The sequence below is a fragment of the Taudactylus pleione genome, unplaced genomic scaffold, assembly GCF_031769625.1.
Source record: "Taudactylus pleione unplaced genomic scaffold, aTauple2 ptg000005l, whole genome shotgun sequence".
NCBI classification, from domain to species: Eukaryota; Metazoa; Chordata; class Amphibia; order Anura; family Myobatrachidae; genus Taudactylus; species Taudactylus pleione.
This window is the reverse complement of record NW_028284408.1, coordinates 7473057-7761414: the sequence shown is the minus strand read 5'-3', so window position 1 is coordinate 7761414 and position 288358 is coordinate 7473057. Positions and strand designations below refer to the sequence as shown.

At 41.1% G+C, this 288358-nt stretch overlaps 1 protein-coding gene across 2 annotated transcripts; it reads left to right on the top strand.

Moving 5' to 3' along the window:
• Positions 1–53559: 53559 nt before the first annotated feature.
• Positions 53560–261986, top strand: PCDH17 (protocadherin 17). Of its 2 annotated transcripts, none has more exons than XM_088481744.1 (6): positions 53560–53853; positions 54977–57518; positions 118746–118804; positions 118924–119093; positions 145313–145375; positions 259061–261986. In XM_088481744.1, the coding sequence occupies exons 2-6, from the start codon at positions 55041–55043 to the stop codon at positions 259741–259743; spliced, it is 3453 nt and encodes a 1150-aa protein (XP_088337870.1). In that variant the 5' UTR covers positions 53560–53853; positions 54977–55040; the 3' UTR covers positions 259744–261986. The 2 variants fall into 2 exon arrangements, with proteins under 2 accessions (XP_088337870.1, XP_088337816.1); XM_088481690.1 differs by having other exon boundaries at positions 118921–119093.
• The last annotated feature ends 26372 nt before the right edge of the window (positions 261987–288358 follow it).

Sequence of the window (288358 nt, the reverse complement as noted above, 5' to 3'; positions counted from 1 at the left end):
TCACACAAAATTAATATGTCCCCACTGGAATCCACTATTACAGACGCTTCAGTATTTTTTAGACTTACGTGCCGGTAAAGGTCTTCCTCATGGAATTTGAAATTCATTTTGATGAACATCAACTTTTCCACATTTTAGGGAAGTAACCTCCTACGATGATCACTGAAAAAGTTCCCGGCTGTGCTGAAAACGCTTTCAGAGTACACAATGGAGGGTGGGCAACTTAAGTACACCAAAGCCAGTTTGTGTAAGGGAAACCAAATTGCCTCTTTTTCCTGCCAGTACTGTCTGACATGCCTATTTGGATGCTATCCCTAAAATAGTCATCCACCATTCTCTGAATGGTGACTGTATCAGACAAAGTCACAGTAGACATATCACACATTGTAGCCAGTTCTTTCAGACAAAACCAGATGTCATGAGGTTTTGCTGACTGATCTGCATAACCACTAGCAGTGGGTCTCTTAGGAAAATTTAGTTTTTTCCTGGCAGCTGTAGAAAATTAAGGAATAGGTTCTGCCATGTCACTTTTCGCTTGAGCTTACAATTTTTTCACCACCAACTCTTTGCATCTTTTCAGATTTATGTCCATCGGAAAGAATGACACAAGGTATGACTTAAACCTAGGATCAAGTAAGGTCGCCAAAATATAGTGATTTGATTTCAAGTGATTGACGGCCCTTGGATTCTGTTGAAGCAAATGAAGGGCTTGATCTACAAGTCTGACATACTTAGAGAAATCACTCTGTTTCAGCTCCTCCTTCACTTTCTCCAGCTGCTTTTGCAAAAGTCTGATTAGGGAATGACCTGAATCAAGCTGGCAGTGTCTGAACTAACTTCACATGTGACAAGTTCAAAGGGTTTGAGAACCTTGCACAACACAGAAATTATTCTCCTCTGTGCTTGACTAAGGTGCATTCCCACTCATCTCCCTATGTCATAGGCCGCAGTATAGCCTTGGATGGCCTTTTTCTGCTCCTCCATCTGCTGAAGCATATAGAGGGTAGAAGTCCACCTAGTTACTACCTCTTGCCTCAGCTGATGGCAGGGCAAATTCAACAGTTCTTGCTGTGCTGCAGTCTTTGACATGCAGTTGCTGAATATTGAAAATGTCCAGAAATCTTTCGGGCCACCGAGAACATCTCCTGCACACCCCTGTCATTTTTTTAAAAATGTTGCACCACCAAATTCATTGTGTGAGCAAAGCATGGGATGTGTTCAAATTCACCCAGATGTAATGCTCACACAATATTGCTGGCATTGTCAGAAATCACAAATCCCAAGGAGAGTCTAAGTGGGATAAGCCATTTTGCAATGATTTCCCTGAGTTTTTCTAAGAGGTACTCTGTGGAATGTTGTTAGTGAAACCAGTGATACACAGAGTAGCCTGCCTTTGAATGAGCTGGCATTTGTTACATGCTGCTGCTGCTGTTTGCACTGTTGGAGGCAATACATCTAACCAGTGGGCTGTCAAAGTCATGTAATCTTTAGTTTGCCCTGTCCCACTTGTCCACATATCTGTGGTTAAGTGGACAGTGGGCATAAAGGCATTTTGGAGGACATTAATAAGGTTTATTTTAATGTCCTTGTACAGATTGGGAATTGCTATTCTAGAGAAATGGAATCTAGAAGGGACATGCTAGTGGGAACACAGTACCTCAATTAACTGTCTAAAACCAACTGCATTAATGGCGGATACTGGACGCTGTGCAACTGGGTGTTTGCTGTCAAACTTGTTCACCAATGCAAAGGATTGTGTGACAGTCAATTGTTTGGTTGAACTTGAATTACTAAAAGTAGTTTTTTCCCTGGTCCCCTTCTGGGATGAAGATCCACTCATAGCAACAGCAGCAGCAATAGCAGGCATAACACTCAAGGATCCTTCTGAGGAACAACTGATAGGAGAGGAGTCAGTCCTTATGATATTGGATGCAGGACTATTTCCAATCACAAATGAGGATGTTGATGATGATGGTGTTGGTGGTGGCTATTGCAGGTGCTTGGATCCAGATATAAGGGAGCAGCTAGGTGACACTGGACTGATTGTTATTCATTTTTTTGGCCCCAAAGTTTCTATACCCTTTCCAATTTGATATATGTGCTGCAAGTGACGTAAAAGGGAGGAGGTTCCAAAATGGTTAAGGTCCTTACCTCTACTCACTGTTACATGACAACGGTTACAAATGGCTTGGAAAAGGTTGTCTGGATTTGAGTGGAAATGATTCCACACATGAGATGTGGATTTTTTTGATCCTTTGCACAGGCATGCCAGCAATGGGATTTTTCCAACCATGGGCAACAGCTGTTGCCTGAATTACAGTTTTTGCACAAACATCCACATTATCAACAACATCCTCATCATCCTTGTTGTTGTTATCGCCAACTACATAAATATCCTCCTCATCCTCCTCATGCAATTCCACAGAAGCATCCTCGATTTTTACGTAAGGATGTTGACATGTGCTGCTAGTCCCCACATTTGCACAGGGCACACAAATGGTGGAAGTAGGATCCTCTTCAAGCACAGTATTAGAAATGTCAGGCTCACACATGGCAACCGCAGGCACACTTGGACTCTCCTCAGGGATTTGTGACTTTTCGGAGACAATTAAAATTTTTTGTACCTCTTCTACAAGCAGAATGGGCTTGTAGAAGAGGTACACCACCAGTCATAAATAAAGTCCAAGGCCTCATTCTTTACTTGCCACTTCGTTTAGTGAATGGCATATTACCAATTTTTGGTTTCTCTAAAGCTGACTTAACTTTAGATTTGTTTTCTTTAACAGGGTAAAAGTTGATATTTTTTGGCCTGACTTTTTGGCCTGACTTAAGCCCTGGTACATCAGCCTTCATAGATGATGTTGACAGCCTTGCATCATCATCATGACTGCTGCCGACAGCTACAAGACTGGTATGGGGATCCTGCTCTCCTGTCCCGTGACTCCCATACTCACTGCGGTCTTACAGCAGTGTCACCAAGCAATTATAGTGCGGCTAACTCACACAACCAACCACACATGCAAAAAAATTGTTTTTATTTTCTCACTGGTGGTGTGGCTAATACGCAAGTACGCACACACAAAAAAAGCTTTTATTTTCTCACAGGTGGTATGGCAAATGCGCAATTACGCACACACAATTTTTTTTTTTCTCACTGGTAGTGTGGCAAACAGCCACATGCACACACAAAAAATTGTTTTTATTTTTCACTGTTGGTGTGAGCTAACACGCACACACAATTATTGTTTTCATTTTCATACTGGTAGTGTGTGGCAGCCTAACATGCACACAACAAAATTTGTTTTTATTTTAACACTGGTGGTGTGACAGGTTATCACACACACACAAAAACATTAATTTTATTTATTTCACACTGGGGGTGAAGAGCACCCCTGAACGAGGCAGCAGCCTCTTGATAAATGAGACACAGGCAACACAGCACTCCTGCGCACCTATGTTGTTGATAAGTTTGGCTAACAGGCGTGCACACACACAGAAATAAAAATAAAATACTTTATTTTTTTCACACTGGGGGTTAATAGCAAACCTCATGGACAGAGCACCCCCTGGACAACACAGCAGCACAGCCAGCCCCTATAAACAACAGCCAGCCCCTATGGAGTGGACAGGACAACAGCAAGCCAGCCCCAGTATATGGACAACAGCCAGTCCCACCCTCTATGGACATAAGCTAGCCCCTCACACAACAGTAGCCTAGCCAGCCCCTATGCACATATGGACATAAGCAGCCAGCCCGTGACACAACAGTAGCCAGCCCCTATGCACAGCAGAACAGCACAGAAGAGCACAGCTCCAAGCTCCCTCTCTCTTCAATCTCCACAGTCAGATTGAAAAATGACGGCGATCATGGGATCTTTATAAAATCCAAAACCCTCGAGAGTCTGACAGCAGGATGATGACATTTTGCCTCATATTGTCAAATCTGACTCAGGCGGGAAATCCCAAGCCAACTCAGATCTGACTCGGATCACATAAGTTTGGGCAGGTTCGAATCTCTGAGATCTGAACCCGCTCATCTCTAATATAAATATATCTCTATCTAATATATCTATCTACTGTATATATAGATCACTATCTAGCTAACTATCTATGTATTGATATATATATATATATATATATGTATTTTATATTTACCAACAACAAACATCACACATGTGCCTCCAAGCAAAACAGACAAACCATAACAAACAAAAAACACAAGAATAAAACCGCTTGCCCATTGCAAAAATAACAACCAAAATAAAGCAGTATGTAATATATATGGAATAACACAAGCTAAAAACTGCTACCCACACATAAGTAAATCAGATAATAAACATTAGCCCATTTTCTTTGTAAATAAAATCAGTAACAATCCACTCAACTGTACGTAGAAACCTCTGTTTCTTTCTCTTCTCTTTGTCAGGAGGATGGTATTCCTCATCTTCTTCTGATACAGGAGAGCTGGATTGCTGCTGAGTAGACATAGTGATTTCCAACTGGAGAAAAGGCTGACGCACCTCAAATTCGCTTATATACTGGTGAAAAGAGTGCCAAAAGTCTCCCGGGGAGAGAACCTGCCCTCGCCTAGGGCTGCTGATTTTACATTCGACATAGGCAAATTTTTAGGGAATTGAATTAGGTGAATTATAAAAATATAATTAGCATTTTTAGGAGGCGAATAAGGCGAAATTCTCGAAGCGTACTTTTACTTTGCACCTAATTGAATTCCCCTCAATGTTGCAATACACAATAAATTCACAATAACAAATACAAAATATCACAATCCCCATCAGCATTGAAACACATTATCTAAAAGATACATATCAAAACATATACATCATAAAAACATTTATGAGTAATATAATGAAAAGTAAAAAGTCAGTGTATTTTGTAATATTTGTATCCTGATGACAAGATAATAAAATCTTGAACATTGATCTAATTACTGTGTCACGCCTGTGATTAGATCTGACTGGGAGCAGGCAGGGGTAAGTGATGAGGAATGCACAAACCTGGGTATCTGGACCCAGGTCTTTCTCATAAAGGTACAGGAGGTAGATGTGATGACTGTGATGTCAGGAGGAACCAATGAAGGTAGATGACTTGATATTAATAGTAAAAGTCAATAAAAGAATATAATGGATCAGCATAGACAATCGGTAAGGACTGATGTTGGCACTGGATAGTGACCGATGGTAGAACTTGATATTGATGGTAGATGAGAAGTGAGGTGAATGCTTGATAAGAATTAATGATAATGATGATCGGTAAGAACCAGTGTTGGAACTTGAAAGGAATTGATGATAAGTTTATTAGAGATGGTCGGTTGGAACCAATGTTGCTAGAAATCAATGATGACTGTATTAAAGATGAATGGTAGAACCAATGAAGATAGGAATTGATGAAGACTTTATTAAAGATGCTTGATAGCAAATCATATGAATGATGTTGATTGAGAGATAATTCCCAATAATGGTAACCAAACTCCAATGGTCGAACTCTGAGAGACAATTCCCGATGGCAAATCCAGACAGCAGCTGAATAATTGGGAATAATTCCCAATGGCAAATCTAGACTGCAACAATCGATGGTGGAGTTGATTGAAGATAATCAATTAGGACAGACTGTGCCATTCAGAATAGCAATGGAGGGAGTGCAGCACAGGAGCTGTTACTTCAGTGGAAGCAACATTGTACTGGCAGAGGAGTTCAGTTCAGGGCTGGACTCTAGATGATAGATCGGTGCAGTCAGAAGACCCACAGACCATGCTCTGAGTGGATGACTGGACTCATGTAACAGAGTCCAAGATGGCCACGCCCATGACCCAACTCTGGAGGGAAGGCCGTTGTGCGGCCTGCATGATGACAGGAAACAGAAGCCTGTCTGGAGTACAGGGATGCAGAGTACCATGGCCATGCCCAGCAGCCATCTAGATGTAGTGAGCGAGCTGGGATCTCCTCTGTGTCATCCAGGATAGACACTCCAGATCATGACAGCACCCTTCCCTTGATGGGTAGCCCCAGGACACCTTTGAGGCTTGTGTTGAAACTTGGCATGGAACAATTTGATCAGCTGAGGAGCATGCACATCAGAAGACATAGTCCAAGACTTTTCTTCAGGACCATAATCTTTTCAATCAATCAAGTATTGAAGTTTTCCATACCAAATATAAGAGTCCAGATTTTTAGCAACTTCATACTCTACTCAACAATGAGTTTGAACCTTGGGAGTCTTTGGAAGTGTAGAATGAAATCTGTTGAGTATGAGTGGTTTCAATAAAGAAATATGGAATGAATTAGGTATTTTCAGGGAAGGTGGTAACTTGAGTTTGAAGGAAACTGGGTTGATCACATGTTCAATAGCAAATGGTCCAATATAACAGGATGCAAACTTCATGGATGGCACTTTCAGATGCAAATTTCTAGTGGAAAGCCAAACCTTTTCACTTTCTTTGAGATTGGAAACTGCTCTTCTCTTTTTGTCAGCAATTTTTTTGTAACGGTCAGAAGCTTTCACCTAAGATTTCTTTCCAAACTTTAGAAAAGTGCTGTAGGGTGCGATCAGCAGCTGGAACTTGAGATGTAGGGAGGGATTGTAAAACAGGAACTCTGGGGTGGAGACCATAATTGGCATAGAAAAGTATGGTTCCAGATGAGGAATGATACTGATTATTATGACAAAATTCAGCCCAAGGAAGTTCAGCCCAGTCATCTTGAGAGGATGAAATGTACAGTCTAAGAAAAGCTTCCAGATCTTGATTGACTCTTTCAAATTTATGCACTGGAAAAGTTGAGCTTGACTTGAAGTGAAGTACATAAGGAACACCAAAACTATGCCACGAACTGCACTCCTCAATCCGAAACAATTTCCTGAGGAAGGCCATGAAGTCTAAAAATTTCTTGAATGAACATCTGTGCTAACTTGGTAGCTGATGGAAGACCAGTGAGAGGTATGAAGTGAGCCATCTTGGTAAACCGATCCACCACTCCCCATATAGTATTTAATATATTGGAAACTGTAAGATCGGTTATGAAATCCATGGAAAGATGAGACCAGAGTTGATGTGGAATTGAGAGAGGAAACAACTGCCCAGCCAGAGACTGTCGAGAAATTTTATGCTACGCACATATGTTACAGGAAGCAATAAAGTCTTTAACGTATTTTCTGAATGATGGCCACCAATAGGATCTGGAAATAAATTCAAAAGTCTTTTGTACACCTGCATGACAAGCAAAATGGGAAGCATGAGCCCAATGTAAATTTTTTTATGCAGGACTGGTTTAACAAGTGTTTTCCCAACAGGATGAGTATCTTTTACTCCAACAGCAGCAAATGCAAATGGATCAAAGATTAGATGTCTTTCACTGGATGAATTATCATCTTGTTCCATATAGCGATAGAGAGCACTGGCTTTCTGATTTTGGTCTACTGGGCGAAAAGATCATTTAAAATTGAACATGGAAAATAATAAGGTCCATCTGGCATTTCTAGAATTGAGACAATGAGCTTTTGGAAGATACAAAATATTTTTATGGTCTGTAAAAATACTGATGGGATGTAAATCTCCTTCCAGCAGGTAGCGCCATTCTTCTAAGGCTAACTTGATAGAAAGAAGTTATTGGTCTCCAATGGAATAACTACATTCAGCTGGAGTGAATTTCCTGGAATAAAACCCACAAGGATGGAGAAGATTATCAGCTGCCCATCAACTTCTAAGGCAAAGTGATATCAGGCTATCGAAAAACAGGAGCAGAAATGACTCGTTGCTTAGTTTCTTGGAATGCCTCAATAGCTTCTTCTGACCATTGAGATGGAATCGCACCTTTCTGGGTAAGGGCAGTAATAGGTGCAATGACAGTAGAAAAGTTCTTATTAAGTTATTAACGATAGTAATTGGCGAGCCCAATAAGCATTAAGCAGCCCTGAGAGTATTGGGTAAAAAGCCATCTTGAATTGCTTGAAGTTTAGCGGGATCCATTTTGAGATCAGAGCCTGAAATTATATATCCCAGAAATAGAATAGACTTGACTTCAAAAACACATTTCTCCAACTTGCAATAAAGAAGATGAGTGCGAAGATGTGACAATACTTACTTGACTTGAAGACAATGTTTTTCCAGATTACTGGCAAATATGAGAATATCATCAAGGTACACAACAATATGTTTATATAGTAGATCGTGGAGGATCTCATTCACATAATGCTGGAATACTGCAGGAGCGTTACTGAAGTCAAAAAGCATTACGAGGTACTCAAAATGGCCATCATGAGTGTTACAGTAAATGCGGCTTTTCCACTCATCTTCTTCACGAATGCATATTAGATTGTAAGCACCATGTAAGTCCAATTTTGAAAAGATGGTGGCATCACTGAAGAAGGTAATGGTTCTTAATGGTGATTTCATTTACACCTCCGTCCTTCTTAACAAAAAAGAATCCTGTACCAGCAGGAGAGGTGGAGGGATGAATGAACCCCTTTTCCAGATTCTATGCAATATAGTCGGACATATCTTTAGTCTCTGGTATAGATAGTGGATAGGTATGTCCTCCTAGAAGGAGATTTCCCAGGAACAAGTTCAATAGGATAATCCCATTCACAGTGCGGAGGAAGGACATCAGCTCCTTTTTAGCTGAAAACATCATTAAATTCTTGATAAGGAAGAGGTGGGACATCCAGATAAGATTGTACAACAGAACACACTGGAAGAACTTTTTGAAGACAGGAACTAAAACAGGAGGATCCCCATGCTGTAATTTGCGGATTATGTATACAGAGCCAAGGTAAACCCATAACAATGGAATTCAAAGCCCTGGGTATCAAAAGTATTTGTAAAAGTTCAGAATGCAAAGGACCAATTTTGACATGCAGTTGGAGTGTTTGCTGAGTAACAGTACTTCCTGGAATATGGCTGCCATCCACAATAGTGAGATAAATAGGACTGGACAAGTTCTAAGTAGACAGTGCCCATCTCTGAACCCATTCGGGTGTTACCACAAGTTACCAGCTGCACCAGAATCTAATATAGCTGAGACTTGTTTGAAGGTCTTTTTTACTTGAATAAAAATGTAAATAATACAGTCTTATTTTTCGGAGAGGATCACATCACTCTCAATTTAGCCTCTCCTTGTTGAGTTAGGAGCCATAGTTTACTGAACGCTTGGGACAGGTATTAATGTGATGTGATGGAGCAGCACAATATAAGCAAAGGTTCTCTGTTTGCCATCTATGGTGTTCTTCTTGAGACAATCAAGAGTTATTAACTTACATGGGTTCTTCTATAAATTCTTCCTTGGGAGGTGAGGTTGGGGAAGACACCACTATAGCTCGAGTTTTGAAATGAAGAGATCTTTCTTTCTCAGCAGCTCATTCTCTGAAATGTAAGTCCATAAGGAAATTTAGTCCACTAATTTATCAGGCAGATCACGAGTGACAATGACTTCTTTTATTCTGTTGGATAAGTCATTCCAGAAGGCTGTGTAGAAAGCTTAATTATTCCAAGGCAATTCTGATGCTAGAATGTGGAACTGCACAAGATATTGACCCACAGTATTAGAGCTCTGATATAGTCGTAAGAGATTAGTGGATGCCAATGACACTCTTCCAGGCTCATCAAAGATTCAAGGAAAAGTGGTGATACGATATGAGCAGAGTATCTGCTCTTTCCCTTAGACCGTGACAGCTTTGCAAGTTTAAACATGATGCTTTACCATCATGTTTAAACATGAAAAGCCAACATGGTCAAAGTGCTGTACACAATTGAACACAGTCATCATTATTAAAGTTGCACTTACACCAAGGTCAGAGCACACCCAACTCAGACCACTCTAACGTGTAAATTTACTAAGAATCATGTTTGACTTCTAAATAAAATCACTGGACATTGGCGGAACGTTTTATACTCTAAATCACAAATTTACTAATCGGCGTATTTGACTGTCCATTTAGATTTGATGGTGATACTCAGTTCTCTTGTATGTGATATCAGTAGATTTGCCCTGTTTACAATAGTCTATGTTGGACACTCTCAGACAATCAGTGGATGGTCTCTATGAGCCAATCAGTGCTTCACCATTGTGTAGTGCAGTGACCCACTTGGGAACTGTCAGATCTCATAGTGTTCAGCATGTCCCTGGGCTCAGGTGAGTGTCTTTTTTTTGTTTTATCAAGACTCTGGAATTCTACATGAACAAAGGGATCAAGCACATCCATGGACAAGATAAGAATGTAGTGTGAGTATGTGTAATAAAGTGCTACATTTGGTGTGTGTGTTGTGTTTCTGTAATATTTTCTTTACAGTGAAACTATAATTGCCAGTGTGCCCTTCATGTCCGGGTATGCTGACACTTGTGGTTCTCCAATTACTAACATGCTGGGTTAGGCTTGCTGGGACTTATAGTTCAGTTTGTATCTAGTTTTACATTATGGAAAAGGGGACTCCAAGTGTGTCTCCCTGCTACAGTGAAAGCCCCCAGCTGGTTCAGCCTATTGATGGTTACTGGAAAAACTGGGGAGACCTCACACCAGTTTCTCCCTTTATTTTCCAGTATCAGGCAAACTCAGAGGTCCGGGGTTGGTTATGCTTGTGGGGGAAGAGTGCACACAAATATTTAAAAATTAAACCTTTATTTAGTCTATTAAACACTAAAACCTGCACATCTCATACTGGCTTTTGGACAAAAGGCAACTTACAGGCAGGTCTATTGATTTTGTGCATTGTGCTGCAATTTTGTGATATTGCACGTGTTTGACAACATGATTCTTAGTAAATCCATGATTTGTAATTGAATCCATTATACAATGTTTAGTCTGTTGGTGTATGGCGCTGAATTGGTGTGATAAGTCGCAATTTGCCATCAAATTGGCCTTAGTAAATCTTCGAATTGCAAAATCACAGATAGAGTAGTAAAGGTATCCCTAAGAATATGTTATTGAAACTATTCTGTGGCCATTTTTGGTGTGCTTGATTACAAGCACACACAACACCCATACTGTACTGCATGCCAACTACCTGCAACTGAACATCCATTCCAGCCCCATTCCAGATCCGTTCTCAGCCTTGCACTTATACATGATAGTAAGTCACGTTTGCCAATAAAAAAATATGTGGTTTGGAAACATTTGCACAAACATAATAAAGGAACTTGCAACTCGAGATAAAAAAACTCGAATTATATTTCTATCTGACTGTGAATAAGGCCCTAAATTACAGTGTTACATGAGTATCAGTATCTGAAGATGCATACATTTTTGATGTTATATACTGTATAGAATAAGTGAAAAAGCATCTGTCTTTTTGTCCCTTATGCACCGACAGAGTTTTGGACATGGCTCCTCCAAATCAGGCATGTTAGTGTAGCTTGACCAAGATTAGGGCCCTCATTCAGAAGTGCTCGCAAGAAGCGAGTGCTTGTTCCCAGGGCTGCCATCAGAAATTGCTGGGCCCAGTACTGACAAAATAGGCAGGCCCCCCCCGGGTATGGGGCAGAGGTGGGTGGAGCTGTGGATGTGGGTGGAGCTACACAGGGAGAGCTGGACCTATTGGGGGCACAGATTATTTGTTCGCAAGTGCTGTTATATTACTTGCTGTGCGGACATCTCTATTTGCGTGTTTTTAATTTAATATACCTAAGCGCAAGATGTTTTGTGTACAAATATATATATATATATATATAAACTTACAAAAAAAAGCATGTTGCTAAGCTATATTAAATTAAAACCATACACGTGTAAGTGTCAGCACAGCAAGTAATATAACACCACTTACCCATATGTATGTGTGTGATTATACTGTGTATGTATATATAATACATAAATTAGGCAGCCCCTCCCTACAACAGATCCCAAACTGTGCTGAGTGCAGCAGACATCAACTGTCCTGCACCTGCTGTTCGGAGCTCAGAGAACAGCCAGCGCAGTTATGTGCGGTACCGCTCGTCACTTGTGGAATGCAGTGTGCCCCAGCAGCCAGAGAGGAGGAGAAGAGACTCGGTAGCATTTAAAACACTAAGCTGGCCATGAGCCAATCACAGCTCATGGAACGGCAGCCAGCTAATCAGCAGCGGCCGCTGCTGATTGGCTAGCTGCCACTCCACGAGCTGTGATTGGCTCACGGTCGGCTCAGTGTTTTACCGAGACTTTTCTTCTCTTCTTCTTTGGCTGCCGGTGCACACTGCATTCCACCAGTGACGTGCGGTATGGCACGTCACTCTGTTCCACACCTCTGTTACCCGGGCCCCCTCTCTCTCCGGGCCCGGGACTGGAGTCCCCACAGTCCCCCCCTGATGGTGGCCCTGCTTGTTCCGAATGAGGGCGGCCGCTTCTATTTTCAAGTGCGGCCTCCTGGTCGCTAGCTAAGCTGTGGGTTACCACCCACAGCTTTAGCGACCAAGCAGGTTGATTGTCGCGATGGTGAAGACCATCATGACCATTGGGGCTTGCGACAAGACCCTAAGGTTGGGTCCTGGCAGCCGCAGGCCCCAGGGAGCTTCCTGCTATGATCGAGCAGGAAGCTCCCCACTGACATCACTGACGCCAACAACATGGCAGGTGTTCCGTTTGTGAAACCACCCCCCCACCCCGCCAACAAAAAGGGTCGAGCTGTCGATCAACATCGACAGCTGGCCCTTTTGTAATGAGCTCCGGAGCGAGAGAGTTTCTCTCTCGCTCCGGGGCTTGCGCACGTGCACTGCGGCTGCTGCGCGTGCAAAGGGCCTAAACATCGACACGGTTGCGAGCATTTGCGACTGGGTCTGAATGAGGACCAAGGTTTCTGCCTAGCTTTAAACAGAGCCACACTCTGTCACACACATGCTGTTTGCAAGCATGTTAGCAAACAGTGGGGTCCTTTTCAGGATTAAAGGAATGGGGTTATAGGTGAGGACAATATAATCAAATAAAGGCTGCAGGTATACTTCAAGGTCCAGCCTTCAACTCGGGCAGGTATCCCAGCTAGTTGTTGATAAACCATAATTACAGTATAGTCTTGAAGGTAGACACTAGCAGGTTTATTTTTGTTTTTTTCATCAAAAAATGTGATTCTTCTTGTTTATTTTTAAGAAGTCTTCTATTTATATATCCACTAGCATTAAGAAATGTTGTGCTTTTTGCATGTAAGCACTAACAGCACAAAAGCAATCAAATGCTATAGTTCAAATCAATCAGTTTAAGTGATGCGCTTGTGCTAGTGTTAATTTGTTTAAGTGACTTTTATATTGTTCATTAAATTGGTAACACTCAATCTGTGCTTTTTCTGGAATTGAAATCAATGGATGAAATGATTTTCAGAAAAAAAGTGTACGGATAGTGTACAGCATTCCACCTGCTTATTTTGTTTTCTAACTGCATCAAATATTTAATATACTGTATAGACTCTTTCATTTAATTTTTAAAAAATGGATGGTTTCATGTATTATTATCCTTTCTTTATATGGCACCACAAGGGGTAAAAGTAAGAAAAAAGGGACTTATAGTACAAAACATGCAGAACATTAAATTGCATTGCAGAACATGGACATGGGAACCAAATGTAATAGGGTGAGAGTTTAGAAAATGCTCACACTTTTTAAACTCGGCCAATGTAATAGAGTCCGAGAACATGGAAACTCGCATGTTTTTAGACTCAAAAGACTATCATGATTTAAACTCTCATCCAGATGTTTTCCCATTTTGAAGGTAAAACCCGACCAATGTTAGAGTTTACTGGTGATCTTTCACATTTTCTAAACTTTCACCTTATTACATTTGGCCCATGGTTTAAAAACATTGTTGCAGCAGCGGAATGAGATTGAAATGCCGGCGGTTCAAATCCTGACAACGGCTGCCCGACATAATGAAGATCCTGACAGAGGCAGGTAAGTTCCCTAACCTCCCCTGTCCCGCCCCTAACCCTAACCCTCCCCTGTCCCGCCCCTAACCCTCCCTTAGTCGTGCCTAAGGAGAGTGAGGGAGGAGTCAATGATAAGTCCTAGCAGTGAACTTGCGGGCTATTGGAGATGGTGTTGCTGTCAATAGTTACTTAAATTAATGTGATCCTGACGATAACTATTAGGGTTAGGCACTAGCGGGTGAGTTAGGTTTAAGCGCAGGAGGGGAGGGTTAGGATTAGGCAGCAGTAGGGGAGGGCTAGGGTTAGGCTGCAGGAAAGGTGGGTTAGGGTTAGAGTTAGGATACTTACCTGCATACATAATGATTTCCACCATTGTGATTCCGTCACCGGGATTATGACCATGTACCCAACCCAAAGGAGCTTATCAGCTAAAGAGGATGTAAAAAGGGGAAATAGAAGAGGTCCAAAAACATAACCTTAGGTAATTAGTGGAATAATTAGGGTGACTTAAAAATAATGGTTAAAGAGGTAAGACAACCAGGTGAGGACAGTATTACACAGACTAAGGGGTGAACTATTAGGAGAAGGAGAGGGAGGTCCATGTGTTCATAAACAGCAGAGAGGTAAATGAGAATGAGTAGAAAGTAGTGGCCCTTTGATTTAGCAGCAGGAGGGTCATTGCTGACTTTAGTGAGGTCAAGAAATAAAGGTGATGAGGCAGTTGTAGACAAACATCTCAAGAAGTTTGAAAGCAAAGTAGAGGAAAGAGATTTGGCAGTAATTAGAGAGAGTGTCAGGATCAAGGGTGGGTTTTCTAAGAATTGCTTAGCAATTCTTACTAACATGCTTCTTAGTGAAACTCTGTGCCGCCACTCAGGGGCAGAATTATGGGAGACAATGGAGGCGCCTGATCCCGGGCTCCAACTCTGAAGGGGCACCTCCTCCATTGTTCACAACATATTCACCCCACTTATGGCTGTAACTATGTACTGTCATGGCCACCCAATAAATGGCACCCCTTCATGGCAAATGAGAAGCCACCATACACTAGTGGAGAGCTCAAACCATCATCTGCTGCCTTCGTCTATCTATAGCCTGTTTGCATGCAAATTGCTACATTACAGTGTCAGCGGCTGTGAAGGGGGGGCACCCAATTAAAAGTTGCCTCCGGGCATTAAGAATGAACTTACGCCACTGCCACCATAGAATTAGTTAAGTCTTCAATTTATTTATCAGTTGCCACCTGTGTAGTGGCTTCTAAGTCCTCGTGCTCTAGGCTGCAGCTTAATCAGTTTAATAGTTGATCAGGCACTGCTGGAAGGTACTCAACTCCAAGCTACCTGCCCATCTCTGCTATGATGTCATTATGTCACATTTCCAGAGGCACAGGGAGCTTGGAATTTATTAATCAAATTTATTTACCAGTGCCTCAAACATTGATTATTGCAACAGGGCATGGGGCAATCAACCATTTTACTACCACTGACCGTACACATCAAAAATAATACCACAACTCTTAACAGTGTTCAAAGACATAACAGTATATTAATATTAAGGCTACCTATCCTTCTGCAAAAAATGCTTTAGGCATTAAAACTCACCATGGGCTTGCTATTTAACTATATGAAATGCCATTTGGCAGTTAAACTCTGGAAAAAGGTATTGAATCAGCAGTACATATATCGCGTTTGCAGAAGCTGATAACAGGCACACTGGGGGTGAAAATTCTCCTTTCATGCCAACAAGAGTCTTGTGCCCCGGGCTCCGTCAGACCGGCGGCATGGGGGGGGTACTGCTGGCCACAGTCCAGGTCCCTTAATGTTAGTGTAGTGCAGAAAGCAGTGAGTGCAGTCCGCACTACACAGTAACACACATACAGCCACCAGCGCCGGGTAGTACACTCGTACTACCCGGCGGTGGGGTGTATGTTTCAGCAGCCAATGAGAGTCAGACATACTCTCATTGGCTGCTGTACCCACTGCCGGGCTGGAGTTCACTCATGAGCTGTGCCTTCCGGCTCCAACAGTGGATGATGGAAAGAGACGTCATGACGTCTCTCCCATAGTGCTGAGCAGGAGGATGGAGGAGCAGACAGCGGCGAGCGCAGGAGCGGGGATGCAGGTAATTGTTTTGTGTATGTGTATATGTATTATTTAGTGGGCACTACTGGCCGGGGGCATGTATCACTACTGGAGGCATTGCATAGGGGGCACTACTATGGGCACTGCATATGGGGGATCACTACTGGGGGCACTGTATAAAGGGCACTATTGGGGGCACTGTATAAGTGTGCACTACTGGGGGCACTGTATAAAGGGCACTACTGGGGGCACTGTATAAGGGTGCACTACTGGGGGCACTGTATAGGGGTGCACTACTGGGGGCACTGTATAGGGGTGCACTACTGGTGGCACTGTATAAGGGTGCACTACTGGGGGCACTGTATAAGGGTGCACTACTGGGGGCACTGTATAAGGTGCACTACTGGGACACTACTACATGGGGCACTGCTACTGAGGACATTGCATAAGGGGCACTACTACATTGGGCATTGCAAGAGGGGCACTTCTACTGGGGGCATTAAGGTGCATATGGAATGGAAAGGAATGTTCCCTGAGTGACAAGATAGGTGGTGTGTCATGTTGACAAACCCCATTTTTCAGTGACCACACCCCTTGTGGCAAGTGGCCATGCCCACTTTTTCATTGCACGCACCTTCGGTATGCGCACATAGGGGAGAAGTCCATTTTTAGTTTTTGCCTTGGGCTTCAAATACACCACTGTTGATTACTGCTACATATTGTTTTTATAATTTACTGCCAACAGAACTACCACCAGTTTTAATCACAGCATTAAAAACATTATACTGTAGTTGCATTATTATGTATAGAAGACTATTCATACCTTTGCCACATTATAGCCTCAGTGATTCAGAAGCAGAGGTGGATTAAGAAAGGAGGGGGCTCATATGCTGCCCAATCCATACCCTATATTGCTGGTATATTGTTTTAAAAAGAATGGTGTATACATTAAATTGTGCATAAGGTACGAGGTGTGGCTATTAAAGAGCAAGACTGATGCTATAATTTATGTTTAATTACATTAAGCACATTTTAACTCTGTTCCATTTCTATTTACTCCCCTCCTGCATCCACACACCGCTACATTTTTATTTTCCATTGGTCAAAGCTGTGCTCTAGCTCATTATCTGTCAGCTGTCAGCACTAGCACTGCAATCTGTTTATCGGTCAAAAACTGCTTCATAGAGAGAACTGTGTACTGTACATTGTCCTGATAGAGGATGAAACCATTTTTCCACAACTTTGGCCTCTTTCTTCTCATTCTTTCCTGCAAAGTTGTTAGAACATTTTTGCAGTAATGTTGATTAACTGTTGCACCTTCTGGTAATCAGTCTTCCAAAATAACACCCTTCATATAAAAAAACACATTACATGACTTTGAATTTGGATTTGCTTTGACATGCATGGACTGGCATTTTATCTCAGGGTAGTACTGGGAGATCCATGTTTCATCACAGACAATAACTTTATCTAAAATATTCAAATCCACTTAAATCTGTCCCAAAATGTCTATACAAATTTGCTTTTGATTTTCTTCTTGTTTGACAGTGAGAAGCCTTGGAACCATCTTAGCACAAACTGTTGTGTGTTAAGATCCTCATGCAAAACTTGCTTAACAATTTCTTTGTCAATGTTTACTAATTCTGCTATCATTTTGAGTCAAAGTTTAATTCAGAAAATGTCCTCTATTTTTTCTAAAAAAATACCGGGGGAAACCCTGTGATAATAATGCCACCTGGAGGTGGTGTTATGCAGGCTTTCCCCCAGTTACCGAACTCCTGCTCTGCTCTAACAGGCAGAGCAGAGCCCGGAGCCAGCCAGAGTGATCAGCTGTGTGGTCTAAATAGACCACAAGGTGATCACTGCAAAAAAAAATAGTAAAAATAAAACTTACATGAGTTCAGGGCCGGTGATCGGTGGTACGGAGATGTCCTCCCTCTGGTCAGCTGGTCTCCCAGCTCCTGCACTGTGACCCTGGTCAGATGCTGCATTAAACAGCTGACTGGGTCACAGTGCAGGAGAGACCAGCTGACCGGATCCCCGGAGGGAGGACATCACCGGAGCATCGAAAACCTAACCAGAGGTAAGTGAAAGTAAGGGGGGGTCGTGGGAGGGGGGGTTGGTCGCGGCTGTGAGGGGGTGGCTGCAGGGGGAGTAAGGGGGTGGCTGTGGGGGGGTAGCGGCGGCCAGCCGGCGCATGCGCGAATCCTTGTCACTGTATTTTTTCCGAAAAATAAAGTGATAAAGCTGCAGAGGGGATTCTCAGGGACAGAGCTTTATCACAAGCTCTGTCCCTGCAAGGGATTTTTAATAAATCCCTGTGATACTGCCATATCACAATACAATCTGCATTTTAATGCGGATTGTAGTAAATAGAGCCCTAAATCTTTTGTGCCACTCAAACACACGTGCAAGTAACATACAATCTGTCCCATAAGCCTTGTTTAACAAGGATTTGGTTGGCATTTTGTCCAATGTAACTAAAAATTTTAGATTAGAACGGTGCTCTATATTTGAAGTAAGCATTTTTACGACACACGGGAAAAACACAACTTCTTCGAACACTGTGTGACACTAAACTATCTGTGCGAGAGGGGTGAAACTTGCCATAACATTTTGGGATAGCCCAAGTTTAATGTACTGCGGCGCACGTGGTCGCAGCTAATCGCATGACGCGATGCGTGCACAGGATTGCAGCAAGAGCGGCAAAAATGCATATATATATATATATATATATATATATAGTCAAAGTATGTCCACACTCACGTTTTTGTAGTCCAAGAGTGCTGGGATAGCTGCCCAAAAGGGACCTTCAGGTCCTTTGTATAACCTTTAAAGAAAGGGGTGCACTCACCAGTCTTGGAATAAAGGACTTTTTTAGAAGACTGGTGAGTGCACCCCTTTCTTTAAAGGTTATATATATATATATATATATATATGCAGTGGTCGTAGTGGGAATTTCAAAGTGGAGGTATGGAGACGTAGTGTGTGTCATACTTGCCTACCCTCCCGGTTTTCGGGTAACCCCCCGCACCCCCGGAAGGGTAGGCATTTCTCCCGCATTCTGCCCACTTCCTAGTGAAGTGGGCAGAATGAGGAGAAGACCCGCAGTGATCACGGGTCTCCGTGAAGGGGGCGGGGCTTAAGATGTGATTCTGTATGAATCACAGCATTTGGCCCCGCCCCCTATGCAAATTTTACCCAATCGCGGCCGTTTTGCCACGAGGGGGCGGGGCTTAATTAAGTGAATTGTTAGGCCCCGCCAACATAGGCCCCCTGCTGCTTCTCTTACCTGGGCTTCTCCCGGGAAGAGATGATAAAAGGTAGGTAAGTATGGTGTGTGTATGCCGAAGGTGCGCGGCAAAAAAATGGGCATGGCTTTACATTACATGGCGTGTGGCTATGTGTCATGAGGGGTGTGGCCACATATAGGCTTTGCATGAAAAAGAAAAAAAATGCACACATTGAAAAAACGCACACATTGGGGGCAATTCAATTAAACATGATGTGAATAGCACTGGGAAGGAGTTCCTAAAACTATTTAATTGTTTCCCCCACACCCGGAAGTTGGGAGATGCCGGTTAGCATGCCTTAAACCAGGTGTTTAGGCATGCTAACTGGCATTTTCCACCTAAAGTGCCGGTTGCAGAGCTGTCAGCACCATGCTAAACTGAAAAACAGCATCACATCCGGCACTTTAATTGGATTTCTGCTCACACCATATGGAGGATGTGAGCAAAAATTATTTAATTGTACTAGCAGCGGGGTCAATTGTATATCTCTGGGAACTCCAACCCAGCGCTATTCAACATCACGCTAAATTGAAAAGCCTCTAATAGCACCAATTGGAAAAACACTGGAAAAGCACACACACACACATATATAGACTTTGTATAAAAACAAAACACAAAACACATTGGCACCGATAGGAAAATTTTGTGGGGTACACAGGGGTGGAGAGGCACACAGGGGTGGAGAAGCGCACAGGGGCAGTGAGGCACAGAGGGGTAATAAGGCACACAAGGTAGGTGGGTTAAACAAGGGGTGGAGGGCTACACACTACAGAGAAAGAACTGAAAGCTAGTTTTACTTACCGGTTGCTGCTCTAACAGCTGAGGAGGAGGCTGTCTGACTCCAACTAGGTGGAGAGGGATCCATCCATAGGAGCGAGGAAGGAAGCAGTGAGAAGTGCAGGAGGCTCCAACAGTTGTACTAGGGAGGGCCCCAGCTATTAAGAGGCCCCAGCACTAGAAGCAAGCTCCAGGGCTCCCTCAGCCAGTCACACAGTTACCCTCACCACGGAGGACAGTATGAGGGGCTGCCTGGCTGTGACTCCTGGTCCTGAATCCTGCGGGGGTTGGGCCGTAGCAGAGGCACAATGTCTCTGCAGCATGCAATACAGAACCCGGGATGGGAGGAGAGAGGGGGTGGCAGCGGATGGGCAAACCGGCACACGCGGGCAAGGGTTTAGAGGCACGATACTGGTTTCTGTAGCTTTGATGCAGAGATCTTCCGGTGGGGGCGGGGAATGGCTCTCGATACATGCTTGGTATTGGGCAGGCAGCGGCGCCGGCACAATGACTAAGCCAGCCACTGTCACTGAATCTGGAGGGGGAGGGGAACGGGCGGTGGTGGAGGCATAATGTCTCTGCTGCCTGTAATGGATGCTGCAGAGACCTTCAAGACAGGCATTTGGACAGGGGGTGGATGGGCATAAGCGGACAGGCGGGCGGGGGTTCAGAGACACAATGCTGGACTCTGCAGCTTTGATGCTGCAGACACTTTTTGGCAGGGGCGGGGGAAGATTGGGCAGGCAGCGGCATACTGAGCAAGCCACACACACTGAAGCTGGCTTTAGGCTGTGCTCCAGTGACAGTGTCAGTCACTGATAGTAGAGGGCCGAGCAAGTACCTTTTCCTGCTCAGCCCTCTGTTCTTCCAAGATCCAGTTAGGGAAAAAAAAAAAAATTATTGAATGGAGTGCCATACCGTTGCATACCAGCACATTTTGAGCACAAAATATATATATATATATATATATATATATTTATAAATATATATATATAGCAGACACTTCAGTTTAACATATAGGCCCATATTCAATTTGGAGCAGAAAGCCGGGCATTTCGCCAGGCGTGAAAGTATCGCCGTATTCAATTTGAAAGACTTTCCGCATAGGCGGAAAGTCAATGCAATGTAATAGGCGTAAAAGTTTTGCCTATGAATAGCAGGTGGAAAAAAGTGCAGAAATGGGGTTTTGGGTGTAACATTGCAGGATCCCCCGTAGAACCTTCAGACAGTCCCCCAAAGGTAGACTGCATTAAAAAAAAAAACTACTTAAAAACACCCAAAAAAATCACTTTTATTTTGGGGGGGGAAAAATAAATGTTTAGGGACAAAATTGAAAACTAGCGAACTAGACTCTAGGGGGGTCCCCAAGAATGCTCCATGTGTTTTTTTTTTCTTTACAGGTGCTCGCGGCAGGTGGATTTTTCACGATTTTTTTAACTTAACTTTAGCAACTTTAAAATATGCTGGCCCCCATTTTCAAGTACTCCAAATTTGCTGGGATAAATTATTTTCTGCAAAAAACCTCCTGAATACTATTCTTCACGACTTGTACAAAAACAATATTTAGCAGCTACTGAGCCCGTTTAAATACACCAAATACCTTCAGCAAGCCAAATTGGGGGTAACTATAGCTAACCCCCATGTCAGAGCATCTTTTAGGGGGTGTCAGGCTGATTTACCCAAATCTGACAGTACTTTCCACTTGTTTCAGTTTCGCCGGGTCCTGTATTCGCATACTTTAAAATTAAAAAGGAGGATCCGCGGGCACACGCGCGATACTTTTCCGCATGCAGAACAGGCGAAGTAGGTGGAAAGTCCGGGAGACTAAAGAGTATCGCGGGTGTGAATCAAATTGAATATGGCTCATAGAGTACACACAGACACAGTGATTAGACATGCAGGTGGAAACAAATGCACCCAAAGTGCTAATGTTCAGTCTGCTGCAATAACATGCAGCCACAGTCTGCTATGCTTCCTAGCACAGCCAAATCCAAAAGTCCCTAGAACTACAGAAATTCTTGCTATTCGGCGTCAGTGCCCAGAGCAGCAGGTGAATGAAAGTTTAAACTCTTCCTGTCTTCCAGTAATGACTTGCAGCTGGACCTGTGCAATACTGAAAACCCGGTGTTCCAAACCTCCACTGCTACTGCATACTGCACAGGTTTTACTTTAGTATCCCTTGGAGGGAGCTGATCTCAACATAATGTGGGCAATTCAGTTGAGAGGTAACCCCTCTCACCACAATAGATAGATACAAAGATAGAAATTAGTACTAAATAAACAAAACAGACATCTCTCTCAATCATAGGTGAGCAGTGAGTCCTCCGCAGTCAAACACTAAAGATAATAGATTGCAAAAACACTTATTGATTCTTATTCATTGCCCATTTTATTGTTATACCGATGAACAGAAAAAGATGTCTTAGGTGAACTCTAGATGGTAAGTCACAAATCCCTGTAAATGTATAACTATACGACTAGGAAGCACCAAACCTCAAAATAATCGTAAAAGTGTTCTTCTTTCCTATCCTAGGCATAGTTTATTTCAACAGTTATGAAATTTTCCTCTCCATCCAGAAACATTCACTCCAGAGTTGCCTACCCTCCCGATTCCTGTGGGAGACTCCTGTTTCACTGCAGAGTCTCCCGCTACCCCGGAATGTTTAACAAAACCCCGGATTCCCCACTGTCCTGTAGGGAATCCGGACTGCGCATGCGCAAGTCGGGATGGGAGAGGTACTGGATGGGAGAACGTCCTGATGCGTGACGTCTGGAATATAAATACAGAGAGGAGAAGCCCGCCTAGTTCAGCCTCCGCATCTCCCACTGGCACCGAGGGGTATGAAGTGATGACTGGCGCTTGTCACCTCCACTGCCTCCAGTCCGCCCCCACACCCACCTACAGACTACCTGCTTCCACAGAGGTATTGAAAGAATGGCTGGCGCTGGCCTCCGATGATCCACCTCCGGCTCCTCCTACACCGGCTGCTGTCAGACTTCAGAGAAGTTCCTTACACTGCTCCGCTGCTGCCTCCGAAAACACAGCGCTGATGGCAGCCACCGTCAGTGCCTCAGTGCAGGTCTCCCTAAAGGTCTGCAGTGCAGTCCCCTTACAGTTTCCCCTCAGCCCACGGTGCAAGCTGGCTCTATTCATGCCAGACCCACTTGCTACTGTCGCTCACCCCTTATGGTCTGTCATCCTCCAGATACACTAATGGGCAGACAGGGCTCGCATCTTGAGTCCGGTGAGGGAGTCCCTGCTCCACAAGCCCCATTAACACTGAACAGTCTGACTGGCTGGGGAAAATCATTGACCCCTTCATGGGTGGGGGGGAATTGCACACAAGAAAGTGTCAGAGTACATGGAAAAAACACAGTAAATATAAAAATGATACAATAACAGCCACTATACTATATTTATATTAAAGTAATTATACAATTTTAACATATGTATATGCAAGGACACACTATTACAGGTGGTATGCTGCTGGGCAGCTGGCGAGGTGGCCACTGCTACACACAACTCCGTGGTGGCTACCTCACCACCTGCCCAGCAGCATAGGCTTGTTCATGGGGGGTGCCAACTGTGCTCACGCACACCCTAATCTTGGCATCTGGCGCTGCATGCTGTCTGACCCTGGTATGGAGATGGAGAGGGGAGGACCTGTAAGAGTGAGGCACTGCGATCTGAATTTCTACACTGCTTGCCCACTGACCATCAATTAAGTGATAGGAGGGCTTGTGGAGAGCTCTGCCCTCATGTGAACTGTGGTATGTAGTATAGTAGTGCACAGGCAGCACTGTTCCACTTTGGTCCTTTCACTACTGCAGGGGTGGGCTGGTCCAAAATTTATCTGCCCCCAGGGCTGGTGGCATAAATATTGGGCTACCTAATAGATTGCCGGCCTGCCGCTGCAGAGCCAATGCTGCTGTCTACGAATCCTTCTCCGCACAACCTGGCCGGCTCCCCTGCTCTCTGAAGCATTGCAGTGCGCATGTCAATGGAACCAGGAAGAGAAGCCAGACAAGATGGAGAAATATTCTATGATGCATGCTGAAGATACCGGAACCCATGAGAACAACAACAACCCTAAAGTAAGTTTTTGTCTTGAGGAATGCCGACCCATGTGTAACTGCTGCAAGTATTCACTGGTGTCTATTTGTATACATTCTAATACAATTACTAACAAGTTGTGGTGGAGGATGTGTTTAGGTTTTATATATTTAGGAATTTTGGTGGATCCCACAGGGATCTTGTGATAAGATCCCTGTGGGACCCACCAAGATTCCTGAATATATATAAAACCTAAACACATTCTTCCACCACCACTCTTCCATCCAATTTCCCTTCAGGCAGGTTTGCAGTTTTCATGGGATGAGAGATATGATGATATCTGGGTAAAACATTTGAAGAATATTTAGCTTATTGGATGTAACATTATGAGAAGGGGGATTAAAGACATTAAAATAGTGCTAGACATGCCCCTTGGGTGTTACTAGACCCTTTATAGATGGTGCAAGATACACCCCTCCAGCAGTGTACACCTTAATAAAGATAGACACTAGTTTGGGCGCAGCATGGCCCACAGCTCAACAGCACGTTGCGCTGCACACGCTATGACCGACTATAATCTCCCTGAAACTAGTTTTCAAAAGTAGGCAAGTATGATTCACTCATGCTCTTCCTCCATTCACTGTTCTGGCTGTGATTGTCACTTTAGAATTGAGTAAGGGCAGGAGGGAGAGATTATTTCTCCCTTTCCTTTCCCTATGACCACACTGCTAAAACAGAATTTTCTGAAAGTTGTATAAGTGACTTCAGACAATAGGTGAGCTGAGTACCAGGAGACAGAGGGCCTGATTCAGACCCGCTCGCAAGCGCACAGCACTCGCAGGTGGGTCGATGGTCCCCCACTGCGCATGCGCACGCCAGTGCCGGCTCCGGCGTGCACATCCACGAGACCCGGACAGCGATTTTGATTGACAGCTTTCCCCGTTTTGGAGGCAGGCAGGTGGGGTGGCTGGCCAAATGGAGGCGTTCCCGAAGGAACCCCTGCCGTTTGGGGGTGGCCACACTGACATCATGAGTGATGTCAGTGGTGAGCTTCCGGCTCTATTAGAGCCGAAAGCTCACTGGGGCTTGCGGGAATGAGACACTACCACAAGAGTCTCGTCGCAAGCCATAATGGTCACGATGGTCCTGACCATCGCGACCATCACCTGGCCGCTCGCTAAAGCTGTGGGTGGTCACCCACAGCTCAGCGAGCGGCCAGGAGGCTGTCTTTAAAAAAAAACAGGGACACCCTGATTCAGAGCGAGCGCTCTCAAAGAGCGTCCGGCTCTGAATCAGGCCCAGAGAACGGAATGTATCAAGCATAACATTTTGGATGTGATACATCCCCCCACTTAACACATGCATATCGTTGTTCATAACACCAGTATGCACACACAATTCCAATTACAATCACAATGTATAGCTCTTCCGAAAAGAGATGTTCTTTGTGATCAGAGGACTTCTGGGTTTAAGACCTTCTGCGTATGTGCAGCTGTTGGCTCCTATAGGCCTCTATTAGGCAACACTATCTATAGCTGGCAGGGCTGGCTCCAGGGGTCTGAGCACCCTGTGCCGGCCCGGTACACTGCGCCCTGCACTGAAATTGGGGGCATGGTCTATGGTAATGAGACATGGCACGCCTCCAAATAACATCAGGATGGGGGTAAAGCCCAGCCCTCCTTCACTGGCTGGGCTTCCCCCAGCCCTCTCCCATCAGTGAATGGATGCCGCGCGCATTCACTCACTACGGGGGTCAAGCACCACAGGTCCTCGACCTCCTGATTTGACCACCCATGGGCCACTTCAGGCCCACGGGTAGACCAGCAGGACAGTATTGACCCACTGAAAATGGGATGTTGGGGAGGGGTGCACCCTCTATGGGTGGCGCCCATATGTGACCGCACTGGTTGAACACCCCTAGAGCCGGCCCTGATAGCTGGTGTTGCCAATCAGTTACAAGCTCTGGAAAGTTTAGCCTTCCAAAGCTTTATACATTGGAAAATGCGGTCCAACCTTTGAAAGTGGCAGTTTTCGGAATTTTGACTGCATTTTAACTTTAGTACATTCCACCCAGAGGCCAGTAGTTGAGGTGAAAATTTTTTCTACGCCATCTACTAGGATGGTGCTGCCTTAGATTAGGTTATCAGCTTCCTTAATGAGTTAAGGGCACTGTCTCCAATTTTTATTATCTCTTTATTGGGGTTTACACACAACCTCCAGCTGAATCTTTTTAGTGCCGTCTGTATCCAGCTGCTTTTTTATTTGACTAATGGATATTATGCAGATGATTTGAACAATACCAATGTTTTAAGTTACAGTTGAAACATGAGAGGAACAGTACATTGAATGCAAATACTTTTATAATAAATTATTACTTATATAATTAAATGCATTACTTATTCATGATAACACATTTACAAATACATAAACATGTAAAAAAAAACTTTACAGATGTGTCCTCTTGCATTTTTGCAGATTGCGTTTCAATTGTGTGCACTCATGACGCCATCCAATTATCCGCGGCCGTGTGCGCAACGCTATGGAGTTGCGGATGCAAATGCTATGTGCATACCTCTTCACGAGTGCTCGACTTGCGCCTTGCATGGTGCCAGTCGCAGCTCAAGCGGCAAAGTTGGACATATCTGTAAATTGACATCTTCCATGTGACATACCAGTGAAATAATTGGCATGTAGCACATTAAATATCAATTTAAAGTTTGCTACCTCTCTCTCTCTCTCTCTCTATATATATATAAAATGTAACACACAACAATTAAAGTGCTACTACTTTATTTTGTACATCTCTCATGTAAATAACACAAACGATCTATTTTCTGTCACAGAGATAGATGTATGATGAACTTAATTTTTACATAACATCAGGTCATCTTATACACACACATTCTGCAGCACATAATCTAACCCACTGCTCCATGCTCCTTCCTCACTATCTACCCCTCTGTGTTGCCCCTGTCTGTCTGCCCTTCCCCTTTAGAATGTAAGCTCTAACAAGCAGGGCCCTCATCCCTCATGTGCTTCTCCTCCCCCTACTTGTAGTATCATTTACTCCTAACTCCCCACAACAGCACCTGACACCTGGTTGCTCATGTCCTGCTTCTTGTGTTTTGCAGCTGAGTTTATAACCTTGTCCTTGTCCTGCATTGTTTTGTATTACTATTAACTGTTTTTCTTGTGTGCTCATTTATGTACTGTGTAAGGCACTGCGAAATCTTTGTGGTGCCATATAAATTAAGGATAATAATTATATATATATATATATACTATATATGCACTAACTTTTTTTAGAACTGAAAACCAACTGGCCATGCACCAATGTCCCGGTGTCTAGATACAGGCGGGGTTGTTTGTTTACATTGCTAACTCCACCCACACATCTGACGCCCAGCAACCAATGAGCCACTAGGGAGATTGGCCGGGTTATGTCAGCATGGGAATTTATTGATATTATTTGGTGCCCTATTTTAGGAAATATACAAGCAAGTACACTGTACACCATTAGCCTCTGAGGAAATCCAACTAGGATTTACCCCACCGTGCTCTGTAGCTCCTCTCTTCTGCTCTATCTCACCTCCGTCCCTCCTTCATTATGATCTGTCCCACCTCTTTATCTACTCCCTTCTGATCCATCCAATCTCTGTCCCTCCTCTCTTCTGCTGCATCCCACCTCCCCATGCTAGGTCTATGACCTGACATTGCCCGCTAGGATCACTGCAACGTGGATTGCAGGCAGCGGCTGGACTAGTGAGTTGTGAGGAAGCTCTCTGTGGCTGAGAGAAGGCTGGGGGTGTGGGGTGTAGTGCAAGCACAGTGGGGGTGAAAATGTGTCAGTGCATCTAGTAAAGGTGCGGTACCTCCCCAGTAGGCATACTATAGTCAGGGCCACAACTAGGGGGGCGAGAGGTGCATGTGCACTGGGTGCCGGAATGCAGGGTGTGAAAAAAGCCTGACTCGCGGTGGCTTGGGGGCTGCAGATTCCTTACTGGACCTCTAGCATCTGTCTCCTCCTTGGCAGCGGCCATTTATGGATGGCTGTTTTCAGCAGATTCCATGTAGACTAGCTGAAAACAGGACATCCAGAAATGGCTGTCGCCAAGGAGGAGACAGATGCTAGAGGTCCTACCGGACCACTAGTGTCTGCTAGGCCAGGGCAATGCACACAGCATTCCCAGAAGTGCTGGGAACGCTGGCGCTGCCGGGAGAAGATGCTGAAAGCTGCATCTTCTCCCGTGAAAAATCCCCTGGCAATGAGCATAAACCCCCTGGCAATGAGCATAAACCCCCTGGCAATGAGCTTGAAACCCCCCTGGCAACAAGCAGGAAACCCCATGGCAACGAGCATGTAACCCCTGGCAATGAGCATAAACCCCCTGGCAATGAGCATGGAAATGGTAATGAGCATAAAACCCCTGAGCAGGTAATTTTAAAGTAATTAGAAGCCTTACTGTGGGGCATAAAATGGTGTCGGGCAAATATGTAAGTGGCACTTTGGTAATAGGCATTACAGTGTGTGGCATAATGTGTAATGGGCATTATGGTGTGTGGAATAATGTAAGTCACTATACCTGGGGCGTCTGAGTAGTGCACTGCCTTATGGAGGAACAAGGAAAAAATTCAGGTACAGGAAGGGAGAGGGTCGCAAAATTGCTGCCTTGCACTGGGTGACAGATATCCTAGTTTCGGCACTGCTATAGTGGAGGGCAGGGTTGGCTGCAGCACATACATGGGGGATGGGGGGTAAGCGTGCATGGCACACATGCACAGTGAAAGGTGTGTGTCCAGTAGTGAGGGGGTGGTAAGTGTGCCCAGTAGGAGTGGGAAATAAAAAGAAACAAGAACACCAGGAAGTATGTTTACAGCCTACATTTGTTTGGAAAACCAGTACAGTAGTGCACACTGAGCACTGTCAATAAATGAGTGATGACTAATACTGCTTTTCCACTTAAGTTCATGGTCTGACCTGAGATTTGGAACACAGGGCTTGATTCAGAGCTGAATGCTCTGACCAGAGCGCTCGCTCTTAATCAGGGCCCTCCTACCTGTTTAAGGAGCGTCCTCATGGACTCTCGCATAGCTGTGGGTTACCACCGACAGCTTATGTGAGCGTCCATGATGATGGTCGCGATGGTCAAGACCATCGCGACCATCGGGCTTGCGATGGAGACCCTGCGGTAGGGTCTCGCTGCCACAAGCCCTGGAGTGATTTTGGCTCTATCAGGGCCAAAATCACACCCACTGACATCACTAGTGATGTCAGTGGGGCCGGCTTGAGATGAGAACGCCTCCGTCTGGCAGGCATGCCCATGGGAACACCTCCGTCTGGCAGGCATGCCCCCGCCATTGGGACCTGGGGGTTGTGGGTGAGAGGAGAGGGAGGGCTCCACCCACGGCCACTCCAGGTTTTGGTTCTCGCAGCCTGGTAACAGGCTTGTTAGGGTTTCCACCTGAGAGTGGCCAATATAAGCCTAGTGTGTATAGGGCTGAGTGTCTCACCTGGGAGAGCAGGCAGGGAGTTTACTCAGAGACACTTGAAAACCTATCTGTAAGTGTTGTGCTGTGCCTTGGTTGCTGGTGAGGGCATTAGGCCCTGCCAGGTTCAGGTAGTGAGGGAACTACCTGTGAAGTTAGTGCCCCGACAGGGCTAGGATTTATGTTTATGTTTTCTTTATGTTATTTCTGACATTGTACAATAAAGACTGGCGCCGACCAGCTTGTACTTGCATCCAGACTGGTGTGCTGCTTCCCTGCTGCTGTGGGTGTGTGTAAGAAAGGAGTCCTTCTACCCAGGAGAGGGACCCCCTAACCTGACGGTGTCACAATATGGTGGAGAATGCGGGCAACCACACACACTGAAGTTGCAGCGAGAGGAAAACTTTCCGTTTAAAAATTAAAGAGACAGACACCCAATTTGTGAGTGTGGAAATAACACTGTGTCCTTGGTGTCCCATAGAGGAGGCGTCAGCCAATGCTCAGAGAGGCAAGGTTCAGCTTCCAACCTACACCCCAGGACAAAATGGAGGACATTATTAAAGCCTTGCTCCAAGCTACAACAGCTCAGCAGGAGACAAACAAACTTCAGCAGGAATCTACCAGAGCTCAGCAGGAATCCACCAGGGTGCAACTGTTGGCCTTGGAGAGAGCCCAGAGGCAACAACAGGTCACCATCGAGGAAACCTGCCAGGCCATAAAAGAGGTGGTACAACACCTGGTCGCCCGGCCCAGAGATGTTACTACTGGTCCTCCCACCACCACTCACTCCGTATGAGCCAGTCACTTCCTCCAAAAGATGACTTCGGGCGATGATGTGGAGGCCTATCTCGCCGCATTTGAAAGAACGGCCGAAAGGGAGAGTTGGCCCAAGGAGCAGTGGGCAAGTCTGGTGGCACCTTTTTTGTCTGGGGAGCCACAAAAAGCATATTTCGACTTATGCCTGGCTGATGCCAAGGACTATAAAAAACTAAAACAGGAGATCCTAACTCGCTTGGGAGTCACCACCTTTGTTCGTGCCCAACGGGTCCACCGCTGGGAGTTCAATATGGACAAGCCTCCACATTCACAGATGCATGACCTCGTCCATCTGTCCTCAAAATGGCTACAGCCCAAGACGCTGACGGAACCACAGATCGTGGAAAGGGTTGTGATGGACCGGTACTTGCGATCATTGCCTGTGACTCTGCGCAAGTGGGTGAACCATGCAAACCCTAAGTCCGTGGACCAGTTGGTCGAGCTGGTGGAGAGGTACGTGGCGGCTGAGGAGCTGATGAGTATGCCCCACCGAGCCCCGATGGCGCACAGGCGAACTCCCACAGACACTGGTAAGACTGTTCCAGGGGAGAAGGGTGCTAGGCGGTGGAATGTACCTAAGACTGAGTGTGTAGAACCTGGAGACAGGCCTGCCAGGCCAGGAAGGTTCTTGCCCCGTAAACGACTAGACATTAATATGATTCAGTGTTTCTGGTGTGGTGACTTCGGCCATATTTCCGCTAATTGTTCACTTACAACTGAACCTATGCAATGTGAAACTGCTCATGTCTACCGCAGGGCGTCTTTCTTTGCACAGACAGCCTGTACGGCTGACCGGCAGGCTGAGACTGATAAGCACATGTGTGTACTCACTGTAGGTGGCAACCGAGTAGAGGCACTGTTAGACTCTGGTAGCTTGGTGACACTTGTGAAAGCTGAGCTGGTGAACCCCTTGAGGCATACAGGGAAAACTGTTGGTGTGACCTGCATACATGGGGATACTCGATATTATGTTACTGCCGAGGTGAACATCGAGACACCATGTGGTTCGGCTATAGTTTCTGTGGGTTTGGTGCATGGTCTGATGTGCGATGCAATATTGGGGAGAGACTTTGCTCACTTCTGGAAGTTGTGGGAAAGCCGTTTTGTTCCAGAAGTGAACAACCCCGATCCATTTGAGAAGGTTGTCGATGTAGTGGAGGAGGGAGTTTCTTCTGAGTCAGAGTTATTCCCTTTTTCTACTATGATTGGTGAACTAGAGAATGCGGAGCGTGACGGTGGCCCGCCAACTGATGTGCCTCCCACTGAGGTGGGAAGTGTTGTTGGGCCAGTTGATCGTCTGCCTGATTTAGAGGTCAGAAGAGCGGTCTTTCCCGTGGAGCAGATGAATGACCCTACTTTGGTAAAAGCCAGGGAGAATGTAAAAGTAGTTGATGGTAAACCCGTAGACCCTGATAGTCCTTTGTCCTATCCCCACATGGCAATGTGTCAGGATTTGTTATATCAGGTGACTAAGAAGGGGGAAGATATTGTGGAACGACTAATAGTTCCCAAAGCTTACAGAAGAACAGTGTTGGATCTGGCACATGGTCATATAACGGCAGGCCATCTAGGGGTAGAGAAAACCACTGAGCGAATAATGCAGAGGTTTTTCTGGCCCGGGCTCCATAAACAGGTATCTGACTTTTGCGCATCCTGCCCTGAGTGTCAGTATCATGCTCCCAGGCCACATTCTAAGGGTCCACTAGTTCCATTGCCTATTATAGAGGTGCCGATAGTGAGAGAGCACTTGGAACAGGCTCAACAGGCACAGCAGAGGGTATACAACCACAATGCTCGGTTACGCAGCTTTGCTCCTGGGGACAGAGTGTTAGTGTTGGTTCCCACTATGGAAAATAAACTTTTGGCTAAATGGCAAGGGCCATTTGAAATCTTAGAAAGAGTGGGACAGGTCAATTACAAAGTTTACCAGCCGGGGAAAAGAAAGCCGGAACAGATATACCATATAAATCTGTTAAAGCCCTGGAAAGATAGAATGGTACTGTCGGCCGTCCGAGCCCCTCTAGTAAATCCAGGGCCCTTAGTTCCCGAAGTGACAGTGGCAAAAACCCTGTCGGCAATTCAACAACAAGAGGTCAAGGAGTTTCCGATCAGAAATAGGGTGCTGTTCTCTGACGTACCTGGGAAAACCTCGGTCGTTAAACATGACATCATCACTGACCCAGGGGTTAAAGTTAATCTAAAGCCCTATAGGTTACCAGTAGCACAAAGAGAATCGGTGTCGAAAGAAATTAAAAATATGCTAGAGTTAGGGGTTATTGAAGAATCACATAGTGAATGGTCAAGTCCCATTGGGTTGATTCCAAAGCCCGACGGGAGTGTGCGTTTCTGCAATGACTTCCGAAAGTTAAACAGTGTTTCAAAATTCGATGCCTACCCGATGCCACAGTGGAGAAGGAGGCGTTGGCCATAAAGTGAGCATTAGAGGCTCTCAGGTACTACTTGGTTGGAAGAAAGTTCAAATTGACCACTGACCATGCCCCTTTGAAGTGGATGTCTGAAAATAAGGACAGTAATGCGAGAATTACGAGATGGTTCTTGGCGTTACAAACTTTTAAATTTTCAGTGGAACACGGGCCAGGGGCCCTGCTGTCTAAAGCAGATGCGTTGTCACGCGTTCATTGTTTGGGGGCTTCAGTTGTTCCGCCCCATAGGTCGAAACAAAGGAGGGGGATATGTGATAGGATCACTGGTAAAGTGGTCTGTGGCAGGTACATTTGTCCCAGATTCCTGTCTTATGTGTTTTAAACCTCCTGGAGAAAGTCTGCAGTGTAGCAGGCTTGAGTCTCGGCTTTTTGAATAGCCGGTTTGGGACCTGGGGGTTGTGGGTGAGAGGAGAGGGAGGGCTCCACCCACGGCCACTCCAGGTTTTGGTTCTCGCAGCCTGGTAACAGACTTGTTAGGGTTTCCACCTGAGAGTGGCCAATATAAGCCTAGTGTGTATAGGGCTGAGTGTCTCACCTGGGAGAGCAGGCAGGGAGTTTGCTCAGAGACACTTGAAAACCTATCTGTAAGTGTTGTGCTGTGCCTTGGTTGCTGGTGAGGGCATTAGGCCCTGCCAGGTTCTGGTAGTGAGGGAACTACCTGTGAAGTTAGTGCGCCGAAGGGCTAGGATTTATGTTTATGTTTTCTTTATGTTATTTCTGACATTGTACAATAAAGACTGGCGCCGACCAGCTTGTACTTGCATCCAGACTGGTGTGCTGCTTCCCTGCTGCTGTGGGTGTGTGTAAGAAAGGAGTCCTTCTACCCAGGAGAGGGACCCCCTAACCTGACGGTGTCACAATATATATATATATAAATAAATCTGTACTAATATAATAAAAACGTTGTGTCTGGCTGTTTGTTGCAAGTTGGCACAAAAACTACTGAACCAATTTTCATGGAAGTGCATTATTTTTAGTGGGAACTCCTAGAAATAACCTGCACATTGTATCATCTCGATCCGTCAAGTTAAAGCTGAGCAATAATAAAAACAAACTTTAGGTGTCACCAGGGCCGGATTAAGGGCAGTGCGACAGGGGCGGTCGTCCAGGGGTCCCCACACATAGAGGGCCCCCACACACTGTCCCCGGACCCCAGGCACATCCAGATTAACCCGGTTTTTTTTTTTTAACAGGAGCCATCTGCCGAGGAACACGGTTAAGCCCCACCCCTCCCGGCATTTGGCTCCGCCCCCTTTTAAAACGACCCGCCAATCGCGATTCACGCTGGTCCATCTGCTGCCTGTAACCAGGAGAGGTAAGACTAAACAGGTCTGTGTGTATGTCTAGTCTGCATGTTTGTCTGTGTGTGCTGGCGTGTCGGTGTGTGTGTGTCTGTCTTTGTGTGCTGGCATGTCGGTGTGTGTGTGTCTGTCTTTGTGTGCTGGCATGTCGGTGTGTGTGTGTGTGTCTGTCTGTGTGTGCTGGAGTGGCGGTGTGTGTCTGTCTGTGTGTGCTTAAGTGTCGGTGTGTGTCTGTCTGTGTGTGCTGGAGTGTAGGTGTGTGTGTCTGTGTGTGCTGGCATGTAGAATGTTGATAACAATAGCAGCATTTTTACTTACCATGTAACATGGACCCACAAGTGTCACTGCCCCCAGGACTTTGGTCAGCCCCAGGTAGGGAGAGAGCTGCAGCCAGATTCTCAGTGCCAATAGTAGCATCAATGTTTTATTGATAAGGGGCCCCTACACTTTTGTTGTCCAGGGGCCCCCACAGACCTTAATCTGGCCCTGGGTGTGGTACCATGCACACGGCCAGTAAGGGGTGGGGGGAGAGGTGCTTTGGTCCCCGCATTCACTTGAATAGGATAGGCTACATAGCGGTCTGTACACACTGCACACAGTGACATTGGTGTAACTGGTGGGTGAAGGTGCTGCTCCCACCAGTCTGTACTGCTCCTGGTCATGTGGGCCATTCCCACATCAGGGCCCCTGGTCCCTATGCAAAGCAATACAACTAGAACACCTCAAATAAAAAATAGTGTGGTCAGAAGCGATTTCCTCATGGACGAAGCTGAGGGCAACAGCTAGTATATATATATATATATATATATATATATAGTTTATTATTATCATTCTAACTTAAAGTTGCATTGGATCATCTGCATATTATTCCAAGTCATTGTGCTATTATAGTTTACATCATTGAACTATGTTAATTTATTTTAGTCTATGCGTGAGGGAACACAGTGAAATATGATATATGTGTTCCTGTCTCCTGACCTCAATCAACAGCAAGCAGTCAGATTTGTATTTTTGAAATTCAGAAATTATAAGTGCTACCTGATTTGAACTGTCTGGAGTGGAAAGACTGGAGAGGGGGAGGGGGTTCAGGGTAAATGGAGGTGATATCTATGTGCAAATGATATTCTGTACATGATGAGCATACATGAAGACACTTTCAGAGATCAAAGTGTCACTTTTCAGCTTGGTTCTACTACTGCTGCTGCCAGCAACACACTGCTGCACATATTGTGCATGTCGACAATCATTTGGAAGTTACTTACAGAGGAGGATAAGAGCTTGTTGGGGCCTCGATAATTATTTGCCATGATGACCAGGCATTTCTAGTTTTACCCTCTGCCAGATATAAATACAAACTTTCTATAGTTTTCCAGAGTGAGTAGTTTCACCCTTTCTGTAATATGTGTACATGACAGTATAGATAGACAAAAAACAGTATGCTCATGTTTCATGAGAAACAAAGTAAACAGGAAAGGGTTAATAATTCATAAAGGAGCCCAAGTGAATAACAAAGGAAATCGTTTAATGTCACTAATAAAAAAAAAATCAGAAGAGGCTACCATTAAACTTTTAAACTGGTCTTTTGTTTTTTTTTTTCTTCCTACCTTTAGATTATTATCAGCAGGAGAGGAAAAGCCAGCAGGAAGTTCCAGTAAGGATAGTTATAAATTCAGCTTCTGGGTTAAGCAGACAATGTAGAAAACATCCTGTTCCATCTCCTCCTTTTGTTGATAGAGACCTGTGTTTACATTTGACATAAATATCTTCAGCGATCTTCACACTTACCACAAATTGCTGTGTTATGCAGTTATATTTACAAATACATCAGATAAAATTCTACTTTCGTTACAGCACACGCAATCATAAGTGTCTTCAAACATCAACACTGCTATCTTAGAACAGCAGGATTCAAAATAAATATGCCATATGCTGTATTGTCTGTATGGCTTCCATTACAAGCAAAGTGGCAGCTAAATAAGAAAAATTCTGTATAGCAGATCCTTACTTAGCAAAATGGATCCTCATCTTTTCTGTCCGCCGTACATGCTGCTGATGAAAGATTCCTCTTGCTGTTCACACTGCAGTGATATTGTCTGTGTTAATAAATGGAAAGTCTCTACTGGCTGTTTAATCAAATAAAAAAGGCTTTGATACCTTTAGTAATCGAGATAAGTCCAGAAGGCAGGGAAATGTAACTTTTGACCATGTCACCATTTAGATCCCACTTGTTCACAAACTCATTTACATATCTGCTAACATTTCCAGGAACACTTTGCCATTGAGCAGGTAATCTAAGCATTGTTCATGATGCCCTAGGTTAGTGGTATTCAATGTGTGAGCTACTTTAGAAAAATGAAACCTCCTGAAGAGCTACTAAAATTGTAGAAAAAAAAATCTGACTAATAACCAAACAATTGAAGCTAATTTAATAAAAATGAAAAAAAAAATGTTTCACAGAAAATAAAAATGCATTTAATTATTACAGTGATATTTTTGTAGATGGTAAATAAAATTTAAGCACAGGCACATTTTGCTGTTAATTACCGGCTCAAAGCAGGTACGTGCAGTAGAGGAGCAAAAGATAGGCAGGGCTGCTGTGTGATTTTCCAGCAGGGCTGGGTGGGAGTCACTCACTCCGCTGTAACGTAGACACCGTGAGTGGAACCACATGGAAGCACGTCAGGTGATTGCTGTAGAGGCTGCAGCAATCACCTGACGTGCTTCCCTGTGGCTCCACCCATGGTGTCAATGCCATGGGAGAGCACACGTCAGAGGTCATTTCCTCATAGTTGACTTGGCAGTATAGCAGCTAGGTGAGATACCAAAATTAAGACCATGAGCTACTGGTAGCTCGCGAGTTACAGGTTGGAGACCACTGCCCTAGGTAGATCTTGACGAACATAGTTATATTACTTACAGTATTTTTGCCATCAATAAAAAATTATGTTAAACCTAGAGAAAACAATAGGCAATGGGAATTGTATCCACATATACAAAATAAGGGGATTTGTATAATGCAGTTGGATAATAATGAAAAATAATGAAATTTTCATGGACATGTCTGTTTAAAACCAAAATGTTCCTGGAAAACAAGTACAGATGGAAAGAATCTGGACAGAATTAAAGTATAACTGTAACCCCTTCATGTTTAGTGCTCAGGGGTCTATTTATCATCGGGGTCGTATGATATTGCCCCTGGGGATCTCCGTATGGCCCCTGATGATGAATAGGCCTCCTAGTCACATATGTCCCCCAACCATTCACCCTTTGTCAACTGTGTCCCCTACCCACTACCAGATTTACAAGTTCATACCGCTACAGAGGTCATTCATAGTAGCTACCACTTCTGCTACTTTAAGTGTGAAAGAATACTGTGCAGCGTATCACTGACAACATCACAGCTGCTCTCAGAGACTGCCCACATAATTGAGGAGCACTATGACCCCTCCTCCACAGACACTCCATCAGAGTAAAGGTGCATACACACTGGGCAATCAGGAAAGACAGTACGATTACGACATCGTAATCGTACCTTCGTTTTTTTTCTCTTGTAGTGCCTACACTGAACGATCAGTCGTTCAGTGTAGACACCCTCTGTCATTCCTGAACATGGCCATTCTGTCGTTATTGACAGATTGGCCTGCATGTTCAGGCAATGGACATTGTAGGGAAAGACCAGCGGGAGCGCACATCGCTGGTCGTTTGCGACATTATAGTGCACGATTTGTGCACGTTTACTGAGCGATTGCATGATTACGATGTCGCTCAGTAAAATTGCTCAGTGTGTACACACCTAAAGAGCTCCTGAAAGAGGTAAATTAGGGAAAATGTGTAGCGGCAAATACTTTCCCAAAGTCAGAACCAGAACAGATGACAGATTTTTCTGCTATCTCCTATCTATTATTGCAGCATTGACTTTCAGCTTTTGGTGTGTTAAGCTCAGTTCTTGGCCAGATCATTGGAAAGTTGATATCCTGTTTGAAACTAGGGATAGATGCTACCGGGATGCAGTCTCGATACCGACGGGTGCTACCCCTCCCGCCGATATCCAGACACTGCCAGCCCGACAGGGGACTAAAGACAGGCATTGAAATCCTGACACCTATCATTAGCCCCACTACAAAATACCGACACCCGGCATACCGAACGAAGCTAAGCCGAGAGTCTTAGTGTCTAGTCACAGGGGGAGGGTTAGGTTTAGGGACCCCCGGGGGGACTTAAGGTTATGCACCCCCCGGGAGGGTTAGGGTAGGGAAAGGGGGGGTTAGGCACCACTAGGGGGAGTTAGGGGTAGGCACCCCCCCCGGGAGGGTTAAGTTTAGGGTGGCGGGAGAGGGTGTTGCACTCACGGGGGGGAGGTTAGGGTTAGCCACTAGGGGGGAGCTTAGGGTTAGGCACCACTAAGGTAGGGTTAGGGTTAGGTGGGGGAGAGGGGAGGGTTAGGTTACTTACCAGCCCCAGTCGGGAATTAGATCCATCGGTGGTTCTGCTGTTGGTATTTAATCCGGTGGCTGTTCGCCGCCAGCATTAAATATCGGTTCTGATGCTACCTACTGAAAATACAGGCAAACATTTTTTTGAATGTGCATGCGTGAAGACTTTTAAGATTTCTAGAAAGTTGCACTGCGCATGCATCCCAATGATGTAGTTACAAACAGGGCCACTGAGAGCAGCCATGGGCCTAGGTACTGAGAGGAATGTGGCCAAAGCCAGGCGTGGCCAAGTCCCTTCCAAAAATGTAAACATCGTTTTCCACGCATCGTGAAGCACTGCCGATGGATACATAGGAAAGGCATCGGCAACTGCACAGGGGAAAATGTCCCCTTTAGCAGCTGACCAGGGCCTCGCCCCTCCAGCAATATCTGGCCCAGTTCAGCCCCCCCTCTTGGTGCCCCTGTTTACAAAGCTGCAGTGATGATTCAGGCGCATGCAGGTAGAACTATATAGGCAATGTATGGGGCGATACTGGCAGTGCCTGAGAGGCAATGGGGTTGCAAAAAAGGCCCACACAGAGATAGTTTATTTTGGGTGAGTAATGGAAGTGTAACGGGCATGTCACTGAAAGCTGTTGCATGTAGAGACACTCTACTGCTCACATAGGAGGCCTCTCTCAGACAGAGATGCTGCACCTGCCATAGGGCTTGTGCAAGTTTTGATGGTGAGACCAATGTTTGTGTCTTCACGCATGAAACAGTAAAGCAGGGTCTATAGACACTGCAAGTGTGAGTCTCAGTCCTTGCACATTCATACAAACGGATGTACACCAGTGAAGGCCTTTGTAGTGGCAATAGTGTAAGGCAGCAGACTTGACTGCTGCAAAAGACAATAAAGCAGCTGCTTCTGTATGAGACTCAAAATCAGGACCTCTTTCTCTCCCTCACCCCCACACAGCTCCAACTTAACAAATTAACAGCACCCACATTTAATGCATTGGCCTCCTTACCCCCATAATCTTTAGACTCCACATGTAATACAGAGACCCATTCAATTACTAGTTCCTACAATATATTAATAGTCCAATAAACCTCACACTAAATTAATAGGCACCACAATTAATAAAAAAAGACTCCATATTAGATTAAAAGCCACACCTGTTAATATATATATATATATATATATATATATATATATCCCACAAGTGGCAACATTACACTAAAGCTCTCATTACATTAACAGCCTGAACTCAACTTCACATTACATTAATGGCCCAACTGTATTCAAATTCTTAATCGTACACATTATATTAGCACCACACACCAACTCCAAAATTAAAGTAAAAGTCCCCACACACATTACCATTAGGAACACCAGGGTTGGACTGGCCAACAGGGCAACAGGGGAAATCCCCGGTGGGCCCCACTACCTGAGAAACTCACCTCCTCTTCTAATGTCACGTTTCTTACAGTTCACTTGAATTATAGATTGTTACTCTATTACAGAGTCAGAGTAGGAACATGGATTAACAGACCATGCAGTCTCATGTCCATGTTGTCTGCAGGCTATGTCCTCTATAATGGTAGGCCAATCCTCTGCGGTGGCTGCACACACCCCTATGGAGATTGGCCACACCCTTTAGGCATGGGCCCCTACCACTGCCTTTCCCTGGTGGGCCCTTCATGCCCCAGTCCGACATTGAGGAACACCCACACACACTTTGCATTAACCGACCATACCTACACTTACATGTTCTGCAGAAGTGCTGTGAAGCAGACTCCTTTATCTTAAATAGGCTTAAACAGTGGAGGAAAAAAGAGTAGCAGAGGAGAGACAGAGAAACAGGGGGAGAAAAGAGGAGAGAAGGGGAGTGGTCAGGACTCAGGATAAAATACCAACCCCTCCCCTACCCTATCTAAACCGACACCCTGTCTGTCAACCTTAGCATCCAGCACAAGTCTGACAGAAAGGGGGCCTGAAACAGTCAGAGCAGGAGCTGTTAGAAGAAAAGCATATAAAATAGTGGCTGGTCCCTAGTGGCTAGTGAAGTCCCAGTCACCAGGAAAGTCATTAATGTCAAGGTATCCCACATAAATCTACATGTATGAACACAGATGTTTTTTTACACATACACAGTACATGAGCCTCTGAGAATTTAAGTGGTGCAAAATGAAGTGAAAATAGAACTTTCTGACATCTGTACTCCCTATGGTTCAAAACATTGTAGGGAATACGTGATATGAACATACACAAGACAACACAATAGTGCACACTATGGGTCAAATGTAAAATGTAATAGGGTGTCAGTTTTAGTAACAGTATAAACTCGCACCTTCTCGCATTTTTTGAAGATGCGAGTTGGTGCTGGGACTCGCAAATGTAATAGCCTGCAAACTTTTCAGCTCGAGGCTACTACACTATGCGAATGTGTGCGAGTATTTCCTATGTAAACTCACACCTTTTGATGCGACTAGCATTAAAAGGTGTGAGTTATACAGAAGCCATCACAGATCAGTGAGATCCGTGAAGGTTCTGTCTGTGTTTTTAAAAAAAAAAAGACATGCACCCCTCCCCAGAAATATAACCAGCCCCGGGCTCTGTGCAGCCTCTCCTGGTTCTAAAAACACCAGGGCCAAAATGCGTAGGGGGCCCCTGCATATTAAGTACCAGCACAGGGCTTTTCTGAGCCGGTCCTTTTTGGGGGAAAACAGGGGACAAAATGAGTAGGGGTCCCCTGTAATTTCCATAACCAGCATCGGACTATTTCTAGCGCGGGGGGGGGTACTGCCACAGCCAGGGAAAACCCTTCACCGGTTTCCCTGGCCAAAGCATTACCCCTAACTGCTAGTTAGCCCTGGGGAGGTGGGGACCCTCCAATAGGGCACCCCAGGCCTAGGCTGATAGCCAGTGGGTACCGGGTTAATAGTGTAAATGTGTTGTGTAAAGTAGACGTGTTTATATTGTCTTTGGCTGTGGTGCTACACATCCCAGCAAGCCTTCCCCGCATGCTGGTACTTGGAGAACCACAAGTACCAGCATGCGGGGGCATTACGGGCCCGCTGGTAAATGTAGTTCCACAGCCAAAGAAATATTTTAATAAAGACAAGACACAGTGAAAGTACAATTTTATTTAAACCACATGCACACTCATTTTTGCACTAACTGACACGCATACTAACCTAGTATCCCTGATGACATCATGTCCCCTTGTCCAGTAGGATTCATTCGATGTACCTGTAATAAAAAATCCATACTCACCTCTCCTATGCAATGTTCATGTCCTCTTCGGTCACGTGTGCCCAGTCATTGTAGGAGCCACCATCCAATCAGCGGGTGTGTCCGTGTGAAGTCAGCCTGTCTCCTGCATAGACTTCAATGGTGAGAAATCTCCATTGAAGTCTATGGTGGGAACCATGACATTGTATCCAATGATGTAACCACAAGGTTACTTGAGTCCCCCTATGTGTCATCCATTATAGGCCACCTTACCAATATGTACTGCCTCAGTGTGTCTTCCCCAGTCCCCCACTAATAGTGTCCCACCAGATAACAGACATTAGCCCTGGTTACCGGAGTGTTCCTTGGCCAGTGATTTCTTCCTTACACAGCATGATGAAAAAACTGGGCATATTTTAACACTGGGGGGTAAATTTACTAAAGCAAGACTTTTAGAAGTGGAGATGTAACCCATAGAAACCAATCAGATTCTAGCTATTATTTTCTAGAAGATGCTAGTTGAATGTTAAGTAGAATCTGATTGGTTGCTATGGGTAACATCTCCACTTCTAAAAACTCTCACTTTAGTAAATACTGTATACCCCAGGTGAGATTCTGTCCTACAAAAACTTCCACTCCTCTAAAATGTATTGAAAGGCTGCCTTTAGAGAAATGAGAGATCTTTTCAGTGAAGTTTTCAGCTTCTGTTAATGATGAAACTAACATAGCCAGTTATGGTGGTGAAGTTCTATTAGCACTTACTAAGTGACATGAAGCTGAGCTTTTTGGTGCTTTGCCCACTAACACATAAGGCGAAAACGGACGTTTTTTCCACTAATTGAATACGGCCCATAGTGCCATCTGAGGATGACGCTGTGTGTTGCCCACCGCCATCTCCGGACATCTTTGCACATGCACTGATTGATATTAATGAGTTCTCGCAGTTTTGAGAAAAATAGTGCATGTGCAGTGAAGCTGGAAGTCATTCCATATAACATTAACACTAGACATGTATTATTATGTACAGGTCATTTTACACACCCACTATACCAGTGGTCGCCAACCTTATATGAGGTGTGAGCTACTTTAGAAAAATGAAACTTCTTGAAGAGCTACTAAAATTGTAGAACAAAAAATGTTTCATGCATTTAATTATTACAGTGATACTTTTGTAGTTTGTAAATAAAATTTAAACACAGGCACATTTCACTGTTAATTACCAGCTCCCAGAAGGTACGTGCAGTAGAGGAGCAAAAGATATAGGCAGCGCTGGGCAGGAGTCACTTGCTCCACCATAGCGTAGATGCCGTGGGTGGAACCACAGGGAAGCACAGCTTCGGCAATCACCTGACTTGCTTCCCTGTGGCTCCACCCATGGTATCGACACCATGGGGGAGCACGCGTCCGGAGTCACTTCCTCCTAGTTTACTCAGCAGTACTGCAGCTATTTGAGCTACCAAAAATAAGACCGTGAGCTTGGTAGCTCGCAAGCTACAGGTTGAAGACCACTGCACTATACATTATAGGGTCTATTCTTGTAAACTTGCAATAATCATACGTTAGTTTACACTAGACATCACATTTTTGTAATGCGATGTAATGGTTTAATAAATTGAAAATTATGTACACTTACCTTCTCGATGCAATCCGGTATCCCGAGTCCCAGCTATGCTGTTTTCTCTTTATTTCTGTAGAATTAGATGTACTACAGCAGCAGCAAGAGCTGCAGTGGCTGCTGGGATGTAAAAGGGGTGGAGCTATAATGAAGGACTGGCTGAAAGATGGGGAAGTGATCAACTTCCCTATCCTTTTCATATGGTCAGTCAGATTACACAGTTCTCAGATGACAAATCTGAAACTGGCTAAGAAACAGAAAGCAGTGCTTTAAATTCCTTTACTAATTGCACTCACCATACAAAAGTATGGTGATACAATGCATACATGAAGCGCATAGCTCCTGAATGTAAAAGAGGGACATATCACAAGATCCGCACGGTCCCGAAAAGGGGATTTGGAATTGAGAGGCATGGCTTAGCGTGGATGGGAGTGCCCTCGCCATGCCCCCCTGTTTGTTTCGTCACTGGGGGCATGCCCAGCATGCCCGAAGATGCTGGGCTGCCCTGAGAGACTCTGCCTGCACAGTATAGATGCCATATGCATGCTCTCCCCAACTTCCCCCCCACACCACGGGACACTGCAGCCTGCAGGTTGGACAGTGGCACAGTCCTAGAAAGACTGTCCTGCCCAAATCGGGACAGTTGGGAGGTATGGAGGCAGGGCTGTAGCCAGAGAAGTAATAACCTTCTACACGGTAACCCACTCTTGATGAAAGCAGTGCAGTTTTCAGGTAAACAGGGATTTTTACTGCTCTATTAATAGACCCCATTATAATATACTGACACTATATTTTCTACAATACATTACACACTGCAAACCTCATACACTATACTGACACTACATTAGGGGGTCTATGTACTAAGCAGTGATAAGAGACAGAGGGCCTGATTCAGAGCCGCTCGCTATTTCTAGAACAAGGGGTGGCTATTCAATTGAACCGTTCGCTAGTTGCGGTCTGTTCACGCCTCTAAGTCTGAACGAGCGAGCAAAACTTGCGGTTGTAATTTTGTAAAATACACCCCCTGGCCGCTCGCATCCTACGTCATGTCCGCTCTTTATTAGATTAATCGAGCACATCGAACAGCGTATGAACTGCTCGCTATTCTTTTGGCTTGTTTTTTCAACCGCTATTTTGCGAGCAGTTCGGAGTAAATAAAAACCAAGTGACGTGGTCAATGAGGCTGCTGTATTAATTATGCACTCCCTTAAAATGCCCGTTTTGACCTTTAAGCACGCCTGCGATCTAATTCCACACCCCCGTTTTCAAGCACCTTCCCCTGTTACCACCCACATACGCCTCCTTCAAAATAGCAGGCATTCGCTATATAGCGAACAAAAGATTTTCAAGCCGCACTGACTGGTTCGCGCAGGCGTATTAAAATCCGTACGCATGCGCAGATGTGCGAACATCGGTCAGAACGAACGAGCGGCCGCTTATGAGCGGCCGCTTATGAGCGGCTCTGAATCAGGCCCAGAGTGAAAAGTGATAAGTCTGTGATAAGTGCCAGCCAATCAGCTCCCAACTGTCATTTTTCAAGCCTGTGAGATGACAGTTGGAAGCTGATTGGCTGGCACCTTATCACAGACTTATCACTTTTCACTCACTTATCACTGCTTAGTACATAGACCCCCATATCTTATATATAATCTACTAGCCTGTAGGGGAGATGTATCAGCTTCTAACTGACATTTATCTAGCACAGTCTATGAAATGACAGTTAAATGCTGTTTGGCTGCTACGGGCTGCTTCTCCATTTTATCTCTCTGAAAGGTTTGATACATCTCTCCATGAGAGCAGCAGCAAAATATCACCAGGTGAGTGTCCTTGACACAAGGAGGAACATGAGATGGGGAAGAGGGGTAGAGAGAAAGAAACAGGAGAAGAGGTGAAGAGAGTTGGAGGGGGAAAGTACCCATACAGATCAAGTCTTTCACACATACTGTAATGCATGCTCACGTAACACCAAATCATGGATACAAAATACTAACGTATATATCAGTGGCATAAATTAATCCCAGTCGCCCGGAGGTAAATTATAGTTTGGCGTCCCCACCCCCCAAGAAAAAACGGAAAATAAATGTGGTGCATATCTATCAATCTATACACATGCACGCACACAAATTTACAGTATCCCCCAAATGTACCTAGCAGTCCCCCATTTTTCCTCGCAAAAAAGAGAACACACCAATATGTGTCCAACTGTGCAGAGGAATAGGTGCTGTTCAGTTGGAGCCCATAGCATGCACAGGGAGGATACAGGGCCTGATTCAGAGCCGGACGCTCTGACCAGAGCGCTCGCTCTGAATCAGGGCCCTCCTAGCTAAGAATGGAGCGGCCTCCTGGCCGCTCGCATAGCTGTGGGTGACCACCCACAGCTTATGCGAGCGGCCAAAAAGATGGTCGCGATCGTAAAGACCATCGCGACCATCAGGCTTGCAACGAGACCCTGTGGTAGGGTCTCGCTGCCGCAAGCCCAGGAGTGCTTTTGGCTCTATCAGAGCAAAAAGCACTCCCACTGACATCACTAGTGATGTCAGTGGGGCCGGACCCAGACGGTAGGCGTTCCCATGGGTACGCCTCCATTTGGGCAGCCACGCCCCCGGCACGCCCACCAAAGGGGACGTGCTGTCACTCACCATCGACTATCAAACTTAGGGCTCAGACCCTGATTCAGAGCTAGACGCTCTGACAGAGCACTCGCTCTGAATCAGGGCCGTCCTTAATTTTAGAGCGGCCTCCTGGCATCTTGTATAGCTGTGGGTGACCAGGAAGATGGTCACGATGGTCAAGACCATTGCGACCATCGGGCTTGCAATGAGACCCTTGTGGTAGGGTCTCATTGCCGCAAGCCCTGGAGTGCTTTCACTCACCATCGACAGCACGCCCCCTTTGGTGCGAGACCCATAGCTCTCTCCGTCGTGCGCATGCGCATTAGGGCACCATCGACCAGCTTGCGAGTGCTCAGCGCTCACGAGTGGGTCTGAATTAGGCCCACAGTTCCAAAGCTCAGAGGTACTGAATCATTGGAGACAGTGCAGCATGAAGTACTGTCACTGCTGCACTGTCAGTATAGCCGGGCCTATGTCCTTTTACTACCATTATCCATATTGGTGCCGTCAGTTGGTATATTTAGCAGAAGTCCAACACCACCCCCTGAATCCAGACCCACTTGCCTCTATGCCATTTTTTATTTGAAAACAAAACAGTCAAGTGATCTGTCTACAACAAGTAATTTAGGGGTATATTTATATTTACTAAAGTGCAGGTTTTTAGAAGTGGAGATGTTGTCCATAACAACCAATCAGATTCTAGCTATTATCTTCTAGAAGGTGCTAGATAAATGTTAAGTAGAATGTAATTGGTTGCTATGGGCAACTCTCCAGTTCTAAAAACCAGCACTTTAGTAAATATACCCCTTATTGTGTTACCTAAACGAACCAATGACCCATTTCCTTCTACCTGAACTCCCTTTTGTCTGTTCTTGCTTCTATATGTGTAGGCATGCCAGATCATCCCTTTAGTTCAGTACATATATGAATTACAAAGGTTTTGTGGCTGGCTGACTTCATGTCTCCATTTCACCTGGTTTTAATCAGCCACAGAACCTTTGTAATCCACATGTATCCTGAAGGGATGATATGGCAGACCTATACACTGAGGACCTCATTCAGAGCTGCTCGCAAAATGCGAGCGCTCGCTCTGAATGAGTGCGGCCACTTTATATGTTCAGAGCCGGCCTCCTGGCTGCTCACTAGGCTGTGGGTGACCAGGTTGATGACAAGACCATCGCGACCATCGGGGCTTGCGACGAGACCCTTGTGGTGGGGTCTCGTCTACCGCAAGTCCCAGTGTGCTTTCGGCTCTATTAGAGCTGTTAGCTCACTACTGACATCACGAGTGATGTCAGTGGGGCCGCCCCCAAATGGCAGGCGTTCCTTTGGGAACGCTTCCATTTTGCCAGCCACCCCCACACCCCGCCTACAAAATGGTGCGAGCTGTCGATCACCTTCGACAGCCGCCCCTTTTTTAGCGAGCCCCGGAGCGACAGAATTTCTCTCGTTCTCCGGGGATTGCGGACACGCGCAGTGCGGCTGCTGCGCGTGCTCAGGGCCTCAATATTGACCCGCTTGTGAGCGGGTCTGAATGAGACCCTGAATGTGTCCCATTCTCCCTCTCAGTTCCCTCTTCTACTATTCTGTGCCTCTGCCTGTATCCCTTCTGTCTCTCTGTCTGGGCTCTCTCTGCCTCTTTGTATCTGTATCTATACCCCCTTCTGCATCTCTGTGCCCCCTTGTGCCTCTATCTGTGCCCCGTTCTACCAGTTTTCCCTTTCTAGATTCTTCTTTCTCTCTTTCACCCCCTCAGTGTTCTCTCCTGGCCACCATGATACCCCCCCTCCTCCCCTGTGCCTGTTGAATGCAGCTTCCCCTCACTTTGTCATTGTTACCTGTAATTATTATACTTCAGCATCAGCTGCAGCCTGTTCAGTGTCCCTTCCCTTCCCAAGGTCTGTGGTGCCTTGGCTGGGACTTCTATAGCCAGGGCCGGATTAAGGTTTGTGGGGGCCCTGGGGCAACATGGAAAAGCATGGACCGAAAACAGCATGATCATGTTCACATAATTGTGACTAAAGTAGACCTGGGCACTTAATCATATATATCTGTCTGGAAGCATGTATCCTGCAGGTGTTACACTTGCCAATATAATAATAATAGAAGAGAGAAATCTGGCTAAGCTGAATAGTTATACCACTATATACTGAAAGCAAAAGAGATGGGCACTGTACTTGTCGCATCCTGGGAAAAAGAGACTGAATATATCATTGACCAGCACTTCAGGCTTTAAAAAAAATCCATTTCCATTGCAGTGAAAGATCATGTGAAGAACCAAATAACATAGCCCTCTCTCTGATGCTGCAGATGACATCTAAAGCTGGTTCGGAATAAACAGCAGGAGCAGTGCTTACATATTTTCATGTGAAATGTAAGGTCCTAGCGTATTTAAAGGGAAATCTCGTTACATCACTGTGGTGAAATCACAAGGATATCAAAATGCTGTTTGTTAGTGCTTTTAGTTTGTAAGAAAATGTACCAGTCTGATGTAATAATAAAGGTGTTTAATAATTTTCTATGAAAATTGGAGCCAGACTTTGAAAGTTTCTTCTTTTTCTTCAGGTTCTGGTGGTGAGATGTGATCTTGACTGAGGCACAGCTATAAATATTATAAGGACACTAGTGACTGCACCTCATGGACTAAAATAAGCAGGGATGTATTATGAGAGGAGGGGGCTCGTATGCAGTTTCTGTCTGGGCCAGCAGCACAGCACTAGTACACACAATAAAGTCCCTGAAGAAGGCTAACCATCCGCTATGCATTGGACAGAGACAGTCTTACACACACCATCATCTTTATTGATTTATTGCCAGCGAATCCACCAACGAATCCACTGACTTTGTCCGGCACACAGCATATGTGCACACCCGGAGCTGCATAATAGAACTACATTTCCCAAATCTCCCCACCGGCTGGTGGGTCAAGCGGCCGGCTGCGTCATCAGTCAGCTGGGACCACATGACCGGCGAACAGGAAGGAACCCCAGCAAGTGTGTAGTGTGGGACACACACTGAAGCAGCAGGCAGCGGGTCGATTACCATCAAGGACAGTGGAGGATCGTGGTGTTTCACAGGACATAGGGTAAGCTGACGGACCGGAGGGCACGGGACGCCGCCCCTCCAGGGCACCATTACCTAGATTTTTTTTCTATAATTTTTTATCTATGTTTTATGCCAATTTTTTTTAACTTTTTTTCCACTATCTATTTGAATACTCCATGTGACAATTACCCACCCTCAATGATCATATCCATTGTGCTATTACACACACAACCCCCTCTAACAACTATTACTAGTCCCAACCATTTTGGCACTAGACACCTCCAGATTCAATCCGGCATCTATCACTATCCCCCTTCCCTATACCTTCCCCCCTACCCGCCCTGCATCATAAGTGTTTAGCAGACAAGGAACACTGTGATTCCATAACAACTCTGCAACTTATAAAAAAATAAAATACTTACCATTTACACTTAGTTATCGCTACTCATTTATCTCATAACCACCTCATCATCTTTCAAGCGCAGGCACAACTATTATTTTTACTTATGCTAATTAGGAGTGGGGATTACTCCTAGTGCCCGCTGCTCATACTACTACCCCAAGAGTAAGCGCAGGTGGTATTCAATTTCTATCCATTAGTATGCACTTGTAGACTCTGGCGCTGTGCTAGAGTCTACTCTGTATGCTCAGGTCTCCAGGAGAATGGTGTGGTGGCCATTTTCCTAGTGACATTTTTCTACTGTGCATTTTTCTACTGTGCAAAACGTAGGTAAAATGCCCACCGCAACATTTTCCTGGTGGTTTATGCAGCACTTCCACAGGACTCCGAAGAGGTGAGTACTGAAGAAATGGGTGCAGGTTATGTTGTTTGGGCCCCTCTGGACCCAGGAGCCCGTGTGCACTGCGCCCCTGCACCCATTATAGATACGTCACTGAAAGGAAGTACAAAGGTCCTGTTATATGCAAGTACACTGGGTATAACAGAAAAACCATATTAGATCTAGTTTAGTTATATTGAAACTATTAGTACTATAAAAAATGTTTAATCTCTTTGCTGCTTAGAGATGTCTCAGCTCTGACCTATTATCATCGCCTCAATTTAAATGCTTACATTGTGTTGAAATAAAATGGTAGCCTTACAAGGCCTACCCTTTTTAGCCTAGAAACCTAGCAATACAGTAAATGAGTGAACCCATTTTTATTATAGAAAAGATAGAGAGATCTGGGCTTTATAGAGTTTATACCCTGTCCTCCGCCTGTCTGTCGAAATTTTGAAACAGGTACACAAACAGAGGCTTTTACTTGTACACAATTATCCACGTTATCCAATGTGAATACAGGTTTTACTATAGAGAAATCTAATGATTCTTTTACATTTTATGCTCTGTGAGTAAGTTTTTAATGTATACTACAATGCACACATTTTAACCTGGAGCCTGGACCCTTGTCATTTACTCTCAATTGGCTACGGATACTGGAGAATACCAGTGCTATTGTCTCCCAGGCATTGTCATAAAAGATGATAAATGAAACCATGCAGTTGTGCAAGTTATATAGTTGAAGGTTATTTTATTATCTCCTTTATCAGAAATTAATAGGCATGAATAGGTGAAAAATATACAGTAAATACCACTATTTCTCTCCCTCTCTCTTTCAACCTTGACACCTAAACCTATACATTACTGAAAGCTTATTTTTTAGTAGTCATTCATACAAGGCATGTATTTTAGTTTTCTGTATGGGAATATTTTATATATATATATATATATATATATATATATATATATATATAGTATATTTATTTCCTGTTTTCTGTGTCCTCTTGAGTTCTACAGAACTGCCTTATTCTAAATGCCTGTCCTTACAGGAAATACATATCAACAATACAAAGTATCTCAACTTCGAAATAGCCTAAACCATGACATATGTGAGCTTTTCCTGAACAGCAACAATTGATAAGGGACCTTTTACTCCTGGAGACAATTACTGACCTCATCCTTGCACTCTGCCCTTACTTATGAATATGATAGAAGGTCGCACACTATGGGCCCCATTTACAAACGAAAAGTAACCCCTTTAGCGCTCGATAAAAAGGGATTATGCCGCTTTTCTGTATTTAGTAAACAGCGGTAATCTTAGATTACCGCTCTTTGTACAGTATCGCTCTCGCCATCTTTTAGATGGCGAGAGTGATGCGGGCTCCATTGCCGGCAATGGAGACCCGGCGGTGCCTTTCCGGCTTCAGCGAAACCTTCCAGGTACTGCCAGGTCTCCCAGTTATGCACATGCGCAGGCGGACCATCGCGCATGTGCATGTCACTGGAACCCCGTCGCTGGCAATGTTAGGCTGCCAGCAGCCTAGCTGAGGACCTTGCAGAGGAAGAGAATTCCGCTGGACTTCGCGGGACCTTGCTGGAGGAGTAAGTATTACTAAATACCACTGGAATTTTTGTTTGTATCACAGTGATACTAAACGAAAATTGACGCTGGTATTTCCCTTCGTTTGTAAATGGGGCCCTATGTTTTAGAATAGGGAAAGTGTGACTTTTAATAATAATAATAATAATAAAGCATTTTTCTTTATGTTTTATATATATATATATATATATATATATATATATACAGTGTTGCAGTGCGTGTGTTCTTCCCCCTTAACCCAGGGGCCTGTGGGCCTGATTCAGCAGCAATCGCAACTGTGATTATATATAGCAATCGGCCGGTTGTTGCTTTCTGCGCATGCATATGCATCTGTGTGTGCAAGCGAGGACCAGCCACTACGATCGTGATTGCGATCACAGTGACTACGCAGACTCATCGCAGAATAATTGACAGGAAGTGCATTTTGTGAAGGTGACGGAGGCGGTGGTCGGTGAAACACAGGGCCTAATTCAGAGCCGGACGCTCTGACCAGAGCGCTCGCTCTGAATCAGGGCCCTCCTACATGAAAATGGAGCGGCCTCTTGGATGCTCGCATAGCTGTGGGTGACCACCAACAGCTATAGCGAGCGTCCATGATGATGGTCGCGATGGTCAAGACCATCGCGACCATCGGGCTTGCGACGGAGATCCTGCGGTAGGGTCTCGCTGCCGCAAGCCCTGGAGTGATTTTGGCTCTATCAGAGCCAAAATCACTCCCACTGACATCACTACTGATGTCAGTGGGGCCGGCTTCAGACGGTAGGCGTTCCCATGGGAACGCCTCCGTCTGGCAGCGACGCCCCCAGCACGCCCACCAAAGGGGGCGTGCTGTCAATCAACATCGACAGCACGCCCCCTTTGGTGCGAGACCCGGAGCGACGGCTACCCCGTCACTAGCCGGGTATCGCGCATGCGCACGATGGAGCTCCCTCCGTCGTGCACATGCGCAGTAGGGCACCATTGACCCGCTTGCGAGCGTCCTACGCTCGCGAGCGGGTCTGAATCAGGCCCACAGTGTGTTTGGACGCTGTTGCAGAGGCGTGCATAATTTATCCACTGCGATACCATACACAGCTTGAGTACTCATAGCGTGCGACGAGGTTAGCAATTCCTGAGTAAGGTCAGAGCTTGTGCAAGTGTGCATGAGGCTGCGATGGTACCGATGGTTTTGCAGACTTGCTAAACATTACAGATGTGTGTAAGGTAAGGTTGGCGTCCTTTTGTAGTACTGCGGTGGCATATCGATTGCAATTGATATGATATTTTTGTAGTAAGACTGCGTGCGTAATCGCTATTGCAATCGCAGTTGCGGTTCTTCCTGAATCAAGCCATGTGTGCACCTGCACGTGTGTGTGTGTATATGTATATATATATATATATATATATATACATATATATATATACATATATATATATATATATAGTGTGTGTGTGTCTAATTATAGTATGGGTTGCACAGTCCTGCACACTTAATTTTGTTGTGTACTTATGTATTATTCGAAATTATCCCTCAATTTTGTTGTGCACCCTATATTTACATGATTGAGCTATACAATGTCTGCATTACATGGAATATTTAATGCCTTAAGACCTTTTGTAAGCCTGTTTCACATGTATATTCACTATGTATTTGTTTATATGCCTTAACCCATGCTAACCTGAATTTAATTCAGTTCTCAAAATGTAATTTTTTTTTATTATCCAGTAGAGAAGTTGATGCATTGATTTTCCTCAGACTCCAAGGCAGTGTCATGGGGTTGCTACTCCCCGTCAGTCAGTGTGCTACAAGACACACTGTGGAAATGAGAGACAGCATTTTACAAGCAGCATCCCTTCTCACATTGTTACTGTCTCAGACCTAACTGATCTAATCAATGACACAAAGCATTGACATTCTAAAGACGCCCATCCTGCCATCCCTTCTTCTGCTATTTGCAGAGACGGCATGTGGGTGGGTTGATGATGCGAGCACTGATTGGCTGGCAAGAGAACAGTGTCAATGTTTAAGCAGCAGCGTGAGGTGAATAGAGTCAGTCAGTAAGGAGGCAGTGGGAGCTGAGCCTGTGTGCCAGGCAATGCAGGATATAAAGGGTTAACGCTACTAATCAGCTGTTGCATAGCACAAACTCTACTTTATTTCGAATGGATATATTGTTACTGTATTGTTGCTGCCTGAGGACTGTCTGGGGAGAGAATCTGCTGTGTTCCCAGCTGCGATGAGCCAGCACAGGAAAAGGCAAAGGCTTTTACCCATCTTACTCAGATCTCTGCTGTTTTTTTTAGTATAATGATGAACTGGGCACTTTGGAGCTGATTGGGAGCTATCCATGGTGCATTTGTGCTTTGGGAAATCTATTGTATTTGGCTGCCACAATTGCTGTTGGGTGCACAGGCTGTGGATAGAAGCAGCAGCAGTGTACAGCCCATGTATAGCTGTGTGTTTTAGGTCCAGGGACACTGCTCTCTGAAAGGTAAGTCCAATTGATCATTATTTTCTTTTTCTTTTTTTAATAGATAAATAACAGTGTGAATGTCAGCATTGATTAACACCTAATAGAGAACATTGGAACATATGTGCTGTTTTTCTAATAATTAGTGTGATTTATTTCTGTATCTGACTCATGCAGTTATTAAACATCTGCATTCTGCATGTGTCATTCAGATATTAAGGGACAACAATTCCATGTAAGTATCCAATCTTCTAGGCAATTACTTTCAGTAAAGGGCTGATTTATAATCAGGCTTTATAAAATAAAATAAAATAAAATTAGACCACAAATGCATCAACAAACAGACTTGTTGTGTATGTGTTTTATGTCAGATCATGTCAGTGGGGTTGATGTAATTTGCATTGCTGTTACAATGTTCATATTTCAGTTTGCATTTAGTGAATAGTCTTTTTTACAATCCCTGTGAACGGAGCAACTGCCTCTTCCTATAAAGTGTGTTTTTCCCGTTTTCTATTTGTGCATCCAGCCATGCTTTGCCTGTTGATTTGATCTACTGTAGGGAATGAGAACTGAAAATTAACTGAATACTACTGCTTGTAAGCCAATGCGGTTACATGATTTCTTGGAAATAAAACCAGTACTGTGAAAATGCTGAATGCAAAAGGTGAACATAATACATATAAACTAGATCCCACTATTGTCTGTGTGTTTCTTTATAGATTTACTAATTGCCCTGTGCTAGGTGATAGATGCATTTTCATTTTAGATTCAACATGTTGCTGTCTCTGCACTCTATAGAGTTTAACCTCAGCTTACATTGGTTGAAACAATGTAGTCTAGGATACATTTTCGAACAAATGATGTTTATTGCACGTGAGTTGTGCATGATAGCATTTATTAAACTGTATGATAATGCTAAAACAAATAAATGCAAGTTACCCTGATGTTGTTATTTATTGGGCTATAGGGATATAGTATTTAAATTGTCATTTCCAATAAATATTTAAAAAGAACTGAATAGCTAAGGTGAGATTGTGAAGAATTGTCCTTCCAGCAAGACACGATCAATGATTTAACCCTGCCAGCCTCTATTGCCATGGTCCATTTGCTGCTTATCTAACTGTAGGTGTTTTTAAATCAACAGGTTGAAGGAACTGAGGAGAGAAGGAGAGTGAAGCAGAGAAGATCTTTCGCACACACGTTTGGGGATGTACCTTCAAGTTTTATTGTTATTTTTTTTGTGGGCTCCTGCCCTGACTTTAAAAAACTTAAATTTTTCTGTACCAGAGGAGGCAATTGCTGGAACCATTGTTGGCAATCTGAGTAATGATGTAAAGCTTGGCATCGCAGAGAGGGGTAAGAAATCAAACTTCAGAGTACTAGAGAATTCTGCACCAAACTTGATCGATGTAGAACAGGAAAGTGGGCTGGTATTTACTAAGCAACGGATTGACCGGGAAACCTTATGCCGGAGAAACTTAAAATGTCAAGTGTCCTTGGAGGTGTTTGCAAATGATAAAGAAATATATATGATAAAAGTGGATATCACAGACATTAATGACAATTCACCATTTTTTCCATCTGAGCAAATTGACATTGACATTTCAGAAAATGCCTTCCCTGGGACAAGATTTCCACTCACCAGTGCCCATGATCCAGATTCCGGGGAGTATGGCTTAAAGACCTATGTTATAAACCATAATGGCTTGTTTTCCTTAGATGTAAAGTCCAGAGGTGATGGAACAAAATTCCCAGAGCTAGTTATAGAAAAACCACTGGATAGAGAAGAACAAAGCCATCATAACTTAATATTGACTGCTTTGGATGGTGGCAACCCTCCCAGATCGGCCACCGTGCAAATAAATGTTAAAGTTATAGATTCCAATGACAACAGTCCAGTTTTTGAGGCACCGTCATATATGGTGGAAATCCCAGAAAACTCACAATTGAGTAGAGTTGTAATTGACCTCAATGCTACAGATGCAGATGAAGGCTCTAATGGTGAAGTCATCTATTCTTTCAGTGGCTATGCACCAGACAGAGTTCGGGAACTTTTCTCAATTGACCCCAACACAGGTGTGATCCAGGTTAAGGGTAACCTAGACTATGAAGAAAATAGCCTGATTGAAATTGATGTGCAAGCACGTGACCAAGGCCCAAACCCAATCCCTACGCATTGCAAAGTGACAGTTAAAGTTATTGACAAAAATGACAATGCCCCATCTATTGGCTTTGTTTCAGTTCGTCAGGGAGCAATTAGTGAGGCAGCACTTCCTGGCACTGTCATTGCATTAGTTAGGGTCACAGATAAGGACTCTGGGAAAAATGGACAGCTGCAGTGCCGGGTTCTGGGCAATGTGCCTTTCAAACTAGAAGAGAACTATGACAATTTCTACACTGTTGTAACAGACAGACCCCTTGACCGTGAGACACAGGATGAATACAATGTCACTATAATTGCCAGAGATAATGGTAACCCATCTTTAAACTCCTCAAAATCTTTCACTGTTAAAATTTTAGATGAAAATGACAATCCACCAACTTTTAACAAAGGAATGCATGTATTGCAAGTATCTGAAAATAACATTCCTGGAGAATATTTAGGTTCTGTCGTAGCGCATGACCCAGACCTTGGACACAATGGCACTGTGTCTTATTCAATACTACCATCCTATGTTGGGGATGTGTCAATTTACACCTTTGTGTCTGTAAATCCCACTAATGGTGCGGTTTATGCTCTTAGGTCTTTCAATTATGAGCAAACAAAATATTTTGAATTTAAGCTCCTTGCAAAGGATTCAGGCTCTCCTCATATGGAAAGCAATGTTACTGTGAGAGTGACTGTCCTGGATGTTAATGACAATGCACCTGTCATTTCTTTACCTATATTGCAAAATGACACTGCAGAAATTCATGTTCCCCGAAACGTAGGTGTGGGGTATGTAGTGAGCACAGTTAGAGCAATGGACAATGATTTTGGAGAAAGTGGACGACTGACCTATGAAATTAGAGATGGAAATGAAGAACACCTCTTTGAGATTGATCCTGTAACCGGGGAATTAAAAACCCTCAATCCATATTGGGAAGAAGTGTCACCAGTTGTAGAACTTGTGATAAGGGTGACTGATAATGGAAAACCAGCACTTTCAGCTTCTGCTAAACTCATTATTAAATCTTACACTGGATCTCTACCAGAAGGGGTACCTAGAGTCAATGGAAAACAGCACCAATGGGATATGTCTTTGCCTCTCATTGTTACATTAAGCACAATATCTATAATACTGTTGGCTGCCATGATCACAATTGCTGTCAAGTGCAAAAGGGAAAACAAGGAAATTAGAACTTATAACTGTAGAATTGCAGAGTACAGTCATCCCCAGCTCGGTAAAAGTAAGAAGAAAAAGATAAACAAGAATGACATTATGTTAGTCCAAAGTGAAGTAGAGGAAAGAAATGCTATGAATGTCATGAACGTGGTAAGCAGTCCTTCACTTGCCACATCACCAATGTATTTTGATTACCAGACCAGGCTCCCTCTCAGTTCCCCTCGTTCAGAAGTAATGTACCTCAAGCCTACATCTAACAATCTGACTGTTCCTCAAGGCCATGTTGGCTGCCACAACAGTTTTACCGGACCAGTGAGCAACACAACTGAGACTACGTCTAATCGGATGTCTATAATTCAGGTAGGGTCACCACTGATAGACATCACCAGGGTAAATTATATGTCATTATTTTCCTTTCTATACTCTTTGGTATTGTTTTGAGTTAATAGCACAGGATGGGCTTAGTTGCTTTTTTTTTTTTGTGACAAGTGTGGCTTGTGTGTATAGTCAGCTACTGAAAGCCTGGTATCTGGAAAGTGTTTTTAAATACAAAATAAACATATATTTATATATTTAACCAGGAATACTGGTTTACAGTACTTTTTACTATCCAGTTGAAATCCCTGAGTGCCACCTTGCTGATATCTATCTATCTATTAATACACACAGATATACATATATATGTGTGTATATATATATATATATATATATATATATATATGTATGTATGTATGTATATATATATATATATATGTATATGTATATATATATATATATATATATATATATATATATGCAATTTTTTGCAGACATCATACATTTTAAGTTTGGTTTGTGATAAGCATTTTTAGTTGCAAGATTTTAAGATGGTGAGTAATTAACATCCCTACCAGTGTATGTTTTAATATGTTCCACTTTATAACACTAGCCTGGTCCAATTTCTTCATGTATATAGTGTCTCTCTCATTGGAACATGCAGTATATGCAATGTGATTCTTTAGTACTAAAAATACATGTCTGACAGAAGATAGATATTTCCTGTATTTTAAGCATGATCAGGGCTTGGTTGAGCAGTGTCTTGCAGGTTCTTTGAGCATTCATCCATTCACAATGCCTTCTAACACTGACATACTGTACTTGAAAATCATAAGCATTATACAGAACTATCTTTCTGTTAAATGTTTTTTTTCTATATATGCCTTGAGCGTTACTGCCCCCTGATTAAGTTAAAAAGCAGCTAGTTATTTCTATATTGCTTGAATGTACTGTGCCATAGAAAGCTTTTATTCCCTACTGCAGTGTAAGATAACATGTCAATGTGAGCTTGTATTGCTACAGCATGCAACGCAATATTAACCTCTAAATATCCACTTTAAATGTTAGTGCAATTGGGATTTTGTGTAAGAGATAGAAAAAAAATGTTTTATGACGGAAATCGTTCCTTTGTCTAGTAAGATAGCATGATTTCAGTATGCAACATGTGTGAATATTTTTTGTAGTGACATGCATGTTCTGGTTTTGTTACAGTGCTAGTTTAATCACTGCATTTTACTGCGTACATCTATGTATGTAGTTACTGTACATAAAGCAGACTGCTTGAGAAAAGGTACATGCTGTAACAGGTAGCTTTTTGCTGCCAGTAACACAACTTTTAAAAATCATCCTGAATATCTTCATTATTGACTTATAGAAATATAGCATATTATACACCTCATACCATTGTTGCGAAAACCACTTAAAAATAATTTATATAAAATACAGTACATATATGTGTGTATGTATCTCTTAAATTGCGCTAGAATAGGGAATGTTTTTAGGGAATACAATCTTTTTCTAGGGTGTATTACAGTAAGAGGTCTGTTTTGCATTTTTAGGACAAGAAATACAGCAACACACGGTTTACATGTGTGTATCACAGATCTCAGAAACCAGTCCAGTGCCTTTCAGAATAGGGTTCTAGCACATATTGTGCTTCTGGTAGCAAATTGTTGGATATGCATTAATGTGATCCTTGATATTGGATTTGTGACATATTGTTGGTATTGATTCTAATCTGAAGAGTTACAACTTAGATGGTAATGCATTACTTTGATGTACTTCCCTCTACTCTATGTGTAAACATTGTAACTCAATGTATTTAGCTGCATTTCATCTCTCTCTGCTCTCCCAGTCCAAGTAGCATTTCAGACCTGGTAGACATTGCAAATGGTTAATGCCCATTATTATTGTGGGTTTTGTATTGTTATATTATGCAGTAAAAACACTGGGGGGGGGGTTAAGGTAAAGTGCATGATTTGTTTATTTATCATGAAAAATAATATACTGTAACAAATATCTCCAGATTTATTTTTTTTTGTCCTGCCACGTTTTCATATGCATTGTGGTTCCGATCAATTAAACTAATACAACAGATATATAACACTTTTTTAATGCAATGAATGTAATGTACCTGGATATTACATTTTATGAAAGCTAGTTAATTATACACATAAACAGATACTATGTTTAGGATAATCTGTTTTAAGGGGACAAAAATCACAGCAACAGTAGTATCTTATTCTAAAAAAAGCATATTTACTTGCTTTATGTTTTGGAAATAAAGTTTACTTAACTAAAGTCATTTTTTTTTCATGCACCAGAGAAGATTGATACACAGTTGTTGTTTTTTGGAGTCTGTGGCAAGTTTGCCATCTTGCTCCAGACATGTTTTCACCCATTTATAAATCAAATCCTAATGGATAAAAAAAAATACAACTATTTTAAAAAAAAAGTGTGTTTATGTCATTCTCGTTATAACATTATCTGATTTATTTATATTTTTTATTTTAAGCAAGTATACAGTTCACCAATAGCTATTGCCTCAGTATGATATTTCTGTTATTCTCTTTCCTAACCCTTTATTTGTGAAACAGAAATCCATAAGAACAAGGTCCAACATGGACTGGGTAGTTTTTGATTTGCAATTAGATTTTAAAAAAGGACTTGTTAAGAGGAAGCTTCTTTAAGCTATTCTCCAACATCTTTCACAAATTCAAACTCCATACACAGAATGCATAGAATTTAGTGTTGGGACCCAGAATGGTGTAATACTTTATATAGCTCTCATTAAGGCATCCTATCACTGGCTCTTAAAAATGAAATGCCTTTTCTGATACTTGTTTGAATACAAACATCCATATTATTTCAACAATTTCTAACAATTGAATACATTTTGGGGTATTCAAAAGATATATGCTATATTGTATATACTATTCTATATGTTATTTTTTTTCAATGTTTCTATTACAAGATGTGTTTATTATAAGTGATCTGTATATCTTGTGCTGTTGGTACAATATTTCAGTTTGAGCAACAGTTTTCAGCTTATAGTCGTATGTAAATAAATATAATGTCACAAAGTACATGTAGATCTAAATAAACTGATTTCTCAATAACTAGCCATTGTAGCATCTGTTTTGATGCATACTGCACACATAGTTTTATAAAACTGGCAAATTCCATTATAAAATGCCATGTGTAGTAGTTAAATAACAATAAATGAGAACTATTTCATGCAGCATTATTTTATGTTCTCTATGTATTTTGTGTATCCATAACTTCTCCTTAGATAAACATTCTATCAGGCATCTGGTGAAAAGTAGCATAAAAGAAAATTGTGGTCTTGTATGAAACGACCAATAGGATTGTAGCTGTCATTTTTCTACAGTTTAGAACATAAAAAAGGCAAACATCTGATTGGCTGGTGCATTAAATGCCACCTTTTTTCTTCCACCACTTTTCATAAATGTATACCACTATTTCAACTTTAACTCTGATTACCAAAATATAGCTGCAGACCACAACACATGGCAAATTTCTGTGAGCAACTTTGAATACCAGTTATTCTTATTTTGTGTCATAGACATGAATATTAATGTAATCCCTATATTTTAACTATGGAAAATCACACATTTTTGGTTTTGTATTCTTATGAATAGATTAGACTTGTGTTGTCCAATAATAACTCTACCCAACTGGTTTAATTGATAATAAGATTATGACTGAAAAATCATGTAATCTCACAAGACCTCCACCCTATGGATTTAATGTAGAATCTGTTGTGCAATGAAACTCTGCAGATTTAATAAGTTTACATTTTTAACACTATCATCCCCAGCTATCTCAATTTAGGGGGAACAGTTTTTGTCCCAAATTTTAGCCCAAGATTATGTAGACTTGTCACTATTTCTGCCATAAGTAATGTACATAAATTCCCATCATACACAGCTGAAATGCTTTATTTGTTATTGTACATAAACTATTATAATCTTATTAAAACAACCAAAATAATATTATTTCTTTTCAACACATTTCTATAACAGTTATTATTTAATATGTACTAATTATAGCAGGACTTTATTTTAATCATATAGAATAAACATGTAGTTCTGACACTAGATATTTACATAGGCGTATTATGGTATTAACAAATTAAGGGATACATGTTTTTCCCTTCATATTTTTCTTTGTAAAATAAGGTATTGTAAAGTGGACTGTTTATTTGCTTTTGGTAGTATAAAGATATTATTAAGCCCCGTCACGTTTATTATTGTATAAAAAAATAGCACTTGGGGCTGGTATATATGGGGTTCCTGGGTGTTGATTGACTTACTGACATCTCTAGTTATTGCTGATTTTATTATGTACTGTGTTTTGTGTATTCACTCTCAGTGTCTATTTGGGCTTATGACATTGTGATGGTCAGCCACAATATATTAAGTTGAACTGGAGCATTACACTTTTATAAAACTATGATTAAAAGTTTCTAGTTTACAGTGAGATGTAACATTCAACACCTTATGAGGGAAATTATGTCTAACATATGTTACAACAAACTGAAAACTACATCTATATGCAAATATTGTACACATTCAAGAATTGAAAGTATTTAGAATGCAGAATGTTGATGGGAGGACATTTCTGCTTGCACGATTTGCCTCTTCAACTTGTCAAAACACTTTTCAAATTTATCTAAATTTTTCTTGCCAATAAAATAAAATATATATTTTGCAGTAGCTTTCCTTTAAATAATGGGTAATTTTTAACCAATGCTGCATTATGCTGTATATTTAATTATACCCTACTGAATTTAAATATATTCTCCATCAACCTGTTATATCCTTCAGCAGCTTGTGTTATCAAACAAGAAGAATGCAGTTTAAAACAATCACTGCATCAATAACAGTGGTTAGAAAGAGAGTCAGATTTGGTCATGGCACATTAGTCTTTAAGAGGTAAATTAATTGCTTACTCTTATAACCCTAGATTCCTAAACCTTCCAGCATGAAGCTAGGTTAGATTACAAATATATGTGAATCTCATTGTCAGATGTGCTGTGTAAAGTATTCATCTGCAGTGCATCACAGACCCCTTAAGATTTCGAAAGGTTAAACAGTTAATGCATCTTGGAATTGAAATTGATCTAACCCTGCTGAGGGCACATGTGCAATTGCTTTTGATGAAAGGCAGATTAAGATTTTAAAGGTTGCTAAAGCCAAAGGGAGAATACATTGTAGTATTTATTTTTTAATTATTATATGAATAGTTTATCATAACAGAATAAATGGGTAGTTCTCATAAACAAATGTAATAAATGTAAACATGCAAGGAAAGAAAATGATTTGGGAGTAGAGAGAAACGGATAAACTCCAGGGCATATATTTACTAAAGTGTGGGTCTATAGTAGTAGAGGTGTTGCCCATAACAACCAATCAGATTCTACTTATCAGTTATCTAGCACCATCTAGAAGATAATAGCTAGAATCTGATTGGTTGCTATGGGCAACATCTCCACTTCTATAAACCTGCACTATAGTAATATGTAATTCACACTATTATCCACACTCCAATAAATCATATGTCTTGCATTATATTTTTGTATTGACATTTACTCAGTATGAGTTGTTTTGAAGCATTGCATTATATTTTATGGGCTTCATTTGCAACACTGTGTGCTTCCTATTGTATCGATTGTTTTTCTTTTTTATTGTGACACAGCATGCTACTTCTAGTAATGTTTGCAAGATGCTAGACATATAAGATGATTTCACCTAGATACCTAGTAGAATAAAATTTCTTATGGCAACATGAGGTCCCCTAGCACGTTTATAACTGTGTAACTGCTGAAATATTAAGTAAATGCATTGTTAGGGAAAAGTCAGTAGGTGGCAGTAATAAGCTGATTTTTACTCTTAGGATTTCTTACAAAAATGAAAAAAAAAACAGAGGGAGAAAGAGAGGGAGACAAGAAAGGAAGACGAGAAATTAAGTCAGTCAAAGAGAAGGACTGAGAGTGAAGGTTGGCGTATGGCAAATGGAGGATCAGAGGATTTAAGGCACCTCTAAACTGTTGAATTTTAGCAACATACATTATGTTGCTTAGCTTTTGGTATATTTCCTTCCAACAATCCTAATGTATCGTAGTGCAGATTTTTCTGAAGCCTGTGAATGAGCTATTGAAGTACCAGCAGAGGCATATACAAGGGCTCCTGCAGATTGCAGAAATAGCAGCGTTTTGTGTAGGGTATAGGGAAAAAAACAGCAGATGGGAAAAAAAATCAACACATATACTTGTCTTTGGGAGGAATTCTCTGTGCTTTTCCTGCTCAAAATCCGATGCATTATTTTACGTACAAGATCAGTGGCATTTACATGAGTAACAGCTGAAGAGAATAATTAATACGCAGGACTGCTTGGAGAACCGTGTTTTGTATATTCACTGCATCTCTCTTGCAAGGACGCTGGAGTAAGTAAAACCGATTCAAGCTTTTTACTATCAAAACAGCAAAATTATACATATGCTCTTTAAATCTTTGCAGTTAATGTTTTGTATAGCAAAAAAGGCAGAATCCCAGCTTAAATGTTTAAAACTATGAACTAATTGCATTGAATACAAAATATAGAATATTTTATTGGAAGCCAATCTGCTAGTGTGTATTGTATCTCCACATTATAACTTATTACAATAGTATGTATTATATTTTTGTTGCAAATGAAAGTCTTATTTATGAGACGTTTAGTGTTCTTCATCCAGAGTAAGCACTAGTCACTGCGGCTGCTGCTTTAATGTGGAGGCAATTGGGAATTTGCAGCTATTGGTTGCTTATGCCCTTCATTCAACATATCAACTGCAGAGTATTCCTAAATGTAAAAATGATGATTTTATTTTCTTTTGGATTTTTTAGCTTAATTAATTATGTGTTGAAGACTGCAGGGAGGAAGTGATGAGATAGCATCCATCAGCAAAGAAAACAAAAGAGGAAGAGTTAAGGAAAATCTAGCTATGAATTCAGTAACTGTTCTCTATTTTTTTTTCTATTTTATAATTTGTGCATCCAGCCATGCTTTGCCTGTTGATTTGTTCCAGACTGCAGAATGAAAACTGGAATTTATCTGAAAACAATTGTCAGTTGTAAGCTGATGTGGCTACTGGCTTTGCAGAATAAAAACAAAAAAAGCCCAAGTGTGAAATGACTGAAACCAAGCTGTGATTGTAATACTTTGCAACTGATGATCAACTTTGATGGGTCCTTGCATTTTGGATTTTTTCCAGATAGTTTGCAAATCCCAACGTTATTTAATATTCATGAATTTCTGCTTGCAAATAGAGATAATGTGAAGCATAATAAAAATTGACTCTGTTTTTTTTTTATAAAAGGACAGCTGGCAACCAACTGACATTACATTTTTAAGCCCATGAACCGTTCTCAAATAGCATGTCTTGTTTTATCATTTTTTGGATGCTTTGTAACTATCTCCCAAACATCCTTATATTTTAAATATTGTTTGCAAGTAACCAGTTTGTGTCCAATGCTACAAGAGGAGCAATTTTTTCCCTTCTTAGTACTCACAATGCATCAGCAATGAATGTGTAGATTGCATCTGTCTAATCTTCTTTGGTAGTGATAGTTATCTGATTTAAACTATCCAAGATAGGAAAACTTGATTTTCTTGGAAATTGAAATCAATCTCCTAATACTGTCATAACTGCCCTCATGTGTCAGCTTGCTGGGAGCTTATCTTCTGTATTGTTTTATCATTCAACTGGGACTTTAGTGACAAAGCAATTAGTAAACTGATAAACAGCCACTCTTTGGGATGTACCGCTTTGCCTTTTTTTACTTTTTCTATTGGGTTTCTGTTCAGGCTTTAAAAACTTTAAATTACTCAATTTCAGAAGAAGGGGGGACGAGAAATGCCATTGGCAATATTAATGATGCACAGCTGGAATTGCCAGAAAGAGGAAAAAAAGCTAATTTTAGAGTGTTGGAAAATTCTGCTCCCCACTTGCTGGATGTTGATCAGAATAGTGGGCTGTTGTACACTAAGCAACGGATTGATCGGGAGACCCTGTGCAAGAACAGTCCTAAATGTGTGCTTTCACTAGAAGTCTTTGCAAATGACAAAGAAATATGTATGATCAAGGTGGAAATCCTTGACATAAATGACAACTCCCCTAAGTTTTCGTCTGAGCAGATTGATATTGAAATTTCAGAAAATGCGTACCCGGGAACTAGATTTCCGTTAACAACAGCACAAGATCCTGATTTGGGAAGTAATGGCTTAAAGACTTATAAGATGAGGGGTGATTATGGCTTATTTTCCTTGGATATAAAATCCAGAGGTGATGGTACAAAAGTTCCTGAGTTAGTTATTCAGAAAGGTCTGGACAGAGAAGAGCAATCCCATCACACACTCATTTTAACTGCCTTTGATGGAGGTAACCCTCCAAGATCAGCAACTCTGCAAATAAACATTAAAGTTATTGATGCCAATGACAATAGTCCTGTCTTTGAAGCCAAAACGTACACCGTTGAAATAGCTGAGAATTCACCAATAGGCAAAATGATAATTGATCTCAATGCTACAGATGTAGATGAGGGTTCTAATGCAGATATTTTGTATTCATTCAGTGGCTATGCATCTGATCATGTATGGGAGCTCTTTTCAATTGATTCTAAAACCGGTGTGATACAAGTGAAGGGTAATATTGATTATGAAGAGATTGAAATGCTTGAAATTGATGTGCAGGCAGAAGATCAAGGCCCTAACCCAATACCTGTGCATTGCAAAGTGACGGTTCAAGTTGCTGACATAAATGACAACTTCCCATCAATTAGCTTTGTGTCAGTAAGGCAAGGAGCAATTAGTGAGGCCTCTCCACCTGGTACTGTTATTGCCTTAGTTCGAGTTACAGATAAGGACTCTGGAAAAAATGGGCAATTCCAGTGTTGGGTTTTGGGCAATGTTCCATTCAAGCTGGAGGATAATTATGACAATTTCTTCACTGTTGTAACAAGTAGACCTCTTGATCGTGAAATACAAGATGAATACAACATAACTATTATTGCTAGAGATAATGGCAACCCCTCTCTTGATTCCACAAATTCTTTTTCTGTGAAAATTTTGGATGAAAATGACAATCCTCCATGTTTCTCCAAGGCTATGTATGCATTGCAAGTGTCTGCAAATAATATTCCAGGGGAGTACCTGGGTTCAGTTCTAGCACAAGATCCAGACTTAGGGCAAAATGGCACTGTATCCTACTCAATCTTCCCAACATACATTGATGGTGTATCAGTCTACACCTATGTCTCCATCAACCCTCGAAATGGAGCAATTTATGCCCTGAGGACTTTCTATTATGAATTGACAAAATATTTTGAATTTAAAGTGATTGCAAAAGATTTAGGCTCTCCACATTTAGAAAGCAATACTACAGTAAGAGTTTCTGTATTGGATGTTAATAACAATGCACCCGTCATTATTCTACCAAGCATGCAGAATGACACTGCAGAGATCTATGTACCCAGAAATGTAGGAATGGGATACATTATCAGCACCGTAAGAGCTATGGACATTGATTTTGGAGAAAGCGGACGAATGACTTATGAAATCATTCAAGAAAGTAAGGAGCACCTTTTTGAAATAGATCCAGTTACTGGAGAAATCAAACTGCTCAATCCACATTGGGAAGATGTTGCTCCAGTGGTAGAACTGATAATCAAAGTCACTGACAATGGAAAACCATCACTTTCAACTGTGGCAAAACTTATCATAAAGGCAAATGCAGACTGTTTAGGTTGCTTTGAAGATGAAGATAATGTTGTTGGAGAACAACGAGACTGGGACATCTATTTACCTGTACTGGTTGCTCTAAGTGCCATTTCTATAATACTGTTTGCTGCAATGGTCACAATAGTTGTTAAGTGTAAAAAGGAGAACAAAGAAGTTGGACCTTATAATAATAGAACAGCATATACCACTCAGTCTAAGCTAGGGAAAATTAAAAAGAAGAAGATAAACAAAAATGATATTATGTTGGTTCAGAGTGAATTGGAGGAGAAAAATGCAATGAATGTTGTGAGCTGCCCATTACTAGTCACTTCTCCAATGTATTTTGATTGTCAATCCAGACTTCCTCTCAGTTCTTCTCATTCAGAAGTGATGTATCTTACTCCCACTTCCAATACTAAGACTGAGCCTCAAGAGAATGTAGGATGTCACAATAACGATACAGGACAAATAAGAACAACAGCTGAGAATACCTCTACTTGGATACCATTAACTAAGGTAGGAATAATGGTATAGTTAAATACTCATGACTAAAAATGGCAGCTAATTTCTCTTTAAACTCATCTGTCATTCCACTCAACTACTGTGGAGTTGCCATGATTCTTTTCATCTCCTAGGAGGCATGCTCTATCTGTCTCATTTACTTTGTTTACATATACCGTAGGCCATTAAGGGGAAAGAGCAAAGGAGTGGGTGTGAAGTAAGTATATCTGAAATTAATGACTAGCAAATTGTACAGTAGGTTTTTATTCATGTAGTTTTCAAACACAAAATGTTGAATTCATGAGGGTAAATACACTCATTTTGTGAAATTCAAACAAGTATCTTAGCCTGTGTGAATGTATGTATCTATGTACAGTATATTGTAATGTTGCATAGATAGCATTATAGAGAATATATTATATTGCTGATGTCCCTATCCTTTAATTAATAGCTCACATTTGTTACAAATCCAGCAATTACTGAAAATTTCGAATTCCACTTATCAAAAATACAGTGGCCATTTTCCTTTACGACTGCTATAGTGCATGTCATTGCAATGATTTCCCAAATGGTAGCTGAGGCCTGAATTGAGCCAAAATTAGTGGTAAGAGATATGCACGGCTAATACAATAAAAATACTAGTATACTTTGCTTGTTTTCTTTTTGGTCTGTTGAACAGTTTAGAAAAGTTTTAAAGTATTATTTTAGCATCTACAGATGTGTCTTCATGCATCTCTCACTTTTGTGCCTTATGGCATAAGACGCCTGATGTGATTCCCGTACTGCATACCTTTTCCTCAATTTACTACTTGTTCCCCAATTTTGTGTCTTAGGGCCTGATTAAGCAAGGATCGCTGATGCGATCACGGCAGCAAGTGCTTACGCAGTTCTGCTACAAAATTATGCAAATTACTGCTATTGTAAGGCCACCGCAGCACAATATAAAGACTCCCACTTCCCTTTACTCACATCCGTAATACCTTTCGCAAGTCTGCAAAAACATCGGTACCATCGGACCCTCAAGCACAATTAAGGCAGGTGACCTCACTCACAAACTGCTAAACTTCCTGTCGGTATCTAGAGGTCAGGCTGCGTATGCCATCGCAGGTGCTTAATTATGCACGCCCCTGTAACGGCGTTCAAACGCACTGACACGCCTGTGTTTTCTCGACCACCCCTCCGTCACCACACACAAACAGTAGTTCCTATCAATCACTCTGCAATAGGTCTGCGTACACACTGCAATCTCATTCTCAATCACAGTGGCTAGTTCGCGCACTGCGATGCATGCACATGTGCAGATAGCGATAAATGGCCGACTGCATGCGTCTTAGCACTTGCGATCCTTGCTGAATCAGGCCCTTAGTTTGCATATAGTGTACTATGTATTTAGGATTACTTTTTTGTAGCAAAGGATTTGTTTAAATTTGCAGATTAAGCATTAATGGCGTTGGTCGCTCTTATTGACCTATCTTTTGCCTGTTTAACCTGGATTGTGTACTTTTTCATCAACGCTTCTTTGTTTTTCTTCATTGTGCTACTTTTTACTTAGTTTTGGAGATAAGGCATGATTTTGAGCTGATGTGCACAGAGTTAAGTGAGTTTTTTTCTGTTTCTGGACATGCAAGAAAAACCCTAAAAACTCTTTCGGTGCACAGAGGCGCAGTTGCGATTGAGATACGGTTTCAGAAATGTATTGGAAATATGCTGGCTGTTCCTGGATGGATGTAGCAACAAAGAGGAATTCCGCACTGATATTACACATAGATATTCAAGAAATATATTCATAGAAAACCAACATAGAGCCATATTCAATTTGAGCTGAGCCGCGGCCCGGACGTTTCGCCTACTTCACCTGTTTTGTAGGCGGAAAAGTATCGTGCGCGTGCCTGAAAACGGGACCCGGCGAAACTTGAACAGGCGGAAAGTCCTGTCAGATTTGGGGAAATCAGCCTGACACCCCCCAAAAGATGCTCTGACATGGCGGTTCCCTATGGTTTGCTGAAGGTATTTGGTGTTTTTAAACGGGCTCAATAGCTGCTAAATAGCGTTTTTCTATATGTGGTGCAGAATAGTATTCAGGAGTATTTTTTTCATAAAATAACTTATCGCAGCAAATTTGGGGTACTTGAAAATGGGGGTCAGCATATTTAAAAGTTGCTAAAGTGAAGTTGAAAAAATAGTGAAAAATCCACCTTCCGCAAGCACCTGCAATCAAAAAAACACTTGGGGCATATTTGGGGACCCCTCTAGAGTCAAGTTCGCTAGTTTTTAACTTTGTACCCCCAATATTTTTTTTTGCCCCCTTTTTCAAAGTAATTTTTTGGGGTGTCCTTAAGTGGGTTTTTTTGTATTTTTTGGCACAGTTTACCTTTGGGGGACTGTCTGAAGGCTGCACGGGGGTTCCCGCAACTTTGCACCCCAAAACCCCAATTCTGCACTTTTTTTCCGCCTGCTTTGTCGCCTAGTACATTGCATTGAGGCGTAAAGTCTTTCAAATTGACTACAGGGTAAAAGCAAACAGGCAAAAATGACGTCATCGGCGAAAAAGTATCGCGGATCCGGACTTTTCGCCTCAAATTGAATACGGGCCTTAAGAGATCAGTAGGTTGAAAATTCCTAATATTTAAAGAGTTGGTGGTGCACCCCAGGAGTAATAAACACTGACATCCACTAACACTTTACCTATCCTGTATAGCATGTAGTTAAAACATAACTTTTATTTATTATATGCTCCTAAAAATAAATAAGATATATAATACTCAACACAAGCCTTATAATAAATAAATTATAAATCATACAGCTCCTTCCCTATGTAATTTAATAGGGATCAGGAGAAATGTAGGCGAAAATATAAACATACAAACAAATAATTTATGGATATGCTTTTCACCAAATATCAGCTATCCAATTGAAACATGGTTATTTGTAAATTTCCTGTTGGACAAGCTATACCTCCAGTTCCGGCGTCAGAAATTTATGGATAATATATATGTAATCCTAATGACAATTTGATAGATTTATATCGATATATATGCACATTAGAAATTCTATTAACACATCCATATTAATGGTATCCCTTGCAGGCAGTATACTAGATCTAATATATACTTAGATTCATAATGCAACTGGATCCTACTAGTAATCTGCTGATCAATTATCCTGTGCACCTCTCAAGTTATTATGGATGACAGCTGGTCCATACAATATATCAATATATAGATCAGTCCTTATTTAGATTTATCTAAGTTTTTGTAGTGACATCTTTAAATTATATAATATAGTATCACCTTGTATTGATCAATTGATCTGTCAATAATTCAATTCCCATATAGCAGAATCATTCATTCATAGGTACTTTGACTTCTCTCAAACTTGGATAATAGCAGACATTAAGTTAAGTGTAAATTCACATCACAATTAACCCCGTACTGCATCTGCTGTTATACAACTTGACCCCAGTCGTCGCGTAATGAGAGTACAGCACAGTGTTCTAGTGCTGTGGAAAAAAGTAAAGGATGCTTCTGCTGCAGAGCAGGAAGTGGCAGGGCACGCTGTTCTTTATAACATTGCAACGTGGCCCACGCAGGCTACGGTCTGTTAGAGAGCATAGAAAGGGGAGAAATGTACCTGACCACTGACGAGTGTCAGTGGTGGATGTGTGGTGCAGTAAGAGCTGACTGACATCGGTGCACAACCGATCCTCCCTCCTTCCTGTCCTGGACGCACATCTCGCCTGTCGGCTTTCTCAGCAGGGACCACTCGTCTGTGGTCAGGTACATTTATTACCCTCCCTGAAATAGTAGAAATCTTCCTGACTCCCTGAAGTGTCTAGCAATCTCGCTGATTGCACCTTATCCCCATTATGAAGCTGTTATATACTTGGGGGGAAAAAAAGAAAAAGTAATCAGAGATATATACATTCAGATGCTATAATCCATGCCATTTCTCTGCATTGGTTATAAGGCACAATGATCCCTATGGCTACATGTATTTTCATGTAAGGTTTCTCTTGGACCCTTATATGGAACCCCTTGTAATACACAATACATGAGGAAGCCCTGAAAAGTATTAGTGTGTTTTGATCAACAAATAAATCTTACTGACTGCTCTGGAGCTCATTTACATTTGGATGTAAGTACATTTTATAGAGCATTTCTCAGATGTAGCAGTACACGTCCACTTTACTGCCACGCTCAAGAGTGCTGCTTTCACAATCTCCCTGAAATGCTTTTTCAAAAGTAGGCAAGTATGGATCATTCACATCGCTTACATATAGGTCATACACCTATCATCTCAGTCCTTGCACATTCAGATACACGCTTGTTCTCCAGTGTTAGGGCTGATACTAGCTTTAACAAATAGCCACAGCAGACACATCTGTGGAAAAAGATGCTAAAGTGGTCGCAACAGTACGTAATTCAGAATCAGGCCCATAGTATAATATGTATTTTGGAGTAGATTTGTGGTGCAACTAAATAGCAAAGTCTGTGGTACGCTAAACAGTGCTATTTGCCACGATGTGAGGATAGGTGTATGTGAACAAATCTGTATACAAACTTAAGCTGGGTACACACTGACATATATATTGGCCGATCAGTTGATCGACCAATATATCTGCTGCCCGTTGGCCAGTGTGTACCCACGATATGTCCGTGAACGACGATGTTCACAGACATATTGCATTGGCTGTGCTGCACAGCTGATGGACAGATATGTCTGCAGACATATCTGTTCATCGGCAAGTGTGAACGGGTGGTCTGCAGACTGCCCATACACATACATAGGCAGCCGCAGGGAGGGGGTGGGACATGCCCCCGACAATCCCACTGGCCGCCTGGATTCGCAGACAGAAGCAGATGATGGCCGTTCAGTGTGTATGTACGACCATTATCTGCAGATATATCTGTATAGTGTTTACCCAGCATTACAGTATTGTCACAATCTTTGGTTTAGTTATAGCTCTGCTAATCACATAGTAATGAAACAATGGATGGGAGTGAAGCCAGAAAATGACAATAGTCACTACTAGTTGATATGATAGTGATAAGGTAAATATTCTTTGCACCGTTTGTTTGTGGTAAAGCAAACAATGGTATATTTGAAGAGACATTTCACCCTCTCTGCGTAAAGTGACCTGGAGTAAGTACAATAAGTCAGATAGATTTCTACCTTTTAGAGCAGATTTGCAAGACATTTTATACACTGAGAAATCCTTTACAAAAGGGTGTTCATAATTACATAACAATACAGATATGTCATTGGATGGTGTACAGTAAAGGGAGTTACAATATGTTCATGGGGGTGGTCTAGGGGACACATAAGCGAATCAGGTGATGTTCAGGTGATCTTTGTCACATTAGATGACTTGGTTGAAGTGACATTTAGCAGATAATATGATGTTAGTTCTTCAATAAAACAAATAAGAACCGGGACTGATGTTCGTCTTGTCCCAGACAGGCAGGCGCCACCATAGTCATAGTGTCATAGTTCATGAAACTCTCATCAAAACCACATTTTCTTATTTAGCGCTTTTGTGGTTAGCCCATCAAACTCTTTGGGTTACTGCAAGAATTAACTAAATACAATTATTTTGAACATAACATATTAATCAAGCAACACAGGCACTATTTTGATTTAACTTTAACAATAGTAATACTAGCTGTGACACCTGTGGTCATTTTCCTTTTAATCTATAAATAACACACTGTTAACTGTGTGGTTGTATTGTTTCTGAGTAATGGTCAATCAAGATGTATCACTCTCCCAATAAGGTACTTAAATATGTCTGCTTTAACAAAGGGCAGAGGCAGATACAATATCATGCTTGACAAATATTGTTTTAGTTGTATTAACTTATTTTATACTATTTTTAAATAGTGACTCATTTTTAAAACTAAGGTTTGAGACATTCCCAAAATCCGAATTAATTTTTTAATAAAAACATTCTACAGACTGCAGACAAAATATGAGCTATACCACGTACTACCATTTTTATTTTATTCGTGAATGGTCAATAAATCTAACATAATAGTTAATTAGTTAAAACAGTTAATAAGAAGACATTCTATAATCAGCAAAAGTGTGTACAGTATGTTCAAGTTGCTCTTACTTGGAGCTAAAAATGTTTCTGTGCTTGAATGAGACTCTTGTGTATAAGAAAAGGCCCTTTTTTCATAATCAAACCTTAATCTCACATAGTTTAAAGAGCATTTTTAAATTCAAACAAGTATAATTTTGTAACATTTGCTTACCGGATATATTTTTTTACTGCTAGTGTGCTAGGGTTACATTGGTATCAACTATGTATGCCGAAGGGGGATGTAGTTACAATCCAGACGGTCGGGATGCCGGCGCCGGAATACCGACAGCAGTCGGAATGCCTGCGCCAGAATATATACTGCCGACATCGCCAAAGGAAAGTATTAGGGTTAGGGGGAGGGTTAGGTTTAGGATTAGGCACTAGGGGGAGGGTTAAGATTAGGCTGCGGGAGGAGGGTTAGGCTGTGGGGGGGTGGGTTAGTGTTAGGCTGTGGGAAAGGTGGGTTGGGGGAGGTTTAGGGGTTAGGGTAAAGGCACTTACCTGCTTGAGTTGGGATTCTGATTGTTGGGATGCTGCTGTTGGTATTCTGACGTACCCAACCCCTGAAGGGTGATTCCTCTTCCTAGCAGTGCCTCCATCCAAGTGGTCTTCTTCTAAGACCTATTTTGTAGGTGTGATAAACCTAGTCCCTACTCTAACTCGATAAATTAACACACATAGACACTTTATATAAAAACAACCCACTAAGGGTAGGGATATTCATTAAAAAAAAATAAAAGTGAATTTTGTAGTGAATACAGTACTGTATATGAATATAAAATAAGTATTAATCTAAATTCAATACTTTTAATAACCTGTGGTTTAGCAGTAGCTTCCTTGGCAGCCACTGGATATTATGCTAAGAAGGCTGGGAGCTTCACACCATCACTTTCCGGGTCAATTATATACAGTTCCTACAATATTTTTCCAGAACTATCGTGTATTGTATGCTTGCAATATTCCTATTTATATGAGTGCTACTGGCACCTTTATTTTATTGACAATCTTTGATATGGTATATTAAGAGTGTTATAAATTCTGGCTTACTGAATATACTGTAGATGTACAAGAAACTGCCATTATTTAATAGACTACATAATTTTTTATACATTCGGTATAAATGGATGCAAATAATTGATACATAACCAATGATATTTATCCAAAGACTGCTGCTTTTCTAATCTTTATTTTTTTTTATATATCTACTTATACATTATCATTATTGCCATATTACTGTTCTATTTTTAGTCTTTATGTGGTACTACAGGTTACCTATTCTTAATGTATGAATAAATCATTATTTGATATATTGCCTACTATATCTTATCAGTTAATGTTACCAATACAGTTTCTTCTTCTGTATGGTGGTGTGTATGTATTGCATGTGACCATACTGTATTTACATTTACACACTCCTACTATACATATTTTCGTGACTACTGTGTGGGTTTTCAAATTTCCCCATCTTGCAACTCACTCTTTTGAGCTTATAGTTACACCGCATAGCTTTTTCTTCTTTATTCTACTAATGCCTAAAACCTAATTTAGGTCCCACATAAGTCTATCTCAAGTTATAAAATTGGGTTTGGTTCTTTATGTTGACATTTATCATGTCAACATTCATAATTCTGAATGGGTCAACATGTTGATATGTTTAGAATGTCGACATTCAGCACGTTGAAGTTGAAAAAATGTCAGCGTGACAAAATTGTCGACAAGCTAACCCTAACGCTAATCATAAGCCTAACACTGATATGTGCATTGTCAACATTTTCACTATGTCAACATTTTGCGGATGTCGACATGCCAATGTTGACATTTTAATCTTGTCAACATCATAAAATTCAACATTCTGGTGCTGTCATTATGAATGTCGACATTATGAATGCCAGTGTGGTGACTGCATACAATAAAATTATCCAGATATCTCTTTAATGCTACTCAAATTATAAAAATATAATAACTGAAGTCTGATTCGTAACAGTTGTAACATTTTCACTCTCATAGAAACTCTATACCTTATGTACAGTATACAATTGTAAACTTCTGAAGTTTTGCAAAAGGATTTCAGGTGTAATGTTTGCTCTGGGCATAATAATGTCTTAAAACTATTGTGCTCTTGTGGTGACTAGTGATGGTGATGGAAATGTGCCAAACACATGACCTCCTCCCAGGTGTCACAGTTGATTGTTCCCTGTTTCTGTTTGTGCAGGTAATTCTGTTTCATTTATGTATATTCAGACTCAGTACCATATTAGAAAGGTAAAGGGATTTAAAATAGCTAAATATTTAAATTAACTTCTCAAATAGGTGACATTATATTCACAGGAAACAGTGTTGAAGTTAAGTGTATCACATGAACACATTCACCCAGAATCCCAGATGAGCAGATCAGCCTCCTTCATCCCACCTGAATTTCAGCCATGAATTTCTCCACTTGGAGCTCCTGGATTGGAGCGATTAAAGACCTAGGCAACTGATCATAAGAAATTATACTGTTTTTTATGTTTGTTACTTTGTGTGTACAGTATGTCACATGCAGTATGTAGAGATCTGTACATTTAAACCATCTGTACTTAGGCTTTTGTGCTTTGAACTTTTTGATAGTAAACAGAATATACAGACTTTTGTTTATGTAGGTATGAACTCTTGAAACTGCAATAATTTAGCATGTCTCTTTGGTTAGCTTTATAGTACTTCACTCTAATGCTACTGACAAGAGGTCATACTCTTGCAGCATCACCATTGCAACCTCCTCATCATCTATTATGATGCCCACTGAAGACAGCTGCCGAGATGGATAACATTCTGTCTATGGACCTGATTCAGAGTTGTACACTAATGTTTTTTGCAGCTGTGGATAGGCCAAGATATGCTAATGCATGCAACAGCATCTGGGAATTGTACTGAAATGCCCATGTCAGCCAACGCAGCTATCTGCAACTGCATACACATTTGCAGCATTGGATGCAGATCATGCAAACTTCTACTTCCTGAGTGAGTCTCACTCAGAAAGACCACCGTAACTGAGATGCCAGAGCTGTGTTTCATGCTGACGGGAATGCAGGATGTGTCATAAATGCAGGATGTGATTCCCCAAAAATGGTTGAGACGTCTGCATTTTTAGCTGACACTCTCCCTTGACTATCAGTATTACTGCAAATAAAGACTTGCAGCCTGCTACTATGGTAATGTACCTTGGAGTATGCACAGTGCGATTTAGATGCATGTGCAGTGGCAAAAATCATTCCATTTGTAAAAAACAATGGCACAGTGTACAACTCTGAATTAGGCCCTATGTATTTGTGCATGCTCTTACATGCACTAAGCTTCGTTGCATACAATGTGAGCCTCTAGTTAATTCTTCTCAATAGTCCTTTATTTTCATAATGTTCTGAGTTACCCACATAACATGTGCTGTCACTTTACCATGGATTATAGAATAAACATATGATTCCACTGCTAGTCCAATTGTCCCAATAGCTCTATCCACATCTTTAGAATTTGGATTCTCACCAGGATTGCTAGTAACCTTCCATAACTTCTCCAACTTTAACCGCATCAGTCGGCTGCCAGCCACCAGGGAGAGAGGAGGGGGGCCCATGTGTATTCCCCATCCGGGGCCCCCTCCTCTCTCCCTGGCAGCCGGCAGTCGACTGATGCGGCTGGCTGGCCACCGCAACATCAGTAGACTCTTAAGACGCCCCTGGTCTGAGTGATGTTTGGGGTGAGGTCTTCGAATGTTAACACATTGGTGCTGAACCCATAACTTATTAACAGAATATCGGGAGGTCTATGGGGATCCAGAGCCTATTAACTTGAGACTGCTAACCTTAGCAAACTTGTGTAAATGTGCAGTGCGCAGCAGTAATGCTGGATATTGTAGTCCCCCAGGCAATTTACCCACCAGGAGGAAATACACTTGGTCAAAGTATGTATGATTTTGAGTGTGTTCTGAAGTTGTTTGGTGCTGGTGGCAGTTAGTACACATGTGGTACAGCTTAACCAGTTCTTAGGTTTATTAAACTAGGTAGAACAATAATAGCATAAGATACGAGTGATATGACAGGTATAACTGTATTATAAAGAAGCAGTCAGGAGCTTTAGGATATCGCTGGGCATTGTACATTAGTGCGCTGGGCATCTGATCGTTAAATGGACAGCCGATGTTAGTAATATGCACACACACTATAGCAGTGGTGATTTAATGTGTTTGTGGTGTATGTATAGGTCCTGAAGTCATGTCTATTTGCAGAAATGCATGTCAGAGGCTAGACCTCTCACTGAGCTCCAGCAGTTCCTAGAGACTGCCTTCTCAGCTTACCTGTCTGCACTGAGGTTGGAGGCTGTGCCAGAGCACTCCTCATCCAACAGCTGCAAGCATTGTTTTCTTGTATGTTCTAAAGATACATTGGGCTATATTTATTATCAGGTTTTAGCCTGGATGACTATAATTTCTTATCGGCACTTTTTGCAGCAATGAGAAATTATGATTCACCTGAATGTAACAAAATACAGACAGGGCAGGGGCACCTACAGTATATGTGATTGCTTCAAATCTCCTTTGGGATTGCACAGTCTGCTTACCACACATGTGCTATTGGAGTGTTGGGAACTATTGTGCAGCATTGCCCATAGGCTACAATGGGGTTAGCTATTGGGGACAAACTTCTGGAACATAGAAACCTAATGGGGGAAAATGGGGGCTCTCCAATATCTGCTGCAGTATTGCCTACATACATTTAGATGGTGCATAGTATTTGCGAGTCACCCCATCTAAAAATGGGTGTCATTGAGCTATATACCAAAAATATTTGTTTATAAATATGCCCCCAATATTGCAAAATTGACATTTGTGTCCATTTCAACAGTTTTACTGTGTTTTTAATCTCCTGACAGAACAAAAGATGCATGTAACTTCTGAATTTTCTGACTTAATTTTAGCTATTTGAAAATATTTCAACTGTAACCAATGATCCTAAAATGTAAATATTAAAATTAACAGACCACAATAATACCAGTTAAATGTGGTGTGAATTATTGGAGGATCATTATACTAAAACATTACGGGCCAAATGTAATAGCATGAGAGTTTATAAAATGTGAGAGTTTATCAGCAGTCTCTCACATTGGTCGAGTTTTATCTTCAAAATGGGAAAAGATTTGGATGAGAGTTTAAATCATGAGAGTTTTTTTTGGTCTAAAATCATGCGAGTTTGCACATTCTGGGACTCTATTACATTGACCACGTTTAAAAAGTGTGAGAATTTACTGCTAAACTCTCACATTTTCTAAACTCTCACCCTATTACATTTGGCACCACTTCTTTTAAAAACAATACATTTTCTGAATAGCGCAACCTCATCATGTTTATATACAACATGAGTATTCCCAAGCCTGAGAGATGCTTTATTCAACAGTTATTGATTAGTAAAGTCAAGTTACAGTTTTTCAGGATCAGTGTTGGAATCAATGGATCATATTTCTTTTATGTTGGCTGAGCAAGTTCTCTCTGTAGTATTAACATGCAAAGTAAATACAGTAGTGCATATTTCCAGTTATAATTTTTTATAACATTTGTTTACTAGCTTAAACATTTAACGTTTGTGCATTGAGCATTTAAATATTCTGTAAATTTATTATTATTATTATTATTATTATTATTATTATTATTATTATTATTATTATTATATTTATTTATAAAGTGCAAACATACACTGCAGCACTTACCAACTGGGGAATATTTTTTAATAATAATGCAATGCCTACCGAACAACTGGAAAGATTAAAGGGCTTTTCTCATAAATTTATAATGTATAGGAAAATAAGAGTTTCATTTTGAGATAAATCAAAGCAGGACTCCCAGGAAGGTTGAACATTTCATCATTATCAGAGCCTGAGGTGCTGATACATGGAGAGAGAACCTGCGGGAGCTGGGAAAGGTAAAAGCAGCATTGCTGGACACCACCCAGGTTTTGTTGGGTCCTTGCAATGAACTGTTCTGATTATGGGCCTGATTCACTACGGATTGCTATTGTGATCACAGCTGCGATTATGCACACAGGTATGCTGAGAAAATATGCTAATGACTGCAATCGCAAAGCTAGTATAGAGATGCCCTAAGCCATCACAGAGACGCCCACTATCGCTTTCGCACTACCATAATACCTTGCAGTTTTGCGTATACATCGGTAGCATCGAGTAACGCACAATTACAACAGGTCTGACCTTACTGAGAAATTGCTCACCTCGTCGCACGCAGTGAGTACACAAGCTGCGAATGCCATCGCAGTGGCTAAATTATGCACGTACAAGTAACGGCGTACAAGCAGACTGGCACGCCTGTGTTTCTCCGACCACTCCCCTGTCACTACCCACAAATGCTGAACTGACGTCACTCACTCTGCCATGGCTGTGTATCTGCGTGAGTGATCGCAGAGCAATCGTAATGCCTTCTCATGCACGCACACTGCGGTGCATACGCATGCTCAGTGCGCAACAATCGTCCGTCTGCATATGCTATCGCAATAGCAATCCATGCTAGATCAGGCCGAATATTCCTATGTGAAGTGTAATAGTAGTTGCTCAAGCCTGTATATCACGGCTGCTGTAGCAGCAATTATTTGCATTCTAGTTTAAAATGATGTGTTATTTTTATCTTTGTGTATAAGAAGTTCTCTGGCATTTTAGAGCTATTGTCCTGCTCCTCTGAAATCCAGGAAATATGTAGCAGTCTCAGACTGCTGACATTATTGATGATTTAATGTCCCAGATTGCTGTGTAATTGGCATTCTGGAGTGCATGCGCCATTAATAAAAGAACTTCAGTTTACCTGCAGTAAGGGAACTGATCATCAGTCCCCACTGAGAAATACTTTGGTACACTCTGCTTGAAGTGGGAGAGGTATTGTCTTTGAGGGAGGGATCTATTGTCACTTTGGTTGTTGCTAATGCCCCAAAAAGGTGTTTTGGACCTGGGGCATGGGAGGTACTATAAATGGGATACGTTTATTATCCCAACAGCGGGGATTCCAGTGATCACAATACCAATGCCAGAATCCTGACACTTATTGGAATACTGGTGCCAGAATCCCAAAGGCAATTCGCTGGGTTGGGGGAATGGTTAGGGTTTAGGTTAGACACTAGGGGGAGTGTTAGGGTTAGGCACTAATGGGGGAGGGTTATGTTTAGGCACTAGGAGGGAGGTTAGGTTTAGGCACTGGGGAGGGAGGGTTAGCAATACTTACATTGAGCTGTTGGGATGCTAACCTAGTTGGGATACTGGCATCAGGATTCTGACCACTGAGATCCTGAATGCAAGCATCCCGTACCCAACCCTTACACATACATGGTGACCATGGCATGACAGAGTTGTGCCACACTGGTTGATGGGTGGGGTTATGCATATCGGGATCTTTTACCGCTAGAAGTGGTAGAGAGTATCGATGCTGATGATCTCATTGGATCTATTGCCATGGGGTGGAAGGTAATGTTACAACTAGGGGTGTGCACCGGCCACTTTTCGTGTTTTGTGTTTTGGTTTTGGATCTGGATCTTTCTTCGTGTTTTGGATCTGGATTGGTTTTGCCAAAACCACCCTTCCGTGTTTTGGGTTCTGGGTTTTGTGTTTTGGATCTGTATTTTTTTTTTAAAAAGCATAAAAACAGCTAAAATCACAGAATTTGTTGGTTTCTCTGCTCCTATGCTATTATTAACCTCAATAACCTTAATTTCCACTCATTTCCAGTCTATTCTGAACACCTCACACCTCACAATAGTGTTTTCATGTCCAAAAGGTTGCACCGAGGTAGCTGGATGACTATGCTAAGCGACACGAGTGGGCGGCACAAACACGTGACCCATCTAGGAGTGACACTGCAGTGGCAGACAGGATGGCAGTTAGAAAAACTAGGCCCCAAACTGTACATAATGCAAAGAAAAAAAAGAAGTGCAAGATGGAATTGTCCTTGGGCCCTCCCACCCACCCTTATGTTGTATAAACAGGACATGCACACTTTAACAAATCAATCATTTCAGCGCCAGGGACTGCCACACAACTGTGGCTGAAATGATTGGTTCGTTTGGGCCCCCACAAAACAAGCTGGCAATTAATGTGTCCCTGCACAAACTGGCTCTACGGAGGCAAGATGTCATCCTCATCCTCCTCATCCACCGATTCCTCACCCTCTTCAGTGTGTACATCCTCATCCTCACAAAGTATTAACTCGTCCCCACTTGAATCCACCACCACAGGTCCCTCTGTACCTTCTGGAGGCTGGTCTCCCTGGAAGAGCTGATAATTCATTTTGATGAACATCATCTTCTCCACATTCTGTGGAAGCAACCTCCTACGCCTTTCGCTGACAAGGTTCCCGGCTGCACTAAACACTCTTTCGGAGTACACACTGGAGGGGGGGCAACTCAGGTAAAATAGAGCCAGCTTGTACAGGGGCCTCCAAATTGCCTCTTTTTCCTGCCAGTACAGGTATGGACTGTCTGACATGCCTACTTGGATGCTGTCACCGATGTAATCCTCCACCATTCTGTCAATGGTGACAGTATCATATGCAGTGACAGTAGACATGTCAGAAATTGTTGCCAGGTCCTTCAGTCCGGACCAGATGTCCAAACTTGGTCCTGCCTGCCCTGCATCACCGCCAGCGGGTTGCTTAGGATACCTAAGTTTTTTCCTGGCAGCCCCAGTTGCGGGAGAAAATGAAGAAGGAGCCGTTGACGTGTCACGTTCCGCTTCAGCTGACAGTGTGTTCACCAGCAGGTCTTTGCACCTCTGCAGGCTTGTGTCGGCCGGAAAGAGAGACACCACATAGGCTTTAAACCTAGGATCAAGCATGGTGGCCAAAATGTAGTGGTCTGATTTCAACAGATTGACCACCCTGGAATCCTGGCAAAGCGAATGAAGGGCTTCATCCACAAGTCCCACATGCCGAGCGGAATCGCTCCGTCTTAGCTCCTCCTTCACTTTCTCCAGCTGCTTCTGCAAAAGCCTGATGAGGGGAATGACCTGACTCAAGCTGGCTGTGTCTGAACTGACTTCACGTGTGGCAAGTTCGAAGGGCTGGAGAACCTTGCACAACACGGAAATCATTCTCCACTGCGCTTGAGTCAGGTGCATACCCCCTCCTTTGCCTATGTCATAGGTGGATGTATAGGCTTGTATGGCCTTTTGCTGCTCCTCCATCATCTGAAGCATATAGAGGGTTGAGTTCCACCGCGTCACAACCTCTTGCTTCAGGTGATGGCGGGGCAGGTTCAAGAGTGTTTGCTGGCGCTCCAGTCTTCGGCACGCAGTCGCTGAATGGCGAAAGTGGCCAGAAATTTTTCGGGCCACCCAAAGCGTCTCCTGCACGCCCCTGTCGCTTTTCAGAAAATTCTGCACCACCAAGTTTATTGTGTGAGCAAAACATGGGACGTGCTGGAATTTGCCCAGATGTAATGCCCACACAATATTGGTGGCATTGTCAGATATCACAAATCCCCAGGAGAGTCTAAGTGGGGTAAGCCACTGGGCGATGATTTCCCTCAGTTTCTCTAAGAGGTTGTCGGCGGTGTGCCTCTTACTGAAACCGGTGATACACAGCGTAGCCTGCCTTGGAACGAGCTGGCGTTTCTGAGATGCTGCTACTGGTGACGCTGCTGCTGTTGCTGCGTAAGGTGATACATCTACCCAGTGGGCTGTCACAGTCATATAGTCCTTAGTCTGCCCTGTTCCACTTGTCCACATGTCCGTGGTTAAGTGGACATTGTGTACAACGGCATTTTTCAGGACACTGAGGACACTTTTTCTGACGTTTCTGTACAGTCTCGGTATCGCCTGCCTAGTGAAGTGGAATCTAGACGGGATTTGGAACCGGGGACACACTACCTCCATCAATTGTCTAAATCCCACTGCACTAATGGCGGATACCGGACGCACGTCTAACACCAACATAGCAGTCAAGGCCTCAGTTATACGTTTTGCTTCAGGATGACTGCTGTCGTACTTCATCCTCCTCGCTAAGGACTGTTGGAGGGTCAATTGTTTAGTAAAAGTAGTGGTGTTCCTACTTCCTCTCTGGGATGATGAACGACTCCCAGCAGCAGCAACAGCAGCAGCGGCAGCAGTAGGCGTAGCAATGCAGGATCCTCCAGAGGAATCCCGGATAGGAGAGTCAGTCATGCCAGTGACATGGCCTGCAGGACTACTTCCGATCCTGACTAAGGAGGAAATTGACGAGGAGGGAGTTGACGGTGTGGTTTGCAGGCGCTTGGATACAACAGAACAACGGGATTTAGGTGTCCCTGGACTGCTTACGGTCTTAGCCAAAGTTTCTGAACTTGACAGTAACTTTTTATGAACGCGCTGCAGGTGCCGTATAAGGGAGGATGTTCCTAGGTGGTTGACGTCCCTACCCCTACTTATTTCACCTTTACATATGGTACATATGGCAAGACAGTTGTTGTCCGGATTTGGATAGAAATATTGCCAGACCAAAGAGGTGGAATGTTTGGTCTTCTGCCCAGGCATGACCGTGATGGGCTTTTTCATCCCACGGACAACAACTGTCTCCCCCGGAGCCTGATTTAAACAAACCACATCACCATCAGAATCCTCCTCGCCAACTTCCTCCTCAGCGCCAGCTACACCAGTATCCTCATCCTGTTGTACTTCAACAGTGACATCTTCAATTTGCATATCAGCAAGTGGACTGTGGGTGCTCCATTCAGCACTTGCAGGGGGCGTGCAAATGGTGGAAAGAGCCACCTCTTCCCGTCCAGTGCTGGGAAGGTCAGGCATCGCAACCACCACCACACTTGGACTCTCCTTGGGGATTTGTGATATCTTCTTAGAAAGCACAGTTCTTCGCTGTGCTTTTGCCAGCTTAACTCTTTTGATTTTTTTAGTGGGAGGAGGGCTTCCATCGTCATGTGAAGCTGAACCACTAGTCATGAACATACTAGGGATCGACCTTAGCCGTTCCTTGCCACTCCGTGTCGTAAATGGCATATTGGCAAGTTTACGTTTCTCTTCAGCTGATTTAAATGTCTTTTTCAAGGTCATTTTCCTGAACTTTGCCATTTGGGATTGTATGTGCCCTCTACTATGACATTGGGCATCGGCCTTGGCAGACGACGTTGATGGCATGTTATCGTCTATGTCATGACTAGTGGCAGCAGCTTCAGCACTAGGAGGAAGTGGTTCTTGATCTTTCTCTATTTTATTTTTATCGGAGAAAGTTTGGTCCTCCATTTATGTTATATCGATTTGATATATACGTGCGGCTAAACACAGAAAATAATTTTTTTTTTGGTTTGGACTGGAGTGTACTTTGTGGGTTACAGCACCCTTTAACGGTCAAGCCAGCCGGCCCTTTACTTATGACACAGGCGCACTCTTGGCACTACTTTGTTGATGCACGTGCGGCTACTGCGCACACAATTCACAAACACAGAAAATAATTTTTTTTTGGTTTGGACTGGAGTGTACTTTCGGGGGTTACAGCACCCTTTAACGGTCAAGCCAGCCGGCCCTTTACTTATGACACAGGCGCACGCTTGGCACTACTTTGTTGATGCACGTGCGGCTACTGCGCACACAATTCACAAACACAGAAAATAATTTTTTTTGGTTTGGACTGGAGTGTACTTTCGGGGGTTACAGCACCCTTTAACGGTCAAGCCAGCCGGCCCTTTACTTATGACACAGGCGCACTCTTGGCACTACTTTGTTGATGCACGTGCGGCTACTGCGCACACAATTCACAAACACAGAAAATAATTTTTTTTTGGTTTGGACTGGAGTGTACTTTCGGGGGTTACAGCACCCTTAACGGTCAAGCCAGCTGGCCCTTTACTTATGACACAGGCGCACGCTTGGCACTACTTTGTTGATGCACGTGCGGCTACTGCGCACACAATTCACAAACACAGAAAATAATTTTTTTTTGGTTTGGACTGGAGTGTACTTTCGGGGGTTACAGCACCCTTTAACGGTCAAGCCAGCCGGCCCTTTACTTATGACACAGGCGCACGCTTGGCACTACTTTGTTGATGCACGTGCGGCTACTGCGCACACAATTCACAAACACAGAAAATAATTTTTTTTTGGTTTGGACTGGAGTGTACTTTGGGGGTTACAGCACCCTTTAACGGTCAAGCCAGCCGGCCCTTTACTTATGACACAGGCGCACGCTTGGCACTACTTTGTTGATGCACGTGCGGCTACTGCGCACACAATTCACAAACACAGAAAATATTTTTTTTTTGGTTTGGACTGGAGTGTACTTTCGGGGGTTACAGCACCCTTTAATGGTCAAGCCAGCCGACCCTTTACTTATGACACAGGCGCACGCTTGGCACTACTTTGTTGATGCACGTGCGGCTACTGCGCACACAATTCACAAACACAGAAAATAATTTTTTTTTGGTTTGGACTGGAGTGTACTTTGGGGGTTACAGCACCCTTTAACGGTCAAGCCAGCCGGCCCTTTACTTATGACACAGGCGCATGCTTGGCACTACTTTGTTGATGCACGTGCGGCTACTGCGCACACAATTCACAAACACAGAAAATAATTTTTTTTTTGGTTTGGACTGGAGTGTACTTTCGGGGGTTACAGCACCCTTAACGGTCAAGCCAGCCGGCCCTTTACTTATGACACAGGCACACGCTTGGCACTACTTTGTTGATGCACGTGCGGCTACTGCGCACACAATTCACAAACACAGAAAATAATTTTTTTTTTGGTTTGGACTGGAGTGTACTTTGGGGGTTACAGCACCCTTTAACGGTCAAGCCAGCCGGCCCTTTACTTATGAAACAGGCGCACGCTTGGCACTACTTTGTTGATGCACGTGCGGCTACTGCGCACACAATTCACAAACACAGAAAATATTTTTTTTTTTGGTTTGGACTGGAGTGTACTTTCGGGGGTTACAGCACCCTTAACGGTCAAGCCAGCCGGCCCTTTACTTATGACACAGGCGCACGCTTGGCACTACTTTGTTGATGCACGTGCGGCTACTGCGCACACAATTCACAAACACAGAAAATAATTTTTTTTTGGTTTGGACTGGAGTGTACTTTCGGGGGTTACAGCACCCTTTAATGGTCAAGCCAGCCGGCCCTTTACTTATGACACAGGCGCACGCTTGGCACTACTTTGTTGATGCACGTGCGGCTACTGCGCACACAATTCACAAACACAGAAAATAATTTTTTTTTGGTTTGGACTGGAGTGTACTTTCGGGGGTTACAGCACCCTTTAACGGTCAAGCCAGCCGGCCCTTTACTTATGACACAGGCGCACGCTTGGCACTACTTTGTTGATGCACGTGCGGCTACTGCGCACACAATTCACAAACACAGAAAATAATTTTTTTTTGGTTTGGACTGGAGTGTACTTTGGGGGTTACAGCACCCTTTAACGGTCAAGCCAGCCGGCCCTTTACTTATGACACAGGCGCACGCTTGGCACTACTTTGTTGATGCACGTGCGGCTACTGCGCACACAATTCACAAACACAGAAAATAATTTTTTTTTGGTTTGGACTGGAGTGTACTTTCGGGGGTTACAGCACCCTTTAATGGTCAAGCCAGCCGGCCCTTTACTTATGACACAGGCGCACGCTTGGCACTACTTTGTTGATGCACGTGCGGCTACTGTGCACACAATTCACAAACACAGAAAATAATTTTTTTTTGGTTTGGACTGGAGTGTACTTTGGGGGTTACAGCACCCTTTAACGGTCAAGCCAGCCGGCCCTTTACTTATGACACAGGCGCATGCTTGGCACTACTTTGTTGATGCACGTGCGGCTACTGCGCACACAATTCACAAACACAGAAATTAATTTTTTTTTTGGTTTGGACTGGAGTGTACTTTCGGGGGTTACAGCACCCTTAACGGTCAAGCCAGCCGGCCCTTTACTTATGACACAGGCACACGCTTGGCACTACTTTGTTGATGCACGTGCGGCTACTGCGCACACAATTCACAAACACAGAAAATAATTTTTTTTTTGGTTTGGACTGGAGTGTACTTTGGGGGTTACAGCACCCTTTAACGGTCAAGCCAGCCGGCCCTTTACTTATGACACAGGCGCACGCTTGGCACTACTTTGTTGATGCACGTGCGGCTACTGCGCACACAATTCACAAACACAGAAAATATTTTTTTTTTTGGTTTGGACTGGAGTGTACTTTCGGGGGTTACAGCACCCTTAACGGTCAAGCCAGCCGGCCCTTTACTTATGACACAGGCGCACGCTTGGCACTACTTTGTTGATGCACGTGCGGCTACTGCGCACACAATTCACAAACACAGAAAATAATTTTTTTTTGGTTTGGACTGGAGTGTACTTTCGGGGGTTACAGCACCCTTTAATGGTCAAGCCAGCCGGCCCTTTACTTATGACACAGGCGCACGCTTGGCACTACTTTGTTGATGCACGTGCGGCTACTGCGCACACAATTCACAAACACAGAAAATAATTTTTTTTTGGTTTGGACTGGAGTGTACTTTCGGGGGTTACAGCACCCTTTAACGGTCAAGCCAGCCGGCCCTTTACTTATGACACAGGCGCACGCTTGGCACTACTTTGTTGATGCACGTGCGGCTACTGCGCACACAATTCACAAACACAGAAAAAAATTTTTTTTTGGTTTGGACTGGAGTGTACTTTGGGGGTTACAGCACCCTTTAACGGTCAAGCCAGCCGGCCCTTTACTTATGACACAGGCGCACGCTTGGCACTACTTTGTTGATGCACGTGCGGCTACTGCGCACACAATTCACAAACACAGAAAATAATTTTTTTTTGGTTTGGACTGGAGTGTACTTTCGGGGGTTACAGCACCCTTTAATGGTCAAGCCAGCCGGCCCTTTACTTATGACACAGGCGCACGCTTGGCACTACTTTGTTGATGCACGTGCGGCTACTGCGCACACAATTCACAAACACAGAAAATAATTTTTTTTTGGTTTGGACTGGAGTGTACTTTGGGGGTTACAGCACCCTTTAACGGTCAAGCCAGCCGGCCCTTTACTTATGACACAGGCGCATGCTTGGCACTACTTTGTTGATGCACGTGCGGCTACTGCGCACACAATTCACAAACACAGAAAATAATTTTTTTTTTGGTTTGGACTGGAGTGTACTTTCGGGGGTTACAGCACCCTTAACGGTCAAGCCAGCCGGCCCTTTACTTATGACACAGGCACACGCTTGGCACTACTTTGTTGATGCACGTGCGGCTACTGCGCACACAATTCACAAACACAGAAAATAATTTTTTTTTTGGTTTGGACTGGAGTGTACTTTGGGGGTTACAGCACCCTTTAACGGTCAAGCCAGCCGGCCCTTTACTTATGACACAGGCGCACGCTTGGCACTACTTTGTTGATGCACGTGCGGCTACTGCGCACACAATTCACAAACACAGAAAATATTTTTTTTTTTGGTTTGGACTGGAGTGTACTTTCGGGGGTTACAGCACCCTTAACGGTCAAGCCAGCCGGCCCTTTACTTATGACACAGGCGCACGCTTGGCACTACTTTGTTGATGCACGTGCGGCTACTGCGCACACAATTCACAAACAGAAAATAATTTTTTTTTGGTTTGGACTGGAGTGTACTTTCGGGGGTTACAGCACCCTTTAACGGTCAAGCCAGCCGGCCCTTTACTTATGACACAGGCGCACGCTTGGCACTACTTTGTTGATGCACGTGCGGCTACTGCGCACACAATTCACAAACACAGAAAATATATTATTTTTTTAGCACTTGGGGGGAGCACCCCTGATGGACAGAGCAGCCCCTGGACAACACTACAGCACCTCTTTAGGACTGGGCCACTGCACAGGACTTTGGAGTGGACACAGCCCCTATGGAGAACTGACTGCACAACACAGTCCAGCCAGCCCCTATGGACTTTGAAGTAGTGGACACAGCCCCTATTAACAACAGCAGCACAGCACAACACAGCCAGCCCCTATGGACTTTGAAGTAGTGGACAACAGCAGCACTACACTACACTACACTACACAGCCCTAACTCCCACCCTCCCTCTTCACTGTCCACAGCCGAGTGAGAAAATGGCGCCGACGTGGGTACCTTATATAGGATCCAAAACCCGTGAGACTCGGAAGGCGGGAAGATGACGTTTTGCCTCGATTTCAGAATCCGAGTCAGGCGGGAAAAGTCGAGCCTGACTCGGATCGGACTCGGATCGGGGGGGCTCGGGGGGGTTCGGATTTCAGAAATCCGAACCCGCTCACCCCTAGTTACAACAATGGGGACATAAAGACAAGGGGGAGGTTGCAAGACACTCCTAGGCATATTTTGTTATTTAAAGAATTTACATACATTAAATACATTTTTATAAAATATGTTTACAACTTACTTAAATAATAAAATCTTTTTGATGACCTTTTTGTTAAAAAATAATAGTTTAGTGGATAAAATTCCCAACAATGACAGCATGAAGGTTGGAAGAGAGAAAGTGAAGGAGCCAGGTAGCAACATTATAGAGGCAACAGTCAGGACCAGAAAAACTGTACATGATGGCTATGCAGATACAGGACAGGTGGAAGAGGTGGATAGAGTGAATTTCAAAGAAGAGGAGGCAGGGTTCAGGAGATTAACATAGAAGCTGTAACGGGGAGAAAGAAGGCTTTCCATAGGATTGCTTTTCTGGCACCCTGGTCTGTAAGTGTTGGAGAAGTGCAGAACTCCTAAACAGAGAGTAGCAAGAGAGGTGGTGTCGGTAGAGGATAGCTGGGAGGTTTAGATATGAAGAAATCACATAGACATAGGCCAGTTTGTTGAACTCTGATCTAGCATTCCAGAGAGCACAGTAAAAAGGGAACATGGGTAAAGTAGAGACTTAGGGCCATATTCATTTAGCCACAAAAAGTGCTATCCGATTTGCACTTTTCGCCTTTTTTCAGAGTATCTCCATATTCAATACCCCGGAGTTTTGGCCTACGCCAAAACTCCATCGGAAAAAACAGGCAAAAAAGTTTCTCCAGCAAAAGGCAGGAGAAAAGAAGTGCAAAATCCATATTGTGGGGTACAAATGTGGGGAGTTGGTTCAGAACCCTTTGGAAAAAATTAAAAAATGTACTTAATTAACCCTAAAAAAGACATGTAATTTTTGGGGCAAAAATTAAAATAGGATTTTAAAATTATAAAAAGTGGGGGGCCTGGTATTTTGGGGGGGCTATATGGTTGGGACAGGTGTTTTTGGGATTGCACGAGACTGCAGCAGATGTATGTTTAGAGACATCAAAATATACTAGTGCCCATTTTCAGGTACACCAGATTTAACCTCTGTACTTATTTTTCAGAAAAAGCATTGCTTTATATCATTTTTCCACACATATGCAAATATGCATATAACAGCCCATTGCAACAAAACAAGTTCACTAACTACATTTACTAGGGCTACTACTACTATTCTATATTGATTCCCAGGGTGACTGATGATTTTTATGGGGTACAGACTGATTTCCCCCAAAAAAGAGGTCCTTTTCGCTAGTTTCTCTTTCCAGAACAATAGCCTATCCGCTTTTTCACCTGTTTTACAATTGAATAGGGTGAAAAGCGGGGATGTGCATGGAAAAAACATTGCTTCAAAACAGGCAAATTAGGTGAATTAATCCGCTTTTTCACCAGACAGCACTTTTCATGGCCAATTGAATTTGGCCCTTAGATAAAGTTCTTGGGGTTGCTGCTTTGCATGGATGGGCAGAGTTTTGAGTGACATGGGGCAAAGGCAGACAGGGACAGAATGGGCTGAGAAAGAGAAGAGATGTAATCAAGAGACTGGAGTGGAGTGGGAAAGGAGAGGATTGCTCTATAGGCAGAAAAGAAGCAGAGATGAGCTTGGCAAGGAGAGGAGATAGATACAAGGGGACAGAGGGAAGGGACAGGTAGTGACCTTGATTTTTAATTAGGATCCTGATTTTTGAGCACTGTGCCACTGTCCCACCCATGGGATGTTGAGGGGACACTAAGCACCACTGTCCTGCATAGCAGAGCAGCAGTGAGAGGATGCTGCACATGCAAGGATGCTGGGTACATACAGCCCAGCAGCTCCTGGGCTTACCACCAGCATGACGAATAACGGGGGGGGGAACACAACATGCCCCCAAAACATCACACAAAGGGGAGCAGCCTAGTGGGTTGCAAAGCCTTTGCTCTACCCGAGTGCCATAGTGTCAGGAATTCAGGATTACAAATGGGTGGCAGAATATCATGATCTTTGCATAGAACATGGGTAGCAGAGTGTCAGCAACTCAGGATTGTGAATGGGTAGCAGATTGTCAGGAGCATACAGACAGCAGAGTATCTGGAATTCAGGATACCAGGAACAGGGCTGGATCACCAGAACTCCAATTTTGAGACCCCATAAGCTCAACAGTGATCTGGCCATGACTGCAAGGAAAGTCAGAGTTTTAAAGACTGACACAGTTCCTTAACCTTTAGAAATGCAGCAGGACTGCTTAAGTCCTGCATTGCTGGAATAGTTGAAATCCATGATACAGCATCTCCTATGGTTGATGTTTGATATTACAACTACAAAGTCCATAGTCACCAAGACCAGGTCTTCAGGCTCTCACAAACAGTAAGGGCTAAATGTATTTATTATGTGGAACTTTTCAAACCCACCATGTCTCCAGCTATTTCAGCCTATGGATTTAAAAAGTATATTCAATACAAAACACACTTCATTTTGTATGGAATATACAGTAATTTCAACTTTAAATTCATATTATGAAGAAACCCTTTTTTGTGGAAATCATAAGTTCTAGGCAAGCATTTTGGTTTTGCATTGTCAATATTTACTAATTTGAAAGTTTCCTGTGAACTTACAGATGTACCAAAACATGTTACTTTGGCATAAATAGAAATTTCAACTGACCTTACCAATCTTTACAAAATGTCAGCAAAATAATTTGAAAAGCTTAGTTCCTGAGATTGTGGCATTCTATTACTTGAATGTACTAAAGCCCATGCCATATGGCTGCAAAACTAAGTAGATATGCTAACGTAATATGTGATCCTCTTACATGCTGTGAGTTTGCACAGATAATGTTGAGTTAAGTGATTATGGGTCATGTTTCAATGTTTAAAGCACATTGAATACAACATATTTACTTCCTAATCTGAAAAAACAGGAAGACATTGGTGAAAAGCATGTAATATATGTACCAACATTTCTGTATTTGTTCTTTAATGCTGCCAAAATCATCTGACATTTCTGTTCTATCATATAATTTCCTTTGTTCTTTACCTACAATTCCATATATGCAACTCATTGTTTTCCCATCATATTTTACAAATGCAGCATCTAAAATCAGCTACTGATATGCTATATTATTGCTGAACTTTATTAAGAATAACGATAAAGGAAGTAATTTTTTTTACAGTTTTATTGCCTAACCTTTTTTTTTCTCATCAATACAAGAAGGGTAGAGACCTGGCTAGTAAAAAATTGTACTTGGTGCAATGTTATTAATAGATCAGAAACAGAAAGATAAGAAAGCCATTTTCTCTAGAATAGATGGCAACTATACCTGTAATCACTGTATTTGCACATTGTAGTTGACTCACACTTTGTGGATACATTAGTCTAATTAAAGTAATGTTCCAGAGAATGTTTTTAATTACTGAATCTTATTTTATAAAGATTGATGTCACACACGTTCAAAGCTTCAATTACACAAACAATTGTTTTCTTTGTGGTTTTTAATAATGTGCATTTTACCAATAGTGCCTTCGTTTGAATTCCTTGTCAACATAGTATTTGACACTTAACTATGAATGATATATCCAATGGAAAAAAAGCCAAAATCTTGGTAAAAAAATGTTGATGCTGCTTTTTGTTTTTGCTTTGCCCTAAATATGTAGGGGATACTATGTAGAGGTTACTCCAAGGACATTATGTATTGCCATCTCATTTCAGTGAAGGTCTTCTTATGTGGAACCTTTTTGTTTTTGCTTTGCCCTAAATATGTAGGGGATACTATGTAGAGGTTACTCCAAGGACATTATGTATTGCCATCTCATTTCAGTGAAGGTCTTCTTATGTGGAACCTTCATATAAATTATCCTGACTGTACTTGTACAATATCTCAGGATGGCATTAGCAAAAAGAGATGACTGATGAAAATAATAAATTATTGATTTTTGTATTAGCAGGGATCTTTTGATATTAGTTTAGCTATTGCCTCACTACCCAGAAAGTAATTCATATTTTTGGGGGTGTAGGACGATAATGTATATAACACATGTCATATCTGTGCTATATTTTTTAGATTTACACATAAGGCTATTAATAAAATTATACTAACAAACATCTCTTTGCTTATCTCAAAATATCTCCCAGGTCGACCAATCCACTCTGCGCACGATCTACATCTCTCATCCACAGTCATTTTCTGTGCCCATTCATTGTTGCAAGACTTTTGTTTTGGCATGCACCAACTCAGTGGAATGCCCTCTCACACACAAGACTTTTCTCTAGTCTCCAAACCTTCAAGAATTCCCTGAACACTTACCTCTTCAGGCAAACTTATGAAATTTCAGAACCACCCACATAACCTCCATAAGCTGTCCTACCCAAGTACATCCCCTCTATTCAGTCTACACACAACTTTAAATATTTTCTCTTATACACTTACAGATCCCACTGACCTAGACCAACATTGCTGTGTGACTTAATCATACAGCCCCCACCAATAACCTTTGCATTCTGGCTGGACTGATGCAATATGTAGCACATATCCTGTCTATCAATACATATTTCCCTATAGATTGTAAGCTTGAGGTCAAGGCCATCTTACTTCTTTACAGGCTGTTATTAACCAGTCATATTTTGTTCCCATCAAAGGAATAAAAGGTGTCTGCGCTAGAGTCAATACACAAATCCCAATGCTGTGTATAATATGTCATATACATTTATTAAACATATAAATAAATGAACTGCAGTTCTACACTAAAACAATGTACAGATAAATCACACTGGATAATTTCTAGGCTGTATTCGGTATATATTGATGACTCATAAACCAATAGTTTAAGCTCAGAAACAATGTAGCGCTAGCAAGCACTCAATCAAAAAGTAACTAGAGAATAATAGTCACATACGAAGGATGACAGTCTGTTGTGTATAATCACCATACAGAGCCTAATGTCCAGAAGCGGTTCCCCTGTGTGCTGGGTTTGTGTGCACAGTGCTGGTACAAGATGTAATGAGGCGAAGGGTCTCTCGACCAACCTGACACCTGTATCTCCTCTGTCCCGGTGAGACCAAACAGTGCTCCGCACTTCACGTGGCTCCCGACTCGTTTGAGGGAATGATGGTGTACGTGGTGTGGTTGTGCCACTCCAGCGGCTCCCGACCAGGGCGCAGAAGGAGTGAATGTAAGTCCAGCTGCTGGTGTGACACACCAGAATATGAAGGTACATGTAGGTGGATGATGCAGGTCCATGCAAGTTGCTGGTAACACCTCCAAATACCACAAGCTTGTACAATGGTGTGTGATGGTCGGAGAATACCGCTGACAGCCACATTTGAAATACAGCACAGAGTGACAATGGGTGAGTGAGACTCACCCATTGACAATGGGAGAGTGACATTCTGGGCCTGATTCAGACCCGCTCGCAAGCACTGAGCGCTCACAAGCGGGTCGATGATGGCCCAGTGCGCATGCGTGAGACCCGGATGGCGATGGGCAAACCGTCGCTCCGGGTCTCGCACCAAAGGGGGTGTGTTGTTGATGTTGAGTGACAGCATGCCCCCTTTGGTGGGCATGCCAGGGGCGTGACTGCCCAGACGGAGGCGTTTCCATGGGAACACCTACAGTCTGGGGCCGGCCTCACTGACATCACAAGTGATGTCAGTGGGAGTGCTTTTGGCTCTGTTTGAGCCGAAAGCGCTCTAGGGCTTGCGGCAATGAGACCCTACCACAAGGGTCTCGTCGCAAGCCCGATGGTCGCGATGGTCTTGACCATCGCGACCATCTTCCTGGCCACTCGCTATAGCTGTGGGTGGTCACCCACAGTTATACGAGCGGCCAGGAGGCCGCTTTAAAAATGAAGAAGGACTGCCCTTATTCAGAGCGAGCGCTCTGTCAGAGCGTCCGGCTCTAAATTAGGGCCTCTGTTCCTTGATGCGTTTCTCCCCTTAAAATTGGGCAGTAAAATATTAAAAACAACCAGCGATGCGTGGCCCCGCTGGTCGTATTTAACATCTATCATCGCCCGAACATGACGGTCAACCTCATGACCGCCATCAGGTTGACATGTTCAGGGATGATTGATCTGCATACACTGAATGCCTGAGCGTTCAGTGTATGAATTTCACCCCTAGGGGGACGACGGCATGATTATGATGTCGTAATCGTGCCGTCGTCCCCGCATCTTGTAGTGGATGGGCAGCATAACTGTAGTTACTGAGCTAGCAAGAGATAGTTGTATAAACTTTATCCTATAATTCCATACTGTCACGGCTGCCGACACTTGAGACTCCTGTGAGGAGGCAGGCCTACTAGGCACAATAAACTGGGGTGGCTTTAGGAATGACCTTTTCATGAAATCTCGGTAGCACAGAATAAAAGTAAATAGAATTTATTCAGAGGAGAAATATAATAGCAACGTTTCACAAAAAGTATCTACAACACAGAGGTTCACATAAGCAATAATGAGTATAGGAGAAAAACCCCCATATATAGTCTTTAACACAGAAGAGCCAATATGGTAGGGAACCCCGAGTCTAGTATGAGGCTAACACCTCAGGATGGTATAGATGAGCTTCACCAGGGTGGAACCCTGTAGTGATGGAGATCCGGAGCAGAGTGAGCCCTGTGATGCGGTGAAAGACGGAGCATGGTTGAGCCCTGTGATGCTGTGAGGTTGAAGCAGGGTAGAACCCTGTGATGCGGTGAGGTCAGAGCAGGATTGAGCCCTGTGATGATGCGGTGAGGTCGGAGCAGGGTTGAGCCCTGTGATGCGGTGAGGTTCCGGAACAGGGTTGAGCCCTGCAGTGTAACTAGAATCTGGAGCGGGGTTGAGCCCTGCAAAGCAATGATGGTTGAAGCAGAGTTGAACCCTGTGAAGCGGTGTGGTTCCAGAACAGGGTTGAGCCCTGCGGTGTGACTAGAATCTGGAACGGGGTTCAGCCCCGCAATGCAGTGATGATAACTGTAATGGTGCAGTTGACAACTGTAACGAAGATGGGTTCGATGTCCACAGGAGTAAGAGACAACAGGCAAAGTAAATAGTGTAACAAAAGGTGAAACCACAGCAGTGGAGCAGAAAGCAATACTTAGGCAATGGCTATGCTGAGCTCTGTAGTGCGGCTGGTAACTGGCATCAGAAGTTTAGCTGGAACATGAGTGGAGATATAGCAAAGTCCACAGCAACCCGCAGGCACAGCAGGGATCTGGCAGGAGTCCAAGAAAGACCTGAAAGTAACATTGCACAGACACTGAGACACAGTTAGTAACAGGCTTTATACTAGAGGTCTGTGATCCATAGGAAGTTCAGAACATGTGACCCAAATGGAATCAGGGTTGAAATAATGAGCAATCTAGGAATCCCACAACCTGACAACACCTTGGAAACAAATGATCACTTTAACTCTCTATCCCCTGTATGTGAAGAACGCCAGCAAGCAGGATAGCTCCTCCAGTGACCACAAAGGAAATTTGGAAAAAGTAATCTATATTTATATACTGAAATAGTCGCAGTCCTGACACATGCTTTTCTATTTATTGCCATTTTATTGAGAAATAATAATTTATTCACCAGACATTACCAAATGCATAATTATATTTGAAATACAGTATGTAATAGGGTATTAAAAATGTAAAAAATCATTGCCAGCATTAAAAAACACTTCAATTCTTTATCCAGAATCTTTCTAGCTAGATGCTTTCTCTCCATATCTACAGTACAGTGATGTCACCACTTCACTCCTTATAGTGCTTTTAAAGGTGCTAAATCTGCTAAAGTTTACAATAGCACTAAAAAAGATTTTTGCAATGTTCAGTGCTATTATTTGGGTCAGATCAGGATATTACAGTCCATAAAACAGTAAATGCCTCTCAGCATTTTAATTTAGCTTTCATTCATATGTGAATTTGTCCCTTGATGATAACTTTTAATAAATACTATCTTCTTCCTCATCTCTTATTATTTCCCTCATAGGTGTAAAGGTTTAGTAGACTTGTGGTACCTATAAATACCATTGTTTCTTCTCCAATATACTAGAGCATTTAGTAGAATTGATATGATTTACAATATGACTGTCTAGTGCACTGCCTGCTTATGCTGTCACATTTATGGAAATGCTTTATCTGTTAAAATAAATGAAGAACGTTTAAAATACAATTTGTCTTAGTAAAAGCTCTCCTATAAAATGTGTTTCCAATGAATTGATGCGTTATGATGTTAGAACTATTGTAGTAGTTATATTACATGCATATATTATCATGGTACTGTATGTGATTAATGGTCCCAATTACTGACTAGATATGGAAGCTATTTAACAAATAACGTGTATATCAAACTTAGGGCTCAGGCCCTGATTCAGAGCCGGACGCTCTGACAGAGTGCTCGCTCTGAATCAGGGCCATCCTTCTTAATTTTAGAGCGGCCTCCTGGCCGCTCGTATAGCTGTGGGTGACCACCCACAGCTATAGCGAGCGGCCAGGAAGATGGTCGCGATGGTCAAGACCATTGCGACCATCGGGCTTGCAATGAGACCCTTGTGGTAGGGTCTCGTTGCCGCAAGCCCAGGAGTGCTTTCGGCTCTATCAGAACGCCTCCGTCTGGGCAGCCACGCCCACAGCATGCCCACCAAAGGGGGAGTGCTGTCACTCACCATCGACAGCACGCCCCCTTTGTAGGGAGACCCGGAGCGACGGCTTGGACGTCGCTATCCGGGTCTCGCGCATGCGCACGATGGAGCCGGCTCCCTCGTGCGCATGCGCACTTGGCCAACATCGACCTGCTTTCGAGCGCTCAGCGCTCGCAAGTGGGTCTGAATTAGTCCCTCAATTCAATTGAACGCGAATTAAATAGCACAGGAAGGGAGGTCCCGGAGCTAATCAATTCAGCGTGCTGTTAGGTCAGAGAATGCCCGTTATCTTGCCCCTCACACCTTAAACAGGGTGTTTATTCGTGAGAACAGGCATTCTCTGACTAAACTGCCCGGCGAGATGCTGTTTCCGCGGCGTTAAGGGTAGAAAAAAGCATTGTGCCTGTACTTTTGTCAGATTTCTGCTCACACCCCTAGAGGGGTGCGGGAAGAAATCCTTAACGGCGCACTGAATTGAATAGCTCTGGGGGCTCCCTCCTGGCGTTATTTAATTTGTGTTCAATTGAATCGAGCCCTTAGAGGTCTTGCCATTTTGTTGTCAAGCTACATAACTGAATTGCACAGTAATAGAATCATTTAGTGCACCACTATCAGGTCTGTAGCTGTATCTTATCAAATAAAAACAAGCTAAGAAATGTTTGATAAAGGTTTGTGCAACTTTTTCAGGTATGTGTGACTAGGAACTGTACATTTCTATATAATATTATAATGATGGTCACCCATGCATATCCTGTACATTTTTCACCCTGGAGGGAGATTCCATGGAGCAAGTAAAGGTGGCATGACAGAGTGAATTGTGTCATCAAGCCCTGCTCTTGCCCACTTCACTAGGGAAGATTGCGGGATGCAGGAGGGTGACCTGCTTCTCCGGGAGGATGCCTCTCAGACATTCTAGGAGAGTAGGCAAGTATGGTGTACTGTGTTTTAGCGTAAGCAGCTATCGAACAACCCAAATCCAGTAAGTTCATCTGAATGTGTTACAACAGCACAGGCTATCCCAGAAGATGAGTGTGACTTATCTGATTATGTTTGTGAGGACAATGCTTCATATGACACATCCATATCACGATGTGAAGAATGAGAGAGCAGAAGTGGTATCTTTCTCCAGCAGAACAGTGAAGCATTAAATTACTTTAAAAAGATGGTTGTGTAAAATGCATTCATGGTTTTTTTTTTGTTTTTAGGGATCATTTGTGATCCAATTCTGCTGGCTGTGGCGGGATAAATAGCTCCTGCATGCCAATAGAAATGTTCTGTCCCTGCTTGTTCCAATAACTCTGCCCTGCTCTCCATACATGTTCAGGGAGAGAGTCACAGCCAAAAGGATTGGGTGGCTCTCAGACAGACAAGGGTCAGAATGGCTCATATAACCAAAACATGTAGTCAGCCAAGAAGGAGTCAAATGACATGAAGAGAACACGGTAATAATAAATCTATGAGACAACCTGGGGTAGGACTAACACAAATATGGTGAAAGCAAAGGATGTGGCACTCATGCCACTACTAGAGAACAGAGTACTGCCCTCAGGTGTTACCATGATTTGGGTACAAAAGGGAACTCTGGAACTGCAGCAAGCTGATGGTGATAGGACCAAAACTTAGGAATAGATGTATCAAGCAGTGAAATGAGTTGAGAAGTGGAGTTGCCCATCTGTCCACTTTCTCCACTCTTTTAACTGCTTGATTCATCTCCACCATAAAGACAAGGGAAGGTAGCATTAACAACAGCATGAGACAGACACATGGTAAGTAATGGGGTGCAGAAAACTAGTTCATTGGTTGGAATGAAATCTGGTAAGGTATGAAAGCAAATGACAATCAGCAATTTGCTCCCAAATGCCGGAAAATGGACAAAAACTGTTGTTTGAACAAATTGTTTAGATCAAACATTTAACAAACTTGTCTGACCGACCATTTTCATTTGTTTTCTGGCATTTAGTAGCAAATTGCTGATCATCAGTTACTCCCATACGTTACCAGATTTTCATTCCAACCAATCAACTAGTTGGATGGTTGGACAGAAAATCTTTACTTGTGTACCAAGCCTAAGACAAAGACTACTGTAGGATAATGACTATGATACAACAAACTTATATACAACATACAAACCGGCTGAACACATGAAAATGCTCCCACAATTTACAGTGTTTAGTGATACCTTATGCACTGTACTCCTGTAGGTTGCTGGGAATTTACACACACATATATGTTTCCTACATACAAAATTAGAATTATGCGTAATAACCAACAAAACAATCATAGCAAGCAGGATAATGAAAAACAATTTGAAACCACAATATTTGTAATTAAATGTACCATTGTGTCTTAATTACATGTTTTAATTAAAATGGAAACAATCATTAAAGGCAAAATGTAAAGTTTCCTGTTCTCTGTGTTTATCAGCTGAGAGCAGCTTTTATAGTACTTGACAGCATGTGCAATGAAATCAATTACGTGCGTGCAAAGACTTATTTTTTATATATACACATTGCTTTATTGTACGTTGCTGAAATATTTGTAATAATATGTTTGTTTTTTTAGCATTTTAAGGTTAGGGACATTTAAAATATGTTTGTAACTGACATTTTACTTCTTGTGCCTAATACTGTGTGTTTATTGTAAGTAGACATTGTTATTGAAACACAGTTGTGATCAATGTCTTTCCATAAAATATTTTCACCCAGATCGTTGCTGATTGCTTAGCAACCACTTATGAATAGAATCTCTGTAAGAAGTATTCAATAACATTGAATTAAATTATGCCAAAGTGTATTACAATGTGTCATAAGTGGATTTAAAAAAAAATAATAATGGCATAGTAGTTTATGTTAGTAACAACTTTCTACATAAGTGTGTTGATTTTCATGAAATTTAAATGTGTTACATGGGCTTTTTATAAATTGCACAGCAAGCTGTTTCAACTCTGCATCTCTATACACAAGTACTGTGTTAAAGCACTCAATTATCCCAATTTATTTTACGTCAGTGAATTCATTGTATGAATAATGGGGTTTAGGAGGACAGAGCTGAATATGGGTAGTGGATACCAGTCTATTTAAATAATCATAATGGTTGAAAACATGATACTATCTTTATAGTTGTGAATAAATCTAGTCTCACCTGGAAATTACATTGAATAAAAAATACTGAATCTCCAAAAATTATAGATTGCATGCTTTTCTCTGCAATATCTTGATGATTTAGAGGGGTAGCAGTCAGGAAGCCGACCGCCGGCTTCCCGACTGTCTAATCCCGGCAGGGGTCTAATGACAGACATCGAAATCCCGACACCTGTCATTAGACCTACACCGGGAGCCCGACACCAGGCTTACTGATTGAAGGTAAGCCGGACGCCGGGCGCGGACAGCCGCAGGGGGGAAGGATAGGTTTAGGGCTCCTGGGGGGGCTTAGGTTTAGGCGGCGGGGAAGGGGGAGTTAAGTTTAGGCACTTAGAGGGGGGATTAGGGTTAGGCACTTGGGGGGGAGGTTAGGGTTAGGCACCCCTAAGGGAGGGTTAAGGTTAGAGGGTAGAATAGGGTTAGCAGATACTTACCTTGGACGATCTGGATTTTCACCCCTGCCGGGCAGCCGCTGTCGGAATTTGAATTTGAACCGCTGGCCATGGCCGGCGGTAAATCATACTAATTCCAGTCAGAGCTGCTGTCTGGGAATACACTGCCTGCTCCTTCCTCGCCATTTACGCCATTTACAAAATGGAATTGTGCTACAGTATGTAGTTGACGTTTCTATCTACCTGCTGCTACAGCAACCGCAGAGCATCCTGTGGATGCTCCAGATGGGCATCCTGCACAGTATATGCGGCCAATCAGGCATCCGGTAAGCGCTGCCCTTACCGGAGCAGCTGGTCAAGCCCCCTTCTGCACGACATAATGACATCATGTGCGCAACGTCATAACGTTGCACACTCAGTGGGTGGGGCTGGCACAGGATGCAACTGTGCCCTGTTACAGCTGATTATTTTTTTATGTATTTCCAGTGTCCTTGTTGAAAATCATCACTGATTCACACATTTCAACATATGTATTGGGGGAGAAACTTGTAACAACAAATAAAATATTAAAATAAATCCATATATGATTCTGCTTGCAAGATTGGAGAGCATCACAGTGCCTGGAAAAACATATTGCAAAGTTACAGCTTTTGGTTATTATTCCTGTTTACTTTTATAATTCAAGAGCAAAGCTTACTTCGGCTTCCATCTTTCAGCTCCCATCCCCACTAACTCAGTGATTGTGACCCAGTTGTAATGCACTTGAGACTCCATAGAGTATGGAGTCTCAAGTGTAGTTCTGATCAATGAGACTTCAAATCAATTGTCAACAGTTTGTGTCCAACCCAGGATTTGACGAGCAGCAGGTCACCATGTGCATAAATCAGTATGTTTTCCTTCTGCTCCAATAGCTCCTCTGTCATGCTGCAGTAATAGGAGAGGGCTGGATGTACATCATGGCATCAGAGAGGACAATAATGAACTACAGTATCTGACTTCATCGCGAACACAGGCACTTAACTGACTTTCCACAATCTCAAATGCATTATTCAGTAGTTCTCAAGTACCAAATTTAAACCTGCTTAGAGGGGTTCCTCTCTGCATATACGGGCTACATGATGGCGTGTTAGTACTCAGAGGGAGGATGTATGATCAGTTGTCTACTGAATAAATGGGAAAGAGTTAATGATGGAAGCAGTAAATGATAGGATGGCAGAATAATCAGGAAAGGTTATTAATGATGCAGAAATTAGATTATCAATGATGATTGTTGCAGGAGTTATTAGCAGAGGAAAGTGCGTAATGATGATGCAGGATGGAAGAGTTATCACCAACAATAGCTTTTACTGGGTCTGTCGGGTGAAAGCTTCTCCATGTCAATTTAACAAGGACAATGAAAGTAAATGTACTCTCCATTAGCTGATGCTATCTCCGGATGATGATAGCAGAAATAAATGATAATAGTAATATGTTGTTATTTTATGTTTTATATATATATATATATATATATATAGAGAGAGAGAGAGAGAGAGAGAAAAAATGGATGGGTACAGCGCCAATCTTAGCAAATTTATGGATTAATCGAACAAGAAGTTGAGCTATCAGCTGTTTCAAACTGGCACCTCAGCCCGAAAATATTATGGGCGTCAGCTATGGGTAATTAGGACAACACTAGTGCAAGTATTTAAAAAACAAATAAACAGAATTAGAATTGACCCTTCAGCGACAAGTATGTTCAGTGAAATAAATATTAATCTATGAATAATAAAAACAACAACCAAACCTGGATATAAAGTGTCTAGTGCAATCAACGTAAGTTCATGACGTACATTAAATAATTAGTCAGAAAAACAAAGATAGTAAAAAAGTGCCTGTGCATTAACAATAAATAAATTGATAATTAATTATGTAAACAGTTGAGGTTCTGTGACAAATACAGCCCTATAAACTGAGATCACTTAGGATGAAAGTGCCAATGCAATGAGATAAAAATCAAGAAAATTTATTTAAAGACAAAGAATAAAATTTAAATGAACCAACATAGAAGTAAAAAAAGGCAGCAAAAATAGTTTAAAAGAGAAAATAGGTTGTAAACAATAGCAGCTTATCTGAGTGCGTAGAAAAGTTAATTCTCTCAGAAGTTCATGAGACAGGTAGCAGTCACTCCCAACGCGTTTCGTACTATGACTTCATCAAGGGGATAGTGTATAGGTGTAGTGGTCAGATATTTATACCCCTTTAGGGGTTCAACCAAGGTCAGGTATCCGCATCACTTCCTGTATACAGGAGCGCACCTGTGAAAGACCATTTATCAGTACAGCTATAGTTTTTTAGTGCTTCTTCTGTTCTATCTAGTTTGTACCAGTGATTAGTGTTTAAAAACTGTGTTTGCGCATATTTTCAAGCTTTTCCTAAAGTCGTCAATAGGGCTACTTCCGCCCTTCTCGGCGTTACTTCCGCCCTCACTGAGGTACATCATATCCGGCACGTCCTCTCCATGTGAGTCCAAGGCGTGCGGCGACTCTGTCACGTGTCCCCCGTGTTTCCTAACGTTGTGCGTCAACTTCATTTTCTGGGCACGTGTTTTCAGCTGATCGCGTTGTAGGGCGTCACTTCCGCCCTTCCTCCGCGTACTCCTATATTATTGTTCTTCCGCCCTTCTGCTGTATGAGGCGATACTTCCGCCCTTCTCCAATACATCGTGTGGATTACTTGCCCACACTTTAAAACGGGCATACATTCGTTATTTCTTCAAATTAATCTAAACTCCAAAAATAAAAGGACAGTATTAGAATATGGTCCTAACGTGGGTGTTGTGTTAAAATCATCCCCTTATTAATGTTATGTAAGTTTCCATATATAGTAGTTTTTAGACCAAGCATATATTATTAAAAAATATATATAATGTAAAATATAAAAAATATAAAAAAATATAAAATTGCATAGATGCATATATTAGGAATGTTTATGAATTGTGTATAGCTGGACTAATGTTTATGAATTGTGTATAACTGGACTAATATTGTAACTAATATACAGATTAATAATATAAAAATTCAGTCTCTATAGGAGTTTTCAAATGACGGTTTTCCGTTCTTTCCTTCTTGTTTCTGGAATGTAGAGGATTCTTTTAGTTCTACATTTTTCTAAGAGAGATTGCTGGGTTTCGGAAGTTCTTAAGTTTTTTAGGGATAGTCATCATTTGGGAGCATCATCGGAGTTTCTTTGTTGTTTCTTCTTTATATTTTGTCTGCTGTTTATATATTTAATATTGTTATGCCAGCCTTGAGAAAAGGGCCGTGTCTGGCTCTGAAACGTCGGCAGTTTGGCATGTATTAAACTTTCTTTTGCTTATGATACCAGTCCAGGAGTGCCGCTGATTCTTTGCATGAATATATATATATATATATATATAATTTTTTATATTTTTATTTTTTTTTTTCAAGCTGTTGAACTGAAAGCCTAACTCAGGACCAAGAGTTACCTTTAGTTACCGTCCAGTTTTGCCAGTCAACTGAGTATCAGTATTTATTACTAAATCATAGTGCTAAGAGGTTTTCTATTGCTAAGTGATAATAGAAAATTAGCCCCACTGCAACTAGGTAAATAGACCCTTTTGGGAGATAATTTTTTTATTTGGTTCTTGGTGATATAAGAAAGAACTGTCATCCTGGCATAACTCTTTCTATTAAGAACATATAATATATGTAATATGACTATACCAATCAAGGTTAGTTAAGAAAAAAATAAATAGTATGCTTGCTTTCACGAATATACTGTATGCACTTTTTTATATTAAGCATATGTTTGAACTATAATGGGAATAATTACTCCTGTGGACTAATACCTTGTACTAGGCATCAGGGATACTTTTGCAACAGGAGCGTCCTGTGAATGTTAAGTTAGTCAACAAATGTTGTATTTATACATGTACTAGGTACTCAGACAATTTTTTTTGTCACTAAGGAATTAGTATAAAGTCATATTAGCAGTTTACTCATATCAGAACTGTCTTTTGCCTTTTTATCCTAGATTTTGTTTTGTGCTTTTTCCTTAATTTTGCTACTTTTTCTACCCTTGTGCTACTTTTTTTTTCTCAGTTTTGCATCTGAGTTCTCTTATAGTGTACTAGCTATTTAGGATTAATGTTGTGACTTGGGGATAATTGTATGTGCACTAGAGATGTGCGGTTCGGTTCTCCAGAAATCTAAATCCATCCGAATTTTGTGAATCCGGGTAAATACGAATCGTGGTTCTGATCTGAGGAGGTCGAGGTAAATCCGAGTTGCGGTTCTGATCACTTTGCGGTTCATAATTTGGATTTTAAATCTGAATTTTGGGTTTTGGAATGCATAAATTACATGATTTTAGCTGTTTTTGAAAACTTTATATCTAATTTTTTTTTTAAAACAAAATCCAGATCCAAAGCCAAAACACTTGAGGGTGGTTTTGCAAAACCAACACATAAAGATGAGTCCAGATCCAAAACCAAAACACAGCGGTCAGCACACATGAACCCCTGTCCACACCCAAGCTCACTCTCATTAGTGTGTAGTAATATATTTGCACATCTGTACTAACATTAAGAAACTAAGATGACAGGTCTTCCACTCCTTTTGCCTTCGACACCATCTGATGATCCATCTTTAATGAAGACTCTTTTTAACAATACAGTAGCTCTATATCCAGTTTCTAGTCTATGCTCCCTCCGCTGTTTCTCCACCTTCTCTAGGGCTCAAACCAGGGCTTGATTAAGGCTTGTGGGGGCCCCAGGGCAACTAAGTTGCCGGGTCCCCATCAATAAAATTGCCACGGCTTCACGCAGTGACTTCTATGCCCCTTACCTTTTATCTCGTCTCTCCACTGACCTGCAAGGTCACAGCATTCTACATCATGTCCACGACACTGCTGGGAAGCGACTGCCGGCAATATAGCTGACATGATCTAGTACACTGCCAGGGGCAAATGCAGGATTTTGAGTGGGGCATTAGAGAGAGAGAGAAGGTGGGAGGGGGGAGATGGAGGGAGAGAGAAGGGGCAGGGTGCATCAAAGGTAGAAATGAAGTCAACCACCCAAAATGTTGGTTTGACTGCATTTCTCATAAGAACCAAACCCTGGAATGTGAAGCAAAGATTGCGTCACCCTATCAAAACCTATGGGCTCCTATCCACTCGGATCCCTCCCAGCACCTCCAGCGGCGCATGCGTCTTTCTGCGTATGCACAGAAGGAGTCCACAGGGGCTTATGGGTCATACACCTCTAAGTCCCTCCAGTGGAAAAGGCTGCTCTCACCAAGATAGCAGTTCTTTGCAGTGTTCGTCATGCATACCGGTGTAGCTAATGCCGGCATGCATGCGAAAAGCGGTGGGATGCATCGCATCCCGAATGCATTTTGTCATGCATCCCGGCCAAGGAGGGAGACAGAAAGAGAGAGGGGGTGGAAGGGAGAGAGAGGAGGGAGTGAGACATGGAGAGGGAGCGGGACAGCAAAATAGAGGAAGAGAGAGAAAATAAGAGAGAGGTAAGGGAGATGGAGGGAGGAAGATACAAAGGGAGAGAGAGAGAAAAAAGGTCTGAGAGAAAGAGAGATAGAGAGGTCATGAGGGAGAGAGAGTAAGACAAACGAAGGGATGAGGAAAGGAGAGAAGAGAGAGAGACAGAGAGAAAGGGAGAGAGAGAGAGAGAGGGAGGAAGGGACAGAGAACATGCAGCCGCACACACACTAACCTATTTTTGCAGACTTGCAGCAGCAGCATCAGGCAGGCTTCTGATGGGGGCAGTTAATTCATGGCATTAGGCTCCGCCCCCTACCCATACACCCGCAAATGGAGGCAGTATGTTAGCGAGGGGGCGGGGCTTCTATTATCAGCCACAGTACATCAGTGACTGTGCTGTTACTGATGTCGGGACTTGGAGTCGGGCATAGAGGGTACGTTTGCCACAATGTGTGGGGGCCCCTGGACCATCGCCCCATCCACCGCCCCCTATAATCCGGTCCTGGCCCTAACACCAGCTGCAGGCTGACTTTTATAACACCTTTTTTTATCTTTATCACAGTCCATAACCTGAATTTGTTATGTGCTCTTAGAAAAACAAAAAATATATCAAACAATGTTAAAAATTCTGATGCAAAGAAAGGACAGTATAATAACACAATGTTAATAAAAAACTAAAGCAAATTACAAGGTGTAAATATGTATGTATGTATGTATGTATGTATGTATGTATGAGCAGCAGTATAAAATAGAAATGCATAATTCTGTGCATACATGTATCATGACAAAATTGTCATATTTCAATATAAAAAATATAAGGGACAATAGGTTTATCATTTCTTCACCAAACTGCTTTCTTTTCCGCTTGTGATTTAATAAGCCACACATAATAGGATATTACATATCATTCCAGTTGGCTAAATCTTGTAAACATGATCACTGATTAGTAGTTTTAAGGTATTGCCAGCAGGGTGGGGGATGTAGATAAAAGGTGCACTAAAGCGTTTCAAATTCAATCATTAAGTTTCAATGCACCCATCTGCTCACAGGAAATATAATTGAGAATTCATTTCATTGACCTTTAGGTGTCATTTTCTTCTGTTTTGTTTAAAATGCTTTCTTTTCTACTGAGTAAATTTAAAGTTAGAAGAGATAATTTACCAGCATGTTTATAGAACTAACTTTAAAAAAAAATATGTATATCATTCCAAATTAAAAAATAAAAAAGTCTTTGTTAAGGCGCCCTTGTACTTACCTTACATGTTTTTCTTTTTTCATTATTGATTTTGTGAGCCTACATATGGAGCTCCTACATGCAACGGTTATTCCTGGGGCTGTGATTACAGGATTGGCACATAATTCTGTTTACCAACTTGCCACTAAAATGAGAGCTGTTTTCTGTCAGAGCTGTAAGACGTGAAGAGTAACTCTGGTACAACCTGCTGTATGTGACAGTATGAGGGCTCTGGCTAGGTGGTGGTGGTGGTGGGGGCTTCAATACTGTTTACTACTAGGTGGTAGGACAACTTTAAAGGCAGTTTTATATATTTTTTGGACTCCGCTTAAAGAATCAGTTCTGTGTTCTGTAACTGGCATGCAAAATGTCATTGCAAATGATCTAAAACTTTGGTTTGTCTTATTGTATATAGAGGAGACTGTACCAGAGCAAAAAGTAATATACTACAAAAGATAATAATTAAATGCTCAGAATAAGCTCTACTGATTGATGCTACATTTTGGAACACACATTAGAGCATTTTGTATTAAACAATTCCACTTTACAGTATTAGGAATTTGACACTCAGCCAAATATGTTTTGCTTGGCACAGATGTTACATCACACAGGTGGAACACTTCTACACATCCCCCTGTGTGTTGCCTCTGTGTGACACACAGGTAAATTGACATTTTAAATTGCAAGTTACTCATATTAAATGAACAATTTGTTGTGATAAGTGAATGTGATTTTAATGCTGCAATACTGGTGGAATGCTGTTTTATCATGTGGAGTGCATACAATAGAAATAAATTAGTTTGAAATGTATTATTTAACTATGTTGGATCAGAAATTCCTAAAATATCAATGGACCAAAGAATCATAAGACAATATATCTGATTCCATTTTCATAACATTGTGGGGTAATTCGAAAAGAGAGCACTGTATTAGCAGCAGAACTCCATTAACAGAATTTTTGATTTGCATTATTGACAAGGAACTATTGTTAATATGATCCAATGTATTAACTTAACAAGAAAACTGGAACAGGGTGACTCTTTGAAGCAGCTCTTAATGCATTTTATTGGCAGTATATCAGTGAAATGAGGTTTGATCTAAAGAAAATGATGCAAATATATTACACATGCAATTCTATGTGTGATATTTCATGCCAATTATTGCAGCTACCTCCCAATTATACTGAATTTTCTAAAATAGAATATATACATAGTCTGGTGGAAGTGTTATTACAGTATTCAGATTATACTTTTGTTTCATCTTTTTTTAGGCATTTTTCTAATCTTTTAGATATATTAACAGGTCATACATGCACTGGTGTAACTACCGTAAGTGCTGGGGGGTGCGGCTGCTATGGGGCCCGGGCCGTCTACAGGGGCCCGGCCATCCCCCTGCACCTACACTGCCAGGCAAGCCGTGGTTGCGTCTCTCCTCACTGAGTGGTATTGGGAGGAGGTGTGGCCATGATCCGGAGATATCCCAGTAGGCTCAGCACGTCCACGCCTCCTCCCAGCATCAGTCAGTGAGGAGAGATGGAGGAGACCGGGTGAGGAGGTGTGCCTGCCCTGAAGGAGGACAACCATGGAGCAGAGGTAAGTCAAGGAGAGGAGTGGAGGGTGAGGGGGATGGAGCTGCAGTGAGGGGGGTGGGAGACCTAGGGTGTCCTGTGAAAAGTTTACTATGGAGCCCCCCTAGGTCTAGTTATGCCCCTTTATACATTGCAATGGTAACAAGTCAAGGGGCCATTGATATAAATACTTCTGTATTCATGCATCAAAGATCTAGATTACAGGGCTTGTTATGGCATCACTAGATTAGTACTGGATGTATTCTTTAAATTGATATGCAATAAGGAGGGAATTTCAGGCCACAGAATAAATGCAAATAAAGCTGTCATCTATGCATAGTAAAAACAGATATTTTGTAGGATAAACCAATATTCTTGAGGGAACCCATTGATTAGGATGTGGGATATAAAGTGAACGTGAATATGGGGCTTGAGCACACACTCAGCAGTGTGCCTGGTTTAAGACATCCCTAACTGCTTTTCAACCTTTTAAAAACTCCTATGAATTGCCATGCTACTACCACAAGAGCTGTGCATAGCAGCAGTGAATGGTCATACCTCCAAATATCTCGAATGTCAGGACAAATGTGTTGGACAGGTTTGTCAAATTTAACATCCTAAAAATAAACCAAGTTTCTGTGGATGTATCCACATGAAATGATCACACCCTTTTCTAAATCAGTTACTGCTTGGATCCTCTTGCTATTGAATCTAATAAATATCTTGTAATGTTATATGATATCTCTTTTTGCATTTACTATAGCTCATCCCATTGGAAGGTTTACAGCCCAATACAGACGCCAAGAGGTATATTTACTAAAGTGAGAGTTTTTAGAAGTGGAGATGTTGCCCATAGCAGCCAATCAGATTCTAGCTATTATCTTCTAGAAAGTGCTACCGTAGTTAAATGTTGAGTTGAATGTGATAGGTTGCTATGGGCAACATCTCCACTTCTAAAAGCTCTCACTTTAGTAAATATACCCCCAACTATTTTGAGAGGCAGATCCTTGAGCTTCCCATAAAAAAAACAGGTTCATTTGTACTAAAATAGGCAAATGACATTGTCACATGTATTGCATGGATACAATTTTTTATGTTTGTAAAAAACTCTTTTAACCCCACAGCTAATTAATCACGCTACATGGGAAATAGCTATTCAATTAATTAGCCTTTTCCCTGTATGGTAAACACTGGGTTAATGTGCACTAAACCTATAATTACACGGAAAATGCAGAATCAATATGATTCATCCCGCAATACACTACAGAATCTGCATTTTAACAAGGATTTCCCCTTGCAGCTCCTGAGGCTGTGAGGAAAAATCCTGCCTCTGGTAATTAGCGCATGGGGTTCTTGTAGCTAATTGAATCAGGCAGCGCGATCAATTAGCTGTGGGGTAAAACACATAACTAATTGAATTCCCCCTTTAATCTATATTTGCCAATATTTCTGACTCTGAGGGTTATTTGTTGAGATGGAAAATTTGTACTCATTTCAAGCTTCAATTAGCTTAATCTGTTTTGTGCAATTTCTACAAGACAATGCGTATCTTTCTGTTGTTCCCCTGCTTATATTTCATCCACGTACTTATATAATCAGAGTTATTGTTTCATTCCAGTGGGGTACGATAAAGCTCTTTTGTGGCCTCTTACTGATGCTGTAAAAGCATAGTTGAAAAGTACAGAAAAACCAGGGACTATAATACAGTAAATTTGATTCCAGGCCTGATTTAGAGACTCAAATATGCTATTGGTTGCAAAGTTTACCCGAGCATAATGATACCCACTGTTGCCTTCTCATATGCGTACAACATCGCTTACATGCATAAATATCGGTAACATCGCTGCACATCGAGTAGCCATCTTGCCCTAGCGGAAGGTCTGAGCTGATGCAGCCTTGGGAGCTCTCCTGGCATGCAGAGCTGTGTAGGAGATCGCAGTAACTATATGCACACCCATGAAATGGTGTTCAAACGGACAGACACGATTTTCAGTAATCCCCCCCCCGTCACCACCTCCAAACGCTGACAGTCTGTCACTCATTTTGCGATGGATTCCTCTGTGTGTCCGTAGTCGCAATGCAATTACAGCACACATGCAGTGCGGCTTATACACATGCGCAACTGCAAACAAACGCTCAAAATGCGTCCATAATCGTCATTGCATTCAGCTCTGAATCAGGCTCTCAGTTACATTGCAGGATAGCATACACAAGACAGTACAGCAATGACATGGAGGAAATCCCCTTTAACCATAATATAATGCACAGTACAAGTGATACAAGTGCTACTATTATTCATTGCTGTGAATCATACTGTACATTTGGCAGTGTGCTTTCAGAAATAGGGTTCTATTATTTCATGTCTCTATTTAAACCCCAAACTGAGCTAAATATGAAAAGACTATTGTAATTCATTCTGCATCTTCACTATGTATGTGTGCATGCTTGAAGCATTCATGAAAACATAAAGGGCATAGACTCATGTAATGAGTTCTGCATTGTATGGAAATTGCTCATTTAAAACCCAATCCTTGAATAATACAGTATATTTTAGTTTACAGAATAGATAAATATAAAATAGCATTTAAAGTGATATTTTGTAAACATAATATAGAACTATTTAATCTTTAATGTAATATAACAGACATTTTTCAATAGTGTTTACTCTTTTAATAAACTGAAGAATCTTTTTATACATATTCGGCACATAACCGTATATATTACTTGTAAGACGTAGTCAGTAACCAGTTTGTATTGTATTATGGTGAGCATTGTTCTATGTGGTTTCTAAGGTCTCCCCTCTGTCCAATAATGACATTATTATATCAGGTTTTACTTTTTAGAAGTTAGAATGCGACATTTGTTCCAACTATGAGGGTGGTTCAATAAATAAAGTAACAAGACCTTTCATTGCATAAATATATTCAACTTGTACATATAAAGTATGTATAATCAATTGTATGTCCTTGGCACAGATTATTTTTTCACATGTCAGGGCTGAAGGGAACATGGTCCAGTACCTCCCAATGGTAGTGCCATAACAACTCATGCGTGCAGTTGCCTGAGTGTGGCCTGGCATTATTGTGAAGCAATACGACATTTGTTTGCAACAACCCAAGGACAATTTCAACTAACTGACAACTGGCTCAATGTGTCACAATAGCAGGCAGCATTCACAGTATCTCCCTTGGGGAGGAAATTAACAAGAAGCACGCACTTTTGGTCCCAAAACACGATCGCCATGACCTTCTTTGGTTATGGAATTGTTTTGAATTTCTTTGAAGTTGAGGACAATATGTGTTTCCATGTCATGGATGCTTGCATGAGAGACAGTCCCATCCTATTGGTTTCAAAGGCAATGCACCAAACCCAAACCTATTTCTGTGACATGTCATTATCATCGTACACCTTGACAAGTTGGCGATGCATTTCAGCTGCTGATTTGCCCTTTAGACACAGAAATCTGATCACACTATCCACCTTGATGGTTGACCATGTTCCACTAGCCCCACCATCTTAAAACTGATGTTGGGACAGTATGACTGATATGAGACGTAGTCCAATGGCCGAAAGAGAAACCGTGGTTTACCTGCCTGACCTGGGGATACATTAGAATGAAGTAGAGAACATTATTACACATGAGAGGTCTTGTTACCTTACTTATAGTTAACTCTTTAAAATCCGCTATGTTTTCTCTAGCAATTACCTATGAATACTTATGTTACAAGGCTGTCCTTCCAATATATTATTAGCCTGGCACTGTTGTCCACATATCGCTTACACATATGGGAACCTTTTATTTCTATTTTTATTCAGTCAGGACTATCACAGTCCTTGTAGCATGCTTCTTGAGATGATATTTATTCTTTCTGTCCATTGCATACATTGTTGTCATTCAAAGTGCCATTTAATGAAATATTATTTAGGTGCTTCATAACATGATTCATAGCAATAGTTTGACTTAGTGGCATATTTATCTGCATATCAGATGTGGATAGGATGTGATAAAATTGCACAAAATTGCAATGCTATATGTGAATACATTGCATGGATGTATCAAATATCACACACAGGGACAGAGGTTGTGAGAAAGCACTGTCCCTGCGAATCCTCTCTGCACAGTTCTCAGGGTACTTTTCACAAAAAAATACCCTGAGACTGTGCCTGTGCATGTGCTGCTTGCTACCACTACCCACCCACTTAACCAACCCCAACCCCTCCGCCTCTCTGTTTGCACTGACCTAGGTAATCCGGTGAGCTCCTTTGTGAGTCCGGAAAACTATCAAAAGGCTTCTGCTCTATGACCCTTGTCATCTGATGTGTGCTGTAACTGAGATGCAGGGTTACAGCACACATCAGGTGACCGGGGTTGCAGAGAAGGAGCCCGATGATCAACTGACTGGAGTCCCAATGGAGCTCACCGGATCACTGATCACCAGTCCCTGGGTGCAGGTAAGTTTTTCTATTTTAGTTTTTTTTTTGCACTGTTTTCAGCTTGTGGTCTATTTAGACACACAAGGCTGACCACTGGTGCTGGTTACTGGCTCTGCTCTGCCTATCAGAGCAGAGCAGGAGTCTGTGAAACAGGGAAAGTCCTAATAACGCAATCTCCAGGTGGTGTTATTATCACGAGGCTTTCCCTTTTATTTTTTTACAGTTTAACTTTAGTACAATTATGGAAAATGCGTTCTGCTTACTAAAATAATGTGATCATTAGGGCTTGCAGGAGAATTTAGTGAATTATCCTACAATTGCCCTTTACATTTAGTACATTTAGGTGATACTAAAATAATGTAAAATAAGGTGTGAAAACAAAACAATCGCTTTCACAATATTGCTTTAAAAATGATATTGACAAATATGCTCCTTACTGTGCCACATACATTCATACAATTCAGGGAAAAATATTTAGCAATAAATAAAATTGTTTACTTGAAGTATGAAAATTAGCTTTGGCCATAATCATAAGTAATTTCTGTGGAGTGGGAGAGGGGGTGTAGTAATTTCAATCTCTAGTTCTGATAAGATCTAGAATGTTTTCCATGCAAGTGTAAAACCACTGCTACACAACATAGAGCATATAATTATAGTCATTCCATGTTCTGAAATACCATTAATGTAAATGTTAGTCAACATTTTTACTCGAGTCATGTATACATTAAGGAAAACCTGGTGTCTGTGTGTATCAGAGAAATGTGCTCTAGAAATCAATAAGTAATACATTGCTTACAGCTGCGCATGGCCCAGAGAACATTTTGAAGGTTAAGATCCATTTTTTATTATATAAAAATGTTTAATGCAAATTGACTTATTATACCTACATGTTTTATTGAACATTTATACAAAATTGACAACAATCCCTATACTGTATATCTAATACAATCTATTTTTCTGTTTTAAACCAACAGTTTGTTACTCTGTTTATACATATTACACACTACTATAGCAGCTAAAACAACACCAATAACCCCACAATGGTCCCAAATATTGTGGGACCGTCCAGATTTCTATTGGGTCAAAACAGGTGTAATGTCAGGAAATAGCACACTTATAAAATGTATGAATTGTTGAGTGCTTAATTTTGTAGTTGTGATTATGGTAAGGTATGTGCACATTGAGGGCCTGATTCAGACCCGCTCGCGAGCGCTGAGCGCTCGCAAGCGGGTCGATGTTGCCCAAGAGCGCATGCGCACGACGGAGATGGCTCCGTCGTGCGCATGCGCGAGACCCGAATAACGACGGCCAAGCCATCGTTATGGGTCTCGCACCACAGGGGGCATGCTGTGGATGGTGATTGACAGCACGCCCCCTCTGGTAGGCGTGCCGAGGGCATGGCTGCCCAGACGGAGGCGTTCCCATAGGAACGCCTACCGTCTTGGGCCGGCCCCATTGACATCACTAGTGATGTCAGTGGGAGTGCTTTTGGCTCCGATAGAGCCAAAAGCACTCCAGGGCTTGCGGCAGATGAGACTCTACCACAAGGGTCTCGTCGCAAGCCCGATGGTCGTAATGGTCTTGACCATCGCGACCATCATTTTGGCCACTCGCTATAGCTGTGGGTGGTCACCCACCGCTATGCGAGTGGCCAGGAGGCCCCTCCAAAGAGTAAGAGGGACAGCCCTGATTCAGAGCGAGCGCTCTGTCAGAGCGTCCGGCTCTGAATCAGGGCCTGAGGCTCTTATTGAGTATAAAAGCATTTGCGTAAAAAAATGCAGACGTAAAATGCATTCACCATAGAACTGTAATTGAAATAAACATGCAGAGTTGGAAAAATCACAGGATGCTTGCAGCTCTGCACCACAGGCATATAAGCCAGGTATACATCAGGCATACGTCAGATACACTAACACCTAATTGTTTGTACTTTTGTTTTGATAGGAAAATAAGTGGTTGCTATTATGTTTGAATAAAATATAAAAATCTCCTTATGAAAAAAGCAGGTATAACGAAAACATCTTGCACAAATGCAATGGCATAATCATATATGCACGATCAATAAAAATATAACTCTATCAGTTTCAATGGTAAATCTATATTCAGCCAATCAGATGCCGTTAGCTAGTGCTGGCAACTGTTTCTGTTATCATCAGCATGTATTCACACCTGCCCTCAGGCTCCTTAAATTGATATAGCTTTGATAGGCATATATGCGTCTATGTGCTGGTCGGTATTATTTGAGAGAACTGTACTCAGCCTACGTTAAACAGCTCTTTCCCTTCCCTACACTGCATTTCCCATTGTAAGCAAGCACAAGTATCAGTTGTGAGCAAATATGCATGTGTAGAGCCACTATTAATGCTGCACAATCTGACATATGTCCAGCACAGCATTAGCCCTCTTGTGTATACTGATATGTAATTCTTTTTATTTCCCAAACCCATTTTCCATTACATTTCTAATTGGGTGAATTTTACGTAGCAGATTAAATTAAACAAAAAATATGTGGGTCCATAATGAAAATGTTTGTATATAATGATATCTATAAAATAAAATGGAGAAGTGAGTAAATTCAAGTGGGGAAATATAAGATAAAGGACTTCAGTTCACCATACTTCTAACAACCTGTACAGTCTTACTAATGACATCATTAGATCTTCGTTATTGAAAACCGTTTTAATAACACAAGGCCACAAGCAAGATTAAAGAGCATTAACTCCTAGAAAAAGAGGGTAATTTTTAAGATCAGCCATTTATGTAAACACTCGCTGTGCAACATTAAACATTACCTTAGGCTTTATGCTTCATTAATTAAGTGCATTCTCAGTGGTACTTAAGTGTTTTTTTTTTTTTTTTTTAAATGTTGATGGTGCATCGCCGCATGATATAATATACAGTGCAGTCAAGAATGTCAATATGTCAGCTGCTAGAGATACAGACTGTGTTCATGTACAGTGTTGATGCTTTTCCTCATTCCCCGTCATCTTATATTGTTTGTCGGTATTCCATTGTATGTGCCTTTTGAAGCTGCAATGATTTATACAAAGAGAACTCAGATTGTAATTGGCAGAAGCCCATGCATTTTGTCTCCAGCGAATAACATTAGATCGTTAATAGAACTATTAAATTACATTTTTTTTTCACTTGGCAACTGTTATCATTAATATTATTGTTTGCATGCCATGGCGTTATACAGCAACAACTATTAATATGGATGAGATTTAATTATGGAGATTAAATTATCCATACATGAAGTGCTTTTTGAGCAAAATAGAAAAAAAAACATGCCCACAAGAGATTGTGTGTAAAGTCTTTCTCTTAATTTTCATATTATTTGGTTGATTTCCTAAATTCTAATTATATAAATTTATGTGCCAAAATATCTGGTAATTATGTCCTTTAATCAATATAAATGAACAGTAGTAAATTATTTACTTCTTTTTATAAAGAAATCATGTAATATTTGTTTACAATATATCCCCACAAATATTCCATCATCATAGCCTACTAATGAACATACGATGGGAACAGTGGGAAAAGTGTCAAGATTTATTTTAACAGGTAGTTATTGGACACACTGTATTTAATTTAGATTTCCAGAGTGCTTAATTTTATTTGAGTATGTAATTAAATTGAACAATGTAACAATTAGGAGAATATCTGAATTGTTAATAATCTGTATCCTAAAAAGCTCTTTTGCTTGGCAGACTGTTTGTCCACATGTAATCATATATGTGAATATTTGTTTATATATTTGCTTTATTCTTTATTCACAGACAGACAATTTCCCTGCTGAGTCCAATTACATAGGAAGCAGACAACAGTTTGTTCAAAGGTAAGACATTTAAAATAACACTATGTATTTCCATTTGCATTCTACTGTAGCAGATCACATTTTCTCATTGTGGGACACTTAAAGTGAATTTACTTATTTTTTTTATAATAAATCAGTAGCTCAACCTTCAAAGACCCGGAAAGAGCAAGCCTAAGGGACAGTGGTCATGGAGACAGTGATCAAGCTGACAGTGATCAAGACACTAACAAAGGTTCCTGCTGTGACATGTCTGTTAGAGAGGCCCTTAAGATGAAAACCACTTCAGCTAAATGCCAGCCACTGGAGCAAGGTGAGTAACTGCTGTATTGTAATGCTAAGTAAAGGGTTAATTATCCTCCTACACAATATCTGTTTCGAACTAAATGTCAACTACTGGATCAAGGTGGCTAACCTCTCCATTGTAATACTAAGGGGTTAAACCATCTGTTCTGCAGCATGCTTATTAAAGACAGATATAATACGTACACAGGATTAGATCTACTGACTGTTTAGACCATCACATCAAGAAAATTGGATTTTTAAAAATGTTTTATTTAACACCATTCAGCCTTCAGTTGTCCATTTTGCAATCTCTCTAAGTATAAAGCATTTGGTTAACATACACATCATTAAAAAAATGTTTAAAATAAAAATATATTAAAAAAAATGTTTTAAAATGTGATAACCTCTGATTGATTATATCCACTGTTAAAAGCAAACATTTGTTATGTTAATTAACAGAAAATAATATTTATCTTTTACGGCTCTCCATACACTACTCTTCACCAGTCCTGTTTTCTGATGGGAAAATGTGACCTTATTTATTTTAAAGTGGCCATCGCTATAAGGGGGCAGGGGTACAGTCTGGTGGACTGGAGTGTAGAAAAGTCTGAGTAGCAGCCAAATTTACCCCATTTATATTTTATTTTTATAGCTGAGAAGTATTGGGAGACGTTAACTTTCTACTATGGTAGTGGCCATTTTCATTTTGAGCCATTCAGTTATGTACCCCATAACAATACATAACTTCTGCAAATGTAATCATATTAAATTAAACAGGCCTGAAGTCACTTCAGGTGTGGAGCAAAAATAACAAGCAATCTTAATAAAAATTAGTTTGGAATCAACCAGAATTCTATAGGCTTTGTCAGAAATCACAGCAGACTGATGACTGCTTTTGACAAACAGATAACTATGTTCACATCTGGTGTACTCGCTCAGCATGAGCTGTAAACAGCCATATATCCATATTGACCAGTGCACAGGGGCGTATCTATGGGTGCAGGGTGTGCGGTGCAGTTGGGCCCCTGTGTCCAGGGGGTGCCCGCACCACACACCCTGCACCCATACTTTGTCATACTTACCTCTCCGAAGTCCTGCGTCTGATCTCCCAGCGCTGTTCAAACGTCTGAAAATGCCAGCCGTGGCCATTTTTCCGGCGTTTTCCATATGTGATGTGAGAGGATCGCCAGAAAAATGGTGGCTGTGCCATTTCCCCGGTAATCTGCGCATGCGCGATAGACTCTGGGCACAATCTAGTGCCCAGTCTATTGATTCTGCGGTGTCCGGCCAGTCGGCTGCCGGACACCGGAGTGAGAGGAGGGAGCCCATGACGGGGGATGCACACGGGCCTCCTCTTCCCTAAAGATACCCCTGTAAGTGCAGTTCAATGACAGAATCTGATGGTCTGGGAGCTGCTTTTGGAGTGATTGCTTTAAGAGAGCATACTTGTATATGACACTATCAGCAAGTGAATTGTACAATGCCTATGCACTGAATGTCAGACTGAAAATTTAGATACAGGGTCAGCAAACTGGATATTTTTTTAAGGTGACAGCCTTTATAATAGGATATGTCAATATGATATTGTTGTTATCCCCTGTTAAATTACAAAAGCAAACTTATTATTTCTGTAATTCGGATTTGAATTAATGTTCTTATAATAATCCACTGTATGAGATTTTCTCCTTTGCAGTGTTTGTTTTAGCAAATAATGTTTTATGAAGAAAACACACAGCCCAGATAGCCAGCAGCATGCAGTGCTCAATATATTTTCAGCAGAAATTTCACATGGAACTTCAGTACACTTGTATAGGTAATGAAATGTAGAAAAAAAAGTTTAAACCAAATCAATACACAAGACAACAGTTTGCCATGATTGTGACTCAAGAGTACTCAATAGCCCAAGGTGTGTTTGTAGATATGTATACTATAAACCCAAAGTTACTAGACTTACATGTCTATCCTGAGACATCCCCCTTTATACTGTATTTGGTGGTAACAGTGGGAAGAAAGGATATCTTATATAGCTACTACTGTACATTATCATTTATTTTTCTGTTTTATATTGTACAAATGAATGCTATTCAAAATGATTCCTCCCTTAACAGTTGATCTGTGTTTATAGGTTCAATTAATTTATGTCATAATCTATATTCTCTAAGTTAATTGCTTATTTTATATATCAGATCAATGTTTTCAGGTATAAGTCATTAATGACTAATTAGGTCAATAGTCATCTTCTCTAAAGGTTCTCATCAGCAACAAATGTACATGGAAATATTACATGTCATGTGATAGTCTAATTACTAATGTTTATAGCTGGACTTTTAGTTTTTCCACAGATAGCATAGTATTTGAATTTGCTATGCTTTCAGAAAATATGTATTAAATTAATATGAATGTACCAAATAGACTGATAAAACAAACTGGAACACTAAATCATTTTACTTGCCATGCAACAGTATCAGATGCACTTAAGGAGTGCATAAAAATAAACATTGTAACTTCAAAAGATTAGGCACCCTTCTATTTAATTCATTATTACTTTTTTAAGACTTCAAAACTTGGTTGCCCATTAGGTCTTAAAGCCAGATGAAGACAGTGCCAGAGCTTAATAAATTAGCTGATCCTTCAAACCTCTAAGAAAGTTTCTAACTACCCTCAGCAATTATGGGCTCCTATTAACAGTTGTCTAAGGACTTGAAAATAAAGATAATAGACTGTTACTAAGCAGAGAAAAGCTATACACATATAGGAACAGAATCAAGTAGATTCAAGCTGCCTCTGCAAGATCACACTGCACATATAAATTCAATTACACTATATGATTTCTGCTCACACTTCCATACTCTGTGAGCAAAAATGTGTTGAGAGACACATTCCACAAGGCCACTGGAAGCCAAATCCGATTAAGCTCAGGGATATCTGAATCATCTCCATAATCTTTTTCTAAACCATATTTACCTACTCCTCAGAATATCTGTGAAATTCAGGAAGGGAAGAAGGGCGACTTTTGGAAAAGTAGGCCAGCTTCCCGTAAGACTCTCACATCACGTCGAAAATAGTCAATGTTGGGGTTTGATGATTTGATGTGCTTGAATTGCATCATTGTGACCCCACCTCAAATTTTTTATGCAGTGAATCATGGCTCTTTAAAATTACATTTACAAAGAGAAGACTGGTTCACAGTACAGTGTTCTCTTCAAAAACACCACACCAATGCTAACCATAAAGGCAAAACCATTATCCTTTGGAGTTGGTAGAAAAAAGAAGAAATGATTCAGCTGACTATAAACAAATCCACGTGCTAATGTTCCAAAGTCAGTGAAGAAATGGAAACTGAAAAGAGTTGGATATTTCAGCAAAACAATGATACAAAATTTAACCATGAAGAATTTGTTAACTAAATGTTATGATTTGAAATGGCCCTCACAGACCCCAGATTAATTATTATGAAAATAAACATGCTGTTCATGCAAGAAGACTTACACATATTTCTGAGCTAAAGTTCAGCAACAAACAGTGGGGAAAAAAATCATAAAGCAAGAATAGAAAGACTCTTCGAAGGCTACAAGGACGATGAGACATGACATAATTAACTTAATCACTGAAGCTTTTATTAACCCTGTGCTGAGTCTATTTTTGCACTGTTTGGATCAGTCACATTCCAACATCAGTATCAATCATTTGTGTATAAATTACCCTTCTGGAAGAAATCGATTTAAAAGTGCCACTGTTTGGATTCAGAAAGTGTATCCCTCACATCACAGTGATTCTCATATAAAGTTGAATGTACATTTATTTCCTTTGTGTTAAATATGTCTTTCCTTACTGCACATGTGTACAAAAAATGCGTACATACACTTCCATCCACAGATGCGATCACATGTTACACTCATGAATCTTTACACTCTAAAATGTTGAACAGAAAAGGGAAACGTGTGCCAGTGTAGGCCAAGTACAGTAAGGGCATGACCACTTAGTGCTACCAAGCCAAAGTTAGACACAGCAGACTTAATAGAGAGAAGCCATCACTGTGTCTAGCAGAGGCTTCTAAACCCTGATTAAAATCTACCAGGATTGTTTTAGTGGAATATCATTGATGAACAATGGCGGCTCCAGGGGTGGGGCTGCAGCACAGTCCAAAATTCAAATAGGGAAGCCACACCAACTACCAGTGAGTCCTGGCCTGCGATGTTTGGCAGCATTTGGAGAGGCAGTTGGTGTGGTTCCCCTATTTGAATTTTGCACTGCGCTGCAGCCCCACCTCTGGAGCCACCACTGTTAATGAAGCACCAGGGACAACGATCCTGATTCACAGCTCGATTATCGGCTACCTGCTCTCTGTTGAATGAAACAAGTATCTGTCATTACACTTATTTTTGGAGTGAGAATATCTGCTACTGTAAGTGTACACCAAACCGGAGCTACTGCCTCCCGATACGTTTGCAGTCTTTACTGATAATCAATGTAATCCGATGTCCCGTGGGTTTATGTAGGATAAGGCGCTATGCTATTTTCTACATTTCATTGCTTTTCATAATAGCTATACTCAGAGGACCTTCCACAAGGAGTTTCCAAAAGAGATAAACTACACTTCAAAATTCTAAAGCTTCATAAAACGTTATTGCTGTAAGCAGCCACTCTTAAGGAGGAGCTCAATTTGAAGATCTCTCGTGATTGTGATATTTCTGGTTTAAAGGCAAATTCCTCTTACACATGAACTATGCAACTTAGAATCTGCAGTATAAAAAGGTATAACATTGTTGCAGAACTGTTTCATTATATGGACATTAGGAATGCTACATTTGTGTTGCATTACTGAATACCTTTTTATTGCCAGTTCCTGAAAATTCCTAGGACTACTTGATTTTAACAGCACCAACAGTGGAGTGAACATTCTTTTGTTTAATATCAGCAGCAGTTTTGTCTGCTAGCAGCCATATCTGTTATTGGTGCTCAACCATTTGTTGAAGATAAGTGCTCATAGTTGTTGCCATAATTACAGGAAGATCTACCCACAAAACTTATAATTATCAACAGGCTTGACAGCCTGAGCTGGTCACACTATAAAAGGGAAACCAGCAATGTGGGATCCCACCATCCTAATGTGACACAGCACAATCCTTTCAGGCATAGGCTAAATTCCCTAGGGGAACCAGACATATGGAAAAAAGTGTAGATCATAACTTAGTTGACCACTTCACTGCTAAGAGGTTTTCTCACCTCTATGCTGTGGTCATATTTTAACATTTGCACTTGTCACATTTCAACATCAATATATACAGTCTTTTTCTGTGTGGCACTATAAGTCCCAGAGGGCAATGTATTCCAAAGATCTGACTGCAATGAACTACTTAGATTAAATGTTGTTCATTGAACATTTCTAAAATTGTTATTCACTGCAGCAAGACCCTAACCAATGTGATTTTCTCACATCTGACTAATCAGAGTGAAGCTGGCATGGTCAAGATGTTCAGATGCTGTAAAAAAACGAATACCAGAATTGGGACAAAATGTGGTCTTAGTGATTTTGATTCTGGAATTATTGTTTGTGCCAAGGAGTAGTTTGCGTTTCTCAGATAGTGCTGATCCCCTGTGATTTTTATGTACGACAGTCTCTAGAGTTAACAGAGAATTGTGCGCAAAACAAAACAAACAAAGAGTAAGTAGCAGATCTGTGGCCTAAAATCCTTTGTTAATGAGAGATGTAAGAGGAGAATAGCCAGATTGGTTCAAGCCAACAGGTAGGTGACAATAATTCAAATAACTATACTTTATAACAGTGTTATCCAAAGAGCATCTATAATACAGAACATCGAACATTGAGGTGGATAGGCTACAAAGACCATACCAGATTCCACTCCTATCAGCTAAGAACGCTGAATAGACCACCTTTCAGATCTGGTAGAACAAGAGATTCTAAGCTTAAATGAGCAGTAATTGCTTGATATCAACATGAACCAGAAGGAATGTTTCCAGCACCTTGTTGAATCTCTACCACAAAGAATCCTGGCTGTTCTGAGTGCATAGGTTGTTCTATCCAAAAATAGACAGATGTCCTTTATAAAGTGTCCACTAACCAATATATATTAGGGCTCATTTTGTCAGAAGCTAATTAACCTACCTGTTTTTATGAACTAGAAAATAAATTAGAGGCTTGGAAGAAACACATGCAAAGAAGAACAAAGGGCTATAGTTGACTCGAACCCAAAATGCCTCCATCTTTATATAAGGCTGAATGTGTCACTCACTACCAGACCCTGTGTGGCCCAGCCCCTTTTGTGTATGACATCATGATGTTGCTCATAGGGGAAGGGGTCAGCCAGCACCTGGCAATGTGGCAGTGCACAGAGAATCTAGAAGATGCTGCATGCAGCTATATACATAGCAGGGTGCCTACCTATAGCATCCAAAGAATGCTATGGGTGGCACTGCTTCAGCATTACTGGTTGCAGGCTGCCATTCCAGTTACCCTGCTCGCTAGAAGCAATGGCCATAGAGCAGCGATGGTAAACCCTATCATCTGTGAGGTAGCAACAGATGCACACCCCTAGTTACAGCACTGTTCACAATGACAATTAAGCTGTTGTACATTTATTTTTAACTGGAAAAACATTGCATTCAAGCACTGTCATATGGCAACCAACCTTGAAATTCAGTGACTGTGTTATCTTTATTGACCCTAATGGAACATCGTACTGTACAAGTGTAATGATAGTGATGTTTCATTGTTGCTGGCATTCAGCATTTTTTCTTCCTGCTTCGAGAGTCATTAGATCTGCATGTGTGCGAAACCTGTAGGATTACCTTATTAATCCTCAGTCCTTTAAGCTTTATTAGAAAAGCAATGCACAACCTTTAAATTATTGATTTTAAAGTGTGGGTTTTATTTTACGACATGGTATAGTGACTCATTCCTTGAGCTGCATTAGGACAATACCTTATCTGCATATGGGGTGAGTACTTGAATATATTGATTCCACAATTTCAGTGTTTTATTTCAGTGGCTCACTGTGTGAGAGCATGTCTTACTTATTGTTTTATATCTTATGTCTACAACTTTAATAATTTATGGATTTTACATTTGCATAGTTAATAATAAAATCTCTGAATACTAATGGAGAGCAGCTATTGTGGTTGTCTAAAATATTAGCTTATTAAAGCCAATCTAACTTCACACATATTCTTGTCTGAAAGGCTAATGCCATCTTTGTGGTCTATACTGGAGAAACAACCATTACCATATGTGTGACCATTCATTAGATACCCACCCAGCAGTGATTATAGAACAATTACCTCTCCTACATCTTCAAGGTTAGAAGGGAGAGGACAAGCATATGCATTTTGTCTACAAATGTATGGCCCCAATGATTATGTTAAAAATTCAGCATCATCAGGTTAGAAATGATAAGTGCAACTTGCTTTTGGCTTCAATCAATCAAAATTAATTGATGTTACAGTATATGTGATGCTCAGGGCTGTAGAGAACGATGTCGGACCTGTGTACTGTAGGGGACATGGTCTGATTGTGCATCAAACTTGAAAAAATGTTAATTGTGGCACTGTGAAGCATTGCCGTGTGCCAGACAGAGCCAGATCCAGGAGGTGTGGGGAGCAATCAGTGCAATCGCTCACCCTGCACCTGAGCTCAATGGCAGCAGCCTTCCAGGACCCACCACAGCCCAGCAAAGAGCAGCATAGGCTGGGCTGGGCAGAGAGGCCGCTCCCACTGACAGGTAAGAGGTGGTGGGCTGGGTAATTAGTACCTGTTCCCCCTGTCCCCTCCAGGCGCCACTGTGATGCAGCGGTGAGGGCCATGCACATGTATTCATGAAGTCCTCTCAGCTATTTTCCAATAAACCCTATGGGGTCTATTTCAAACATGTAGCAGAAAAGATGAATTTATCATTTAAAGGCTCTCTAATCTTTTTGTTATTTGTAGTGTTTGAACAGAGATAATATGGGTTGTGCCCAGCATAGTGCTTTCTAATTTTTTTCACTATGGACACTCTTTTTTTTTTTCCTGGGTGCTAGAAATAAGCAAAGCATAAAAAGTGGTTGATATAATATACAAGTAGCATCAAAATATATATTTTTTTATAAAAAAAATTACATAAAAATATAGCATTATAATATATCTAGACCCCTACTTTCCTTGAAAATAATGTTTATTTGGCGGTAGAGAGGGCAAGACACTATTATTTTGAAACTGACTTTTGTTAAAAAATAATTATTCATTCAAGCAAATCATTTTTTTCGTAGTGGACTCCTTCTACACAGTGCTGTAACAGGGCTCTATGCCTCCTAAACCCATGACGTCCCTTGGACTCTTCCTGGTGGCTCTGCAGTAGCGCTAGCGGCTGCAGGGTGCCGTTCCATGCACCCTGCAAGCCACATGCAGGTATTGCTCACATGGCCAAAATGATCCACATCACCAGCAGAAACTTCCAAGTGTGCCAGCAAAGTGACTTTCTGACAAATTGACACCCTTAAAACAGTTTGATAATAACCAGAAAAATCCTTGGTGGTTGAATAATATATTATACTGTAATGTCATAACTTTGTTAGAGAAATTCTAATGTATATCTATGCAAAATTAATTTTTACCATTTCAAAATACTGTACACAGTGTTCATGTGTTTTAAAGGAAAAACAAAACAAATTTGGATATTAGATTAGTTATGACTTTTGAAATGTAAGATAACCCCAAAAATGTTCTTCTTGTTCAAAAAAAACATACTAGATAGGGCAGTTTGTTTAAGGGCAGCTCTGTGGTGATTCACTATTGTTAATCCCATTTGAGTTAGAATCTTTTTTGGAGTCTTTATAAATATATATATATGCATAACACAATATTTTATTTATTTATTACCAGTTATTTATATAGCGCACACATATTCTGCAGTGCTTTACAGAGAATATTTGACCATTCACATCAGTCCCTACCCCAGTGGAGTTTACAATCTACATTCCCACCACATGGTCACGGAATTGGATTGAAATGCTGGCAGCTGTTTATCCTCTGGTTCAAATCCCGACAGCGGTTGCCTGAAGGGACTAAATCCCGACAGCGGCACATAAGTAACCTAACCCTCCCCTCTTCCCCCCTAACCCTAACCCTCCCTTAGGAGTGCCTAACCCTAACCTCCCCCCTAGTGCCTAACCCTGACCTCCCCCAGGGGTGCCTAAACCTAACCCCCCTCCTCGTACCCTAAACCTAACCCTCCCGGGGGTGGTGCCTAAGCCTAACCCCCCCCCCCCGGTGGCGCCTAATCCTTACCCCTCCTTCGCCTAGCCTAACACTAAATCTTCCCAGGGGGTGCCTAACCCTAAGTCCCCCTGGGGTGCCCTAAACCTAACCTTCCACCCCCGTGGCTCAGACGACGGGTGCCCCAGACTTACCTCATTCAGACCTGCATCATCCTGGATTCCGCCGTCAGGATTATGATAGGCGTCGGTATCTCGACACATAATGTGAATCCCTAGCCAGCATTCTGCCATCAGGATTGTGACCGGCGGCCCATGCTCACACACATACACACTAGGATTAATTTTTGATAGGAGCCAATTCACCTACCTGTATATTTTTGGAGTGTGGGAGGAAAACGGAGTACTCAGAGGAAACCCATGCAAGCACAGGGAGAATATACAAACTCCACACAGTTAGGGCTGTAGTGTGAATATAACTGGTATAATGGTACCATCGAGAGGGGTCAAGTGAGCAAGGGGGTTCTCCAGTGCATGTAAGGTGAGTCATCAAGTGGCAAAGACTAAATCAGCAAGGGGGGTAGAGGGATTATTGATTGGTGGGTCATTCATCAGTAGTCAGGTTTCATACCACAGTTAAAGCAGATATGTACTTTTCTATGCAGTTCATGGGGTAGAAGCTCTACAAGTATGAGTATGAGACTCTTGATGTAAAACATAGTAAAGTTTAGAAAGAAAAGTGCTTCTATAAGGAGGATGCTCCTGAATCCAGAAGTGGATAATACATTTCCTGGTTACCCTAAAGATTATGAGAAGCAAACACTTACCTCATTTAGAGAAGCAAAGACTAGAGTCAGTTATACCTAATATCACCCATTGTGGGGATAGAGAGGCATAGTTATGTAAATGAGAGGGGGCATAGGGTTGTGTTTGTCTCCAAATGTGTTTAATAGATGGGCATTCACATACAATGGGTGCATCACTACAGCCACATTTTAGACAAACACTAGGAAACAGCAGTGGGGAGAAAGGTAGACTCTATGAATAATGTTCAGGAACATCTCCCAATAAGTGCTAGCAGTGAGTACTTTGAGTATTTGATCGAGGGAAAGATGAGTAAATATGTCCAACCAGCAGGAAAGTCAAGTTTTGAGGGTGGCATGGCTAAGCTCGATGGTGGGACGTTTGTAGTGTATGGAGATAGCCTTACCAGTGTTAAGTGGAGTAGATAGCATAGAGTCAAGGGATTGGACCAATCTGATTGGGAAAATGTAGCTGTAATAGTACAAATATAAGGAGCTGCTTGATGAGAAGCAAAGGTATGAGTAGGGAAAGCTGAAAGTTCTCCAAAATCTCATCCGCAGATGTCAACATTTAGAAACGCTGAATAATGAATGTAATAAGGTAATACCACATGCTTCCCAGAATCTAAATGGATACCATGCTGTATTCTTGTGAAAATAAGGGTTGCATAAAAGGGGCAGAAATAGTGTTTTAAAACTGTTAAGGCCTGAATTTTATTCTGAACTGCCTTCCATGTGGTCCAGGAAGACATAATTTCTGGTTTCTGTGTATGGAGAAATGGGATAAGACTCATGTGAGGAAGGAAAGACTGATTAACTTTTGTCTTTGTGTAAGTGTGAGTAGTATGGAGCCAATCCCTTATTATATGTACTGTACTTGCCAAACTACAAAGAGTGAGGTGAGGGAAGTTGATACCCCCATTGGTCGTTGTTTGTTGTAGTTTGAGGAGGCTGACTCTAGGCTGCCCATGATTCCAAATAAAGGTACAAAACACTGAGTTAATAAGTTTAACATCTTGTTGAGTCAAAACTATTGGCAACATCTGCAAAGGGTAAGGGAATTTGGCGAAGCTAATAATTTTAAGGAGGCTGGCCCAACCTAGATTAGAGAGAGAGAGTTATACCAGGTTCATATTTCTGATAGGACTGATTTAATAAGTGGGTGCATGTTGAGAGAGTATAGGAATCCTATTTGTTTGGGGAGATGGTGGGTTCCTTGATATGGGAGAGAATTTGTCAGTCAATTCAGTGGGAAGATACTGCTCCACCGAGGTTTAACATTGAAGCCCAGCGATAAAGCTAGTTATTTTTCTTGGTTGATAGAGAGGCCAGAGACTCTTCTATATTCAGATAATGTATGAAATATATAAGGAAGGGAGTGTAAGGGTTAAGAATACATAACAAAAGATCATCCACAAAGGCAGTGACTTTAGTAGTGACAGTGCTTAAGGTAATAATCTCAAAGGTATAGTAGATAGAGATTGGCAAATGCAAAGAAGGTGATCCAGCACCAATCTAAAAAGGAAATGGGAGAGAGGACAGACTTGGCGAGTAACCCTAGACATAATTACAACACCACCTACTGATGTATTAATAATGAGAGTTGAGCAGGTAGGGGTATACAAAAAGGCAAGGTAAGTAAGGGCAGAATGTGCCCACTCAAAAAAGATGGCATGGAGATGGGACCATGAGATGTTATCAAAAGCTTTCGCTGTATCCAAATTGAAAAGCATTGCTTGGGAGTTTTATGGAGGATAGCTAATAAACTGCCATTACTGAGGCAATAGTCAAGCGCTCACAATGAACTGAATGTCTGCCGTAGGTGAAACCAAATTGGTTAGAGGTGGGAAGGAAGGGAATAATCAACTGAACTCTGTTATCAAATATTTTGGACATAATTTTATAATATTGGTTAAGAAGGTTTATAGGTGTATAGGACAAGACCAGTTGATGGTCCTTGTTGGCTTTAGGAAGTAGACTTGAATGGGCATTTTTAAACATCGGATAGGAAGGAGTATTCACATGTAGTTTTTGAAATAGTGTAGTAAAAAAAGTTGTAATATGAGTTTTCAAAATCTTATCATATTTGGTACTGTAGGGAAGAAATTACCACATGAACATCAAGTTTAAAGATGTCCGCATTCAACATATCCTGTTGTTCTGAGATGAGTTTGGGCAATTCCATGCATTGTTTAGCAGTATTATATATATGTAAGTTGATATCAGCAGGAGAAGCTACACATACTGAAAATGCAAAATACATGGCAGTATGGAGAAAAGGATATATCTCCTAATATTCTCTGTGACACTTGAACTGGGAGGAATGTATATGGTCTCTAATTGGCCTTAGCAGTCTCCCAGGAGTTGTCCCAGTGAACCAGATTGTCATCAACATAGTCAAGGCAATGAGAGGACAAGTAATCTCAAAAAGCATCAGACTGGGCGAGTTATGAAGGAAATCACAAAAAGCTGGATCGGAGTGAGGGGTGTCACAGAGATAGGGGCATGGTTAAAGGCAAGGATGTCATGTAACGCCACATTGAAAGGGGAAAATAGGGTGTTAACAAGTAGCAAGTTATATATATATATATATATATATATATATATATATATATATATATAATCACTCGAAAATGCACAATACATTTCCGGAGGTTGAGTTGGTGATTCAGAAAATAGCACATCTATCAGCATAACTCTTTGGTACTGATGTTTCTTTTTATTTTTATTTTGAAAAGTGCAGAATTGTGATGTGTGGAATGCATAAAATACAGCAATGTAATTTATTTTGTATGTTTCCAGGGTTGACCTTGCATAAGACCTTGCTTTTGCAAGTAATAAATGCCAGAAAGATTATTATTTTCTGACCTTTTATCATAGTGGTTCTCTGTTTATAATTGGACATTGATCTGTATAAATATGTTGTGGCTTTTTTATAGAAGACATTTTACAGTAGAGTGACCCTTTTTAATTTTAAGTAGCAACTTATTTTATCTTTTGCAAATGAAAGCTCAATCGGTTAAAAAAAAAATGAAAATCACCATTCATATATAATAAAAAACATTATTGCTTTTACTGGGCCACAGAAAATAAATAAACCACTTAATCATGATTTTCCTACTGTGCACCAGAAAGACTGCATTTTCACCATAATCATGTGTAGTGCCATTTAGTGGGAAGTTAAACATTTTAAAAGCACCTGAGAGCTTCATTAGAGGGATTTTAGACCTGATTTTAGTGTATGTGGCCACTTTAAAACACATAAAAATCCCCCTACCCCCATCATCGTATGCTTGGTTTGCAACCAATGTGTTTTTATATTACTAGGACTTCCGGATCTGTAGAGACAGGATCATATCTGTTAAATGGTATGCCAAGTAAATCTGAGCCACTGGCTCCTTACTTGCAAGAAACAATAATTTATCTGGCAGACTATAACTGTCATCCAGCACAGCTCACCTTTTAGTGCTCGATACAAGGACAAACAGAGAAACAATATACTGTAGGAAACAGCCAGACAACCTCTAGCTCTTTGAAATGAATTCATGTTTTTTTTTTTATAAAACAATTCTAAAGTGCTACAAATGTACAAGAAAACCCCAATAGGAAATAAGCTCAAAAGCTTATTTTAAGTCAATGATATACAGATTGCATTTGTCATTTTGAATTTAGCTATACTGCAAAATACTGTACATATAAAATGAACCAACACTGGTGTATATATGTGTACAGAATATAAATGATAATTATATATTTATAAACTCTTTTAAATGATGTCTGTAAAAACATTAAGTTCTGATGTCATTGCTTAAATCGGTGAGTTCTAGGGGTATATTTACTAAAGTGCAGGTTTCTAGAAGTGGAGATGTTACCCATAGCAACCAATCAGATTCTACTTAACATTTATCTAGCACCTTCTAGAAGATAATAACTAGAATCTGACTGGTTGCTATGGGCAACATCTCCACTTTAAAAACACAAACTTTAGCAAATATACACCCTAATGTCAGTACTTCAATGATTATTTGGTATTGCACCACCTACAGTTATTAGAAGTCACCTCAGGTGTCTGTGACCTTGTGGCCTGGAAAAAAGGATTTGGTCTACAGACTCTGATACTCCTCCCACTGATGATATCTCCCTCATATCTCTAAAGTGGTACTTGTACAGGTTAAAGATGTCAAATGATAAAACAATGCATGTCACGTTTAATTTGTCAATTCTGGCACATTGTATGAGTCCAAACATGTTTACTATATTATAGAGAACAATTTTGCTGTTTTTGACACTGAGGATAAAGCATCAGCGTCCTAAACAGAGCTATTAAGACACTAAGGGGTCTATTTACTAAGGTTTGGATGGTGATGAAGTGAACAGAGATCAAGTCCCAAACAATCAACTGATAATTGCCATATCACAGGCTGTGTTTGAAAAATGACAGTTAGGAGCTGATTGGTTGGGACTTTATCTCATTTCACTTTATCTTCATCCAAGGATTAGTAAACAAACCCCTAACTCTGGCTTCTAAACTGCCCTAATTGATGCAAGATAGAGATGCATTACCACTCCATGCATCCCAAAATGTCTGTTTGTTTAAGAAGATACAACCAGCAGCTGCAAGCTGGACAAATGCGTTCTAAGTATAAATACCTCATATATACATATATATATATATATATATATATATATATATATACATACAGTATTTGCATGTTTATATATATATATATATGGAATAGAATTGAAATGCCAGTGGCTTTAAATCCCGACAGCAGTTGCCCGACAGGATCAAGATCCCGACAGAGGCAGGTAAGTACCCTAACCTCCCCTGTCCCCCCCTAACATTAACCCTCTCTTAGTGGTGCCTAACCCTAACCTGCCCCCTTAGTGCCTAAATTTAACCCCCTTACCGCTCCCTAAACTTAACCCTCCCGGGGGGGTGCCTCACCCTCATCTCTCCCTGGTGGTGCCTAACCCTAACTCTCCCCCCTAGGGGTGCCTATCCCTAATCTTCCCTCCCAAAACCTAACCCTAACCCCGCTAGACTCCCTGATCCTAACCCCCCCCCGCGCAGCTAATGCTAAGGGCGCCCTGGACTTACCTTCATTCGCGTTTAGATGCCTATCATAATTCCCTAGCCGGCATTCCGCTGTTGGGAATGTGATTTGATAGCATCCCCTGTGTGTATATGTGTATATATATATATATATATATATATATATAGTATCCAGAATGAGGTACACTCACTAGACCATCATTTTATTGGGTTGGATTTACATCTGATTAGGGGCATGTTAGATGTGATCTGTTGGGTAGAAAGAGGACATAAGGGGCCAGTTTGTAATCTTGACAAAGATCCATGTGAGGATCGAAACGTGGATTTGCTGACCTTGTCTTTATACTTAAATAATGGAAGATATTGTCTATTTCAAGTCTGGTGCGTGCACCTCATTCTGAATACTATATTTATCCCTGCCAAAAAGGGAATTGGTATGGCACCCCAGCCAACTATGGAAATGAGGGAGTGAGTGTGGACCTTGTGACGTTTTATATATATACTGTGTGTGTGTATATATATATATATATATATATATATATATATATATGTATCAGCTAAGCAATACACAAGCTTTTAAACATATTTATGTCTCCAAGTGAATTTCCTTGCTCCTTAAAGCTTCATGCTTGGAGTGTTGGCAACAGTAAGTGAAATCCCAGCCAAAATAGAAGCTCTGTGTCTCACTGGGATTGCAGTGGTTTTCATCTGTCTGACCATGGCACTACCACTGTTCCCTCTGAACTGAGACTGCAAATGATAGTGTTATAATAAGGTGAATATGATATGAAAGATTCTGCAGATAGTGAACGGTACCCTTCAGCATAGACTACTTATTAAATTAACCTTTTAGCTACTGTTTTTACAGACTGCTCATTTTAGACATAACATTGGGCTCTACAACTCCTTTAAGTTGAGATCTTGGGTGTCTACTAAAATATTTTTTAAAACCTGTAAATCCAGTCTTCATATTGTTGCCTCATATGGGGTAACATAGCAGCTAGTGTTCCCTCTAAGCTGAGTGATCTGGAAATAAAATAGGTAAAAATGTTATCTATTGAAACTTCACCCTATTAAACAATTATAAAATAATTTTCCATTCAATGCTGTAAGATTGCTATATAAATGTTTAACACTATAATTTCTAACTTTAGAAGTAACAGTGCTAACAATTAAGTGATAGTAATTAGAAGAAACTAGGTAGGGTGATAGGAGCTTAAATGTCTTAGATCAGATGGTTATTACTAGTTACATGCAGTGGTGGTTGCCAAGTTACCAAAAATAGCAGAGGAGAGCCGGATAAAATATTTACTCTAACTGTACCTTTTAAAGTTGTTTTTAATATTGCCGGGTGTCACGGCTGGCTCAGAGGAATCTCCTACTGAGGAGCTGAAAGCTGAGGTCCCGGGTTGTGGAAGGAATCGGAGGTGAGGGGCCTGGAAGTATGTCCTCTTCATCCACAAGTATCGGATGTTGGTGAGACCTGACCAAAGGCGCAGAGTCTAACCTGCTGGGAGGTGTTCACCAGTGACCCCTCCAAGCGGGATATGGGTTTAAGCAGCACCAACAGCAAGTAGGTTGTGGCGCTTTGGTCAGATATCCGATACAGGTGAAAAATGGAGGAGGTTTAAAACCGATGAGGCCCAGGAGAATGTACCTCTGAAGGAGGCACTAGAGAGGATTTTGTGTTTGGATTTTGTACAGAGTACACAGGCAAGGTATCAGACACACCACTGGCACAGGAGAGTGATACTGTGATTGTACTCGAATGATGTACTGAGTACATGGGCAAGGTATCCAGTCGCACCGCTGGTACAGGAGAGTGACGCTGTGATTGTATTCGGAGGATGTACAGAGCATGCGGACAAGGTGTCCAGTCGCACCGCTGGCACAGGAGAGTGACACTGTGGTTGTACTCATAGGATGTACAGAGCATGCGGGCAAGGTATCCAACACACCGCTGGCACAAAAGAGTAACTAGAGATGACTCGAGAGTAAACAGCAAGTGAACCTGTAACAAAGTGACAGCAAGCAAACACTAGTAGTAACAACATTGTACAGGCAACTTCTTGTTGTCCAGAGCCAAGTTATATACCCTAAGGTAGCAGTTCATTGGATGAAAGCATCAGCTGACAACCACCACGCTACCATTGGATAAAGGGTAATCAGGTAATGAAGACTGTCACAGCTGCATCCATGATGACAACCGCAGCAACCAAGACATGGAGCAGCTCATGGATGTCTACGTTGTCCCTAGGCATAATCCTCAGTGTGTCACTCACCACCGCACCTGACGTCTGACCGCTCGAGAGGTCAGGGGAAGTTGGTGATGGGGTGAGTAAAGGCCGCTCCTAGGCCGCAACCTGAAACCAAGTGTCCGTTGTGAAGGTAAGCTCCCTGGGGACCAGCGCCGTGTATCACAGTCGCTGTAGCCGGGAAACAGCAATCAGCGCCTCCCTCCTGTTCCTGCCCAACCCCAGACTCCCGTTTAACTAGCCAATGGGAGTCTGGAAGGGGCTGGTCCCCGGGGAGTTTACCTTCACAGCAGACACACGACAATATTAAAAATAAGTTTAAAGATAGAGTTAGAGTTATATTTATCCACTCTCACCCTCCTTCTATTTTTTGTCTTCGGTGAATCCCCCACTTGGCACCCATCACTGGTTACATGTAATAATGACTGATAACTTGTCAGAAATCATTCATTGCAGTAAATTTCTCTCTCTGCAAATGTTCTACAAAACACAAATCTACTGATTTACTGTAACACATTGAGCTATAAGCGTGACACTTGCTTTCACTGAGATGCTGCATAAATTCTTAATCCGAGGCATCAATATCTTACATAAGGTGTTATCTTGTCATGCTATGTAGTTCAATGAGTTGATATATCAAGCAAAACTAAGTTTAAACTATAATTGATGACTCATCACCACTGTGGATCTCACAGTGAGACTGCTTTCTGCCACTCTGGAAAAACAACAGTGTTCAGCCTAAATATACATCTTGCCACACATGTAAATGGAGCTGTGAATTGGAAATAAAATGTTTTGGCTTTAGCAGCATATGTGAAGAAGAAATGCATTGCACTTTAATATAACCTTTCATATTTACACATTTGACATTTCAAACTAAAATGCTGAATTGTAAAAGTTTCAAATTAAAGAACAAATACTGTAGTTCAATAACAATACTGTGTATAAAACTGCTAATGACAGGAGACAATTCATATAATAATTCAGCCGTTTCCTTTCCTACATGACCTTTACACCACTGAGAAACCTCATTTAATCCTATCTATTGAGTGTACATAAAAACAGTTTATGTAGTATCCCACTGGAAATAAGTTTGAAAGAATAAAGATTGGTTCATCCTTTTAAAGTGTTTCTCAATTTATTGGCAAAAAAAGAAGCAACCAATAATTGAGAACACCACAGTGTCATTTAAAAGGTTTACTAGAAGTCACATCTCATTTTTAACACAAGTTTCATCGACTATTCTTTGTTTAGGCTACAAAATCCAATAAGACAGTTGTTTAGCTTTGCAATGCTTTTGTTCTGCAATGTGATAATAAAACCAGCAGAACGCCTATTCAATAAGTCAAAGTGCATATTCTGTCGGAATCATAATCTAAGGCTAATAGTTTTTGCGTTAGAGAGTATTTTTAAATTGCAATGATAAAGAGGGCACTAAGAGAGGGCAATAAGAGATAATAAGATGCAGAATATCATCTGAAGTGAAATACACAAGTTTATGAGGCCCATGGGAAATACAAAGCCAGTCTTATTCACGTATCTGTCATTTGCGGGCATTGTTCTCACATAAATTGGCCTAATGAGAGCTAAGATTTGTACAATTCTATAATGGAATTTAAATTACACCTAAATTTTAAACTGTTCTGGTACTTATTACCTTTTCTATTACATGAAGATATTCTGTTAGGTCCATACAACTTTGGACACTGACACGTTTTGTTATTTTATCTGCTTATCAAAACATATTGAAGTTACAGTTTTATAATAAAAATGGCTTTCATTTGGGGGTATACACATGTAAGAAAGTGTTTAGGAATTTAATAAGTTTAATAAGTAGCCCCTCTTTTCCAAGGGACCAAAAGTTTTTGGACAAATATTTCAAAAGCTGTTTCATGGACAGGTAAAGGCTATTTTTTCATTATTTCTTTATCAATTAAGCAGGCAAAAGGTCTGGGACTGGATGTTCTAAGCTTCGCATCTGCGATGCCATACATAGTGCCCATTATCGGGTACATACTGGTAATATTATCGCCGGTATGTACCTAGCAGATCACAAAGGACAGCTCTCCCTGTAAGAGCTGTCCTTTCTGATAGAGGTACTTTGGGGTTTATGATTTAGAAGCCCCTCTGGCATGCTTCTGCGCCTGCGCAGAAGGATGCATATGCCGCAGAAGGATCTAGGAGGGATCCGATTAGATCCCTCTTAGGTGGCGTCTTAATAAGAAACCCATAGGCTTTTCAGCTTAATACATCCTGTCCCTGGAGTTGATTCTGAGTGTGGCATTTGCATTTGAAAACTGTTGCTGTGAACCCTACAACATGCGGTCAAATGAGCTCTCAATATGCGGTCAAAAGTAACTCAGGCTATCCTTAAGCTGCAAAAACAGGCAAAATCCATCAGAGAGATAGCAGGAACCTTAGGTGTGGCCAAATTGACAGTTTGGTACATTCTGGTCTGGACGTCTATGGGGGTGGATGATCACAGTATCCTTTACATGGTAAAGAAAACCCCTTCACAAGATCCAGTCAAGGTAGGCATATCATTACCCAAGTCTATAATGGAGAGAACACTTCACAAGAGCAAATACATAGGGTTCACCACAACGTGCAAACCATTTATAAGTCTCAATAATAGAAAGCCCAGTTCTGGAACAGAATTCTTTGAACAGATTAAACTAATATCAACCTGTACCAGAATGATGTTAAGAAAAAAAAACATGGAGAAGGCTTGCAATGGCTCATGATCTGAAGCATACCAAATCATCTGTAAAACACAGTGGAGGCAGTCTGATGGCTTGGGCATAAATGGCATCCAATGGCACTGAGTCACTAGTGTTTATTGATGATGTGACAGAATACCAAAGCAGCCGGATTAATTTTGTAGTGTATAACGATAAACTGTCTGTTCAGATTCAGCCAAATTCAGCAAAGTTGGTTGGATGGTGCTTTACATGACAGATGGTCAATGACCTAAAACATACTGCGAAAGCAACACAGGAGTTTTTTAAGGCAAAGAAGTGAAATATTCTGCAATGGCCAAGCCAATCATCTGATCTCAACCCGATTTTACTTACTAATGACAAAACAAAAGGAATGAACACACAACAACTACAGACCACTGTAGTTAAGGCCTGGTAAAGCAAAACAAAGGAAGTAACCCAGCATTTGGTGATGTCTATGGGTACCAGACTTCAAGCAGTCACCTTCAAATGATTCTCAACAAAGTATTAAAAATAAAAATTTCCGATTATGATAATTTGTCCAATTACAGTTGAGCCTCATAAATTAAAAAAACTTGGTGAAATATTACTATGTACCTCTCCTTTTCCACATTATATAGCATTGAATGGTGAAATAGTTGTACTTACTTCTCCTTGTCCATGTAATACAGCAATACATAGCAAAACAGTAGTCCTTACCTTTCATTGCCCTTATTATGCAGCAGTATACAGCAAAATAATATTATTTACCTCTCATTGTCCTCATAATACAACAGTATACAGTGAAATAGTAGTATTCACCTCTCATTGTCCTCACTAAATTATATATCATGCATGTAGATCACACATCCCATGGGTCCAGTGGGGCAACCTATGCTCATCACATGACACAATCTTGTTAGGGATGTATTTAGGAAGATGGCGCTACACAGGAGCTAGCAAAGATTCTAGAACTGTGCATCATTCTGAATTTATCACTGGTAAGATGACATATAGGGAACCGGCAAACTACGCAAGCGGCACATTTTATCAGGTACAAGGGGGTAAGGGAAAAGAAGCATGGGCCTGTTTCATGGTGGCTGCACTCCAGCTCCCCAGTTCTTAATACGCCCCTGCCAGCAATACATAGAGAAATAGTAGTACTCGTCCCCTCTTGTCTTCACTAGGCAGCAGTATATAGTGAAATAGTGGTACATACCCTCCAATTCTCCCTTACTCAATCCAAAAAAAGTAGAGGATGTTTTTTCATGTATTGCTGTGTAGATGAAAGCAGGGCTATTTTAAGCTTCATTATGATGTTGGGTTTGCTAGGGTTGTGGACTACTATTTAATTTTTACACTAAATAGTTATTTTATTTTTGTTTTTGTTTTGATTTGCGAAAAACCCCTTTTTATGCAGAGATTTTTCCTGGCAGTAAGTGATGATAATGTTTGAAAGAGGGAGTACTGTACATGCATGTTATTGTAAATGAAATATAAAATACAGTTGTGACTTCCTAGTATTCAGCTAGTAAGATATTCACATCTGTGGTCACCAAAGAATACTTAGAAAACCAGAAAAAGGTGCTCAGAAATATATAAGCACTGGGTTAAATTGTCTTCCTTGTGTTTTGATTGCTCTGCTCACTTAAATAGTTTTTCTCCAGTGCAAAAAAAAGACAATATAGTACAGGAAACTCTCACTCTGACAATACACATGTATTCATCTGTCAGGCTTAACAATGAAATAATGTTTGAATGCAGTACATGTATATAAAGAGTTGTATATCTATTGTTATTTTTCTGTGGAATGAATAATGCTACTGTAAAATGAATAGGCTTGTTCCTTCCCTATTGAATGTATACAAGATGGAAATCATGAATATAGTGGAAAGGATGCATTGCCTGCACATTGTAAGAATATAACTTTGTTGCAAATATATAATTAAATTAAGGAAGTTAGAATAAAATATTCACATGTAAGGTTTTATTACCAGTTAGGCTCCGGCCCTTCCCCTCCCCAAAGAACTATTCTGTACAGCCACTTTCCATTTTATTTTTTGTTTTAAAACTAGTACTTGGTCATACTGCAAAGGTAGTTTGGGGATGTGGGAGGACCAATCAGAAGCTACTATCACTGTTGCACATTTTGATTCATCTACTAGTTGCCACACCCACTCCACACAAATTTGAAACTTAAATGTTTGACCACTTAGGTGGTACTGAAGCTTGAAAAGCTTGTGTAACAATTAAGATTGACACCTGTGTATAGAGGAATTACAAGATGAATGTGGCACTTTTTCCTTTTACTAATTAATCTTGCAGAGGAATGACATAGTTTATGAGAACTGTGGCTTGCGCAATTCAAGATGTTTACTTGCACATGTTATGAAATCATTATTCTTTTAGAATGAAAGCTCCAAACAAGATGGATAATCATCATGCATGCCTAATCAGTATTTGCTTCATTTGTTTGTTTATTTGTTTGTTATGTTTTCAGTCACTGACTTTAGTTTTCTGGACAAATAAGCAGTAATAAACAAAAGAATGCATAATAAGTTGTAGATGTTATACAGATATGAGATCTATTATTTGAAGACTTGAGACCTAAGAGTTTCTAGATAAGGATTTACTCATTTACATTTAAAAATGAGTAATTCCTTTCTCTGCAGTGCCCCTACTTTTACCTTCCCAAGTGTTCCACATATTGGAATGAATACACATTAAACAAAATTAATACTATTTATTATATGGCACCACAAGGTGTCCACAGCTCTGTGCAGGGATTAACAAAACAATTGTACATCAATATATAGAATGACATATGAGAACTATAACAAAATGGAACAATTAAATGTAGGGGGGAGGAAATGGGTTATGTGAGGGGAAGGGTAGAGTGACACATTTATGGCTAGTAAAAGCAAGTAATGACAATTTTGTGAGGGAGGAGGAGTGGACACACCAAATCAGAGTTGCCGGTGGGGGGTGGGAGACAGGGGAACAGAGATGCACTGGTGGTGACAGGGATAGTTATAGGAAGAGAGAACGTGGGAAGAGGATTGTGCCCATTACATTTTACAGCTCAAGCATGGCGGGTATAACCAGAAGGGTGAACTGGAAAAGAGAGTAGGTGGCAGGTCAGGGGGCCAATAGACTTTTATGAAGAGATGAATCTTAAGGGCAGTGGGGCAGCACAGGCATAATCTTGGAATGCGGGTCAGAGGAGGTGGCCAGAGTTGAGGTGAGTCAGATGGTAAGTGAAGGAGCGGAGAGGGTAAGTGGGAGTATGAGGAGAAATGAGGTTGGAGATATGGGGGAAAAATTGAGCAATTCTGGGCTTATATATCAGGGTGAGGAGTTTCAATTGTATTTGAGGTGGGCAATGAGCCAGTAAAAGTTACTATACCACTGCATAAAATTACTAAGCTGGTGCCACAGGTACTCTAATGAAACCCTCTATACATTAAATCCCACAATGTACAGGCAGGTAAAACAATAAGATAGATAGATAGATAGATAGATAGATAGATAGATAGATAGATAGATAGATAGATAGATAAGGCCCCCATACGTCAGCAATTGGGTGCAGCAATTCTGCAATTTGCAAACGATTGTGTATAGAAATCTTTCCCTTTTTCAATCTATTGCAGATTGCAGAATTGCCACAATTGATTGAAAAAGGGAAAGATTGCAAATTGTACGATTGCTGCAATCAATTGCTGATGTACGGGGCCGATAGATAGATAAATAGATAGATAGATAGATAGATAGATAGATAGATAGATAGATAGATAGGCAGGAATCTCTGATCAGACATATTTGGGAGAATGCTTGAAGGAGCTATGCCGTGAGAGCTTTGTGAAATATAGCAGATTTATACAGCACTTTAAGATTTAATGAAAATTATTTATGGACAAAGAGGAACAGGCATGTCTGTACTGTATATGATTGGAAATAAAAGATGGACTCACATTTCCTGTTTTCTTTTTTGCTTTTAGCTGTTGTAAAATGCTAGACTTATAAATATACTAAACAAAGCCTTGTGAAATGTGCGTACATAATAAGTGAAAAATGCATTTGCCTAGCTTGTATTCTGACTGCGGGGTATTTTGGCAATGGTGCTAGCATGGCATAAACTTTAATAACTGCAATCCCAGATAAATTGTAATGTGTGTCTATTTTGTTCTTTAATGAACCCACTTATATTTTTGTCAGTGATGATTGATGAAATGTATCACAATTATAAAAGGTATCTGCCTATTTTACTGTCTATCTTTACTGATAATTCTAAAGCTACTGGACCTTTTAACAATAATTGTTAAGAAATGTAAAATTTTTTGGTGGGATATAAATACAACACTAAAATAATAATGATACAAATAATAATAATAATAATGAAAATCATCATTATTATACAATGTATCCTCTTCATTATAGTTGTTGATGTTGTTGTTGCTGATTTAGAATATAGACCTGAATTTAGAACAAAACAAAACCACAAACAAGATTTCAAATAATTTGTTAATAGCAGTGATCAGATCCTGAGTGGCACAGAACTTTTCATTTTACTTATGTGTCTGCTTTTCTGCTTTGTGACTATTAACTGAATATTAATAGCTGCCCACAGGATCCTAATCAGGGTTGTCTTAACAACATTGTAGGTCCTGGGCAAAACAATGCACTGGGGCCCCTACCCGCCCATTCACGGGAATAAAAATGTAAACAGTCAATAAAATTAAACCTTAAGATTTATTAGTACTTTCAGCAAAATCAATGTTTAAATATAAAAAATTATGTAAAGCCAGGTATACTGACTCCACCTCCCTCTTCTTCAGCTCTCAGTGCAGTTCCTGCTCTGCACTGCAGCTGTGATTAAAGTATGGGATGCCCCGGAGAAGGGGGGCTAAGGGGCCCTGCACCCCTTCTTAATCTGGCTCTGTGGCTGTGGAGGCAGGTAGAGAATGCTGCGTTGCCACACTGATTGTGTATAATTCACAGTCAGAGAGGCTGAGGAGCATCTTTCTCTGCATGCCTAACTACTGGCTGCCCTATGCAGAAAGTGAGCATCCGCACACTCCTTTTAGATGCCCCTTCTTGAAGGCCCCTAGAACTGTGGAACCCTGGGCAGGTGCCCCATGTGCCCATACGTTAAGATGGCCCTAATAGGAAAAGAGGTGACAATATCTTAAACTGGACATATTGAAAAATATGTGAAGAAGGGATTGTCTCCAAGCTTTCTTAGTCAGGTCCTATATTATGCACAGAAAAGTCTCTCATATGATATAGCCTGTGGCAAGGCTTACCATATCAGCCTTTTAATTCAGGACACATATAGATTACACATGTTCTGTGGCTGATTAAAACCAGGTGAAATGGAGACTTGAAGTCAGCCAGACACAGAATATGTGTAATTCATATGTATCCCAAATTAAAGGGATGAAATTCCTAGCCTACCTATGGCTCACCTCAATCCTCTTATTGTCCTGGAATCATACTTGCCTACTTTTGAAAAAGCATTTCAGGGAGATTATTAAAATAACACCTATTAGTGTGGTGGTAAATTGGACGTGTACTGCTACATCTGAGAGGCGTGCCATAAAATAGTTTTTCATTCAAATGTAAATGAGCCCCAAAGCAGTTAGTAAGATCTACTTGTTGATGAAAGCACACTGATACTTTTCAGAAAATGCTTGTAGCCATAGGGATCACTGTGACTTATAACCAATGCAGGGAAATTATACTAATGATCCCATTTGAATGTATATATCTCTGTTTTTTTATATAACAGCTTCATAATGGGGGTAAGGTGCAAACAGGGAGATTGTTAGATTCGTTAGGGAGTCAGGGAGATTGCTACTATTTCAGGGAGTCTCCCTGACAATCAGGAAGATATGGCAAGTATGTCTGAAATATGCTGTGGTCTCACTAAAAAAGGACATACACAAACAGGCATAAAACTAAGCATAGGGCCATCTCCAGTGAAGTGACAACTGTTGCTGCGCCTTTCACTTTTATTCAGTTGCAAATAATCCCTAAATTTGTTGTTAAAATGTAAAGATTTTAATGGTTTAAGCCGGTTTGGGTCCTACCATATCCATACTAATATAAATAAATAAATTGCTGACAATGCTTACTTAATTTAATAGAAGTAATAAATATGTGTAATGAATAGACTGTACAGACTGTAAATATAACTGCAGAGTACTCTCTTTATGCACTTTCAGATCCCTGCTGCAAAACTCTGGATCGATGTAATGCAAAGTCTGTATGCAAGACTTCATGTACAGGTAAGAACCTTTTCAAATACTTTGTGTTTTTATATATACTTTGTTAAGATACTGTAAATTATTTTTTACAATATTCCACTGACTCAGACCACCTTATTACAAGCTACAGACACCATGTGGTTAAATAAATGTTTTTAAATTGGCTTAAACTAGTCGCAATTTACAGTTCTCATTCCTCTAATATCCTGTTTTTGTTCCATTGTGACACCTCTGTGCAGTGGCAACACTTATAATTCCATACTTATCTACTCTCCCAAATTGGTCGGGAGCCTCCTGAAAATTGGGTGGCACTCCTGACCACCCGGAAGTCTAGGCAAGTCTCCTGGAACAAGCCCCGCCCCCCCCCCGTTGCCGCCCGCACTCCCTTCGTGACTGCCCACTTACTGTGCAAAAGTTGGCAGTCCGGGGGGCCGATGAGGCGATTGAGTCACCATGCCAACCGCACCGCCCACCTGCTGTGACAAGAGGCCCGACCTGGCTGCCCCCTCCCGAAGTATGTATAATTCTTCCTCACTTTTAGTGCCAGGGAGCTGAATATGTGTTTCATTTTTGTTTATATCAGTATAAAGTATATTTCTGTAGAAAGATTAAATTTTTGCATGAGGATAAACTCCAAGGAATAGGGAATAGACCACAAGTGTTATGCGTGTGTAATCTTAAAAATATGAATAAACAAACTAAAAATGTATAATTTTTTTGTAATGCCTTCTTTTTTAGTTCTATTTACATGGCGATACCAGAACTGTTTGGTACATATTACACACCCTTCTACCATGTTTGACAAAAGTCGCAGGAATAATGAGGATGAGATTTGCAAACCCTTCAAAATAGTATTATCAGGGGATTCATAAGTTTATTGATGATTTTTAAGTAGACTTCCAGCATTACACTTGGTAAACCACAATCATTTCACACTTCTCTATCTATAAAATTAAGAGTGGACTATCCTAATGAGAAAAGTGAAATTACATTTTTCAAATCACTTAGACAAGCCTTTGACTTAAGAGATACAAGAACAGTGCTGCTGATAAGAGAATATTAGGAAGCTGCAAATGTGTCCAATGAAATGTACAATTTATTACATATATATGCATCTGTAACACAATAATACAAATGTAGCATATATAGAAAAATATCACAGTTATATTTGTTGTAGTGATACATCCAGTATAAATTAGACTGGAATAATTTATATAAAAAAACTTGTATACCCCGAGCACACATCAAAAGTTAATAAAAATGACTAACTAAACGTTCATGTGTCTAGTTCAGTAAAGAACTTTACAGAACCATGTCTAGCTGTAGGGTTCAACTGTAGGGTTCAATGATTTAATTGCAACCCAGTCGTGAGCTTATTTGCTCACTCAATAAAATCACTTTTGGAAAAGTGTATCCTATAGTAAAATTTCCATACACTGAATTGGAATGAAATCAAACCAAATATAATAAATTCAAACCTCAACACTCTGTGTAGGACAGCACTGCCACCGTTGTCCATTAATTATAAGCAGCCACAGATCTCATCTGTCTGTTGCTGCCCGCTGTCAGGTGCACCGTCTCCTGTGTGGCGTTGGCTCTCTCTCAGAGCCCGGTGCCCATTGTTACATAGAGGATCAAAACTAGTCACCAGTGTAGGTAATGGAGTATAATAATCACCAGCTCAGTGGTTCCCCGGGAATTTCGGATCTTCTTCTTGTAGCAGAGACGGCCTCTAACAGTAGTAAGTGACAAGTGACTAGAGTTAATTCTTTCAGAGAATCTCCAAACTGAGCTGACAATCAAGTGAAGGGATATAACAGTTCATCAATGCCCTAATGCATTTCTTCCCATAGAGGATTTCCACAGAGGGATCAGAACACATTTAGGGGGAAAAAAATCATTAAATTTTATTAATAATTCAAATTATCACAAGCAGAGAAAAGATTACCAGTACAAAGACAACTAAACCATGTTTAACATGACTTCCTTATTTATTACCAGTTATTTATATAGCGCACACATATTCTGCATCGCGTTACAGAGAAAATGTAGCTGTTCACATTAGTACCTGCCCCAGTGGCTCTTACTATCTATGTTTTCTATTACACACACACGCACACACACACACACACACACACACACACACACACACACACACACACACACACACACACATAAATGCTGCAGATAATTCTTTGTTGGGAGACAATCATCCTATCAGTATATACTGTATTTGCAGTGTGGGAGGAAGCTGGAGTATATGGAAGAAACCCACTGAAGCACAGTAAAAATCTACAAAATCCACACATTAGGTCCATAGTGGGATTCCAACCCAAGATCCTTAGTGCTGTGAGGAAGTACTGCTTTACACCATCCATTATACAGTTTGCTAGGAATAGGCTGTCTCATTAGGCATACCCCTGATTATAATATGCAGTGGCTCATTAATGACTACGCAGGCACTTAGATGCAATTTTAAAAGCTTATTTTAACACTATGACTAGATTGACTGATCTTTATCAGAAATCTTCTATGTCATTAATACAGATGTGTATTTTTTGCTGTGACTTCAGTTGCGTCGAACAGCCCCACTCAGCGCCAGGTCCCATGTGACTTGGCCAAGGCAAACATCTTTTTCAGTCCAAATGTGCATCTTATTCAAATAAATAATTCAACTGGGAGTGTCAGAACTGCATTGCTAGCATACATTGACCAATTTGGTATGCAACATTTGTACACCTGTGTGCGACTGAGTCTGTATCTGTGTAAAAAGGGCCCTTGTGTGAGTAGCCCCTTCTTTTCTTCATGACAAGTTCTGTTCTGTTTCATTTGTGACTTTGAGCCAAATTCAGAGGTGGATGTATTTACAGTAGCCACAGCCACTACACAGAATGTATATTGATGCCCAGCTGAGACACCCACTTGCTGCGACTCTAATCCGCCATGTTGTGCAAAAAGTCGCACCATCGGTCAGACATCGGCCACATCAGTCCTATGGTTGCTGAGAATGTCCGATGGAATTTGTCTTCCAGTTTCAGTGGACTGACCCCAACACGCCTGCTGAGATGCTCATCCACCCATTACTGCTCAGGAACGCCTATTGGAATTGTATGGGGTTCCATGCAGTTTCAATCTGCATCACCCGGCAGTAACCATCAGAATGCATGTGCAGATGTAGAACATTAGGTGATTGTGCCTGATATCCTACAGTTTATCCATCCACCTCTGAGTCACAGCCTAGTGTCTCTAAAACACTGTAAGTGGCTTTTCACTGCATCTGTGACTAGGATCTAAAAAGTATTGAAAAATATGGTCCACTACTCCTCTCGTAGCGTCTCAGTTGCATCATGTGCATATGACATAAAGATACCCAGTGTATGAGGACACATCTGTAGCAGATTTAGTTACTCCAAAAATATGGATAGATCTTATCTCCACATAAACAATAATATACTAATTCCATTTACTTACCTAGCACCAACATTGCTTTGCTGCACACTATTTGATAGACTAAGTTTTTTCATCTCTCTTTTACCTCAAAGGCAAACACAAGTAATTTTCTTGCAAGATCTGGAAGGTTACCTTTAAATCTTCTCCTGCCATTGATTTTGGATTTACAGAAGGACAAACACATAGGAGGACACCTTTCTTGCATGACACTAAATCCCTTGGCATGTTGAACTTCGTCCTTTAGCCACAGCTAAGAAATTCAGTTAGCTGGGGCAATTGATCACAGCTAAAATGGTGATAAGGTTACACCTCCTCCATAATTAGACTCCTGGGAAAGTACTCTATTACCGAGCTCTGCCACATGCTTCACAATGTCCCTCTGTTCGTTCTGCATGGAAAGAGATACCATATCATCTTTGCCACAGACTGGGTAGTTCATAAAATCTTATGTTGCATGGTAACACATATAGAAATTGAAGGTCAATAAAAATGAAAGTGTTAAAAAGAAACAAAAATAAACCCAATGCATAAATTATTATAAAAGGTAACAAATGGTGATTTGGGGGTGTACATAAATACAGACATGCTTTACATATAAAAGTTGTTCTGGAAAACTACAAATCAAAGGAATCAAATGCTCTCCTAAAATTGTTTCCTCTCCCCAATATAATATGTATAAACATAAATGATGCATCAGTAAAATCCTGTAACTTCCTTAGGTATAGTTTTGGAACAGTTCCATGGCATGAAAATGGTTAAATCTTAGGTGCAACCTTATATGCAGTGCACATTACAAATACTCAGGGCCTGATTCACTATTGATTGCAACTGTAATTGCAATAGCGATTACGCACGCATTCTGACTGTGATAGTATGCTAGTCCAATGTGATCGCTATGCTGATGCAGCACAACATAAGGACGCCCATTTTACCTTACACACATCCGTAATATTTAGCAAGACTGCGAAACCATCGTTAACAACGAGTACCATTGCAGTCTCATGCACACTTGCACAAGCTCTGACCTTACTCAGGAATTGCTAACTTCATCGCATGCTATGAGTACTCAAGCTGCGTAAGGCTCTGGCACGCCTGCATTTCTCCGACCACCCCCATCACCTTCCACAAACTGCTCTTCCTGTCAATCACTCTGTGATGGGTCTGCGTAGTCACTGATCGCAGTGGGTGGTTCGCTCACGCGCACTGTAATGCATACACATGCACAGAAGGTAACAATCATCCGTTTGCATGCATAAATGCAGTTGCGATCCTTGCTGAATCAGGCCCTCATATTACTGTTAGAATTTTCAAAAGAATTAATCTTTTGGTATACATAACATCAAATAAATGTGTTTAATTCAGATCACTAGACCTCAAAGTCAGATTTATGAATTCTGGTGTCTAGCTTCCAGTTTATATTGAAACATTCCCCTTGGCTCGCAATTAGCACCTGTGAAATAGCATGCTATTCCGTCATGATAATTAAGCTGGCTAGTATTTTAAACAGCCCTGCCAGCATGTTAATTACGGCCTGTGCCACCACCCTGCTCCACATCAAAGTTCTACATAAGTGAGTAGTACTGACAAGGAGGAAAAATATATTAAGGGAGACATCAGGAAATGCTCGATGTTCTGTTAGCGACCTGAGTAGACTCTCAATCTCTTCTGATCGAATCAGGAAGAGTGGGATGAAATTTGTTTACAGTACAAGCTTTGACTAACCTGTGCTAAACAAGAGAACTTCTGACAAAGGTGGTAGGTCCTCTTTAAGTACGATTACTGTAACACTTCATAATTGAATACATTACAATTAATTTAATCTATTTATAATATAATCATTCAATCCAAATCTGACAGAACTGCACATTTTAAAATTCACGCTCATAGGTATCAAGTTCCGAGACTTATAATACATTTAAGTTCTTTCAAATTAACTGTACTTTAACTTTGTCATAATGGCAAATTCATTTAGTGAATATAGCAATCATTTCGTAGCTCCTTCCATAAAATTGAGATTGATTACTTTTTGATTGCATGAGTATATAGGTCATTTTTGAAACTTGAATTGATAGCAAATCTGGTATCTATGAGGCCTATTTATCTAGCTAAAATCATGCAGAAATGGTTGTTTTCATGTGATAGAGGGGTCTATTTACTAAGCCTTGGATGGATATAAAGTGAATGTGGATGAAGTACCAGCCAATCAGCTCCTAACTACCATGTCACAGGCTATGTTTAAAAAATAACAACAGCTGGTTGGCTGATAATTTATCTCTGTCCAGTTTATCTCCATCCAAGGCTTAGTAAATAGACCCCAAAGTCACTTTTTAGTATAAGGGCAGTTTTCCTGTAAGCTGAACATAGGAGATATCACAGTTTGTATGGGGTCATTTCATCATCACTTAATTTGCACAAAATTAGGTGAAAATTAAAATTTTCACCTACTTTTGAATAAATTAAGTATAGAGGTAATTTATTATAAAGGTAATGCTAATATCTGATATCTCCTGCTTACCTTTCAGCCCCGATCTTGCCTGCTGTCCCCATACACTAGTATAATATTTTCGAAGCTTGACAGTGGGAACATTCGCCATCTTCAGACTTGGCAGTGCAAATTTTCACTGCTACAGAAGTATCAGTGAAAGGATTCATGCAGACAGCTGATTTTCTGATTAGTTGTCTCTGCGCCAGAGAATGATGATTTGCATTCGCTGCTAGATGGAATGTTTATTATCATAATAAATAACATAATGAATAGGTCCCCATAAGAGATAAGTAACACAAGAGACCATAGTCCCCAGTATTCCCTTTGGGGACTGTAGTCTGTGCCAATATTCAAAGCATCTATATAGACCATGAGCTGTTTTGTCTCTATGGGGAGATCATCGTTGGAGGGTGATCTTCTGATCACTCCCCGGCAGCCTTCATGCTTCTTCTGTCTGTTTTATTGCAGTATTTTTCTCTGGTGAAAAAAAAGGTCCATTCGGCGGAGTCATAGGATAAATAGGTCCATCACTAACAATAGCATAATGGGTGAAATGTACTAAGCTCATACTTGCCTACTTTTAAAAAAGCAATTCAGGGAGATTGTAAAAACTACACCTACAGTATGAGCGCGGCGGTAAAGTGGGCGTGTACTACTACATCTAAGAGGCGTGTCATATAATTGACTTACAGCCAAATGTAAATGAGCCCAAAAGCAGTCAGTAAGATCTATTTGTTGATTGGTGTAAGGTGCAATCAGGGAGATTGCTGGGCTCTTCAGGGAGATTGCTACTATATTAGGGATTCTCCCTGACAATGTGGGAGAGCTGGCAAGTATGACTAAGCTCTGGAGAGTGATAAAGTGGAAAGAGATAAAGTACCAGCCAATAAGCTCCTGTCATGTTACAGGCTGTGTTTGAAAAATGTCAGTTAGGAACTGATTGGTTGGTAGTTTATCACTCTCCAAGGCTTAGTATATATGCCCCATCTCTTAGCAAACAATTGCCAATTAGCTTTGATATATCTAGTACAAGTTACATAATTAAGCAAATGGAGCTTTGTACATTTTCTCAATTATAGTAAATAACTTTCAATGACAATTTCTTAAACTGAACAGTGTTGTAGTCACGAGTTGAACATGGCTTGATAAATCTCTTTTCACTTTCTTCTGGCTTATATAGTGTAGAATAGCATGCTAAGCTGTAAATTCAGTTCTTTGTGTAAAGGTTGTATATGTGCTGAGAATAAGTCTTCTGATCAGTCCGAGTTCACACAGTGCATCCTACACATGTACAGTACTCTGCTTGCTGATGTATCAGAAGAAAAATAGGACTTATTACGATTATTAAATAAGAACAAAACCAAGTGGGCTGTTTGTCTAGTGTATATTTAGTGTTTGACTAATGATTGCTACATAATACATCTGAAGAGATTAAAAGGGAAAGAACAATAATTATCGAATAATATTGAAAATAAGCAGGCCTGGAGGAAAATTAAAATGTAGTTAATTTTACATTAACTGCAGAACCATGTGAACATTTTACAGGGGTGAAGTGTATTATTATAAACAGATTAGATTTGATTTGAATCCAGTTTGCATATTACATGTACTGTAATATATTTATAAATAGAGGAAGAAAGCTACTGTCCTAACGCAGGTCTGATGTTTCCTGCTGTGTCCTCACAGACCAGCATTATGTCTCGCCGCATTAGTTATGTACTTAGGCAAAAGCTATGCTCTGTTGAGTGGTTGCAGAATATTGATTATACGGCTTAGTCAATAAGTTCATAGACCATCATATGTTTTTATATTTGTGACAAATGTCAAAAACATACTGTATTTGTCCCATTCACAACATGTGCAGCACATTTCATTTTGGTGTGCACTTGAATATTTTTTTTCTTTCTTAAAGGCGAACATTTGTCTATTAATCATAACCCATCAACCCCTCGTCACCCAATTATTAATATCATTCTCCATTAGCACCTTCATCATCAATGGACAACTCTAATCGGAAGAGCTGTCCTAATCCCATATCTTCATGCATACAGCATTGATGATCTCCGCTATGCATGCGATAAGTAGCAGTATGTACCACATTCAAAATGTGATACTTGATACATCACGCCCACAGTATTTTGGGGAACACACATGGAAAACAAGGAGAATCAGGTGGAGGGTTTATATGGGTGGGATCTGGGGGCGAGGGAGTGGAAAGAGAGATCCAGGGAGCTTTTCAATGGTGAACATAGGGAGTGATAATGGATGAACCCTTCTCCTTTTCTCTAGAAAGACATTTAAATGCATTTATTTGCATTCATCCTTAGTGCTACTATTCTACTGTACTGGCCATAACAAGGGTTCAAGAGATTGCAAGAGAGAGTTGTGCACTCTGCACCCACTGTACATCCATGTTTGCTTAATGCAAATTGCCCTTAAGGAAGGACTTACAACAATATGCTACCTTATAACAGTAGTTTATATCTACTTTTTTCATATTGATCTAAGCTGAAACAGGTATTAATAGAAGTTCTATTAATTTTAGAATTTTATTTTATACATCACACTATGTTATTAGACTATACAGGATTTACTCCAAATTACATCTATTTCCCTTTTAGTGATACTCACCTATATGGTGAACAGGTACATTTTATTTTTTGTTTTTTCAATGAACACGTTATCACTTATTTATTTTCTTTTTATGACTTAGTGCCTGATTCAGCACGGATTGCAACGCTTCGTTCGCACGCACCCATCTGTTGCACAATTATGCAAATGAATGTGATTGCACTGCCGCCCAGCACAAGATGCAGACGCCCAGCACTACATAAAGCCACTCCCTACACCTTACTTCCATCCTCCTTAGTTAGCAAGCTAGCAAAAACATTGGTAACGTCGCGAACCATCGAACTCATAAGCAGCACAGTTGTGGTTGACCTGACCCTCACTCACAAACTGCTAAACTTCCTGCATGCAATAAGTACTCAGGCTGCGTATGCAATCGTAGGGGCTTAATTATGCACGCCCATGTAATGGCATTCAAATGCACAGGCATGCCTGCGTTTCTCTGACCACCCCCGTCACCACATCCAAACGGTCATTTCCTGTCAATCACTCTACCATTCCTCTGCTTGCTCACTGCGATCGCATCCCGATCACAGTGGCTGGTTCACTCATATCCAGATTGCAAACGTCAGCCAGGTGCATGCGAACGCAGCGTTGCAGTCCATGCTGAATCAAGCACTTAGTTCATATCCCATACACTGGTATTTTTTTTTAAATGCACAGTTATATTACTTTTAGCACACCTAATCCATTTAAATTGATAGAGCTTAAATGGAGTTTCACCTTATCAGTAGTCCAATATATATGAATTATTTTTTCTGTACACTACCCTTATTTTTATATAAGGTATTATACACCACTTCTTTCCATCTTACTTATTACTTTATATACCTTTTACTTTTGAGATAATTATATATACAAACACCTATATTAAAGGGCAGATTAGATGGGGCAAGTGGTTCTTATCTGCCGTCAAATTCTATGTTTCTACTTTTCTATGTTTCCACAGTATATCATTATTACAGTCATATATTATATTGCATTGAGACTTGAGACTGTTTATAATTATATTATTTATTTTATGACATCTACAAAAACCATTTGAATTGTCTATTTGATTAAAGGATTAGTTTCCCTCTAACATAATATCCGTTTATATGTTTTTTGATCAATTTTTTATTTGTTGATACACTGGCTTCCTTTATACACAGTTTACTCACTAACTATTTATATGTTTTTTGTTGATTTTCAGATATGAATTTAATAAAATGTCTTAACCCTGTTATTATGGTATATGGAAGGGACCATACTTAATTACAAGCTTAATTTATGTTGATAATCACAATATACATTTTGTGTTTAAGATTATTGTAAAGACATATATAATCTTATTCTATATAAATACATTATACATACCACTGCAACTGTTGCAAAATTATATATATATATATATATATATATATATATATTGGAGTCATATATAATTTATTGCATTAAGATCTAAAGATGCTTTCTACCATGAATTGCTTACCATATAATACATTTCTGCATTCTTCCTTCATGTCTTCTATCAGTAAGTACATTAGTTCCTTTTTTGACTTACTACCCATTTGTATGTCACCTGCTCTGTATTACTAATGTGTATGTTATTATTTATTACCTCTGATATTGTGTGTACACATGTACCACTGATACTCCCCCCAGTAACTGAGACTTCAATAGCATTTTTATGGTCTATTTACAAAATAATATATTACCTCTAACTCACACATATATTACGTCCGTCAGTGCTATTAGCACTACTGTTGCTTTTCTGGACATACAGTATGTCCATCAACACTATTATCCCTACTATTGGTCACTTGTACATAGCAATTATATTGGAGGCATTTAATGCCCACCACTGCCACAGATGCTACTATTGTTTTCCCTAACATACTTAAGCGCACAAATACCATATATCAATGTCAAGTTGCAATAGTGGTATATAAAATAACTATGTTTATATTGTCCACTCTTTATTACAAGGATGATGTTAAAATGAACAGTACACATACTTGCCTACTTTTTAGACCAGATGGTTGGTCAAAGGGGCAAGTTTGGAAAGAGTGAGTTGAGCCCTTGCACAGCAGAGGCAGGGCTGAATTATGCGAGTCACATCATCAATGTCTCATACACTGTACTACAAGGAAAAGTGGGATCAGGGTGGGAGGCCTGCTTGCCTGGTAGTCCAGTAGTTTTGGGAGTCTCCTTGACATTCTGGGAGAGTAGGCAAGTATGGTCACATGGAGAAACATGTAATGATTTAAATTAAGGGTAACAACATAATGTGGTAGAAGACAGGACTTTAAGAGTTATGTTCCTATATTTCCTTATTTGTACAGTATTTACACATATAGAAAGTGATCATACAGAATATTTACATAGGATCATTACAAGACTAGGGGGTCTATTTACTAGGGGTGAGCGGGTTCGGATTTCTGAAATCCGAACCCCCCCGAGCCCCCCCGATCCGAGTCCGATCCGAATCAGGCTCGACTTTTCCCGCCTGACTCGGATCTGAAATCGAGGCAAAACGTCATCATCCCGCCTTCCGAGTCTCGCGGGTTTTGGATCCTATATAAGGTACCCGCGTCGGCGCCATTTTCTCACTCGGCTGTGGACAGTGAAGAGGGAGGGTGGGAGTTAGGGCTGTGTAGTGTAGTGTAGTGTAGTGCTGCTGTTGTCCACTACTTCAAAGTCCATAGGGGCTGGCTGTGTTGTGCTGTGCTGCTGTTGTTAATAGGGGCTGTGTCCACTACTTCAAAGTCCATAGGGGCTGGCTGGACTGTGTTGTGCAGTCAGTTCTCCATAGGGGCTGTGTCCACTCCAAAGTCCTGTGCAGTGTCCCAGTCCTAAAGGAGTGCTGTAGTGTTGTCCAGGGGGTGCTCTGTCCATCAGGGGTGCTCCCCCCAAGTGCTAAAAAAATAATATATTTTCTGTGTTTGTGAATTGTGTGCGCAGTAGCCGCACGTGCATCAACAAAGTAGTGCCAAGCGTGCGCCTGTGTCATAAGTAAAGGGCCGGCTGGCTTGACCGTTAAAGGGTGCTGTAACCCCCGAAAGTACACTCCAGTCCAAACCAAAAAAAAATTATTTTCTGTGTTTGTGAATTGTGTGCGCAGTAGCCGCACGTGCATCAACAAAGTAGTGCCAAGCGTGCGCCTGTGTCATAAGTAAAGGGCCGGCTGGCTTGACCGTTAAGGGTGCTGTAACCCCCGAAAGTACACTCCAGTCCAAACCAAAAAAAAAATTATTTTCTGTGTTTGTGAATTGTGTGCGCAGTAGCCGCACGTGCATCAACAAAGTAGTGCCAAGCGTGCGCCTGTGTCATAAGTAAAGGGCCGGCTGGCTTGACCGTTAAGGGTGCTGTAGCCCCCGAAAGTACACTCCAGTCCAAACCAAAAAAAAAATTATTTTCTGTGTTTGTGAATTGTGTGCGCAGTAGCCGCACGTGCATCAACAAAGTAGTGCCAAGCGTGCGCCTGTGTCATAAGTAAAGGGCCGGCTGGCTTGACCGTTAAGGGTGCTGTAACCCCCGAAAGTACACTCCAGTCCAAACCAAAAAAAAAATTTTTTTCTGTGTTTGTGAATTGTGTGCGCAATAGCCGCACGTGCATCAACAAAGTAGTGCCAAGCGTGCGCCTGTGTCATAAGTAAAGGGCCGGCTGGCTTGACCGTTAAGGGTGCTGTAACCCCCGAAAGTACACTCCAGTCCAAACCAAAAAAAAAATTATTTTCTGTGTTTGTGAATTGTGTGCGCAGTAGCCGCACGTGCATCAACAAAGTAGTGCCAAGCGTGCGCCTGTGTCATAAGTAAAGGGCCGGCTGGCTTGACTGTTAAGGGTGCTGTAGCCCCCGAAAGTACACTCCAGTCCAAACCAAAAAAAAAATTATTTTCTGTGTTTGTGAATTGTGTGCGCAGTAGCCGCACGTGCATCAACAAAGTAGTGCCAAGCGTGCGCCTGTGTCATAAGTAAAGGGCCGGCTGGCTTGACCGTTAAGGGTGCTGTAACCCCCGAAAGTACACTCCAGTCCAAACCCAAAAAAAAATTATTTTCTGTGTTTGTGAATTGTGTGCGCAGTAGCCGCACGTGCATCAACAAAGTAGTGCCAAGCGTGCGCCTGTGTCATAAGTAAAGGGCCGGCTGGCTTGACCGTTAAAGGGTGCTGTAACCCCCAAAGTACACTCCAGTCCAAACCAAAAAAAAATTTATTTTCTGTGTTTGTGAATTGTGTGCACAGTAGCCGCACGTGCATCAACAAAGTAGTGCCAAGCGTGCGCCTGTGTCATAAGTAAAGGGCAGGCTGGCTTGACCGTTAAAGGGTGCTGTAACCCCCGAAAGTAAACTCCAGTCCAAACCAAAAAAAAATTATTTTCTGTGTTTGTGAATTGTGTGCACAGTAGCCGCAAGTGCATCAACAAAGTAGTGCCAAGCGTGCGCCTGTGTCATAAGTAAAGGGCCGGCTGGCTTGACCGTTAAAGGGTGCTGTAACCCCCAAAGTACACTCCAGTACACAAAAAAATTATTTTCTGTGTTTAGCCGCACGTATATATCAAATCGATATAACATAAATGGAGGACCAAACTTTCTCCGATAAAAATAAAATAGAGAAAGATCAAGAACCACTTCCTCCTAGTGCTGAAGCTGCTGCCACTAGTCATGACATAGACGATAACATGCCATCAACGTCGTCTGCCAAGGCCGATGCCCAATGTCATAGTAGAGGGCACATACAATCCCAAATGGCAAAGTTCAGGAAAATGACCTTGAAAAAGACATTTAAATCAGCTGAAGAGAAACGTAAACTTGCCAATATGCCATTTACGACACGGAGTGGCAAGGAACGGCTAAGGTCGATCCCTAGTATGTTCATGACTAGTGGTTCAGCTTCACATGACGATGGAAGCCCTCCTCCCACTAAAAAAATCAAAAGAGTTAAGCTGGCAAAAGCACAGCGAAGAACTGTGCTTTCTAAGAAGATATCACAAATCCCCAAGGAGAGTCCAAGTGTGGTGGTGGTTGCGATGCCTGACCTTCCCAGCACTGGACGGGAAGAGGTGGCTCTTTCCACCATTTGCACGCCCCCTGCAAGTGCTGAAAGGAGCACCCACAGTCCACTTGCTGATATGCAAATTGAAGATGTCACTGTTGAAGTACAACAGGATGAGGATACTGGTGTAGCTGGCGCTGAGGAGGAAGTTGGCGAGGAGGATTCTGATGGTGATGTGGTTTGTTTAAATCAGGCTCCGGGGGAGACAGTTGTTGTCCGTGGGATGAAAAAGCCCATCACGGTCATGCCTGGGCAGAAGACCAAACATTCCACCTCTTTGGTCTGGCAATATTTCTATCCAAATCCGGACAACAACTGTCTTGCCATATGTACCATATGTAAAGGTGAAATAAGTAGGGGTAGGGACGTCAACCACCTAGGAACATCCTCCCTTCTACGGCACCTGCAGCGAGTTCATAAAAAGTTACTGTCAAGTTCAGAAACTTTGGCTAAGACCGTAAGCAGTCCATGGACACCTAAATCCCGTTGTCCTGTTGTATCCAAGCGCCTGCAAACCACACCGTCAACTCCCTCCTCGTCAATTTCCTCCTTAGTCAGGATCGGAAGTAGTCCTGCAGGCCATGTCACTGGCATGACTGACTCTCCTATCCGGGATTCCTCTGGAGGATCCTGCATTGCTACGCCTACTGCTGCCGCTGCTGCTGTTGCTGCTGCTGGGAGTCGTTCATCATCCCAGAGAGGAAGTAGGAACACCACTACTTTTACTAAACAATTGACCCTCCAACAGTCCTTAGCGAGGAGGATGAAGTACGACAGCAGTCATCCTGAAGCAAAACTTATAACTGAGGCCTTGACTGCTATGTTGGTGTTAGACGTGCGTCCGGTATCCGCCATTAGTGCAGTGGGATTTAGACAATTGATGGAGGTAGTGTGTCCCCGGTTCCAAATCCCGTCTAGATTCCACTTCACTAGGCAGGCGATACCGAGACTGTACAGAAACGTCAGAAAAAGTGTCCTCAGTGTCCTGAAAAATGCCGTTGTACACAATGTCCACTTAACCACGGACATGTGGACAAGTGGAACAGGGCAGACTAAGGACTATATGACTGTGACAGCCCACTGGGTAGATGTATCACCTTACGCAGCAACAGCAGCAGCATCACCAGTAGCAGCATCTCAGAAACGCCAGCTCGTTACAAGGCAGGCTACGCTGTGTATCACCGGTTTCAGTAAGAGGCACACCGCCGACAACCTCTTAGAGAAACTGAGGGAAATCATCGCCCAGTGGCTTACCCCACTTAGACTCTCCTGGGGATTTGTGATATCTGACAACGCCACCAATATTGTGCGGGCATTACATCTGGGCAAATTCCAGCACGTCCCATGTTTTGCTCACACAATAAACTTGGTGGTGCAGAATTTTCTGAAAAGCGACAGGGGCGTGCAGGAGACGCTTTGGGTGGCCCGAAAAATTTCTGGCCACTTTCGCCATTCAGCGACTGCGTGCCGAAGACTGGAGCGCCAGCAAACACTCTTGAACCTGCCCCGCCATCACCTGAAGCAAGAGGTTGTGACGCGGTGGAACTCAACCCTCTATATGCTTCAGAGGATGGAGGAGCAGCAAAAGGCCATACAAGCCTATACATCCACCTATGACATAGGCAAAGGAGGGGGTATGCACCTGACTCAAGCGCAGTGGAGAATGATTTCCGTGTTGTGCAAGGTTCTCCAGCCCTTCGAACTTGCCACACGTGAAGTCAGTTCAGACACAGCCAGGTTGAGTCAGGTCATTCCCCTCATCAGGCTTTTGCAGAAGCAGCTGGAGAAAGTGAAGGAGGAGCTAAGACGGAGCGATTCTGCTCGGCATGTGGGACTTGTGGATGAAGCCCTTCATTCGCTTTGCCAGGATTCCAGGGTGGTCAATCTGTTGAAATCAGACCACTACATTTTGGCCACCGTGCTTGATCCTAGGTTTAAAGCCTATGTGGTGTCTCTCTTTCCGGCCGACACAAGCCTGCAGAGGTGCAAAGACCTGCTGGTGAACACACTGTCAGCTGAAGCGGAACGTGACACGTCAACGGCTCCTTCTTCATTTTCTCCCGCAACTGGGGCTGCCAGGAAAAAACTTAGGTATCCTAAGCAACCCGCTGGCGGTGATGCAGGGCAGGCAGGACCAAGTTTGGACATCTGGTCCGGACTGAAGGACCTGGCAACAATTTCTGACATGTCTACTGTCACTGCATATGATACTGTCACCATTGACAGAATGGTGGAGGATTACATCGGTGACAGCATCCAAGTAGGCATGTCAGACAGTCCATACCTGTACTGGCAGGAAAAAGAGTCAATTTGGAGGCCTCTGTACAAGCTGGCTCTATTTTACCTGAGTTGCCCCCCCTCCAGTGTGTACTCCGAAAGAGTGTTTAGTGCAGCCGGGAACCTTGTCAGCGAAAGGCGTAGGAGGTTGCTTCCACAGAATGTGGAGAAGATGATGTTCATCAAAATGAATTATCAGCTCTTCCAGGGAGACCAGCCTCCAGAAGGTACAGAGGGACCTGTGGTGGTGGATTCAAGTGGGGACGAGTTAATACTTTGTGAGGATGAGGATGTACACACTGAAGAGGGTGAGGAATCGGTGGATGAGGAGGATGAGGATGACATCTTGCCTCCGTAGAGCCAGTTTGTGCAGGGACACATTAATTGCCAGCTTGTTTTGTGGGGGCCCAAACGAACCAATCATTTCAGCCACAGTTGTGTGGCAGACCCTGGCGCTGAAATGATTGGTTTGTTAAAGTGTGCATGTCCTGTTTATACAACATAAGGGTGGGTGGGAGGGCCCAAGGACAATTCCATCTTGCACCTCTTTTTTTTCTTTGCATTATGTACAGTTTGGGGCCTATTTTTTCAAACTGCCATCCTGTCTGCCACTGCAGTTTCACGCCTAGATGGGTCACGTGTTTGTGCCGCCCACTCGTGTCACTTAGCATAGTCATCCAGCTACCTCGGTGCAACCTTTTGGACATAAAAACACTATTGTGAGGTGTGAGGTGTTCAGAATAGACTGGAAATGAGTGGAAATTAAGGTTATTGAGGTTAATAATAGCATAGGAGCAGAAAAACCTACAAATTCTGTGATTTTAGCTGTTTTTATGCTTTTTTTCAAAAAAATACAGATCCAAAACACAAAACCCAGAATCCAAAACACGGAAGGGTGGTTTTGGCAAAACCAATCCAGATCCAAAACACAAAGAAAGATCCAGATCCAAAACCAAAACACAAAACACGAAAAGTGGCCGGTGCACACCCCTACTATTTACTAATCTGTGTTAGGAGATGAAGTGAACGATGATAAGGTACCAGCCAATCAGCTCCTAACTGCCATGTCACAGGCTGTGTTTGAAAAATGGCAGTTAGGAGCTGATTGGCCGGTACCTTATCACCGTTCACTTTATCTCCTAACAAAGCTTAGTAAATAGACCCCTAGTTGGTTTGTGTGCACCTATGTAGGCATGAGGTGGGCCATTGGGCATTTATGCATACTGTATTCACAGTTAATTGTCTGTTCGTGTACATATCCTGTGGTTTGTAAATGACACTAAATTGTCTTGGAAGCATCTTGAAGATGTCTACAAAGGCGTATTCAATATTTACATTTGTGATTATAATATATGCTAAATAAAAAAATAGGTCCAATTTCTGTGCATGCTTATAGTATGCTAATTCATTATATATAATACTATCTTATTATATATAATTATAACAGCTTTTTATCTAAAATTATTCATTTATTATAGGGGTGAGCGGGTTCGGATTTCTGAAATCCGAACCCCCCCGAGCCCCCCCGATCCGAGTCTGATCCGAGTCAGGCTCGACTTTTCCCGCCTGACTCGGATCTGAAATCGAGGCAAAACGTCATCTTCCCGCCTTCCGAGTCTCGCGGGTTTTGGATCCTATATAAGGTACACACGTCGGCGCCATTTTCTCACTCGGCTGTGGACAGTGAAGAGGGAGGGTGGGAGTTAGGGCTGTGTAGTGTAGTGTAGTGTAGTGCTGCTGTTGTCCACTACTTCAAAGTCCATAGGGGCTGGCTGTGTTGTGCTGTGCTGCTGTTGTTAATAGGGGCTGTGTCCACTACTTCAAAGTCCATAGGGGCTGGCTGGACTGTGTTGTGCAGTCAGTTCTCCATAGGGGCTGTGTCCACTCCAAAGTCCTGTGCAGTGTCCCAGTCCTAAAGGAGTGCTGTAGTGTTGTCCAGGGGGTGCTCTGTCCATCAGGGGTGCTCCCCCCAAGTGCTAAAAAAATAATATATTTTCTGTGTTTGTGAATTGTGTGCGCAGTAGCCGCACGTGCATCAACAAAGTAGTGCCAAGCGTGCGCCTGTGTCATAAGTAAAGGGCCGGCTGGCTTGACCGTTAAGGTTGCTGTAACCCCCGAAAGTACACTCCAGTCCAAACCAAAAAAAAATTATTTTCTGTGTTTGTGAATTGTGTGCGCAGTAGCCGCACGTGCATCAACAAAGTAGTGCCAAGCGTGCGCCTGTGTCATAAGTAAAGGGCCGGCTGGCTTGACCGTTAAGGGTGCTGTAACCCCCGAAAGTACACTCCAGTCCAAACCAAAAAAAAAATTATTTTCTGTGTTTGTGAATTGTGTGCGCAGTAGCCGCACGTGCATCAACAAAGTAGTGCCAAGCGTGCGCCTGTGTCATAAGTAAAGGGCCGGCTGGCTTGACCGTTAAGGGTGCTGTAACCCCCGAAAGTACACTCCAGTCCAAACCAAAAAAAATATTATTTTCTGTGTTTGTGAATTGTGTGCGCAGTAGTCGCACGTGCATCAACAAAGTAGTGCCAAGCGTGCGCCTGTGTCATAAGTAAAGGGCCGGCTGGCTTGACCGTTAAAGGGTGCTGTAACCCCCAAAGTACACTCCAGTCCAAACCAAAAAAAAAATTATTTTCTGTGTTTGTGAATTGTGTGCGCAGTAGCCGCACGTGCATCAACAAAGTAGTGCCAAGCGTGCGCCTGTGTCATAAGTAAAGGGCCGGCTGGCTTGACCGTTAAGGGTGCTGTAACCCCCGAAAGTACACTCCAGTCCAAACCAAAAAAAAAATTATTTTCTGTGTTTGTGAATTGTGTGCGCAGTAGCCGCACGTGCATCAACAAAGTAGTGCCAAGCGTGCGCCTGTGTCATAAGTAAAGGGCCGGCTGGCTTGACCGTTAAGGGTGCTGTAACCCCCGAAAGTACACTCCAGTCCAAACCAAAAAAAAAATTATTTTCTGTGTTTGTGAATTGTGTGCGCAGTAGCCGCACGTGCATCAACAAAGTAGTGCCAAGCGTGCGCCTGTGTCATAAGTAAAGGGCCGGCTGGCTTGACCGTTAAAGGGTGCTGTAACCCCCGAAAGTACACTCCAGTCCTAACCAAAAAAAAATTATTTTCTGTGTTTGTGAATTGTGTGCGCAGTAGCCGCACGTGCATCAACAAAGTAGTGCCAAGAGTGCGCCTGTGTCATAAGTAAAGGGCCGGCTGGCTTGACCGTTAAGGGTGCTGTAACCCCCGAAAGTACACTCCAGTCCAAACCAAAAAAAAAATTATTTTCTGTGTTTGTGAATTGTGTGCGCAGTAGCCGCACGTGCATCAACAAAGTAGTGCCAAGCGTGCGCCTGTGTCATAAGTAAAGGGCCGGCTGGCTTGACCGTTAAGGGTGCTGTAACCCCCGAAAGTACACTCCAGTCCAAACCTAAAAAAAAATTATTTTCTGTGTTTGTGAATTGTGTGCGCAGTAGCCGCACGTGCATCAACAAAGTAGTGCCAAGCGTGCGCCTGTGTCATAAGTAAAGGGCCGGCTGGCTTGACCGTTAAAGGGTGCTGTAACCCCCGAAAGTACACTCCAGTCCAAACCAAAAAAAAATTATTTTCTGTGTTTGTGAATTGTGTGCGCAGTAGCCGCAGGTGCATCAACAAAGTAGTGCCAAGAGTGCGCCTGTGTCATAAGTAAAGGGCCGGCTGGCTTGACCGTTAAAGGGTGCTGTAACCCCCGAAAGTACACTCCAGTCCAAAGCCAAACCAAAAAAAAATTATTTTCTGTGTTTGTGAATTGTGTGCGCAGTAGCCGCACGTGCATCAACAAAGTAGTGCCAAGAGTGCGCCTGTGTCATAAGTAAAGGGCCGGCTGGCTTGACCGTTAAAGGGTGCTGTAACCCACAAAGTACACTCCAGTCCGAACCAAAAAAAAATTTATTTTCTGTGTTTAGCCGCACGTATATATCAAATCGATATAACATAAATGGAGGACCAAACTTTCTCCGATAAAAATAAAATAGAGAAAGATCAAGAACCACTTCCTCCTAGTGCTGAAGCTGCTGCCACTAGTCATGACATAGACGATAACATGCCATCAACGTCGTCTGCCAAGGCCGATGCCCAATGTCATAGTAGAGGGCACATACAATCCCAAATGGCAAAGTTCAGGAAAATGACCTTGAAAAAGACATTTAAATCAGCTGAAGAGAAACGTAAACTTGCCAATATGCCATTTACGACACGGAGTGGCAAGGAACGGCTAAGGTCGATCCCTAGTATGTTCATGACTAGTGGTTCAGCTTCACATGACGATGGAAGCCCTCCTCCCACTAAAAAAATCAAAAGAGTTAAGCTGGCAAAAGCACAGCGAAGAACTGTGCTTTCTAAGAAGATATCACAAATCCCCAAAGAGAGTCCAAGTGTGGTGGTGGTTGCGATGCCTGACCTTCCCAGCACTGGACGGGAAGAGGTGGCTCTTTCCACCATTTGCACGCCCCCTGCAAGTGCTGAAAGGAGCACCCACAGTCCACTTGCTGATATGCAAATTGAAGATGTCACTGTTGAAGTACAACAGGATGAGGATACTGGTGTAGCTGGCGCTGAGGAGGAAGTTGGCGAGGAGGATTCTGATGGTGATGTGGTTTGTTTAAATCAGGCTCCGGGGGAGACAGTTGTTGTCCGTGGGATGAAAAAGCCCATCACGGTCATGCCTGGGCAGAAGACCAAACATTCCACCTCTTTGGTCTGGCAATATTTCTATCCAAATCCGGACAACAACTGTCTTGCCATATGTACCATATGTAAAGGTGAAATAAGTAGGGGTAGGGACGTCAACCACCTAGGAACATCCTCCCTTATACGGCACCTGCAGCGCGTTCATAAAAAGTTACTGTCAAGTTCAGAAACTTTGGCTCAGACCGTAAGCAGTCCAGGGACACCTAAATCCCGTTGTCCTGTTGTATCCAAGCGCCTGCAAACCACACCGTCAACTCCCTCCTCGTCAATTTCCTCCTTAGTCAGGATCGGAAGTAGTCCTGCAGGCCATATCACTGGCATGACTGACTCTCCTATCCGGGATTCCTCCGGAGGATCCTGCATTGCTACGCCTACTGCTGCCGCTGCTGCTGTTGCTGCTGCTGCTGGGAGTCGTTCATCATCCCAGAGAGGAAGTAGGAACACCACTACTTTTACTAAACAATTGACCCTCCAACAGTCCTTAGCGAGGAGGATGAAGTACGACAGCAGTCATCCTGAAGCAAAACGTATAACTGAGGCCTTGACTGCTATGTTGGTGTTAGACGTGCGTCCGGTATCCGCCATTAGTGCAGTGGGATTTAGACAATTGATGGAGGTAGTGTGTCCCCGGTTCCAAATCCCGTCTAGATTCCACTTCACTAGGCAGGCGATACCGAGACTGTACAGAAACGTCAGAAAAAGTGTCCTCAGTGTCCTGAAAAATGCCGTTGTACACAATGTCCACTTAACCACGGACATGTGGACAAGTGGAACAGGGCAGACTAAGGACTATATGACTGTGACAGCCCACTGGGTAGATGTATCACCTTACGCAGCAACAGCAGCAGCGTCACCAGTAGCAGCATCTCAGAAACGCCAGCTCGTTACAAGGCAGGCTACGCTGTGTATCACCGGTTTCAGTAAGAGGCACACCGCCGACAACCTCTTAGAGAAACTGAGGGAAATCATCGCCCAGTGGCTTACCCCACTTAGACTCTCCTGGGGATTTGTGATATCTGACAACGCCACCAATATTGTGCGGGCATTACATCTGGGCAAATTCCAGCACGTCCCATGTTTTGCTCACACAATAAACTTGGTGGTGCAGAATTTTCTGAAAAGCGACAGGGGCGTGCAGGAGACGCTTTGGGTGGCCCGAAAAATTTCTGGCCACTTTCGCCATTCAGCGACTGCGTGCCGAAGACTGGAGCGCCAGCAAACACTCTTGAACCTGCCCCGCCATCACCTGAAGCAAGAGGTTGTGACGCGGTGGAACTCAACCCTCTATATGCTTCAGAGGATGGAGGAGCAGCAAAAGGCCATACAAGCCTATACATCCACCTATGACATAGGCAAAGGAGGGGGTATGCACCTGACTCAAGCGCAGTGGAGAATGATTTCCGTGTTGTGCAAGGTTCTTCAGCCCTTCGAACTTGCCACACGTGAAGTCAGTTCAGACACTGCCAGCTTGAGTCAGGTCATTCCCCTCATCAGGCTTTTGCAGAAGCAGCTGGAGAAAGTGAAGGAGGAGCTAAGACGGAGCGATTCCGCTCGGCATGTGGGACTTGTGGATGAAGCCCTTCATTCGCTTTGCCAGGATTCCAGGGTGGTCAATCTGTTGAAATCAGACCACTACATTTTGGCCACCGTGCTCGATCCTAGGTTTAAAGCCTATGTGGTGTCTCTCTTTCCGGCCGACACAAGCCTGCAGAGGTGCAAAGACCTGCTGGTGAACACACTGTCAGCTGAAGCGGAACGTGACACGTCAACGGCTCCTTCTTCATTTTCTCCCGCAACTGGGGCTGCCAGGAAAAAACTTAGGTATCCTAAGCAACCCGCTGGCGGTGATGCAGGGCAGGCAGGACCAAGTTTGGACATCTGGTCCGGACTGAAGGACCTGGCAACAATTTCTGACATGTCTACTGTCACTGCATATGATACTGTCACCATTGACAGAATGGTGGAGGATTACATCGGTGACAGCATCCAAGTAGGCATGTCAGACAGTCCATACCTGTACTGGCAGGAAAAAGAGGCAATTTGGAGGCCCCTGTACAAACTGGCTCTATTTTACCTGAGTTGCCCCCCCTCCAGTGTGTACTCCGAAAGAGTGTTTAGTGCAGCCGGGAACCTTGTCAGCGAAAGGCGTAGGAGGTTGCTTCCACAGAATGTGGAGAAGATGATGTTCATCAAAATGAATTATCAGCTCTTCCAGGGAGACCAGCCTCCAGAAGGTACAGAGGGACCTGTGGTGGTGGATTCAAGTGGGGACGAGTTAATACTTTGTGAGGATGAGGATGTACACACTGAAGAGGGTGAGGAATCGGTGGATGAGGAGGATGAGGATGACATCTTGCCTCCGTAGAGCCAGTTTGTGCAGGGACACATTAATTGCCAGCTTGTTTTGTGGGGGCCCAAACGAACCAATCATTTCAGCCACAGTTGTGTGGCAGACCCTGGCGCTGAAATGATTGATTTGTTAAAGTGTGCATGTCCTGTTTATACAACATAAGGGTGGGTGGGAGGGCCCAAGGACAATTCCATCTTGCACCTCTTTTTTTCTTTGCATTATGTACAGTTTGGGGCCTAGTTTTTCTAACTGCCATCCTGCCTGCCACTGCAGTGTCACTCCTAGATGGGTCACGTGTTTGTGCCGCCCACTCGTGTCGCTTAGCATAGTCATCCAGCTACCTCGGTGCAACCTTTTGGACATAAAAACACTATTGTGAGGTGTGAGGTGTTCAGAATAGACTGGAAATGAGTGGAAATTAAGGTTATTGAGGTTAATAATAGCATAGGAGCAGAAAAACCTACAAATTCTGTGATTTTAGCTGTTTTTATGCTTTTTTTCAAAAAAATACAGATCCAAAACACAAAACCCAGAACCCAAAACACGGAAGGGTGGTTTTGGCAAAACCAATCCAGATCCAAAACACGAAGAAAGATCCAGATCCAAAACCAAAACACAAAACACGAAAAGTGGCCGGTGCACACCCCTAATTTATTATAAACATAATGTACAATGTATAGAAAATCATGTATGGAAATATTGAAGCACAAAGGAATGTTTGAGTGTAACCATACATAAAACAGTGGTTGGTTTAGGAGGATGCAGTAGTAACAAGAGAACTTTAGTGCACAGCTCCAGGAATCTCTTGTTTCCATGGCAACCTTAAAATTGAACAACAGTTTTGTATATGGTTGCTCGTACACAATTGTTTTCAGAATATGGGCAGATATTAAAAAGTAAATGCCATGAGCAGTGATATTTGAAATATCTTTACTGCTACAGCTTAACACTAAATGGGATTGCAACCTGGAGTTATTTATAAAGCATTTAACTTCTCCATCAACAAAAATGTACTGCAGCTTATCTACTTTCACACCATAAAAACAGCTTAAAAATGTTTTCACACATGTAACATGGGTCAAATTCAACAGCAATAATATAGTAGGTTAGCATACTGTGTAGACCACTCTTGAACTAACACAAAGTGAAATAAAGGCGAGATAAAAAAAAGTATAGCATATACGTTATTTGAATATGCTTGAAGGCTACATTTTGTCACTTTGTGAATTCTACAGCAAACAGTGGCTAAGATTGAGTAGAACTGCCCTAAAAGGGACCAGGAACACTTCTGATCATAGACAGACTGCCTTCGTTCTCTGGCTTGATGCCTTGTAGTCACGATGTCGGCAGAGCCGTAACTAGACTTTTTGGTGCCCTGTGCCAGAAAGAGCATTGGCGCCCCCCTAATTTTTCAAAGGGACATAATGCACCCAAAAAAGGGGAATGGCCTCATGTGGAAGGGCCAGGGAAGCAATAGGGGAGGCCAGGAGATGCTGGGGATGAAATAAGAGGAAGCTACAAATGAGAATGATAAACAGAAATTTGACATGCCCAAACAGCGCCCCCTGACCTGTGGTGCCCTGTGCCATGGCACCAGCCGCACTACCCTAGCTACGGCCCTGGATGTCGGTGGTCAGAAAGTCAACATGCACAATGTCAACAGTACACTTGCCGAAATTCAGCTCCCTCCTTCTAGGAGCGCAACCCGATATTTGGGAGACTCCCGGTCATCCCGGGAGAGTAGGCATGTATGGTCAACAGTAGAAGGTCAACAATGATATTGTCGACAAGGCTAAAATGTTGACTGCCATAATGTTTACATTTCCAGGGTGCTTAAGGCTTGAGTTAGCGCTAGGGTTAGAGTTGCCACTAGGGCTAGGGCTGCAGTTGGCGTGAGGGACAGAATTCAAACAAATTGGTATCTTGATATGCTAACAATGTCGAAATGCAGAATGTTCCATGTTTAGTGTTGACATCATAAACATGTCCATATAATTAATGTTCAAATAGTGACCATCAATCAAATATGCCACTCTCGGCACTGCTTGCAAAATTAGTAAACTCCTTGCATTATTTATTTTATTTTGTTTGGTTAAATTGCACCTTTTTTTGCAATGTTTCATTTTCATTATGTTTTGAATTGATGGTGCTTATGTGGCCCTTATGCCCTGGCCATATGGTTCAGACTATATAACTGAGTCTCCCCTATTGAGGAGTCCTGAAGATTTATACCCTAGGTGATGCTACCACTGATCCAGCGCTAAGAGAATTAGCCTCACAGCAATGAAGTTCCAAAGACTCTTGCTCTCTTGGGAGACGTGTTGCCATAGATCTTGGGATGAAGGGTCTTTTTCTCTTTTGAGGATTTCCTCAGTGCACTTTGTACTATTTTTGTGGCGAACACTAGGTAGATTGATTACATGCATTTGTGTAAAAAATCTGTAAATCTATCAAATAACCCAAAAGAAAAACATGCATAGTATCAAATGGAAGCATAGTGGGAGCATTTATTTTCACTCAACTGACTACTATTATAATATACAGTGGCAAACATATGAGGTTCTGTATTGACATGTAAAATTTTGATAATGTTTTTTCTGGCTCCAGACTGGGGTTGTGTCTCATGGATCACTACATAAGAAATAGAGATCAAGTACGGAAAATATATGTGATACTGTATGATATCAGAAAAGGAAGCATTCAAAAGATAGGGAGAATTATTATTGTGTAGCTACAGATGTGTCCTTGCTCATCTAATGTAAATATGCCATGCAGTGCGATATGCCTGGTGTGAGTGAGCTACCATGTCCCATGGATCTCTGCCAGCATCTAAGTCACAATGTGATGCAACAAGGACACACCAGGAGACTGTGCTGATTAATTTGATATGCAACACTTGTATATCTGTGTGTGACTGAGACTGTCAAAGGAACTTGGTGCAGAAAAATGTTGTGGCCACTGCATCATAGTACTTCACATGCTGATTAAGAGACTCAGTCGCACACAGATATACTGTACAGTGTTGCATATCAAATTAATCAGCAGAGTCTTCTGGTGCATCTTAGTTCCAAAAAGAGGCCTGGCATTAGAGGATTGTTTTTGGTTTCTCTATTACATTGTACACAAAATAAAGCCCACTGTATCATCATTGTCTGCTGTCTCTGCATTGTGTGCTCCTCTATGACTACATGTTGTGTCTACTCTTTATTGTCTTTACTGTTTTCATTGTTTGCTTGATGCCTTATTGTATTGTCAAACATTTATTGAAGCTTTACAACATGGGACTTTTTGTAACATTTGTGTACAATAACAAGGTATTGATATGGTTTGTGCTAAGTGCTACACTACTTGTATCATGTGGTTCTGTACTCAATTTACTTCTATAATTAAATGGTATCACAAAGGAAAGGAGAAAAATATACTAAGGAAGATGTATTCATTATAGTAGGAGTTACAATGCTCCTTGGGACATCTATTGCAGCATATAGTCAAACTTACAAACTTACACTTCACGTCCTCAATGCACAGCTCCTGGTATGTTGCGACTTCCGTCAGATTCCTCCTGGTCTCTGAAGGAAGACGCAACATACAAGAAGGTGTGGATAGAGGACGTGTAGGGTAAGTTGGTGCACCTGGGGGTACGGGACGCTGCCCTGCCAGAACACTACTTACTGACCTCACGTATAGGACACTAATAGACATTTTACACTGCTAAAATCATCATAGTTATGATTTTAATATTTTGTGAAGAATCCAATTTTTTTTCCACTTGAATATTGTATAATAGATCCCTAACAATATTAAAACAAGCTTAATTTGCTATCCAGATCAATCAAATTTGTGTGATGAGTTGCTTTAATCGCCATAACCTGTTTGTGATAATAAGACTAGTGATTAGGACAACCCAAATCACCTCCATGTATCCCACTGCTGGTTATAACATGCCATGCACTGCTCATTACAATCAAAATCTGTTTGTACAGACTTCTTTATTTCAGATCAGATCAAAATTATGTGTGCTATATAATATACTCTATATGTTATGCTTCTTTTTCAATAGAAGAATACTGTATTTGATAAATACTAGCTCTAACTGACATATTTTATGGAAATCAAATTGCTCACTGAATTGATACATAAATAGCACAGTATATTATTTATGTATATATATATATATATATATATATATATACATATATATATATATATCTGCAAATACAGTTGCATGACACTCGTTGCAACCCTAGACACCCATAAATCAATTAATGGATGCCTTCTATATATATATATATATATATATATATATATATATATGTTATAAACAGCCACAGAACCTGTGTAATTCATAAGTGCCCCAGTCTTAAAGGATAGTATAGTAAGCCTATATGTATACAGGGCTATTATTCTTGAAAAATTGGTTCATACACATATATATATATATATATATATATATATATATATATACAGTTTACAGTTTTTAGAAAAGATGGCATTCAAAAGGAACTTTAAAATAAATTCTACTTTTTTGAAAATTAATTTTGGCCCAGGATATTAGGTCATAGTTAATGAGAGTGTCAAGAACTGAGTTCCTGCTTGATCCTGCTGAAAAACTGCACTGTGTATATATATATATATATATATATATATATCACTCGTAACTTTGACTGCAGCAGTTGGACTGTTTTCTACTAAACTCCCTGATTGAAGCTCTAGAGTTTATTCAAAGCTTAACTTTATAAAAGAGATCAAGCCATTTTTGATGTGTGTGGCATCTCTAATTGCAAGTTCTTATCACACCTGACTTTTTAACCAAATAAGGCTTAATCCTATGCAAAGGATTTAACCTTCATTTGAATCCTGGGTCCATTTTAAGTGCAAGTTCACACTACATGAAAATTGTCATTTAAGAACTTGAATACCCCTGAAGAAGTCCTGTGTGGCTGAAATGTGTAGGGTTTTATATTCAATGTGATTATAACTATTCAAAATGTCTTCTGGAAAAGCCTTAAAAAAGATATATGGCATCTTCCTATTAGTGGCATCACATCAATATAATATTTTATATAAGCTGTATTTTATGATCTGTGAATTTTGTAAAATAAATCATTATTGATTTCATTTTGGCATAGGCCATTTGTTGGGTGATCATCTTCATGAACTGTGGAGTTTTTATACATATTGATTGGTACTAAGATCAGTGTATTGTATGCGATTGTTGTGCAAATTATGGTGTTTTAGTGCCCTCAGTGGTACCCTTTTCCCTTTAAACATTTCATGCTTGGGTCCCACTAACAGGGGATCCCCCTCCGAGATGCAGCTGATATAAATAACAGGTGCAAAAAGGGTTTACCTGCTTAAATATATATATATATATATATATATATATATATATATATAACATTTATATATGTACAACATAATTTTGATAGACATGGAGTATAAGTGGGTCCATCTACCACACTATTATGGTAACTCTTTGATGAATTAATATAATCTGTATTAGGGACCCATTTAATAGGGTTCACCTTGACATATTTTTGGCTAAACCTCACGTACAGATGTGTCTTAACCACTTAACTGACAAATTCTTTTTCCAAAAACCACTCCGAAATTGTCGTTTTTTTTATGATTGAATTAGGTCAAGAACATCTTTTTAAAACTTATCCAACTTGATTTTGTAAGAAAATTTTTTTTTTACACGCTGTATACCATAAAAATGGCAATTTTGAAGGTATACAGTAGTGATGGCCATCGATAGAAAAATTGATTGAGAGACATTGGTTGGGGGCTGCCATCTACAGTACATATGTGTGAGTATGTCTATATATATATATATATATATATATATAAACAGCCGTATATACAGTACAAACATATACTGTGTACACATGCATATATATATATATATATATATATGACAGAAAACTTACATTGTATGTATGTATATATATATATATATATATATATATATATATATAGGTATACCATGGTATACCCTGCCTAAGGTATACCCTGCCTAAAATAATAAAAATAAATATATATATATATTTTTATTTTTTTATTTTTATTATTTTAGGCAGGGTATACCTTTAGGGGTGGAGTTTGCTCCTGTCCCTCCAGGCTCTAGCAGGGTTGGGGGAGGGAGAGGAGGACCGTAGAGTTTCAAAGATTGCTCGTCGGCTGCTCCGTCTGACGGTGGGCCATCACCAGGCTGACCCTTGCAGTGCGGGGGCAGGGAGTGGATGACAGCGCCATAAGCGCACTGTGCTATTGCACATTTTCCCGGCAGCTGCTCTGACCTCTGCAGCTGCCGGGTACTGCTGGGCTTCCGCTTGCAGGGCAGGGGGGAGAGAGTGAATGACAGCGCCGAGAGCGCTGTGCCACTCTATATTTCCCCAGCGGCTGCTCCGACCTCTGAAACCGCCGGGTGTGTGTGCCGCTTGCAGAGCAGGGGGGAGGGAGAGGAAGCGCAGAGAGCGCTGCTCTGACCTCTTCAGCTACCGGGTGTGTGGGTGCCGCTTGCAGGGCAGGAGGGAGGGAGAGGATGACAGCGCCATGAGCGCTATTTTACTCTATATTTCCCTGGCGGCTGCTCTGACCTCTGCTGCCTCCGGGTGTGGGTGCCACTGGGCTGCCGCTTGTGGGGTAGGGGGGAGGGAGGGAGATAATGACAGCGCCGAGAGCGTTGGTCATTCCCGGCGGCTGCTCTCTCCTCTCTGCAGCTGCCGGATGTGGGTGCTGCGGGCGCTGGGCTGTCTGATCAATCAGGCACACGGGGATGTCTGAAGAGTGTTGAAGGACTGGGAGGTCCCTCTGAGCTAGGCGGCTGCTAGAAGATCATCTTCCAGCAGTCGCCCAAAGAGCTTTTCTGACTGGTCGTATCAGATATGACCATGTCAGGTAAAGCCCAGTCTGGTATGGCCGTATCTGATACGACCATGCCAGGCAAGTGGTTATTACACTTTTGCTGCAGTTGTGCTGAACAGCTGCACGTAACAGTTCATGTGCAACTCTGATAGTGCAGACCATCTTATTTGCATCTTTTTCACCTGAAAATGCATCTTTGTTGCAATGTGATGTGACTAAGATGCACCACAAGAATTCACTGATTAATTTAGTATGTGACACTTGTACTGTAAATCTGCTGAAGAGTCTGAATTTGTATGCGATGTGCTACGATGCAGCAGCCACAGCTTTTTCCGCGCCATGTTCTTTTGTGCTACAATAAGTCTATATACAAATGTAGCATATCAAATTAATCAGTGCAGTCTCATGGTGCACTGTGATCGCAACACATGGCTAAGATACATGTAAAGGTGAACAAGATGCATAAAAAGATGATTGGCATTAGCAGAGTCGCATGGGAGCTGGCAGCTCAGTCACGCTTTGTTTTGAAGCTAGCTGTATGAGGACACAATCTGTTAATTATTAGTGCTTAGAGTGTGCACTAACAATTTAATTTTCCTGCTGAGACTGAAACTGAGACCACCCTGTAGTCTTCCAGGTGGAGACCCGTCCTATCATTCAGAAGGCTTGTTGGGTGGCTTAGCAGCAGGCCACCTGGAGGCCCAGGGCTGCTTACTTGCAGGTTTAGAACCCTTGGCAGAGTAATCATGGGACCTAGAGACCTTCCACCCCTTGGCCTTACCTTGCGGATGAAAGGACAGATAATTAAAGAATCATGTCCTAGGAGCTGCCCCAGAAGGAAGAAAAGCTGTCCTAGATGCTGCTACTGTAGCCACTATCTTGCCCAATTCTGGACTAAAATGAACATCCCCTGAAGAGGGGAGAGCCTCAAGGGCTTTCTTAGACTCTGAATCTGCCCACCAGGATCATAGCCAGAGAGCTCTCCTGGCTGGCACTGAAGAGGCTGACACCTTGGATGTTAATATCCCCGTGTCTATGGCTGCCTCTCCAGGCACCAAACTGAAAACTGAGTTGGCCTGTGGCTGGGGGCAGGATATAGGAGGAGGAGGGAGTCTGGGCTGTCCCTGATAAGGTTATCTGTGTGGTACCCAGACTCCTTTCCACCAACCTATACCCAGCATAAAGCTTGTGTCTCCTATGGAATCAAAGAAAAGGATTTAACAGGTAAGCACATAAATCTCCTTTTCCTGCATGGTACTACAAGTCTCAGCATGGTAGCACTTCTTATGTTTAAAATGAGGGTGTACAGTCCAAGACCCCCATTCCTCTATAGGTCCTTACTCACCCAGAATGTCCATGATACTAATGAATTTCAGAAAGTCCACAGGAGTCCCAGGAGCGCAGGTTAATGTCCTACTTCTTAGTGAAATGGGTAAGTTTAAGGGGCATGATGTAGGGATTGCCGTCAGTGAGTTAACCATAAATGGGCAAAATTGATAATGTAATCGGTGAGTAATAGTGATTAACATTAATGGCATGAAACCATAAACAATTAACCATCAATGGTTTTCACATATCCATGGCCATCCCTGCTGGGATGCATTGTGTTCCTGGGCCAATCAGGTTAAGTGGTGGGATTTGGTTATGTGGGATGGGGCTTGGTGTCATTGGGTCAGGGTTTGACAATGTGGGGGCAAGGCTATGCTCCATGTCCACTGTGTCAGGAAAATCATGACCAACTGACAGCCATCAATAGCGGACAAAGCCATCAGATCTCCACCATCCTTGACAAAACCATTGATCATTGGTGGCATACATTTGATTGTTGTTAATCATCAATGGTTGACAGCTATCCGCAGTGTAATGATGCAAATCTCATTGGATCACATCATCCTGGCCCAGTTCCATCTATGTGATGTTACAGTTTTGGGCATTACCCCATGGAAAGTGAGAAAGAGAATAATAATGCTATTTGCTCCCTCCCCCCAAACCTACGCATAAACACAGTGACCACCTGCATCTGTCCTCCTCCTGAACTGGACAGAAAAATGTAAGTAAGTATGACCTAAGGCAATGTCTCCAAATCTTGGACTTCAAAACAGTCTAGATATAAAGTTATCTGTGCTTGAGCACAGGTAATTTAATACACAGCAAATGAGAGGGCACTGTTGGGATCATGGCCAAAGGAGAGGCCACTGCCACATTAAATACTTCCCAACACTGGGGAGGTGGTCATGGCATTTCAGGATTGTAGTTACACATTTCCATTACTCCTGGGGCCCCTATATAGACCTGGGTCTGTGTAATGCATACCTGCTCCCTGTCTCTGCTCCCCTGTCTGCCACTGGTGTGTATGACAATGTGGGGTCTGTTTGAGTGCTGGGGAGGCTTAGCTAGGCATGCATCTCACTGGACATAACATGTCAAAATGTGAAGCTGCCTTGAGAACAGCATTTCGTTGTACTTACTGCATGTACTGTTCCGATTTTCCCAATTGTAAGTAATTGTACCTTACAAAGTTTGAATCGTTTTTTATAGTATTGCCATGCAAAGTTTCATATTTAGTCAATTGTATTTTTATTGATATGAAGAAACTCCATTAAGACAGATATAGGCTATTTTTTCTCGATGATATGTAAAATGGAAATTTAGGGGATCATTCAGACCCACTCGCAAGCGGCAGTACGCTCGCAAGTGGGTCGATGTTCCCCACTGCGCATGCGCACGACGGAGGGAGTTCTGTTGTGCGCATGCGCGAGATCCGGCGAGCGAAGGACTTTCCTTCGCTTGGAGTGTCTCACCAAAGGGGGTGTGCTGTCGATGGTGACTGACAGCACGCCCCCTTTGGTGGGCGTGCCTGCCAGATTGAGGCGTTCCCAAGGGAACGCCTACCGTCTGAAGCTGGCCTCACTGACATCACTGGCAGTGATTTTGGCTCTGATAGAGCCAAAATCACTCCTGGCCTTGCGGTTGGGAAACCCAACCGCAGGCTTTCACTCGCAGTTCCGATGGTCGCGATGGTCAAGACCATCGCGACCATCTTTTTGCACGCTCGTATATGCTGTGGGTGGTGACCCACAGCTATACGAGCGTCCAGGAGGACGCTCCATTTTAATGGAGGTGGGCCCTGATTCAGAGCGAGCGCTCTGGTCAGAGCATCCGGCTCTGAATCAGGGCCTTATATCATTGAGCAATTGGAAAAAAAACACATTCATATATTATCCTATAACTCTCTAAATAGCTATATTTTAGTATCTTACTAAAATCAGGTCATGCTGTGAATACAAGCCCCGTGCTTTATATGACATATTTTATTGAAAACAAATATTATTCAGGAGGCCATAGCCTAATAGAATTCTGCATAGTCAGTCAAAGCTAAATTTTATAGCTACTAATAATTTTCTAGGACACTAAGTGATCATGGCATAGGCTAATCTAATAAGTCTTACATTATCCTTTAATGCTCTAAATCTGTGCCTAAAGCTATGTGAGCCATTATAAAATTGTAGCTCTGTTTACAGCACACTGAATAATACAGAATTTAACAGATATAACAGTTGCCTCCTAATTATCAAAACAAATTGTTTACCACCTGATTAAACTGTTAAAGGTTAGTCTATATTTGTTCTTCTGCACTGTCAATCTGACCAGTGACTGCTGCATGTAGTATATATTAATAAGAGTGTTGCTGTTATGCATATAGGCCATTGAAACCCAATGATTATCTCTCCAAAACGGGATCATGTCAGGATTTCAGATTATTTTTAATGTTCTGTACAGTGTTGGGAATGTTATCTTAGAGATTAAAGCATTATCTTGTGAAGGGTAGGTATTTTATTTGTATTGTAAAATAGATTTTTGTGTGTTGTGTAAAAAAATCACTACGATTGTTGTTACATGAACACTTATGTACGGTATAACATTGCCAGTGCCATGATGGAAATTATGCACCAGAGCAGATTTCATCTATCACACTCAGGCAAAGTGCATGCTAAAACCACATATATATCAAACACGTTAGTAGTACACAATAAAACAAAAGTCACACAGACAAGTAGTAGACAAAATCATAAACTCCTTATCTGTTGCAGTTTTCACAGATATCCCTTTAACCACTTACCTGGCATGGTCGCAGGGCATGGACTGAAGCCAACCTGACATGATCGCATCCTATGTGACCATGCAGTCCAGCTGTGTCCCCTGTCTATTATGGAGGAAATCTATTTTACACATATGCAGAACAGATCTTTTCCTCCTGCTCTGTTCCCCCAGCAGTAATGTTGCAGTATGTGACCACCAACATCACTCCCGAAATCGTGCCCCAGAATGCTGTACGAATGGCACACTTGGATGCAGGCGCTGAAAATCAAAAGTGTGTGGAGGGGAACCTAGTTTCTCCCTGAGAACATACATTCTGATCCATGTGCAGAGATCAGCTTCACATGCATCAGCTTCACTGTAGTCTGCATTAGTGGTGGGGGCAGGGCAATGGAATGGAGGGAGGGGAGATATTGCGGGGGCAGATTCTATTTTGCCACTTTCTGGTAGGGGGATAGCTGAGAAAAAAAAAAGTTATATTGACCTTGGAGGGTAGGGAGTACTAAAACTTGGGTCCTTTAAACACCTACGGGGGATGTGCTAATGGTATGGATCACCCCTAGAGGGGTGAGGGGTATTGTACCTAGGGTTCTATTGCTGCTGGGAGAGCTATAGATACTGGGGGCAAGGTCGCAGAGAGGGGGAAGTGGGTACTGATTACGCAGGCCTGAACTTGCTGGAGGGTACCGACGGGGGTCCAGGTCTGTTGCTGCCCTCCCTCCCCCATCTCTGTCTTGTCAGTGGCAGCAGTGGGCTGCAGTGAGTACAGGGAGGCTGCTGCTGCCGCTGAGAGCAGCAGCAGTCTCCTCTGCCTGCACCTGATAGGAAGGGGAGAGTGGTCGCACTGATCATGTCTCCCCCTGAATCTGACCCCCATGGAGCATGCAGTGCCGCAGATACTATTTTTTGGGGGGTTAGTGAGGAGGCATAGCCATGCCTCATTACATTAGGCCACAACCATTCCCAGTACTCAGGCCCAGCCAGGATGTCCACAGCACTGACTGGGTATGGGAAGTAATTTTATAATGGGGGACATGTACCCTAGGCATATATTTTATTCACTTTTTTTCAGTTGAATATTTAAATATATTTTTTTAATTGAACAAAATTTTTTTCATTTCTGAAATGTTTTTGGTATTAACAATATTATAATTGATCTAATACATAATTACACAGAACAACTGGAGTTTGCTTTAAAATTAGGTCAAAGTTATTTTCCATTAATAATTCAAATGATTAGTGTAGAGTTGTGGCAGACCAAAATAATTGATGACAAAAAATCCAACATTAAATTATACATGCAAACTCAAATGTTGGTGTTCAACTCTCCATAACAAATCCAAAAGCACATCCATACAGGCTGTGTCAAGGGACATATGGCCTATCTGAATTGTTGAGATAGCGCCCAACTACTAAATAATAACAGATCACTTATACAGCTGTTCTTTCTACCACTGAACAAAACAATAACAATAACCGATAAAGAACAGTGAGGGAGTGAATGATTTCCAGAAGAAAAAAGAAAAGCTGGTAGCCAACAGTAACTAATATAACTACCAAAAACAACACTAATTTTAAACCATAGGCTACAGTACATCTCAGAATGAAATATACAATTATAGATTTAAAAGAAAAACCTTAGCTCTTAAAGGTGCCCTGTTCAAACAACCTTAGGGTTTAACCTATCCTAAGCCTGGCATTTCATATCACTGCAATTTATAAAAAACAAAAAGTCAAATGTTAACAATACTCAGTGCGTCTCTGTAATACTAGAAAAGGTTAATTAATCACTTTGTTGCCCCAGTGTTTGCCAGTATATGCATGAACTAGATAGCAGTATTATACCTCTTTTACACCGGAGCTAAAACCCGGGTTTTTGAAGGGTTAACCCGGGCAGCTCCCTGGTGTAAAAGGGCAGAGGGTTGGATCGCCGGGTCGAGCGACCCGGCAATCCAACCCAGGTAAATAGCAGGGTTTAACACGGGCGTAGCCCGTGAAACCCTGCTATGGGAACAGCGCACTCTGGGTCACGATGACCTGGAGTGCGCTGCTAGACGGCCGATTGGTCCGGCTTCAGTGGCGCCTGGAGATGACGTCATCTCCAAGCATCCACTTTCACTCCGCAAAACCCGGGTCTATGCAGACCCGACTGCGTTGTGAGCGGCGCTGACTCGGGAATATCCTGAGTCAGTGCCGGCAAAATTCCGGGTCTGATAATAAACTTTGTTCCAACTCCGGGTCAGACCCGGAATTTAGGTGGAAAAGGGGTATTAGAGAGAGAGAGAGAGAGAGAGAGAGAGAGACTGACTCTCTATTGGCTAGATGGCATTGTTTGGCAACCCAATCAGTTGTGACTATCCATTAAAAGCAAATTCATCCTGCCTGGTGATTGCATGCAACATATACAACTACAGCTCATTGGGAAGCAACTGCCACCATTATAGAAAGCAGAACAATAATGGGCATTTCCTTTAATGAATGATAATCCAATTCTAGAGCTTTATTTAATAGTGGATGTAATCAGATGAACTCTGTAACATGAAACTAACTAATTTCTTCCATTAACAGATCAATCAATGCCTGCTTCATCTCTAAACACAAATAATGAAGACATTAGTAACATATGTACCTAATATGTGATAATGAGTATAACAAAAAGTAACAATACAACACAGTAATGAATCAGTACAGGTTTGCATTGATTTTTTTTAATGCGTAACTCTATGTCTTAATATTTAGTATTACAAAATTGACAACACTTTAGCTCGCTTTCTGGTAGACAGATATAATAGGACTATATAACGTAAGAACCTCAATTATAACCAAGTACTTGGATCAACAAACAAGTTATTGGCAAAGGGGAAAGCAGTAAGTTACTCCAGGCCAGGGCATCTCAGTGAGTCACAGCTGCCTAGACAATATTTTATAGCCATGATCATTCATTTTTTAGCTTTTTTATATAATTTTATGAACTCTGGGATCCTTTAATTGGGCAGTATATACGGTTTTATGAGTTTGTCAAGCTAACAGGTAATTTAAGATTTCAAGAGTTCACCCTTCTAAATCTAAAGTTACCTTGCTGTCACAAGGGTACATAGGAGGCTGAGTAAAGACTGTATTCACTCAACCATAAGGGTGCTATATATGATATAACAAGCATTTTAATAGCAATCTCCACCATTTAGCAGCTGCTGGTACAGTGTCGCATCAGCTTGTGACTCCCATATGAAAATTTCATGTTGGGTCCAGACAGAGTTTCTGTATTAAGCAGTATTTGCTGGGAAATTTTTATGTAATCACTTAAATGAATAGCAATGAAGCCAGGTCAGTGACTTATAGAAATAGAGAAACAAATACAAGTCATAGAAGAAAAAGAGAAGAATACCAAAATTAATGTTCATCATATTAAATATCACATAATGAGCCTTATTCCTTAACATATAAAAAATATTGCTCCATGCAATATGTTGGTTAAATCTTTGCTTACTAAAAAATTACTAAAAATTTAAACTAGAAAACATATTTTACATATTTGACATTTTGAAGATATTTTATAAAATTATGTAACCTTGCTTATAAATAAAAATATTTGGGGGAGGTGTAATAAGCTCTGTGATAAATTAGAAAGTGATAAACTACCAGCCACTCAGCTCTCTCTTGTTACAGACTGTGTATGAAAGATGACAGTTAGTAGCTGATTGGTTGGTAGTTTATCAATCTCTAATTTATCACTTTCCAGAGCTTAGTACACCTGCCTGTAAATTGTTAAAGCTTAACAAGATAAGATTGTCTATTTTGTATGCATAATAAGAATGACAAAAATGCATTCACATACTGTACACACATTATTATATAACTTGTTTAAAATGGTTTTATTATTTATGTTCCAGTTTTATTTATTTTCTAATTAGCAAAATATCATTGTGGTGCTACAGCAGACTTTCTTTGGCTTTTTTAGATACTGTACTGATTATATGTATTGAACCACTCTTAACCTAACATTTCTGTATTGAATTAAGAGGCATGAAAATATGGTCTAATTTTACATAACTCTTCAGATCAACATAATAAATAATTGGTCAAATGTCAGGAGAGAATTAAATTAAAAGTGTGTTTAGTCCCAGAAGAGAAGTCTGTTTAGCTATAGATTATTCCCAAATGGAAATACAGAACCTTGAGATGTTTAGATGCTACACAGAAGAGGTTATTTAAAGCGTAATGCACTGGGGATAACTCACAGCATCACACACAGAATACAGAAGCTACTTGTTCAAGGATTCTGCACATGTGTCAGGTGTATTCAACCCACGTGTCACTATACTGAATTCATACTGGTTTGTGATTAAATAACCTGTTTTTGAATTGGAGATACTGTCATTTTACACCCTGTTTGCTTCAGTATCCGAGCAGTAATTTACAAGCTAGCAGGATTACTTTCAAGGCAACCAATTTTCCAGACATATATCAAAAGCTGCAGAGCTAACAACACCCTGATCTGTGTCAGCTGTAAAAATCGTCCATCATAACTTTCTCAGGTGGAAGTCCTGCATTTTATTATCCTATCCTTGCAAAGAGTTATCTTTTTCATCAATAAATATGTTTTGGTGGAAGTAAATATTTATTGAAATAGGGTACTAAATGTTATTGAAGAAATAAACCATTGTCGTGTATATTTCCTTAATGGAGGATCTTGAAACAGACTGGAGGCAACATTTTCCTTTGCACCAGTTTTTCAAAAGCAACATGATAATCATGTAAAGCTTCCTACATATATTAATAGTTGTAATTGCTTTATGTAAGCTAAGAAGAAACAGCAATGCTGCTCAGCTATTATATAGACATGAGCAGAACTGCTGTAGCAGTAGAGGATGCAGCTGTCACAGTATCTGCATCAGTGCAGCAGACGATTTATCACCTCCTCTAGTGATAGTGGTGCGACTGATGTCATAGGGCCTGATTCAGCGATGTACGCAAACCCAATAGTATACATCCATCTCCGTTGGTTACTGGTCTGCACATGCGCTTAATCTGTACTGCGCATGTACAGATCTAGTACTGCGAGATCGCTTGCAGTGCCCCCTAAGCCGCATCACAATTGACATGCTGCAGCCATTTGGGGGTGGGTGAGGACAGGGGCGCCGAGAGCAGGCACACCAAGAGCGATGCTGGGCCCGGGTGGAGGGGGCATGGTCTAATTGTGGAAGGCGTGGTCACCCCCCCTTAGGGAGAAATAATGTTTTTGCAGTGCTGCTTAGTGGCATTGCGCGCTGGGTAGGGTGGTGCTGTGAGGCCCCTGAGCACGGTGCATAGCCAGTATGGGGGCGCAATGTGATCCCTCCCCCCACAGGCATAGGTGACTGCTGCGACTGCTACTTAGCAGCCACAAGCAATCTCTCAGTGCCGCCCAGCACACAGCAGCATGTGCTGGGCTGCTGCAATGATAGAGGGAGGGGGGGGGCGATGCCAGACCCGGGCCCCCATCAGGCCCCTCCAGGAGGCCCGAGCATGGGTAATTATTACAGATAGGGCAGGTATTATTTACCTGGGCCAGGGTTTGCCAGAGGGGCCTGGGCCTAGCGTCGCCCCCGCCTTGTTACTTCACAGCAGCCAAGAACACGCAGCTGTGTGCTGGGCTGCAGGGGAGACTGCTTGCGGCTGCTGAGCAGCAGCTGCAGCAGTCTCCTATGCCTGTGGGGGGGATCGATCACACTGATCATGCTGAAAAATGACAGTTAGGAGCTGATTGGTTGGTGCTATTTATCTCCAATTTTATCTCTCTCCAAGCTAGGTGTAAGGTGCAAGGTGTAAGGTGCGGGAAGGGGGGCTTAGGGTTATGCACCACTGGGGGAGGTTAGGGTTATGCACAACTAAGGGAGGGTTAGGGTTAGGGGGGAGAGTAGAGGAATAGGGTATTTTCCTGCCCCTGCCAGGATTTTCACTTATCAGGCATTCGCCGGTAGTTCATACCCATTCCATTTGAACTGACTGCAGAATAACCATAATTCATGTATAGCCCGTGCTGAATTGTGAATCCTAAATTTTCCAGGGGTTTTTAATAAAGTATCCCGGTTGGGTATTAGTAATGGCTGTCTCAACTTCTATATACCTGCAAGTTTTTTTTTTAATTTCAATAAAGTACCTGGCAAATACAAATCATACTAGTCAGTGGCTTCACTAGGGGGTTGACACTATCTGAGGGGGTGACACCAAAATGGCAGAGCAGCTCTGCCATATTGGTGTCATGCCCTAGGATGGTGTCTCCGGGCAGTGCTGCTGTATGTGCGCGTCATCCAAAACCCCCCTTGTGTTCGGAGAGGCTGGAAGCTGCCCTGCAGCATACATCAGCATTATACATCAAGGGGCGTGTCCTCGTGGGCACAAGGCTATGCCCCCTTTTGAGATACCATTAAGTGCCGCACTTGCTGTCACCACATCCGGCGATGCCTCTGATACTAGTATTATGTTGCCTACATAAGTTTTGGGGCTTTCAAGGCAACTATTAACTAGTCATATATGATTCCTTAGTGTGTTAATTGATTTTCCTATCAGAAAAAATTATATTTATAGAAAAATGCTATAAAAGGACATATTCCCAAAAGACAGCAATATAGTCATTATGTAAGATAAGAGCGATCTTTGTTTATATTTGAACATTTTCAGCAGGTGTCTATATCAGTTGCAGGCACTGCATAAAAAGCACCGCTCAAAACATTTCACATAAAACAAAACGGGAAAAAAATAATGAAAGAACGACTGTGGGGTAACAGTACTGAGACATGTTTAGCTTTTAATAATTGTTGAGAAGGAAAAACAAAAAACAGATGTCGCAGTCTGAAATAAAAAGAGCACGCACAGTTTTCTCACAGAATTTTCAGTCTTTGATTCTTAGCTTTACACATCTGATGTGTTAATTTTTATTGTCTTACAATTAATGTACTATTCTTAAGGGATTCAATTATTGTAGTTTACCACATCTGGGCTTGTTGGTTACTGATCTCCCTTTGAAATTTGTGATATTAGCTGTGATATATATTTTTTTAAAGCTAGTAATATTGCAAAATATATTTAATTTAGTGCTAGTAGTTTAATTTGGCCAAAACCGATGATACAAAAAAAACTTTTTTTTTAAATTGGACTTAAATTAGGACCAGATGTACTAAATATATGTTTTAAATCTACCTGTCATCTACTTTTTGTGGTTCAAACAATATTCACGAGAATGGGGCCAGTCAATTCAATAGGAACAAGTGACATGTGAGGCATATTAGGATGATATCACTCGTATCAAGTGAATTTATTGACTGAATATTGGTTAATTCCAAAAAGTGTCTGTTTCCACCAGTGTCTACTGGGCTGCCAGGGAAAATCCCAGTGGGATCCACTGCCTGAAGGTAAAGTCACCTGTTCCTCAGCACAGAAGTCCCCATACCACCATATTGATAATGTGTGTTGCATGGAGGGGGGAGGGGATATGTAAGTGACTGTAGCCTAAGTGCTAGTATCAGGGATATCCTGTTTTGTCTGGACAATTTTCTATCTAGGCATAGTTTGCAACAGATTTCTGAGGTTGGGTTGAGATGCTGCTACTGCAGAGGTGGGTGGTGGGGAGATTTGGAATGTAGACTGGTAATATGGTGGATGCTGTATAGATTCTGATTACCTGTTATGGCCTTGTGAGTGCTCTTTGTGCTCCCCTCTCTATAGCTGCTCAGTTTGGAATTCAATTTGATCTGACCTTTTTGTTTAGCAGTTGCCATGTGCTGGATATATATTATTTTGTACTTTTACTAATTTCAATTACACCCTTTTATAGTTGTCATTTGTAAGTACTTTTGACTTGGGAGGAGCCCTGCTTGCTGAATGGATCTTATGAATGTTTGATATTGTACCAGTGTTTCCTTTAACCTCCATCTAGTGCATTTGCTAGAGACTTTTGTCCTCCTAAACCTAATTAGAGCCTTCACCTACCAGGATTTTTGGTTCTATTTATACAATACTGTATTTTGCTGCAGCATAACTTCATTGCCCCATGTAAGTAGGTATGCGAAGCATACTGTTACTGTTTGTAAACAATTAATATCTGTTTGTGCAAGTTAAGGAAACAGTCAAAAATCATCTGCTACATATTTACTGATAACATGGTACATCAATTAATACTGCAATCTCTGCATACTGACCTTGTATTGCCAAACATATTTGTAGAATTTGTTGCTAAATATTGGCCATGTTAGCAAATCTTTGCACAGTGTTTATCCATAGCCCGCTTTCCTACAGTATGAGTACTGTAGTTTAGCCACTGGGAGGAAATTAAATTGGAGCTACTAATTTATAGATAAGTCCCTAACATTTTTGGGGTTCATGTCTAGGCTAGGGACTTACCCGATGAAGGTTATCCTTGACGTTGAAGGATAAGCTCATAACTTTAGCCAAATTTATGCCATAAACCTCATATATGATGTATAATTAATAATGGTTGTATGGTGCATCTGCTTTCCTCCTTTTTTCTATGCTGTAGTACTAAGTCTCAGCTAGGTAGCACATCCCATTAGAAAGAGCTACAGTAGGGTGTGCAGTCCAGGCCCCCTTTCCCTAAAACAAATCTGTATGTCCCATTGCAGAGCTATAAAATGTGTATGTTACTTTCTATAGCTTTGGTTGTTTAGACTTCTGCATTTTAAAGAGCAATCATAAAAAAAGAAAGTCTAAGTTGTCTAAGCTGATCAGACATACAGCATTAACTAACTTGAAATATATCCATCCAAGGTAGACATTTTATTTCTTTATTTTAAAATTCAATTACCTTTTCATCATTGTGCACTAAGCAAAAGAAATTACTTCATTGTATTTTATAATGTAATGCAAATCACTTCTCTGAGGTGTTACTCAAGTGTATCTAGTTGTGATTGCAGATAAATCTGAGATAAAACTGAGACTTTTGATTTAACACTTCTAACCAAAGGTCTTTATATTGGGTCACATTGTGAGAACGTGCATTGAAACTCTTGTAGTATATTTCAGAATCATTTAAGTCAGTTACATAAAATCACTTATAGTTATAATTTCACTTTTAGTTTGAAAGGAGATATTTATAAAAAAAATAAAAAATAAAATAAAAATTAATTGATGCTGTGTTTTGTTTAACTGCCTTGTAGCTTAATAATGTATTGATAAACTTTCTGTAAATATGGCAGCTGTGGGTTTGCTGCTCATATCTGCAGATTGTCAGTCATATTCTCTGGTTCTAGAAATATAACACAGTTCTCAGACAATTGATAACTAAAGCATTGTATTGTAATAAACAATGGAGACATTTATAGCGTGCAAATGCAGATTTTGACCTGCCACGCTCCTTATATTGTGCATGTGGGCACATAGTTTTACAGAGCAAGATGGTTATATTTGAGGAGGAGCTACAACTTACAATAGCAATATTTAAGGAGATGGGCTGAATAATGGTTTTTCAGCTTTTGTGCACCTATGAGTCTTGTTATGTGGACCAGATTGAATTTCAAATTAATCAGCATGGTCTGTTGGTGCATCCGTGTGCAACTTAGATACATCTTTGGCAAAAATTGACACCCAGTGCTAACCGAAAAGCACGGAACCTGACGGCTCACACACGCTGGGCATGTCGGGCTGCGTGACGTATTGAGGATAGATATATAAGGACACGTCTGCATAACTTTCCTGTCATAAAGGAGCTTCCGGCACTGCACTGCTGCGTGCAGAGAAAAGAGGTTGGACTTCTTAGGTAGCAGCAGCACAGAATAATCTTGTGCCAAGATTAGTGTCATAGCCAGCCTAGACCACCCACTTCACTCTAGAACTAAGCAGTGCCAGGCAGATGCAGGCAGCTCTGGGAGACTTGAATACTCTTACAGGTCGCTGGGATCTCCTCCCGAGATTCAGGAGTCTAACGGGCATTCCAGGAGAATAGGCAAATCTGGTGTCCTCCAGTCTTGCCAGTAACCACTGCACAACCTAGAGTGGTGTTATGATACAGAGTCAGTGGCATATCTATAATGGGTGCAGGGTGTGCGGGGAACACGGGCCCCTGGGTCCAGGGGGGCCCTGCATCCCACACCCCGCACCCATAGAATTACTTACCTCTCCAGATCCCACGTCGGCGTGGGGGTCTGGTTCTGTAACAACTACTGGAAAACGTCCGCCATGGCCATTTTCCCATCGTTTGCGCATGCCTGACGCGGCCATTTCCAGTTGACCAGCGCATCCTCTATAGACTCTGGGCGCACTCTAGTGCCCAGAGTCTATAACTCCGGTGCTGGTCACACACAGCTCAGTGCGCTGCCGGCCGCCGGACAGAGAGGAGGGGGCCCGTGTCGGAGACTGCACACGGGCCCCCTCCTCTCTTGAAACGCCCCTGTACAGAGTTGCCAAGCATGGGTAATATTGCCATGCAAGGTAACATGTATGATGTAGGGTGTTAATTCCAGGTTTCATATGCTGACCCTAAAGCACATCACCTGCAATGCTCCTACATCACATATAATTGGATCGTTACGTATTTGTTCTAAGGTCAAACACTCTACAGTAGGTAAACATGAAAACATAAGACAATAGAATTTCCTTGCTGTACAGATGAACACTTGCTGCATACTTACTGCAATACTGAATGTATCTAAAACACACACCGCGTGGCAGATGCAGTTACAGTCATTTCACAGCAGGTCCAATGATATTATTTAGTATTTTAATATTTAGTATTAGTATTATATTATATTAGTATTAGTATAATAGTATTTTCTTTTTTTAAATATACTTTTAATCTAACTAGATAAAATTGTGTAAATAACAACACATAGGGACACACTCATTCTTGTTATGTATTTAAAACAATCTTACTACAATAAAAGTGTCTGTTTTAGGCTTATTGCAGCTGTTTTTCATTTCTTTGTTCCTAAATCAAGCATCCAGAAGTAGCATTTTAACATTGTCGTCATTGTAGTGTCTGCATAGCGCTGCTGACAGTAACATTGTCGACAGAATTAATGCATCTCTTTTATTGAGACCTGTTTTCCGCCTTCGTGTTACTATTTGACATATATGCGTATTGCTAGGCAATTGAAGTGAAAGGGTTCTTTTTTAATCTCAATGATGTTTTCAAATTCTTTTATTATGTTATATACAACAATTGCACTGATCCACTTGATACTGTGCCATAGAAATTCAGATTTCAGTGCAGACAAGAGCATTTTCTCACACACTCTACAAAGGGGATAAATTGAGCTATATTAGATCAAAATAAAAATAATCAGGTTTAATCTGTTATGATTATTTTTGATACAATGGATGGGTAATTTAGGTGGGTTATTTACTTTTTCTAAACCAGAACCAACTCTCACAAATTACCAATGAAGGATATAAGATACTTTTATTGATAACATCTAGGCCATCAGTGGGAGGAATACATGCGCTGCACACAAGGTGTTCGTATGTTATAGAATTTCACAGGTACACTGTATAAACATTCAACACATACTTTTATATTCTCCCAAACTCAAAGAAGAGTAGGCAAATCTCTCTGGGAAATTAGAACAATAGGCAAAGAGTGGGCGGTCCAGGTGGCTTGATGACGTGATTCACAGTGAATCGCATTGTCTGAATTGCAGTTTTACCTGGCTTCCCTCTCCTGGAGGAGGCATCCTAAATGTCAACAATATACTCCATATAATTCAACCATATACTCCACATGACAAATGTTGGAGGATTTATTCCTGAAAGCACCTAAATCAAGGTAGGGGGAACAACACATCCTTTTAATATGAGGACTGTGGAGCCTTGCATATTGAATCAACTGCCATGTCTCCTTTCTTTAGATCACTATTAAACCATGATAACATTTAAAAAGCATTGTAACCACCATGCCAATTAAAAAAACTGAATATAATAATAATATCCACAAGCATATTTATTGTTATATTAGCCATATAGAAAACAGTGATGAGAAAGTACTGTATTGTGCAACATCAGCGGAATGCCACTCAGTTCGTGAATCTAGTATCTGCCTGGCTAAGAAGCTGTCTGATAGATACCAGCTAGGCAAGTCAGACCAATTCACTTTTTCGTGAGTAAGGGTGGGTACACACCTGACCGACTTGTAATTGAACCGATTTACATCCAATTTCCCTTGAGGTCAGAACATATGATATTGAGCGTACACAGTGTCCAATATCGCATATGACCAAATGATATACTGTATTGTTTGATCACATATGATTTATTGCTGCTCCCGAACACACTACAGCAATAACTGGCAACATATGATGTAAAAATTGGCCAAATCAGACCAACATATTGTCTGGTCATCCAGTTGGCTGTACACACTACATGATTGGCAGCTAATCGCATGCGATATCTTTCGGTTGGCCATGGAGTATAAGACCCATGGGAGCGCGCAATGATGTGAACATACTAGCCAATGTGCATGATTTGTTGTGCTGATATGGTAAATTGTGCCAATATTGGCCAAGTGTGTAACCGGTCTAAGTTGTTCTTCTAAACATTTTTTTTAAATGAAGTAGAGGTATCCAAAATTCTGGTTGTTAAATGTAGATGTCTTTTTTAAGTTAGTATTAAGGAAATATGTTACTTTCCTGTAACACATACTAGTTGTGATATATTTATTTACATTTATGTGTATAGCACCATCCTATTGTGCAGCGCTTTGCAAAGAATAATTAATCCTTTACATTATTCCTTGTCCATTTGATGCTTACATTCTTGCCGTAAACATACTGCACATACTGGTCCAGTTTATCAGAAGTCAATTAAACTACTGGTATGGTTTTGGACCGTGGGAGAAAACCAGGGCACCCGGGGGAAACCCACAGAAATAAGATCTAAACATACAAACTGCACATACAGTAGATATTCATCTACTTTGAATGTAACACATACTATAAGTGCCAGTACTTTGAAGCGCTATGAGGCAGCAATGCTGACCACTGAGGCCATTACAAATCTGACAATTTTATCCTTTTGTAGCTCTATTTATTCAATTTCAACTTGCTTATTTATTAATACCGTGCAAATATAAAACGTGCTAAAAATCAAACCAAATGCTAATGCTCAATATACTGTAAGTTAGGCAAATAAAAGCTAATGTTTTGCATAATAGTATGTAAACCATTCATTTTCTCTGATTATTATTAAAAAAATATAAATTTAAAAAAACGTGCATCCCAAGTTTGCTACTTCTCTATTTTCTCTATATCCACTTGTTTTTATATTTTTACTTTTATTTTCTTTTTTTTAAATGCATTGGGTTAGAAACACAATTTCTATGTTTTTCTGTTTGACATGTGGAGATTGATTTAATGCCATGCTTGATGTTGCTTCATGGAGAGTAGAGCAGCTTCCGAGCTATTTTATACATGAAAAAAGACATGAAAGATGAAATCTTATGCAAAGAAGCACAAATGATCATTGCATGATCAAACATAAATGATTGCCTCCTGCTTTCTTTTCTGTTTGAAAGATCGATGCGTCAAGGTAACGGAAAGGGTACATTCACTTATGCCAATTTTCTATACTCAGAACAAAAAATACCTCGGGTCATTTATTTTTCCCTATTGTATGCTTGAAAATGAGCAAAATAGCATTTCTCCATTAGAAATAGTATATGATAATAAAGTAAGAATTTTGGTTCAACAAATCATCACATGTAGTATTTTATTTTTAACAATGTTTTATTTAAATGTAAACATTTTGTGGGTCAAACACATGTAATCAGCTTATTAATTCACCATTACTAGTGACCAGGCTGTAAAAAATATTATCCAGAAAATGGTTGTCTTTACTGTGTACGGTTTATTCGGGTGGAAAAAATTGTGTTGCTGTCTGTAACAAATCTTTCATTTAACAATTAACACATTTTTATAAGTATTCTAGGAGCAAACATCTGTTGTTAATGTAGAGGATAATATCTTTGACATTGTAGAAAGGTGACTAATACATAGGCAGGAATTCTCAAGATCTCATATTTTGCTCATGGAAACATAATCTGAAAGGCCTTAGAAGAGCATTCATTATTTTCTTGTTATTCATGAGTCATGGAACGAAGAACATTTTTGTGCCTATAAAAAATAACTGTAAGATGCACTCATGTGTAAATGAAAGAGGAATTATTTTTATAAGGTAATACCATTTTTCATAATTATAAGAAGCTTAAATCTGGCAGGGAATGCTTTCTTGTGATTACCAATCATTATGACATACGGCTTCAATTTGCACCTCATGCAGTGAGAAGATGTGATCCACTGGTTTGAGCTTCAAGACAGAAGTTATATTCCGGTTTGCTGGCCCTGATTAATATTTCAGGGTCTGTAAGGCAGAATCTTATCAAGGTGGCTCAAACTGAGTAACAACATTTCATTAACTTTGTATTTAAAAACTTGTATTTTTCTTATTGTATCTTTGGTAGTAGACAAAACATGTAAGATATTGAAGTATATAGTCAAATAAGAAGAACAGGAAGCTGTTGATTGTAGTCAATACTTCATTGTCACAGTATATTTTACATAAGCTATTTAAAACATCAGTCCTATAAAAGAAAGATGTTTTTTTTTCAACATAAATCACTGGCATGCTATAAGAAGGATGCTAACCATGTTTCACTGGTTTGTTTCCTCAGACTGTTATTATTTTATTTGAGTTCTGCATAGTTTCCAGTATCATGTGACTATCATGGCAACCACAGTCACATGATGAAACATAATGTAGTGAATAGAGAGGTTTTGCAGCACCCCCCTGAGCTTAGTTTGCTTCTGGACTGTAACATTTTCCACCTCAAAAACCCATCCTCCCTCCCTCCTTGTCATCACATGAAACCACACAGACTTCATATACAGAAAACAATACTGAATAGTCACAAATGCATTCCAGCCGAGAGCCCGTTAGTGTGAGTGGCAGCCTTAACATAACTCCCAACATTACAATGCACCATTGCAGGACTTGTGTGTGAAAGTGTCCGTGGCCTTGTGTCAGCTAGGCCACGCCCCCTGGTGTATGACATTTTGGGGGCATGACCATGTGTCATGTCCCCATTTCTTACCAAACTGGAGGTGAGCCCAGCACTCTGACAGCTTCTGGCTCTCCTCAGCCTTTCCTGGTACTAACAGACACCACACGCATGTTTGCGGCATCCATTCACCACTGCTCTACTATGCAAAACTCATTAAATACAGAAGTACCCAGGTATTGTAGGTATGCTTATGCACATTAAAACATTTGTGATATTTAAAAATTAATTATATTTGTCAAAATATTTTTTATTAAATTATATTTAATTGAGAAGAGTGTGATCTTTACTATGTGCTTTGCAGTGCTTACTACACATTTACAGTCACTATATTATACCTCCAATTTATTATTGCACTTGTTTTTTGTCCTCCCTGTATTCCAAATCCAGAAGAAAACACATAGGGGTAGATTTCCTACAGCTTCTAAAAATGAAAAGGTATTGCCCATCACAACCAATCAGATCTTTCTATCAATTTCTAGGATGCAATAGAGAAATGATAGCTAGATACTGGTTGCTATGCGCAACACCACCAGTTTTCAGTTTTAGAAGCTTTAGTAAATGTACCCAGGGGTACCAAGAGGGGGGGAGCATGTACAAATTACCCAGACTTCCTGAGGGGCCTGGCGGTGGCCCGGGTCCGAAGCCACCCCCCCTCCCTCACAGCAGCCTAGCACACAGTGTGTGCTAAGCTGCAGTGGGAGTCTGCTCGTGGCTGCTGAGCAGCAGCCACAGCAGTCTCCTATGCCTGTGGGGGGGAGCAATCACACTGATCGTGCCCCCCCTGGCTTTGTGCCAGGCTGAGGGGGCTCAGAGCACCCCCCTCGCCAGCGCACAATGCCACTTCTTTGCACTGAAATTATTTTTTTTGGAAGGGGTGTGGCCATGCCTCCTGTGATTAGGCCACGCCCCCTGTTACCCAGTCCCGCCGCGGCTCTTGGCAGGCCTGAATGTACCCCATAATTGTTGTCTATATGACTAGGGCTTCACACCAGTCATATAGACAATGATAATTACTTATTGCCTGATGAGGCTAGGATCCTCTCTGGTGCTGCCCAGGCACCCTGATGAGGCTGACGAACCTCCATTTCTGTGGGAAAATGGTGGTGAACTGCGTTACACAGAAGCTGACATGCTGGACTGAGAGGGAGATCTGATGCTGAAAGTTAGATCAGCACCAGGTCCCTCCCTCTCAGTTCAGCATGCAGCGTATCAGCTTCATTGAAACACTGCTGCTGTGACTGTGTTCCCTTGAAGCTGCACATGGCCTTTTCAATAACTGTGCATGCTCAGTAACAGACTGTCTATCGTAAATGTGAAAGGACAGAAGTGCAAGCAGGGAGAGGAATTCACCGGGACAGAGTTTTATTGCAAGCTCTGTCCCAGATTATGGATGTTTATACATTCATGTGATAATTTAGATTCTAATAATACAATAAACATTGTTATTTTCACTTAAAATCTTCAATTAAATTGTGATTTTAATAAATAGGGCCCTAAGCCTTTTAGAAACACCTGCTAAGGTGCCAAGCAACTCAAAATGTGTCTGTTGGGGCGAAGCAGAAAGCAAAAACGCAGAGATATATTAACATCTCGGCTGCGAGAGTGGGGAAGAGAAATTCCCCCTCTAGTGATTCATGCAAGAACCACAGATCATCAGCCTACTGCTCATGTGCTGTGTCTTGCCTCCTGGCCAAACCCACTGCACATGCCCGAGTTCATACAAACTTTGCGACATCTCACGTGCAGCCAGACCCCCGCGGATACCTCTGCAGGTTTGTACAAATACTTGCAGGTAATCTTGCCAACAGGAGCATCAGAACGGCTTTATGTTGGGGGGGGCAACATACATTTGTTCTAATGCTACTGACACCATATGATGAGGCCACCCCCTCCCTCCCTCCAATTCAGGGCCGGACTGCCCAACTGGCACTTCTGGCAAATGCGATGGTCCGGATGCAAACCCTGGTCACTCTGCTCTGCTGGGACACTGGAAAAAGACGGGGGCGTGCAGCCAGGCCACACCCCCATGGTTTGTTGCATGCCCCCATGAGGTGTGGCCAAGCCCCCCTTTGCTGTGAGGTCACACTCTTTTTGTGGGCACACTCGTGCCTACAGTGCGCACTTTAGGGGGACTGCAAGGGCTGTGGTCTGTCCCTGCCCCAACTTACCTGTTGCTGGGCATGCAGGGACTGGAGCAGCAGCCACGGATGGTCAGGGGCTGTTTTCTGTCAATAGGCTCCACAGCCCCTACACTGCATGGAGTAGGAGGTGTAATGTGTGGTTTTTAAACTTAAAGATTGCACATTACACCTCATTCTCCATGCAGTGCAGGGGCTGTGCAGCCTATTGCTTAAAGCACAGACCCTGAATTTCCACGGCTGCTGCACCTTTCAAATATTTTTTTGGGGGGAGTGAGCCACCTCCTTGCTCCCCCCCTGTTCCAACGATCCATGCCTGCTGCTATGAAAAAAGTGATAAGCCACAAAAGTGCTCTTATCAATTTTTAATAATATCTGAATGATTTTCTATCCCCATAAAATAGTATGACGACGGAAAAATTGTTAGATGTTTGCAGATAACATAGAGAAAAGTGATTTTCATACATACTGAGGTTCAATGTAAGTGTCAAATATCGCTGGTTGTAGCGCATTTAGGGGTCTATTTACTAAGCAGTGTTAGGAGACAGAGTGAAAAGTGATAAGAAAGTGATAAGGTGTCAGCCAATCAGCTCCCAACTGTCATCTCACAGGCTGTGTTTGGTTGGGACTAACCACCTATTCTTACATCTCCTCCATAGTTTGGTGGGAAAGGGTTTATTATGAGTAATACCATTCATGTGCGTGATGTCACCCCCACTAGCCATGGTTCGAATGAACTGGAAAACTGCTGCAGGAGTTTTTTATAAAATTATCAAAAATATTTTCAATGTTTGAGGATGCTGGGCATGACAAGGAGTTAGGGCCAACAACTGAAGCTGCATATTTAGAAGCCTGGAAAAGTACATTGTAAATGTAGATAATTTGGCATGTACTAGAACTGAAGCATACTTGAGTTTTCATAATTTCATAAGTTTTCATAATTTGGACCATGGGTGATTTAAGTATGTAAAAATAAAATGTAATGACAGATTGTTCCTGTCATACAAATAATGTCATAGAACAGTGGTTCCCAAACCTTTTTGAGCCACGGCGCCCTAGGGTATCAGCAAACTTTTGATAGCACCCCTAAGCCAAAAGTTTGATATTGAGAAATTTAGAAAACATGTAGTAAGTAGTAAAGTGAAGTAAATTGTGCGGACCTGTCATCCTTAGGCTCAGTTATGTTGTTGTGGACAGGTTTGTGTTTCTGTTTGTCCACATATTTACATTACATTGACCATAAATGATTTGATTTTGTGCTGGACCACCAACCTGAGGCACACCTCCAAGTGTCCTGAGACACTGTCCTAGACACTGAAGGAATATCCATTTGTTACTAAAACAATGTTGCCTATAGATGCAGATTCACAAATGCAAAAAAATTAAAAATGAAAAATACAGAAAATAAAAACTGTTATCTTCTTTCACACATAGAGGCCTATTTATTAACATTATTGTAACTAAAATAAAGTGATAAAGGGTGTTGACGCACCCTTTTCACATTATTTTAGTATCACCTAAATTTACTAAAGGGCAATTGGAGTAGAATTCGTAAAATTCTACTCCAAGCCCTAATTATCACATATTTTTAGTAAGCAGATCACATTTCCCATAATTCTAATGGGAAATGTGATCTGGCCAAAGTTACTAAAAATATATTGTGAAAAAATACAGAGGAAAGCCCTGTGATAATAACACCACATGGAGATGGCGTTATTAGGGCTTCCCCCCGTTCCCCGACTCCTACTTTGATCTAACAGGCAGAGCAGAGCTGGGAGCCAGCCCCAGTGATCAGCTCTCATTTGCAGTGACCACAAGCTGAGTCCAAGGCAAGAGTATGCAGTCTATTCAAATTCTAATTATTTTGCAAATCAACTGTAGTTATGAGAACATACCATATGGACAACAGGATGCATGCTGAGAGATAAATGCATGCACATCTATTAAGCACAGTACAACACCATAAACTTCAAGGGCTGCATAATGTATTATTAATAGAATATGGTTTGCAAAACTAAAACAAATTACACTTGCCAACTCTCCCGCAATGGCTGAGAAGCTCACAAAAATCGGGTGGCACTTCCGCCCCCCACACTCCCACCTGTGCGGGCAAGTCTGCCGGGCTGGCTACATCGCATCCCACCTCCACTTCCATGCGCACTCTCCCGCTTACCGTCTGAAAGTTTGTGGTGAATCACGCCATCGTAGTCCCACCCCCTATTTTGCATTGTCATTTATTTTCAGCATTGTGTAGCGGTGGGCTGGGCTGTGATGACATGATCGCGATGCCACACTCCTGCACCTATGATGCCACCATGACCCTTCTGCACCAACCAGAGAAATTAGTATGTATTTTATGTAGAATATTGCTGGGCCCTGACATAATTAGAACTGCACCACTTATATATTTTATTTTGTAAATTGCATGTGAGGTGGGTTGTTATGCAGACTGTCATACTGATTGCTCTGTTTCTGAATGTCCATGTAATTAATTAATTAATTAGCTGATGTTTCAAACAGTATCATTATCACATTAATTAATTTATGTCACATAACTGTAATACTCCATTTTGTACCAGATGAAGTTGGACAAGTATTGTCTGTATGGTGTTTTGTAACGTGGATATTAGTGCACTTATGGATACTTGTGATATGTGAAAGAGGAACAAGGATATTAATACATGTACAGTACAGTATGTATAGCATACATTGCCAGGGGTGAAGCTAGGCCTTCTTTCACCTGAGGCACAGTTCACTTCTGCACCCACACACACCTCAACACATACATATCCAGGGTCAGATTTCACATAAGGCAAACTTGGCGCTCGCCTAGGACCCAGTGGTTCCCAAGGGGCCCTTTGCTCCAAAAAAATCTGTCCAGTGAAAACTCTCCCAGAGATGTAGTGCGCAAGTACCGCGTGACATCACGTAGACCCATCCACTCTCACAAAGACCCGCTGCAGTGCCACTGTCTGCACTGTCTGTCACAGACTGCACATAGGAGGCAAGGAGGGTCATCATCCATGGCCCAACGCCCAGCCCCATAAACTCCAGCCAGCTCCATTGCCGCCTCAGCACAGCAGCCTCTGCCAGACTTGCCAGTGCCACCAGCAGCAGGCAGCACCCAGCTAGGAGCAGAGGCACAGACAGAGGCAGACTGGCAGCCAGTTGGTCACTTGCTAAATCTGAGTGAGACAGTAAGGATCCATCTCACAGTGGAGTACAGCAGCTGGGCAGGTAGGGTCATACATGCCTACACTCCCGGAATTTGTGGGAGGCTCCTGATTTTTCGGGTAACCCCCAGAAGTGTAGGCACTTCTCCCGCATTCTGCCCACTTCCTAGTGAAGTAGGCAGAATGAGGAGACTATTAGAGGCAATCACGGGGCCGTGTGTTGGCGGCTTGGCCTAATGATGCGATTCTATGAGAATTGTGTAATTTAGCTTAATTATGTCATTTCGGCCAGCCCCGTCCCCAACTGTGCCCACCTGCTTCTTCTCCCCTGGCTTCTCACGAGGAGGAGAAGTCCTAAGTAGGCAAGTATGGGTAGGGTACTGTTTAAACATCACTCTAAAAGAGTGACAGGTGTTGTGACTTTGTTCTGCCAAAGGCGGTTGTGCAAAGGAGTGGTTTAGTGTAAACTTAAGGGGAGCTCTCAGGAAATACATCCTCTTTTCCAATGGATTTTGTAAAGAATACTTTACTACAATAGTACTAAAATGTAATAATCTCAATTACTCCATAATATAGATTCAATTATGAAAGATTTTTTTTCTGGCAGGTGGGGAATGGGGGGTGGGCAGGACTGCCTTATATTACAAGTATACTGTAATATACATTATGATTATCATGATATTATTAGTACTTTAATTCAGGATGATGGTAATTTTTATGTTATGTTAGGTACTTGCAATATACTTGTACTATAAGGCAGCCCTGTCCACTCTCCGTCTATTATAAAAAATAAATCCTGTAGTGCCCACCCTTGTCTAGTAATGATTTATCACCATCATTGCAGTAAGCTGAACACAGTCACACACATTACTATGCATGTGCACACCACAGCCCCCACTGAAGATGCCACCTTCTAATCCTTAGCACTGTTTTACTTCAGGCTTATGTGTTGTATGAATGGAGAGAGCCCCCCCACCTTGATTGTACTAAGAGGGAAAATCTTAGGGTTAAGGTATTAGAGTTAGTTAAGGGGTTTGGGTATTACGGTTGGTGTAGCAGTTTGGGTTAGATGTTAGGCTTAATGTGCCCACACACTGTCAGATATTTTGCACAATTTGTAAATTGATGCATTGGAATGACAAATTGTGCAAAATATGTGCAAATCGAGAGTGTCCACCGATGATAATGATGCCGATGCGTGTACTCATGGGTCGTATCTTCAGATCTTACCTACAGTAGGTAAGATCTGCAAGTCTCGTACATGACACACTGGAAATCGTTAAGGATGCACAATAGATCGTTGGTCAGATTGGACACTTTTTAGCACCATATCGTGTCCTGGAGTGCCGGGGAGGTGCCTGGGAGAGTTCAAGGGAAATCGTTAATGACATTGCATAATTTGCAAGTCGTCCAGTGTGTGGGCACCTTTAGTTTTTGGATTTGGGTTAGTGTATTAGGTATAGGGTATTAGGGTTGGTGTAGTGGTTTGGGTTAGGGTATTAGGGATGGTGTAGCACACAGGTTCTCAAACTCTGTCCTCAGAACCCCAAACAGTGCATGTTTTCCATGTCTCCTCACGGACTCAAGTGAGATAATTAGCTTCACTTGTGGATTGTCAGTGAGTAATCAATACACCTGTGCACCTGCCAGGGTATCTACAAAATGTGAACTGAGGACCAAGTTTGAGAACCAATGGTGTAGTGGTTTTGGTTAGAGTATTAGGGTTAGTTTAGGTGTTTGTGTATAATGGATAGGGCTTTAGGGTTAGTCTAGGGGTTAGGATATTAGGTTTAGTTTAGTTGTTTGGGTTAAGGTATTAGGGAAAACATAGTGCTATGGATTGTTTGAGGTAGCAGGGCCCCAAACTGGTAACTTGCCTAGGGCCCCATGAGGTCTAAATCTGGCTCTGTACACATCTAAACGATATACTGTACATTCTCACATGCCATCACACCCCATCCACATGCCATCAGACTCCCTCTGCACATATCATCACAACCCCAGATATTCCATCAGTTTCTCCCCAGTTAACACTAATACACCCCACCCCTCCCCGGATACATACCTCACCTTGAAGAAAGTTCTCTAGTTTCTGCAGTGCACACTGTGGGCAGAGCCCAGAATGGATAGAGAAAGAGGTTAGAAATATGAAAGGAAGCAGCAAGGACTAGGGAGGAGAAGGATTGTGATAGCATATAAAGAGGAAAGGGGGAGAAAGTTATAGAAAAGGTGTAGGAAAGAAAAGGACTGGAGCTCAGGGAGGAGAAGAAAGGAGCAGATAATCGGGGAGGGAGAATAAACATTGGGATATATATCTTCACTAAATTATATTCAAAGCACAGGATACATTTTTTCGCCCACTTCCACTCTTCCCACACTGTCTGTACATGCTCCCCAGAAATCCCTCAGCAATATTGCTTCTATAAAGACAGGTACTGTATTGTGATATAGGATGACTTTTGAGAAAACTATGGTTGTTATAGAGAACAATTTTCTGATTAACTGACATCATCAAAAGTTAAAACAAAACAAAAGTTCTCCTTCCTTCACAGCATACTATAATAATGTACAGACCTTGTTATACTTTCATTATTAATACATACTTGGATACTCTCCCTGATTGTCTAGGAAATTCCCTGCAATAGTAGCAATCTCCCTGACTGCCTGAAGAGTGTAGCTTTCTCCCTGATTGCACCTTACCCCCATTATTACCCCCATTATTACCCCCATTATTGAGCTTTAAAAAAGACCCACCAAAAAGATACACATTCAAATGGGATCATTTGTGTAAATTCCTTCATTGGTTATAAGGCACAATGATCCCTATGGCTACATTCATTTTCTGAAAAGTATCAGTATGTTTTCACCAACAAGTAGATCTTACTAACCGCTTTGGGGCTCATTTACATGTGGATGTAAGCAGGGGCGCAGAGAGGGGGGGGAGCGGGTACAGATTACCCGGGTCCGGGCTTCCAGAAGGGCCCGGCAGGGGCCCGGGTCCGACTCCACCCCCCCTCCCTCACAGCAGTCTCCTATGCCTGTGGGGGGGAGCGATCCCACTGATCGTGCCCCCCCTGGCTTTGAGCAGGGCTGAGGGGGCTCAGAGCTCTGCAAAGCTTTTTTTTTCGGGATGGGGGCTTGGACACGCCTTCCGCAATTAGCTCATGCCCCCCTGTTACCCGGGCCCGCCGCTGCTCTTGGCGGGCCTGGATGTAAGTTACTTTTTTTACACGCCTCTCAGATGTAGCAGTACACGTCCACTTTACCGCCGCACTCATAGGTGCTGCTTTCACAATCTGAAATACTTTTTCAAAAGTAGGCAAGTATGTAATAATATTAAACAGAAGAACACAGAAAAAAAATTAATCCAAATATACTTTAAGCCTGTCCTATGTGGTACTTAATCATAGTTGAAATCAACATAACGATTTAAGGATGTTAGGATGTAAGGTCTCTTCCATTGTCTTTTCATCTTAACATCAACCTAGATTTTAAAACTATGCTGCCAGACTGTGCTGTTTTCAAGGGCACGTGCAGCATTTTGGAGTATGGGGATTATAAAGTAAAAATATATAGTATAATGGGAAGTATCACAAGATTCAGTTAATAAAACTTTATTGATGAGTTTGTTCTAAACACATGTAGTGCCTGCCCTGCCCCCACCCTCAAATATGCACCACAGATGTCTAAGCCACATTTTCCAATTATGCCCTGAATAACTTGATTGCATTAGTTGAGCCTCACTAATTTTCCCACCTCAACAACAAACAGCATAGCATGTTGAAATAAATATACAATTGTAGCACCATCCTCCCATCTAATGAACTATGCCTTGGCTAAGTACTATACCTCGGCTAATTGAATTCCACATGTTTGTATACATTTCTTTATATAAAGATGTTAAAAATGATCTGAATAGGGTTTTTTTTTATTTAATGGGTAAATAATTGCTCTTAACACATAGATAAGAACAAGCCTTTCCTATAATCACTTACACTTTGGGAAATTTACTTTTGTACTATTAAAATTAGTCAAGTGGGAGTGTTCTTCCTCATGCCTTAATACTTGTCCACCCTCCTGAAATGTCCAGGAGATTCACGGAATTTTCAAGGACTACTTTTAGCCTGGGTAGAAAGACAAAAGCCTATGAGGATTCTTCAAGCCGCAGGGCTGCATTTGCAACTAACCAGTGCAGTGGCATCGTTTTGTTGCTTGTTTTAAACTGATGTATACAGGTCCACTAGGCTATATAACTGAATAAATTGTATCTCTATAGTGCAATTATGTGAACCTTGGGTAAATAACTTCAGATTGTACTTTATTCTCATTTCAAATTTAATAGGGATCTACCAGGAAACAAATTGTGTTACTTTCCATATTGATTTTTTAATATACTACTCATTCTGCTAACTGAGCTGGCAACTGAAATGGCTGTGGTATTGTCTTTTATGTACAGGTGTCATTTCAGGTTGTGTGTCTTTTTTTGACAAGAGTTATCTATACTTTACAGAGAAATAATGTAAATACTGTATAAATGTTATTACAAAAAGTCCTTTATTTTCAGTACTATACAGTACCAGCATTTTTTTTGGTATAAGTTTTAGTTCTTATAACTAGCTCCAGAAACAGGAAAAAATCAATGAAATAGTTTTACAAATGAATAAAATAAGTGTCTGAAAAGTTGCCTAGGATATGGAAGTTACTATAAATCTTGCATAACTTGTAACTTTGGATGAGTAGTGGTACACTTTTTATGACTTCTGGTACATTACCTATTAAAACAAAAACAAAACAAGAAACTACATTTATAACTACAGTACCTAGATGGTAAATGCCACTAATTGAGATTTTTGCATCTTGAAAATTGTAACCCTGTGAAGTGAATTTCGTTTACTTTAATAAAAAAATGTAGGCAATTGTATATTATTTATTTAATTATATTTTAATTTATTATTCCGTTTAGATCTAGTTCATAAGATTGCTGGGACAAATTATGCATTAGGATTTTTATGCTAGGGGTTTATTGCAGCCTATTTAATGATGGTCATCTACTTTCCATTAATAGGTAACTGAATATCCATATCTATTTTTATAACACACGTAGCTCTTAGAATCTATTGAATCATTTAGAACACTTTAGGGCCTAATGGTGAATTGAATGCATATTGACCTAAGATACACTGCTTTCCATGCACGGAAATAAATGTGTATTTTTTCACCCAAATGCTGGGATAAAGGTATCGTTGGGGTGCACTTGCAAAACTTCAGTACACTTAGGGACTCATATATCAACGAGTTTTATCATATGCAACAAATGTTAAACCTGTTGCATATGCTAATGGTGCTCCAGTCTATCAGCTCCTAACTGTCATCTGTTTAAAAAATGGCAGTTGGGAGCTAATTGGCTTGAGCACCATTTATCATATGCAACAAGTTTTAACACTCATTGAAAAATGGGCCTCTTAGTTTGATACTGATCATTATCATCAGGGTGCACTTGCACCACCCTATACTTGGTGCAAATTATATATCGAAATCTGCATATTTTCATTTCGATATAACTCTTAATGGCCCATAGTTGCTTTGGCATACCCTACTTGAACTTTGCCTCTGTGTGAACGCCCCATTACAGCCAGGTCACACAACCTCAATCCTAACTGGACATGTGGTTGAAAAGGATACAACTCTGCGTGGCCGCTCCTTGTGTATGGTTGGTTCTGGAGCATGCGCAGTGTCTAAACACGCAAGGTAAGCTCTGCAAACAGGTGTACATTTAATGCAGAATCAGACCCAGAATGTGTCTTATTTTTATAATGTACAGTTGGCGACATTTTTAGAATATGATTGTTTCACGGATATCTCATATTTAGAATTTTAACTGTATGCACTTATGTAGATTCAAGTATTACTTTGCAAAGTACCAAAAAGAGACATGCAAAAATATATTATAATATGTGTCCATGAAAAGTATGACACAATTTTCAATGGGATTATGTATGTTTAAAAATATACAGTATGTCCTGATATTTTACATCACTGTTGTTACCTATTATAATGTACACAAAGATACTGTATATGGTGCTAAGGTGCTGCGTATGTTATTAACTTACATTGTTCAAATGTGTAAATTTAGAATTAAGCCATGGCCATTAGTCAGATATTTGCTTGTCTTAACTTACAAAATCCAGTTACAGTATGTATAGCTATGGTTTTGGTGTGATATGTAGCTGATGATGATTATTATCATCATAGTAATGCATTTATATGGTGTGACACAGGCTCTGCAGTACCATACAAAGTACAGACAATAACATAACTTTACATATATAAATAATTACACAGTTGCAGAGCTCAGATTACATGAGGGGAAGAGTGCCCTGCTTGTGAGAGGTTACAGTCTAGCTTTTATGTTAGTAAATACCCGTTAGTACAGTATGTGTGTATAGCAGCAAAACCTCCCATCTGGGGCACATAGTGTTTTTAATAAAGGAATAGAAAAAAAGTAAGTGACTGCTTCCCTATATTTGTGGATGACTGTGTAAAGCCCACTAGGCCTATTATTGAAGCAGACAAATTTTACCTTATAACCAAGGAACATTCCCCATGTGTGCTTTTTAATAGTTGGTTTAAAAAAAAAAAAAAATGTTTCAAAAGAGCTCCTAACGATTTAATAAGCCACTGTTTTATTTGGTATTTTAATGACTTTTCCAACTATAATTCCATTTTGCCTTTGTTATTTTGCTTCAGTGAATTCTATTTTTATAGTTTTCTGTCCAATTTCCCTTTAGGTTTTTTTCACCCACGGGGTAATCTATTGAATGCCAATACTTTCCTAACACCATGCTGTTAATATTAGTCTTAGCTTTCTATCCAGTGAGTCAGTTGGGTACTGAAACATTCCCTGAAGGTGTGCAGGTGCATTAAATAGCTGGAATTGCTGGAAGAAGATGTAAGCACCCAGCTGCTTCTAAATTTATTTGATTCGGTGTAAACCAGTCAGTTCCATCGCCTGCATACAGCTGTATCATATTCAATCCAAATATATTAGATGAGAGCTCTGGTTTATTTTCAACCCTCTTTATTAATATTAACTTGATTTGAAAATTAAGAATTCTAATTTAGTTAAATCTGTAATCACTGTTTGAAGGTACTGGCAAGTTCAGTCCTTCCCTGTTGTGAATTCTGACATCTTATTAGAACTTATAAATTATCACTTTTTATTTGTTTTTAAATCCAAATAACCATTGTAAGTATTCATACACAGACCATTAACTATGGCCCCAACAATAAGATAGAATCATACTTCGTAACCTTTCTCATTAAATAAGCATTGAAACATACTGTTAATATTACATATTCAGCATGTATTGTTAGAAACTTGGTAAATGAGATCTAATGGTGATAGTAAACAAAATAATAAAAGTTAATGGACTGGTAAACACACACGTTTTCAATGTTGCTTGCAGCATTCCCAAGCTTTAATTCTTATCATAATATAGTTAATAGGTTTTATGAGTGCACACCTCCCAACATCAGAAACTTCAAAATTGAGACATGGCCAAAATTGGGCAGGACTACCATCTCATTCAGGGCTGTAGATGCATCCTTCCAGGGACATGTCCGCATTGAAGTGGGCGTGACCAATTCCAAACTGCTAGGCTGCCCCAACCCCCACTTCCCTCCCATACAAAAACCCTTAAAAATTGAAAGACATCAAATAGTGGCATATATCCCACAACTGTATGTGGATCTGGACAAAGGTTTGATTATTTTTTTTTAAATAGCTTATTTTCATTTTAAATGCATAAGACATCCACAACAATAGCTTTGAGATGAGAAAATTAAAGTATTGTGGTCCAGATACACATCTAAAAAATATACTAAACATGTGAATGGCCAAATATTCTCTCTGTAAAGCGCTGCGGAATATGTGTGTGCTATATAAATAACTGGTAATAACTAAATAAATAATATATAAACATATATATTGTCAAAATATTATAAACAACTGTACAGAATTAGCTTACAGGACCAAATATAAAAGAGAACAGGAAAGAAGAAGGAAGAGTAGGAAAGGAACAGATAAAGGCATGGAGAGGGGGGAAGGGAAGGGGTAGGGGGGAGAGAGGCGAGACCTCCCTGGTATAATCTATCAACAAAAATTGAGATATTAGAACTCAGAGTATCGATAAATGGTACTAATATAGTTAACAAAGCTTCTGTAAAATACACATCCCATAAAAATACAAATTAATCATTAAAAGCAAACGGTCAGAACAGAAGGGCTGAAAGGCCACCTAATGAAGGGGAACTATGTGAGGGACTATGATAGTTATACCAAGGATTCCAAATCTGTAAGAAATTAGAGGATCTATTATTAAGATATGCGGTAATTTTTTCCATACTTGCCAGGTACCAGATTTAATCAATAACTAGATGTAGAGAAGGAGTATCTACACATTTCCAATATAGTGCAATGTTTCCAATCTGGCAGCATTCAATATTTGAACCATCAGTTTACTGGAGACTGTATCTATGGATTCAATTGAAAGACCCAAGAGAAAAGACCAAGGGTCCTTAGTTATAGGAATATTCATTACTTTACTTAACAGATTTGCAATCATGTCCCAATAGAGCGCAATTTTGGTACATGTCCACCATATATAAAAAAAGGAACCTAGGGCACCGCATCCTCTCCAGGGCTAAGGTAAAACAGAAGGAAACATCTTATGCAACCTAGTAGGAACCATGTACTATTGGTAAAAGATCTTATAGGCATTCTCCTTCACCAAGGGCGAAATAGATGACTTTGAAACAGACATATAAATATCAGATCATGTCAGCCCATCAGTTGGTGGACCCAGGTCTCTTTCCCACTAGGTTTGATTATGTTGATGGTGTGACAATCCCCTCAAATTGGTACTCTCCCATCTTAATTGGGACAATTGGGAAGTGTGCAGCCAGCAGTAGGCTTTGAGAACACACTTTACATGCTCTATTAAGAGTGAGGACAAAGAACAAGGTTTTACCTATGCTCTAAACCATTATTCATTGTCAATGTGCTTGATCCTTTTAACAAATGACATATTAACTGCAGTTAATAGCTTTAATAAGTGAACATGTTGGATGTTTGAACTTTATTTTATATAGAGGTATGTAGGACACAACAATCGTCCTGCTCCAGCATGAAAGCAACCTCATAGCCCTCTCCAAACTAACATAAACACATGAGTGGAAAGGTCATCATCACATAGGGGTGTATTTATCAAATGGAGAAAAACCCTCTCAAATGTTTTCTTTTTAATTTCATACTATCTGTTAAGGAGTTATTGTTGTGGAAGGGGAAGAATGGCAAATAATATTAATTTGAAAAAATCCTTTATTATTTGAATAAATATTATTGCAATTTTGAAAGTTATTTTAAAAATTAAAAAATTAAATTTAGCAATTTATGAAATAAATAATAATAATTATAATAATAATAATAATAATAATAATAATAATAATATATTATTATTATTATTATTATTATTATTATTATTATTATTAATACTGAAATCCCAAGTATGTGTTGCACTTACCAGATAGCTGAGTAACGCAAGTGCATATGCCCCTAAACTAGTACATTGAAGCAGTAAGACAGGATTTACCACTCCTGACCCATATCGCCAAGGCAGCCATGTTTTTCTCCACTAAATCTGCAATATTTTATTGAAAAATTGTGGTGTAACATTTTCTGTTATTGCAATAAGTGACAATAGAAAATCCTTATTGTCTCTTTTAAATAATTAAGTCTGATAATGGGAAATAGTCTGGTTTCTTGTGCACAGTCTGATTATCTGATTGGCTGCAGCCTACAGGATAGTTGTATCCCTGCCTTATTCAAAAAAGAGGACATCCCAGACAAACAGGATACTCATAGTAGGTGAGAAGGTGGATCTCTTAGCGCAAAAAACCTCAGCAGCTTAGACACTTTAAAATGGGGTAATCCCTTTCCCCAGGTATAGAAAACACAATATAAAATTCTTTATAGTGACACTAGCGCTTAAGGTTAAAAAATATATTTAATGAATATAGAATAAATAAGACAAAATTTCCCACATTGCTTAAGGGAAAATTAATAAAAAACAAATAGCAGCAGAGTATATAGTGAATGTGCAGTACACTTAGATAAAGCAGCAGATTATGCAATGAATGTTAGGAACGAAGTAGTCCATAAACTTAAGTCCCTTATGTGATACAATGCATACCGTGTGACGTAGGTGAGTGTCTATTTAGGTGGGGAAACAGGGGATCCGGATAGCACCCTGGTCCAGACACTCACAGGCTTAAAGGATGTGATCCTGCAGACTAGCGCTTTATCAAGGCTTCCAGCTCGAAACGCGTCGGCGCTAGTCTGCAGGATCACATCCTTTAAGCCTGTGAGTGTCTGGACCAGAGTGCTATCCGGATCCCCTGTTTCCCCACCTAAATAGACACTCACCTACATCACACGGTATGCATTGTATCACATATGGGACTTAAGTTTATGGACTACTTCGTTCCTAACATTCATTGCATAACCTGCTACTTTATCTACATGTACTGCACATTCACTGTATACTCTGCTGCTATTTGTTTTTTATTAATTTTCCCTTAAGCAATGTGGGAAATTTTGTCTTATTTATTCTATATTCATTAAATATATTTTTTAACCTTAAGCGCTAGTGTCACTTTAAAGAATTTTATATTGTGTTTTCTAAACAGGATACTCAATAAATAAGCATCTTGCTAAGTAAATAAGTAAACAGGGTTTATTTTACCTTCATTTAACAGAAAATACAACACAACTATTTAAACCTGCTCATCCTTAAATTGCTCACACATCAAAATATAGAAAATAGTAAGTCATAGATTTCACTTCTCAGTATTTGATGGTGCACATAGAAGCATACTGGGATGCTTTTTGTTCTTCTCTTCTGTTTTGTAATTTTTTCTGTCATGAATATTAAAAGCGAGCACATTTTCTGTATCTTGATTGAAAACAGATAACAGACTAATCAGGACAGTAAACTGTTTCCTTATACCTGTACTGTATTTATTTTTCAAACCTCGCCACATAACTCCTGTTCATCTAATAAGACAAATAAAGACATTATCATCACAAACGCATCCATTCTCTTGTTTTGACTACACAAAATCTATTTAATGTGCAGTCATACTTGCCAATGACCAGGAGGCTCCCGAAATTTGTGTGGTTGTCCCGGCTGCCCAGAAGAATAGGCAAGTCACCCAGAGCTGGCCAGCACCTTCCCGCACCCCCCTTCCCTGCTTTCACCCACCTGTGGCCACCCACTTACTGATCCAAAGTGGGCGGTCCGGGGGGGCAGTCATATGAGTCTCGTCATCGTAGCCCCCCCCACTTTACAGTGCCTATAAAAGTGCCGCTGTATAGCGGGGAGTTGAGTCATGATGACGTGATCGAGCCGCCACGCTGCCCACACTGCCCTCCTATAGCGATGCTATGACCCCCTGCTGTGATGAGGGGGCAGCCAGATAGTAAGTTTGAATGCAGTGTATATCATTATCATAAACTGCCTCTTATTGCAGTTCTCATGGAACATTGTATGACAATATCACCTCTCTAACAGTTTACTAAAGAGATAAGTGAAAAAAAAATATGATAGCATATGACTATTGCTTTGCAAATGTACTGAGGTCCCAATTTTATGGGATTCAAGTTTTAATTGTTATTACTCAGCCCCCTATAACAACATGGGTAGCTGTAAAGAGCCATGTACCATGGTTTATACCACAGCACCAACTGCAACCTGGTAACCATATGGGGATAGAGTGATCTTATGGCAAAGAGATTAACTTTGCACCTATGCTTAAGTATTATTTGTGGGATTTATATACTGTAATTGCTGGGTGCTGTGTCCTTTTTAAAATAAATGGTGATAAATAATGATGGGAGTGGGATTGAATCCCGACAGCGCATGCCCAACAGGATCAAGATCTCGACAGGAGCAGGTAAGTACCCTAACTTCCCCTGTCCCCCCCATCTGTACATATTATTATTATAACCTTTTATGGAAACACTGGCAATAACCAATCAGTGCAACATTGACAATTTTACTGCAGTGCTTAATAAATAAGGTTTCCCATGTAGAAACATTGGAGCTAAATCACTTGTGACAACAGAATGAATAAATAGAGCAAAGCAAAAACTAAAAGATAAAAAGTCCTATAACTGTCATAAACATTATGTTGGGCTTGATAAATAAATTGAACCTAAATCCTTCAGCAATCAAAAATCTCTTTGCCAAACTTTAACAAATATATTTTGAACTTCTAATAAATGGTTGAAAAAATAAAACTAAAATGCATAAAATAATATTGAAAATTAGTTGTAATATAAGCCTTGTGCTGACTCACTTAAGTCATGATGAACCTCATTCTTGTTGCTGTTCTATTATATACTGCCTATGCTGTCCTGGACTCAATTGCGTAGTTGCACACACTCAAGCTGGCAGTTCAGAAGGCACAAAGGAGATCCAAGAGTTTAGCTTTTCAGACATCTCAGGAGAGTAAGCAACTATAACACACAAACACAGACACAAACAGCTGCACAGACAGACAAAGGGGGATAGACAAACTAAGCGACACAGACAGAGATACAGAGGGCATAATATACTATGCATCACATTTTGGATGTGATACATCCCACCACTTATTAGGTGCATAGCGGTGTTAATAATGCTGGTATGCACTTAGAATTGCGATATATAACCAAGAATCCGATTTTGAGTAAGAGGAATCATTACTTTATTTAGCATAATTTCATGATCATATTAATAAAGTGCACTTAGCACTTACTACTTTTACTGTCACTTTGCCTTTTATGATCTGTCATGCTTTGTTCTTGAAAAACAATATTTTTATTGGCATGGGTTCCTAAGCATAATATGAGTTACACTGGTGACTTTACAGCTGATTTGGTGCAATAAAAGCTTTTCTAGGACCTCTCCTATCCAGGCTCAACTACTATAAAAAGGTTTATGTTTCAAGTACAGAACATGGAACCCCCTGGGTTAGCATAACTGAAAAGCTTCAGAACATCAGTAAACTTGTTCAGAATATTAAGTAAACTACTGTAATTTAACATTTAAACTGCTACTTCTTACAAATATAATGCTTTATTAAAGTGTTACTTACTATGGGATACTTTTCTGTATCTTTTCTCCCTTTCTAATTTAACACTACGCATGTCTGCCGAGAACCCAGACCACAGACATGCTCCCATGAGTATGCTACCAGCCTGCACTGCTGCCACCTCCAGCACAGTCCCCACCACTGCTGGAGGAGAGATTAGAGAAAATTACTCCCTCAGCAGTGGAGGTTACTGTGCTGGAGGTGGCGACAGTGCCTCTGGCTGTTTGAATTACCATGGGAGCAAGTTTGTGGTCCGGGTCCTCTGCAGACCTGTCTTCTCTCCAGTGGTGGCGAGGACTTTGTGGTAGGCGGTGGCACTGTTGGCTGTGAGCATTAGTATGGAAGCTTATCTGCTTTCTGCAGACATGTCTCCTCTCCAGTGGTGGCAATGACCGTATGGGAGGCGGTTGCATTGTTGGCTGTTAGCATTACCATAAGCATGTCTGTGTTATGGGTCCTCTGCAGACATGTCTCCTCTCCAGTGGTGGCAAGGACCGTATGGGAGGCGGTTGCGTCGTTGGCTGTTAGCATTACCATAAGCATGTTTGTGTTCCGGGTCCTTTGCAGACATGTCTCCTCTCCAGTGGCAGCGTTGGGTATTGCTTGGAGCAGGGGCATTTCTAGAGAGGAGGGGGCATGTGTGCAGTCTCCATTATGGGCCACCTCCTCTCTGTCTGGCGGCCGGAAGCGCACAGAGCGGTGCGCGGCCAGCACTGCATTTATAGACTCTGGGCACTAGAGTGTGACCAGAGTCTATAGCACATGCGCAGGTCACTGGAAAAATGGCCACTGCGGCCATTATCCTTGTAATGCGCATGTGCAAACGACGGGAAAATGGCTGCGGCTGACATTTTTCAAATGTTTTTTTACAGCGCAGACACCGGTGCCGATGTGGAACTTTGGAGAGGTAAGTATAATATGGGTGCAGGGTGTGCGGTGCAGGCCCCCCCTGGACCCAAGGGCCCATGTGCCCCGCTCTGCACCCATTAGAAATATGCCACTGGCTTGGAGGCTTTGTTCGGCTCAGCAGCCGTGACATTGACACAGCAGCAGCTGCTGTGTAAAACTGCAGGAAGACTACTTGAGGGCGGGCTCTCAGTTCAGTCAGTCAGAGTCAGGCAGGCAGTCAGTCAGTCAATCAGTCAGGAAATTAATGAACAGGTATCATACAGTATACATTTTAAGCTAGGTACACACTGGAGCGATGGGCACTTGCCCATCAGAACGAATGCCATCATTAGTGTGTCCACACTGGACGACTTTAATGAATGACGCAATGATCACCATTATGTCAATCATTAACAATGCATTGGCTGCTAGTGTTATCACTAGGTTTCATGTGCAGCACATCAAACCTGGCGACCGTCGCTAGCGACCTCAGGAGTGCGCAAGCATGCATACACACTGAGCAGTGTAGGTAATTTGTCGTTACAAAATGACATATCACCCCGACATCGCAGAAGTGTGTACCCAGCTTCCCTAAAGCATTACATTAGTAAAAAGTATCAGTGTAAGTGTTAAAAAGTGTTACTTTAGCAAGAAGTAGCAGTTAGGGGGAGATGTATCAAAGTTTGGAGAGATATAAAGTGGAGAGAGATAAAGTACCAACCAATCAGATTCTGTAATGTTACAGGCTGTGTTTGAAAAATGACAGTAGGAGCTGATTGGTTGGTATTTTATCTCTCACTACTTTATTTCTCTCAAAGCTTTGATAAATCTACCCCTAAGTATTAAATTAGTTTACTTCATGTTCTGAATGAGTTTGCTGATGTTATGAAGCAGTTTATTTATGCTAACCCAGGGGGTCCCATGTTCTGAACGTAAACCAAAGTTTTTTAGCACCTTTTTGACTCTCAGGCCCCAGTGCTTCTGCCTCTAGCTTTAGGACCTTACCTTTGTTTGCTCTATTACCGTGAACTTGGGGACTGATTCAAACCCAGACGCTAAGCTGCGAACAAACACTATGGCCGATAATCGCACGTTTGCGCATTCAGTTTCAGGCAAAATGTGCATGCGCGAGTCACTCATTGCGTTCAGGAATTGAGCGCTCATAGGACACAGAATAGACGCTACTTTGAGTGACAGATAGCGCCGTTTGTGGGTGGTAACAGGCAGAGCTGGCCCTTGCCCACTTGGTGCCCTAGGCAAAATTTTGACTAGTGCCCCCTAAAAACAGGTGGCGCTCCTTTTGGCCACAGGCCTAGTGCCCGCCTACTTTATTCAGTAGTGACCTGGGCCTAGTACCCAGGTCACTTACTCCTAATAGGGCAATAACTCCCTCTAAGGCCTAATGCCCCCTATGTAGCCCGAGCCTTGCTCCCGCCTATATGCCCACAGGCCTATTGCCCGACAGTGTCCCCACGGGCCTAGTGCCCGACAACCCTGGTGGTCTAGGGAGGGGGTATATGGTAGCCACATGGAGGGCCTACTTGCTCCATTGGAAGAGGCTGCGGGGGAGAGCTTCACTGGCTCTTTTACTGTCCACCCCCACAGTCCTCTACGGTCCTCAGCCGCATTCTTTGGCCGCTGGCCCATCCTGGCTAGTGGCACCACCTCTTCTTTGCTTCTTCCAGCCGGCACCGCCTGTCTTCTTTCTTGATCACGGCATCTTCTGGGCTCTTCTGCGGCCGCCGGAACTCTTGCTGCAATGCTGTCTTCAGGTGGTCTTCACTCCTCCCTCTCCACCACCATACTGCCTTTTCCTGCTCAGCGGCGTCTGATACAAGACGCCGTGAGTGGGTGGGGCTATGACGCAGTGAGCCGCGATTGGCTTGTCGCGTCTGCCTCCTATTGGCTGCTGACCTGCGAGCCGTGTTTGGCTTGCGGCCAGAGCCAAACACCCGCCGCAGCCAACGCTGTACCAAGGCTACCGGGTGATGGGCTATAGTAAGCCTGCACCCGGAGCCAAGTCCTGCCCGCCACGCCCGATGATTGACCAGTGCTGGAAACACATACTCCATCCCAGCGCCGGCTACCTGCCGCCCATGCTTCCCCGGTGCTGGGAGCAGAAATAGCATCCCAGCGCCGGACGCTGATGTGTCCTGCAGGGGACACATCTCCTCCTGCTGTGCCGTTGCTGGGATCAGCCACTTGATCTCAGCATGGCTTTCCACACACCAGCAGCAGCAGCAGTAGGGCAGGGGCATGCAGCCACAGTGGGGTGGGACTGCAGCAGAGCCCTGGAATGCCCCTAGGCATTCCAGTCGCCCCTGGGCATTTGCTTGTTATGCCTATGCCTAGGGCCAGCTCTGGTAACAGGGGAAGGTGCTTGTGAAAGGGGTAGTGGATGTGCGAACGCAGACGTGTCTGGGCATCTAAACAGCATTTTAGGGGTGCGCATAATTAGCAAAGAAGTGTAATTGTACATGTCACTTGGTTGTATTTTAGCCAGGACTAATCACAGTGCTTGTGGTGGGGTAGGGTCTAACTCAAGCGCTGCATGAAGCTCCGATGGCTCTCGATGTTAACGATTAATCACACACTTCTTGGAGATGACAGGTGTTAGAGAGAAAGGTGGGCGGCTTTATACTCCAGCGTGCATTCACTCTACCGTCACTCTCATAGACATAGAGAGCGTCCTTACACCAGACAGTGCGATTGCAGCATTTGCATACCCGGCCCGTTTTAGCTGCGTGAGAGCGCTACTTAGCGTCCAAGTCTGAATGAGCTCCTTGGTTCATTAGCACATTCATAGCTACAAGAAGAATCTCTGGCACTGCTGCTAAGCAAGGAGGGTAGTGACCAAGCTGCCTATTGATACATGTGGTCATTTTCCTGCACCGATTTTGGTAGCACAGCCCCAAATTGCGGTCTTCTGAAGCAGTGGAGGTTTGCCCAAGTTGGAAAGAGAGAGAGAACGCATCAACCAATCAGTTCCTAACTGTCATTTTTAAAACAGAGGGGTCTTTGTACTAAGACTTGGAAAGAGATGAAGTGGACAGAGATAGAGTACCAACCAATCAGCTCCTGTCACTTTAGAGACTTTTTTTGAAAAATGTTAGGAGCTGATTGGTTGGTACTTTATTCATTCAATTTTATCTCTCTCCGATACTTGATACACCTGTGTTTGAAAAATGACAATTAGGAGATGATTGGCTGGTACTTTATCTCTCTCCTCGGTTTGACACATCTCCCCCTCTATGTGATATACTGTAATACATGTTCATTAATCAAAGCCAAGTTTCAAGAGCAATCAAAATTGTGGAAGTTTGTCTAGACCAGGGACTCTCAACCTCAACTCTTAGGTTTTCCCAACAGATCATGTTTTGATGATTTCTGTCTATGGAAACTGTGATAATTATTAACCAAGCACAATAGATGAATTCACCTGTGAATGATTAAAGAGATCCACAAAACATGATCTGTTGGTGGTACTTGAGGACTGGGGTTAAGAACCTCTGGTCTAGACATTCATAAATAAATTATAATAACATTAATAAAATTATTTAGTGACAATTGGCTCATATATGTCAGGACTTATTGTCTGCAGTGCTCTTGTCTATATGTACTGCATAATGAAATGCAGCCAAAAAATTTTATTACCATATAGATAATTGATCTGTATATGTTGTAAACTCATCTTCTTTATTTAGAAATGTACTGAACGTACCTAGAATCCAAAATATTAGATTGCTCCAGGAGCTACTGCTGAGGTCTTGTCATACAATTAACACAGCTAAAAGGACAACAGGCAAAATTCCTATGTTTTTTTTCATGAGTCTTTAATGCAGTGGCATATCTATAATGGGTGCATTGTGTGCAGGCACACTCTAGTGACCAGAGTCTACTACGCATGCACAGAACTCCGGAAAAACGGCCGCGGCGGCCATTTTCTGGTGTTCTGTGCATGTGCAGTAGACTCCGGACACACTCTAGTCCCCAGAGTCTACTAATGCTCCGGTGGCTGGCCAGTCATGTCAGTCGGCTGCTGGCTACCGGGGAGAGAGGAGGGGACCCCACACAGGGAGTGCACACAGACCCCCTCCTCTCTTAAGATGCTCCTTCTTTAATGGGCAGTTTATTTTTCATGTCCATTGTCAAAAATAAAGTTCATTGACAGATGGTTAAAATGGAATGTACAGTAAAATACAGTTTTCAGATTACGATTATAGCAAGAAGCAATGACAATATAGAAACAACAACTGAATGCATTAGATGACTAGTGACATTAATAAATAAAGGAGCTTTATTATATTAGACTCCTCATTGTCTGAAATGCAATGCATTTGGTATTATTACTCATATCTTTCAGGAAGGTACATGGAAAACAATACAGAATCACTATTGAAATTTGAACATACTGGTCCTTTTAATAAATAAACCATGTATCACAGTAGCGGAATGCTTTTTAAAATTGCTACACATATGTTTACCTAGAAAAAAAACTTTTACAGTATGTACAGATGTGTCCACATATATATATATATATATATATATATATATCCTCTGTATGCTACAAGTTTCACTACACATACACTGTGCATCTGCATGCAAAACGCTACGTTACAGTGTTACAGCCACCGACACAGTAAGGTAGCATTGCACATGCAGATACACCCGCAGTCTCACAGAACATAGGCATGCTGCATATCATTTTAATGAGCAATAGCTGCTTGTTCTACATATTCACATCACTGTGCAAATAAGACACATTTGCAGGCAAAAAGATGCACAAAAAGATGCTCAGCGCTACCAAGTCATGGCATGACTGTAGCAATATCTGACCTTCCTTACCAAAGCAATATCTAAATAAGCGGATCCCCAGTGTATTTTATCAGTAGTTGGCCACCTTCTTTATTACAGCAGTGCTAGCTAGTATTTCTAATAGACTGCAGGTGAGAGAACTCCAATGCTAATTACTCAGTTGCTGAGTTGCTCATGTCCTGACTGGATAGTGTACTCATCTATTTTACGGTCAAGATATACTTTGTTCACCAAACAGTTCTATGCTGTGATTCACAAAATGTGCCTGGCTTGCCCTACCCCTCTCTGTAATGAGCAGCAATGCATTTTGCTCTTGCACACATGGATCCTGCACAAGTAGTTCAGGCTGTGTTTTCCCAAGAGCAATCCTGGGTCTCCATGGGGCATGCCTTTCAGAGCAATGTCTCCCATTGGAACAGATTTCCAGAGCCCTAAAAGCGATGAATTATTATCTGCATAGGGTGCTTCTTTATCCTGCCAATGCTGTAGTAATATCCCCTCTGCCAGAACCACTTGCTCACCATATGGCTTTCTATAAGGATCATTGTGGTCTTGGTACTCTCTGATATAATAAAGGCCCACATGTCTGCCAAGGCTTCCAGAATTACTGCTCACCATTCCCATGTGGCATACATAATGTTGCTCTCACCCTGGAAACTGTGACATGGCAGAAAGTTTGACTTCTGGTCAACAAGTAAACAGAATATAGAGAACATATATCCTTTTACTAGGTCTTTAGTGCTCCATGCCACAATTCTTCAGCTTCTGTACAGCTTCACATCATCTCTCAAGGTGACCACCCTATGGAGAAGTACAGTATGCTATTTCATTTTGCACTCTTATTGCTGTGATCATCTGGAACAATATAGTCTTAGTGGCTGCTCTTTGGAAGAACTTGAAGATGAGATAACCTGCAAAGATTTATCTACTCAAACTAAAGTGCTTTTTTGCCAAAGTTGGATTTTTACATAAAGCAGCCAAATCTGCATAAATAGACACTTTTTCATCCATCTGCCTCCCAGTTTTTAAGATGGTACGGTTGCTCTGAATGAGGGCGGCTGTTGCATCTTGTAGTGCCGCCTCTTGGTCAATCGCTAAGCTGTGGGTTACCACCCACAGCTCTAGCGACCGACCAGGGTGATGGTCACCATGGGCTTGCGTTGAGACCCTAAGGTTGGGTCTCGGCACTCGCAAGCCCCAGGGAGCTTACTCCACTGATCGAGCAGGAAGTTCCCCACTGACATCATTGCTGATGTCAGTGGGGCCGCCCCCAAACGGCAAGCGTTCCGTCGGGAACGTCTCCGTTTGGCCAGCCACGCCAGTGGGGAAACATCGACCCAGTTGCGAGCGCTCAGCGCTTGCGACCGGGTCTGAATGACCCCCACTATTTGGACTTTTCTTGGTCTTGGACTAAGAACCACATCATTACCATCTGCCTGTTTCATGCATGACTTCAATATGTGATGTCATTTGTTCATTACTGATATTGTTGCAGTGAGATTTTTTTGTATTTTCCATGGGATTTTGACTTCATGGCCTCATTAGTGCATGAGTCTGCAATTACTTTAGCACTTTTATCTGTACTCCATGTGTAAGTAAGGCCTTCGTTGTGGGAACTCCACTCCTGTGTTTCCTCTGTTTCATTTTTACCCACCAGATCATTGTATTTCTATGACATACAAACTCTGTGCCTGATTCAGAGATGCACGCTAATGCAATCGCAACTGCATTCTCTCACAGATCGCTGTTGCTAAAATAACATTTGTAACATCGATGCACATAAAACATCCATTCAGCCCCTGCAGCAGGTCTGACCTGCCACAAACCGTGTCTTTCCAGACACCCAGAGAGCTCTCATGCTGCATAGGAGGTTGCTATGGCTAATGTATCCACACCCATGGAATGGCGTTTAAATGGCCAGACACATCTGCAGTTTTCTAACTACCCCCTGTTCGCTCCTCTAAATGCTGACTTCCTGTCACTCACTTTAGGATTGGATCCTCTGTGTGAACTTCATCGCAAGACAATTACTGCGCGTGTGAAGTGCGATTGAGACACATGCGCAATGGCTAACAATAGCTCGATCTGCATAAAAATCGGCATTGCGTCTATCTCTGAATGAGGTCCTCTGCTTGTAAGCTCATTTATTCTAATGTTACTATTCTACTTCCTGGCTAATATAATCATCCAGGGTAGTTATTTCAGCCTTTACCTCTGCCGGGCAGTTCCTACTATTATCGATTACAACAAGCAGTGTTAAACTTTATGTGCATTTTGTTTTTATCAACATGAACTGTAATTATGTAAATTTATTTCAATTGTTTTATCCTTTAAAATAACAAAATGTAAAAATTTGTAGTAAGGAATTATCATTCTATCCAGCCCTTGGACAGACTACAGTACTTAACTGTTGTAATGACTCATTTGGAAAACCCATTACCATCAATATTAAGCACGTGTATGGGTCTAATATGTTTTAATGTACAGTTATATTATGTTGGTCTGTTTACCCTGTCTTTTACTTTTAATGTAGACCTGTCTAAATTCTATCATAAAGTCTGTGCATTTCATGTACTGCATCTTTTTTTGTTTGTTCACATATATCAGCGTTATGTTATGACTAAACACATAAAAATAGAAAATGCCGCCCTTAAGTGCCAAAAAGCTTAAAAAAAGAAATTCTATCGACATAAATGAACATAAACATGACTATGTGCTGGCTTTTAAAGGTCATAAAGTAAGTCATTTTGCAGTATCAGTAGGCTCACTTATGTTATACTTTAATATAGCTTTTGTCATAAACATTGCAGTATATCATACACCATACATACCATAAACAAGATGTAAAGTAATAAAGATAATGTGTTTTCTCATACAAAACAGCTACCAGCTAGATTGCTTTTAAAATACTATACCTTTTGCGTACATTCTGTAGTAATCAATAGCTGGTAATCTCGCTGCATATAACAATTTCGCTTCATATTAAAATAAATCCCTTAATGTTTTATGGTAATTTTATCCAGGGAGATATCAAGTGTGAGCAGTAGGTCAGTGGGGTTTAATATTTAACCAATTATGTCTGAATGCTTTTGCAAATGCAAACAGAACAATTACAGTTATCTACCACTTTAGCATCAATACCTCTCAATGGCTGAAAATACCATGCCACTGTATATTAAATTATATATATCATGATCCATGTTTCTAATCTATAATATATTTGGCATTTACGCTAAGACTCTATTGCCACTATAGGTACTGCCAAATTCAACCAGTTTATTTTTCATGACCCAATAATTTAGTATTTGCAGATTTTTCCTAAGACGTATTCTGCTCAACAAGTTTTTATTTCTAAAAGTATATAATGCAAAATGTTGAAATGCTTTATTTAGAGCTGTTAATATTCTGCTCCAGTGCAGAGATGGAGTTTGACAGAGAAGCCTCCAGGCTGAATCTTATCTTACATATAAATGGGGATTCCCAGGATAGTATGTGCTGCTACCAACGACTTTAGAGTAGTAATGTTAAAGGACAATTATAACTTCATCACAAGTTACATTAATTAGATTTGGCATAGTTAAATTTTACTTTATTATGTCTACATTGGAAATTCAAGTATATTTAAATTTTTAATGTGTATAATAATGTATTTATTGTACATCTGTTTTTAGCACTAACATTGCTTCCTCTAACAATGTGAAAAGTAGTTGATGAATGTATACCACTATATCCACTTCCTTATTAAAGTGCAAGAGAACTCTGGAGTAATCCTCCAGCCAGCGCTCAAATGATACAGAGCACTTGTTACATGAAGGTCCGTTATGCCAATTTGCTGCTTCCTGGACAGGTGACAACAGATGTACATTAGAATTATTCTGTAAAATACCCAGTAATAGATAATGCACAGTTACTTGGCATACTTTGCAGCATTATAATGGAAAGGTAACAACATATAGTTGATATTTATAAAATGAAAGAGATACATATTGTATCTCACACTTAATACAGTATGTGCCAATCTGGTTTGCACTTTCTATACAGTACATCAATGACATACCACTAGATCTACACCGAGTGGGCAAATTTTATGACCACCAGACAATTTTATACAATTTAGCTATACCACAGATAATGCTGATGTAGGATATCTAAATATGTATAAGAATGGAAAGATGAAGGTATGCAGAGACTAATGAAGTGTGTCACTCATGTAATAATGGGTAAACAACGCAATCTGATAAACTTTGAACCTGGAATGATTGTTGGTGCTCGCAGCAGCAGTACTAGTATTAGCAAAATGGCTGCACTAGTGAAGTCTTTGAAGGCTGCCGGCAGTTGTTAAATGGTACACAGAGTGGTCCAGCAGACAAAAAAAAAACAGGGTCTGAGATTAAGGCTTGTGGTCGTAAATGGCTAATGGATGCTCAAGCGCAACGGAGAGTGGGCAGACTTATTCAGTCCCACAGATGGGAAACAGTGCATCAAATTATGGATAATCTGAATCAGAGACCAATTCAGATGACCTCTCAATGAACAGTACACTACACATTAAGCTGGTTGCCCTTGCCAGCATCGAGAGTTGTAATGATGCGAGCGCAAACATTCATTTCAAATTTAAAGTCCAACAGATTGCATTGCTTACCAATTATTTCATGAGTGATGCACTTCATTAGTATCTGCATACCTTTGCCTTTCCATTCTTATACAGATTCGGACATCCTACGTCAGGTTTTTCTGATAAATTGCTACTTTTCATAAATGTTCCTGGTGATCATAGCGGAGGCTCTTAACTCTTTGTGTGTTTTATATTTTTTGTAGAGCAAAAGGTATTTTATAATTAAATAAGGAGCTGTTAACATTAATGTATCCCTACTTAGAGCACTCTGGAGTGAGCTCTAAGGCTCTAATGAAGACAAATTTGGACAGAAGGTATTTCAGAGGATGTGCTAGCTATTTAGTGATAAAAAATATTAGTTATAAAATATGTCACCAGGTGGTACTGTTACAAAACAAATCACTTAGCATTACAATGTGTCCTCCATTGTGGTTAACAACAGTTTCCCTTTTGAAGAACAGCATCCTCTATAGCAGAATGTAACATGTCAGTTGGAATAGCTATTACATAATTTTTAATGTTGTCTTTCAGATCTAACACCTGGGGCTAATTGTAATAGGGTGAGAGTTTAGAAAATGTGAGAGTTTAGCTGTAAACTCTCTCCCTATTACATTGGTTGAGTTGTATCTTCAAAATGGAAAAAAAAAACGGAGGAGAGTTTAAATCGTGAGTTTTTTGAGTCTGAAAAATATGTTCTCGGATTAAATTGGCCGAGTTTAAAAGTGTGAGTTTATGCTCACATTTTCTAAACTCTCACCCTATTACATTTGGCCCCTGGTTCTTAAAAAAAAAAACCACAACCAAAAGTTGCATGAGTTGAGGTCCAGCTGCCACATTCAGACATCTTGGCCACCTTGATCGCTAGACCTCAACCACAAGAACATTTTGGATTTTTTTCTTTTAAGAACCTAATGATGACAAAATTTGTTACTAATATTTTGTTTATTAAATAGCTAGTGCATCCTCTACGTTGTCCAAATTTTTCTACATTACAAGTCTTGGGCCCTGATTCAGACCCACTCGCGAGCGGCTGTCCGCTCGCAAGTGGGTCGATGGTCTGCACTGCGCATGCGCACGACGGAGGGAGCTCCGTCGTGTGCATGCGCGAGACGCGACGAGCGAAGGACTTTCCTTTGCTCGTAGTGTCTGATCAAAGGGGGCGTGCTGTCGATGTTGATTGACAGCATGCCCCCTTTGGTGGGCGTGCCTGCCAGACGGAGGCGTTCCCAAGGGAACGCCTACCGTCAGAAGCCGGCCCCACTGACATCACTAGTGATGTCAGTGGGAGTGATTTTGGGTCTGATAGAGCCAAAATCACTCCTGGCCTTGCGGTTGAGAAACTCAACCGCAGGCTTCTGCTCGCAGTGGCGATGGTCGCGATGGTCAATACCATCGCGACCATCATCCTGCACGCTCGTATATTCTGTGGGTGGTGACCCACAGCTATACGAGCGTCCAGGAGAACGCTCCATATTTATGGAGGTGGGCCCTGATTCAGAGCGAGCGCTCTGGTCAGAGCGTCCGGCTCTGAATCAGGGCCTTAATACTCAATCCAGAGTGCTCTAAGTAAGTATTCTCTCATCTTATAAATCCAATAAAGTCTCATGACCTGAATTTCATATCAGTTTTTATATACATATTCCTAAATGAACTTAATCTTAAATTAACTAATGTTAATTAACAGCATTTATATTCATTTAAAACATTTTTATTGAGCACTGATATAGTTTTATATTCTGTAAAACGATAATTATTTTAGAAGCATCCTCTAATTTTTTAAAAATCATATATGTAATTTTAATACTACATCTACCATTCTATCACTGTTGTCAATAGTTGGATGTAGCAAGTGTCATGTTTCAGTGTTACAGTATATCACATTGCAAGTTTTGAACTGTGTGCCAAAAATATACTAGGTGGACAGTTATTAATATGTGGTGTTTATAATTAAAATTGCATATTGTAGTGCAATTTAAAGAAACAAGTTGAATATTTCCATTCAAACCATATCCATATCCAAGAAACTAAAAGTTTTGCTTGCAAATATATATACAAATTTAATAAAACAGAATGAACCAAATGAAAACAATTTTTTTATATATTTTATAATTTTCCATCATCAGCCTTTTTTAGCAATGTTTCACTGTTAGGGCTCATAGACATGGGCACTAAAATATATCACAAGTAACATGCATAAAAGTTGAAACTGTGTCCTGCCTTTTCAGAGGATTATAAGCATGTTCTCAAAGCACTCTGGGTCTGATTCTGAGTAAAACGCAAAAGCAAATGCAGCAGTGTCTATTTGCGGTCGCCCGTCTGTGAATTTATGCAAATGGCCTACAAACTCCTTCCCTTGTCTACATTCATGCGGCCAAATGTGCACAGACTGAGACGCCCACTTTTAGCGCCCGTGCACGTTGTAATACTGATTGGTGCATCTTAATACATCACCATCGGACGCACCATCAAGAATTGCACCAGCCCTATAGCAGGTGTAGTTTCTTTGTCTGACCACGGCATCCTATGCTTGCGGCAGTGCCTCTGTGAATGCAGCCACTTGCATTGACATGCCTGCGACACTCCCATAGTACAACCACTGAATGGCCCATTATTGCATGCACAAGTAGCCACTCCCAGTCACCACCCAGGAACGGCCATCACTTTTCTGCCACATTCCTGGTACCATCTGTCCCGATCACAACAAACATTTGTGCATACACTCTGTATAACGCATGCGTCATAAGGGTTTTCAGAAACTTTTGCACATGCACAATTGCAAATAATCGCTCATCTACATGAGTGCTTGCATTGCGTGTGGATTGTGAGCAACTCAGTATCAGGCCCTCTGCATTATGTATTTCCATAGAGCTCATTGTATTTTTTTATTATGTGTTATCTCCTATATGAACATGCATGTAGCGTAACAGATGATGCAAAGCAAATTATTTTCAAAAGTATATGCGTACATTAAGTTTTGCAATGTCCCATGTTAAGTGCTTAAAATGATTGAACATAACGTATATTATTGGTTAACCCTATAGTATTTCATGTGCATAGTTATGTTGATACATGTCTTGATATACAGATGTGCCCACGCTCCTCTTTGCCGCCGCTGTTACTTACCGCACATACAGTATGCTGTGAGTCACGTACCTGCGAATGGACACAGGAATCTTGTTTACTTCCATGATCCATAGGATCTCATGGTGAGAATGCTGCCGCGGTCTGGCATACTGTGGTATACAAGTGCGCAGCAAGTCACATGGCACGATACGTGCACATGTTTACCACATCGGCAGCAAAGATGATTGTGGTCACATCTGTAAAACTATCTTGATATTGTACTGTAACATTCTAAATTCAGCTATCAGAATTTTTCACTTCTTTTTGAGTAAAAATAAATATACATACATAAAATTTTATTTTACATTTATATATTTAGAAAATGATTTCATAGAAATAAAAAAGAAAAAAAAAACTTCATATGTTGTTAATATACACACCACGGAGATTCAGCATTGCACCAGAACAATTACGGGTGTTTAACAGAGGCAGATATTTATTCAGTAGTAACTTTGGAAACATACCCAGGGCATTAGTTTTACAAATACATCTAGTTCCCTTGGTGGTAGAAAATGTAAAGCTTTGGGGAGTGAATCTTTTTATGTTTCACATTTTCTCTCTGAAACAACAAATTAACTGTCTTGGATCTATCTTCCTGCCGAGCAGTAAAGAAAAAAAATCATTGTTCAAATAAAAGCTGCTCATTCTTATCTCTTTGTTCAAATTAGATGCAGTACTCTGAATAGAAAGAATCAGGTATTACAGTTAAAAGGGGAAGTTAGGAAATAATTGTAAAATAAAACAACAACCTTCTAACTACAAAAAAATGAGGCTTAAGTTGTCATGACTATGTTATCTTAAGGGTAATGATTTTCAAATCTACAGTCCCATTTTTTTTTTATTCAGCTGAATGTTCTATTTTTTAGAACATTTAAATCATTCATTGAAATATAGCTCCCATGTGCTCAAGCTAACCTTTTCTGTTTTATATATTCATTATGCTTAAGGTTATAATGTCAATACTAGTTGCTCCCCTCATTGTGGGGGTATGGATAGAAACTTACCAAGAGAAAGTGATGTTACTGCCCTTTAATGCCCATGAGATTTTATTATATTAAAATAGATGATATGGCAATAAAATAAGTGCAAAAAAAATCCGTTTGTTTAACCTTGAACCTGTACTACTGCCAGGTCAGTGTACTGGGTAACTTAGTGAGACTATATTCACTGGAGAGTTTTGGAGCAGAAAATTATTTAGAATGATTTTATCCATGAGAAGATTTTATAGGTATGTTTTTTTATGACAATGGCAGGCAAACATGAAATGTATCCTATATTAAGTCTTAACGTGCGGAGGTTCATTTTGTTTTACTGCCAATCAGTATGCTAATGCAAGCAATTTAAAGTGTTGACAAACGGAATTAAATACAATAAATAGACACGCCAATACTGTGCATATTTCAGATGTCTCAGTGTAATAACGGCAAACAAGTGCCGAGAACTATTTATTTACTCCCGATTTATTTATGTCAAATCAATAGTAATTAAATAGGTACCTGCAATCAGAAGCACTGCTCTAGTTTATTGTTCCCATCAGAAGTGTCACATAACCCCTAATGTTTACAACAAGGTAGAAAAGCTATTAGTTTCATCTATTTTAGAAATCCACTGATAAATGCGCTGTTCACTCCAGAACATTTTTCAATGAGGCAATTTTCTTGTTCACACCAGAAACACAACACCTTCATATAAATGTTTATACAGTCTATTTATAGGTGGGGGAGAGGGAGTGTGGGATTGCACAGGCATTATACACATTATATACACTGACAAGATACCAGATGAACTACCCACTGACAAATATTGATCAATGACAAAGGGCATATTGTACAGTCCCAATAAGCTGACGCTAAGAATCACAAATGACTCTTCAGTTGTCTTGCAGTATGATAGAAAACCTGTAAAGTACTCATTCTTCTAATAGTGCAGGAATACTGGCCAATGCCACTCTGTCTGCTCAACTAGTTATTATTAATACGAAGAGATATATATACCGTGGAACATTATTCTCATTAATTCTTTGTCACCTTTGTCACCGTGGATAATATTTATTTAGATTATTTTGGAACATGTGTTGTACATTCAGAGAGACAGTTTTAGTCTTAGGTTAGTTTTATCAAATTTCGGAGAGATATAAAGTGGCCAATTTGCACATAGCAGCCAATCAGCTTCTAACTGTCATTTTTCTAGAACAGCCAGTAAAATGACTGAAGCTGATTGGTTGGTATTCATCTCTTTCCACTTTTTCTCTCGCCATGATTTGATAAGTCTCCCCCTATGTACTTAAGTACACCCCAAAAGTACTCTCTAGCCCTTTAATTAACTTACAACATTTAGTTTTAATACTAGAAAAAGAACAGTGTATTGTGCATAGTATAAGATCATAGAATATGCATCAAGAAATAAATGTTCAGATAGCTCGCTACCAGAGAGATGTCATTTAGTGAAGAGTATTTTTCAGAATAACTCATAAATAACTATTATGAACATAAAAAAATGTATATCGTTCACTCTCAGCCACAGAGCATGATCCAGTTGCCTAATAATTTATGCTATAATCTCTAATTTAGCATAACCTATAATAACAACTAAAATATAAAAGAAATATAACAATTTAAATATACAGTAATACAGTGATGTGCAGATTTTGTAATTTGTTTCTATAAAGAAATACATAGACACAGAGCTGTAACTAGACTTTTTGGTGCCCTGTGCCAGAAAGACCATTGGCGCCCCCCTCATTTTTCAAAAGGACATAATGCGTCCTCTCTGCGCTTCACCAGGGCCATGTCCGTCCACAAACACCGAACTAAAGCATCCAATCTGTAGTAACAATGGGTGGTGTAGGCAAGGGCAGAACTATGGGAGACAATAGAGGCGCCTGCCGCCAGGATCCAGCACTGAAGGGGCACCTCCTCCATTGCCCACACTACATTAACCCCACTTAGGGCTGTAACTATGTACCCGGAGTGTACCGTCTCGGCCGCCCAAAATATGCCACCTCTTCACGGCACCTGAGAAGCCACCATACACTAGTGGAGAGCTCAGAGTCAGACCATCAGCTGCCACCTCCATCTATCTATAACCTGTCCCTACTCATTGGTGTTGCTTACTACTCAGCAGCTTCATTTGTCAGTGTGACATGTCTGATGCCCCCCTCATCCACAACTCTCTGTCTCACTCCTCCATGGCATGCCTATATTCTGTGTGCAACTACGGGTGTATCTGCTTGCGAAATGCTACATTACAGTGTCAGCGGCTGTGCCGAAGGGGCACCAAATTATAACTTGCCTCCGGGTGTCTGGGATGAACTTACACCACTGGGTGTAGGTAATATCACCACACTATCTACAGGAAACACATACTGTACACCATTATCTATATGCTAAAAACACACACTTACTGTACTTTGTCCCAATTAATTTGCACACCAATGTAGGCTACTGTATTTTTAAATAAAACTACAAGTCGTTAAAGATTTTGTGATCATACTAAATAGGGCGACTTATTCAAATTGAAAGGCTGCACCAGATAGTCACTGCTCATACATATATATTATAATTTGCCTGTCAGTATGACTTTATCTGTTTTCTGACATTTCTGCTTTGTCTAATGTACTGCACACTCCAGTTCAACATGTATTTGTGTAAATCATTATCTCCATACCATAACAGCAATTACATAGTATATAATGTAAATAGTAATTAAATATAGCAATTATAAGTGCAGTATCATATGCTATACTCTGTATGAATCATAACAATGAATGCCCAGAGCCCATATTACTTTGCTTATGTCTCCACCTTTTTAAATGATAACTAAATGGTGAACACATTACATCAGCTTAAAGACCTGATGTTTGTTATATTTCAATTAAAACCATGGCTGGTAATACTGAATTAAACTACAAAACAGTGACATTTCAACACAGACATGCCACCTGCTTCCCCTTAGTTTGCTGAAGTATTCTGGTGTGCATGGAAGTCTCAAATGGTTACTAATCCTAAAACACAAGTCTGTCTGTGCATGTTTCAGAAGCTTATTATAAATGAAAGTATTAGAGATAAATCTGTAATTATCTAGAAGTTTTTTTTTGTACCCATCAGGCTGCCTTCTTGTAGTCTACTGAAAGACCATGAAGCACCCTGGCATCTGGAATTGCTGATAACAGAGGATAATAGCTTTCACTTACCTGCTCAGAATATGCAGTGTAAATATAATGTCAATATTGTCACCTCTAGAGGTCTGCGCTGACCCCCATGCTTTGGATTTGGATTTGGGTTTGCAAAACCACCTCAAGTGTTTTTTCATTTTGGATCTGGGTTTTTTTTTAATTGATAAAAAGTTTTTAAAAACTGCTAAAATGATGTAATTTTTGCAATCCAAATCCCGAAATTTGGATTTAAAATCTGAATTTCAAACTGCGGGAAGATCAGAACCGCGACTCAGATCTGTTCAGATCTCCTGAGGAGATCAGAACCACAATATTGATTTGTCCAGATTCATGAAATTCGGGAGGATTTGGAATTTTGGAGAACCGAACATTTCTAGTCACCTCGATCATAGTATAATCGATGTTGTTTAATAATGGATCAGAATACGATTAGTTCTTTGTTTGCCTTTAACTTACAAGAAGGAATACTAATTACAATGGTTTATTACAAAGCACTATTAACAGGTCAAAATAAGACTGTTACTTCAGTAAAATTTGTCCACTATATAGAAAATAAATTTTATCACAAAGCAGATTTACTAAGTTCCACCTGTTTCAGTTTAAGACAAATTCCTGTTGAAGAAACTCTAAAAAAGTTAGTATAGTGGAAGAAAGGTGAGAAAAAAAACTATAGCTGTTAAAAATCCTAGTGTAAATGTATTATAGGGGGTCAGACCTATTCTACTTGAAGATTTGCAGTGTTGAAACCCACATTATATGATGTCTCCAACTTTGACATCCCAAAAATGTCCTTTTGACCCATTTCTGTGTTGGTAATAAGAATAATTCACTACCACAAATGTCCCATGAGCAAACACACCTGCAGGGAAAATACGGTACTTATTGAATGGTTATAATAATATATATATATTTGAATTTTGTTGTTTCCGAAACTATTAGTGCATAGGTATTTTTAACAGACATCTGTTGCATCCTAAATGTTTTGTTTAAATTGTATCTTGTGTGGTTGATAAATTAGATATATCTGTCTAATTTTATTTGTAATGCATTTAGCCATAAGTGTGCTCATTATAACAATAATCCTTGTCCATTATCCAGGCCCATCTGCCAAATCATTTTTCAATGTAGATTTACCGGCTGTTTGACTTCATGCTGCTGTGAAAGAATGTTGTATATAATAACCTTGACTTCAGATGGCTGTCTGTCATTTTGGCAAATTTGTTTGTTGCATTTCAAAATTATACATTAATGTGAAGGTTAGCATATTGATTTGGCCTTAAAAAAACTTGCTCTTTCTAGAACCATTAATGACTTACCAACATTGTTTTTACTGCATGGTATAGAATCATACAAAAAAAATCAAATGTAGATCCAATAAGAACGATCATTTTGAAGCAATCATAAATATAGATGAACATACTGTATTCCCACATCAAGGGAAAATGCTGTATGTGCTACTGCTAAATATATAAAGATTTCCTTTCTGCATCATAAGGTGCATACACACGTAGCGATTTTCTGTCAGATTTTCTGTCAGATTTTCCCTTGAAAAAGTGAACAATTTTTGAAGTGTAATGAACGATTTTTTACAACGATGAACGAAAGATGTTCCTTCCCTTAATGATATTCGTTATGTTGGACAGTCTGAAATGGACAATGAACAATAACTACAAACGATTATCGTTCATCATTATAACTCAGAAACTGAATGATTTTTTGAACGACTGAACGATATCGACGTCGTTGACGACAAAAAATCATTACTTGTGTATGCACCTATAATCTTACAATTTTTTTTCCTGCAAAATAGGGAATAATGACTCAATACAAAATGTACTCCTTCAGCAATCAGTCAGAGTCAGATTTTAAATTTAAGTGTCAATTTCTTAAGTTTTTATTTTTTTATAAGAACTGGAAATGCTAGAGAACAAAAATAAAAGTGAGCTGCATATACTGTATACATATAAGAGAGCCATATTGTTTGCAGTTGGTCAAGGGATGGTGCAAACAGCGAATGATGATGATAGTTTCCAGCACTAGTGAACTGCTTGTGATTGGCTGTTTGCAAATGCACCACTGATGCTATTTTTGTAGCTCTGACACATATTAGAATATTGTGTGCATTTTAAGCATTTTTTTCTTTGTATGTGAGACAGTGATTTGTTTCTGATATATAAGATTATTTGAAGGATCCCTGATGACTAATAGTGAATGTGTAATTTGCAAACAAAAGAAAAGGTTTAAAACATGGCCTATGCAAAGTTTGCCTGGGGTAAAACGTAAGTTTTTGTGGTTTTTAAAAGTAGGGGCTATATAGAAACACACATTAAACATTTAACTGACAATTTATTTTTACCAAATGGTCTTCAAAAATTGTTGTAGTTTTTTAAATAATTAAAATTAATTCAAATATTTTATTAAAAAAATGTGCCTAGGGCCTGTTCTCCACTACCACGTGTCCACAGGCCCCCATAGTAAAATTACCTCCTACCCTGTTGGCAATGGATCCCCCAATGGCAGTTGCTCTTCATTAGCATTACCACCCTGCCACCTGGTGGTAATAGATCCCCAGTTGTTTAACGCCACCCATAGTGTAAAGGTGCGTGCTCACGGTATGATTAATATGACTGATAATGATATTGATCATATCATTATCGTTCATATTGTGCATTTTTCAGTGCCCAACGACCTGCGATGCGCGGGCATGTATGGACGATATCGATATCGTCCATCAACCGTGCATGGAGGCCAGCCTGGTTGACCAGGTTACTAAAGGGACCTGCAATCATTGATCGCATATCGCTATAGTCGTTGGTGAATTGGTGGTGAGCTGGATGATCTATATCAATCATCTAGCACACCTAGGAGATCATACAACGATATCGTTATCGTTGTTGATCGTTCCGTGTGTACGCACCATAAAAGGTCCACATTTTTGCACATGCCCCTTCTCTCACCAGTGATTGGTGTCATTTTCAAAATCCCTCCATCACCCAAATTTCTTTCATTGCGGCATTACACCCCTCACTGCAAATAGAGTCCTCCCACGTGGGAGTTGCCTCTCCACTTCCATGATGGTTTACCTCTCCCCCACGTGCAAAGTACAGCGGAGGGTGTGTCATGGGGAACCGATGATCAGTCACCTTTGCTGCATCTGATCTCTGGTGTATGACATTTGCATGGCATTCTGGGGCGTGTTTCCTGCAGTGATAGGGAGCCAGGGAGCCAGTGAAAATCTGTCCCGCAGATCCATGCAGAATGGATCTCCTTTTTTAAAAGCTGGGGGACGCAGTAGGACATCATGATGTGACCATGTGATTTAAAGCCCAGCTGGCTGCAGTCGTATCTCATGCAACCACACCAAATAGACTCAAATGGAAAGCAGATCTGCAGATCTTTGCTATCAAATAGAGTGAAAAAGCTAAACATACACAACACCCTGTACTTACAAACTATTGATCTGTAAAAGTGTTATGCTCCAGATAAAATAAGCAATGATTTATAGAGAGACATAGCAGCTGTTGGTAATTATTCAACTGTGCTGCACAATCTTCTAAAAGTTATAAGAACTGAAAGAAGACCAATAAAAAAGCTACTTCTTAAAATAAGGAACATTTATGTAAAACATGTTATTGCAGTGAAGGGTGTTCATTTTCATTTAAATAATATGGAAATGTGTTTATGCATTCTCCTAATAAACAAATGCAGGAAAAAAAGGAAAAAAAAACAAGCTTTGTACCAATTAAAATGCAGACCACTTGTACTGATCTGCACATACTGTATCTGTATATATATATATATATATATATTAGGGATGAGCGGGTTCGGTTCCCTGAGAACCGAACCCACCCGAACTTCGGGGATCCGGGGCGATCCGAGCCCAAGCTCGGATCTCCCTGTCTGCCCCGGATCCCTCTCCCGAGGCAAAACCTCGAGATCTGCTGTCGGATCTCGAGGTTTTGCCTCGAGCGGCCATTTAAAAAAAAATGCCTTTGCCTTTAATGGGCAAAGTGCTGATTGGCTGACAGAGCCGTCTGTCACGGCTCTCAGCCAATCAGCATTATGGTGCTCATTTGCATGTAGCACGGACTCGTGAGATCCGTGCTACATGCATCTGTGTGATTGACAGTGACACAGAGCACAGATGGGTCAGTGAGACCCGTCTGTGCTGCTGTGTATTTCAATGACACAGATGCACGCACGGACCAGGAGATCCGTGCTACTTGCATCTGTGTCATTGACACAGAGCACTAACGGGTCCGTGAGACCCGTCTGTGCTGCTGTGGTAAATAAAAAAAAAAAAACCTGTGTAAAAAGAGAAAAAAATGGCGTCCTCCCCCCCAAAAAAAGAGCAACCAGCCCCGGGCATTAGTGACCCAGTGCTGGGTGTGCTTAAATACAGGGGACAAACGACATAGGGGTCCCCTGTACTTAAACACAACCAGCACCGGGCTAGTCAGAACCAGAGCTGGTTGCCAAAATACGGGGGACAAACGACGTAGGGGTCCCCCGTATTCTGCGCAACCAGCTCTGGGCTCTGATCCGGTCCTGGTTCTGGAAATACAGGGGAAAAAAATGAGTAGGGTTCCCCTGTATGTTCCAGAACCAGCACTGGACTTTTTCTAGCGGGGGGCTGATGCCACAGCCAGGGGAGCCCTTTCACCGGGCCCCCCAGCCGCAGCATCAGCCCTGACCGCTAGTCAGCCCAGGCCGGGGATCCCTGGAGAGCTGGGGACCCCCCCAATAAAGGGGTCACCCTCTCCAGGGCACCCCAGGCCCAGGCTGATAGCCCGGGGCTATCCCCGCCACCCCTGGTGGCGGTGGGTGGCGGGTTGATTGTGTGGTGTGGTGTAAATAAAGAATATCAAACATTGTCTTTACAAGTAGAACTGCAAGTCCCAGCAAGCCTGCCCCGCATGCTGGTACTTGGAGAACCACAAGTACCAGCATGCAGGGCATTAAGGGCCCACTAGTACCTGTAGTTCACCTGTAAAAAAATGTTTAAAAAAAACACAGGACACACACACCGTGACAGTATAAGTTTATTAAACATACATACACACACACACATGTACACATACTCACCTATGTAACCCTGTAGCATCGGTCCACTTGTCCGGTAAAGTATCCATAGGGGACCTGTGAAAAAAAACATACTCACCATCTCCTATGCGAGGTTCTGTCCTCTTCGTTCCAAAGTAGGCATCCCCGGACTTGGCAAAAAAAAAAAAAACGAAAACGCGATCCACGAACTTAGTACCGTTCTATAGAACGGTACTTCCCGAATGAGAGCTTAGCGGCGGGGTATCACCATGGAAACCCCGCTGCTAAGCGTTCATTGGCTGAGAGAGGCCATCTCCCGTCTCTCTCAGCCAATGAACGGCTCCCTCCATTGTAGTCAATGCTGGGAGCCGCAAGGTTATTAAAGTTTACCCTGCGGTTCCCACCATTGACTACAATGGAGGGAGCCGTTCATTGGCTGAGAGACGGGAGATGACCTCTCTCAGCCAATGAACGCTTAGCAGCGGGGTTTCCATGGTGATACCCCGCCGCTAAGCTCTCATTCGGGAAGTACCGTTCTATAGAACGGTACTAAGTTCGTGGATCGCGTTTTCGTTTTTTTTTTTTGCCAAGTCCGGGGATGCCTACTTTGGAACGAAGAGGACAGAACCTCGCATAGGAGATGGTGAGTATGTTTTTTTTCACAGGTCCCCTAGGGATACTTTACCGGACAAGTGGACCGATGCTACAGGTTACATAGGTGAGTATGTGTACATGTGTGTGTGTGTATGTATGTTTAATAAACTTATACTGTCACGGTGTGTGTGTCCTGTGTTTTTTTAAACATTTTTTTTACAGGTGAACTACAGGTACTAGTGGGCCCTTAATGCCCTGCATGCTGGTACTTGTGGTTCTCCAAGTACCAGCATGCGGGGCAGGCTAGCTGGGACTTGCAGTTCTACTTGTAAAGACAATGTTTGATATTCTTTATTTACACCACACCACACAATCAACCCGCCACCCACCGCCACCAGGGGTGGCGGGGATAGCCCCGGGCTATCAGCCTGGGCCTGGGGTGCCCTGGAGAGGGTGACCCCTTTATTGGGGGGGTCCCCAGCTCTCCAGGGATCCCCGGCCTGGGCTGACTAGCGGTCAGGGTTGATGCTGCGGCTGGGGGGCCCGGTGAAAGGGCTCCCCTGGCTGTGGCATCAGCCCCCCGCTAGAAAAAGTCCAGTGCTGGTTCTGGAACATACAGGGGAACCCTACTCATTTTTTGTCCCCTATATTTCCAGAACCAGGACCGGATCAGAACCCAGAGCTGGTTGCGCAGAATACAGGGGACCCCTACGTCGTTTGTCCCCCGTATTTTGGCAACCAGCGCTGGTTCTGACTAGCCCGGTGCTGGTTGTGCTTAAGTACAGGGGACCCCTACGTCGTTTGTCCCCTGTATTTAAGCACACCCAGCACTGGGTTACTAATGCCCGGGGCTGGTTGCTCTTTTTTGGGGGGGTGCACGCCATTTTTTTCTTTTTTTACACAGGTTTTTTTTTTTTTTTTTTACCACAGCAGCACAGACGGGTCTCACGGACCTGTCATTGCTCTGTGCCAATCACACAGATGCATGTAGCACGGATCTCCCGGGTTCGTGCTACATGCAAATGGGCACCATAACGCTGATTGGCTTCCTGTCTGCCACTGCAGTGCCACTCCTAGATGGGCCACGTGTTTGTGCCGCCCCCTTGTGTCGCTTAGCATAGTCATCCAGCTTCCTCGGTACAACCTTTTGGCCTAAAAACAATATTGTGAGGTGTGAGGTGTTCAGAATAGAGTGGAAATGAGTGGAAATTAATGTTATTGGGGTTATTAATAGCGTAGGAACAAAAAAAGGCCCATTTATGTGATTTTAGCGGGTTTTTTTTATTTTTTAAGAAAAAATCCAGATCCAAAACACAAAACCCAGAACCCAAAACACGGAAGGGTGGTTTTGGCAAAACCAATCCAGATCCAAAACACGAAGAAAGATCCAGATCCAAAACCAAAACACAAAACACGAAAAGTGTCCGGTGCACACCCCTAATATATATATATATATATATATATATATATAAGTATTTATTTCATATGGTGCCATGTTGCTGCTATATATCATGTCTTTGATGTTCACCAAGCCCCTCCGAGCCTTGACCTGTTTATCTTTTGGATATGCAATTTCATTGGACATGATGTTTTCATATAGGTGGATAAATAATTTTTTTCATGCTATGTGGATTTGATGATTCTTTTCTTTATATAAATATAATTGTGGAAGAGAGACAAGATGGATGTTATATTTCTCTGCAAATGACATGTATCATTTGCTAATTTGATCTTTGGTATGTGAAACATTATATATTAAAGCTGAATATATTATAACTAGAAATATCTTTTTTTTCTTATGGAGATGGAGGGATAATGTTGTCGTATAAATTACCAAAGGCTTAAGGGTAATTGTTTAAAACACTGTTCTATGTTTTATTTGGCCTTATGAATCTAGATGTTTGGTAGTAAATGCTAAACTGTAAGATTATCCTGGGTAGAGCTGCTCTACTAGAGCAGTCATAAACTCTAATAGAGTGCAACCTGCGATCAACTTATCATTCTGTGTAGACTTAAGCTGGCCATCCACTATACAATTATCTGTCAGATATCTATCCAAACTGGCTGGTTGGAATGAAAACCTGGTAATGTATTGGACCAAATGACAGTTGATCATAATGTTTTAAATACTGAAAAAAGAGCAAAAAAAATTGTTCAAATTTGTTAAATTTGTGTGTTTTAACCAATTTGTCTGAACAACCATTTTTGGCTATTTTCCAGTTTATGTTTTACTGAAGCCTTTATATGTTTTACCGAAGCCTTAAATCATTACTCTTGTGAATTAACTCTTTCTACTCTTCCTCTCTGTACAGCATTGTGCTGGTGTTTCTCTCAAATACAGCCTTGCCTTAACTAAAACAATGACATGGAGTGGACAGTTTACTGCCACATTGATCTCATGAAATACTCAGTAGTGCTCCATTCATATTGATTTACCTCATTGACTACAGGTTTTTTTGTCTCCAACCACTTCAAACCTGGGGAACAATAGACAAGCAGCAGATGAAGATATTTTGACCCTGGGCCTGATTCACTACGGATCACAATTGCGATCACGACTGCGATTACGGAAAATATGCTAATGGTTGCAATCACAAAGCCATTGCACAGCCAGCATAGAGAGCACACTACCGTTATCTCACAACCGTAACACCTTACAGTCCTGTGTATACATCGGGAACATTGAGTAACATCGGCCTGTCACACACAATAACAACAGGTCTGACCTTACTCAGAAATTGCTAACCTCGTCACATGCAGTGAGTACACAAGCTGTGTATGCCGTCGCAGTGGCTACTTTATGCACGCCCATGCAACGGTGTTCAAATGGACAGGCACGTCTGCGTTTCTCCAACCACTCCCCCGTCACCACCCCCATGCGATCTCAGTGCTAACTCACGCACATGCACTGTGGTGCATACGCATGCACTGTATGTGCCATTGGCCAATTTGCTACGCTGTTTCAGTTGCGATCTGTGATGTATCAGGCCCCTTATTCAAATTATGATTACAAATAAATGTTATTCTCTCTGGAGTAGTCTGAGAAGTTTGGTATGAATCAGGGGATTGTATATTCCATACACAAAGTTCTTTTCAGGTAAATGTGGTGAATCACCTAATGTACAGTAGTTGGTACAATAGCAGTAGCAACTGTGGGCCTGATTCAGACCCGTTCGCTATCTGTGTATGCTCGCTAGATGCATATGTAAATTTGTCAAAGTGACGCCATGGGAAGTGATCGCTCGCCAAGGCATAAGCACGCCCCCCATGTCTTAGCGAGCGGCCAGTTTGTGTATGCATACGCCCAATCGCACAGGCAGAGCCACCCACCAGCAACACGTCATTTCCAGGAAGTGTATTAAAACATTGGTACATTGAGCACCATCGGATGTGAACGCAGTGCTTGAGGTAGCTTTACCCTACCGCAAGCATTGCGAGGAAATCAGTGTAAAAAAAGGCAAGTGACATGAACTATGATGCTGCATGTTAATTATGCACGCCTCTAAAACAGCTTTGAAACACCCAGGCTTACTTGCGTTCGCATCTCCATCCCCCAGTTATTAGTATCCTGCCCCCTGCTATGACCCACAAACGGCCTCTCCTGTCACTCATTACCCTGGGTTGCCTTTGCTGGGCGAGCAAGAGGGTTGTGATCGCAGTGTGTAGTTCACGCACACGCAGAATGAAGCGTGCGCATGCACGTACACAGAACATCGGGCCACTTGTGAATGCACAGCGCGAGCGAGCGGCTCTGACTCAGGCCCTGTGTCTTTTGGCACAGCCACTACAGTATTTTTATGGTAATGCTGTGTCAGATGGGCGTCCCATTGAGATGTCCACCGGCTGCAACATTGGCAGGCGCAGAATGTCCAACTGGCCGCTGGTGTCAGTGCGACTGACCGATACACCAATGACATCCCCGCGACACCCCCCTGACTTGTAGCCACCCCAACCCCAGTTACTACCCAAAAACACCCTTCAAAATCGCATGGATCTCCATGCAATTTTGATCTGCATCTCTGCGGTTACCATTGTTGCACATGTGCATTAGGGACCTGACACATGCATAGAGGAAAACCATTGGACACCTGCGCCCGATGGTTTCTCCGCATCCATCCCTCGATTCTGTAAAACAATACTGCAAAGCCCCTCCTGGCAATGAAATATTTTTCTGTATCCACAACATTATTTTGTTTTTAAACTAAAAACCCAAATATGTAAATGTTTAATTAATTTTGAAAACTTTAAATCTGTGTAATATGAACATCTATAGGCAATTCCAGGATGTGCATGTCAGTTGAATACAGCAGTAAGACATGTCTCCTTATGCAGGCAAAAAGAATTCCTCTTAAAATGTCTCTCTATATTTGGAAAATGTAAATTCAGAGGTAGATAGCAAAAGCAGTATATGACTTACAAAAAAAATAGCAAAGCTATCAATCCACAAAATATCAGCTGCAACTAAAAAGTAATGTATTCAGTATAGACAAAAACTCACTTAAATTGTAACTGGAAAGGGATGTGCAAGATGTACAGTAATTCATTATGAAAATTGTGACTTCCCAAGTCTGCAAGAGACAGAATAATATAATGGCTCTATCAGTGATACCATCTGGCTAAAGCAATTGTTGCTGCAATTTTAGCTCCTGAGAACTGCATTCTACTGTATCCTAGCTAAAGTTACTATATTGTTTACAATCTGTAAGAAGATACTGTATAGGAGAAAATGGGTAAAAAAATCTGTTTTGCAGCAAAACTACACATCCTGTCATCAAAACCCAATTAAGCATTTGTACATTGTTCGCCTACATGAAAATATATTGTTGTGACAAACATTTTAAAGTAGCACTATTTTCTTTACACATACCATCTGTGGCTGTTAGATGAATGCTGATGTTTTACATTACAAAACTAGTCATAAGAAGTCTCCACATGCTTTGTTAAATTATCCATATCTAACAGACGGCAGTTATAGCATTATAAAAAGAATTTGAAAGGTGTCATCTCTTTATACTGTTTTATATCAACTATTGAGTTTTATTCAAATAAATCAAGCAAGATATATTTTAGGTTGACTCAAAGGGAAATGATGTAGTCAGACGTTTATGGACATACAATCATATATAGATATAAAGAAGAAAGGGGTCATGTTTGTAAAAGTTTGTACTTGATCAGCTCGTAAAAGGTTCGAGGAAACAGAGGCGAGGATTTCATCATGTAGTACTGTTGAGCCCAATCTATGATCTTTTATTTGTGTTCATTGATGTGTGGTTTAAGCTAGTTTAAGAGATCTCTGCTGGAAAAGTGTATAGGCTTAGAGGGATGGATCAGATAGAGGAAATAGGAATACTTTTGCAACTCACATCGGAGCTTCAGAGAAATCTAAAAACAGTCAAAGGAAAATAGAAATGGGCATATACAGAGGAAATGCAATGTCAGACCATGTACAGTACAAATGTGTCCTCACTCATCTTTGCTGCAGTTGCGCCAAACAGACCCTCTCAGCGTGCGATGTGACTAGGATTAATTTGATATGCAACACTTGTATATGTACGATGTGACTGCGCTGTTTAATTTGATATGCAACACTTGTATATGTGCAAATAAGTCTCTCAATCAGCATGCAAAGTGCTTGACCACACATACAAGTGTCATAGATCAAATTAATCAGCACAGTCTCCTGGTGCGTTCTAGTCACATCACATTTCCTGCAAAAAAAGATGCCCGACACTAGCAGAGTTGCTCGGGACCTGGTGGCTCACTCATGCCAAGCATATCGCTCTGCATGGTGTATTGAGGATAGATGAGCAAGGACACATCTGTATTCCAGAAAGAGGAGATCAGCATGCAGTAGGGCATTCTGCATTATTTTTTTTATTCAGTGGCACCTTTTAAGTTAAAAGACTACACATTACATCTCCTCCTCTGTGCAGGGCAGGGACTGTGTACCCTATTGCTATAAAGCACTGCCCCTACAACAGGTAAATTGGAGGGAGGGAATGAGGAGGGGGCTCATTGCATGGAGGCATAGGCAACGGAACGATATTATGTTGCACCCCCAACATAAAATCATTCCGACGCCCCTGAGTAAACTATATACAAACATCTGATGTGTTCCACTTTAAAGATCAACTTCTGGGCCTGATTCAGAGCTGGATGCTCTGACAGAGCGCTCGCTCTGAATCAGGGCCGGCATTCTGTTTTTTTGACCACCCACAGCTATAGCGAGCGGGCAGGAAGATGGCCGCGATGGTCAAGACCATCGCGACCATCAGGCTTGCGACGAGACCCTTGTGGTAGGGTCTCGTTCCCGCAAGCCCTAGAGTGCTTTCAGCTCTACCAGAGCCGAAAGCACTCCCACTGACTTCACTTGTGATGTCAGTGTGGTTGGCCCCAGAGAGTAGGCTTTCCCATGGGAACGCCTCCGTCTGGACAGGGGCGTGCTGTCACTCAACATCGACAGCATGCCCCCTTTGGTATGAGACCCGGAGCGACAGTTTGCTTGTCACTATCCAGGTCTCGCGCATGTGCACGACGGAGCCGGCTCCATCGTGCGCATGCACACTGGGCCACCATCGACCTGCTTGCGAGCGCATAGCTCTCGCGAGTGGGTCTGAATCAGGCCCTCTGTTCGCAGTCCAAATAGAACTACAGAATTAATGTATCAAGTAAATAAGCCAACAAAAGGCAGCAACATCATGTAAAATAGCATCCACACTATTCAATTAAATACTCTGTGGTACATCACTATAAGTATTGTAGAAATAAATGGGAGGGATCAGAGCACATCAACTATTGAGATGTGGCTAGCTATTGCTTCTGATATTCATCAACATTGTTTTGTATCATCTCCTTAAGATTAAACATATCCACCACTAATTATATCTCAGTTTTGAGAAAACACCTATACTCTACTTATCCATTGCTTGACTGTCCCTTTCTCCCCTGTTCCACCTCCCCATATTGAGATATGTCCAGATCTACAAAGATTGTATATACACCAGTTTGATGTAAGGCTACTGTACATTAAACACAATGTCACGTTTAGCTCTGTATATGCGACCAGCTCAAACTACAGCTGTAAGATATAGGGGCCTGATCACCAACACTAAAATAAAGTTTTTAAGGACATTTTCCTTAATTAACATTATTTTAGTATTCATGAAGAGAATTAACACAGTAGATATCACTGATATATCCTGGTTAAGTCCCCCTGCATTCCACATTCCCCATACATTACTATGGGGATATGGAAATTATGATATTCATCAAATTCCCAAAATTATGTATTTTTGGAATTTGACGGAGTTACTATCTACCACTTTAAGGTGGTGAATAGCAAGTGACACTTACCTGTGTCAGCGTGTGCAGGTCCCCCGGCACCTTCCACCGGAGCTTTGGTCCCTCCTCTGGCTCCGGTGGCTGTTCTGACACGTGTTCTCCCGGCAGAACACAATAAAAAAAAATTTCTAAACTGTACTGTGTTCTGCTGGGAGAACATGTGTTAGAGCAGACACCGGAGCTGGAGGAGCTGCAGCGAGCAGGTAAGTGTGGGACAGGGGGGAGGTATACGGAGGGTGGGTGAGGGGGACACAAAATTACCGCAGGTGTAGGCACTGCTGCGCATGCGCTGGTTTTACAGATGTAACCGCGCATGCGCAGCACAGATTACAGCTACGGTAAATTAGTGTAGAGAGGGAAAGCTATTCCCCGAAAAGCTGTCATCGCAAAAATGACAGCTTTTTGAAATAGTTAGTTATGGATAGGAGGAATGATGAATTCCTACGGTAATTAGGTAGAACTCCATGCAAGTTCTAAACCTAATTACCTTCATCGATTTTTTAGGTATGATGAATAGGCCACTTATTCAGAGCAGAGCATGTGCCATATTTCTCAATGACAGTAGCTCATAGCAGTTAGCTCATAGTTTATACATTGTTTTATCTTGTATATTTAATGTTTACCTGCGGGATGTTGCACATGACTAGGGGACTGCTAAATCAGAAGATTTTATGGTTGGGGTTCTTAGTTACACTACCACACTTTTCAAATGTCAATGATTGTGTACATTTCAGGTTGCAGTCACAATTGATTCATCACCTGACAAAGGGTCTGATTCAGAGATGTACGCTAATCACACAGCTGCTGCCTCTTTGTATTCAGTGGCTGTGTGATAATATGCTAACGCCACAGCAGGCATCCAAGGGAGCAACCCTTGGCTTCAGCATGCCCAGATAATGCTATAGACACCATCTCCAACCGTTTTTCTGCAATGCTGTACCCGTTCCACCCCCAAATGGGCCCAGAACAATATCTATGCATGTGCAGATCTCACACCATCGGAGATGTATGTAAACCATTGTGTTTGGTTACATCTCTGAATTAGTCCCATATGCAGAACCAATTTGCATTTTTTACACTACGCAAAACTGCATAAATCCATCTGAGCACCAACTCCAGATATTGTCCTAGTTGTAATAAAACTCATTGTTTTAAGATTGAGGTAATATAATTCACTCTACAGTATATGCTGAAGCCGCTGATCTGCACAGTGGGAGGATGTAACGCCAGCACTCTGCTTGGTAGATGCAGCATGCTTATCAAAACAGCATACAAGTAATCATCGAAAAAATAGTGGCATATACAGTTTGAGGAAGCGGGCAGTGTGTCCGTGAAAAAGCATCACAAGTTTATGCAAGTTTTTTCCATTGATGATTTCCTACCCATTGTCTGTGAAAATAGATTTACAATAAACTTTAAATAAACCCAGAAGCCTAATTCTAAGGAGTGGCATTGATTTTTCAATTGGTAGACCCTGTGCCAGAAGGAACTTTGTTAATATCACTCTATACGCTGCCTAGATTTAATTAACCACATAACCTGCATTATTTATATTTGTCACTAATTAAATTAATGAATTGGCAACCTTGATGAACTTATCCTGCTAAAATAGTAATATGTTTTCTTTGCATTCATCAGAAATTATCTTACTATGTTGTTTTCAATCAGCAAAAACATTATATACAAACTTATAGCTTTTTGGGGGGTGTAGTTATGAGACCGGCATACTGTATAACACACACATACTGTATAAACAAGGTAACACAAAATTTAGGCCCCCATTTAGTAATGAGTTTTATCACTAAAACGAGTGATACATTTCACTGAGTATGATAAATGGTGCTCCAGCCATTCAACTACCAACTGTCATTTTTCTAACGGTTGACAGTTGGGAGCTAATTGGCTGGAGCATCATTTATCATACACAGTGAAATTTATCACTCGTTTTGGTGATAAAACTCATTACTAAATGAGGCCCATAATATTTTAGAATACAAAATATCTATAATTTAATGAAGGCCCTGTACAGTTTTGTCCCTGAGGCAATGGAATCTTTTTATCCTGTGTGCCACAATTTATATTTGGGTAGCCCAGTCATTATTTGATGATTTCCCCAAAAACAAAGCTCATTTTACCCTTATATTTTATATAGCTCCTGAGAATAAAGAGGCAAATGTTAGGTCACATACTGTATCAAGCACAACTAAGGGGGCGATTTAGAAAATCTTGGAGAGCGATAAAGTGAAGAGAGAAGTACCAATCAATCAGCTTGTAACTGTCATCTTTCAAACACAGCCTGTAAAGTGACAGGAACTCATTGGTTGGTACTTTATCTACATCCACTATATCTCTTTCTAAGGCTTAGTACATATTATCTTTCTCTACTTTATCTCTCTTCAAGGCTTAGTATATCTCCAACACAGTTTGTAAAATGATGATTAGAAGCTGTTTGGTACTTTATCTCTCTCCAAGATTTGTAATTCTCATCCTATGTGTGAAATCGTGAATTCGGAGAACACCCAAAATTCTAGCTTTGTTTAGTACCATTGCTAGTTATGAACTAGCAGCCATTGCTAGTTATGAAGCTTTCCAGAGCTTTCAAATATGTATGAGAAAAATGGTAGTCAGTAAATCACACCTTAAGGGGTACAGTATGTGTAGTAGAATAGCAGTGAAGTTTTTGGGTGTACCTAAAAAACTAAATGGGTTACATAAGGTCACGTATTAAGTGTTATTACTTTCCAATTAGTGTTCCCACACTTAGGACTGGCAAATGACTTTGATGAGCAGCATCATCCAGCTTCTTGTCTCTCAAGCTGTCGACTACTGTTGTTCTATGCCAAAGTGGTACTGATAGTTTGCTGCTACTATCCTGTGCCATCTTCTCAGTATGATGAGAGCAGAAGATGCCAACACCCAACTGCTAAAGGTGGGATGGGGAAAGACACGTTGTCAGTACCTGATCAACCAATAGACTGCTCATGTTGCAGCCTAGGGCATTGAAACTTCAGCGGTGCTTCTGAGGCCACTGAACACTAAAATTAAGGATGTCACTGAAAGAGACATACTTATTCTACTGTACTGTATATTGGCTGTGGTTGCATTTTTTATAAGCCACAGTCACCTCAGTTGGGGCTGAACATTGCCTTATATTGGCTGCTATGACATCAGTCTACATGCTAAGGGTTGTATCTGCCCCAGGGACTAGATATTTGCTTATTTGTATTGGGTTAATCAACCCTGAACTATATCCCTCCCACTCTTTCTCCCTTTCTCTGTGATGTATGCACTGCACCATGAGAACCAAGGGCCAGTTCCATCTGACCTGCTGCTCCTCTTGTTACCAGACTGGCAATGTGTGCTGGCTGTCTCATGCATAATGCGTACAATAATAATAATAACAATTTCTGTCTCACAGCACAATGGGAGTGTGTGGGACAACTTCCATGGGGGAGCACATGCAGGGCAATTCTAAAGAGATAAGCCATTCAAGTTCATATGGTTTCATGTTCTTCAACAAGCCATATATATATATTTATATAATATATATATATATATATATATATATATACACATATACACACACATATATACTGTATCAATATATATGTGTGGATAATGACATACCATTTTCAACAAGTGTTTATTTAATTTTGTAATTTTGTCTTTCTTTTATTTGTTGCAAAAAGAGTGTGAGGATAGGGCAATCATTTTTATGATCTAGTTAGTTTAGTGAACATTAAGGGGTATATTTAATAAAGTGACGGTTTTTAGAAGTGGAGATGTTGCCCATAGCAACCAATCATATTCTAGCTATTATATTCTAAAATGTGCAAGATAAATGATAAGTACAATAGAATCTGGTTGCTATGGGCAACACCTCCACTTCTATATACCCACATTTTAGTAAATATACCTTTAAGAATTAAGACAGATACTCGCATCCTAACAGGTTAGTTGTACAGTTATGGCTCCTTCCATGGCCGTACCTAGGGTAGTGCGGCCGGTGCCATCACACAGGGCACCACAGGTCAGGGGGCGCTGTTTGGGCATGTCAAATTTCTGTTTATTATCATTCTCACTTGTAGTTTCCTGTTATTTCATCCCCAGCATCTCCTGGCCTCCCCTATATATTCCCTGGCCATTCCCCTTTTTTGTGTGTATTATGTCCCTTTGAAAAATGAGGGGGACACCAATGCTCTTTCTAGCACAGGGCACCAAAAAGTCTAGTTACGGCTCTGGCTCCATCTGATACTACTGGTTTTTGTCTCTTATTTTACACCACCATTTATATCAACCATCTAATATCTTAGTAGGTAGCCTTATATGACATAGCACTGATACTAAATAATGCTTCATATATCGAAAAATAGACCAGGTATGTCCAAATTAGCACCATCTTTAAATGACATTAGCCAATGTAGCCTATTGGCTACCTTTTCCTGAGAAGATTGATTTTTAGAACCCAACTGCTCACCTGTTACCTTACAGGGATAGTCTCAAGTTAACAAGATTTATCATTGTAAATGTCCCTATTTCAAAATTACCAACTTTTTCTGAATGTTGAATGTATTTCCAACAATACATTCTACATGCTTGATAACTTCTTATTTATTGAATAGGGCTTTTTAATTAAAAAAAAGAAGCAGGGTATAATCTGTTTCAGTTAGCTTGCATTATGAGGACTGTAGAAAAAAAATACTCATAAACTCATATATTGAAGCAGTTGGTTATTTTAGCCTCTTAGGAAACTAACTAATTTCTCTTTTGTTTACTTATATCACCCACTAGTTTGTGTGGATTCGGGTTTAAAAGGTGACATTATATGCATAATAAGGTCATGTTTAAGGCATCTACCACTAACACTCCATGCCTCCATACTAATAAAATGTGCCCTCTATAAATTTAAAGTGTGTTCTGGTATTTGTGATGGAATAACAAAGTAGACAGGAGGTGTAATAAGAATCAGTAATGCTTAACGTGTCATTTTCATTTTCAAGTTTTGCTGCCATCTGTGACCTAGTGATAACCTGCATGCTTGTTATGCATAAATCCCATTATACTTGCATAGTTTAGTGTTCCCATGGAGTTACTATACAACAGTGATTTTCTTTGGAATGTTTCTCATCAATTAACATACAAATGAGTAGAAAAAGCGAAAACATTTGATGTAACTTGTCATTGTGCATTGCTTGCATATTAGTTATAACAAACAACCAAAAATATATGTATATGTATATATATATATATATATATATATAGAATGTAATTACTGCTGACAGCGTGAATTTATTGGAGTGTACAAGTCATGATGAGCGCTGGCCCCCGTGCTTTGGTTTTGGATCTGTATCTTCTTGTGTTTTGGATCTGAATTGGTTTTTCCTACAGTATTATTAACCTCAATAACATTAATTTCCACTCGTTTCCAGTCAATTTTGACCACCTCACAGTTCACAATATTGTTTTCATTCAGTTTAGGCCCAAAATTTGCACCAAGCTAGCTGGCTGACTAAGCGGCAGCAGTGGGTGGCACAAACACATGGCAGTTCAACTTCCAACATGGCACATCAGGAAACAGATGTTTTTATTATTCCTGAGGGAGTTGGAATATATATGTAGTTGAATGCAGGGACAGGAAGGGTTGATTGGTAGTACATTTTATTTAATTTTTGATTCAGAAGTAAATTTATGAGGGAGGAGGGGAGGCATTTACAAAAAAATATTTTACTCATTCACATCAGTCCTTGCCCCAGGAGAATCCTTGAGCATCACGCCTGCTTCTGCTGCTGTGAGTGGATTTTCATCCCAGAAGGGGACCAGGAAGAGTGCTTTCCAAAAGAATTGACTGTTAAATAATCCTTTTCAAAGATTCTTGAAAAGTATTTCCCAACCTGTACAGGGACATTAAAAAAACATAGTTATTTAGTGGCCTCCAAACTGTTGTTATACCCACTGTCCACTTAAACAGCAAATGGAACAGAGCAAATGCAAGATTTAAGGTTTAAGTCTTACATTGTGTCTTTCTTGAGAATAATTGAGCGCCATGCCTGCTGCTGCTGGGAGTGGATTTTCATCCCAGAATGGATGAAGACATTGGCCCTCATTCAGAGCCGTACGCTCTGAGCAGAGCGCACGCTCTGAATGAGGGCCGGGCTCCATTTTCATGGAGCGTCCTCCTGGACGCTCGTATAGCTGTGGGTCACCACCCACAGGCTATACGAGCGTGCATTGTGATGGCCGCGATGGTCGAGACCTTCGCGACCATCGAATTTGCGAGCCGGAGCCTGCGGTTGAGGTTTTCAACCGCAAGCTCCGGAGTGATTTTGGCTCTATCAGAGCCAAAATCACTCCCACTGACATCACTAGTGATGTCAGTGGGCCGGCTTCTGACGGGAGGCGTTCCCGTGGGAACGCCCCCGTCAGGGAGGCACGCCCCCGGCACGCCTACCAAAGGGGGCGTGCTGTCAATCAACATTGACAGCACGCCCCCTTTGATCGGACACAACGAGCGAAGGACTGTCCTTCGCTCGTCGCGTCTGGCGCATGCGCACGACGGAGCTCCCTCCGTCGTGTGCATGCTCAGTCCATAACATCGACCCACTTGCGAGCGGACAGCCGCTCGCGAGTGGGTCTGAATCAGGCCCATTGTTTCTTTATTCCCAATGGACACAGTCTGAAATAATGTAAAGAGCTGTTGATAAGTAAATTGTCAGCTCAAGAGGCACGTAATGCAGCTATGGCTTCTCCTTCAGTTTCTCCAGCAAGTGGATCTGCCGAGAAAAAAGTAAACTTTCAAAGCACCCACTGGTGATGCAGATTAGTCAACATAACCAAGTTTTAACTTTTTCTTTACATCTGGTCAGGTCAGAATTGTCTACACTTAATGATACCTCTACCGTAACTCCATCTGATATGGTCATTCAAAGAATGGTTGAGGACTATTTTAAAATTTTTAATGATAGCATCCAAATAGGCATGTCAGACAGTCCATTTTACTACTGACAGGAAAAAAAGGTAATTTGGAGGCCCCTGCACAAACTGGATTTGCTTTACTTGAGCTGTTCACCCTCTAGTGTGTACTCAGAATGAGCTTTCAGCACAGCCGGGAACCTTGTCAGTGATCGGCCTATGAGGCTACTTCCCCAAAATGTGTGCCCAGAGTCTACTGCACATGCACAGATCACTGGGGAAATGGTGCAGCCACCATTTCCCCGGCAAATTCCTCACCGCACATGCGCGAAACGACGGAAAAATGGCCGTGGCAGAAATTTTTCCAGCATCTTGAGCAGCACTGAGAGGCCCGACGCGGGACCTCAAAGAGCTAAATTTCATAAAAAATGGGTGCAGGGTGTGTGGTGCGGGCCTTCCTGAACCCAGGGGTCACCGTACACCCTGCACCCATTATATACGCCCCCGTACATTATATATATATATATATATATATATATAGACTTGTACTTGCTTTTGTGGAATGTTTACAGCCTTTAGTCCATATTATAATCCTGGGTAGTCTACAATAGCAAATAGCAATGATTTAGATGTTTCACCTTTCGGTAAATGTAAAATAGATTTGGACAGAGCTTTTCAAATGATAGCATAATGAGTCTTTTGATTTATAGCATATCTAGCTGGCTTTTAAACACCAATTTAGATGGAGCACATCTTTTAGCTCTATTGATGATGTTCTACAAAACACATGTTCTAATTAATAATGTGACAATGGGTGTGGTTGTGAACACCTTCACAATTACTAGTACATTGTTAAGAACAAAAAATAGAGTTTAAAATCTTGTCTTGAATGATTATTGCATACGCATAATGAAGCAAATTTGAGATTTCCCCTAAGCACTTCAACAAATGCTAGCTGCAGCTATTTATTTAATTGTGAAAAATAAATGGTGACTGTAGTGTACTCAATGTGATTAAAATTGCAAAAAATGTTAACAAGGCGGATTGTGATACTGCAATGCATACCAATTATTCCCCCAAAGCTCAAGAAACCAGAGTATAGTGTCCCGCTCATTTATTTTTACTGAAATACATTACATTACAGTATATTCTACAGTAATCTTCACGCAGAACATAGAAATAATTGAATAAAATAACCTATATAGCGGTATATCATTTAATCAGGGTTATATTAGATATTTTTTATTTTGTATTAACCTGTGATCTTTGTAAAACAGTCCTCTCTTTAGTTTACTATATAAATACAGCTTTAATATTGTCTTTTTGCAGAATATGGGACATAATTAACTATTTATTTATTTATAGAAGGATTATTGATTAATCTTGTTTGCTCATGTAGATGAGAAATCCAGGTCATAGTATGTTTATTCAAATGTACCAAATTCACCAAATCATTGTACAAATAGAGCTGTCTTTATTGATTCTACTTATCATTTATCTAGCACTTTTTAGAATATAATAGCTAGAATCTAATTGGTTGCTATGGGCAACATCTCCCCTTCTAAAAACCTCGCACTTTAGTAAATACACCCCTTAATTTTCACTAAACTAATGCTGGGCATACACTATACAGGTTGAGTCTCCCATATCCAAAATTCTTGGGACCAGGGGTATTTTGGATAATGGAATATTCCATATTTTGGAATAATTGCATATCATAATGAAATATCTTGGGAATGGGACCCCAATATACACACATAATGCATTTATGTGTTATATACACCTTATACACACAGCCTGCAGCTCATTTTATACAATATTTGTAATAAATTTGTGGCTCAAGCAATGTTTGTGTACATACATGAAATAAATTTATGTTTTTAATTTACACCCTATACACAGCCTGAAGGTAATTTTATACCATATTTTTAATAATTTGTGCCTTAGACAAAGTTTGTGTACATTGAACCATCAAAAAGTTTTATTATCTCAGTCATGTAAAAATTATTCCGTATTTAGGAATATTCCGTATATCGGAATATTTGGATATGGGAGACTCAACCTATACAATTATCTGTCAGATATCTGTCCAATCTGGCTGGTTGGAATGAAAATCTGGTAATGTATGGGAGCAAATGACAATTGTACATTTGTTCACAAACACTGGAAAACAGACAAAAATGGACATTCAGCCAAATTGGTTAAATAAAACAAATTTAACCAATTTGAACAATCGTTTTTGTCTGTTTTCCAGTGTTTAAAACCATATAATCGACTGTCATTTGCTCCCATACACTACCAGATTTTCATTCCAACCAGCCAGATTGGACAGATATCTGATAGATAATTGTATAGTGTATGCCCAGCATTACTCGATCTTAAAAATGATTGCATGTTCATCAATTATCATCAATTAAGAGGATATTTTTTATCCCACCTTTTTTATTAAAATGTGTTTTAACTAGAGATAAGCAGTTCAGTTTTGACACAGTTATTTTCGTCAACTTAGTGCAAGTTCGTATTTGTTCGGCTTTATCTTATTAGCTATCCAAAACACTTGAGAGCCGGATAGCCAATATTATGCCATTTTTGAGATAAAACCGAAAAGATCATCTCTAGTTTTAACTGTTACATTTTAGGACAATTGTAGTTTATTATTGCAACACAGAATGTGAACAAAAATCTGTAAGAAAATAACAGTATAACCTGATTATACTGTGTCATTTTATGATTTTAAGATTTTAATTCAGTTTTAAAAAAATATTCAGCCAAGTGCTCCACAACACTGTAGCCATCATTCTTATAACATTATGTAATCTAATGCATGTACACCTAAGTGTATTTATGTCAGGGTTGGATTAAGGCTTTGGGGGACCCGGGGTACTTAGGAGTGAGGGACGCTAAAGACTAATATTTGAGACATGGCGTTCAGGTCATATTGTGTAATCTTTTGGTGTGCACATGAATAATGGGCATGGCCACATGTCATACCCCTATTCACTTCATGCTAGGGGTGTGCACATTGTTCCATAACTCCTGGACTGCCCCCTGCCTCATGCACACAGCAGGTGAGAACGTTCCCTCCCTATCTTTCCTCTAGCCCACAGGTTGGACAGTACCCTTAAAATAGGACTGTCCCAGCAAAATAGAGATGGTTGAGAGCAGGGTTGCATAAAATTGGATTTTTAATTTTTTTTTTATCAAAAACGGATTTATTTTATTTACATAGGATTTTTCATTACATTTTCTTTTAAATAAACATTTAAAAATGTAAAACGTTTACTTAAAAAAAATTTTTTAATAAAAAATCCTATTTAAATCCCCAAAAATCTGATTTGAATCAAATAAATCCATTTTTTTTTCTGATTGTTATGCAACCCTGGTTGAGGGGGATATGCATATATACATCGTCATACACATATACACATACATACTGTCACACACATATATACATATCACACATATCCATACAGCCACACAATTAAACACATATATACATACTGTCACACACATAGTCATAAACATATACACATCATACTTGCCGACATTCAGCTCCCTCCTTCCTGAAGCTGAATGTCTGCTTACAGCGGGGGGCGTGGGCAGGCAATGATGAAGCATTGGGGCAGGGCTGGGGGTGTGGCCAAGTCATTGCATCATTGCGGCCAGCTCTTCACAATGCCAAAAATAACAGTATCCTGAAGCGGGGCTGGGCCATGATGATGTGATCAAGCACGAATCGCGTCACTGGCACCCCTGCTACGGGGGTTTCTAGTTTACACTGGGGGGGTTGAAAGGGTTGGCGGCAGCTGGGAGGCTTGCCTGCCTTTCCAGGGGGCTGGGAGCGGCACACGATATTCAGGAGGCTCCCGGCCAAATCAGCAGGGTAGGCATGCCTGATACACATACATACATACATACATACATACATACATACAGGCACACACATATTCACATATAAATATAGATATTATCCCCCGTCCTCCCTCTTACCTTACATTATCCCTTGCCACACTGTCTGCAGCTGCTTCTGCCTACTCCCCTCCTCTCTTTTATGCTGTTGCTGGCACTGACTGACTGTTCAGTGCCATGTAACCAGCCCACCTGATCAGACTCCACCAACCTTCTCTCTCCTTTTAAATTTCTACAGCTTGCAGTGCACTTTTGCACTGCAGCTGTAATCAAAGGCTGGGAGGGGCTGAGAGTTTGGTCCCAGGGCACTTTTTTCCCTGTCCCTCCCCCCTCAATACGGCTCTGGTTTATGTACAAGTATAATCCCCTTAATTTTCTGAACTCTTTCCCCAGTTTGACCTAATCCTCATTAAAAATAAGAAGCATTCCAGACATAGTCAAACAAATTACTAAAGATCAATGCAATGCAACATTATTTTGACATATATTATATTCTAAAGCTGTCAAAATAGACACTGCATGTTTATAATAGATGCTGCCCATTATTTGTGATGGCTAATTTCATAGGAACAGAATATTTTTACGGAAAATATTTGAGTTGCCAAACAAGATGCCAGCACTTGCTGTTTGACTCGGCAAGGCCTGCAAGTTTCTGTTTACAACAGAAACATAATAATGCACAAAATGTTAATGGAAATTGCATCAACAATAGGATGTCTTCTATAGTAAGATTCTAAAAATTACTTAATTTCCTGCTAAAATTATATGGATATCCTGACAAAGGTTGCAATTTAAAAAAAATATATATATTTCAAATACTTTACATTTTAAAAGAAGCTTAAAGATGCTTATAGAAAACCTGTTTGAATTGTTCTTATTAATTTGCTACTCCTTAATCTGTATTACCACCTTGTAAAATATTTTCCTATGCTGTCCCCTCTCCCAATTCAGATCCATCAGGCTGCTACAAGCAGCTACTTTTCATCAGCTAGCCAACATTAAATGGTGGAGAAGCCGCATTTTCCTCCTCTCCTACACTCCCTGTCTGAGAAAAACAGAGGAGGGGGGTCCATTTTTCAACTAATTTCATAATGCAAATGAAACTTAATTTACTGAAAGGTTAATTTAGTGGGTCATTTTTTTTAAAGCATTTCAGGGCTAAACTATATTTTTCATAACCCCTCTTAGGGGTCTATTAATTATACCTTAATTTCTGCAAAATACTTTTGTGGAAATTAGGTATCAGGGCTATTCATTATAATGGTAATGCAGGATATATCACAGATATCTTCTGCTTACCTTTTGGTCCCATTATGGCCCGCTGGGGACCTAAATTTATCAAGCTCTGATAATACAACATTTTTAGAGGTTGACACTGAAAACCTTCACCATCTTCAGATGGTGCCGATTCCAGGATCCCACCCCGTCCCTTTCGGAACTCTCCACCCCTGTTCGTCTCCTTCCGCCAAACGCAGGGTTCTTTGTGCGCAAGCATGAACCCAAGTTCACGCATGCACACTTGCACTGCCGAGGCAAACTTGGTAGTGCTAAGTTTCACTGCTACTAAAGAAGTTATAAGGATCGCAGAGAACATCTGATTTTATGATCAGCTGTCCCCACAATAGAGCACTGTTATAAAGGTAATGCAGGAGATATCACTTATACTGTTTCTCCTGCTTACCTTTCAAATCCTAATTAGGCCTGCTTTCCCCATACAAAGAATGGGGACATAAATTCATCAAGCTCTGATAATACAGACTTTTCAGAGGTTGACAGTGGAAACCTTCACCATCTTCAGATGGCGCAGATTTTGGGACAGTATTCTTATCCTGTAGGAAGGAGTCCCAGGTTGCGAAGAAAGATCCTTTTGGATCCCTCCACCCCTGTTTGGCTCCTTCCACCAGATGCCAAGCATGAACCCAAGTTCACATATACACACTTGCACTGCCGAGTCAGACTTGACAGTGCTTAGTTTCACTGCTACTAAATAAGGATTGCAGGGAACAGCTGATTTCTGGATCCTTGGATACTTAGGCCCTGATTTATCTTGTCACTCATTAATAATCTTAAATGGTGCGCCAATCAATCAGCTTTTAATTGTTATTTTTCAATTATACCATTTAGGATTAATAGCACGTGTTAACAAGAATATCACTTGTTGATAAATCTGGTCCTTAATTATAGCGGGGTCACCGTAAAAATCCATACTATATAAAAATGTGCTTTATTTCATTCTTTCTAAGCAGCATGCTTGCATGCCTACATTCAACTGTTGTTTTTATGTTGCATACAATAGTGTTTACATAGGGGGAGGAGCCCTAGATTGCACACCCTAAGCACAATGTGAGGTGCTACTTGCTGAAACTTGTAGTGCTGCAAGCAAAAAAAACCCAGCAGAACCGCCCCATGGCATCACACTAGTGTGAGATATAAAGTGAGGGTTAATGAATAATAAAGAAGAAAACCTATGTGTTAAGTCCTACATAAGTAGGAGGTTATTATAAAAAGTGTATAAAGTGTATATACAAAAAACAAACGAAAGAAGTGAACCACACCAGTCCAGAGAGCCCCACACCCCAATACCAGTCCCAAAACTGACACACAGCATATGTATAATAGGTCTTACCCACAGTGTTCCTCATAAGATTTGCAGTCTTGGAGTGCAAGGACTCCTTGCTAAATAAAAACACCCAGGAACAGGTGAGAGGGGTGCTAATCAAGGTGGGAGGAGTCTCATCCTTCCAGTGTACATACATACATACACACAGTACAGAATACGTAGTGGGAGGGGCCCTAGATTGCACACCCTAAGCACAATGTGAGGTGCTACTTGCTGAGACTTGTAGTGCTGCAAGCAATTATGCCCATTATTATGCTAAGAACCTCTTGGATGCAATTTAGCAATATTATTATTAGGTCAGCATAGTTAGAGTGTGCACTTGCATCTGTCCTTTTTTTTGCTTGCAGCATACAATAGTGTTTAAAAGCTTTAAGCGCTTTTTTTGTTTTTCACAAGAAATACTATACTTGAGAAGAAAGACATGCTAACAAGATCAGAAATCAGTGTCAAATTGTATTATTTATTTAGATAACTACAGCGCTATGTACCTTTTTACAGACTGTTTTGCAATGAAAGCATTTGTCCCTTACCTGATCATTGGTTAGACACAGAGCCTGATTCTGAGATGGGAGTAATGTAAAACAGAGCAAGTAACTGTGCACCTGGACAGGGATGTAGTTTAAATCCCAGCGGTCGGGTTACGTGCGCTCAGAATGCCGGCATCAATCAGAATCCCAGTGCCGTCATCCTGACAGTAAATAGTGGTGTTAGGGGGAGGGTTAGGCATTACGGAGAGGGTTACGCACTTGGGGGGTTAGGGTTATGCACTAGGGGGGGAAGTTAGTTTTAGACACTAGGGACGGAGGGTAGGTTTAGAGTGACGGAGGGTTAGGTTTAGGAGTTGGGGTAGGGTTGGGATACTTACCAACAGTTGTTGTATCCTACCCCTGTCTGGATCCTGGCATCGGGATTCTAACGGACGGGATCCTCAGCGCTGGCATCCCGTCCCCAACCCCCTGAACAAACCATGTTGCAATACAAAGGGTGCAAATACATTTATTTAGATTTTTTGCATGCAGGGTAAATACTGACTGATTTTGCACATAAGGCCTTATTTAGAGATGCAGTACCAATATTTAAACAGATCAAGTGATTGTTTGCCATTGCCCATGCGTGTAAGCTTCACTGCACGTGCACAGCAATTGTTTTGCGAATATGCTCACACAAAGTATTATTTTCTAAAGTGATTGACAGGTAATGAGCATTTGTGGGAGGTACAGTAACAGGGTTGGCTAGGCAAGCACAGGAGTGTCTGACCATTTAAAAGCTATTTCATGGGCGTGCATAAATTAGCCACTGCAATCTCCTTCGGAGCATGAGCGCTTTCTGTGTGTCAGGAGATTCCAGTTTGGATATGCCCCCTCTAATCTAAATCTCTCTGAACATTTTACATTTGACCCATCTGCAGTGCAACATGGTTTTAGCAAGGTGCAAGATACTTTTTTTTGCTTTGCTCACACATTAGAATCAGGCCCGCAGCCTTTATAGGAATATATCTTACAAGTCTCTGGATCTAATTATATATCTTTTGCTTTAGTCATTTTAAATCTTATGATGGTCATGTCAACATCCTACCCCACTGTCATATCACAAACCATGTGTCACTAAGTTTGAAGTGACTTTTGTGAAAAGAACTGCATACACAGACCTCTGAGAGTGGAGTATTAAATCTAAAGCTGGGTGCACACCTGAATGAGGATGCCACCCAGTGATTCCACATTGTTTCACACTACACGATCCGTTGTATGACAATACGATATATCATTATATGCTTCTTGTAAAAACATCACGTTGTTCTTGGAATTCTCCTATTGGTCATGCAGAATTTCCAATAGGATGATACAATGAACAAAGGGTGAGAACGACGAATTGGAGATGCACACTATAAGATGGCAGTGCAGATTGGTTGAAAGTACCAAGATCATATGATATATCGTATGGTATGTACCCAACTTGATGTAATTGTTAGATATACTCTGCTAGAAAGTCCATATATTAAATATTTACTGTAGATAAAGAAATGGGTTATATTTGCAAAATAGAAAGTTTCAGTCTTATACATATTTAATAACCTAAAAAAAGTTCATGCTGTAAAAGTGGATTAACTTTTAATTGTAGTACAAATATTGTTCTGGTCTATTTAATGCTTTTTCCCTCAATGTGAAATGAGCAGGTACATATCTTGACACTTTAAATACACCTGTATTTTTGTTTTCTTTTACAGATCAAGAGGAGTGTGTTAATTGTACAGATGAATGCAGAGTACTTGGTCATTCTGACAGGTGTTGGATGCCACAATTTCCCACAGCAAACCAAGTTGAAAATGCTGATTACCGCACAAATCTCTTTGTTCCAACTGTTGAAGCTCACGTTGAAACTGAGACTTATGAAACTGTGAACCCCACTGGAAAAAAAACCTTTTGTACATTTGGAAAAGACAAAAGAGAGCACACCATTCTCATTGCCAATGTTAAACCATATTTAAAAGCCAAGCGTGCCCTGAGTCCTCTGCTGCAAGAGGGTCCCTCTGCATCTAGCAGTCCAACCAAGACATGCATTGAGCCTTGTGCCTCAACTAAGGGACCATTGAATGGCTGTGAAATAAAATCAGGAATGTTGGCAGAAACAACCCATCAATACCTGTCTTCTGATAGTCAGTACATATCACCTAGTAAGCAGACAAAGGACCCACAGTATATTGCATCAGACCTAATGGCTCATGTGTTTGCTGATGTGCACTCCAGAGTTAGCCGAGACTCAAGTGAAATGGACGCTGTCTTAGATCACCTGGAGCATTCAAATCGTGATATGGGCCGAGAGTCAGTAGATGCTGACGAAGTTGTGAGAGAAATTGATAAGCTTTTACAAGACTGTCGAGGAAGCGAACCTGTGGCTGTAAGAAAGTAAAATGGACAGAGAGGCTAAATTTTGCCTTTTCTCAAGTGAAATACAGTTTTCCCTTGGTACAGCACATTTGCAGGGAAACTGGGAGTTGGTTGTTGCTTTGTGGCTATAAGTGAACATTTAAAGTGCCCCCTAAATCTTGTCACTGTTTTTATTTTATGTTACTCAGATTACACTGGTTTTATTTTGACAAAAATTATCTTGGACACACTCAAGAAAAAAAATGTTTTAGTGAAATTTGACAATCTGTTGTATAAGGATACAGAACTGGAACTACTCGTGGAGTTGTGTGACTTCCTACTGTAGTTGATGTGACTTCATTTGCTGAGGAAAAAAACCCATTGATTAACAGGGTTAACTAATTTGTGTGGATTTTAAACAACCATCACTAGCTTCTAATTAAAGTCCTAACTAATTTTGCTGTAGTCCTAGCTGCACCAAACATCAACACCCATTTGTGGTAACCATTTCTATATAAATGAACAACATTCCAAAACATTTTCAGTACAACATGTCAATGTCATGTAGTGTATTCCATGCCACACATAGTATTATATCAAAAATTATATAGTCGATTTATTGTGTCCTGCACTAGCATAAGTTAATTCACTTTATGTAAAATGAAAAGTGTTGAAAAATAAGAATTTTAGTGTCCTACAAAAAAATATACACACAGATATTTACATATCTAGATAATTATGTTTCTAAACCTCTATTAAAGGGATTCTTTAAAATCTTTTGCCATTTAAAGGTAAAATACTTAGTTACCAACATCACTGAAATGTTTTTTTTTTTTAAATTAATTTGTGGACACTAAAATTTGCTCAGGAAAGTAATGTCCTATTCATTAAATAAAATATCACATCACCATTTAAATGTGCAAATGTAAGAAAATTTAAATGTGTTTACATCAAATGACATATTTTTATGATTTATTTGCAAATTTTAGTGCATATGAGCCAAATTGTTGAGTGTATAAGAGCTATATTGTGTATTTTATTAAATTAATATATAGTTGTGTTGCAAAAGAAAAAAAAATAATTTGGGCTTATATTGTAAATGGCAAGTGTTGCCTCAGTAGTTGTCGAACTCTATGAGTTTTTGTTTTCTTGTTCCCTCTTCCCCAGTGGAGTATGGGAATCAGCGCCTCAGAGCTCAGTCTCTTATTACATGTATAGTCTTAAAATTGCAGTAGTACATAATCTGTTCAAAAAAGCGTTCAAGTGGACTGTTGGAGCAAAGAACAAGAAATAACCATCTTCTTTAACAATGCCATTGTAAAAATTTACATATAAGTCCATATGAGGAAACCAAAATATATATATATATATATATATATATATATATATATATATATATATATAGCCTTAGTAGTAATTTTATTCTCCCAAACAGGCACCAATTATGGGTCATATTAATAGGACCAACTGTGAAATTATTTTAACAAAAATACAAATAAAATCTGATAACAGGTTTTCAACTGTATTCACACATGAAAAAAACAAAATTATTTAATAAACAGTTTTTGATGCAGAATTAATGCTTAACTATTTTGAGTTAAATAGTTTTTTCCTTAAGAGGATGCAACTAAACTTATAAATCCCCTGAATTATATTCATTGTATAAGGAAACACCCCCACATTATATACTTTACTAAACAAAGCAGTCAGCAGCTGCAGAGCTGCTCAATATTTGCAGCAAACACACATTGTGAATAAGCTCCCAAGGTGCCATGTTTATTAAGCAGTGCACATTCCACATGGCAACTTGTCATAAAACTCAATTGGCATTGTATGCTGCCTTATGAAAATAAAACACATTGAACAAATATGTTCTTCAAATATATATATATATATATATATATATATATATATATATATATATATATATATATACAAAACTTCATATTCTTGTGGCCAGAAACATTTTTAAAAGGTATTATTTTACTAAGTGCATGTTTGTATTTTTAATACATCTTTCTAAAAAAAAACAAAGGCATAAAAAATAAAGGAAAATGTATACATACGATATGTACAGATACATGTTGAGCTGAGCGAACATTGCTGTCCCCTGCATAGATTATGTACACTGTATAAAACATCACTCCAGGGCAGGAAAACAGAATGTTAAGTTTGAACAAGAAGATGTCATCACGACCATATAAACTTGCTGACAGGATTAACCTGGCATTAACATAGTTCCATGTCAAACCATTGCTTTGTACTAATTAAAAGTCAAAACATGTACTTGTGGGTCTGTGGTTGAGAATACCATGTCTTTTCATTCCTCCAGGAAATGTCTTGTGACAGCAGTTCATTGTCAGTTGCCTACTGGCTGCATTACATTGTTAATTGTATCTCATTTTGTGGTACAAAGAGTACCGTAAACAACTGACTGTGTACAAATGCTGCACTGCTCTACAAATTTTGGACAATTTATGTACCTAAATGTGTTGTCTCTGTGTTCTGCAATGTTCCTATGCGCCAGGAGGGTAAAGCTTGATTTTGTTTGATAGCTGAAACTCCACAGTAAAATCAAATTTATTTCTCGGCTCTACATAATTCTTTCAGTAGGCAATGGTATTTAATGGAATTAGCTACAGTATTTTTTTAATGCTTAATAAGCTGATTTGAGAAAATATGAAAGTCAATGAATTTCATACACCAAACTGTGTCTCTACTGAGCTATAAAAATAATCAGTTGTCTAGCTTTTCAACACAATTATACTGAGCAGTTAGACACACTAAAAAAAAAACATAACATGTTTACAACTCATATTTGTATTTTTTGACATTGTATGTTTATATTTTATCTGACTGGAAACTAAAATGTAATGGTATTTTGGAAATTGTTTGTGGTTTGCTTCAAATGGGTATAACACTGCTTTACTTATACATGGCTATAGCAAATTGGATCAAATAATTCTAATAACAGAGTCTTACATAAATAATCTATTAAAAACAAAGTTTAACTGAAAGGATAGTGATTTTTTGTTAACATTCAATTCCTCACTGGCATTTTGTTTAAATTATTTTACAATATATTAATGTTTTAATTTGAAAGTACTACTATTAATTTATGTTGGTTTGGTAATATTGTCATTTTTATTACTACAAAAACATATCACCTTCATGCATTACCCACTCACTTCAGTAGAAAATTAGATATTGATCTATCTAATTGGTGAGCAGTGTGTGCCAAATGCTGCAATAATGTTACTCCATCTGTAATAAGACTCCTTCGCATAAGATCTCATTGCAGAAATGGAATCTCTTAGCTTCTGAATACCACTATTGAATTTCACTTGTTTTGATTAATAGTCTCTGTATTGTGATAATATAGACATGTAGCATGAGCACTGTTTGCCTCTAGCAATGACACTCGGCCATTGCCATACATCTATAACATACAGGTATGTTATACATACTTTTCTTCTATATATATGTTAGACATATTGTTGGTAGAGTTATTAAGGAATGATACAGGCATATTTAGCACTGTGGAGGGCACTGGGTTGTGCTAACTACCCCATAACAAATGTGCTTTATTGGAAACATTGAAAAAGTTATTTTTCTTTCACTCCTTATAATTAGTTAATTGATATTGCCCAATTGACCTGATATATTTAATTTAATTGTTTAAGTCATAAATTCAGTATATGGAAAAGTTTCAAAAGTGGCATTAACTTTAATGTTTTTTTCATATCAAACACTATTATTAATAAACTTTAATAGTTTAATATTCTGCAGTGCCGTACAGAGGGCAAAACAATAAGACAGTACAGGGTAAAACAGTACAGTACAATACAGTGGACAAGTATCAATTAGAAGTACATATCTCAACACAACCACTGATGCAAGAGGTCCAAAGGAAATATTCAGCATAAGCTGAAACCTGTAGCTATTGGCATGGGTGCATAAAACAGGTCTAGGTTGTAGGAGTGGAGTCCATGAGGCAGAAAGCCCAAGGAGGAGGTGTAGAGTGTAGCTGGTGTGCAAGAGAAGTAAGTAATGAGAACAGAGGGAGGAGGGCTCTGCTCATGGAGCCTTCAATCTAAAAGGAAAGGGAAGACACACAGAAGACACATGCTTTTCTAATCAGGTGGGTTTTTGGAGCCCACTTAAAGCAAGGCAGGCTGGGGGATAGTCTGATGGAGATTGCTTCAATGTTGGGGGCAGCATAGGAGAAATCTTGGATTCTGGATTTCAGATGTGGTAACCAGAGGGGAGGTAACGTGGCAGTCATTGGCAAAATAGAGAGGGTTGGGGGAAGTGTGTAAGCAGGGGATGGGGATGTAGGGAGCTGTGGAGTTGGAGAGTGCCTTGTATGTGATGGTTCGGAGTTTGAAGAGGTTTCTCTAGGGAAAGGGCTTCACAGAGAGGGGAGGAAGATGTGGAGCAGTGGGATAGGAAGATACAGTAAGTCTAGCTGCAGCATTGAGTACAGATTGGAGAGGAGCAAGAAGGGAGCAGATGAGTCCAGTCAAGAGAGAATTGCAATAGTCAATGTGAGAGGTGATCAGCGAGTGGACAATGGTTTTAGTGTCATCCTGGGAGAGGAAGGGTCTGATGCGTGCAATGTTGCAAAGCTGGAACTGACAAGATAATGCAAGAGATTGAATGTGAGGGGTGAAGGAAAGGGAAGAGTCAAGAATGGCTCCTAGGCAGCAGAGTTTGGGAACAGAGGAGATAGTGGTGTTGTTGACAGTGAGAGAGAGCTTGGGAGTGGGGGAAGGAGACTGTAGATGGAGGGAAGACAATGATTTCAGTTTTGGCCATGTTGAGTTTGAGAAATACTGGAATGATAAGCACATGATAACAGAAGTAGTAGTAGTAGTAGTAGTAGTAGTAGTAGTAGTAGTGGTAGTAGTAGTAGTAGTAGTAGTAGTAGTAGTAGTAGTAGTAGCAGCCATTGTAGCAGTAGTTGTACTATCATTTGATATCATGGAAAATCTGTACCCTTGTGTTGTTTTAAATATTTAAATTTGTGATTACTTATACATTTTATTCAGCTTCTTTACAACAGGGCTGCCACATTCCTTTTCCTTATGTTAGTTATGTTATGCCTTGAAATGATAGGTCATATCCTTTTGCATACCAGCTTTGTGTAAAAATGATGTATGCTTATTTCAGATTTATATACCATGAACTAAAAACACTGCTCAAATTGAAGCAAATTAAACCACACGTTTTAAACTTACTACCTTCCCTATTTGGCCAAAATAAGCATTTTAGCCATGGCTGCCTCATAATCGACACAAATACTGAGTTCCATATTCACTTACCCATTCCTGTTTTGTAACAATTGGTTATATAAGTATAACAAATCTATCTCAATGTCATAGAGGCAAATCATGAAGTGGTGAAGTGGTAAAGTAGTAATGTCACCATAGAAACCAATAATATGACAGAGAGGGGAGAATACATAGGTATTTTTTTATTCATACTTGTATGATAACTGCATGTTTAAGTTCTTTCAACTTGGATAAATAATAAAACAAAAAGTTATGAATAGAAGCAAATTGGTTCCGGAAAGACTTCCCACTTGTATAAAGCAATAAAGTATGGCAATTATTCCTTGTGGCTATATCAAAACATATCTGCAACCTCAGTGATAGGGAATGGGTATGAAGTCCCAGCGGATAACACTCCCGGGGGGGTGCCTAACCCTAACCTCCCACTGGGGGTGCATATTACTAACTTCCCCCTGGTGGTGCCTAACTCCCCCAAAACCTAACCCTACTATGCTGCCTAAACCTTACCCCCCCCCCCCGCGTGGCTAAGGGTGCCCCAGACTTACCTAATTCGGGCTGGCTTCCTTCAGGATTAAGATAGGCATTGTGGCCACTGGTCTCATAACTACATCCCAGTGATAGAATCTGTTTAGGCAACAATAAGTTTGTTTTACTTCTTGGTAAGCACTCTATGTAATATCATGATTAGGAAATATTTGATTTGTTTAAGTTATGTGTAAGCACATCAGTTACAATAATTTTCAAATGATTGGTTTTAAATGTAAATCTTAATGCTTCCCTGAAAACCTTTCCATGCTCTTGCCATTTATGAATTAATACAGTATTGAAAGTAAGGTGCTATATAAATGATAGGTAGAATCTGAATAGTTGCAACTTGCAATGAGAAACACCTCCACTTCTGTAAACCTACACTTTAGTAAATATACCCCATTGTCTAAAAAAAAAAATGGTAAGGAACTTTGAAAGAAGACGCTATGGAATATGTTATATCTTATATAAGTATGTGTTACATTTACATCTTGTTGACACCGCAGACAAATTTGTTTAAATTTAATGTTCCATGTGTATTATTTCCATTGAACGTTTTGGTAAGGAGACTGTCAACTATATCAGGGGTTGATGCAGTCATTTCAAATATTGATTTGAAGAACTACCAACTATTACAAGTGCTGTCAATTGCCAACATCATTATACAACCATTTGGGAAGCTGTGGCTCGGAGTACTGCTGAGCTTCACTATGTATGTAGGGTACAATTAAGATAAGAAAATCAAACATGAAATCAAATCAGATTCATATACTGTGATTATTACAAGGAAAAGTAAGTGCATAATATTATCAGACACACTTAAACTATAAGACCAATGTCTTTTTTTCCCTCTAATAAACAAGGATATGTAATATAAATTATATATACAGTATGTATATCTAAACAAATAATGGTGGCACTCCGAGACTCTCAAACATTGTGCTAAAAAGTGTATTGAGGCAACATTTTGGGGTCCAGCTCCCCTTCATCAGGACACCAATATATATATATATATATATATATATATATACACACACAAAACTTAGCACTCACCATTGTTAAATCACTCACCATACTATATAACTAATGGGGCTTTGGTTCATGGATTGATCAATGCATTTAAGCCTGCAGCCCTCATCATGGTACCCCATTTCTCCGCAGGTCCTACACTATACATCATGCTTATGGGAACCTGGTAGCTGCTGTCAAAGAGTTTAAGCTGAAAACATGTTAACTTGTTTAAAGCACACCTGCCAACAAACTTATAGCTTTTAAAGGTAAGATAGTCACCAAACATAGCTTCTATCATACTAACAAGAAGGCAGTTGACACAGGTTAAAATAAGTGAGCTTGCACATGGCTGGATGAGAAAGACAAACAGCTGTAGGAGAGTAGGAATGGTAGTTGGGTAAATATGGGAGAGGGAGGGGTGGGGCGGAACAGAGTCACAATGGGTGGGTGGAGGATAGCATAGAGGGCGTGGAGCCAGCCAGAAATGCGGCAGAGCTCAGTGGGAGCAAGACGTGATCTGATAAACTAGTGTGTGTGTATATATATATATATATATATATATACACACACTAGATATATATATTCACATATATTCAGAATTGACCCAGCACTCCACGGACAAAGTCAAGTGTATCTTGCTGTGGTGCCTTCCTAAGGGAACTAGCCCCATATGCAGAAAGTGAAGAAAGGTGGCACTCAACAGGCTTAATAATCAAAAGTGGTGTTCTTTATTCCAATGATGTTTTGGGGTAAACCCCCATCTTCAGGGAAAGGCAATACAGGATAACTAACACAGTGAACATTTATACAACACACATTACATAGAAACAACATAATCATACTCAACTGTACAACGCCGCTGTCTGAAGCCCTGCCGCTCGATCCGGCGCACATGTCCGTCGTGGGCACAGTGACAGCATCAGTGATGTATAAAATCACATATGGTAGGTGCGGCACTCCATACAGAAAAGTGTTTTCCAAACAGCTTCAGTGCAGTAAACATTTCAATGTTTAATATATTTTCATCAGGACATTAATTCCAAATAAACAGTGTCTTACCTTTAAACCCCATAGCACCCAGTCACAATGCACACCAAGCCGGAGGTGGAGCCACACATCCGGCCAGTGGCACACCTCAATGACATCATCAGGATGGTCACATGACCAGCAAACAAAGATTATATCACTGTCTGCATAATACAAATACATTCTTGAAATACATAGAACTAAATACAAAGCTGCAACAGCAATGCATACTGAGGCACTTAATTATAAGAGAAAAACATAAGTATCATGTTGTGTGGGGTAAAGAAAAAACATATTAAGCGATGTTACAAGACACAGAATGCATCACCCAATTGTAGAATACTCGTATTTATAAATAATAATCGAGAACAGAAAGACTATTATAAAGTACCAGTACTGTTAAACGTAGAACCTAGTTCTTGCACATTATTCAAGGCAATGCAATCCATAGTGTTTGTTGAGCAACTTGGGAGCAAGGGTCCCCAACCGATGTATCCACTTAGTCTCACTCTGTACTAATTTCAGTGGACATTTGCCTCCCCTTATAAATAATGGCACATGATCTATCATGCGGTAGCATATCAAAGCTAAGGTATGTGGCACAATGGCAAAATTCCTGGCCACAGGTTAATCACTAGAGCTCATATTAACAGACATTGAATTACAAGTATTGGGTAAGGGCTTACCTTTTGTGCCAACAGTTGAATCTAATCCATTGCAATGGCAAATTGAACTTTTTGGACTACATTGTCAGTCGAAATTGAAATAATTATTTGCCAATGCACCCCCCAATGTTAATAGTGGGGCTTCAGATATTCCGGCATCATTAGCTAAAGTATTACCAAGGTCAATGTTTGAACCACAGTATTTTAATGCATCAATTAAAACCTATTTGCGCATATTACAGAAAGAGGTTTCTGTCACAATTTGAGCTTGGCAGAATCACAAGCACTTCAAACACTATCCAACAATCATGACCTGCAGATAAAGCAGGTGCCCTCATAATCCAGGATCTTGCCAATTATAAAACACAAGTTGCAAAACATTTGGATGACTCTGTAACATACAAAGTATTATCCCAGGACCCTAGCAAAATATTTTAAGAGAATCTTAAAATGATCTTGGATGATGCTGTTTCAAGGGATTTGATCACCTCCAAATTGAGAAATGCTTTATTGCTACAATATCCATTAGTCCCTGTGTTCTACATGATTGTGGATCCCCCTGGCTGCCCTATAATCATGGTACGCAATGCTTTGTTTTAAGCTACCTCTGTTTATTTGGATACGTTATTCCAACCATGTATTCATGAACATCCTCGCTATCTACTAGATTAATCTACTCTACTTAGGAAGTTGGATAAGTTACCATTACTTCAAGATGAGATTTGGCTGTGAAGTATTGATGTGTGTAGTTTGTACACTATTATCCCACACGATATGGGTTTGGCTGCCGTAAAGAGATTTTTGTTCCAACACGGATCTCCAACTTATTTTGGATTTATTAGAACTTATTTTGACCAGAATTTTTTTTCTTTATGATGGCAAGTTTTATTTACAGTTACTTGGTTGTGCGATGGAGTTGAATGTGGTCCCATCATATGCCAACATTTTTATGTTTTATGTTGAAAATGAGATGAGTGGTATTTTATACCCGCTATATAGACAATCTTTTGGTATTTTGGAGAGGGCCTAAAGAGGATCTCATTGATTTAATATCACAACATAATGCCAGCATTAGTCCAGTGAATTAGACATACTGCATTAGCAACAGTAAAATTAATTATCTAGATGTGTCTATCTCTCTGTGTGATGGTAAAATATCTACATGTCTATATACAAAAGACACTGATAGAAATAATCTTCTGCATAAAACTAGCTTTCATCCCCCTTCCCTGACACAGGGCCTCCCATATTCTCAAATGTTGTGTTTGAGATGCATAACATGGGACCCCATACTTGCTGAGAGTCAGACGAACTCCATTATTTTGAAATTTATTGAAAGAGGTTATTCCCATAAGGTTTTGTAGGTTCCCAATCAGAAGGTGTTGTTGAAGAGCCAAGATGTACTAAATGGTCAAAATGCAAGGACCCAAATCATTAGCGCTTCCATGGGCTAACCATTTCAATCATGTCAGTAAAATCAATGTGGCATCCAAGAAATGTTGGCCCATTATTCAGTCAAATAATGATTTGAATCTTGCCAATACTAGAAATATGCCGTGTTATACGCAGGGCCGTAATATACGGGACATATTGGTAAAAATTGATATTACCCCGGTAGGGAGAGTGACATCAACACCAGGTATACATAGAAAATTGGGTTGCGTTAGATGCACATTGTTACCTGTCGTTATTTAGTAGCTGGAGATTGTTTTCTTCATCTGTATTCCGGTAAGAAGTATAACATTAGGCATACTTTAACTTGCAACTCCCCTTATGTAGTGTACCAGATTATTTGCCCGTGAGGCCTTTCGTATATTGGTAATGCCAAAAGATCTTTTAAAGAGAGATTAGCCACCCATCGATCTTCTATTCAGACAGCCCTTAATACGGGCTCTAGTGATGAACCTAGCATTTGGTTCATCACTAGTGATTAACCTAGCAATGGCCAGGCATTTTTCCATTGTGCCATATACCTTAGCTCTAATAAGCTACCACATGATAGATCATGTGCCATTATCTATTAGGGGAGGCAATCATTCACTGAAATTAGTACAGTGTGAGACTAGGTGGATACATTGGTTGAGGACCCTTGCTCCCAAATGACTCAACGAACACCATGGATTGCATTGCCTTGTATTAATATGCAAGATCTAGGTTCTAAGTTTAACAGTACTGGTACTTTATAATAGTCTGTTTGTTCTCAATTATTATTTATTAATACGAGTATTCTACAAATGGGTGATGCAATCTGTGTCTTGTAACATCGCTTAATATGGGTTGTTTTTTTATGCCCCACACATCATGATACTTATGTTTTTCTCTTATATTTAAGTGCCTCAGTATGTATTGTTGTTGCAGCTTTGTATTTTGTTCTATGTATTTCAAGAATGTATTTGTATTATGTAGACAGGCTATCCAGAAGACATGCTTGGGTTGTTTAATGTTACTATTAGGGGTTACTATGGTGATGGGGTATACAGTTATGTCATCTTTGGTTGCAGATCATGTTGATGACATCATTGAGGTGTGCCACTGGCCGGATGTGCGGCTCCGCCTCCAGCATGGTTTGCATTGTGACTGGGTGCTATGGGGTTTAAAGGTAAGACACTATTTGTTTGGAATTTATGTCCTGATGAAAATGTATTAAACATTGAAGCATTGACTGCACTGATGCTGATTGGAAGCACTTTTCTGTATGGAGTGCCGCACCTACCATTGTGAAGGCACTCAGCTAAGTCACTAATTTGAGGGAGTGCCGTATCACTGCTTCATTTTATATATATATATATATATATATATATATATTTATAGATATAGCATCCACAGTCTGCCGGCACTCCCAACACCACCACAACTACCTCTGGTGCACAATCCACAAATAAAGATATGTCCAAAAAAAAAACGCCACTCAGAGAATTCAAAGTAACAAACAAATGTATTGTGTCTGGTCTACGTTTCTGGGCCGAAGCCCCGTCTTCAGGACCACAGCAATTACAAAGCTAACAACAAAACACAAACACTTACCCCCCTTATGTACCTCGTCACCAGCCGGTACTTGTCTCCAGCCGTCCTTCAGGAACCGCTTGCTGGAAGCACATGAGCGCCGCACTTCCGGGAACAGCTGACTACGTTGTCAAAGGAACCCCAGCATGCGTTCCACCGACTTAGAGGCCTGCACTCCACAGTTGTCAGCTGGCTGCATCCTCCGGCGGCCGGACTTAAAGACATGGCAAAACAGGCACCAATGAGTGTGGGCACAATGTCCCCATAGAAAAACATACAAAATGACATTAAAAATCAGAGTATACAAACATGCAAGATCTAACACTTGAATAGTCAATAAACCCACAGGACAATAAATGTGGCAATTCACAAAAAGAAACAGAACTATTGGTATATCTGATACAATATGTTACATAAGGCTATTCCAATTGATCTTTTCATTTAATCCATTGGGGGCAATGGTATCAAGTCTCAAAATCCACTTGGATTCCTTAATAAGTAACTGCTTCACCCTGTCACCACGTCTCAAATTTACAGGCACATGGTCGATCATAAAATACCGTAAAGAAGCCAGAGTATGCCCCACCTCCTTAAAGTGTTGAGCAACTGGCTGATCTATAGCCGCTACACACTGGAGGGAGGACTTGTGATGAGTATTTCTTATTATGACTTGCTGCTACTGTTATGATGAACTGCTGCTACATATTTATTCACAAGCCCCTGTAAAGCTTGCCATTGCTATGTGTTGAATACTGGATTATTATATTTTTTCTATGGACTAATATGGATGTGCTGACTCTTTTTTCTAGTACGTAACATATTATGTGTTTGCACTCCGCATTGTTGCAATTTTTAAGAGTGTGCTGCTGGTCTCATATGTACTGCTATATATATATATATATATATATATATATTTGAAACAAACTGATGCGCAATATATCCACTTATGGGACATCAAATAAACATAAAGTCCACTAATAGAAGGTCCCAATATATTTATGATGTAGGTACCGCCATCCTCTCGTCAGCCTCAACCACAGGCCAGGTAATTTCAAACATAAAAATGGAAGAGAAGAAATGGCACATCCACGTGAGTATAGAATAACAACAGCTTTAGTAATAAATTCAGCTTACGTACAATAAGGTTATTAATGGCTGGCTGACACTCAACCCTAGGACTGACAAAGTCCAAGCTGACAAAATGCGTTGGCCGTGGTTTGGTGCTGACGTTGGACATAGTGATGTCACGAGCCGGTACCTGAGTTACTGAACATACAGCGAGCCGGACGGGACTGCTACCTTGCAGAGCATGGGACCCCCTTCACCTATGTGCAATCCGGAAACACCTGAGGGTTGAGTGTGAGCCGGACATTTTTAACCTTGATGTACATGAGCTGCGTTTATTAGTAAAGTTGTTGTTATTCTATACTCACGTGAATGCATCTTTTCTTCTCTTCCATTTTTATATATATATATATATATATATATATATATATATATCAGCACAAATGGTCCGGCACTCTACTCTTATTCACAGGAAACTTGGGAAACTTGACAGGGTGCCTTTACAATAAAAAAATCACATAGAGCAAGTGATGCATCACTCCCGTCCATAACAAACAACAAAGACTAGTATTAATATCAATGTTCAGTGTAATGACACCATCATCAGTATCCTGAAGACAATGTCATTACTCTGAAACGTTAATTTTAATACCAGTGTTTGTTGTTGCATGCCATCTTGAGACACATGTCTTTTGGCTTCATCCAAGTTGTACTCATAAATGTATACTTAAAAATGGCACACTTTTGTGGTTATGTTGAGTTGCACAGTATGTTAAAGATAAGTTTAAAGTACATCTCAATATCTTAAGTGCATCTTGATGATCATGACTAATTTTAATGTATATATTATTTTAAAATATAAAAAACAGTGTTCCCCCTTACCACCAATGTGAGCCAAACACCAGTGCTCATAGCCTGGCCTTGTTTAAACTAAAGAAGAGGACTAACAGCATAAGGTCCACTGGCAAAAACAGCAAACAGCATCACACTAGGATAGGCTGGGTTGGTCAACACTTTAATAGGGAAACCTGCAGTTTGATATATCCCTATCATAATGGGGCATAACCTCTGCCTGTTCATCACTGGTCTACAAAAAAATCTTGATCCATGCTGATAGCACAAAGGCTCCACCTAACATACCTAGGCAGTGGGTATTGAGGACATGAATGTCTAAAGTAAACAAATAAAATAGTATTTTAATATGTGTGCATACTGGTGACAGCTACAGTAGCCTTGGCAACTAAAAAATACATGGGTATGCTGTCCCTTGTAGAACTGCATGTTTTTCTTTCTTCCTGTTCTAAATCTTGTTTCTTATTCTGTGGTAACCCAACAGTTAATAAATGAATAATAATCCATGATACATTGACTTTCTCCTTGAGGTGCATCAATACAAGTTATCAGGGCCTTAACAGGGTTTTTCTGCGACCTGTGATGGCCACACACCCCTGAGAGCATGGCGTCATGATGCGGAAGAGAGCATGACCATCAGCCCGATAACTACAGTTGTGATCACAGCATCCTCAGGAGAGGGGGCTGTAAGAGCTGCTGGGTGCCTGCCTAGAGCATCCAGAATATACTCCAGTAGCACTGATCAGTGATTCTGGCTGTATAGTGTCATTCCAGGCACCTTGCTAGCCAGATGCAGGTGCCATGGGTGAGTGGCAGTGCTGCCCATAGAGCACTTCTATATGTGCAGGCACTGCTAACACACCTCCTAGTTAAGGCACTACAAATGATATAGTATACCAGCTATATATGATATAGTATAGTAGCTTGTCTATAAATATGATACGCATTGCCACTTGAGTTGTGGAAAGTAAAAAAAATGCCTGATTATGGCAAAACCTATCTAAAACATTTACAAGCATAAAGTACCAAAGAATAATGCAAGTGGGATTTGACACAAAATATTGAGTAATGACAGGAAAAGCTAGTCATTGTATTACTATGGCAGGTAGCAGAATAAATATGTGATCAGCACTTAAGTATCAGATCAAAGAATGATACATACTATACATAATGTTGTTTACAGTACACAGGTTTATTACATAAGAGTAATCAGAAAAGACTCAGTTACACAGGAGTATTGTACATCTGTTACAGTGCAATTAGAGCATCACCGACTCCATTACTCATTGGCTCACATAGTATTATGTGGGCATTCACGCTCCAATGGCATATATTTGGAAATCTACAGACTCATGGCCTATGCTGGCTAGTCAAATCTGATCAAAGTAATACATGAGAATTATATCAACAATTTCAACAGTCACATTCTCAATGGCAGTGACACATGCCACATATTGAATGAGCAGCACATGGTAAAATTATGGTACAGTCACAGGGACAGAGATGATTACTAGGCTTCACACGAAAACAGATTGTACAGTTTGGGCAGTGGCAGTCCCAAACAATTGTAAAGAGTAAAAGGAGTGGTATCTGCTTAACACCTAGCTAGTAGTGGATGGGGTGAGGGTCAGGCATGACAAATGTATGTGTAGGCAAACATCCTAGTTCATAGGGGCAAATAAGTCACTATAAGCAAAGCAATTTGTAATTGCAATAGTTCATTGGGTTATGCACACTGTTCACAGGGCTCTGCCAGCTCTAGCATGTTCCCAGATACAGTATTGACACTCTGTGTTCCTTTTGTGGTTGCTGACACTATGGCCCATTTTCAGGTAAAAAAGTTTTGCATGCTGGACTTTTTGCCTACATCGTGTATTTTAGCCATGGAATCTTATCGCGCACGTACACGCTATTTGGCCAATTCAATTCCAAAGGCGAAAAGTGGTGTCTGAATCGGGGAAATCAGCCTTAACTCCCCAAAAAGATTCAGAAACATTGGGGAACAATGTAGTAGTGCCTGATTAGCCCTAATAAAACTATTTGGGGTACTTCAGTTCGCAAAATTGCCACTAACTCGCATCTTTGAACAAGTGGTGAAGAATGGCATAAAGCAGTATTTTTTGGAGAAAATAAATAGTCCTATCAAATTTGGGGAACCTAAAATGGGTGCTAGCATATTTTAATGTCTCTAAAGTGCAGTTTCAATCATTGCGAATTTCCACCATATTAAAAGCACCTGCAATCTCAGAAACACTTGACTCCTTCTTAGAGCACCCCCACAACCTTATTTCACTAGTTTGCGAGCTTGTCCCCCTACTTTTGGCTTTTCGGCCCCAAATTCAAAGTAATTTTTTGGGGTGTTCCTCACTTTTTTATGGATTTTTTTACGCAGTTATCCTTTGGTGGGTCCTAAGGGTTCTGAGTGGTTTCCCCACCTTTGCACCCCAAAATAAGAGAAATGTACTTCTTTTCTCCTGCTATTCTGAGGCAAATCTTTTTTGCCTATTACATTGCATTGACTTTCCGTGTACTCGAAAAGCGTATGGAATTGAATACAGAGATAAGTTTCAGCCTGGCGAAAAGTCGCAGTCAGCGATACTTTTTCGCAGATCTTGGCTTTTCACTTCTAATTGAATACAGGCCTAAGGGGTAAATTTACTAAGCTCTGTATTTGTCTGAGACTGCAATCACAGGAGTAATTTGCCATTTTTACAAATACAGGAATTTACTAATGCAAAAATGGGTATATTTTCTGTATTTTTAGCCGTGAACATGGCTGAATCCAAAGTTAAAAAGCATCTGTAAATACAAATATAAATTAATACACCATAGTCTGAACATGGCAGTACTTTCCATAGACAGGAATACAACACGGAAATTTACCAAGAATCATGATTATAGTCATGGGTGTACAGTAGTTTCAGCAAACACGGTTAAAAATAAAAGTTTCAAATAGACCCCTTCCTGAGCAGCATGTTTTGCAGTGTGATCTGTGAATGTTTCTGCCTGTAATTATCAAAATAAAGGGTTATTGTTTTTTTTTCAATTCCCCCACCCAAACCATAACCAGCCCCGGGCTCCTGAGCCAGTCCTGGTTCTAAAAATACCAGGGTCAAAAATGTGTAGGGTTCCCCCCATGTATTATGTACCAGCAATGGGCTCTGTGAGCAAGTCCTGGTATTAAAAAAATATGGGGAAAAGATTGCATGGGGATCCCTGTATTTTTAAAACCAGCACCTGACTCAAACTAGCTGGGGACCCTTTTACTGGGTCACCCTGGACAAAGCAGTAACACCCCAAGCTAGTCAGCCCAGACCAGGTATCTCAGGGGAGGTGGGGACCCCCAATAAAGGAGTCCCCCTCTCCTAAGCACCTTAGGCCTAGGCTGAAGCCTGAGGCTCTTCCCTGCACCTCTGGCAGGTGGGTGAAGGTAATAGTGTGAGTAATAGATGGTTACTATTGTTTTTTACACACTAAAACACAACTCACATATAGTTACCTTTTCCCCAGTAAGCAGTCCCATTCACCAGTAGTAATTCAAGGCTTTCCCTAAAAAAAATAATCTACCTCCTGGAGCAGGTCAGTACTCTTCTCCAGAAGAGTCCCGGCCATGGCAAAAAGAAAAATAGAAAAATCGAGTAACGACCCCTCAGACACTGAAGAGATGTATGTGTTTCCACATACATCTCTTCCCCGGTAAATGATGGGACCGGGTGGTTTCTGTCATTTGTCAGGCTGCCAGCCAAACAGAGGCCGCTCTAGAGTAAGTGCTTAATTTTCAGGAAATATGCTATGCTTAATGAGGAAGTAACCCATATGCGGGACTTTCATGAGCTGGCATGGGAATCAGATCTGGGAATGAATTTAGAACACGAAGAGTGGTCAGAAATTTGGGACATTGCTACCTCCAGTTCCATTTGTGTCAAAATTAAACAAAATGTATATAAACTTTTATACCGTTGGTTTTATGTATCTTCTCGGATGAACGCCATATTTCCTGACACTTTGGACAGGTGCTGGAGGGGATGCTCTGAAGTGAGCAACTTCTTACACATATGTGGGGCTTGCCCATGGATCTCGGCAACATGGTCAGAAGTAAACACCCTACACTTGCACCTGTTCGACACAAACATACCTCTTGACCCTTCATTTTTCCTTCGTCCTCTAAGCCTTCCCACCCTTTCTAATCACTAAAATAAACTCATATCATATTGTTTCAGTTGTGACATGCCAAATAGCTGCAGAATGGGAAAAGCCTACTCCACCACCTATTCAATCTACCCTGTCTCGGATTTGGTATGTTTACAATATATAAAATATGTCTAGTATAATAAATCATTTATATAAGTGATTTGATAAGATTTGGGGTCCTTGGCAGACCACCCAAAATGCTTCATCCCTGTTTCGCAGCTGAGTTCCTGAATTGATTTTATTGATGGAAACACATTTTGAGGTCCTCCACAGCGGTATATAATCGGGAAACTGGCTGCCTTAATACCGACAGCCGGCTTCCCGACTGTCATATCCCTGCGAGGGTCATATGCGGCCGGCGGTATTTCATACCGATTCCTCCACAGCTGCTATTCACCTTTCTCCTCCCGTTTTTGTTTTTTCCTTCTTTTACTGTTCCTTTTTCTTCTTTCCCTTCCTCTTCTTTTCTTTCTTAATGTCTTGACGCTTAGCCATCACTATTGTGAAAGATCTCTCACTTCTTAATTTTTTCTTAAAAAACTGGATCACTTCTATGTTATTATCTGTTTGCAGCAGATATTTATGTATACCCACACCTTGCAATTCAGTTGCTTTTGCTATCTGTCTGCTGTATTCTATTGTGATCTGTTTAATAAACTTTACTTACAAAAAAAAATGTCTATTAGTAAATGTGTGATGTAGCCCCAGAAACACAACATCAATTTAGATCAAATTAGATTGATTTAAAATTTATTATAATCGATTGAATATGACCTTTAGTAAATTTACCCCTTATTGTCAAGGATCAGGGCCAAGCATTGTACAAATGTTAGTTAATTTGCTTAAGCATTATGTGATCCACTACAATACCATCTACAGTCAACATATGTGACTTCTTCACTTATTGCAAATTGCAATTTGTGAAAAGTTAAGTCAGCTTTTACAAGAGAGCTCAACTGCATAACTCTTACTAATCTTTGTTGAAATTATGTTTTTTTCCTGGTACTTCAAAAATCTTATGTTTTTGCCTGTTTATCAACTTCAGCTTAGTCACTCACTTTATCTAGCCCATAAACATTGGTTTCATCCCTCACAATTCTACCTTGTACAAGTTGTTAGTGTAACGGTAACATATGACATTATGTCTATGGTTTCTGAGAGAAATAGATATTGTTACGAAACATTAAAGCAGTTGTTACTAATGAATCCATCCAGTGCAGTGAATTTTTCTAGTCTCTCTTGTACAACTTTGACCCGTTCTTTCTGGACTAAGGGGTTTGGCTGGTTGAGGTATGTCTCTTATAGCTATCACAATCAAGTGGAGATCAAACATTATCCCTCTTTGGTAGAGTTGGGTTCAGTATTGTGCTATTGGCTGTGATTACTTAGAAGCTGGCAATGCAACTTTCCAGTCAAGGGAAGTGATATAGGACACAGGACAGCAATAGGCTTAATGAGGTCAGTGGTGGGATGACTACCGAAACCCATTACTTGGCATTACCTTGTTTAATACTGCTAATTCAGCCTTCTTATATATAAATATATTTAGCCAATACTATTAAGTTTGACATATTATAGGGATTTACTGTTAATGATGTGCAGGATAAGACTAGGTCACCATGTTTTTGAGATATTTAGCACCATTCTACCTCAATTCAGCCATAACTTATCTGACTTGATTGGCCCACCACACTAATCAAATTGGTCCCATGGAACTTAGAGTACTTTTCAAATATTAACAGACCTCCTTACCCTTGAAAGGAGTAACCCTCTGAGTCCTCTGCACATTAACTCCAGCTAGAGTACTTTCTATATCCCATTCTGAATGCCAGTGGACGAACTACCCAGCCCCATTTCTATGAGATGTCCTCTGTTGTTTTTAAGAAATGCAATATCCCCTTTCCAGCTGCATGTGTCTAATCACCACTGCTCAATTACATTACACAAACTTAGACATTTATTAGGAGTGGACATTGATGCAACACGTCTTAGGCATTATTTCCAGACAAGCATTATACTGGGAAACAGGACATATAGTCGCAACAAATCAGCCTTTAGGTTTAATTAATTTCAACATGTTTGACCAGAACCACACGAAGCCTATCAGCTTCTGAATGTGGCATGCATTCTGGTAACACCAAGCCTAAGTCATATCTTTTATGACAAGTCAACTTACTGTTGGATCACTTCTACTAAGTCCATGAAAATTTCTGCAGTGGCCATTTTCCAGGCATTTTGTATAGTGCTACTCTGTGGGACTTTGAAGCGGTAAGTATAAAAAAAAGTTTTGGTGCAGGGTGTGTGGTGCCGGTGCCCCGTGGACCCAGAGACCCATGTGCACCACACATCCTGCACCCATTATAAATATGCCCCTGACTCCACTAGATCTAAGAAAATATAAGGAAAAAGGGCTTGAATCAGAGTTGAATGCTATGAGTATGACACAGTTCAAGGCTACAGTATTAAGATCATCTTCAACAGACAGTGCTAAAAAGCTGCTACAAAACTATTCTCTATTTGCCTCTATAAAGTGTCTCCTCTAGCCATACAGATAAGCTCAACACATGCGAGCACACAACATGCACATATAGCAACCTGACATCACAAAAGGTAAACATACACTTTTGTGAAGGCAATTCTACTTTGATGTCCTCATCACCAGATTCAAATCATCCCCTGTTCAATTCACATGACTTGGAGAAAATTTATTTTTCCTCAAGGCTCCAAAAAAGGTCCAAATACTGAAATGTAGGCTTTCTCCAATAAATAATGTATGCAGGTCCCACATTATATCAATAGAGTCTGACACCCTGTCATCATTTCTGATTTTACCCCTCCTGCAACTAAAAAATCCTTTGTCAGATCCGCAACCCATGGATTTTTTCTTCAGTTTCCTGCTAAAAGGGAACCCAGCCTTCTTTCATAACAGATACAGTATAGACAAAAATTCCTAGCCTACAAGTGGCATGGTGCACCTACAAGTGGCTTGGTGACATAATCCTGAAGCAGTTAACAACTGCCAGGGTAGGCTGGTACATCCATGTGAGGCACTGCACTTGTTAAAAAAATAAATAGTATTGGCATGGCAGAAAATTAATCAAAGCACAAGTGAATACATTAACAATTAATAACCAACAAATGATCACACAAAATAATCCATATAAATATGTTTATCAATTAAAAATGTAAATAATATCAACCAATAGATGTATAACAATTCAATGCACTATTGCTCCATCTAATAGAGCAAAGGGACAAGGCTATGCAGATGGATTCTAAATAGCCCTGTTCCTTTCCTGCACTGTGTTTGGTGGATGATCAGTGCCTTTGGCCAATAAGTGTGTTACTGTACTGCATGCTGAATGTCTGTGCCTGTGACAAGCAGGCATAGCATTTTGCCAGATCACTTTGGTGTGTTTAAAACAACAGAGTGGCCAGGAAGAATCCACTATCTACCTCCCAGCTGCCAGAGACTTGCATAAACCTGCCATTGCTACCACTGGCGGCTCCAAAGGTGGGGCTGCAGCAGAGACCAAAATTCAAATAGGGGAGCCACACCAACTGCCAGTGAGTTCCAGCCGGCAATATTCGGCAGTGTTTGCAAGCGCAGTTGGTGTGGCTCCCCTATTTGAATTTTGGATGCACTGCAGCCTCACCTCTGGAGCCACCTCTGCTTGCTACTGTAGTGTGAAAATCCCCCTGGTCCACCATTGGTGGTATAGTGCATAGTGCATGTCTTATGTAAATGGGAGCTGTGGGTGCTGTCAGTGCCAATAACCATGTATATGCATGGTATTTTCCAGTTATATAGTGGGCTGATAAGACCACCTCACTCATTTTTAAACATATTCTAGTACAGATTTGCTGACAATCTGGCTGCTTCCTCCGGAAGGAGGCTGTCAGGTCGCCACAGCAGGAGGCATGATGCGAGTTTGGGGGTGGGGTGTGATTGCCCAATCGCAGTGTTGTGTAGCAGGGGGCAGGGCCACAATGATGTGATTCAACGCAAATCACGTCATTCGTGTCATTGACTCCCCCGGACTGCCCACTTATACATGGGGGAGTGGACACCAGCATGGGTGAGTGGACACTGGCAGATGGGGCGTGTGGTTGATGCCAGCCAGGAGACTTGCCCACTCTTCTGGTGGGCCAGTAGTGCCACCTGATTTTCTGGAGCCTCCCGGCCATTCGAGGAGTGTAGGCAAGTATGATCCAGTATGATCATTTATATATATATATATATATATATATATATACATATATATATATATATATATATATAACAAACAGAGGCAATTTCAAACAACTTACTGATGTTACTGCAGTCATTTCCCCATGGTCAAAAATGGAGGATGGACAGCATTGAATACACTCATCATCTTCAATAGATATTGGTGCACCTGGATAGCAATTCTGCAAGCCAGAAGTAAGGAGGTAGAAGTTACTATTTTGTTTACAAAGTCAAGTATGTGAGTGGCTGGAAACTGGGTATTGGGGGAGGAAGGGCAGTAGTCAAATCTTAGTCTAGGTTGTCGAGAAACTTAGTACCAGTCCTGCCCTGACCACCACAGCTCAGATGAGTCAGCAAGAGCCCTTGTACTATTAATATGCAGTTGGTTTTACCATAGGGGGATTCAATTTTGGCAGAGTAACTCTAAACAGACTTGTCCTGCCAAAATATGCATCCCTCCAGCCTCTTATTTAACACATATGCAGTAGACACCTCTCTTATTTTATCATTGCACAGTGCATGCCAATTAAAAAAAAAAGATGTAATAATTTTCTGTACTGTTTATTAGTAAATACATATGGTACTGTACATATGAAATTAATGAAATACAATATATTTTGTACTTCTATAATCAATGGGTTAATTATTTAATTTCTACATGACATACATGTATTAGAAACTGTATTGGGCCCCATTGAGGTTTGAAAAGGAGATTGTATTCATGTTGAGAGTGACCATAACCTTTAGGGTCAGACAAGACATAAATAGAGGGGCCTACTCTCTTGTGTCTGATCATACCTAACACTGGCATTAGATGTACAATTGGCCCCTAAGACCTTATATGATGTGAGTAGCCACATTCCATATGAATGAAATTTGTAAATGATATAGAGATGCTAACCATTATGGGTTACTGAAAGTTATGTCCAACATTTTCTAAACAAAGGGGCTTAGGAAGATAATGTATTTGCCTGTACACGCGGGACGATCAGACAACGATCAGATATTGTTGTCTGATTGTCCTGCAGGTGCTGTATGTTCGATAGTAAAGTTGTGTGATTTTATTCTGCATGCTGTGTATAGGATTCCATGACCATGATAGGCATAAACATTTTATCATAATTATTCAAATCCGTGTACAGTATGTTGTTCCTCCATACAATTTGTTCTTTTTAAAGTCTCTTAAATTGCACTGTTAATAGACAAAGTATTGAGCCCCAAATGTAACTAAAAAAATAATTTCCTTTGTGTCTGTGCATTGCAAACTTTACCTATTGGGTACGTGTTGGTAATCAGACACCTATGCTGCAGTGATTCATTTATTTCCCCACTGTTACATTTCAGACACAATTAGTTTTTTGTCTTCCTTGCTATTGGTCAGCTTGATATAGAGGTGAGAAATCAGATATGGTGGCAAAAGTTATAACTGTAACCAGCCTAATCAGCACCTTTGTTACCTAAGCCAAGAGTCACAGTTCCCTCACCAGTTCATTGTCTATTCTTGACTGTCTGAAATCCTGGTACGATCTGACCTGACTCTAGTAATCTTTTCTTGTTATATCATTTTGTGCTTATGCTCCTGACTTATTGGATTTATTCATGGTTTCTGATTCTCGACAAATACTTATATTGTTTTGTTATCCACCTGTTTACAGTAACTCAACATGAGATATACATGTTAAAGTATCATTTATTTAAAAATAATTCTGATGAAAACTAAAAATTTTGTTTTATGTGGAGTTCACTATGATAAAATAAAACACAAAGGCCGTCATTCAGAGCAGTACGCTCTGAGCAGAGCGCACGCTCTGAATGAGGGCCGCCCTCCATAATTATGGAGCGTCCTCCTGGACGCTCGTATAGCTGTGGGTCACCACCCACAGCCTATACGAGCGTGCAGTTTGATGGCCACGATGGTCTTGACCATCGCGACCATCGAAACTGCGAGCCGGAGCCTGCGGTTGAGGTTTTCAACCGCAAGGCCCGGAGTGATTTTGGCTCTATCAGAGCCAAAATCACTCCCACTGACATCACTAGTGATGTCAGTGGGCCGGCTTCTGACGGTAGGCGTTCCCTTGGGAACGCCCCCGTCAGAGAGGCACGCCCACCAAAGGGGGCGTGCTGTCAATCAACATCGACAGCATGCCCCCTTTGATCAGACACAACGAGCGAAGGAAAGTCCTTCGCTCATTGCGTCTGGCGCATGCGCACAACGGAGCTCGCGCCGTCGTGCGCATGTGCAGTGCACAACATCGACCCACTTGCGAGCGGACAGCCGCTTGCGAGTGGGTCTGAATCAGGCCCAAAGTTCGAGTTATCTCTAGTTCAGCATTACCAAAATCCGAATGGCCTCTACTGAAGGCCTTAATCATTCACAATGCAATCATCTCTCTACCACTTGTCTAAAACAGGCAGCAATACTTTCCATGCCCCTCTGAAATGGCAATTTCTCAATGGAGAACACCACTGATGTTTTATAAAAGGCCAATTTTAGTAGAAGAGAGGATTGCAGCAATGGATACTTGGAGCTATCTGATGGACCCGAGGGATCACGGTAATGGCAGATTGCAAATAATTAGACATTTGTATTCGATCTTATCATAGTGAACCTATCCAAACACAAAGTAGTGTTAAAATACAAACTGTTAAAATGATTTAATAGCTTTTCAATTGGAAAAGAAATAGAATGTCCTCTATACAATGCAGATATTATTACTGTGACCACTAGTGAAAACACAGGTGTTTTATACTATTTAATGCAAATTTTGTTCGGAAGGCAACTATAAAATGCAAGCCCTCTATTCTTTGGATTCCTTAACAATGCATACCTTTAAAATCTCTGATGGTTTTATAACACAGACTCCTAATTTCTGTTAGATTTACTATAAAGTCCCCAGTCCTATGCTGGCATTATTAAACAGACTCTAGATCTATGGTGGATTTAAGAAGCGCCTCCCCTCAAACTCTAAAGGTTTTAATGTACAGGTCTTATTCCTATGGTGGCTTTACTATACAGACCATAGATCTATGGTGGCTTTATAACACCCCCCCAGCTTTGTTGGTGATAGAATTTGATTCAAGATCTTTAGTGGCAACTCAGTAAGTTAATAAGTTACCACTCCAGTATTCCACAAGTCAGACAACTGATACAATGCTTGGTGAATAGCCAGCACCTCCCACCTATTAGCTTGCTAGAACCTGTCTACTGAGTGTGACAACATAGGCAGTAACCATGAGCCTGATGGTGGACACATATTCATTTGTGGCTGCCATCCAATATGCAGAAGTTATGCAAAAATATGCAAATGTCAATGCCACTGGGATTTGTATTGGGATGCCCATATTGATGCCTATAAGTAGCTATTTAGCGCTGCAAGAATTGCTTTCCAGTCCAATCGTGTGGTTCCAAAGCAAAAAAAGTTATTTATGTAAACAGGGAAAGATTTAACAATTAGAAAAAAAATTAAAATAGTAACAGCCAATACATACGCATGTGCTACTGGTCCCAGTATGCAGTCCTTCAATCCTGAACCCTGCAGTCACCCAAAATGGAGAATGACTGAACACAGAGACCAGCACACAGAATATATATGGTACAGGTTACAAGGATAACAAAGGGACAAGTTGACATGTTTTCATTGGTTCTTGCATCTGGTCAATCTGGTCATTGGTCAGTTCATACGGTGTCATCAGAGGTATGGCTCTGTTTTCCAACAGCTTCTTTATGTAGCTTCCCACTGAAGAACTAGTTAAAACTGGCTACAGACACTGCATACAGAGAATAGCATTCTAACCAATAACTCCCTATAATCCATAACTAACGGATGCATGATCAGTGGCGGTTCTAGGGGTGGGCTAACAGGGCAGTTGCCATGGGTGCTGGCCCCTAGAGGGTGCCACTGAGCCCCCAGAAGGTAAAAAAAAAATTATCCCATAAACCGCCCCCCCCCAGTGCCGGTCCCCCCAACGTTGCCGGGTGCCCGCTGATATTTGTTATCAGCAGGCACCCGGCTCACTCCCTGCAGTGGCAGCCAAAGCTCACTCCAGAGTTCCAACTCCTGCATAGAGCACTATGGGAGGGATGTCGTGACGTCTCTCCCATAGATCCATGGTGGAGCCGTGGTCGGACCGAACGGCAGCGGACGCATGAGTGTGGCCTAAGGTAAGTATTGTGTTTGTATTTTTTTTTTTCAGAAGGGAAGCATGGGGGCATTACTACTGGGGTCATGTCTATAAGGGGGCATTACTACTTGGGGGCATGTCTATTAGGGGGCATTACTACTTGGGGCATGTCTATAAGGGGCATAACTACTGGGGAAATGTCTATAGGGGGGGTTTACTACTGCGAGCATGTCTATAAGGGGCATTACTACTTCACAGAGACACTGTTATGAGCCAGCATTGCTAAGTTATTGCTCACCATCATGATACAAATATTTAAATGTGTGCATAATCAATATTGAAAATAATAGGAACATTTCCAAAAAGATAATCTTAAAGGCATAAATTATCAAAAACCTAGGATTATTCTTGCAAATTAAATGCCTGATTCAGATATGGGAATAGAGTAAGATAAAGCAAGTAATTGTGCATCGGGACAAACCATGTTGCAATGCAAAGTGTGCAAATACATAAATATTTTTGCATGTGGGGTAAATACCGGCTGCTTTTGCATGTAGCCCACAAATGCTGGACAGATTTACTTTTACACTGCAATTTAGATTTCAATTTGGACATCCCAATTCTAAATCTCTCTGCACATTTTACATCTGCCCCACCTGCAGTGCAGCATGGTGTTACCAAGCACAGTTACTTGCTCTTTCTTACTTTGGCCCTCATTCAGAGCCGCACGTTAACAGCAGTACGCTCGTTGCGTTCTGATGTTGAGAAACAGCGCATGCGTCGGTGTAACACTGCGCATGTGCGTACGGCAGATTGCGAGCTTTTTGTCACTCGTTCGGCAAATTGCGAACAGGAAGTGACATGTCAAATGTGATTGACAGAACAGGCCGTTTTTGGGCATTGACGGGGGTGGAGATGGAAAAACGCATGCGTGGCGAGGCGTTTTTGAGGCGTACATAAATTAGCTCATGCGAACGTCCAATGTGTTTGTACCAACTCATACGTCACTGGCTGATCCTCTTTCTGTTCAAACTGCTCGCACAGCTTGGGGTCTGGATTACTCGACCACAATGGCGATGGCCTTGTCCTTTGGCCCGGGCCACCTCGATGTTTCATCAATTTATCATGGCTTGTCAGATAAACAATCAACTTTGGATTGAAAACAAGCTTGTAATGTGTTTTTTTTTTCCTTTGGAATAGCACAAAACCGTACGCAGCTGAAAATCTCGGCTGCTAATTTCAGGATTACACAATCAATTTGCGTTTTTTTGTAGGAATGTATTTTACAATTTTGTTAGTGTTTTTGGATATTGTAACAATATTGTCATCATGTTTGTGTGTATTGTAACCTTTTGCATTGGGCTGGATTTTTTTTTTTTTTTTTACCAAAGTGTTCCTTAAAGTAACATTTTGCTTTAACCCTTGATTTTTTGGAACTCCAAAGCTAACATTTCGTTTTTTCCTTGTGGGACAGGATTAATTAGAAACCAATTTGAAATGAATGTCACAATACAGTTGAGAACCATTTGTATGTTTTATTTTCAAAACACATTTTAAAATAAATCATGTGCATTTTCACGTACAATTTTGGGGTCATTGTTACCCACTAATCTTTGGTACATTTGTTTTTTTACAATTATATTTTTGGTACCAAAAAAACAAAAATAAAAAAAAAAATTCACAAGAAAGGAGAGGGAAGTTTTGGCCAGAAAGGAATATGGGGCAAGCACAGAAGGAGTGTGGGCAAAGTAGCCAGTGCTGTCATCGTTTCTTTCCCCATTTGGCTGGGGTAGGGTGGGCGCCAGACCGGCTCCGGGATGTCCTCTGGCTGGCCTGTCCAGAGGCAGATGTTGTGGCCTCTGGACTAGGCACTGGGCTAGGCACATTTGGAGGAATGGCTGTTGTTGTGCCAGAGGTGGAGGATCCTGATGTTCCGGCAGGAAGGGAGGTCGGCTCCACCATGTGCTGGCGAACGAGCTGCTCCAGGGCATTGGCGATTCAGATGTTGGCCCTGGTATTTTCTGCCACGTTGGCCACAGCATTTTGCTCCAGGGCCTCAGCCACCCGTAGCAGACTGGTGTCCATCCTCTGCAGAATCTCCGTATGGGAATCCGATTTAAAATTGAGTTCTGTGAGGAGTGCCACTGCCTGCGAGGGGGATTGCCCAGGACTGGCTTCTGCAGGGTCCTCAGCCGGATGTACTGGTTCCTCCCCTGTAGAGCCAGCAGAAATTCTGTGGCCAAGGCTCCCCTCTGGAGCAGACTCATCCGCCTTTGTCTCTGTGAGAAAAAAGAGAAAAGAGGAACATTACAATCTACATATTGTCACAATAACATTTCAGAGTTGGTTACATCACAACATTTACCTGGGACAACATGAGGAGCCGCAAAGTCTGGCATGTCCGTATCCATGTTGGACACGCCAAACACCTCCACATCCTGCACACACCCCTGTGCCAGCTCTTCCAAATCATTAAACTCCAATGACACAGGAGTGGGACCCCCACCTGTCCCCCTTGCATGCCTAGCCCTGTCAGCCATTTTTTGCTTTAGGCGATATTTGAAGTCTTGCCATCTGTGGGTGAAAAAGTAGGCATTATTCCTGCATTATTTGACCCTGTTTTTTTTAGGTGGACAAGTTTTTACTTACCGCCGTTTGACATCCCGGGCT

Excerpts from the sequence above, each read along its gene's own strand:
- PCDH17 (XM_088481690.1), top strand. The coding sequence starts at position 55,041 with ATGTACCTTCAAGTTTTATTGTTATTTTTTTTGTGGGCTCCTGCCCTG. Across the intron at positions 57,519-118,745 it reads ATCGGATGTCTATAATTCAG|ACAGACAATTTCCCTGCTGA; the intron begins GTAGGGTCACCA and ends CTTTATTCACAG. Across the intron at positions 118,805-118,920 it reads AGACAACAGTTTGTTCAAAG|TAGCTCAACCTTCAAAGACC; the intron begins GTAAGACATTTA and ends ATAATAAATCAG.